This window comes from Notamacropus eugenii, chromosome 6 (genome assembly GCF_028372415.1).
Source record: "Notamacropus eugenii isolate mMacEug1 chromosome 6, mMacEug1.pri_v2, whole genome shotgun sequence".
Classification (NCBI taxonomy): domain Eukaryota; kingdom Metazoa; phylum Chordata; class Mammalia; order Diprotodontia; family Macropodidae; genus Notamacropus; species Notamacropus eugenii.
The window spans coordinates 76,063,417-76,351,774 of record NC_092877.1 but is presented as its reverse complement, the minus strand read 5'-3'; positions in this window follow the sequence as shown (position 1 = coordinate 76,351,774).

The window sequence follows — 288,358 nt, the reverse complement described above, 5'->3', positions numbered from 1 at the left end:
TTGGCTACCACAGAACCTCTCAGGTTCTTGTCTGGGTAGGCCTGTGTATGCCTAAAGATATGGTGTGTCTTAAGTAGGAGGTTACAGATGTTTTCCTTATCTGCTCCCAGAGAGAAGAAACCTATACACATCTATCCTAAGGACATGCTGGTGTTGATGATCTCTCCCTAAGCAGAACATCTTTCCTAAGTTTTCCCTTTGTAAAACAGAAGAATGTGTTTCTGCTTTTACATGCATTTCCATGTTGGGTCAAAAAAAATTAAGATCTGTTACAGAGTCCTACCCTGGCCAAAGTTTTAAAAAATATTGAGAAGTACTTTCACAGTTATGGATGTTTATTTTGAAGGTACTGGATGCAGAAGCCTTGACTTCCTCTAATAGTATGCATTGTTCTTCCTCATCTGAAAGGATGGAAGAAAATGCCTGTTCATCAAGAAAGTAACCTTCTATAGTCTTATCTTTTCCCCTTTTTTGGGGCATTTTCCCAGCCAGTTATTTGACTTTTGAATCCCTTGTCAATAGGAGGGTATACTCTGGGGACCTGAAAGTTCTCAGCTCCTCCAAGGTGGCACAATCAAGGGAGAAAGGGTTACTCCTCTCCTGGCCTGCACACTGGTTTAGGAGCAACCAAAAATTTTTCTGCCCAGAATCTGTGAATAGTAGAATTCCCTCTCTGTGCTCTCCTTCTCATCCCAGGGCCTGGCTCAGGGCTGAGATTCAGATCAGCTGCTCACTTCTCCCAGGGACTTTTTAGGCAAGGGCTCTAACAAAGCAGCCCTCCACTGCTGCTTTAGTGGCTGCTGCTGGTGTGGGCCAGACTGTGTTCGCTTTCCCAGATTAAAAAGCTTTCTCACTGACTTTTGAAGGTTTCTTTGGTGCTTGTGCATTGACGGATCTGAGAGTCACTGCTGCTGTTGGGGATTCCATCTGTGAGGCCTGTTCTGGTCCTGTTCCTGCTGCTGTCAAGCAGCCAAGGCTGGGCTGGGCTCCGTGGGCTGCGCTCTGCACCCCATGTAATAGACCTTTCTTGTTGGCCTTCCAGGCTCCCTTGGGCTAGAAATCTCTTTCACTCTGTCGTTTTGTGGCTTCTGCTGCTCTAGACTTTGTTTAGGGTCATTTCTTACCAGTGTTTTATGGACTGTGGGGGAAGAGCTAGAGTATGTGCATCTTTCTACTCGGCCAGAAATTTCTTAAGGAAAGGAGAGATTCAGTCTCCCCTTTTCTTAAGTTCCCCTTCACTTCATCCACATCTCTGTACCAATTACAGTATTCTATACCTGGTAGGAGCTGAAAAAGTGTCATTGGACTAAGGACAGACAAGAACAAAAACTTCTGGGTGGTTAAGAGCTCTCTGGAAACCCACAATAACATGACTTGTTCTAGTGTGGAATTGGACATGAGGTGAATTCATCTTGAACCACATCCAAGGCTGCTGTTGATTTTTAATGGAGAATTTCCTGGTAATACTACTTAATTGACAGTATTTACTCACATAATTACCTCTCCCACTACCATTAGAGGGGATATTTTAACCTCTAAGATGCAAGGGTGAAGTGTATTAGGTAGCCAAATTGTTCTCAGGTGTTTCTACTACTAAAAAGGAAAACAGGAACCATATAGCTATGCCACATAACAAAGTGGAATATCCCTTACCCCTGGAAGGGCTTCTGAGGGTTTACTCAGAAAACTTAATTGCTGGTAATATGTTCTGAAATATTCTTTCTTTTATTTTCAGCACATGGTATCAATCAAACCCTTTCAGCTACCCTGGGCTTCCCGTGGACTCTTGTTGGTATTCATGATCAGAACTATGAGTGCTGGAGGGAGGGGGAAGGGAGGAGGTTTTGGATCATAGTTCCTCCTCAGAGCTGTAAATCTATGGAAATATTTGGGAGGGAGGAAATGTGGAGGATATATTACTCTAGCACCTCAAGCCATATCTTATAAACACATTACAATGAGAATACAAGATTCCTCCATCTGCTTCCCTAAGTGTGGGGTGTATCGAACTTTGAAAGAGGGCATATGTACTTGGGTGTGTTTTAGGGTTAGGATAAGCATTTCAAAATGTCTTGGAAATGGTTGTTGTCTAGAGAAGGCAAAGGATACCTTTGCTTTCCCTCTTTATCTTCAAAGCCACTTGGATTTAAAGGAAACCTAGTTGTTTTTCCTTTAATGTTTTTTTTTCTTTTTTCCTGGTACATGGGAGTCTGTGCTGAACAAACAAAGAAGTCCAGGAGTGATAACATTCTCTGCTTGCAATTTTTTTTTTTGAATCCACAAAGATAACTCAGTTCTGTGCTTGAACTGAAATTGGAGCTAAATGCTGAAATTTACTCTGGGCCAACATGTGTACATCCTAATGAACTAAGGGAAGAGAGAAGTAGGTATTTCAGGCTAATATAAGCATGAAAATCTCCCCCCACTATCCTCCCAATGAAATAAAACAAAGCAAAACAACTTAGCATTGGCTGACATACTGAAAATCTTTAAGGGAAAAAAAATTAAGCAGCAGGATTAACAAAAATCAGACAGTGTGCATAATGAAAATCTGATATGGTATTAATAAAAAGAAATTGTCTATAACTCTTCTGCTCCTGTATGAGTCTTCTTTCATTAGATTTTCATGGACATCTACCTTTGTGAATGCTCCCTGCATTTATTTGGTGCAAGGACATGTATTTGACATAGACAAGTGTACTGGGCAGAGGCAGATCCATCCGCTATAGCAGAAGCTTAAGTTCCCTTAATTTACTGATTTGGAGATCTGTAAAAGTAGGTGAGAAAGTGACTGGGGTAGAGCAGATAGAATGGTAAATAAAGTTTGAAATAATGGGAAATCTGTGGGTTAGCTAGAATTTGTGTGGGCCTAATGATTTTAGGTAACTATTTGAAATATTTAAGTGGATGAGGGGTTATTAATCTTGAGTCCATGACCTCATTAAATTTTTTTTTTGATTACTGTATTATTCCAACAGGATTGGTTTCCTTTGGAATCTTATGCATTTTATTTTATGCATGATAATGATAGCTACCATTTACACGCTGCTTTAAGGTTTGCAAAGCTCTTTACAAATATTACTTCATTCAATTCTCACAACAACCTGGGGAAGCTGGTGCAATTAATTTTCCCCATTTTACAGATGACAAAACTGAGGCAGACTAGTCCAAGGTCATATAAGCTATTAAGCATCTGAGACTGGATTTGAATTTAGGTCTTCCCGATTTTAAGTCCAGAACTCTAGCCACTGTACTGTCTCACTGAATCTTAAAATATTCTGAGAAAGGATCTATAGGCTTCAGCAGACTGCCAAAGTGGTCAAAAAAAGGTTAAGACTTTTATCCTACTGCTAACTTTTCTAAAAATATCTCTGGGACACCAGGCACTTTATTCTGGATTCACTTGGTATGGTCCAATAAAAAAGTACAAAGATTGTACTTTAAGCAGGTGTTGTGATTTATGATGGTAATTATTTTTGTGGTGATAGGGTTCACTTTCCTATGAAATATTCACAAATAAAATTACAGGTATTAGAGGGGGCAAACCTTAGTAATTCACATTCTGTGAATTTGGAATTTGCAAAAGGATCTAGGGATCATAGATTTAAATCTGAAAGGGACCTACAACATTCTTATTTTACACATGAGGAAATTAATTGAGACTCAGAGAGGTTAAATGACTTAGGTCATTCACAAAATGATGCTTCATCAAGGTGCAGAAGGGACTCTGAATAGATGAAGCCTAGGTTGACTGAGCATAAGCTCTGGCAGGTTCTGCCAAGCTAAGAAAAGGATTTGAATAAAGTCCCAGTTTATGGTCAAAGATCAGCCTAGCTAAATAAAAGAATGTCATCACCAAAAGAGTGGCCAAAAAGTTATTGATTACTTAGACCATGATGACCCATGGAACAACGGAAAATCCAGAATATAACTTATTCAGTTCAACGAGTTTTTACTAAGCTCCTACCACAGAGTACTGTCCCAGGTGCTAACTAATCTCTCAGTTGTATACTTCAGCAGTGAAATTGGGAGACTGGCAAAAAATGCATCAAGGAGTCAGCTCCTGGCAGAAAGGAGATGTACTTAAGATCTAGAAAGAGATTTACATTTTCTAATCTAATGTAGGGATTTTCTTTGGAAGTTTCTGAATGAGGGTAGTGGAAGGGAGAGTTTAATTAAAATACTTAAGAGAAAGAAATAGAAAATGGTATAGAAGATGCTGAGTATCATAGCATTAGACCACTTATAAACATTAACTTTACTGCAGGTACTCTAGATATGAGATCTGCCCCCACAAGCAACATACTGAGTGAGTGAACTACATAAAAGTTGTCATTCTCAGTATAAACAAAAATTTGAAACCTAAAGCAGACAGTTCACAAATTTTTCCATGGAGAGAAAAATGAAGGAAAAAAAACAGTGGAGTTGCCTTCTTCAAAGAAAGCAAGAAATTTGTACTAAAAGCTTTTATTTCAGAGACAGCTTAGAGGAGTGGACAGAGAGCTGACCTTGAACCTCAGAAGACATAGGTTCATATTCCACCGTGGACATATGCTGTCTGTGTGATCCTGGCTACCTCATTTAAACTTAGTGGCCTAAGGAACTCTATAATGCTATAAGTTTCAGTGCGTTGCTGCATTTCCTCACTGGGAGTTCCCCCAAACCAAATAAATCATGGATCTTCCCATCAAAAATAGAAAGAAACTTAGTTACCGCACCCTGCAAAGCAAAAAAATGACCACGAAGGTAACTGCAGCTTGTGTGCCAACATCTATCACAGAGGATGAGGAACAGGAAACCAAGTCAGTGTAGGCTTTGATATGCACTCTTTGACTTCCATGAAAAGTTGGTTGCAGGGGAAGATGGTGAAAAATGTATTGAGAATCTTAACCTGTGGTGAAAGAAAAATTTATCCCAAAGGTTTAAAAATTTTTTTCCACTAAGAAATGAAAGAATACCAAGTTTTGTATTCAGAAGTCATGTGCCTCAAAGTCAGAAATACTTTCTTCAAGAAGATAAATGGACATGGCAAGTAATGTACACAATTAAAAATGAGAAATTGATTACCTTGACAGCGATGAAATACCTAGTTACTAAGCAGTCATTCGTGTATATTCATGCATACATGCATACATATACATGTATGCATACATATATGTGCCTGTGTACACACACACACACACACACATAGAATTTTATTATTATGACAGTATGCATTTGTGTCTTGTCTAAAAGTGATGGAGTATTTTGAATAGGGAAGGAAAGGAAGTATATCCACACAATAGAATAAGAAAACGAGCTATTTACTGCTTGTTTCTACTTCCTGTTTCCACAATGTGTACTGGAGAATTAAAATTACTCAAGAAAGATTTTGGAAAGCATAAAAAATATTTTTTTAGAGGGAAGCAATAATCAGACAAAATTATTGCACCTTGAATTTCCAACCTTTGAGGTCTGGTTCAAGTCCCCACTCCTCCACAAATCCTTCACTACTCACTCCAACTTGGTGATCTCATAGTGTCTGCACCATTCATTTGGCATTTGGTCATAGGTTTCTTGGTATTTTATCTGTCCATGTCCTGTCTCTCAATAATATGAAAAGCTTTTGAAGGACAGGGATTGTGTTTTATTTTTTTGTTTCTTTTATAGTTGGGATGGCACCCAATATAAAGGTTTACTGAACTCAGTAAGCACCTTTGAGTTGAATTTTCTAAAGTGTGTTATTCAGTTGTTTTTCAGTCATATCTAATTCTTTGTGATCTCGTTTGGGATTTTCTTGGCAAAGATATTGGAGTGTCTCACCATTTCCTTCTCCAGTCCATTTTAGAGATGAGAAAACTGAGGCAGACAGGGTTAAGTAACATGGTCACAACTCTTAAGTGTCTGAGGCCAGATTTGATTTCAAGAAGATAAGCCTTCCTGACTCCAGGCCTGTCACTCTCTCTACTGCACTACCTAGATGTCCCTTAAAGTGTACTGACTTGAAAATAATCAAATTTTTTAAAGTCTACAATTTGGACTTCTCATGTATTCAGAGGTGAAAACTCCCTACTCATAAATTTGTGAAAATTTACCATACTGCCATTAAAACCACCCTCTCACCATTCTTTTCTCCCCTGTACCTGACATCTGATTAAACATGGCTTTTAGGATTTGGCTATACCTGCTCTAATGAATGGGTTTTATTGCATATTTTTCTTCCTAACCCAGGCCATTGTGTATTTCTCTTGAGAATCACCCTCAGCATTATTTCATTCCTTTTACAGTTCATTATTTAATAGCTGTGTTCTCTTCCTTGTGTTTGGGGCCATGTTTACATGTCTAGTTAAATTTTGGACGGTCATTTTCCAAGATCCTAGCCTCTCCACATTTTTTCCCTTAGAGATCGGTATCTCAAGCCTATAACACTATCTCTGGGTGTGTTCATCATTTTGTCCAAATGGACTTGATGATGCCCTAACGAAAATGGAAGATGTTCAGGCCAGTTTGACTTTTCCATTCTTCAAACAGAAAGGCCCCAGTATCACTGATTTTCCTCAAGGTCTTGTAAGATAATAGCCTGAGATTGAAAGAGTGGATTGCTTATTCTGTTGAAGGTCTGGAAGAATGTACAATTTGCAGAAAGTTTCTGACAAAGCTTAATGCTTCTCCAAACTGTCAGGGTGTCTATGTCCAGGAGCCCTTGCTCACACCTCAGAGGAAAACAGTAAACAAAGGAGGAGGGGGAGACCAGAGGAAGTAGTTTGGAATGTTTGTGGAGGGGTGAAAAGTGGCAAATACACATTAAAATGTGGCATTGCAAAGAACATTGCAATGAGAATGTCTGGTCAGAGACACCCAGAGAAACTGGACAAGCAGGATTACACCTGAGCTACACCACTGCAGAGATCATAAAGAGTTGTCAAGTCCTTGTTGGAGCAACTGGTTTTGGGAATATTTGGGGGCTCCTGTGACTATCCACAGAGCTGTTTATCCTTCTGCCCAAATTCCAGAAATCTGGAATTTCGATCTTATAATCCTTGATCACTGGAGGCAGGGTAGTGCAGTGGATAGAGAAAAGAATTTGGAGTCAGATGACTTGGATTTGAATCCTGCCACATACTACCTATGGGACCTTGAATAAGATATTTATCCTTTCCTCAGTTTTCTTATCTGTTAAATAAAGGGGATGAACTACAGTAGGTATCTTAAGATGGTGTCTTTGAACTTAATTTTTTAAAAATAACTATTTCAATATGTAATTAGTTTTCTTTGTAATTCTATATGTTTTGTTTTATTTTGGAAAAGAATTCCAAAAAAATGTCCATTGGCTTCATCAGATTGCTAAAGAAGTCCATGATATATGTGGTCTAGAGCAGAGCTTCTTAAACTTTTTCCACTCTCACCCCCTTCAGCACTTCTTAAACTATGGGTCATGATTCTGTATGACCTCTAGACTCTAGAAAATCATCTCTAAGGTCCTTTCCATTCTTAAATCCTATGATCCTTGAATTATGGTTTATAATCCTCTACCTTTGCCCTCTTACCCAGCTTCTTTGTGATCCTGATTGACCCAGACCCCCTGACCTCAAGACTGCCTGTCTCACTTAATATCTGCCCCTTAGTCCCTCAGGCTGACATCCATGAGGCTACTGGGTCCTGAACCAACTCTGTCAATAGGTTGGTCTGGATACCACAGGTACTTCAGTTCTGCCATTGGTTACCTTGGTACTTGAGAGATGTGTGTGTTCGTCCTTTGTTGCCACAAAGACCATGCCATCAGAGAAATGATGACATGACTTGCACTTGACTTTATTTTGAGTGAGGGAGGGCTGTGCAGGTCACCAGCCTCACTTTTCCTCCAGAGTCATCTGAATCCTTGACGAGGTATTCATCAGGATGACTGGAGATGACCCAGGATTAGTAATAGGAGTTAAGTGACTTGCCCAAGGTCACGCAGCTAGTGAGTGTCAAGTATCTGAGGTGAGATTTGAACTCAGGTCCTCCTCACTCCTGCATTGGTGCTCTATCCACTGTACCACCTAGCTGCCCCCTACTTGAGAGATAAAGCAAGGTTGAATAGTGATGATCTTCTAGTTCACATATTCCTAAAGTTTTTGTGTCATGGACCTTTTGCAGAATTCTATTCCTAAATGCATAAAATGAAATCTACAGGATTGTAAAAGAAACCAATGATATTGAAATAGACATCAGGCTAGGAACCCTGCTGCTACTTCAGACATGCCCACCTGGTTTTGGTTTTACCACTTTTCAGCCTTCAAGATGGCTTTTCCCAGTTTTCCTTTGCATTTGTATGTAGATTTTTCCAGTGCTGTGCATAGACTGGAAAGGAAAAACAGAAAGTCTATGATGGCAAAACATCCATTGGGACTACAGTGAAACATGCAGAGTTGATTGTTCCATTTAAATGGACACAATGATTTTGTGAACCAAACTGTTGCCAAATATATATGCATGTGATTCAGGTTGCACTTAAGTTATCTAAATGTTATTTTCTAAGAGCCATTTAATGTTCAAGGAGCCTTATAAATAGGATCAGGTGATTCAAGGTGACTGAATCAGAAGATTTATTTCTTGTTTTAGTCTTAAATGCCCTGGAAGATACCCCATATTTAATGGTACTATCAATATACACTGAGACTATTTAATCAAGAGTTCTCTCTTTGTAGAATGTAAGTTTTGGTTAATATCTTCAATGAAAAAAATTTTAGAAAAGACTTCAAAAGGTCATCGGCCCTCAGAGCCTTGTGATTGTGTTGGACACCAATATTGACCTGACAACATGATTCTCTTAGGCAAAATAGGAAAGTTTGTCTCTATGTTATTTCTGAGAAAAATATTTTATGGGAACCAGTTTCTGACTCTACCTTTCCCCTGTATTGGGTAGAAGAGAGTGTGACATACACATTCTCTTATATTTGCAGGGGCTGTATTAAAGGGTAGTTATGTAATAGCATGAACTGAATGGGATGAAGTCTTATTTAATGAATATTTCCAAGCCTCCATCTTAATACTATTTCCATGGCATTCCTTTTTCTTACTCATTTCAATGTCTCAACTCATTGTAGCTACTATTTCTATTAATTTGACCTAGGCTGTACTCTAAGTTTTGAGCTAGGCTGTACTTTAAGACTTTTACTTCTGTTTAATCCATCCTTGTGATGACTTGTGTCTCTGTATTTCTCATGTGAGCCATAGTCTCACATGATACTCATGATACTCACTTGGATACTTGTTTTGCTTATCTCAACACCTAGTATCAAAGTCCAGCTCTCTGATGCCCCCTTTCCCAACAATCTGTCGAATAGTTGTTTCTGACTACCTGACCTAGTCTGGCTATTAACTCTTGCTTGGCTGATTGTTTTTGTTGGATGTTGTCTAAAACTTTGAAGCTTTGACAGATCTATGATCTCTTTAATGTGAGTATTGCCTCTACTGAGGCAAGTCACAATTCATCCATACCTGATCATTATCCTGTGTGACTCTTGTCTATGGTCTTTGGTCTGTGACTAGATAGATCTGCTGCAGGTACTCTATCCAAAGCACTGGGGAAGGAGGGGACCTGAGTTCAAATCTCACCTCAGACCCTTGACACTCACTAGCTGTGTGACCTTGGGCAAGTCACTTAACCCCAATTGCCTCATCCTGGCTCATCTCCAGTCATCCTGATGAATATCTGGTCACTAAATTCAGATGGCTCTGGAGGAGAAGTGAGACTGGTGACCTGCACAGCCTTCTCTCACTCAAAACAAAGTCAAGTATAAATCAAAGCTTTACTTTGATTCATCATCATGGAAGAGAAGAAACCCCAAATCCTTGAAGGTTATACTAGGAAAATAAAATCTCTGGAAGGTCCTCAAAGAGCTTCATATCCATTCCTGGCAACAGTGTGAGTCTGATTTCTGAGGCTTACTATAGGTGTCCTAGTGATGAATTATTTGGCCATGGCAACTCATGAAAAGAAGAAAAGAAAAATACACAATGTATTTTTGCATTCTCTGAATGAATGATGACAGTGGTGAAAAATGGGACAGAGGATGATAAGTTTTAGACAATCTGCAAATTACATGACACTCAAATACTGCCTCAATGGATCTTGGATCTTATTGATTAAGGAGCTCTCTCCAAAAATGAGTGTTGCAATCCATTCATGCCTTCCATTGAATGAATCCTACATACTGGAAGTCACCTTCATTTTTCTCCTGCCATTTCAGGGGTACTATGGGAGCACTCTTGCTATGTGACCAATCTATGTCATATAATTATTTGAAGATATCCTGTTCTTCAGAACTCCTCTTTGGTCATATGTTGTGGCCTGCTCACGCCCACCACATGCCCTTCTATTGCCCTCTGTGTGATATGCGTCTTTAGCTCTTGGGAATCAGTGGAATTCCAGGTCTTTCTGCCATACAGTAACACTGGTAAAATATTTGTATTGGAAACATGGGGCCTTTGCTGTTAGGAGAAACGTGGGGTGAATAACAGTGTTTTGCAATTTCCTCAAAGTAGTTCAGGCTGCTCTCTTCTTTTTCAGCTCTGGGGCTATCACATACTAATCTTTCAGCCTTATTTTCCTTTTTTCTCTTAAATAAATTCTAAACTTCAGCTCATTACCAGCCAGACCCCAGGACAACATTTTTAGTTACCACAAATCTAGTGGGGTGGCATTGATTCAGAGGGCCCCCAAACCATGCCTCTGGCACATTCCAACAGCTTTGGACTCTTCCTTTACTATAAAGTGAAGAGCTTGAATTATATGACCCCTAAGATCCCTTTTTTGATATAAACATTATGATCCTGTGATCATCTACTAAATGAAAGAAAAAGTTGTAATGTGCCAGCTCAAGAAATTACAGGCCCTTAAAGTGTTGAATCAGTATTTATTATCTTCAGTGTCATTTCCATATGCATTTACTAAGTACCTACTGTGTGCCAGATGCTGTGCTAACCTCTGGAGACAGAAAAGGAGGCAAAAGATGTCCTTTCTCTCAAGGAGCTTAGAATCTAATGGGAGGGGGGATGACAACGTGCCAAAAATACATCAAATCAAGTTAACGTCTTGTCAGATGTTAGACCCTTCCCCTCTCAGTAAAGTGTTGGAGGCAGCTCAAACCAGCTACTGGGAGCCAGTAGATTGGTAAATTTCAAAAATTGGCAATCACTAAAAATCAGGGCTTGATTTATTATTTTGTTGATTCTCCCAACTTAAGAGTGATGAAGAAAATGTTAATAAATAATAATAAAAATTAATAAATAATAACTAATAATAAATGCTAATAAAGCAGATTAAACTTAAAAAGTGTATCATAGGTTATTTTTTTAGGAAGGAAAGTAATAAAATATTTACCTGCCCACCCTTACCTCTAAGTAATTTTCCCTCTACTCCATATGTATCTTGGAGGTATCTATTCATTCACATTCTATGTGCCCCATTGGAACATAAGATCTTTAGAGGGTAAGGTCTATTTTTGCCTTCCTTTTTATTTCCCATAATAATACATAAGAAATCCTTAATAAATAATTGTTGTCTAATATTCCCCAATATTAGCATTTTTTTTTTTGTATATAGACCACTCAGGAACAAGGATAGTCTCATGAAAAGTTTATATTTGGCAGCTAATCTCTTCCACTTTTCCTTGGTATCAGGTGCTTACACACTGCCCTGATGGCCTAGGGCCCCCTCCTTTGCTGGACTCCATCTGGGTTTTCCCTGTCTAGTCTGAACCCCATGCTATGGACCTTTTTAATCCCTCTTGCCAATCAAAGCCTGTCTGTTTGGTGCCCTGTCAGCATCAGAGACACTGACATAAGAAATGATGCCCCTGGATGTCTGCTTCTTGCCAGGCCCATGCTTGGCCTCAGAGCTCAGGTGATGCTCAGTGTTGATTGAAAGTGTAGCTGCCACCCATATGGCAGCAGGCTATAAATAATTGGCAAGAAGTCTCCTTACTCTCAATTGGGTTTTTTTTTCTTTTTCTTTTGTAAGGTGTACTCTGCCATCCTTTGTCTTTTTCCTGCCCAGCTGGTGAGATTATTGCCAAAGTGAGCATCCAATCATTGATTTCTGTGGGCAATATCTTCTTTGCAGGACTCTTGTACCTGCCTGACTCTTTTCTTATGATTGCTTAGTGGTCTACTCTTAGTGGTCTCCCAAGTAAGAGGTGATGTGCTCTGATCTAGTCCAGGGGTTTCAGCCTGGGGTGTATTTGTCTTGTCTGTTTTCCTGGAACAGCAAGGTTTCACTGAAGAGTGCCACTAGGGTGTCTGTTCTTGGTGTCAACAAATTACCGAGCATTTATGATGTTTTAAGCACCCTTTTAATCACTGAGAATATAAGTAAAATACAAATGAAGATTGTCCTTGCCTTCAAGGAGCTTGAATTCTAATAGGAAAAGACAATACATAAAAAGAAACTGAAACGAGAAAGAAGGGGGAGAAGGAGGTACCACAGTGGTGGTGGCAAGGGGAGCATTGCAGACAAAATCTGAGAAAATCCAGGACAGTCACAAGTGCAACGTGGAGAAGAAAGAAGATATGGTTAGCCTAGGTCTCCTTTTTGAAAATGGAGTTTCTGAGAGGAACAAATGACCATCCCACTTCATTGTCTCCCAAGAAAAGATCTAACAAGGTGGTTGAAGATGAAGCTTGACTCATCAGCTGGTGACAAAGATGCCACTCACTTCTGAGATTCCACCTACTTGTCAATGTGGATTTTTAGAACTCAGACACAGCTTGTCCTTTTAGGTGGCTGCTCTTTTCAAGAGAGCTCATCAACCAGAGGTGACCATCTATTAATGATTGCTGAAGTGCCAGTGCATTGTCTTGGTAATGTAACCTAGCAAAATGAGGGGAAAGAGCAAGTGAGACTGTTTTGAGAGACCTCAATTTCCAATATACAGAAGTAGTATTTAGTTAAGGTACTTCAGGAAGTGGGAAGGGAGAGTGTGGGCACTGTTGTATGTAAACTAGTCCCAGAGTTCTGTTGTTTTAAGTCATGGTTGAATGCAAGAAGACTGCATTTTATTTTGAGTGACTCAGAGCTTTGCCTTCCATTTGTTGATACTGTTCCACTGGTAATCTCACTGCTGAGAAGAAAGCATCTTAGAACTGTTGGATTGGGAGGGTGGGGGTGGAGGTGTGGATTAAGATGTATCTATGTCTCCTCCTTCCTCATCCCAGTCATTAGAGACTCCCACAAAAGAGTGACCATTCTTGGTTCCTATGTCAGAGCTAGGGTTTAGCTCAGAGAAAGGTTGATCTTGTGATTATACACTAATTTGGATTCAGCTGTAGAATGCCTATCTGAATACGATGAAGGTTTGAAAGAGCTCACATTGTACCTGCCAACTAATTAAGATGTCAGCATTTAACAATGGCCTCCCAAAGTATGATTCTAGTGGACAGAGGTTTCAATACCACTATAAAACATAGGACGCATAACTGATCAAGAGTGTCTTTCTCTGAATTCTCATACCACAAAATAAGGAGGATACCTCTTCTTACAGTAGAGCTAGCTTTGTTTTGTTTAAGATTGTGATTAAGACATTTAAAAAAACTAGACAATAAGCTAACAATAACTTATTAATAAAAAGGAAAAAAAGCAATCCCTTTTCTCAATGAATGCTTATCCATTTGGATAGAGAGAGGGAAAGATTTTAAAGAGTCTTGGTGGAAAGAAAAGTATGGTGGCAAATCATTGTATAAATGAAAGCAAATTAATCTGTTGAAGAATATGTACTTTGTTACCTTAAGGGATCTGTGATTTCATCAGTGTAGTTCTTCCATCAGTGATGCAGTCACCTTTGCCCTCTCACTCCTTGTCACTCTGGTCTCTATCTTCCTATAACTCTTCCCCTGGTTCTCTTGGCATTATATGTAGACCACAAGAATATGGAGTCTCCATCACCACATAGTGGGGCCACCTTCCCCCCACCAGGTGATAGACCCTTATCCATCTTCTTTTGATTAATATTTTGCTGTTAATATGCTATCTACTCATGACCGCCATGTACTTTTCCATTACCTTCCTTAGGCAACCTACTGCCTGCCCTCTCTGCCCCCCCACTACTGGGGAACTCATCATGTTATGCCTGACAATGTGAACACCTGATTAGCTCGGCCTACTGCAGCTCAAAACTATAGAACTCAAGAGATCTACCAGCTTTTGCTCTCCTAGTATTAATAACTGGGATATATATACATATGTATATATATATATGTATATATATATATATATATATATATATATATATATATATATATATATATATACATATATATATATATATAAAACCACATGGGGGGAAGCATTTATTTTAAAATACATTTTGATACCTTTTATTTTTACCTACCAAGCTTTCACCTTGTATACTTACCCTCTCCTCTTCTAGAGAGCTATCCTTTAGAAAAAGGAATTTTTTTAAAAAAGGAAAAAAGAGAGTAAAACTGATTAACATATTGAAAAATCTGACATGTTCCATACCCATGAGATACCCATGCCACTAGTTCTTCTAAAGAATTTGGAGAACTATTTTCTTATTTCTCTTCTTTGAGGCCAAATTTGCTCTTTGTAATTTTGCAACATTTGACCAGAAAGTTTAATTAGTTAGAAATTACATTATTCCATGCCTGACATCCATTAAGAACCACTGGAAAAATACTGGTTGTTTGTAAGATAAGCCTTTGTTTGGGGATAAATCTGAGTTCATTAAAAGCCCTCAGTTGTTTCCTAAAAATAATCCAATCTACTTTCCTGCTTCTGTTCATTATAGGTCCAGCTTATTGTCCTGCAGCGTCTGGTCCAGATAAATATTCTGATGGACCAGTACTATGGGCTATCTCTCCAACAACAAAACCCAATCTATACAATAGATTTTCTTCATCTACTTGTTGGATCCACTTGTGTAGATGGGTCAGCTGAACTCTTAAAATAATTGTGTTATCTCATTGAGGAGTCTCTTCATTGGTCTGTGGGGATGGGGAGAAGGGTAATCAGTTCAACATCACCCACAGATAGGAGCATCTGAAGGACTGCCATCTATGGGGCATTAGGGGGAATGGGAATACCCTCTTCCCTTTGTCTTAGGTCTTAGATATCCTTCAGTTTTTTTACCAAACATTTTTCACATGAACCTCTGAAGATCTTTTTAATATGAAAATTCTCTGAGGGTCTCTATAATATACAGAGATTGGTGCTACATTCCAAATGTCATGGTTTCACTGTCAATTATATTGAAAAAGATTGCTACAGAAATACTGACAAATTAGTTCTATTTTCCTTCTCTCTGTTTTCTTCTTGCTGGTTCTATCTATGAATACTTTTAGGATGACGTATGGATTCTGAAAGTATGAAATATATCTATAGTTCGCTCTCTAGACGGTGATGATGATGATAGCTAGCATTTATATAGTATCTACTTTGTGCCAGGCACTGTGCTAAGAGCTTTACAAGTATTCTAGTATTTAATTCTCACAACAACCCTGTAAGGTAGGTGCTGTTCTTATTCCCATTTTAAAGTTGAGGAAAATGAGGTAAACAGGTTAAATGACTTGCCCAGATTCACAGGACTATTAAAGTGTTTAAAGCTGGATTTGAATTCAGGGTGTCCTGAATTCAGGCCCAGCGCTTTATCTACTGTACCACCCACCTTCCTAGAGAGATTTAAATATGTATATTTAGTCACATCCATATGTGTGCACATAGAAATATGTACTCTGTACCTATATACATGGATATAGAGGCAACACAAAGAAGTCAATTAGGAAGTCCTAGGTTCAAATTCTGGTTTTGATACATACTGGTGGTGTGACCTTGAGCAAATCAGTTAGCCTTGGGATACCTCAGGCTACTCCCTAAGAACAGAGTGTGTAGAACAGCTGGAGAGTTCCAGTACTAGAAAGAATTTCTATACCATGAATGAAATCTTGAAGGACTAGAGCAAAGACAAAAATGTGTGTTCTGTTTATGTAAATATATGTGTGTACATGTGTGTATGTGTATGCATATATAATATTTAATTCTAAAATAGACTATGCTAACAAGTTTATTCCATTTTTCCTTCTATTTATTTTCTTCTTTCAGTTCCATTTTTTTCTTCCACTCTACCCATTTCTCTTTCATCTATTTAATTCATGAAAGCCAGCATAGTATAGTGGGAAGAGGACTAGATTTAAAATCAAGAGAAGTGGATTCTAATCCTGCCTCTGGCACTTACTATCTGTGTGAACATTTATAAATTACTTTAACTTTTCTGAATTTCAATTTCCTCATTCCTCATGGGGTTATTGTGAGTGGCAAATGCAATAATGCTTGTATTTTTTTTGCAAACCTTAAAGCTATTTCAGTCTTTGCTATTATATATGTGTGTGTATGTATATATCTATATCTATATCTATATAAAACATAAAATATATGTGTATACATGTATTATTAACTATGTGTTTAATAGTATATAACATTAAACTGTATATGTATATAATACAACATTAAACCATATGTAATATAGTTTAATAAAAGAGACTGACACACAATAAGTACTTAGTAACTGCTTACTCTAGCTATCTACATAGAAACATTTAGTCATATAAAATGATTATACTAGGAGATGAATAAGAATTCTGGCTGCCTCTCATAAGCCATTTCTATCCAGGTGCATAGGGACTGTCAGCTCATTTTCTATAAGGAGTGATATGTTGAAGTTCTTCACATTTAAGGAATATCTGGAAACTGGTAATTTCTATCTTTGGAAAAAAATGGGAAAATCTATAACTGTAATTTTAGGCTTGTTGGGGAGAGAAGAAGAGGCCTAGGGTTGATTTTTTACTGCAGCAACTTTTTCTTTCAACGCCCAACTGAGTTGACTTTTGTCTTGTTTTTGGACCCTAGTTTAAAGTGGATGTTTGCTACTGAAAATATAGGACAAAAGGAGAGCTGCCACTGATACAGATATGTTGCTAGTTACAATATTGCTTGTCCAGGAAATGCACTCATTCCCATGACCAAGTTAGGAATGTTTCAGTCAGTGGAGGATGTGGCCTTTGTGGCCTGTAAGAGACAGCACACTGTTGATTCTTTCCCAAAACAAGAATTTAGTCAATTCCATTCTATTCCACAAGTATTTAAGTACCTACTATGTACAAAATCATGTGTTCAGTAAGGATCCAAAAGATGAAGTAAAAACATAGTACCTGACCTGAAGGAATCACCAATTTACCAAGGATGACCTGAACACAAACCATTATAATACAAGTTAGAGTTTAAGCACAAAACATATACATATGGACATATATGTACACATATGTATGCATTTGTATGTATCTATCCATCCATCTGACTATCTATCTGTGTGTCTATCTATCTATCTATCTATCTATCTATCTATCTATCTATCTATCTATCTATCTATCTATCTATGAAGCAAGTGCAATGAGAAAGTTAACAGTCCAGGATGGAAAGATCCCTTTCACCTGGAGTCAGAAGGAGGAAGTATGGGGACCAGGGAAAGCTTCCTGAAGGAAGTTATGTTTTGGACCTTGAATAAAGGGTACAATATCAATGGAAACTCAATGATTCCATTTCTGCTGTGACACTTTATTCTGATTTTATGTATGGCACATCAAGGCTCAGTTTACCTGAGGAGTGAGAGCATGTGAATTTCTGCTTCCTTGTGGAGTTTGTAATTGGAAGACTACCAAATATGGACCAGTTTTAACTAGTGTCACACATATGGGTTTTCTGTGAGTTGTGATGACTCATGAAGGAAGTTAGAGGTACTTTGTTGTCTTTCCTATGCTGCATTCTTGGGCTCTTTGGTCAGTAGCTGAATGTTTACATAAACCTATCACATTCACTAACAGCCCCAGTGAAACTCTGATTATAGAGTTGGTTGGCTAATGGAAGCTTCCCTCTCTCGTGTTTTACTTTTGAACCTGTCACTATGTTCTAGACCAAATTATTTGATCTTATATTTCTTGGCCATACATGTGGGGAGCATGGAGCTTTAGCTACAAGTTCTCTCTATCCTCACTCTCCCTTTTTGCAGGACACTTTCTTAGAGGATATTTTATTGGTCTTTCTGTAATCTTGCAAGCTCTAATTCTAGCTGCATGAGTGATAGGAAAATACGCTGGTCTCCTCTGGTCTGGCAGTCTGGGTCAATGGGACTTCTTTCATCTCCATGGTTTCTTTGCCACAACTTCTTTTCCTTCCTTTTTCTTCTCTTTGTCCCTTCTTTGAAGCCTCCTATAGCCTCATTGTGTCTGCTTTCTCATGATGTCTTCTAGTTTGATATCCTCTTTCCCACTCTATTAATCCTTTCCTCTGCCTGTAGCTTACTTTTAAAATGTGTCCTTGAAATCCTTCTGATGAGGTATGGGACCTGTGTCCCCCAAAATGCAGCTCAGCTCCTGAATTTTCCCACATGGCCCAGATCCCTGGCATTAGCCGGAGACATCACCCATCCTAGTAATCTTTTCAATTTATCTTTCATTGTGCCCCCCCTCACCAGCTCAGCCTTCAATTTTCTATTACCTCTACCCCAATCCTGCCCTTCAATATCTGTTACCTCCAGTCCACCCCAGGCTACTTCCCACCCTTTAATCCAATCTGGACCCCTTCTCTGTTGCCTCCAGATCACCCCAGGGTATTTGCCATTCCTTGATCCCAATTCAAATAATTTTCCCTATTAAAAAAGTCAATCTTATCCCTAGCAAATGCTCAGATTCTTAAAATCTCTCCCTCTTCTACTGGCAACATAATAAACCTTGTTTCTGACTGAAAGAAGGTTTGAGTGGTCAAATTCTTTTAAGACAGACCCGCACCCTTCGCCCTTGAATTTTGGGGTTCCCAAGCACTTCTGGACAGCAATATTTCTCTTCTAGCATGAAAGTAAGGATGAGAAAAAACCCATTATAACCACCCTCACACTCCACCCCAGAGTCTGTAAAAGTTTTTTCATGAAAAGCATCCCAGAACTTGACACCCAAGTTGTGTCTACAGCATTGAAGGTACAGAAGTGGAAAGGACTTCAGAGACTATCTAGCTCAAGGTTCTCATTTCACAGATGAGAAGCCTAGGTCTGAGAAAGGTGAAGTGGCTTGTCTGAAGTCCCATACCTACGTAGCAGAAAAGCTAAGACCAGAATTCTGATCGGTAGGCTCATAGCTTAGGTGCTTTCCAGTAATCTATCCGGCCAATTTTCTTTTCTTAAAATTACTTGTGAGAAAGTGTGGAGAAAGCTCTGGGCTGGAGTCAAGAAGACTCATCTTCCTCAGTTCAAATCTGGCCTCTGACACTTACTAGCTTTGTGACCCTGGGCGAGTTATTTCACTCTGTTTGCCTCAATTTCTTCATGTGTAAAATGACCTGGAGAAGTAAATGGTGAACCATGCCAGTATCTCTGCCAAGAAAATTCGAAATGGGATCAGGATGAGTTGAAATTACTAAACAACAACATTTTGGAGAGATACTGTTCCATAGTAAATAGAGTGCCAGCTTAAGACCCTAGAAAACCTGTGTTCAAGTCTTCCCTCTTACACATGCTGGCTTTATGACCCTGGGCAAATTGCTCTCAGTGTTATAAAACCAATAAATCGACTGAGAATCTTTGAATATTCATTGGTAAAAGGAGTGCCCTCAGTTGGGAGTTTCTGGTATCAATTAAATCCCAGGCCCAAAGAACTTTAGTCAATTCACAATGGCCTCGATAGTAAGGGAAATCCAGCATGGTGCAATAATGGCACTAGAGCTGTCTTTGAAAGCAAAGGTCAGCAATAACCTTTGTACTGACATGGAGATGAATATACTATTGTTATTATTCATAAGTCATTAGACTCTACCATCTTTGCTGATCTTCTGCTTCTGTCTCTAGGAGCAGCTTTAATGTTCTCATAGTCATGACTTGGCATATTTTACAGTTCCGGTGCAGATCTGAGAACAGTGCCAGGAGCTTTGTATCTTACTGTTACTTTTTAGGCACAAGGCTTTTGCATTTGGATTGTCCTCATGCTCCTGGGGCAGTGGGCAAGACTTTCATATTAGAAGCAGCAGCCCTTTCTTAATAGAAGTCTTCATTAGAAATAGGGAGTGTGAGATGCTTCTGTATTTTGTACCATTAGCTCTGTCCATTCTGCAAACTGAGAACTAGACATCCTTGCCAGGATAATTAGCATATGCAAAAGAAACCCTTCTTAGCCCTCAAGAAAGAGAGATTAAATTTGGGGTAATTATCCTAGAGACCTTTGTAGTGTGAGCCTGAAAAGAGAAATAGACCCTTGACTGACATGGACGAGAGAGGGTTCTGGTGAAGAGGCAGCTCAATTTGGTGGGAAAAATACGAGACTTGGGATCAAAGGAACTGAGTTCCACTCCTGGCTTGGCAGATTATTATCTGTTTGATCTTGGGTAATTCACTTGACATCAGTGAAGCTCAGTCTTACTATACATCAAATGAAATGGTTGTCCTACATGGTCTCTGAGGCCTCTTCCACCTCACACCTATTATCCTTTCTGTTCTTACCCAGCAAACCAGCTTGAACAACTGTGTTAGAGGTTACATGAGTGTTAGAAGAAGCAGTGGCCATCCCTTAAGGTCAACCTCACCTTCTGGTAGAGAAAGCAGTTGTCTATGTGTTAGGATTGGAGGGAAATTCCAGTGTCCTTCTTTTTCAAAGGATTTCTCCCACCAGACTGATCCAAGACTCAAAATTCCCATCATCAGCCCCTCCTTTGGCTAAAGCATGGAGGACTTTTCCTAAAATGTGATTGTATTTTCTGGCAGGCAAGGGTAGCATCCTTTTTTCCTGTGGCTAACATTAAGTGCATATTCTGTTCAGTGTGGCATAGCACCAACATGGTGTAGTAGATGACTAGCTTCGGAGTCAGAAAGTCCTTCCTCTGATGCAGACTAGTATGAGCATGGGTCAGCCACTTTACTCTCAATGTCTCAGAAAACCCTCTGAAAGTTTAAATTGCAGGGACAGTAATTGATCTACAGGAATCAGAGGGCTGCACACACACACACACACACACACACACACACACACACATACAAGTTTCATATACTGATGAAACCAATTAATAATGAAATAACCAATTAAAAGATTCCATCTCTCCCTATAAGCTCCTCACCCCACAAAATTCTCTATTCAGGGCATAGTGCAAAAGGCTGATGTAGAAACAAAGATGGATAAAATCTGACACAGAAAAAATCAGATGGGGATGCACATGAACATAACACAAATTTGAATGGGCTAAGTGCATGAGAGAGGGAACTGTAAAGTTCTCTAGGAGTTCCAAGGATTGCTTATTCATTATTCATTGACTAGGTTTGCTTCTGTCACCTAACCAGGGGCTTAGGGAATGAAGCAAAGGATAGGTGCTTTCTGATGGGGATGGAGGAAACTGATAGGTAGAAGAAGGACCATGGAGAAATGGTCTGCTCCTAGAGACAGAATCAGAAGATCAGCAAAGATGGTAGAGTCTAACTACTATTATGAATAATAGCGATAGTATATTCATCTCCATATCAACACAAAGGTTATTGTTGATCTTTGCTTTCAAAGAATTGTCCTAGTTTGAGTTCTGAAAGTAGGATCTTAGGATTCTGTGGTTTTAAAACTGGAAAGGATGATAAAGATCATTTAATCTGATCCCCCTTATTTTACAAGTGAAGAAACTGAGGCCAGAGTAGGTTAGCTGACTTGCCCTGTTTCACGCAGGTAGTAAGCAGAAATGCCAGGATTCAAACCCATGACCTCTAGCTCCAAATCCAATGCTCTTTCCACTGTACTTCCCTGCCTCATTCACAAGGGTATTGGATGTCTGGTGTAGGTATGATGTTGTTGTTGTGCTTGTCCTTTTTGCCGAAGAAGATCATACCATCAGAGAAATGATGACATGACTTGTACTTGACTTTGTTTTGAGTGAAGGAGGACCACAGACAGTTCCAGTTATAAATGCAATAGAAAAACACTGCTTTTATGTACATTGTAGGCCAACACAGAATGCCCACAGAATGAACCTGTTCTCCAGGCTCCATGAAGGAGGTCCATCTTTTTCCTTGATTCTTTTTTTTTTAATTTATTTATTATAAGTTTTCAACATTTCCAAAAATTTCCACAAAATTTTGAGTTCCAAATTTTTTCCCCATCTCTACCCTCCCCCTGCTCCAAATTACCAAGCATTCTAATTACCCCTACCACCAATCTGCCCTCCCTTCTAACATCCCTCCCTTCCCTTATCCCCATCTTCTCTTTTGTCCTGTAAGGCAAGATAAATTTCTATACCCCATTACCTGTATTTTCTTGTTTCCCAGTTGTATGCGAGAACAATACTCAACAGTTGCTCCTAAAACTTTTAGTTCCAGCTTCTCCTCCTTCCTCCCTCCCCACTCATCCCCATTTGGAAGGCAAGGAATTCAATATAGGCTACATATGTGTAGTTTTGCAAATGACTTCCATAATAGTCATGTTGTGTAAGACTCCATCCTATCCTGCCCCCCATTTCTTCTATTCTCTCTTTTGACCTTGTCCCTGCCCAAGAGTGTTGACTTCTAATTGCTCCCTCTTCCCATTGCTCTCCCTTCCATCATCCCCCCACCCTGCTTATCCCCTTCTCCCTCACTTTCGTGTATTGTAAGATAGGTTTTCATACCAAAATGAGTGTGCATTTTATTTCTTCCTTGAGTCAGATATGATGAGAGTAAGCTTCACATTTTCCCTCTCATCTCACCTCTTTTTCCCTCCATTGAAAAGTCTTTTTCTTGCCTCTTTTATGAGAGATAATTTTCCCCATTCCATTTCTCTCTTTCTCTTCCCAATATGTTCCACTCTCACCCCTTAATCTCATTTTTTTAAATATAATCCCTTCCTATTCAACTCACCTTGTGATCTCTCTCTCTCTCTGTGTCTCTCTTTCTCTTTCTCTCTCTCTCTCTGTGTGTGTGTGTGTGTGTGTGTGTGTGTGTGTGTGTGTATAATCCCACCAACTACTCAGATACTGAAAAAAGTTTCAAGGGTTACAAATATTATCTTTCCATGTAGGAATGTAAGCAGTTCAACTTTAGTAAGTCCCTTATAATTTTTCTTTCCTGTTTACCTTTCCATGCTGCTCTTCATTCTTGTGTTTGAAAGTCAGATTTTCTTGTCAGCTCTGGTCTTTTCATCGAAAATGCTTGAAAGCCCTCTATTTCATTGCATGACCATTTTTTCCCCTGAAGTATTATGTTCAGTTTTGCTGGGTAAATGATTCTTGGTTTTAGTCCTAGTTCCTTTGACTTCTGGAATATCATATTCCATGCCCTTCAGTCTCTTAATGTAGAAGCTGCTAGATCTTGTGTTATCCTGATTGTATTTCCACAATACTCAAATTTTTCTTTCTAGCTGCTTGCAATATTTTCTCCTTGATCTGGTAACTCTGGAATTTGGCTACAATGTTCCTAGGAGTTTCTCTTTTTGGATCTCTTTCAGGAGGTGATCAGTGGATTCTTTCGATATTTATTTTACCCTGTGGTTCTAGAATACCAGGGCAGTTTTCCTTGATAATTTCATGAAGGATGATGTCTAGGCTCTTTTTTTGGTCATGGTTTTCAGGTAGTCCCATAATTTTTAAATTGTCTCTCCTGGATCTATTTTCCAGGTCAGTTGTTTTTCCAATGAGATATTTCATATTATCATCTATTTTTTCATTCTTTTGGTTTTGTTTTGTGATTTCTTGGTTTTTCATAAAGTCATTAGCCTCTATCTGTTCCATTCTAATTTTTAAAGAACTATTTTCTTCAGTGAGCTTTTGAACCTACTTTTCCATTTGACTAATTTTGATTTTTAAAGCATTCTTCTCCTCATTGATGTTTGAACATCTTTTGCCAATTGAGTTAGCCCGTTTTTAAAGGTGTTATTTTCTTCAGCATTTTTGGGGTCTCCTTTAGCAAGGTGTTGACCCACTTTTCATGATTTTCTTGCATCATTCTCATTTCTCTCCCCAATTTTTCCTCCACCTGTCTTACTTGATTTTCAAAATCCTTTTTGAGCTCTTCCATGGCCTGAGACCATGGAATATTTGTTTTGGATGTTTGGGATACAGAAGCCTTGACTTTTATATCTTTCCCTGATGGTAAGCATTGTTCTTCCTCATCCAAAAGAATGGGAGAACATATGTGTTCACCAAGAAAGTAACCTTCTATACTTTTACTTTTTTTTTCCAGTTTGGGGGCATTTTCCCAACCATTTACTTGACTTCTGGATCCTTTGTCAAGAGTTGGGTATACTGTGGGGATCTGTAAGATCTCAGTTCCTCTAAGCTGGCACAATGAACCATGTACACTGGTCTGGGAGCAACAAGAAACTTTTGTGCCCAGACTGTGTCAGTTGTAGTTTCCTTTCCACAACCACCTGGCCTCTAGTTCCACCAAGGCAGCACTGGGAGCTGCTGAATTCTCCCTGCAGCATTAGGTGGGGGCTTCAGATTCAGATCAGCTGCTCAATTCTCACTAGAGCATTAGGTGGGGGCAGGGCAGCCACACAGAGCTGAGATCAGTTCCTCCAGGGGTTTTATGATCCAACAATGGGTATGAGCTGCTGTGGGAGTTGCTGCAGCTGATGAAGCCTCTGCCACCTGAGGCAGAGCTATGGGAAGACCTTCCTCCCTTCTCAGCCAGCTGAAAAAACTCTCTCACTGACCTTTGGAGCTTGTGGGTTGAGGGATCTGTGAATTGCCTTCACTGTGGCTGGGGATTCTGCCCCCAAGGCCTACTTGATCCTCCTCCCAGCCATGCTATGGGGCCAAGGCTGGGCTGGGTTCCTCTCTGTGTCCAGTGTGACAGACCTTTCTGGTCGGCCTTCCAGGTCACCCTGGGCTGGAAATCTCTACTCCATTGTTCTGTGGCTTCTGCTCCTCTAGAATTTGTTGAGAGTCTTTCTTTACAGATGTTTTATGGGCTGTGAGGGAAGAGCTGGTGTATGTGTGTCTTTCTACTCTGCCATTTTAGCTCCGCCCCCTTTTTCCTTGATTCTTGCCTAATCTTTAATCACTGAATGGGTGTTGTCTCAGACAAACTGAGACCTGGGAAAGAACTTAGCTTAAAAAGCATCTAAGCCATCACCAGTCATCCTGACTTATGTTTTGCCACTGGACTCCCATCACTCCAGAGGAGAGAGACAAGCTGATGAATTTGCGCAGTTCTGTATCACTTAAATCCAATTTGCTTGCAAGTCAAGACATCACCCTCCTGATGTTATTGGTTCTCTTTGAGAAGGAAGGATGAACAACAAACAGGGCCAACACTGAATGCCTACACATTCACCAGTCTCCATGAAGGAGGTCCCCTAGCATCTTCCATGTGGGTGACAGCATTTTAAATGACCCATTTATTTTCCAGACTCCCATTATCCAAGAACCAGTTTGTTGATGAGTAATATCTCACCTTTCCATTTTGCACGTTGGCTCTAAAACTGGGAGGAATGGAGACTCCACCAAATATTGACTGAAGGACTTTTTAATTATTTCTCTCTGGATGAGAATGTTCTTCATTCTCCAGAATTTTTCATCCATTGAAGAATCATTCACTGGGAAGCTTAGCTTCTTTATTTGAAAGGCAGCTTGATATACAGGAAAGAGACCTGGATCCTGCATCAGGACATTTTAGTTTCAATTTGAAGTCTGACATTTGCTAGCTAAGTGACCACAAACAAGTCATTCTACTGTGTTTCAGTTTCCTTATTTGTCAAATTAGAATAATTATGTTTTTATCTCATGGAATAAAACACTCTATGTGTCTTATATTGGATTTTTTGGATGGAGAGAGGTTCATGATGTTTGTGAATCAAGACCTATCATTTCATTGTGTAGGGAACACCCCAACAAAACTTTCTTTATTACAGCAGAGTCACAGCTCCTTAATAGCGTAGTCTTGTTAAATTAAATTCTTAGCCCCATCATCACACAGCAGAAAGTATCAGAGCCAGGACTTTAATTCAGGTCTTCCTGACTGTAAGGCCATTTATCTATCTACAACTCTATTACTTTTCATAGCTGTTGTTCAATCATTTCAGTCATATCCAATGCATCATGATACTGGTTGGGATTTCTTGGGAAAAAACACACTCAAGTGGTTTGCCATTTCCTTCTCCAGTTCATTTTACATGTGAGGAAACTGAGGTAATCAGGGTTAAGTAACTTGCCCAAGGTCATACAGTTCTTAAGTATCTGAAGCCAGATTTGAACCCAGGAAGTGAGTCTTTTTGAACCCATGCCTGATATTCCATCCATTGCACAACTTTGTGATCCTTTCATAGAGTTACTATTTAAATAGAATTATGTTTGCTGAGTATTTTACACGTGTTAGTGAATTTTTTCCTCATACTGACCCTCTGAGGTCAGTGCTGCTATTATGTCGGTTTTACAGAGGAAAGTGAACCTGAGAGGCTAATTAACTTGCTTCAGATCACATTGCTAAGAAGCATTGTATTTAAAGGAAGTCTAACACTGTTCACTATGCTGCTTACCTACTGGTTCATAGACTTTAAAGATCATTTTGTCTTCATTTTACATATTTAGGAAAGTGACATGAATTTGCTCAATGTTACTGAAAGAATAAGTGGCAAAAGTGGGATTTGAACTCAAATCCTCAAGGAGTCTCTATACATATGAGTGTTCAAATAAACAACAAAACCAACCTCAGCCACTTTCTCTGGTTTTCGATGTTAAATACTTTTAATTTTTTATGATCAAGCATATTATTTTCTTCATGAAAAATTCAGCCATCTTGGTAAAATGTTGTTTTTCTTTTTTCAGATATTGTTTTCCCACTCCAAATTACCATTAGATGAGTGCTAACTACAGAAAGTTTCTGCCTAGAAGCTTGATTCCTGTTCCCCTCCCCTCTTCCTCTGCCACTCCCCCAAAAGCCATTAGGAACAGAGGATCATAACGGATGTCAGGCCCAGTAAGCTTTGCCTCAGTATTTGCTACCACAAATGCTATAAACCGGAATCCCTTCACCCTTGATTGAAAGGCGGCCACCTCTTGGGTGAAATGTGGCAGCTGTTTAGCAGCGCACATTAATAAAACATGACCATTTGGGAAGGCAGCAATGATGAGCTGTTGGATTTAACTGTCAAGGCATATACAAGTTGGGGGGTTGGGAGGAACTGAGAAGTATCTCAGCTTTGTCCCCAGAAGACAGCTGAGAGACCTTGGGAAAGTTTTTTAATTCTTCTATCACTCAGTCTCCTCATCTGTAAAATGGGGATAATAACACTTTTCCTAGGGTACAGAGGTATTGTCAGAATGAATTAACTTAGCTGAAGTCCTTTGAGATCCCTAGATGGATAGTGCTAGGTGACTGGGAATGATTAGTATCCTTATATTCTGACATTGACTCATAAAGCCCATCGATCAAATGCTGTGCTGGCTGAACTAGACAGAGAGAGTGGAGGGTGTGGGGATAGCACTCAGTGGCAGTTGGCCCTGAAGATAAAGCCTGTCACAGACAATGTCTCCCTAGAGTAAGCTTTCACTGGTAGCATTATTGATAATAGGTGAACTCCCTGCCAGTTGCACAGAGGCAGTTTTAACTGGTGCTAATTACTGCCAGTCATGATACCTGACTGAGTCAGAGAAGCTCACCTCCCTTTAAGAAGGGATATTCAATATATATCTTAACATGAAATTGAAAAACAAAAATCTGTTGATATGTAGCATCAGAAAAAGAATGAGTGAGTTTTAGACTGTTCCAGGGCTGAACTTGACATTATTCTGATACAAAGTAAGGCCAGTATTGTTGTTTAGTCATGATTCCATTTGGGGTTTTCTTTGCAAAGATACTGGAGTGGTTTGTCATTTCCTTCTCCAGGTCATTTTACAGTTGAGGAAACTGAGGCAAATAAAGTTAAGTGACTTGCCCAGGGTCTCACAGCTAGAAAGTGTCTTGGGCCAGATTTGAACTCAGGATGATGGTCTTCCTGACTCCAGGTCCATCACTGCATCACCTAGCTGCCCGAGGTAGAAGATGGCTTATTTGGGACATGGAATTATACTCTTATTAATAGTCAGACAAAATTCAGGGTGTCATTCCCCGACAATCCCTCATTGCTCCCTTTAAAAAGCAAAGCTATAGGAGGATTTGAACTTTAGAGTCAAAGTCTCATTGGTTAAAAGTCAGCTAATAGGCAATCTTCTTGCCAGAAAAGTCACCAAGCTGAAGGGGAAAAAACTGTTCTGGAGTTAGAGGTCCTGAGTTCAAGTTTCGGGTTAATTTATTACTATCTGTATACTTTTGAACAAGTGTCTCAACTTCATTGGGTCTTACTCAGATGCTCTAAAATGAGGGAGTCAGACCAGATAATTTATAGCTCAAGAGCCAGGAAGGACTTCATTTTACAAATGACAGCCAGCGTGCTTTAGTGAGTTACAAGCCCTGGCAGCAGCATTTGAACTCAGGTCTTTTGACTCAAGTCATTGGGCTTGTGATTTGTAGCTTTCAAAAGCCTCTAAGATCACTTTGAGTCAATGTCTACAATTCTGTGATAATGAAGAACAAGTCACTACAGAACTAGGTTTGGAGTTATAAGATCTGGGTTCAAACTCCGTTTTGCCATTCTACTTGTATTACCTTGGACAATATCATTCAATCACTGAACATTTGTTGTTGCTTAGTTGATTTGTTACAACTTTTCATGCACCCATTTGAGATTTTCTTGGCAAAGATAGTAGAGTGGTTTGCCATTTCCTTCTCCAGTTCATTTTACAGATGAGGAAACTGAGGCAAACAGGATTAAGTGACTTGCCCGGGGTCACATAGATACTAAGTGTCTGAGGCTGAATTTGAACTCAGGTCCTCCTGAGGCCAAGTCAGGTGCTCTACCCATCGTATCTCCTGGCTGCTCTTACACACATTTACTGAGAATTTAGTATAGGTGAGACTCTTTGCTAAGCACCGAAGATGCAAAGGAAGTCAAAAATAGTCCCTGAACTTAGCTATCATCTAATCAGGGAGAGAAAATGTAAATAATCATATTCATTTAAAATTTATACAGTATAGATGAAAGCAATCTTAGAGAGAAAGTACTAGGGGATAATTGAAGGGGTGGTTGTATTTGAGTCTGGGAAAGGCCTCTTGCAGAAAGCGGGATTTGATCTGAGGCTTGAGGGAAACTAAGAAGCAGAGATGATGTGGCAAGGTGGGACATCTAGCACAAAAACATGAGATCAGGATATCATGCATGAGGGACAGCAGATAGGTGAATATGGCTGGGTTGTAGAGTATGATAATGAGAAGAAAGTCTAAGAAGACTGGGAAAGTAAGCAGGGGGCATGTTGTGTGAGTCTTTAGACACCAGAGCAATTTGTATTTGACTCTAGAGTTAATAGGAAGCCCCTAGGGTTTGTTGAGCAGTGGGGGTAAAGTGATCAGACCTGTGCTTTAGGAAAATTACTTTGGCTGTAGAGTGGAGGATGGACTGGAGTGAGGAGACCCAAGGCAGGAGATATCTATGGGGGAGGTGCAGAGGATCTGTGCTAAGGTGATGTTTGGAAAAGTGGAAAGGAGAAAAGGATGGGAGATCTTGTGAAAGTAGAAACAATATTTGGTGATGGTTTGGGTTTGTGTGGTGAATGGGAGTGAGGAGTTAAGGATGACCCCAAAGTTGGGAATCTGAGAGATTCATGAAACCCTCAAGAATAATGGGAAAACTGAGGAGAGGAAAAACCATGAATTCAGTTTTAGATACGTTGAACGTGAAAAGCCAATGGAACTCCCAGTTCAAAATGTCCAAAAGAATTGGTTATGTGGAACTGGGAATCTGGAGAAAGACAAGGGATGTATGTATACATATATATACATATGATATACAAACAGATATTTTATGAGTAATTAATATATACACAGAAACACATAATATCAAAATAACATTCTATTAATATATGCAATATTATATGTAATATATAAATCATGTATGTGTACATATATACTCATATCTATTTTATAAATGATATGATATAGACACATACATCTATTATATAGATAATTACATATTCTAGTAATATATTTTATGTTATGATGTCATATATAACCTAATTATATAAATATCTAATATATAAGTTACATATGGGAATTAGCTAAAAAGAAATACTAATTGAACCTCTGGGAACCAACGATCTCATCAAGTGAGATGGCATACAAGGAAGAAAAAAAGAAGGCCGAGTGTCGAGCTTTGACAAACACCTACAGTTAGTGGACATATTCTGGATGAAGATTCAGGAAAAACTAATGAGGAGGTGTAAGGTAGATAGGAGGAGAGCCAGATTAATAGGTTTCTATCAATCTGACAAACATTTATTATGTCAGGCACTAGAGAAGTCACCTAACTTCTCTAGACCTCAGTTTTCTCATCTGTAATATGTAGGATTTGAACTTGTCCATGTCCAATGTTCCTTCCAGCTCTACATCTATGATCCCCTAAACACACCTCTATTAAGAAAGAGCTTTTGCACAGGACTTGGAATAAGAAATGCCTGCCTGTATTCACATCCTGTGTCTCAGAAGATCTGTCATGTGACCCTGGACATGTCTCTTAATCATTCTGAACTTCTCCTCATCTGTCAAAGAGGAATGAAAATGTTTGCAGCATTTACCTGACAGGGTTATGTTGGAGATGAAATGAAACAATGTGTATGAAGTACTTCACAAGTCTTACTGTCAGTCAGCAAGCATTTATCAAGCACCTACTATGTGCAAGCCCTTGGGATGTGCTAAGTCCTTGGGATGCAAATTACAGCAAAAAACAAAACAAAACAAAAACCCACAGCAGCCTCTACTCTCAAGGAAGTCACAGTCTAGTGGAGGAGTCAACATGCAAATCAGTACGTACAAACAAGATACATATACAGGAAAAATTAGAGATGAAGGCAGAGGGAAGGCACGAACTGAGAAGGGCTTCTTATAGGCGGTAGAATATTAATTGGGACTGAAGGAAGCCAGGGAATCCAGGAGGAAAAGGCCTGAAGAGACATGGGGGACAGCCAGTGCAAATCCAGAGTCAGGAGGTGGAGAGAAACAGTGAAGTGACCAGCGTCCCTGGATTACAAAATACGTAACAGGGAGTAAGGAGCAAGAGGGCTGGAAAGTGCCGTTGGAATACTAGTTCTGATCAGAGCTCACAAGCGTTACACAGCTCGTCTGCAAAAGTGTGCAGATATATACATGTATCTACACACATATATGCACATGTATATGGACATATATGTATGCATATTCATGTTTATATGTGTGTATTTGTTGTTGTTGTTTCTCTGTCCCTTTTCGAAAACCACCCCATTTATTTTTACCACACCTGCTTGTTTGAAGGCGTTCTGATCTTTGGAGCTGGAGCTGATGATTCCCCCTGGACTGGAAAGCTGGGAGGGAAAAGTTAGCGAGTGTGGAAAGACTGCAAACTCAGATGTTTGCTTTGCTGAAAGCCTGGTAGTTGACGTTTGGCATTTAATGTTGTTTGTGGGCTAAAGAACCCTTAGTCTCTTTAATATAAACAAGCCAGAATACCTTCTTACATTGGGTAAACATGCAGCCAACAGTTAGACTCGATCTATGTCAAAAGGAAAAGGCACGTTTATGGGTGAGTTACTTCAGTTCCTATCAACTGGTATCAATACATATGAAACCAGATAATTCTTTATGGTTAGATTTTTGAGGACTGACTGACCAGGGACAAGTCACTAAACCTCTTAGAGCCTCAGTTTCCCTATCTGTGAAATTAGTATAATAATAAATGAAATGCTATTCCAACATTGGAGGATGATGGGGCTTGAAAAAAAGCTTGTTTTGCAAATTTCCCACCATGTAAAGGTTAGACTTTTAAAATAAAGTCTGTACTGATGATTTGATTAATAAAGGGAAATCTGTTGTTGAAATTTTCTCCATCAATGCAAATAAATAGGCAACTCCTCTGTAACCTAGATCTCTAGCGTACTTAGAAGTTAAATAACTATGATTTGCCCATATTTACACAGCTAGCACCTGCCAGAGCAGGGACTTAAACTGAGCCCTTCTCAACTCCAAATCTAGCCTGCAAATCACTTCATCACATTACCACATAGTTTTTGTGGTTGTTATTCAGGTGTTTCTGTCTTGTCTGACTCTTTTTGACTCCACTTGGGGTTTTCTTGGCAAAGATGCAGGAATGGCTTGCCATTTCCTTCTCCAGATCATTTTACAGATGCTGAACTGAGGCAAACAGAGTTAAGCGACTTGCCCAGGGTTATGTATCCATTAAGTATCTGAAGCCAGACTTGAACTCAGATCATCCTGACTCCAGGCCCAGAGCTCTATCCATTGTGCCACCTAGCTCCTCCTAACCACGGAAAGTAAGATTAACATTTTTTTAAATTGTACTTGCTCTACCCCTATGTTAGATGGTATTCAGATGGAAATAATCTACAAGTTGATAATCTATTATTATCTTTTGATGTTTAATGTTTGCCAGACTATAGCATAGGGGGATGAAATGATGGTTTTCCATAATTAAATAAAAATATTAGAATGGAAGTCAACTTGTAGGTTTGATATAGGACAACTCCAGTAGTAGACAGTACAATGGGGATGACATGTCGTCCTGTTTCCACATGATTTTAATTTTTTTCTGCCGAGTCTCTCTATTTCAAGAGCTTTTCACTTGGCATAGATTGGTTGTTATGAATACTGGGAATGGCCACATCTGTTAAAAAAGCAGTTCTCAAATTTTTATGGATTAATGTTATGTCTGGGTGGTTATGGGACAATATCCTTGCTTCTGATGATGCTCAGATTCTGGATTATTTGATAAATTAAAAAGCACATTTTGAGTTTTATAAATGTAATATGGAGATTTGGCATTTGTTAAATTGTGAGAGATAGCAATCTTCTAGTTCAAAATTCTTTATGCTAGATTGTGTCTTTCTAGGTATTCAGTAGGTGCTAAATAGTTGCAGCCTTCAGATTGTTATTATTCTGCTACATAGTAAAAATAAAAATGTATCAAATTAAAACACATTAATTTATTCAAGCAGAGTGATCTCTGGATTAGACCAACAGATTTAGGAAACAATGAAATGTAAATTCAAGAAAATGGGGCATGCCTCTAACCGTCTGAGAAAGGACAGGTCCCAGCAAAACCACTTAGTACAACGATGGATCTGAGTTGGCTCCTTCCGAATGAAGCATTTTATACAGCTTGCAAGATGAAGGGCTGGAACTATGAAGAGGGTCTGACATTATAAAAATAGGGGCTCTTTTGCCAGGCCAGCTTCTGCATGGGTACTTAGAACAAGACCCCAGGCCATGCATTCACCATTTTGCAGTCACATTAGACTCCATTGATAGTAGTATCAGTAGCACAGTCTTCCAATACAAAGGAGAAAGATATGTTCACTATGGAAATGGCCAGAGGTGCATAGGCAGGGGTTTTCTGAGTTCTGTGGTGTTTTGCTGACTTTACAATAAGATGGTCTTCCTCAGATTTTAATGCGCTGTGTCAGGAGAAATTGTGTAATGTCTTCTGAACTGATTCTGTAACACGTTTCACCCTTCTCTTCCTCAGAGAGAAGGTAATTAATGGGGTGTACAACAATTTCTATATGAAATAATCTTTAGAGGGGTGTGTGTGTGTGTGTGTGTGTGTGTGTGTGTGTGTGTGTGTGTGTGTGTGTTAATGCATCATGGGCAGCACATGAAATATTCGGTACTTATTATTCAGTTTCCCAGCAGAATGATAGAAGAAAAAAGTCTAGAGAGAAAGGCAGAAGCAAATCTTTATTTTTATAGAGCATTTTCCCTAATGAATTTGGATTATATTTCATAATGAAGCCCATTGGCTCCCTCCCAGGTCATGGGCTGGCTGAAGATAAACTCACTGTCAGAAACGGTGGTAACATCATTCGCAGGGAATGCTGGGAATTGTTCTTTCAGCCACTCTCTTCTCGCCCAACCATCTCAAGGTTTTCTATCTTTATTTATTTATTTAATGTTCCTCTCCCAAGTGAAAATTAAGCTTCTTAGGTCATAAAAGAGTGAGGGGAAAGGTGCCAAAAATGAACAAAAGGAGCATATAATTTCATCATTCTTGTGTGCAGTTGTAAAAATGTTGTAGAGAGTATTGTACACCATAAAACAATCATTTGTCAAAAAGGTAAACTTACTGAACACCAATACTCTGCTTTTAAAAGATCCCTCGTGGGCCATGAACTGTACAGTGTTCATAAAAAGTTGTACTCTGGGGTTAGACAATTACTGAAGTTTTCTGATGTCTCTCAAGATGGGGCATTAAATGCTTATTGTCGGGAAGCAACTGTGTTGCACTTTGTGCCATATCCTTACACGTTCATTAGCCCAGACTCTCAATTTTCAGTTAGTGTATCTGTAAAGCAGTATGGAAGCCAGTTCTAGGGAGGGGGTAGGGGGGAAAGGGAAAAACTGTTCAGATAATATGCATTGCAGTTTGTAGATGACAGATCTTAGTGCCTTTCGTTCATTCTGGAGATCATGGGCAATTAATGATATATTCAGATTATGCAAATCATAAATTATTCAAATTCATCTTTTTCTTCTTGATCTCATGGTCATCTAAATATTTTCCCCCTAGGTGGTACAATGAATATAGTACTGGGCCTAGAATCAAGAAGCCTTGAATTCAAATGAAACACAAGCTACATGACTTGGGAAATTGACTTTGCTTCTGTTTCCCTCAGTTTTATCTATTGTAAAATGGGAATAATACTAGTGCCTACCTCCCAGAATTATTGTGAGGACCAAATGAGATAATATGTATCATATACTTAGATTATAAAACACTTCCAATACCCAGCACGCAGTAGGCAGTGTATAAATGCCAGTTATTATTGCCGTTACTTTTTATTTTTGTTGTCTAGGTGATTTTAGAAAAGCAGTTCAATTCAACAGAAATTTGTGAAGTACCTACTATGTGTCAGGTAGTATGTCATAGAGGACAGATAATTGACCTAAGAGTTAGGAAGACCTAGGTTTCAATCCTACCTCTAATGTACAATGGTTGGGTGAACCTGGACCAGTACTTTAACCTCTTAATGCCCTAGGAAACAATCTAGGTTGACAAAGAGTAGTTTCCCACCAATGAAATCACAATTCTAGACATTTCCCCCCCTACCCACATACCTTTAATGTGCCAAGCCCTGTGCTGAATGCTGGGGATACTAAGATACTAAGCAAAATAATTCCTGAGGGGCAGTAGTAGAGGGAACACGATACACAGATAAATATATATGCATTAAATAATTACTTTTTGCCCCCATAATCCATATGCTAGTAAATATGATTGGAGAGATAAGGAAATTAATAAATGGACTGGAGGTGGGGAGAGTGAGGGAAGGAGAGAAGGGATGAAGGAATCATTTCTTCTTCACTCCTGTATGAATACTTGCATAAGGAGATGCTTATCTGAAAAGGAAAGACTAAGGAAGAAGAAAAGCTGTCCAGAAATTTCCATGACACGAACCTTCAAAAGTTTCCATTCTGAAAGACTTATATGAAGGATTTATCTTCATAATTTGAATGGATTTTAAAACTCTACCCCCAGGAACACAAATGTTATTTTAAGTAGATAACAAAGATACTATAGACAGTTGTCAGTAGTTTCCAACTTTGAAGATAATTTATGTTTTGCAGGAAAACTAATTTAACACAGGAATTTTTGGAAAAAGCAGAGTCTCTTGATGTGGGTAAAAGACCAGCATCTTTAGGAAATGCAAGAATTTTGATTATGTTTCTGAGCAAACTTGTACTGACTTGTAAAAGGCAGATTTGAAATAATTGTGTAACTTATGTAGTAGATTTCAGATAGGAAGATTAATAAAAGCATTTCAAGGCCATTTGTTAAGACACATACAGTATATACCTATCAGTATACTCCCCATGCTGTCTCTTGATGGAAAATCCATCTTTTACCATAAAACGATTGATTTTTTTTCAGGGTCCTTTTTCCTACATTACTGATTTGTATTCTGCAAACCCACCATTAATGGCAGCTTCTGTTGAAGAATAAACCACTCTGCTTTGCCTTGGGCTGTATGGTTTGTTCGAGTTACTGAGAAACAGAAATAGCTGTGGCTTTGGCAGTATCAGTCCTCTGTTCCTACAGGGAATACTCGCTGTTTAGAAATGAACATTTTCAAATGTAAATGACCCTCCAAATTAGGGCAGTCCTCCTTCTTAGAGTTACTCCTAAGCAGCCACCTGCATGGGTTCATATTCAAAGCTGGTCTACTTAGCCCATATGCATCTCCTCCACTGTTTTATTTGACAATCTGTTTTAGCTTCGCAAGGGAGCTAGCAAATTATGTATTGCTCATTTTGTCAAAGTCATCATTGATGACAATTCCGGCATCAAGAGGCTCATTTTATTCTGCAGATGTTTTTTTTTTTTTTAAATGGAAGATAAATCATGGTTTTCCATCTTGTTTGGTGTCATGCTTTTGGGAATAACAGCAGAGGGTACAAATAAAACTTTCATTGAAAGATATTAGATAGATAGATAGATAGATAGATAGATAGATAGATAGATAGATAGATAGATACATAGATAGATACATAGATAGATACATAGATAGATACATAGATAGATACATAGATAGATACATAGATACATAGATGGAAGACTCAAGTGTATCACCACTACAGGGTTTTTTGAAATTCTAGAGCTTTTATCATTGAGGTTATATTTAGCTCCAGTGGGGGTAGGGAAGGAATATTAACTTGTTTATTTGAAGAGGATAGACTCGTCTCATTCCCAACTGGGTAACAGTCCAAATTATACTTACCATTTTGATCTAACACGGAATTTTAGCACTGTGTCTTTCAGATCTGAATAGCATGACATGTTCCTGAGGAAGGTAAAGATGAATCTCATTGGTAGACGGTTTTGAACAATTCCCTTGGTATTCAGTGGGAGGACAGAACTAGACAGAATATAAATACCTAGAACCCATTTGGGAGACTTTCAGCTCTGAGTCTCAGCTGATAGAACTCTGTAGCCAAACTGATTTTTTTAAACTTGGAGAAAGGTATAACAGCAAAATTCACTGTGTACCAAGTTGGAGTCATCTTTGATTCTGATCACTCTGACCCCTTCTGTCCAAATAGCTGCCAATTCCTACCAATTCTACAACCATAATACCCCTTGCTCCTTCCCCCTTCGCTGCACTCTCCCTTCTGACACTCTATTTCAGACCATCATAATTCTTTACCTGGCCTATTGCAAAAACCCTCTAAATGGTCTTCCTGCTGGTCTCCAATCAAGCATTCATAGTCGCTAAAATCATCTTTCTAGTACACAGGTCTGATCACATTGTTCCCCTTCTCAAAAAAGTTTGATGGTAACTCCTCATTGACTATAAGATGTTATCATATCTCTAGCCTGGCATTTAAGGCCCTCAGCAATCATCCTTCAACTTACCTTTCTAACTTTTTTTTATACTATTTCCTTTCATGAATTCCATTTTTTTTTTAGTCAGAATGGACTATTAGCCACTCCTTGATGTCTTCTTGCCTGTCTTTCCTCTGTGTACTTGATGTATCCAGTCTTAATTACCTCATTTTGGAGAGATATAGAGAGAATACTAATACCTGGAGAAATCTGGATAGGCTTCTTATAGAATGTGACTCTTAAGTCATTCCTTTACTCTCCAAGTAGTGAAGGGAAGCAGTGAGTGTAACCCAAGCCTGGGGGAAAAAAATCTAAGCAAAGGCACAGAGATAGGGGATGGATTGTCTGGTAGGGGGAATCCCAAGCAGACCAGCTTGACTGGACCAGGGAAGAGGGGTGGAGGGAAGAGATATGGAACCAACCCAGAAAAAAAAACACATAGGACAATGATCAGGAAAGGTTTCATCTCAAGCAACTTGATGTAAATTTCATCAAAAGGTGATGAGTTTCTTGTCCATTTGTGAAACTGTCCATTTTGCATCAGGTTTGAAAAAAAGAGAGAGTCAAGTTTTTGGTTGAATAATTGTCTGGTGAGTGTCGGTTGCTTCACAAGTGACAACAGTCAGAGCCACCCAGATCCTCCTTCCTTTGCCAGCTTGGTTAGATGTCAAGGGACCCATATCTTCCTCTCCCAATGTTTTTGCAAGAACAAACTATTTTTAACTTTCAGGTAGTACTTCCTTCCCAGCTATAACCATTTTTTTTTTCTAGAAATCCCTAGAATTTATGCATGAGCACTGCAGTTTACCATTTAGGAGTAAGATTCCTTCTTATTTCCCAATTGTTCTCCCATCAAGTCTGAATAAACCACAAGGTAATCGATACCTACAGTAACAGTAAAACTGGGCCACTTAGTGGTTTTTTTCTTTCTTTTTTGTGGAAGATGTCTTCCCCCCCCCCCATTTACCTCACTTCTATATAATTTAGCATTAAAGGTAGAGGAAAATAAAAACAAGATTTAAAAAAGAACAAGAAAAAGCAAATAAGATTTTAACAAGCTTTCATCAGACTGACAAAAAGAGATGGGCAATGAGAAAAAGGAAAATAATAAGCTCTGGGTCTAGCAAGAAATACAACCTCCAAATGGATTCTGAACAAGAAATTTCCTTATTTATTTGCATCTTTCAGTTCAGGTATATGTTAACTATTTGTCTCTTCCCCCACTCCCCCTTTTGAAAACCATTTGGATTTACTGCATTTCCCCAGGCTGCTTTGCATTTCTCTTTTAGTTCCTCTACATTCCATCTCCTTGCTTTAACATCTCTTTTATGCACTGATTTTTCAGGCACAGTTTACTGTTTTCTACAAATAGTAGAAATCATGGAATGAACAGTTAGAGTTATTGTTCAAGCACAAATAGGCTAAGACAGCTCGTAAAGTCCCTGGTGATCAACGAACTATATAATGCTGACTGGCGCCAGCAATGACAGCAACATTTTCATAAGCCAGATGCTTAGATTTTAGCAGACTCAACCCTCAACTCATCTTCTCCATCTTCAAACTCTCACCTCTGTTCATCCTCTTGCAGGCGATACTGACCCTAAGAAGTTCTGAGCATGTTGAGTCCTTATTCGGCCTCATTCTTCCTCAGAAAATAAATCATCACGTGATGGGGGAGGGAGGCCAAGACAGAAAGAAGCATATTAGCTTTCTGTTAACTCTAAGTAACTGCAGATGAAAATTTTGAAAAAAAAATAGAGGTTGCCCAAGACCTTTTAGAGACTGCCAGTGACTCATGTCAAAGGGGCCCAACTATTTAGGCCAGGGGTGGGGAACCTGAAGCCTTGAGGCCACATGTGGCCCTCTAGATCCTCAAGTGTGGCACTTTGACTGAATCCAACCTTCACAAAACAAATCCCCTTCATTAGAGCATTTGTTCTGTAAAAAGAACACAATTATATACTTGACACTGGAAGATCCATCTTCCAATCCAATGATGACCCTTCCTGGTGATAAAAATAAGCAGTAAAGCGAAACTTTCAAAGGTGATTAAGTAAAAATAGGAGTTTTATTTCTTTAACAAACCATCAAGCTTTTTCTCCACAACACTTTCTCTGATGTTAAATTGTTTATAGTAGAGGAAACTTGGACAAGAGACAATGTACTGAAATGGAGAGAGCCACTCTACTTGGAGTCCAAAGTCTTGAGACTGAATCCTGGCTCTGCCTTGTACAAATTGTGAATCTTTCAACGAGTCATTTAACTGAACCTCTGTTCACTCCTTTGATAAAATGAGTAAAAGGAGGCTATTATTCTTGTCTTAGCTACCTCACAGAGTTGTTAGGAAGGGCATAAGAGCTAATCTTTGTGAAAGCACTTTGTAAAGGTACATTGCTATGCAAGTATATGCTACTATCACTACCTTGTTGAGCTCCTTGGAAGCTGCACCTACTCTGTACTGTCACCATAACAACTTAGCAACCCTCTATTCCTCCTCCCTTCTTCTTGCTCCCCTACCACACAAACCAGACAAGAGATGAGTACTTGAATTGGCAGCCTTCTCACACTGGAAACAACTTCCGTATACAGATGAAGAGGAAAATGAGGAAGAGGAGAAAGGTAGTGATGAAGGGCCCATATGAAAGAAAATTGCTAAGGACAAAAATCAAATCAATTTTAAGAGAGAGAGATGAAAGAAAATAGGACATTGGGGTGGATACTATGGAAACCTGACAGTGGGATGGGAAAGAAGAAGTGCAACAGTCGTTTAGATGGTTCCATGCTCCTGAGTTTTCTCCAGAACTGTCTCCCTCCTATTATTGTTGACCTTTTCATATTTGTGATGACTCTTGAAGTTAGAGTCCTACTTCTGGTCTCATATCTCCCATTCCCTTCTACTTTGACTATCCCCTTCTAGAGTCTGGCCTGTTCAATCTTTCCCTTCCATTGTACCCTCTGAAATCCCTGTTCTATTCTTAACAAACTGACCTTCATCATAGACCTTGTCCTTTCACATTTTTTTTTCTATCTTCCTATATCTTGCTATACTCACAGAAGTTTGGCTCTCTGCTCTGACCCCTGAAGATGCTTTATCCATCCCTGGCCGCTCATTCTAATATCAGATGTAACTTCTGTTACCTCCAACTGGCACTCTTGGCCAAGAGAGAAAGCAGGCATATATTTGCTTTTCATAGACCTTATTACTCAAGAGTCTCCTTGTCTTTGCTTCTCACTCCACCTCTCAATATTCCGGACTTCAGAACCTTGCGGTAGTCAGTTATCAGTTCTCACATAATCTCTCTCCTTTGTTAGCCTTCTAAATAATCTCCCTGCTGCTAATATCTCTCTTCCAGAGTCCATTCTCCACAGAACCACCAAATGGATATTCCAAAATGCAAGTGTGTTCCTACTAATTCTCTAGATCAAAAATCTTCAGTGGCTACACATTATTCCTAGGATAAATTATAAACTCCTCAGTTTGGAATTTGAAGTCCTTTACAATCTGATTCTAGTCTGTCTTTACAAACTTACCACTTTTCCCCTTCATACACTCTCTATTGTGGCCAAACTGGCCTAGCTAGAGTTCTATAAACTTGGAATTCTATTTTCTACTTTTGTACCTCTGTACCGATTGTCCCTCATACTTGGAATGAATTATCGTCTATAAGGATTCTACACCTAGAATTTTTAGACAAGATATTACCTCCTTTCCAAGTCTTTCTTAATCACCCTAATTCGTGCTTTCTTTCTTCTCAACGTATCTTGTCTTTGCTTATTGGTACACTCTTGAATGGAAGTAGAATACAAGTTCCTTGGTTCTTTGAGGGTAGACATGTTTTTTTTTTTTTTTTGTATCCCCAGTGCCTAGAAGAGTGGCTTATACAGGGTTCATAATTAATAAATGTCTATCAAGCTAAAGTGAACTGAAGAATCGTTTAGTTTGATATATCAAAGAACACAAACTCTTAGGGGGAAGAACTCCTTATTTTACAAGAACTTCTGGGAAAATTGAAAAACAATTTGTTAGAAATTAGGTTTAGCTCAATATTTTACTTCACATGCCATTAAAAGCCCCAAATGTCACCTGAATATTAAGGATCACATCATAAATATAAAATAGAAGAAAGCTGGATTAAATACCTTGTCTAAATATTATTAAGGAAGAGTCCTTACAAAAAAACAGGTGATGAACATGATCACAAAAGATATAAAACAATTTTTTTCAATATTATTCACTTTAAAAAAAACTTTAAACTTTTTAGTAAACTTTTGGAAAAAACAAAATCAATGCAACTTGTATATAAAGAAGATATGGATGCAACTTGGATATGAAGAAAAGCTCTTATTTTTAAAAAAAAGTTTGCATAAAATAGTTTTGACAATGTCATATAATCAAAGTATATATGGAACTAACACAACTACATAAGAGGAAGGGCAACAGTGTTAAAAAGAATTATAAACTATTAGTAAGTAAATGAAAGATTACTCCTGATCATTAACACAAGAAATACAAATAAAACCACAAAATTCATTTCATCTCCAACAAATTAGCTAAGATGACAGATGTTATCTGTTAGAGGGATTGTGGAATGTCAGAGACACCAATATACTATTGGTGAAGTTGTAAATTGGTCCAAATATTCTGGAAAGTAACATAGAATTATGCTTAGAAAGTGACTGAAATGTGGTAGACTCTTTTGACTAAGAGATCTCACTGCTATCCCAAAAAGGTTCAATTTAGAAAGAAATACCCCATAAATACATGTAAGCTTACAGCAGCAGAGTGATAGATTAAGGTAATTAAAGAAAGATATCAAGAAAAATGTAAAATAAATCTTAAAATAAATTGAAGAGACTTACTTTTCTCATTTTTATCTCCTATTTTATCATTTTCACGTCTTCCACAAATGCCTGAAATTGTACCACTACTATTTCAAGGAATTAGACTGTCAGTCATTACCCTCAACCTTTGCCCTTCTTTTCAAGATCAAATACCTTTGGGAATTGAGACAAAGGGAACTTGAGTGGCAACAAGCTCATCAGATGCTTTTTTTTTCTCCAAGGAAGAGAAAAATTCCAGAACCAATAGGAAGAGAGAAGGGAGAAGGTAGTCACAGTTCTGCAAGTAGCAAAAGGGACTCAGATAGGAAAACTAGAAAACTGAAAACAGATTTCCTCTCTTTACTACCCAATTCTGCTTGCAATGACCCTCATTTTCCTTCTTGCCTGGAACACTACATGCATTGTACTTCCATGAGAATAAAGAGTAGATTCTCTTCCCCTTTTGATAAATAATGGCTCACATTCATATAGCAGTATAAAGCTTATGAAAATTTCTCTCAAAACAACCACTTGAGATGGGGAGTGCAAATATTATCACCCCTATTTTACGGATTTACAAACTGGGGATTCAAGGAGCAAAGTCCCTTCTGTCATTTTCTATCTCTGCATACACAACACTCCTAGAGAGTGTTAGATTTGGAGTTAGGAAAATCTTTGTTCAAATATTACTTCAAACAGTAGCTTTATGACCATGGATAAGTCACAAGACCATAATTTATGGTTGGGTTCTATTAGAATTCCTGGAGGAAGTTGCCACATTGAGTGAATCACAAGTCCTTGGTATATTGAGATGTTCCCAGTGAAATATTCCTTATTTAATTTATATGTATTCACTACATGTATGCATGTGTGTGTGTAATACATGAAATATAGGTAAGAGCCATATAATAGCAATAGTTAGCATTTATGTAGCATTTTAAGGTTATCTCATTTGATCATTTTAATAGCTGTGCAAAGTGGGTGCTATTACTATCTTCATTTTAAAAATGAGGAAATAGATTTTGAGAAGTTAATTGAGTTCCCCAGGGTCACAGTGCTGAGCAAGTATCTGCTGCAGTACTTGAACTTAGCTCTTCTAGATATCTGTTTATATCTATAGTCATAATTATGGCACTGTTTGACTTTGTTTTCCCTCTGTCAAAGTTGGAGGGGGGAGGTGGAGAGAGAAAGAGAAAGAGAGGGAGAGGGAGAGAGACAGACAGAAATAGATACTTAGTGTGAGGAGGAACAGGTCTATTAGAACTTTCTGAATATAATTGTTTTTAATACTGAAAGGCACGAGGCTTGATGACTCTGAAGGCAATTTGGGTTGTGAAGCCTCTTGGAGATTAGGCACCTGTTCCCTAGCGGTTTTCCTAACAAGGCACTGAAATGAGTACAAAGATCTGGAAACTTGGATTTCAGGCTCAGTGCTGTTGCTAGCTAGCTTTGTAACTTTGGGCAAATAATTTAATTTCTCAAGGCCTCAGAAGTCTCCTCTGTAAAATAAGAGAGTTGAACTAGATGACTTCTAAGTACCCTTCGAGCTGTATATTGCTATGATCTCTTCCTGTTGGTTAATGTTAATGAAGACTGCAGAACTTTAGATTGGTTTTTCCTTATCTGACTCAGGACTGGTAGATCCTAGGTGAAATATTTGTTGATCAATTAATTGATTAAAGGCAAACGCTAGTGTTGTTGAAAGGAAGAACAACCACCTTCTAAACTAATTGGTCTTTCTCCAAAATGGGAGAGTCATATAAAGTGCATTATATCCAAATAATTTATTTCAAGCAGCATCCAGTGTCCTGCATACTAGCAAGAAAAAAAAGTGAACTGGGCAATTACGAGATCGTTATCCAGATAACTTAAACAAAAAATTCTCAACATTACTGAACATCTCCAATGAAATGGTTGTAGACTTATATGTCCCACTTCACATTCTGAGAAGAGATTTGGCCTTTAGCTACTTATCACTATGGAAGAACAAGGTGTGAGAATTCAGCCCTCTATTTATAAAGATCAATTCATCCACCTACTTCTTGAATAGGAGATGACAGTCTTTAAATAGTACTGGGCAACATGCCGGAACATTTTATGGTAGGCAGTGAAAGAGAAGAGTGTGTGTTCAGTGGTAATGGTGGAGGACATTAAAAAAAAATCATAATTGCTAGACTGGAAATCCTGATAGCACTTGAAAAGTGAGTCAGCCTCCAACCCACCTCAAATATTACCCTGATCAGGAAAGTTAAAAAGTTTTCAAAAGAGTTCCGTCCTCTGAATCCACATTTTCTAGTCTCAGTTTTCAGAGGGTTGGATGATTGCTAGAATGGCCAAACGTTTATGAAGATGGATTCTCCTGAAGTTTTGAGGGTTGTCCATCACAAATTAACAGCCCATTGACTTTGTACATATCCATGTCATTTAACCTGGTAATATTTTATCTCTGCACCATTAATTAAGTTTGCTCATCCACATTACATTCTCCTTGACACATTTTTATTAAATACTCACTATCTGCATGTACATCTGTGTCACAAGCATCTTAGCAATAGTTTTATTACACCATTAACTGCATATCCATCTACATCACACACTTCTTGGCACTCTTACCAGTCATTTTTTATTGATTACATATTCATTCAACTTTCAACTACTGTGGTGAAAGATTTTGTTGACGATGTATAGTCCATCTTGCACATAAACAGTCTTCTGAATCATGCCTCCTTTAGACAATTTTAGTTGACTTGCCACCCTTTGGCCTAATGCTGCCTAATTTGTAATGCACAAGGTCCCCTTCAAAAGAATAACATATTCCATTTATGTTTACAAAACTAATGCCTGATGCAAAACCCAATAGAAAATAGAATTGGTCTTTTATTAGTGATAATTACACCAACAAAACTGAGCAAGATATGGAATGGTTTGAGAAAAGCAAATGAACTAGCTTTAAAATTGAGCTCAGTAGATGTAATCATATAACTAAGTATAAATCTTTTAGTCTTTTCATTAAAACAACCTTATTTTCCTCGGTAAATCTGGGGATCCATTTTCATATTACTTTGCATAAATGTGCAGGCCAATTTACATGAATTTGCATGCGGTGTTCAAAAAGTCTTAATGCCAATTATGCAAAAATAAAATATAATTAGTCATTGCCAGTGTATTCCAAGCCCAATATTTGGGGCCACCAAAAGAGGTAGAGTCAGAAATGGTCTATGGAATAGTAGATTGACAGTCCTAGACCATCTGCCCCAAAATGAATTGCTCTTGGGTAATAAAATTGAGTTAACTCAATGTTGACTTTCCCCAAAATTTGGGATCCCCTTTCCTTTCATTAAAGTGGAAAGGAATTTCAAAATAAATAAAGATCATTCAGCCACCAATGCCAAGGCTGTCATCTGCATATAATAAATGTATCCTTTCTGTTTTTAGTCCACTAGCCTGGTTAATCTTCAGTGAACTCTGCCTTTTTCTCACCCACTCTAATTTCTGTAGGAGAGGGGCTGAGAGAAGACTGGATAATGCTCAAATCACCTGACACCCTTTTAGTACAAGGTCAGACAAACAATTTGATTACAAGGAAGGGGAAAAAATGTGGTTTCCTTTTGAAAATATCTCTTCCTGGATAGGCCAAGCCAGCAATTTCCCATGCTGGGCATTGTTGATCATTCTACCATCCTGTGATGGGCAGGCACCTGTTACTTTACTGTTCTTTTAAAGTGACATGCTAATGAGAGGCAGAAAAAAAAGCAGTTAATGAGAACATTAGCCCCTGTTTTTTAAAGGCTGTTTAAAGCTTATAAGATTACAAGTGTTCCACTCCTTTTTGCCAGTTGCCAGGAATTCCTAAGAACAATGGCCCATCCAGCAAATGCCCATTTGGGGTTACAGTACTGTGTAATATTTATCCATTGTTTTAATTAAGCTTTGTATATACCTAGCTTCATTCACAGTTCAGAGCAGGTGCTAAATAAATGTTCAATTTGAATTCCATCTTATTATAATCTACATGTTTAGCAGGTGGAATGTACTGAGAATTTCTTAGGAGTATCACTGCCTTTCTTATTGAGCTCTAAGAATGCTATACGGCATACATACAGCCAATGTTTTTGTCTTTCTGTATATTGCATCTCCTCCAAGTGCATGCTCAGTGCCTGAGGTGAATTGGAGCAGCTGGCTTTCTAATGTTGTCTTTTTGTTAAAGTTTAGGAGGTCAAGTGTATCTCTTCCCTTATGTCCTGATTGGATCCCAGTTGGCTGACCTTCAAACTGCCATATGTGGTGAGCACTAGATTTGGAGTTGGAGGACCAGGGCTTAGATGCTGCTGCTGCTGCTACTTATTACATGTAATACCTCTGGCAAGTCACTTAACCTCTCTGGGCCTCAGTTTCTTTATCTGTAAGATAAGAAGATTGAACTAGATGACCTGTAAGATTCCTTTCTTCTTGAACTCTATGATACAAAGCCATAAAAGTATAAAGTATAATCATTTTTCTCAGTTCTTCTTAGGGTTAATGTTTCTTAAACACTGGTAAGATATCCCTGGAGTGGTAGGTTAACACAGCATGGGGTAAAATGGGATCTACTCTTGCATTACTTACTGATAACCTTTTTCTGACAATTGATGGATCAGCATACACCTGCAGTCACCAAAACTAAATATGTATAATGTAATGTCCCCATACATGTTTAAAAATTATGTGGAGGGAAGGTGACTCAGTCAGGTTGGGTCAAGATCTTGAGAAAAAAATTAAAACCTTCTTGACCTAGTCAGGTAATCCTTTTTGTGAGCACTGTATGAGACAGTGACGCCTTCTTGTTTCAGCACTTAAGTGTAGCCAGAGATACCGCTGTTGTTCAATTGTATAAATAAAATGGCTACCGTTTCATACCACTTTTAAATTTAAAATTTTACTTACTCTGGGTCATATCCCTACTCTGTTCATTGCCACATCTTGTGCTAGATTTAAGGGGCATGATAAGTATTTTCAGTACAATGATTTACATTAATACTCTATCAAAACCCATTTCAGGTTAAATTGATTGCTTTGAAGTGATAGCTAATACTTGTGCCTTGTGACAAGCCAACGTAATGAACTGTGACAGAATACTAGGTGTCGGGTAGCTGTGTGTGTTCAGTGGTGCCTTTCAGGAGTCATATCATTTTCACTCCCTCACACACCCCGCAACCCCTTCCAACACACTTGGTTTTTAATGTTTTAAGTGTTAATGTCTGTGGTTAGAAAAAACAGGGAAGAGACAAAAGAAGGCAAAACCCAAATGATTCCCAGAGAAAGGCTCTTCAAAGAGGAAAGATTTCCTACTCTTCTAGGAAAAGGTCTTCCTCCCTCTTTGCATCGTTCTTCCTTCCTTATTTTATAAGTTCATTCTGTGTGCAAAACAAAAAAAAATTAAGTATGAAAATTTTAGATTTGATTTTATCAGGCATTAACCCATTTGTGTTCTAATTTATTTCTTCCACCTTCCTTCAGTGTAACTTGCTTTAATTTGCTAAAGACATTATTGTTTCAAGTAAATAGTTATAACCTCATTCATTTTCCAATAGCTAGTTGCCTTAAAGGTAATATAGTTATACTTAGCAATATTTAGAACAGAGGTTCTTAACGTGGGGTTAATTTTTGAACTTTTTTTTTAATTTATAAACTTATTTTAATATATTGATTTCCTTTGTAATCCTAATCATTTCATTTTATGCATTTAAAAAGATTATTCTGTCTAAGGGTCCATAGCTTTATCCGGATTGGTTAAAAGCCCCCGTCCTAGAAGAAAGTTGAAACTTGATCCTAAACAACCAAAGGAGGAACAACACTGGGCAGAGGTGGAGCGACTGAGGGAGACAGTCAATCATACCTTTTGGAGGCTGACAAATCATCAGTCAGGCCTTCTCTTTGAGCCACAGAGATGGGGGAGCTGCAGTTGGTGCTGTGTTTATAGACAAAGGATTCTTTCCTGGGCCATGATATGAGACGATGACCTTGCTGATTTTAACATAATGAATGCCAGCAATCCCATGGACTAGATCCCGGTCCACCAATCTCAGGAATGCAGGAGTGCTGCAAACTTTGCTGACTCAGTACTCCATGGTAGCAAGAAGAGCTTTGTTAATCCTGCTGTGTGCTTAGCACTTAAAAGATCACTAAAAACGACCGCAGTTGTTATTCACTTAGAGGACAGAGGGTGTAGAAAACGAAGGGAAGAGATTTCCTAAACCTCAAAGGGGGAAAATAGAAGCACTGTGTCCAAATATCACACAAATCCCAAGCAAAGGGCATTTATTTGTGAAGTTCACTTATTTTTTTCAGTGTGGCCTAGTAGAAAAAAACAGAGGACTTAGAGTCAGGAGATTTGAGTACTGATTGTTAATGACACAACTCATAGTGTTAGTGTGATGAAAGTACTTTATAAACTTGAAGGTTAAGTATAATTGTACACTATGGATCTTAGGCCTAAAGCTGACATTTATCTTAATAAATAAGCCAGGAATTTATCTTGACCCAATGTCCCCATTTATAGATGAGAAACTGAGGTCTGTAGGTGGGAGGGTAAGCAAGTCTTCTTATTGTTTTGAGGAAAGCTTTGTAAATTATAAAGTACTACATGATTGTGGACTTTATCGCTATTCAAAACCTAGCCTTTGCCTGTTATATTATCTCACATGAATTGCTTGTAAACAATCTTTAGATGGTACAGAGCTTTTAACAAATCACTGAAAACCTCAGTACCTGAGGATGAGTCAGCTGAGGTGAGGTATATTTAACAGTACCTTGTGCCTGTGCCTACATTAATGGGTTTTGCCTGTGATTATCCTAACAGCACATCAATGGCCTTTGATTCAGCTCTACTTTAAAAAGTGCTCCTTTGTCACTTTCTAAAAACCCAGATGTAAATCTGCATTGTGCAGGGAGCACTTCACCCTAGAAATGTGCATTTTTGCCTGTGGACTAGCCTTTGGCTGTATGAAGCATGCATCTGAAATGAGGGAGAAACAATTTGCAGGTGCTCTAGGTATTTGGAAAGATGTCTTAGGGACCATCAACTGCTCTCCCCTCTAATGCCCATCAGTTCTGCCATTTTGAATTAAAAAAAAAAAAAAAAAGAATAGCAGGAGCCATTAGGAATAGGAAATGCAATGTACTTCTAATGAACAAAATGGTCAGGAGCAGTTCCCAGAAGAGCGACCTTGTAATTCACCAGTGGCATTACAATCTTAGTGCTGATTTTTAAAAAAAAAAAAAAATCCTTTGGCAAATTCCCACTCATTTGGATATCACATATCTCCATCCCCCTCCATCTCCAAGCAGTTTCACCACATCAGTCATATTTCAAGATAGGGTGGACAGATGAACTTGTTCTCTTCAATCACTAGTATTGATTCCTTCACCCAAAAATGCAGCTTTGAGTTGACTTGGCACAGAAGGTGCTTTCCATGTGTAGAATTAAAGTCTCTCTCTATCTCTCTCTTTGTCTCTCTGTCTGTGTGTGTGTGTGTGTGTGTGTGTGTGTGTGTGTGTGTGTGTATGAGAGTGAGCAAGCTAGAGACAAAGACTGGAGAGAGAACGGGGAGAGAGAGAGAGAGAGAGAGAGAGAGAGAGAGAGAGAGAGAGAGAGAGAGAGAGAGAGAGAGAGAGAGACAGAGACAGAGAGAGACAGAGACAGAGACAGAGACAGAGACAGACAGAGACAGAGAGGGACAGAGGCAGAGAGAGACAGAGAGAGACAGAGACAGAGAGACAGAGAGAATTAACAAGTGCTCCAATCAAAACTCTTCAGAATGTATTCAGTAACTCAACCATATTCTGTTTCCCCTCCATACACCATGAAGTGACCTCTGTCTAGGTACAAATGTCTATTCTGAGTTAAAAGCATTTATGTTCAGCGTGCCTTCTTGATGGATAAGGAATTTTATTAATTCTCTGTGCCTCAAAATCTTTATTTTGCAAAGTTATTTTATGCATTTGTGCCGACCCAAAGGGGAAAATTTGTGTTTGGGGGCTCCTGTTAGTTTTCTACGCTATTTTGTTCCCAGACTGGCCTGTGAGAGTAGTGTTTAAAATAGATGACCTAGAATAGCACGTGTGGTAACGCTCCATGTTAAACTCCATTAATATCTACTCCTATCACTGAATAAGACACATTAGAGAAACTTGCATATTAATTCTACAAATTAGCATCATATTGGGTAGGCATACATTTTTGGAAAAGAAGCATATATTATAATGCAAACTGCTCTGAATAAACTTAGACTTTTAGAGAATGAGTGGTGCTAAAAGGAGCAGTTTGGATAAGCCATTTAATATCAGAATAGAATACCAATATGGATGGTGGAATTTCCTTTGAGGTCCTTCAAATATAAGCAATGCTTTTATCTGTATAAGGTTGTTAAAGTGTGATCCTGTCTGAGGGATTGGGAAGGGAAGGGAGAAAAGGAAAGCTGAGGAGAGGGGATGGATCTGATGACCTCCCAAGTGTCCTTTCACTCTGGCGACTTTTAATAAATTAATAAAACATGCATTTAACCCACATGTAAACTCTTACAGCAACAGGGGGATTAGTGGAAAAGTGTTCTGTAAATGTAGAGGAGAATTATTTTGAATCTATTGAAAGCTGTGATTACCTGAAAAATCACCTGTTTTCCTAATATTACACATATGAAGTGGTACCCTTCACACTCAACACTGAGTCTCCGTACAGTATTCCTATTCATGTGTTTATGGCCCTTTCTACTTTGACTATCTACGTTACAGACGTTTATGCTTTAGATAGATCATCTTTGTAGCTTTTCCTTTTTTTGTTCCATCAAAAGTGAGAATTCCCTTTATACCCGATGGGTAGAAAATCTGCTTCTAGTCTCTCATTATTCACACTGTTGCTGTATTTATATTTCTAAGACTGAAATCTCATCTGTCACTTTCCTACTCAAAAGTCTTTCATGGCATTCTATTGTTTCCAGGAAAACAAAAATACAAAATCCTCAGTCTGGTATTTAAAGCTCTCCACAACATGGCTCCCACCTAGCCCTTCCGCGGGTTGTTTCATGTGACTTTCCTTAATACCGTTTCCATTGCGTTGAAACTTGTCCGTTAGCGTTCCTCATAAAAAATCTATTTCATTTCCTCTCTCTGTCCTTTTGCACAGGTGGTATCTATTTTGAATGTACTCATTTCTTACTTCTGCCTCATAGGATGGCATGGTATCAGGTATCATGTCCTATCCAAGTAGTTATAAGTTATAAGTACTTTCTCCTTCTTGAAATTATTTTGTATCTATAAGGTGACTAAAAGCCTGGAAAATGTGTTTCCATCTACTTATGTGCAATAGAGGCAGGAAGGTATCTCAGTGGATGAAGGACAATGATGTTGTCTCCATTGTTTAGCTCGTAATCTATCTCCAATTTATTTGCAAGTCAGGCCAAAGAGGATCTTGGGAGGGGTTTTAAAAAACTGGAAGGAGGAAGGCAGATCTAGGCAAGCCTTGAATTTTCTTGAAAGAAAAAACTCTGAAATGATTCTAATGTGATATAGATTGTCAGGCAGACATTAAACAATAGTTACAAGGACTTTCTAATTCTAAATCAGCCTTGGAACGTGAATCTGGCCGTCTTAACAGGAACAATTAAAAGAAAAAGATCTTAAAAAGAGATTCCAGCATGGCCCGTGTCCCATAATAAGAGCCTGGGTCCTGAAAGCAAAGATAACTTCTGTAAAAGAAATAAAGCTGACCATAACCAAGATTCTGTGAATTTCTCTGCCTCTATGGAGAGAAAAGTAGGTGAAAGTTTTTTTCTTCCTTTCTCATCTGATACTTCTCATGTAGAGAGGGCTAGTCTAGTTTAAAGAAACAAAGTTTAAGCGAAGGAATAGTACCTCTGGGGAAACCTCCAGCTGAATGCAAAAGCTGGAATCAGAGAGAAATTGCAGCTATGTGCCCAGCACAACCCTACCTAGTAGAGGAAATATTCAGTCTACTTGGAGAAGGCCTAGTAGGAGCAGTACAATAGCATTACTAAAAGACATCAGTAGCAATATTGGAGGTAAGAGTAATTTTTCCCTGTGTGAGCTCTGTTAAGGCATATGTAATGTGTGCCCTAAAACATACATACATATATGTGTGTATGTGTGTATACATATATATATATATATATATACACACACACATACATATATATTAGTGGAAGAGTGTGTCCAAGGCTTAAGGGGAAAATGTCCTAAAACTATCTTTCTAGTTGCGCTGTTTCATCAAATGGTGTCCTTATTGAGTAGTAAGGTTGGACACATTAGTGGGGGCTCATGATCTATGACGGGTGTGTATTATGTAAATTTAATTTATCCTGTAACTTCTAAACTTTCTCTATGTGCCCTTTTGGCAGCACATATCTACTGGGTGTTTGTCTGTTTTGTTCATCATTACTTGAATGAACTGCTTACCACCTCCACCAAACAAATTGTTGGTGTTTTACTTGTAGTAATAATTCACATTTTTGGTTATTGTAGGGTTTATTAAGCACATTCTTCACAATTACCTCATAAGGTACTGTAGAAATAACTATTTTCCAGGCAAGTAAACCAACACTCAAAAAGTCACATATGATTTGTCCAATATGGTACAACTGGCAAATGTAGGAACCCAGTTTTGAACACAAGTATTCTGGGCGCCAACTCTAATGCTTTTCCTGCCATACCAGGATTCCTTTATATCTACAAAAATGTATCAATATAATTGCAATACTGTGCTTAAGAGCTGATATAAAAAAGGCACACCCATGACAAGAATTAAGTCCTTACATGAGAAACCAAAGGGTCTCACCTTTCCTCTTTTACTCCAGCAATGAGGAACAGTGAAAAGGGGTGGGGTGGGGGATGGGCAATAGAAGAGGAAAGATGTTTAGATTTTTATTGACTTTGACTTGCAGATTCCACAAAGATTGATGTTTATATTCTCCCAACATTTATTTTATAAAACAGCAACTTCTATGTCCTATTAAAAATAAAAAGTGCCAATTAGAGTTGGAAGTGGTTTTCTCCTCCTGTGAAATCTCACAGGAACTTTGTCTTATATACTTTATAATCTATTTTGTATCACTTGTTTTTGTATGTTTTATCCCTCCATTCTTAGATGATAAGTTCCCTGAGTAGGGACATGCTTTATTTATCTTTGTGTCTCTTCTCGTTTTTCTTGCATAATGCCTTGCCCATAAATAAGAACTTAATACATATTGTTTAAAAAAATAAAATTAATTGCAGTAGTTAGACATCCTCTGCTTAATTTCTACTCTGATTACCTTGCCTGGAATGGAGATCTCTGCATCCTAAAAGTAGAACACAAACTCCAATGAGTTCTACAAACTGGAAAATTTGGAGGATCATAGAATTTGGAGCTTGATGGAAACATAAGATCATCAGTCCAACCCCCTAATCTTATGAATTGGGAAACTAGTGCCCAACAGAATAAACCCACTATTTCAAGGTAACACAGCAGAATCAGGACTCAGATTACGGTCTTCAGACCTAGTTTCTAGTACTCTTTCTAGTAGGTCATTTATGGATTAACTAAACTTGGATAGGTTCATCACCACAAACTGATTTTTTTTCTTATTGCCACAGAAACTAACTGAGACCACTATCAATGGAGTGGAGCAATAGCTTCGCCATCCGCCTCACCACTTACTACCTCTGTGATCCTGGGCAAGTCACTTACCATCTTGGATAGAACTGAAGACACCGGACTAAAGCAGGACTTCATGGATAGATCTCAGGAATTTATTTTTTAAAATGTTTTAATAATTGTGTTTTGATATGATTGATTTCCTTTGTAATCCTGTATGTATGATTTAATTCATTAAAAAGCTATTCTAAGAAGGATTCCATAGTTTCCACACCAGAATGCAAAGAGTTGGGGAAAGGGAGATTGGAGAGGTGTTCATGATACAGAAGAAGTTAAGGTCCCTGGTCTAGAAGATTTTTAGATCCTTTTTATCTGAATTAATTTGACATAGATTCTAATTAATGCAGCTATGCTCTGCACTCATGTTCATCCTCAAGCTTAAGCTGTTTAGTGATAGGGCAGTATCCTTGATTATATGGGAATTGACTCTATGCTATCTAAAGAGGAGAATGGCTGTACATCATCTTGTGGGATCTCTGGACTAGACTAGTAAACATCAACCAGCATTTATTGAGCATCTACTATGTGACAGGTGGGGCAGATAGAGTGCCAGACTTGGAGCCAAGAAGATCTGAGTTCAAATCTGACCTCAGACACTTACTAGCTGTGTTACCCTGGGCAAGTCACTTAAATCCTATTTGCTTCAGTTCCTCATTTGTAAAATGGGGAACACTGGAATAGGAAATGGCAAACCACTCTAGTATCTGTCAGGAAAACCCCATAGGCAAAAGACCATGATTGACTGACTGAACAACAACAATAAATGTTCCAGGCACTGTGCTAAGGGCTGTGGATGTAAAGGAAGGCAAAAATAGGATCCCTGCTCCCAAGGAACTCACATTCTAACAGGGGAGACAATATAGAAACAACTAGTTATATAGAAAATGCTAGAATGGTTTAAATTTAGTCTTGTGCAGAGACAAAAGGGAACTGATCTGAAAGAGACCTCAGAGATTATCTACCCAATTTTTTCATTTTACAGATGAACACACTGACAGCCTAGGGAAGTTAAGTCATTTGACCAAGGTCATACAGGCATTGAGCAACAGAGTTAGGACTGGAATTCAGGACTCTATAGTCAGCACTCTATAGTCAGCACTCTTTCCATTGTAGCCTAAGGTGAGCTTTGGAGACTGATGGCTTTTATTGCCCCAGGAGTCTATTTTTAACAAATGGTTTCTGTTCTAATGTTTCATTCATTTCATTCTAATGTTTCTTCATAGCCCTGTGATTTTACTGCAATTCTTTTATCACGTAATGGATGGTCTTCACAAGCTGTTGTGGTTGAAAAGACCATCCTGGTGATGAGCCTCCCTGAATTTAGCTAGACTGGTCATGAAAACAAGTGAACACATAGTTCATCTTTGGGAAAAACTCAAAGTCTCTCTCTCTCTCTCTTTCTCTCTCTTTCTCTCTCTTTCTCTCTCTGTCTCTCTGTCTCTCTCTCTGTCTCCCTTTCCCTCTCTCTCTCTCTCTGACAGTGAGAGGAGCTTTATTTTTTTTAAGAATATTTTTATTTCTTTTTAGTTTTCAACATTCACCTTTATAAGTTTTTGAGTTTTCAATTTTCTCTCCCTCCTTCACCTCCCCTCTCACCAAGATGACATGCAATCTGATATAGTTCCTACATGTACAATCATATTAAACATATTTCCATATTAGTCGTCTTGTGAAAGAAGAATTAGAACCAATGGGAAAAGCCACGAGAAAGAAACCTCCACTCCCCCTCAAAAAGGAAAGATGATATGCTTTGATCTATATTCAGACTCATCAGTCTTTTGGAATTGTCTTAGACCATTCAAAGCCTTTCTCTTTAATAGGGCCTGTCAGAGTTTCTATTCTATTTCAAGAACTCAAGGACCTCTTCAAACCAAAGCTAAATAAGTAAAAATACACATTTTAAACATGACCCAGAACATATCTTTAATGGTTTTGCCAAAGGTAAGTTTTTTAGATGACATTTTTGACAGTTCTGCTCTGATATTTACAATATTTCAGTCCCTCAGAGACTCTTGGGTCAGCTCAGTGGTATAGTAGATAAAGCATTGGACCTAAAATCAGGTGAGTTCGAATCCAGCCTTAGACATTTACTGACTATGTGACACTGGGCAAGTCACTTAACCTTTTAGTGCCACAGTTTCATCCTCTGTAAAATGGGAATAAAAATAGTAGTTGCTTCTCAGAGTTGTTGTAAGGATCAAATGAGATATTTGTAAAGTGCTTTATGAACTTAAAAGTGCTATATAAATTTTAGATGATAATAACAATCTTGTCAGTATAAATCATCCTACAAATTATGACCTATTACACCTTTTCATTTTATGTGAACCTTGTCCATGTTTCCATAAATTCTCTTTAGTATACTCAGGCATTCCCCTGGGACTTTTAATATTTTATTGACATTCCAAAGAGATAAAAAGAAGAATAAAAAAGGTTGTTTATGTACAAAAATATTTATAACATCTCTTTTTGTGGTGGCTCCTAGAAACTAAGGAGGTATCCATCAATTAGGGAATGGCTGAATAAACTGGTGAATGTGATGGAATACTATTGTATTATAAGAAATAAGAAAATAAAAAGTTTCAGAGAGGCATGAAAAGATCAGAAAGAGTGAAATAAGCTGAACTCGTAGAACAATTTGTACTATGACATTAACATTATAAAAATCAAACAATTTTGAAAAACTTTTAAAAAATCTGATAGCTAAATGATTCATGATTCTAGATAACTGATAATGAAGAACACTGCCATGTTATGACAGAAAGATGATGAACCAATGTGTGGAATAATAATGCATTTTTTGATGCACCCATTGTGAGAGTATATTTTGCTTGACTGCGTTTATGTGTTATAGGATTCCTTCCTCCATCTTCCTCTTCCCTCCCTCCCTCCTTCCATCCTTCCTTCCTTCCTTCTTTCCTTCCTTCCTGTCTTCTTTTTTTCTTTCCTTCTTTCTTTCTTTATTTTCATGAGGCATGCTGGAAGAGAGAAAAAATGGTGAATTCTTGATAATTTTTAAAAAATTATTCTGTGGACACCCATGTAGCCTTCAAACTGTCCACTTGTTCTCCTTGCTCTCTCTACATGACTGATCTGCCCTTTTTTCTGGTCTTTTTTTGGAAGGAAATCTGAACTTGTAAATTTATCATTATTAACAATTATTAGGATGCAGATTGCCAACTCTTCTGCAATTTGAAGTTTTACAGAATTGCCTTGGTCATTGAGAGATTTCCTGTTCTGCCCAAGGGTACGCAGCTAGCATGTGTCAGAGGCAGGATCTGACCTCAGGTCACCCTGGTTCTAAGACTTATGCTGTACCCACTTTTGCATATTGTCTTTCCTTCTGACCAATGCATCTTGGATGAGGTCCTCTGTATGATTTTTTACATATGTCATCTTAATATTTTTCTATAGCTACTTTTAGCCCCCTGTGTCTTTCCATTGCCCTTTGGGTCACCTGCAAATACTCACAAATGATCTAATATAATACAATTCAGTACTATGACACATCCATGTAATTTGTTGGTGTTGACTATCTAACCTTCAGACAACTTTAGAGAAAAAGCAATTCATCCATAACAGAGACCTTATTTTTCCATCTACAACATTTCATTAAATGTGAGAACTACATGAAACGGACAGAAAAGTAAGGAGAAAAAAACAAAATCAGAAAGATTTGATTTAGCTAAGAGAATGCTTATGACTGTTGGTACTGACCACAAGTTTCAGGGTCACTTCCTCCACTGAATGTATGCAGAGTGGAATGATCTTATCTAGCCACATGAGAAAAATTTAAAAATCAATTGATAAAACAAAATACTTATTGAACACCTGCCATGTGTTCAGCACAGTTCTAGGTACTGTAGCAAATGTAGAACCAATATAAAATGTGGTTTCTGCCCTCATGTACTTGAGAGCTTAAGTAGGAAGATTAAATTAACAAACTTGAAATAATTGGTGAACAATAACACTTCAATAAAAGTTATAGTCTTATACTTCAAAACTTTGGGGGCTCATTGATGTGAGTACTCCCTCTAATGGCATAGAATTCAACCTATCCAGGATTTCTTATCCTATGAGAGGCTTGTCTATGTTATGTCATGAATTTACTCAATGTTTGAAGGTAGTCTGTTCAGAATTTTTAATATCTCATGAGTACCAGTGAAATAGTCAGGTTATCTGTTATTCGTTACTCTCAACATGTGACCAATGTATCTCCTTTTGTGATCATGTATTTCCTGAATAATATCCCTTCTTCCACTCAAATGATGCATTCTACCTGTCCCAAACTTGTAGTAATCTACTGACTGTGGACCATTTGGTCCACTACAATTTTGAAACTCCAGAGATTATCATTTTCATGATTAGTATATACACATCATCACTGAGAGAGTATTCATTTTACAAAAATGGATTTCATTTCAGGAAGTAGCTTGGAATTGAAGAAAGTGCTTTATGGTTTGCTAAATACAATCCTCTTTTCCTTCTGGCCAGTGGGTCTTGGTTTATGCCAGGTTGCTCCAGCCCTCTAAATTACATTGCTACAGTATGGATTTCTTTTGTATATATTCAGTCTTGTAGAGCTTCTCTTTCCCCCTTCATCTTCTTGAGTGCCATGGTCATTTCCTCATATGGCACAGTAGGTACTGACTTAGGTAGTTAGAGTAAAAAAATGTGGCAGTTCTATGATCATTGATGGTGAGAACAAATTGATATAGAAATGCCAGAGATTCTTTCTATCTTTTTATTGTTCTAGCTTCATCTACAAATGTTCTTGGGATGATCTAGCTTAGTTGCATTTCATGCCAAACTTTCTGAAAACTTATTCTCCCCACCATAAATATTTTTTTTTCATTTTAGTATTTTTAATGATACTTTTTTTTATAACAGTAATTTCTCGCTATACTCTTTCCTTTGTGATAAAGAAAAAGAGCTAACCAAATCCAAATGACAAGGTGTACAATATTGAATAGTACATGTGACATTGCATACCCATAGTCACTTGTCTCCCCAACAAATGAGAGACAAACATTTGTCTATCTCTTCTCCAGAGTAAAAAAAATAGCTATTATAATCATGTAACATTTGCCTTTTTATTGTTTTTCATGTCTTGTCCCATTTGGCAAGTGTTTGCTCCTTGAGACAAGTTTCTAGGTTTTTGGCCTTCTTATTGTAGTGACCACTTTATATTTGCACCGTTTCAGTTCAAAAGTTTGACAACATTCAGAAGCAAAACACTTTTGAGGAGAGACAAAGTAAAAGGAGAGAGAGAGAAAGAAAGAAAGAGAAAGTGAGAGAGAGGGAGAAAGAGAGAAAAAGGGGTAATAGAATGGAATGGTAGGAAATGTATAATAATCATAACTGTGAAAAATTACAGCAAGTTTCTCTGATATTTCTCAAACATATAGAGAACTGAGTCAAATTTATAAGAATATATAAGAATTTATAAGAATACAAGTCATTCCGCAGTTGATAAATATTAAGGAATATGAATAGACAATTTTCAGATGAAGAAATCAAAGCTATCTATAGTCATAGAAAAAATGCTCTAAGCATCTTTTGAGTAGAGAAATACAAGTTGAAAGAACTCCGAGGAAGCACCTTGCACCTATCAGACTGGCTAATATGACAGAAAAGGAAAATAACAAATGTTGGAGGGGATGTGGGAAAATTGGAACACTAATTCACTGTTAAGTGGAGCTGTATACTGATCCAACTATCCTGAAGAGCAATTTGGAACTATGACCAAAAGGCTATAAAATTGTGTATGCTCTTTGACCCAACAATAACACTACTTGTTCTATATCCCAAAGAGCCTTTTTAAAAGAAAAGGACCTATGTGTACAAAAAATATTTATAGCAACTCTTTTGTGGTGGCAAAGAATTAAAAATTAAGGGGATGCCCATTAATTGGAGGAATGGCTGAATACGTATATGATTGTGATGGAATACTGTAATGCTATAAGTAATGATAAGCAGGATGGTTTCAGAAACACATGGAAAGTCTTACATGAACTGACACAAAGTGAAATGAGCAGAACCAGGAGAACATTGTACTCATACACAATAGCAGCAACATTTTATGAGGATCCACTGTAAAAGACTTTGGTATTCCTAGAAATACAATGATCTAAGACATTTCCAAAGGACTTGTGATGAAAAGTGTTATCCACTATCAGAAAAAGAACTGAAGGAATCTGAATGCAGACTGAAGTAAACTTTCTTTTACTTCATTTTTCTTTTTTGGGGTAGAGGGGTGATTTCTTTTTTAACATGACATATAGAAATGTGTTTTGCATGACTGCACATGCATAGCCTATATCAAATTGCTTGCCATCTCAATAAGGAGAGAAGGGAAGAAGAAAAAGAATTTGAAAGTCAAAATTTTAGAAAAAATGTTAATTTGTTTTTACATATGATTGGGAAAAAATATATAAGAAAAGAAATGGTGACAAAATCATTATACTTTGTTATCCAATTCCCATGTTCAGCCTTATTTCAACATTTCAGGTTATAGCTCTTGTAATTAAAAGTTTTCTCATTTTAATCCTTTCTTCTAATGTGTCATCTTCTAGCTAAATACTTTTTGTGTGTTTATGTGTGTATATGTGTATGTGTGTGTGTGTGTGTGTGTGTGTGTGTGTATTATTTCCATGTTATCTTCTTCATTACAATGTAAGTTCCTTGAGGGCAGGTAGTGTTTTTGCTTTTTTTTTTTTTAAATACCGGCGTTTAGCAAAGTGGGTGAAACATTGTAGATGCTTAAATAATTCTTATTGACTGACTAGTAAGTAGCCTAATTGTACATAAACAAGTAACTCTCATTCTACCAAGTAGCCCTTGCCTGTCTGTTAAGTCATTGTCAGTTTCATTTTTTTGGGTATGTTGTTTAGTGATCCCTAAATCTAACACCCTTATACACTCTTCTTGAAGAAATGATTCATGATATAAATATGAGATCATTGAGTTATCTATGTCATTGATTTTTTTTATTTCTTAATCTTGAAGCATATTAAACAATTTCTTTTCAGTACCTTTCCCTTTGTCCATCTTCACATTGAAATCACAACGTACATATTGAAATTTTTGTAGAATTTTTCTACTGCAATAATGTTGGCCCATAAACTATAATTTTCTTCAAGGTGGTCATTTTACAGGGCTTATCATAAGCACTGTAAGTCAGGATGACTAAATGTCTCATAAAATTACATTTCTTGTTGCTTTGGGGCACACTGTGAAATCAGGTCTGCCATTTCTTTCATAGGCCTATAGAGGAGAGCCCAAGATTCATCTTTGCATTTACCTGCAATTTCCCTATGTTTTGTTTTTAATGAAAATGTCAATATTGATGTGTTCAGTTATTCCAATAGTAATCAATACGTTGGTCATTGAGCAAGGGTCTCAAAGTTAAGTGAATGTCTATAGCCCCAAAACTCTATGCCTCTGATAACCTTTACACACTTTTACAACAGTCTGTCACTTTACCTAAGGAATCAAAAGAATGATGACAGTGTCATTTTCTATTCTTCTACGTTTCATGAGTTCCCACGGCCAAAGAGTCACTGAGTAAAGGGTTTTTTGGTGAAAGATCTCTCCATACTTGGCAGACTGATCTTGATCTATAGATCACAATCATTCACTGAGACTTTAAACTTTTCCAGAACCTTCTTGAGCTTGCCATCTTCTGCATAGACTAGAATATAAGTGCGATGATTGAAGACTGAAAATATTTAAGTTTGGACCTAGGAGAACAGTAAATGTTAGAGTAATCAGGGAAGGATTGGTGGAGATGGTGGGACTTGAGGTGGATCTTGGAGAATGGGCAAGGCTTTAGGCAGAAAGGAAAATGGAGGGCACTTCAGGTAAAAGGAGATTAATTTTCAGCAGAGGTAGGAATGAATGGAAAGGTTTTTTCATGATTAAAAAGATAACACTGAAATTCTACTATAATATTGCATCCTTCCCTTCAAGCAATAGATAGAAATTCAACATGGCAGCATCTTAGAGTTACTTTGATAATAGGATGGATCCATGATCACCCATCAATGTGGATGATCCTTCTAATCACACAATGCATGACCTCTCCACACTTTCTCTTCCTATGTTTCACTTTTCCACATTATCCTTTGAATTCTCCATAGAAATTCTATCTAATACATAAATGGTCTTCCTCATGTATTTGTCTTCTTTTTTCTTTTAGTATTGTGGGAATAACAATGTGCCAGCCAGACAATCTGCCTTCTAGTTTCTCATTTTTTTGAAAATGTCCAGTCTCACACCTTTTCCCAGTCCCAGATGACTTCCATAATTTTTAACCTCTCTGCTTTTGCTTTCCTATAAGTTGCCATTGATAATATTTCATAGCTTACTTGAGTCATGAAGACCTGAATTCAAATTCATCCTCAGACCCTTATTTGCTGTGTGACTCTGGGCAAATCACTTAACCTCTGTTTGTTTCAGTTTATCCAGTTGGGGAGAATAACGGGAAAATGGGGAGAATGGTAACACTTGCCTCCTAGTGTTGCTGTGAGGATAAAATAAAATAATATTTATGAAATGCTTAGTGCAGCTCCTGACACATAGTAGGTATCATATATGAATGTTTATTTCCTTCCTTTCTGCTACTTAACATTGATCATGCCATTGACCTTTAATTATTTAGAACAGTTTTTATTGCTTTTGTAGGGCAACTTAAATATTTCAGGTTATATACATAAGGAATACAGTTAAGCTGATCTACTGAATTTGTGCCCTCAATAATTTTGATAAAAAAAAAAATCTTAAAGAAATAATTCCAGGAATGAATGGGCAAGATGCTGACCTGACATGATAGACTGTATTCTCTAGTTTTATAATAAGCTGGGTTTAATTAAAACTGGGTGCTTGAACTGACTGGAAAATAAGATCTTTCTAATGCTATTTGGTATTAGACTTCAGTGGGATTACTAATGGTGAGCTCAGCTCCATAATGAGCTCCGATGCAGAAAAATATTCACAGATCTTGCAGCTGCTTATAAGGCAAACTTTGGCTTTTTGGACATAAGAGTTTGTATCAGGCAGAATTCCAAGCCCTTTTCATCAGCTAAAGACATAGGCCTTGCTCACATGGGTCCTGACTTCCCAACTGTCTCTGATCTGATGAGCTGACACAGAAATAACCTTCATTGGTAAGCACATGGGTAATTCCTCACAAGGGCAGAATGAGTCCTGTTTCCAAAATATCAACCCTAGTGTCTTTGGAGATCTCCTGCTGGGGAGAAGATGAAGTCTGCAAGCAATAAGGGAGTGCCTATTAGACCTCTGCTTCAAGTGTTTCCAAGCAGGCGTGGGAAGGTCTGATTTTTTTCCACCCCAGCTCCTCCTCAGTTGTTTATCTCTATGATCAATTTCTGATTATTATTCACAAGGGAAGTATCTGTATGGCCAGGAATGGCCACCCCTTTGAAATTCAGCTAGCCTGGCCTTCTTCCCAGTCCACTCTCCTCTCCCTCCATGTCCAGCTGTCATATGTGCACCCCTCACATCCAGGAAAAGCTGGGGTGGGCCTAAGGAAGGTTGAATGGCTTAGTGCATGGATTCTTAACCTCTGTCGTGTCATGGCTACCTTTGGTAATCTGGTGACGACTGCGTACTTCTCCAAGTAATATTTTTAAATACATAAAATAAAACATAGATTGCAAATGAAACCAATTATATTCAAATTGTCATCAAAGATTTTGTTTTTCAAAAGCTCATGGACCCTCAAATTAAGAGCCTCAGATTTAATATGTGGTAAGCAAATGCTATATGCTCCTTCTCCAGGCTAGTGTATGGGAAGGGTAGGGAATCTGATGGTAAGGCATTTGTTGTCAATATGAAAAAAAATATTTAAACGTTTAGCTTTGGATCATCACAGAGGACTGAGAATAATAACATCCTTATCTTCTTCTTCTTCTCTCTCTCTCTCTCTCTCTCTCTGTATATACACACATATACATATACACATACATATATATACATATGTATATGTGTGTATATGTATATGTATATATGTGTGTGTTTCTACACACACATATATATGGGAGGGAGGGAGAGGGAGAGAGAGAGAGAAAGAGAGAGAGAAAAAGAGAGAGAGAGAGAGAGAGAGAGAGAGAGAAAGAGAGAAGATAATATATTATTTTCTTTCAATTTTTTTTGGTCTGGTCCTGTGATATTGTTGGTATAAGGAATTTCTGTTGTGGATAACCTCTCCATTGAATCAGCATCTTGTCTGAAACTAGTGGTCTTATAAATTTGCCTGGAGGGACTGAGATATTAAGGGATGGTCTCTGTTAGAGATACAGATACAAAGTGTCACAGGTGGAATTTGAATAAAGGGATGTACTGGTAAATGCTTAGCAACTAGATAAGGGAAAATGTAGCAGGATACACTTTTAAGTTTAATTTACAACTTAAAATTTTCTCCATCTCTCTTAAATCCAGACAATTAAAAATGCCATTTAAACCCTGATTTGTAGTATTTGCTCATTTCTAAAGTGCAAATGCTCACATTGGCAATGTAACCATCAACTCTTGAGAGCCCATTGGAGTTTGCTCCAACCCATCTTTGAGTACAGGTCCTCCTGATGCCAGTTCTAGGACCTAATCTATTCTATTATAACGCCTGTATTTATTATTATTCTCTAATTATTTTACTTCAAAATATCAGTGAATTTGGGATTTTGTTAATATAGGGAGTTCCTCTGTTGATGTAAAATGTAAACCCTTTAGACCTCATATTCTATGATTCTTGTCTTTTTTGTCCCATTGATGCTCGTTGAAAGAGCCACCTAATATACTAATAGCCTTCGTCTAGGAGTGCAGACGTATTGTGGGTGCCAGTGTCACATTTGGGCTATCTACCTATTATTCCTGTTATTGCCACATGACCAACCTGCTTCTGTTGCCAATTACATATTTCTAGATGAACTCTCTTACACCCTTATTGTATGTAGGCAAGTGATTGTTGGAAATATACTACACAATTCAGAACCATATTCCCCAAATCACTAAACTTTGCATGCCTTTTGACCCAGCTATTCCACTATTTTACTTATATCCTAAAGAGATAAAAGAAAGAAAATGGTCCATATGTATAAAATATCTATAGCTCTTTTCATAGTAGCCCAAGCCTAGAAACTAAAGGGTCACCTACCTGTTGGGGAATGGTCAAACAAATTGCTGTATATGAATGTAATAGAATATTATTATACTACATAGTATGTAAACATAATGAAATATTATTGTACCATACAAGAAATGACAATGTGAACGGCTAGATGAGATCGGGAAGTTCTCTATGAAGGAGAACTAGGAGAACAATTTATATGATGACAACATCATAAATTAAAATAACTTTAAACGATTTTAGAACTCTGATTAACACAGTGACAGTGTTAAACATGAAGCATGCTACCAACCTGCTGCCACAGATATAATTGATGGCCTTAAAATGCAGAATGGAGAAGACATTTGGGGGCATGGCCAATGTAGAACTTTGTTATGTCAGATTATACATAGTTTTGTGAGGATTTAATTTAATTTATTTTGTTATTCAACTTTATTACTTATTATGGCAGGGAGAGATGGCAAATGCATGTTAAAAGTAAAAAATAAATTTATTTTTTAAAAAAGCAAATATTATAGAGTCTACTTGGGCCAACTGTATATTTTCCCATTTCCCTTTGGGTAACCTGGAAATTTAGTCTTGGGAGACTGTCATTTTGAAAGATTTGAGACCAAACAGCATGGCCAGGAGAACATTCTTATTAATGAACAAGATGGACTTTTATGTCAGGCAGATGCTTGGGATCATTAAAAGCAGACCTGGTTTCCCAAATGTATTCTAGCCTATTGCCTTCCTATTATTCAATTCTGGAACTGATTAATTATCTTATCTATAGTGGCTGTCTCAGATATATGTATTGATATACTGATTCAGTGTCATGATCATCCAACAGCACGCTGAAAGAGTGGCCATAGGCATTTTTGATTCATTTGGATTTTCTATTAAGGATTGTCAGGCCAATTTCTCTTGAGCAATCATGGTCCTCAGTGAAGAGCACTTGTGATGTTCTGGTACTTGGTGCATTCAGCACAATAGAATCTGGAAAGAGGAATATTTAAAGGGAATTTTTGTCTATTTGAATTTTACATGATGCCATCATAATTTCAAGCTAGGAGAAATCTCAGAGGACTTTTAATTTAATTTCTTTATTTTCCTTATGAATAACTGAGACCCAGAATGGTCAAGTAACTTGCCTCAAAGTTATGTGTATGGATCCAGAAATTGGACTCAGATCCTCTCATTCCAAATTTAGTATTATGGTATTGAACCTCTTTGATGAGTATAGTTCTTTCTCTTTTATGCTAAGAGACATAAAATATCTGGAGTTCTGGAGCTGGAGTCAGGAAGACTAGAGTTCAAATTTTGACTCTGATAGGTTAGATAACTAACCCTAGACACTTCATTTAATCTCTCTGAGCTTGTTTCTTCATCTGTAAAATGGGGGCAGTAATAGAATGGTACCTCTCAAGTTTGTTTTAAGGATCAGATGAAGTAACATATATTAGGTGTTTTGCAAACTGTAAAACACTATGTAATAAAAATAGTTTAGTATTATTATTATCATATTTGATGTTAGTAATCCAGAGGGTTGTTGAATAAAATGGATTCTTTGTTTGCATTTATTAGGAAATTTTAGATTATCTGAATTTATAAATGAGACTGTCAGGGAAAACTGGAACACTACATTTTGCATAAATGGATCAAACATTTTTTAAAAAATCAACAAATGCTCAGCAGAGAAGGACTTCTGTGCCTTTCAGTCAATTCTATGACTGCCAAGATGTGGTCTATTGTAAAAGACAGATTTTATTTGGGAAAAATCTTTCCTTCTCCTATATTCATCAAGGATACCTTTAGTTTATATATAGACCATTTCCATAAAGATTTTAAGAAGATTAGAAAGGAAACATCTGGGAAATTAGTTATTAACTCTTTAAAAAAAACTTGAGTTTTTGTGGTAATAATAATATTATCTGTGGCTTTTCTCACTCTTTTGTTATTTCCCCTCCCTCACGTCTTATAAAATAGTTCATCAATGATTTTAAGATTGTTTTGGCTCCAACATGAATTTCCTCAGAGTGTAATTAGTTCGATCTAGCCACTCTACATTAGAAGGGAGATACATGAACTACCTTTTGAATCTCTGCAAGTAAATGTAATTTTAATTCCTTAATTGTTGTAAAGGATATTCTGTAATAAATGAAGAAATTTATTTCAATTTAATTAAAACATTAAATGCCTTCTGAGTACAAAGATAAAAAAGTCACAGTTGTTGTCTGTATGTAAGCATGCTAACAAGTCTTGGGACATTTCTGCCATACTTTTCCAAGAACAATAAACAGACTAAGAGAAATATAGTATAGATACAATTTTCTCACATTATTTTGAATTTGATTTTAAGAACACACACTAGTGTTGGCAATGTTAGTATTCCTGTGGCTGAATATAGCAGGAAATGCTGATATATGACATATGATCAAGTAAAATCAAATTAATAAGCTTTTACCAAGTGCCTACTATATTTTAAGTTGCCTACTATATGTCAAGTAATGTGCTAAGTGCTGGGAATGCAAAGAAAGTAAAGAAATTAGCCTCTGCTCTTAAGGAGCTCACATTCTAATGGGAGAGACAACATGAAAAATTATAAAATATACATATACACTTATATGTGCATATACAGAAAGATAGACAGACAGACAGATAGATAGATGATAGACAGACAGACAGACAGACAGACAGACAGACAGACAGATAGATAGATAGATAGATAGATAGATAGATAGATAGATAGATAGATAGATAGATAGATAGATAGATGAGAGACAGAAGGAATTAAGGGGGAAGGAACTAAGATTAAGGAGGACTGGGAAAGAGACTTAGGCTGACTTGAAGAAGTCAAAAAGAGGAGATGAGGAAGGATAGAGTTCTGGGGAAAGAGTATAGCCAGTGAAAATGCCCAAAGTCAGGAGATGGGTTATCTTGCTCAAAAAACAGCAAGGAGGACACTGTCACTGGATTGCAGAATATATAGAAGGGAGTGATGTATAAGAAACGTGGAAAGCTAGGAAAGGACCAGGTTATAAAAGCATTAAAAGTCTAACAGGACTTTTCTATTCTATTTTATTCTGGAGGTAATGGGAAGCATTAGAATTTATTGAATAGATAGGATGGCATTGTCAGATCTGTACTTTAAGAAGATCAGTTTGACAGGTGACAGAAGAGTAGGCTGGAGTAGAGGGATACTTGAGGCAAGGAGACTGATAAGCAGTCTATTGCAACAGTTCAGAAATGAGGGGATGAGGGCCTGCACCAAGTTGGTGACATTGTTAGAGGAGAGAAGGGGGCATACATGAGAGATGCATATAGAAATAAAATGATTTGGTAACATTGGATTTGGTGGGGCTGAGAGGGAGTGAGGAATGGAGGACGAGGTAGTGAGCTTGAGTGGGACAATGGTGGTACCCTTGGTAATAACATGGAAGTTAGGAAGAGGGGAGTGCTTTGGGGGTGTGATAATGAGTTCTGTTTTTAACATTTGTACAAGTATACCTAATTGCTAGTTTGAAGGGTTTGTTTGCTTCAAACAAGGCTAGACCTAGATGTTTTGTTTTTTATGTTGGGCAAAAAAAAAACAAAGAATAAAACAAACAAACAAACAAAACTACTTGAGGGTTTGGGAGAGGAAGGCCATGTGCCCTAATGACATGGAGTGCATTCTGTGCACAGGTGCTGAGAGTGAGTGGTTAGCTGTTCCTCAGTGCTTATGACGATTGGGAGGGAAGGCAAGTGTTGAGAGAAAGGTGTCATGATAACATTGTGGATCTGAAAGAGGTCACACGTGTTATAATCTGTCAGAAAATGAGACTGGCAGCTGGTAGAAGCATACCCACTGAGGACAAAAATATATCCCAGGAGGATGTGTGCGCACTGATAATTGTCATCCTTGGGCAAAACTCTGGTTGCCTTACCTTAATTTTCTCACTGTTTATAAGGTCTGAGTCATTCTCACTTCTGCTTCTCTACTCTCAATCTATTCATTACTCACACTCCTAATGGTGTTCCCAGGGCTGCATGCTACTTCTGTTTTTCTATAGGCAAGGGCTATCTCATTTACTGATGTCTTTCCTCAGCATACTCTTAAAGGCCTTCCAAACTATCCCAGAATGTTTACAACCCCATTCAACTTTTTATTTTTTTTTTATTTTTTTATTTATTTTTTATTATTAAATTTATTTATTTAACTTTTAACATTCATTTTCACAAAATTTTGGGTTACAAATTTTCTCCCCTTTTATCCCCTCCCCCCCAAACACCAAGCATTCTAATTGCCCCTATGACCAATCTGCTCTCTCTTCTATCATCCCTCTCTGCCCTTGTCTCCATCTTCTCTTTTGTCCTGTAGGGCCAGATAGCTTTCTATACCCCTTTACCTGTTTTTCTTATTTCCTAGTGGCAAGAACATTACTCGACAGTTGATCCTAACACTTTGAGTTCCAACTTCTCTTCCTCCCTCCCTCCCCACCCCTTCCCTTTGGAAGGCAAGCAATTCAATATAGGCCATATCTGTGTAGTTTTGCAAATGACTTCCATAATAGTTGTGTTGTATAGGACTAACTATATTTCCCTCCATCCTATCCTGTCCCCCATTACTTCTATTCTCTTTTGATCCTATCCCTCCCCATGAGTGTCGACCTCGAATTGCACTCTCCTCCTCATGCCCTCCCTTCTATCATCCCCCCCACCCTCCTTGTCCCCATATCTCCCACTTTCCTGTATTGTGAGATAGGTTTTCCTACCAAAATGAGTGTGCACTTTATTCTTTTCTTTAGTGGAATGTGATGAGAGTAGACTTCATGTTTTTCTCTCACCTCCCCTCTTTATCCCTCCACTAATGAGTCTTTAGATTGCCTCTTTTATGAGAGATAATTTGCCCCATTCAATTTCTCCCTTTCTCTTCCCAATATATTTCTCTCTCACTGCTTGATTTCATTTTTTTTTAAAGATATGATCCCATCCTCTTCAATTCACTCTGTGCACTCTGTCTCTATGTATGTGAGCGTGTGTGCATGTGTAATCCCACCCAGTACCCAGATACTGAAATGTTTCAAGAGTTACAAATATTGTCTTTCCATGTAGGAATGTAAACAGTTCAGTTTTAGTAAGTCCCTTATGACTTCACTTTGCTGTTCACCTTTTCATGGTTCTCTTCATTCTTGTGTTTGAAAGTCAAATTTTCTTTTCAGCTCTGGTCTTTTCATCAAGAATACTTGAAAATCCTCTATTTCATTGAAAGACTATTTTTTCCCCTGAAGTATTACAGTCAGTTTTGCTGGGTAGGTGATTCTTGGTTTTAGTCCTAGTTCCTTTGACTTCTGGAATATACTATTCCATGCCCTTCGATCCCTTAATGTAGAGGCTGCTAGATCTTGTGTTATCCTGATTGTATTTCCACAATACTTGAATTGTTTCTTTCTAGCTGCCTGCAGTATTTTCTCCTTGACCTGGGAACTCTGGAATTTGGCCACAATGTTCCTAGGAGTTTCTCTTTTTGGATCTCTTTCATGCGGTGTTCTGTGGATTCCTTGAATATTTATTTTGCCCTCTGGTTCTAGAATCTCAGGGCAGTTTTCCTTGATAATTTCATGAAAGATGATGTCTAGGCTCTTCTTTTGATCATGGCTTTCAGGTAGTCCCATAATTTTTAAATTGTCTCTCCTGGATCTATTTTCCAGGTCAGTTGTTTTTCCAATGAGATATTTCACATTATCTTCCATTTTTCCATTCTTCTCTCTTTGTTCTGTGATTTCTTGGTTTTGCATAAAGTCATTAGCCTCCATCTGTGCCATTCTAATTTTGAAAGAACTATTTTCTTCAGTGAGCTTTTGAATCTCCTTTTCCATTTGGCTAATTCTGCTTTTGAAAGCATTCTTCTCCTCACTGGCTTTTTGAACCTCTTTTGCCAATTGAGTTAGGCTAGTTTTCAAGGTATTAATTTCTTCAACATTTTTTTGGGTCTCCCTTAGCAGGGAGCTGATCTGCTGTTCATGCTTTGACTTCATGTCTCTCATTTCTCTTCCCAGCTTTTCCTCCACCTCTCTAACTTGATTTTCAAAATTCTTTTTGAGCTCTTCCATGGCCTGAGCCCATTGGGTGGGCTGGGACACAGAAGCCTTGATTTCTGTGTCTTTGCCTGATGGTAAGCATTGTTCTTCCTCATCAGAAAGGAAGGGAGGAAATGCCTGTTCGCCAAGAAAGTAACCTTCTATAGTCTTATTTCTTTTCCCTTTTCTGGGCATTTTCCCAGCCAGTGACTTGACCTCTGAATATTTTCCTCACACCCACCTCACCTCCTGATCCTCCCAGCCCGTGTTTGTGGTCTGAGATTCAAATGCTGCTTCCAGCCTCAGGGCTTTTGGCGGGGGCAGGGCTGCTATTCAGTATGAGATTATGTTCTGGTGCTGAGGTCGGGGCAGGGCTACCTCTCAGGCTCAGTTCCCTCAGGGGGTTTATGCACAGACCTTCCACAATGGATTCAGGCTCCCGCCCTCTTGGGGAGCCCCTGTCTGCAGCCGCCTCTCAGCTTCTACCTCCCGGGGGGGGCCTGAATTATGGGGGCACCCCACTCCCCTCTCGACCCGCCAAAGAGACTCTCTCACCCACCCCTGTCACCTGTGGGTGGAGGGACTTGTGTGGCCGCTGGAGATCCCGTCCCTGAAGCCTGCTCGGATCTGTTTCTCTCGGTGCCGCAGCCGTGGCCGCAGCAGGTCTGGGCTGGGCTTTGCGTCTGCAGTGCGACGGACCTTTTGCGAGAGGTTTGCAAATCCCTCTGTGGGTGGAGGGACCCGCGTGGCCGCTGGAGATCCTGTCTGTGAAGCCTGCTCGGATCTTTTCCTCTCGGTGCCACGGCCGCGGCAGGGCTGCACTCAGCTCCTAGTCCCGGCTCCCAGTCCCGGCGCCCAGTCCGCAGCGCGAAGGACCCCCCCGCGAGAGGTTTGCAGGTCCCTCTGGAACAGAAATCTCCCTCGCTCCAATGTTCTGTGGCCTCTGGGTGCGGAATTCGCCGTGAGTTACTTCCCTGTAGCCATTCTATGGGTTGTGGGTTCAGAGCTATGTGTATGTGCGTCTTTCTACTCCGCCATTTGGCTCCGCCCCTCAACTTTTTATTAGTCAGCCAGTCCTCTGTTCATTCAAACCATAACTTGAAGATTGAATTCAGCTCCATCACCAAAATTTTGGGGAAAACATCAATATCCTGATGTGTATCTAGAGGAAACCAACCAGTAGGATGAGACCTTTCTAGGCTCTCACTTTCCTCATGTGTCAAGTAATGGAATTGGACTAGATAACCTCTAAATTTACTTCCATCTTTGAATCTCTTGAGCCTTGAAATGATAGCATGAACTAAGCTATTAAAGGAACCATGGACATTTAACCTGAAGAAATGAAGCCTTGAGAATCAAGATATAACAGTTATCTGCAAGGCCTCAAAGGGCTGCCATGTTGATGAGAGATTGGATGTATTCTGCTTGGCCCCAAAAAAGAACATTAGAAGCAATGGATGGAAACCCAATAGAGGTCTATTTTAATTCAGTGTAAGGAAAACAGAGCTTTCCAAAAGTATGTTGAACAAATCCTGGAGTGTCTGTAAGTGGTTGTCTTTAAGTGGAAGCTACATGACCACTTGTTGGGGAATATCTCACATACCAACCACTTTCTACACCAAGCCTGTCCAGATTTCCCCAATATTTAACACTCGCTTCCTTGAATTACTTTGTTTTGACATATATATATATATATATACACACATACACACATACACACATATGCATATACATGTATGTGTGTATACACCCCTTGTGTCCCCCCAAGTAGAAGATAAGATCCTTGAAGTCAGTCTTCCCATTTAGCCTAGTGTGTTTCAATGGGCAGGAACTTAATAAGTGTTTGTTTAATTGAATTGGATGTTGAAGAGGAAATTCATGTTCAGGTACGGGTTGATTAAGAAGGCTTTTGAGGATACCTTCCAACTCTGAGATCCTACGATTCTATGGTTCCTGAAAAAAACCCACACAAACTGTGGCCTCTGGTATTTATAGAGCACTATTTGGATGTTGTACACTGTATACAATAATGTCAGTGGAAGTTTGGCCCTGTCTGCCTTCTTAATTATGCTCCCCTACTTGCTTTTATGAAGCAAACAACTTGCATTCATGGTTATATGATAGCAATCAGCCTGGAGATAATAGCCAGCTGTAGATAATGTTTCCCTAGGCCCTTAGAGTACCATCTAACTGGAAAAATCCTAAATCCTTGTGTCGCCCACTGGCTATTGGGCTTTACAGAGTGGGATACTTCTGGTCAATGTCTATTCTATCCTCCTTCATTCTCTCAGCAAAGCTCATCCATCTTGCATTCCTACGTCGCAAGGATCTAGGCTTGGTATAGAGGAAATCATTGGTTTTGGACTGAAAAGACCTGGATTTCAGTCTTAGGTTTAATCTTAGCTGGTTGTATGACCATGAATCAGGCACTAACATCTCTGAACCTCAGTTTTCTCATTTGTAAAATAGAGAAAATAATGTACATACAGGTAGCTAGGTGGTGTCTAGAGTCAAGAAGACCTGAGTTCAAAACTGGCCTCAGATATTTACTAGTTGTGTAACCTTGGCAAAGTCACTGAGTTTATGTCTGCCTCAGTTTCTTCAACTGTAAGATGAGGATGATAATAATAGTACCTATATCCCAGGCTTGTTGTGAAGATCAAGTGAAATAATATTTATAAAGTGTTTAGCGCAGTCCCTGGAACATAGTAGGTTCTTACTAAATGCTTCTGGGGAGGTTTTATCTCATCAGGTTGTTGTGAGGAAAGTACTTTATACATCATAAAGTTATATATAAATGTCAGTTATTATTTTCTGCCAACTAATCTAATACATTAATCTGGGCTAAAAGGTTAATGCTTCTAACGGCTTAATATTTTACAACCACCCCCTCCCTACTCTTCCATTTCCCCCTCTTCTCCCTCCCTCACTCCTACCTCTTCCTACTCCTCCTCATCCTAACATTTTCATTTTAACAGTGACCTTTCAGAAACAATAACTTAATAGAAAGGAATGAGTCTAATGGTGAGATTTTTAGGTACAATGAGAGGCTGGTGGGGGAAGCTATTTTTGTGCAGCAAAATCTTTTGTAAAGCTCTGAATCCTTCCACATATGCTGTGCAGACTATTCAGTTCAACAGAAAGGGTTGGTGGGTCCTGCCTCCTCATCCTTATATGTTCAGCCCAGAGATCTTGAGTTAGGACTATAGTGAACAGGTCCTCAGAGTAGATGACTGGCTGCTTCTTCCCCTCTTAGAGAAATCCTACTGTTTCTTGAAAGCCTAGCTTCCTCATGAAAACTTTACTCACTCCAGTTGTACAATTATTCGAATGATGTCAAAGGTAAACGATAGACCTTTATCAAAACTCCAGGCCTATAGAGATTAAGCTCTATCTTGAGGACTTGTCTTTAGTAATAATCTTTGGCTCACGCTTTTAGCCAAAGGTGTTCCCTGGGAACATCTTCATTTGACTTGCTTCTAGCTTTTCCCTGGTGGTGAGGAAATTAATTTCCCATACAAACATCAACCTGACAAGATATGAGATGTAGAATGGGTTTAATAAATGTATATAAAGATTGAAGAGGGAGGTTAATATTTTGACCCCCTTTACAAAAGAGATGGATGGTATCCTACCTTCTGGTGAATATTTGTTTTTCTTCTTTCCTCACCCCCTTAGGGTAATTTACAATTCCTGCGGGGGTAGGGGAAAAATATTTCACAAAACTGATAAGTCTCAGTAGCCTGGGTGGCATGGAGAATCTTGCTAAAGATCAGAGCTAGCATCTCTCTGTTTACCTGTGTTCCGTGGGTTCTTCCCTACTGTATCCTACCTCTTTGCTCTTAGACTTATTGAAACCTCTGTGGCACTCTGACCATCATTGTGGCTCCACAATTCTTCTTTGCCTTAGGAACTCCATTTCACTTTACCAGAAACATGCTGTCATTATCCAACCTGTTCTATCTTCCTAGCAGTTACCATAACTGCAAAGCCCCATCTGCTCTCGTGGCTGCTTTGTCATTCAGAAATTCCTGTTTAAAGCATTTTTTTAAGTAGGCATTTTTTCGAGAGCACAACTGCTTGGCTCTTTTTGTCCTTGGACCTATAGTTTCATAGGAAAGGATTATATGAAAGTCTTCAGGCCATCAATCAATCAATGAATCATCAAATTGCTATTCCTCAAACAGGATCTTCTATTTCTGAGTCCATGACTTTTCATTGGCTCTCTGCATGCCTATAATGCTTTCTCACTTCCCTTCTGCCATGTAATCTTCCTAGATTCCTTCAAGTCTCAGATAAAATCTTATTAATGAGGCCTTCCTCAGTCCTCTGTCCCCCAGCTGCTAGTGCCTTCCCATCTGGAATCACTTCCTATCTACTCTGTATATATCTTATATGTATCTAGTTATATATGTTGCCTTTTTCATTAAAATGTGAGTTTCTTGAGGGCAGAACTTTTTAAGAAACATTTCTTTTTGCCTGGTACAAAGTAAGTGCTTAATAACTACTTTAAAAATAGTCCTTTTTATGCTACTGAAAATACGAATACAAAGCACAAAACAATCTCCATCTGCAAAGAATTTATATTCCAATGGGGAAGATAGTAGATACATGTATACCACATAAATATAATGTGAGTAACTATATATGCTATATGAAGTCTTTAAATATACACACTATACTTACACTGTTATAGCACCTTACAGCTTACAAAGTACTTTGGCATGTGTTATATAATATTTGATCCTCATAACAGCTCAGCAAAAAAAAAAAAAAAAAGAATAGGCATTATTATCCTCCTTTTCAAGAAAAAGAAACTGAGATCTGAAGAGGTTGAATGTCTTAGCCAAAGTCATCCACTTAGTGAAATGCAGAGAGGAGGCTTCAACTGGGTTCTCTGACTCCTGTTCCAGGGCTCTCTCCCCTCTACTTCATTCTCTTTTATTTTTTTTTAACAAACTGTACTTTTATTAGAAATTATTCAATTTTCTTACAGTTTTTACTGCACAATTTAGCGCTTCTTATCTCTTTTCATAGTACTGTTACCTAGAATGACACTTTGTTTACGTCTCTTTTCTTACTAACTAGATCATAAGTTTCCTGTGGGTAATGGTAATGTTTCATAATTCTCTTGTACCTGATCTTTGTAACTAATCCACGATCTCATCATGATGGAATTTTTATCTTCCCATTTGTTTATATGTCTTACATGTGCCTCTAGGAAAAGTGCTCAAAAAGAAAATAGGGTTATTTCAAGTGGGGGAGTTATAGTCCTAGAACGTCCTAACTGAGAGCTCACCACTTATTTAAAAACCTTCAGATTCGTTTGAAATTTGAGGCTTCATCAGTACTGTCCTCAGCAATGGTAGCCAATTGAAAAATGTGCTAGCTTTCTTTGCCCATTCATTTTAATGGACTGATAGGAAATACTGTCATTTTTATTCTGACCCTGCCTGGGCAAATCACTTCGTGTCTTTGGACTTTGGGTTGGTCATCTGTACAATCCATAAGAATCCCAACTCTGAAGGTTACTGTAAGCAGTGAGTAGGAATGATTGTGTTTGATAGGGAGTTGTCAAAAAGAATCAAAAAAAATAAAAATTCAAAGTCCTTTATCCCCTTTGATACTAGGTTAAAAAACAATCTTACATGAAATTTTATGGATTTTGATCATTTAATCAACCCTGGTTTGAATTTGAGGAAGGGGAAAGATACAAATAATACCTAAGTGTTATTTAGCATTTTATAACCCACTTTCATTGACATGTCTCAGATGTGATCCTTACAATTCTATGAGGAAAACAGGGAAGAAATTATGATCTTCATTGTATAGATTAAAATAAAAACATTAGCAGAAGATTAATCATTTACTTAAGGCCACCCAGCTAGTAAGAGAAACAGTAGAACATCAGTGTGGTTTACTGCAAAGAATGATGGTCTCAGAGTGAGGAACCCCTGGATTCAAATCTCTGCCTCTCAAGTGTATTAGCTGTGTGCTCAAGGTCAAATCAACATACCCTCTCTGCCTTAGTTTCCCTGTTTTTAAAACATTGATAATAATATTTATGGTAGCTTCTTTACTGGGGTGTTGTGAGATGCAGATGAATGCATACAAGCACATAAACTGCTCTGCAAATGTTAGAACACTATAAATATCAGTTATTACTAAATGGCAATGCTGGCATTTAAGGAAGTCAGATCTACCAGCTTCTCCATCAGAATTATTTCCCATCCCCAAAGCTGGCTGATTTTCCTGACTGGTAACATTGAAAACATTCTTCTGTAGGGTAGTTTGATGGGTTACAATTTTTTTGTTGCTTTATATCAGTATCTATGTCTACTAAATGGACAGACCCATCCTCCAAACTAACTGGTTGCCATAACTGATAATCCAGTTTCTTTCTCATTTTGACCAACACACAGAGCTGACATCTAAAGAGTTGGGTTCCATAAATTAGGCCCCCTCCCCTTCTATAATCCCATAAAAATGCTGTAGAAATCAATTGGATCTAGAGGGAACCAAAAGACCCTCCTAGCCAGTTTTCCTACTTTATGAATATGAATGCAGATATGGAAACTGAAGTCCAAAAAAAGTTAGATGACTTTTCCAGTAAGAGGTAAAGAAAGGATTTAAACAGTGGTGTTTGATCCTATACATAGGGCTCTTTCCATTACACCATACTTCTGGGTAGCATATATGGCAGATAGGTTTTGAAGGTCTCATTTGGAAAAAGACTGAGTGCTGTCTTATGGGAAAAGAGAAGGGTGGATCACATGTCTCCATGCTCTTTTTTTTTTTTTTTTTTTTGGTAGAACATTTTGTGCAGGTTTCATTTCTTTTGTCTCCTTTAAAAAAAATTCAGATATGTAAAAAGCCTTTTTAATACAGACTCCCAGGTGTCGGGTGGCTGCCTCAAGTCCCTTTTCTTTCCTCTATTGTTCTCCTAATTGTTACTTCAAAACAATTAGTTGGGCATTCATATGCAAATGAATGCAAATGCATAGGGGATTGGATGTAAGAGAATATCACCAGTAGTTAATTTCTACTTCAGGGTCTGCTGATAAGATCTGCAAAATTGCTTAATTTTTTTTTTCTCCCTTGGGACACAAAGGGTGGAATCAAAGAGATCTAACTATCCTACAAGCTCTTCCATTGTTAATACCCTTCTCTTCAACTTGGAAGCAGTTTTTTCTTCTGTTTTAAATTGTCCATCTTTTTTTTTCTTTCTTTGTCTTCCTCTGTCTCTTTCTATCTTTCCCTGTGTTTGTTGGCAGCCGTGAATCTTTCATTCAGCCCTTACTGATGCTATTACTTGTTCCCAATCAAGGACAGTATTTGCTATACAATTATCAATGCATGAATAAAATGGAATGTACTTCAAGCAATAAATAGCCTTTTTTTTTTTTTTTTTGGTATTTTTAGGATAGAAGCCATTGTTTTAAGACACCAAAGAAAAATTGACTAGATATCCTGAATGGAGATCTTATGAATGAATTAAACAAACCTTTTGAAAAATTTTTGAGTGAAATCACGCATTTGGGCAGCAGTTACAGTTTATCAAGTTAAGATCATTCAGGTTCTCCTGAGTAAAAGAAAAAAAGAAAAGATAAAGATTAAAAAAAAACCAAAACATTACTTAGCACACATCAAATCCTTCCCAAAGATAAATAACTGATCTATTCATTGTTTGTTAAGACACAGAAAAGCATTAAATACAGTACACCAATGTCCCCAAAGTACCTTTAATGGGCATGGTTTCTTTTCTCCACACTTCAAGTCTGGCTATTTTGGTCTTCCCAAGGATCTGTGCACCTGTAGGAACCTTGCCCATCTAGGCCAGTCTGCCCTGGGAGAATAAATGTGCCAGCCAGCGCAGTGTACAGCCATGTCCTTTATACAACCTACAGATGCCTCAGTGACTAATCTTCATCTGCAGATAATTCAGAAACAGGGCAGATTCCTAGAATTTGAAAATGGGAAGTAAAACACATCCATCTTCCCCTAATTGTTAAACAGGCTATTATTAGTAGGTCAGATGATTTAACAGGCAAGGGACCAAGGATGGAAAGACACCTTTTGATAATTAAATCCTTAAAAGTTCAGTTTTATAGAAAGTGTCCTTTAAAAATTTGGCTGAACTGGTTTGATTTCAAATTCTTAACCCCTCCCACTTCCATGAAGTTGGTTGATGTTTAAATGTCAAAGGAAAACGTTTTCCATGGGTAGGATAAACATACACACACATCCATACACATACACATGCATATACATATAATATTTTTATTATCAATATAAATTACTAGATGTGTACCTTCTATATCTTCAATGATACTGAGGTAGTCTTTCTGTTTTCTCTGCCAAGGAGACTTGGAGGTATAGAACAAAAATTGAAACCTGACTATTGAAACCTAAGACAAGTGAGAGAATGGTAAGAGAGCACTGAGCTGCTGTCAGTTAATCAATGAGTATTTATTAAGTGCTTGTTGTATACCAAGAACTATGCTAGGAAATGGGGATACATAGACAAAACATGGCAATCCTTCTTTTCAAGGGACTTGACATTTTATGGAGGAGTTCAAGTCACTCAATGAATTCAAGTCATGGATGAAGTGACCAACATCTGAAGATTCTGAAATGTAACTAGAGCAGAGAAGAAGCATTCTGCTTCCACCCCACTGAGAGATCACAGACAATTTTTCTGCTGGTGTCAGTTATAAAAAGAAGCCAGGCAATGAAAGTTATCATCCTGTTCCCTAAACCATTAGTCAAATGCGTGAGGAGCTTTTTCCTCTTTGGCCCAAAATTTTGCTCTGAATACTCTTAAACCTGTTTTCACTACTTCATTGGTACATTAGAAAAATTATTTTTTATACATAAAACACATAATATAGTTGTTATGGAGACTCAGCAAATAAGTTGAAATCATGATTCATCTCTAAACACCTGCATTTCAGGAAACCCTATTTATGGGGTTTGCAGTTTACAGTGACTTTCCTCAGTTTACCTTAACAGCTAGATATTTTCAGCGGCATAGAGAAAAGCACAGTCAAAGGTGTGACAATCATCAATATTGTCTCTATATATCAGTACAAAGAGTGTTTGACAACAGTTCCCAGTAATCTGGATGCAAACTTTGGGCTTCTGCTTTTGAAAACTATGGCTTTCAGATACTCAAATTCAGACACCTAAGACCTGAGGAGGGGAGATTTACTGAATATCTTCAGAAGTTTTGATAGCCCAGACATGTCCAAGACTTCTTTGCTAGTAAGACCATTGCGGCCCAAAGGAAATGGAGCCAAAGAAATCTAGAGGGCTGAGGGTTAACTGAAATAACTGAGGATTTGGGGTACATACCAAGGAACCAGAGACAATCAGGTAGAGCTGGGGAGACACTGGTAAATTTGGAGTCAGGAAGACCTGAGTTCAGTCACTTAGTACACCTACTTTCTAGTTCTATGACCCTGGCAAGTCATTTGTTGTCCCCTAGCCTCAGTTTCCTTCTCTGTAAAATAAGCGCCTACAAAATAGCACCTACCTCAAAGGACTGTTGTGAGGACCAAATGAGATAGCATATGTAAAGCCCTTCATAAATCTTAAAGAGCTAAATATATGTCAGCTATTATTATCCTTCCAGCTGCCACTAGCCCAGACCCATCCTTGTACAACTGACATGCATCTGCAGTGACTGTCTCCTCTTTTGCCAAGACTTAGCCCCTACTTCCCAGTCCCCACCACTTACCCCATGCCTGACCCTCTCTCAGGTCCAGGGCTTCTGTTGCCTGCCTTGTCTACTGCACCTTTTCCCTGCATATCAGGGTCAAGGAAGGTGACTGCTACACTTCCCCTCCTCCTCCCACTTTGGTGTGTTGTGATGGGAGAAGGAAAGTTAAAAGCAGGAAATTTTCATTGTGATCCTTTACACCTCACAAATCAGCAAACACAATTTTAAAAATACAAATTCAACTCTAAAGGGTGTGATGTGTATACTGCCACTAACACCCCAAACTGGTAGTTAAACGTTCCTAGTACAGCCGAGAAAGGTCATTAGCTACATTTAGGGGGACACTGACAGACTTGCTGAGGGACAGGCCACTCCTCACCAGTGTGATATACACTCAGTGAGCCAGCCATGAATGGCTCAAAGGAAAGGCACACAGAACAATGGAGGTAAAGATGGGTCATTCCCTGGAGGTGGGATTCTTAGGTATTTTTGCACCCTTACTTCCTCCTCAGTCCAGAGGAACACCTTCAGGATGGCATTGTCACTCTTCAAATCCTGCCTCTCTCCTACTCCAAAGTTGCCAGAATTCAGGTGCCACAATTCCCAGTGACTCTGCTCAAAAAATTAAAAAAAATTAAACTTCATCTATGGCTAATGAAATATATGCTTTAAGATTTGAGATGGACAGATGTTTTCTTTATTTACAAAAACAAAACAAAACAAAAAAGAAAATGGATTCTTCAACATATAGACTATTGGGCTTGTCTTTATTTCTTGACAAAATTCTAGAACCCATTATTTAAAAGGGATTGTTTGTAGTCTCTTGGAAAGAGTAGTAATGATCTCTAGAACCAAAATGGGTTTAGCAATCATGCCAGACTAATCTTATTTTCCTTTCTAAAGGTTTACTATTAGGCTGAGAAACCTTAGGAATGATAGATTAAGCATATTAGCATTTCAGCAAACCATTTCCTAGAGACTCACATTATATCCTATTGGATAAAAGTACAGTGGAAAGACTGCTGACTTTGAAGTCATAGGAGCTGATTTGGAATTCCATCTGTGATCTTTGCTACCTTTGCAACCTTGGACAGATCAGTTCTTCTCCCTAGGCCTCAGTTTCATCATCTGTAAAATGAAGGGGTTGAACTAGATGACCTTTGAGGTCGCTTTCAATTCTAGATCTATGATCCTATTATATGAGAAGTGTGAGATGAATGAGTACAATTAGTAGATTCAGAGCAGGTGGAATGATGAAGCTGAAAGAGTGATGGTTAGTGAACTGGTAATCATCCTGAATGGATAGCTCAGAACTCTGTCCTTGGTCCTGATCTTTTCAACATTTTTTTAATGCATGTTTTGGATAAAAGTTTACACTGATATCTTGCTTGTCTAATTGGCCAGTGTTGTGATGCTATAAGGAGTAGTTAGCACATTGGAAGGCACTGTGCAAGTCTCAGAAAATCTTGACAGATTTTAGGGAACAATTGGATTAGATGAACTCTCAAGTCTCTTCCAATTCTGAGATCATAAGTTTCAAATATAAAATCAAGCTTACAAGAAACAGCCCTGAGACTTCCTAGGTATTTAATGTAAATGATCCTACTATATTCTTCCATGATTATTGACTGGATTTTTATGGATTCTTGTTTAATATAGTCCTGGCTACATTTAATGTTAGCAATATAGGTTTTGGGTTGTTTTCCTTTCCTTTTCTTTTCTTTTCTTTTGGCCTGCTAATATTGGTAACAGGTCTACAGACATAATCACTTGTGCTGTTTAAGTCAGTCCTCTGTTGACATCACTGTATTTGTTTCCCTTTACTCATCCTCATCAACCTAGAGAAGCATTTTAAATTAAACCATTATATGACCACCTCCAAAAGAAAAGGAAGAAAATATGAGCTATCTAGATAGCAAGTTTCAGTTAAGATTCTTTTCAGTAGGGCATCATGCATCAATCTGAGAGATAATGCAGTCTGTCTACAACTTGGAGCAGATTGCTTAGAAAAGTTAAATATAGGTGGAGGCAAGGCTCTTTCTGACTCATAAGATCATAGAAAATGGCCATTGTTTATACTGAATTCCTAGAGCAAACAGTTGTTCAAATTGAAAATTATATGAACCTTTGTTGCTTAGTTGTTTCAGTTGTGACTGACTCTTTGTGACCCCATTTGGGGTTTTCTTGGCAAGATACTGGAGTGTCTTGTCACTTCCTTCTCCAGGTCTATTTACAAATTAGGAAACTGTGATCAACAAAGTTAAGTGACTTGCCCATGGTGACACAGCTAGTAAGTGTCTGAGGCCAGATTTGAATTCAGAAAGATGAGTCTTCCTGACTCCGGGCCCACAGCTATCCATTCTGCCACATGGATCCATCTATGAACATTATCTAAAGACAAAGTAATTTTAAAACAATTTTACACATTGAGTTGATTTTTCTGATTTTTAAACAATAAATGCTATTATCTCATGACTTCAAGGATTTTTAATAGCATTGTTAATCCCTAACCACAGCAAGAGATCAGTGTAATTTTTGTAAGACAATGGGGATACATGTGAGCATTTGCACAAACCATCATATCCAATGGGAATAGCTTACTTCTTCTACTGTGCCAAACCACATCTCTTCTTTCTTTTAAAGACACAACTTAAAACTCACTGCTTTTTTTTTCTCCTTGGCTAAGCAGAGCTTGTTTCCAGTGTATCATCAGCCTTTATTCATTCATTATATGTTCCATGTAAAACAATGGATGAATATATTTTTAAAATAATCTCCTATGTTGTTAAATCTTGTCCTATTAGTCCAGCTAAACCAGGACAACCAATTTCCTTTATTTCATATAAAATCTCAGGAAGCCAAGAGACTTATCCTGTACCCAGTAGGTGCTTAATTAAAAATAATGAACAATTATTTACATATATGTGTATATATATGTATATATGTGTATATTATATATAGTCCCAATCCCTAAATTGTAATTACCCTGGATGGTACTTATATGGTAGCCATCAGTGACTGCCTCTTCATACCAGAAGATAATAGGCTCATAGATGCAAAACTGGAAAGGACTTTAGAAGTAAAGTCCAATTCTCTCATTTTTCATTGAAAAAAAATTCTAGAGAGATTACGTGACTTGACCAAGTTGGTTCCTCAGTCAAAGTTCAATCAACATTCCTCAGTCAATATCCTGCCTGAAATCTAAGTCTGCAAATCTAAATCTATATTAGGAGATTCTGCAAATCTGTAGTCTGCAAATCTAAATCTATGTTATGAGATTCATGTTTTAAGTGCCTAGGAAGGGTACTGTACCTGTCAGTTTCTCTTTCTATGGAACTTCACAAAGTGTCTTACACAGTTAAGCAAGGGATTAACAATCCTATCAGAGATTTTTGTTTCTTTTGATGATGATGATCTTCGGTACTTGAGTATATGAGTGTAGTATAAATGGGTTTCTTTTGACAATCCTTGAAGCAGACCCGTATAAACTACAATTTCCTACATGAAATTTTATCTGGTTATTTTGATCCCTGGAAATCTTTGCCTTCTCTGAAATCCTATAGGATATACTAGAAAAAACACTGGATTTCACACCACAGAAGCTAAGAATATTTCATTCATGCTACTTAACACTTGTGTGACCTTGGTCAAGACACCTTTGTTTCTCAGGGTCTTCATTTCCTTATTTGTATTTAACCCCCAGATGGTGTTGGCATCCATTGTCCTGATCCTGATCAATAGGAAGGATTAAGTGCCAAGGGGTCTTATATTCACCCTGGTGATGATGGTGATTCATCTTCCCCTTCCCACATCTTCCAAAGGAAGTGCTGAAGAAGTGCCTAACTCTTTAATGTCCTTTGACATTGCATCATTTTCTATCCCTCAGTTCTGCTTCCCTCTGTGTGTCCATACCAGCTAGGTAGCTGAAGAGATATGGTTAGTGGGGTGAATCATCCTCTAGCCTTACCTTCTTTATGAACTTGCTGTTTTTCACTGAGATCTAGTCATGTGAAATCAATGCTATGGAATTCCCTCCCCACTCCCCCAACAGACAGAAAACATGCTTGGCTATGTGCAATGCATTACTCTTGGCAAAGAATCAATAAGAACAATAAACAATACATAATAAAACATTAGCTGCTTGGTTGCACCCCCCCCACCCCCACCCCCTACCTCACTGTTTCTAGAAGCAAATCAGATCTCAGGAGTTCTGGAAAATGAAGTTTGGCTTTCTTAGCCCCTATGGCCACCCCTCCTTTAGTAGGCAAAAGAGAATAAGCCACATAACACAATCCACAACAGATGTTCAACTCAAATATCCCAAAATACTTATATGAAGACTCAGAAATGGTTTGGGTGTCTTAGTCTTCTTTGGCATGCTGGAACATGAATTTTTTCCATTTCTTGTCCTGTCACTGTCAGAGATGTTTGATTATTTCTCATTGTAACTAATTTATTACCTGTGACTCTAGAGGAATAGCTTGTTAGTCCTGGCAAGGGAAAGCCTGTCACCACTGTACTGCTCCAGTGTCCCTTTTTTCCTTGGCCATGGCACTCCTCTATATACCCAGGACTCCTTACTTTCTGGTACACACCTCCTTTCTGAATTCCCATGCCCTTCTGATCTGGGCAGTACATATAACATATATGAATATAAAATGAGGGTATTAAAATGGAAGATCTCTGAGGTTCCTTTTAACTCTAAATTTATTGGACCCAAGTCTGTACTGCACCATTATCTTGGATTGACTCATTTTCAAGTATACATTAATTTTCAAATGTATGTCATTTTTAAATGAGATAATTCAAGTAAAGTGCTTTGCAAACATTTAAGAGCTATGTAAATAGCTCTCATGCTCTAATTATCCAGCCTATGTATGTTTCAGGACCTTCAATTGTATTGTAAGCACACATAGGGCAAAGACATTGACTTCTCTTGAATTCCATACTGTGCCCAAAGCAATGCAAAGTAGATAACTGGTACTCATAAATACTTGTTGACTTTTTGAATGGAATCTAAGATACTTGACCTCAATAATCATATTCTTTTAGAGCAATAAAAACTGCAGCCTTGGTGAGTAAAATTATAAAAAGTCTGTTTCTGGGCTTTGTAAGCAAGATGTGGTATAGGAATTTTGTACATTAAGTCAATAGAAGGCAAATAAAAATGGAAGAGTTTCATGGGGGTATAGATGGGAAAAATATCTGTTAACTGGAAACCAGGAAACACCAACTGACCCTGGAGAGATAATGTGGTAAAGTGGATAGCCTGCTGGACTTGGTAAAAGGAAGACCAAGATCCAAGCCTGCTTCTAAAATTTAGTAACTGTGTGACCTGAAAAAGTCCCTTAATCTCCCTGAAACTCAGTTTCCTTAGCTGTAAATGGGGGATAGTAAAATGAAATAAATTAAGAAGCTCGATAAGGGCAGGACCTGGGTCTCATTAAACCAAGTTTCTCCTACTGAGTCTATGCTGCACTCTGCACACATAAAATCCCCTTTAAAATTATTTGCTGAATTGGTGTTTCAGTGTAATTATGCTCTGGGTTGGGTAAAATCTATTTTTTTTTTTTGTGCTTCTCTTGGTGAATTAAGAATTTGGGATGAGGTGGAAAATAATTTCCTCCATATCCAAAGTGCATATTGAATGATCTTATGCTGTGAGGCAGAAGTCATGGGATTCCCTCATGACTACTACCTAATGGAATGTTTTAAAAGAAAGGTGTTATTGGCTCTGGGGATTGGTGAGAGTTGGAGTCCTAATTAAAATCAGAACTCAACGTCATAGAGACCACAGTTATAGTTTGGAGAATATCTGAGCTTCCTCTCTGTTCTGCCTTTCTTATGGTCTCTCTCTGTTAAACCCAGCAGACCCCTGATCTGTTTAGAAAGATAAATTCCATCCCCAGCACTTTCCCTTACTAACCCTTTCACACTTTCCTCTTATCTTTTGCTTTGCCTCTGTTGTTTGATTGGGCCACTTTCACAGGCCTTTGCACAAGGTTACTCAAATTAAACATTAGCTAGCTCAATAGGTGGATACACATAGAACTGACGGGTATCTGTTAAGATAAACATCCACACATTGAACTTTAGAGATTTCTTCATTTCTGTCCTGATCATTTAGAGCTAATGTTCTTTTAGCATCATTGGGACTTATTTCCTGGCAATTCTTAGTTATAAAACCTCCTGGTGTAGTGTGGAAGACTATGCAAGACTGGGGAGAGCTTAGATTAGCTCATCGGTTCAGTTGGAAGATGGCTGCTTTACTGTTTGCATGACTGATCCACAGAGACATAGGAAGGTTGATGAGTGGGGAAGAGAGTTGTATCTCTGCTGTCAGATTCAGTGGGAGAGGTGTCATCATGAAAAACTGTAATGTTAATGACATTTATGTTAATGAAATATCTAACCCCGCCCATTAATGGTCCTCAGATTAGGGGGAGGCTTGTTTTGCAGGAAGACCCACATCTTTTGTTAATTGTTAATGAGGCATTGGATCAGGAGGGTCACTCCCTCAGCTCTGAAAAGTATATATATACCCTGAGATGAGGTTTTGCTTTGGGGGCTTGGAACAAATTTTCTGTGCCAGGTGAGACTCTGGGTAGTTGTGCCCCCTGGCTTTGAAAAACCAGATGTTGGTTCTTCTCTCTCTGGTAACTATGTATATATGCAATGGTAAAATAGTTGGATCTGCCTGTTGATCTGTGATGTATGTTTTGTTTATGGTCAGACAGATAGAAGCCCTGTTTGTTGTTGTTTTTTCCTACTTGTATTTTCTCTGTTGGTATACTTGATTAAAGAAGACTGTTGACCCCTCAAAAATTGCTTCCCTTTTAGAAAAGCAGACCTAAGAACCTGTGGTAGCAGGTTGTGTCAGGGGTGCTAGCCGCTACACAAGTCCTAAGCATGGTTGAAGTGGTCCTGCATATGATAGAGTCATAGGTTTAGACCTAGAAGAACCCTGAAAGATCATTTAGAATAATACTTTCATTTTACCCATGATGTGACTGAGGTTCAGAAAAGTTAAAAGACTAGCAGCCCAAGGTCTTAGAAATTCATTTGAGAATCATCAAGAAGGCTCTCTCCTTAGCCCTTCCTTAGCCAAAAAAAGTATGATTCTCACTCAGCAGCCATGGTCCTTAAAATATCACTATTTAGAGATTCATTTCTTTGTGTTAAACATTGTCCTATCCTCATGATTCTTCTTCAGACTTCTGACATCCCTAGCAAGGTACAACATTTAGCCATTAGCAACTTAGTGTAAGCTAGCTTGTCATAGTTTGTCAATTGGTTTCCTCTGAGAAAGGAGGAAGCCTTGAGCCACACGGATATATTAGATACTAGAGGTTAGGATGGGGGTGTTGGAAGTATGAAGGAAGGGGAAGTGAGGGGGTGCCATAGGCAAACTTTGCCTGATTCCCTCTCAACTTTTCCTTATATCAGATGAGAGGCAAAATGAGTAAGTTGATTTCATTTTCTCTGTCAAAAATCAGGCCAACTGGTTTGACAGGTGGTTTTAAAATTTTCATTGTTATTATTTTTCTGAGTATGTTTAAAAGAACACTTTCATATGAGTAGAAGCCAAGCCTTTTGAGAGTAGTGATAATTATGCATCTTTTTCATTCTTTCTCCTGTACCTAGTACGGTGTCTTGTACATAGTCAACATTTGTTGAATGGACTGAATGCTTGCTGAATTGAATTTTCTTGAAATGTCCTGGAAAATCTGGGAAGTTCATTTACTGTGAATATGACCCTCTGATTCAATGGAAACATCTCTCTTTAACCTGTCCCAGCCTCTCTTGAAGTGTCAATCTTGCACCTTTGCAGTCATCGCCTTCTAACCTATAGCTCCCTAACCCCCCCACCCCCCCACCCCCACACACACACTTGGGAGAGAGAAGAGGTGAGGCCTGCAGCCTGTTGGAGATTGAAGGGGATCCCAAACCTCAGGATGAAGCCCATTGTTTCATCTCTCTCAACCAAGATAATCCATAGTTCCTTGTTTCTCTCACACAGGGTAGGGTGGGATTGATAGTATAGGTAATTGTGCGTTGGCAGCAGTATTATTCTGACATATCCTTATAGTGGTTAATGCTACAAGTATACAAATCATTGAATCCTTCCCCTTTTCTCTACAGATGAGGAAACAGAGACCCAGAGAAATGGTTTACCCAGTCATATGCAGTGACAGTTAGGGTTTGATCCCCAGTCTTGGAGTGCTGATGTGAGCATTTTTCATATTGCTTTAATGAAGACATTGGACTGGATGGTCTTTGAGATGCCTTGTACCTCTAAAGTCTCTATTCAGTGGAATTCCAAGATGTACCTAAGCCTTCTCCCTACCTCACTCCAACTCTTCACCATCTACATAACTAAGCAATTTTCCAATAGCCATCATAGGATAGTTCACTGTCATTCAAATGTGCTCTAACTTTCACAAACAGATATTATCAGTCACATAAGGTTATATTATAAATTATCTTATTAAGAAAGAGAGAGAGAAAATATCTTCCGAAGGCATTGTCAATAAGCAGAACATAAAAGCATCAGTACAATGCTATCAAGTACACAAACTCAAGAATAAATATGGGGTGTCTCAAAAGTCTTAGTGCAATTTTAAACTATTATACCATTAAAGTTTTAAAACCATAGTAGTACTTTTAAGACACCCCCTGTAAGCTGTTGTTATTGATGATGGTGCTAAATATCAAATGCCAAAATATAAAATTGGCTTAGAAACCATGGCAAAAATTTGGAGAAAATTCATTACTAGGAAACTGTATTATTCCTTGAGCAGCAAGCAGAATTGCAAATGTCCAGAAGGACAATGGAAAGGTGGTAGGTGTAAATAGCCAGTAGCGTAAAGTCAACGAAGACCCATGATCTAGGAGCGGTATGCATGGAATGCAAGTGTGGTTAGAAAGCCATGGTGGTAGGGGGAGGAATCATAAAGGATTATTACCACAAAAGATAATGCTGGACAACCTGATATCTTAGCATTATTATAATATATTAGTATTCTTGTGCTATCAGAAGAACAAGAGGAAGGTCTCTAGCATATTGAGTGGCTGTTCTTTGGGGAATTTATGGAAAAGTGCAAACAATAATGACATAGAAGAAGGCATGAAAGGACAGTGATAGTGAAAAGAGGCCTATTGCTGAATGAGATTATAGGTCCATCTAAATAATTGACAAGCACAACATCTTCCAGTTGAAAGGGTAATGAGATGATGAATCCAACTTCCGACTCAGTTCTAGAATCTACTCTGGGACATTCCTGGCAAGTATTCATTCCGCTTCGTTTCTTCCAGGAACAGGGAGCAGACTACTGGGGTGACTCATTCTACTTTTTGACAATTCTAATTGTTAAAAAGTTATGCCTTACAGAGAACTCAAATCTTCATCCCTTTAACTTTTCCCCATTGGTTCTCATACTGTTGTCTGTAATTAGATATAATGAATCTGATCTCTCATTTACTTAAAAGCCTTCCAAATATTGGAAGACAGTGATCATGTGCCATCATATCTTTCCTTTCCCAGTTCTTTCAGTATGACATAGTTCAATTTTCAGCCTCTGCATCATCTCAGCCACCCTCCTCTAGACATCCCCCAATTTGTTGACTTTCCTTTAAAAATATGGTACTCAGATTTGAACAAAATCATCTAAATATAATTTGAACAGCAAACCATATGGTGATTATACTCATTGTTCACTAGACTCTTTTGCATCAATGTAACATCTTCAGAAAGTCTGCTGTTAATATTCTACATAATGACTCTCCAAGGTGGTCCTTACTTGTTACAGAAAACTACAGTGGCAACTAAGAACCCTAGCATAAGGACAGTAGATGGACACACTCCAAGATTTCTAACCACCGTGGCTGTCCCAGTGATACTTTCCCATAGAAATTCTCATTCTGTCTACACTGGACTTTTCTGGGAGGCTTCAGACATCTAGAATGTTGAATCAGGAACAGCTAGACCCAGAAGGGTCAGGACCCAGACCTCCAGGACTTTGTACTAAAGCCTCTAAGAGAAGTCAAGAATTTTACCAACCACATGACCATCTCCTCTTGTCCTAAAACTTTTTTCAATGACACAGTGAAATGCCAAAAAGGCTTATTTCTTTAATAGTTGTGTTACACTGGCCTGGCTGCACAAGCCATGTGGTATAACCTTGGGTCACTGCCAATAGGGTGAAATTCAAACTGGTCACTCAGAAGGGAAAAGGTTCTCTCTTCCATTACAAATTCACTGAGCCAGGAGTGTAATTTTAACTTTCTAATCAATTCCACTAAATGACCTTTCACAGAACCATGGAATCACAAGGCTGGAAGAGACCTTGAGAGGTCATCTAATCTATCCACCTGCATCCAAGTAGGACTGCCCTCAAAATACCTGAGAAAAAGAAACTGTCTACACTTTTGCTTAAAAATCTCTAGAGGTCTGCACTCTCAGAACTCCCCTTGTCCAACTGACCAACCTCTCAGACCATATTCTGTCAGGGACTCTTCCGATGTAATTTTAGTCCTTTTCTGCCTCCACCCCCATCTGTTCTCATAAGGGAAATCTGCTCCCTGTCATTCACATGCTCCTTCATGTACTCTAAGAGGGTTATTCATTTCTTGCTCAGCCTTCTCTTCTCTCAGCTAAATAAACTTAGCTCCTTTAGCCTTCTCTCATTGGGAATATTAGCCAAACCTTTCATCATTTTAGTTGCTGTCCTCTGGACTGCCTCCAAATTCTCAATAGCACATTTTAGCTAGAGGCACTGAAACAGAACACAGTACAGTAAAACCTCATTAATCCAGACTCCGCTAATTTGAAATTTATGATAATTCAGACAGGGGTTTGCTTAGCAAACCGTTTCTTTCTAGGTAGTGCATAGTGAATGTAAGCATGGTTGGAGAGGGGCACCTGAAAGACTTAGGGATATTTCCTTTTGTAGAACCTTCTAGAAGCTGCCTTTCACCAGAATGATGATTAAAGCAGGTTGGTTAAATCAAGAACTCATGGTACTCTAATAGTAGTAAGACTTTGTGTTACATAGCATCGTAAGTTTCAGCCTGGAAGGGACCTCCAAGGCCATCTATCTAGTACAATTTTTTCTTTGGACAGATGAGGAAACTGAGACCCAAAGGGTAGGGATGAGTAATTTGCCCTACTGACTAACTCTGGCAAAGGTAAGTCTTCAGACTCACCTTCTAGTGGCTTCCAGATGTGTCCTCTAATAATGGCCACCTGACACTACTCACTGAGTTTTTGTGGGACTCAAATGAGATGGTGCACATAAGAAGGTTTTATAGTAGTTCTTCATTAACAACATTTAAAAAATGCATTTTAATTGTATTTAATTTAATTTTATTAAATTACATTTAATTTTAATTGTATTTTTTAAAAATTCTATCGAATAAACTAGCTATTTACAATTGAGTTAGCCTTGAACCAGATGCCAGACTATGTCAGTTGGGTCATCATCAGAGCTGTCCTTTCTGACAAGGGAAGGTAAATTAATTGCTTTAACTCCGTGAGTGTCCAGATACCAGGACCCTCTAGTCATCTTACTACCTAGATTGGCCTGAGAACAGAGATTTTCCTTCCTCCCTTTCTCTTAACTGGGGAGAACAATCCAATTGACATCTTAGTTAAGTCAGAGCCTGGGGCATAGCTAAAGTGACTGTTGGGAAAGGTATCACAGTTTACCATTCTGTGGTTTATAATCTCTTCCCTTCTCTGAATCACAGTGATTTAGAGTTGAAGGCAGCCTCGGTGAAAACTCCTTTGCACTTCCTTCACCTAAATCCCTACGATTTCAGAGTTCCTATCAAGCTGTGGCCTCCTCTTTCATTGTGCTTCTTCTACTGTTATTGAACCACACTTTAGAGACCTCTTCATCTCAAATTCTTTCCTTCCTTCTTTACGTTGTGGAAAACCTGCTCCCTTACCCCACCCATCTTGAAGGACACATCCTAGCAGCCTATTCACTTTCTCTCATGCTCACTAAAACATTGGGTCAAAAGGAAGTATAAGCTCCTCACTTTCCCTTCCTCTTTCCTGTTACTTCCAGACCTTCCTTCTACCATCATCACTCAGCAATCTCTCCTCCTTTGAGGTTTGCTATATCCAAATATATCACCCCATCCAGGTCCTAATGAAAGTTACGTACTGGTCCCTGTATCACACCCTTTCAATATCTGCCTTATAATCTTCTCCATCCTAACTCCTGCTCTTATGTTATGGACTCTTAGTATATAAGTGGGTATCCCCTTAAGCACCCTGACTTCTCATTTCTTCAACCTGCTCAACCACCATGGCCTCCTGTACTTCTATTCCATCTGAACCACACATAGGCATGGCCATGCCCTTGATCCCATCATCACCCACCAGTGCTCCACCTCCATACACCATCACTTTGAAATTACTCTATCTGATCACAACCTGCTGTGCTCTTCTTCCCCAGAAACCATGCCTCCTCCAAACTTCCCAGATCCTTCCCAGGGAATCACTATCCTTTTAATCTACTTTAATCTACTCTGTCATCCTCAAATATCCCCTATTCCTCATCCTCTATATCTAAACAATTGCTAAGTCCTGTTGATCCTACTAGTAAAATACCATTCTTCTCTCTAGACACTTTCTTTTCATATTTCAATCATCCTACTTGCCTTAATCATCTCTCTTGACTCAATTATTGCAATAACTTCATAATTGGTATCCCAGCCTTAAGTCTTTCCCCTCTCTGTTCCATTTTCATGGTGGCCAAATCACAAATCCTAAAGTATAGAAATGACCCATGTCACTCTCTTGCTCAAGAAACTTCCATGTCTCCCTATTGCTTTTAGGGAAGATAATGCAAACTCTCTCTCTCTCTCTCTCTCTCTCTCTCTCTCTCTCTCTCTCTCTCTCTCTCTCTCTGTGTGTGTGTGTGTGTGTGTGTGTCTCTCTCTCTTTCTGTCTGCCTGTTTCTCTCTGTCTCTCCTCTGTCTCTATATGTCTGTCTCTGTCTCTTTTTCTGTTTCTCTCTCCCTCTCCCTCTTCTTCTCTGTCTGTCTCTGTCTGTGTCTTTCCATCTGTCTCTGTCTGTCTGTCTGTCGTCTGTCTCTCTCTCTCTCTGTCTCTCTCATCTAAAACCCTTTGCAGTTCTGGGTCCAACCTATCTTTCTGGACTGACTCTCCTCTATATATTCTATGCCCCATCCAACTCCCAGCTTCATACCTTGCAATGCTTCCAAAGCCTGGAATATTCCTCCACCCTCACTTTGGGATCCCTGATTCTCTTCAAGGCTCAGCTCAAGTGCTTCCCTCCTTCCTTTTCTTGCTCTTCCCAGTTTTTAGCTCAGTCTCTCCTTACCCTTCTCAATCCTGAAAGTACTTTGTATGTATTTACTTTAAATTTACTCATCTGTGTGCATGTTGTTAGCCCCTCAGTAGAACAGAAGCTCCTTGAAGGCAGGGATTATTTTATTTTTGTGACTGATGATGTCTAGCACATAGTAGGCATTTCATAAATGCCTTATTAAATTTGCTTGCCCATGTTTATTGTTCATTATACTACTGTGCTAGGAGCTAAATTAAAGAGGGCTGGTGCCCTGCTAACAACAATCACTTACTCAGTCAGGATGGAGCTGCACTGTCTGGATTCCAGGGCACACTGCAATGCTGCTTCCCAGGGAAGGCTGCCGGCTTGGGTTATTGCCATGTACCCCCTCGTTTTGTGTTAGTACGTGCTCAATTACCCACGAAAGTTGTGTAAAACATTAGTGCCCCACTGTTAAAAGTAGCAACTTTTAGACCTACCATTGCTTAGCTCTTAATTCTTACTCTTGCTCCTTAATTAAGATAGAGCCAGAAAACACCCTTTGATCAATTCTCAGACCTGACAACAGTCTGTGCTTTGGGATAGTGCAAATCGATAAAGATTTTCTACCAGAAGTAAGGCCTGTGCTGCCTCTGAGTACCAGAGGGGTGATGGGCCAAGCAGGCCAGACCCTCATCATTGGAGTTTCTATCTTGCCCGCACCACACTACTAGCTTTGCTCCAGCAGAGCAAGCAGGTAAACAAATATTTTTCTTCCATCCTACAAAGGGCCAACTGCCCCAGAGGTTGGACGGTCAGGAAGGCTGCTCCGTCAGGGTGGCTACTCTTGACCTAGCCCAGTCCAGTGCGGAGACATCCTCTGTTTCATTGTTTTTGGCTTCTTACTGGGATGAACTCCTTAATTGGTTGCTTTAACCTTTTCTATTTCTCAGGGTTAATTAACATCAGCTTCAAAATCAGGGCAAACTTCCTTGTCTTTGTCCAAGTAACTGCCATTACATGGAATACTCTCCTCCTCCATTTTACTGACAGCTGAAATCCAACCTGTCCTTTAAGACCCAACTCAAATGCACTTTTCTTAATGGAATGCTTGATAATATCTTAACTTCCTCCCTCCCCCAAACTGTAAATGGTCTCTCTCTAATCAAAATTCCTATAGTACTTTGTTCTTACATTTTTTAAGGCATTTGATCACATTCCAAAATTTGTATGAAACTTATTTGCACAACTTTCTTGCCTCCCCTTCTAAATTGTGAACTCTTTGTGGACAGGAGTCATTTCTCATTCTTCTTCGCAACCCACACAGTGACTTGCATATAGTCGGTTTCTCTGTGCTTGTTGAATGGATAAACTCAAATGTTATGTACTTGGCAGCTCATCCAGACTGGCTTTCCTGTTCTTCACACAAGACACTCGATCTCCCTGCTCCAGACAGATTATCCCAGCTTCTAGAGTCTCTCTAAAGGAAAAGAAAATAAGATAAAATTAAATAAAATTCCCTGTGTTTATTTGATATATGTAACCTTTGTCCCAAAGTCCATTTTGTGTCAATGCATAAATGCATACACGCTAGCTAGGCAATTTGGTGGAATAGGAGATAGACATGTACCTGGTGTTAGAAAAACCAGACTTCAAATTCTTTTCCAGATACTTATTAGCTGTGTGACCCTGGGCAAGTCATTTGTAGGTATCATCTACAAAATGAAGATAATAACAGCACTAAGAAGTTTGTTTTGAGGATCAAATGAGATAACACAAGGTATACGGAAAGTCTTTGTGCAGTTTTAAGCTTTAGTGGAATAAAACTTTAACTCCTTTAAAAATTAACACTTCACTAAGACTTTTGGGACTCTCTCTCTGCACGTATATATATTTGCAAATTTGATAGTGCTATGTATACATTAACTATTACAGTGATGGGGGCAGCTAGGGGGTGCAGTGGATGGAGCACCAGTGCGGGAGTCAGGAGGACCTGAGTTCAAATCTCACCTCAGACACTTGACACTCACTAGCTGTGTGACCTTGGGCAAGTCACTTAACCCCAGTTGCCTCATCCTGGGTCATCTCCAGTCATCCTGATGAATATCTGGTCACTGGATTCAGATGGCTCTGGAGGAGAAGTGAGGCTGGTGACCTGCTGTCCCTCACTCCAAACAAAGTCAAGCGCAAGTCATGTCATTATTTCTCTGATGGCATGGTCTTCTTTAGCAAGGAAAGATGAACACACACACAGTGATGACAAATGGTACTTTTGATCATTTGGCTTGCCTGAGTGACTGAAAGGTAGCACGTAGATAGGTAATCTACATGGTCTGATTTTGGGGGGGATCATGGAAGGTACTCTTCAAAAACTTTTTCTCTTCCCAAGAGTGAGAGTTGCTGAGCCTCCATAGCTTCTAATTCAAAGTCCCATTCTCTTCCCATGATACAATGCCAAATTTTTAACCAGAATTACAGCTCCCTTTAAAACATTCCCACACTTATCCCATCCAAGTAAGCATTATCCATTGACTTCCTATTACATGAATGCTCTCTATAATGTCGCCAAAAAGTGACTATTTTGCTTGTGCTTGAACACTTCCACTTATGAGAAACTCACTACATAACAGATATTTTGTTCCATTCTCAGACACTTTTAATTTTTACAAAGTTCTTTCTTGTATTGAGCTAGAATCTATCTCACTATAATGTGATATAGATTGACTCTGGGTTAGTGATATAGTGATTCTAACAAAGGATAGTAAAATATATTTTCCCCAGGTATTGCAAAAGGACACAGGAGGGAAAATTTGCTTATGCATATCTACCATACTAGGTACCATGAGGAGAAAGTTTTCCCTTGGCTTCAATACCAGAGATGGATATGATTTTATCAGTTGAAATGACCTTAAGGGAGATGCATTATTATCTGTGTTGCTTCTGCACAGTGAGGACCATAGGATCTTTCCACCTGACTTATGTCTCTAGGTGTTGCCTTCTGCGTTAGGAGTGGAGCTCTTTGGAAGCAGGGATTATTTCTGTTTTTCTATTTATAGCCCCAGTATTTAACACATTACTTTGCAAATGGCAAGCTCTTAATGATGCTTTTTCATTCATTTGTTCATTCAGCATATTCAAACAAAGCTCATCTTCCTCCCCAAACCCAGCCCTTTCCTGAAATTCCCTATTTCTGCCCTTTTAAAAATTTATTTTATTTTTAATTTATAAAATAAGATAAACATTTCCATAATATAGTATAATTTAAAAAATCTCCATTTCCCTCAATGGCACTGCCAACCTTCCAGTTACCCACGTTTACTGGTTAGATGCCATTCATGACTCCTCATCCTCCACCCCACATATCCCATCAGCTGCCAAATCTTGACTTTTCTACCTCCACAACATCCTTTACAACCATCCCTGAATAACTATTATCTGAGGTTAGGCATTCATCTTGTATTACTTGAACTATTACAATAGCTGCCTGATTTCCTCTCCTTTGCCTCACTTCTCCCGTCTTGAATCCATTTACCATACAACTGCTGAACTGATTTCCTAAGGCACAAATCTGTCACTCCCCTGCTCAAGAAACTCAGATGGCTCCTTATACTTTTAGAGACAATTATAAACTCCTCTTTTGGCATTTAAAGCCCTTCACAACCTAGACCCAACCTACCTTTCCAGATTCAGAAAATATTACAATCCTCCCCTCAATCTAGGCTAATTGTCCTTTATACTTCTCCTCATCTGTTCCATCCAGAATGCCCTTCCTCCTCACCTCCACCTCTTACAAACTCCAGTTTTCCTCAAGATTTACCTTAAGTCTCACCTTTTATATAAACCTTTTCCTGATTCCCTCAGCTTTTAAATACTTATATTTGTACCTGTCTCTCCCCTGGATAAATTTTAAGCTCCTTAAAGGACCATGTCATTTCTATCTCATGGTAGATACTTAATAAATTCTTGTTAATTGACTTAAATCTTCTCATTTTACCTGAAGCATGTGAGGCTTAGGGAAGTTAAACAGCTTACATGTAGGCAGGGTCAATATTTTAAAGATAGAATTATAGATTTAAGAATTAAAGGGCTTTTAAAGGTCATTTAATCAAATTCCCTCATTTTGGACATGAGTAAACTGAGGCCCAGGGAAGTGAGATAACTGGCCCAAGGTCATACAAGTAGTAGATCTAGAGCCAAGATTCAAACTCAGGTTCTCTAGCTCTCTCCACCTCACCATGTAGTTTTCCATTGTACCTCACTGCCTCCCACTTTGTTAGAGGATAATAATATTTTTTACTTTTATCAGTAGTATTTTGAAGCCTGTTCCATAACACAGAAGAGTGAATCTAATGCTCCCACATCCAGTTAGTGGGAAAAGCACATTGGTGGCCATCCAGTGCGTCCCTGAAATGACACCTGGCAGGCAGCTGCCTGCTTAACCAGCGTGTTAAGGCCAGCCCTATTGACCTGTCTGTTGGCTAAGGAAGATGGAACAAGAGTTGCTGGAATTCCCACACGGAGTAATTTACTCTGGTCCCTTTTCAAAAATGTAACATGTGTTTAAATAACAACTTATAGGACACAGAGGGAAGATCAATCCCATTCCACTGAAAAATGCATCATTTCAAACTGGGCTAAGGGTCAAAGACCTTGCTGACTGTCAACAGAAAAGCCTACATGGAAAATGACCTCAGCCTCACTTTGGAAAGAGCTTCTGATGTGCGTCACTAATCACTGAAAGAGTCCTCGGAAAGCCCCACCAACGCACAGTGGTAACATCATTTCTCCATTGCCCAGTGTTCAGAATCTGGACATAGTCCTGGGACAGGTAGACCACTGAAGGATTTAACAAAGGCTTCTTAGGCAATAGAATGCAGACAGAACTCAGAATATCTCTGACTCTTCAATTGACTTTCTTGACAGTTAAGAGATATGTACTTAATGTATGGATGTGTCACTAATGGAAAAGAAGCCATTTCTGAATTCAGAGCCTTCACTGGCACAACGAGTAAGCCAGATCAAAACTAAGGAGATGGGGAATAATCGCTCAAACAGAGATAGCAGGCACCTGCAGAGAAAAAGAGTAGATCTATAGTGATTTAAAGCTGTAATTTAGAATTAAAGCCACTTTTCAAGTCTAGAATCCTTCGGAAGTGTGTGATACAGTGTGCCTGTAGTGTTGAGATAGATGCAGAAAATTTAAAAGTTGCTAAGTAAGAGGTTACTGCCAGTTTGTCGTGATGGCTAAGCCTCTAAAAACCTGAAGGGAAGCTGGTATGATTGGATTTTGGAAAAGGCAAGCCTTGCAAAGGCAACAAAGTACACTCTCTTAAATGAGAAATCAGGGTGCATCCTCACCAGAGGCTGGCCTTTGATATATGAATGTTATAGCCCAGCAACCAGTTCCCTTGCAGATGCCGATAATTTAAGGTGATTTTTATAATGCACCTTGCTGTAGCATGCAAACTGCATAGCCTCCCCAGCCCCTGCTATGCAACAAAAGCAAACCCAGCATGGAAATGGATTCAGAGCATTCAAGCTTTATTTAATCACTTCTTTGCTCTGATTTACTCAACTCATTGTCTTTCTAGTTCCTGTTAAGGAATTACTAACAGGAAGTGATTCAGCCTCCAATGACACAAAATGTCTAAACAATTTAAGGGACCCTATAGATCACCGGGATTTTCATCAAATGGAACCATTAGATTTGCATATTGAAAAGTCTATTTTTCATATGTCAAGTGTACACAAGTGGCTTGCTATCATGTAAAAGGCCACCTTGAGGAAAAATGGCAAATGGAGAGAAAGAAAATATGTTCCTCCATGAGGAACTTATACTGGACAATGAGTAACTTTGTTGTGAGTTTGCATTTTCTTTACGGCCCCTTAAAGATGGCTTATCACCCCTTGTCTGGCTGACTGAGCCATAGGCAAGCTGACTGCACAATGTTGTTGATATAGTGTAAGAGAGAGAGAGAGAGAAACTGCCTGCCCCTAAGCCCCTGCCCAAGTAAACTTTGGGTCAAAATATTGTCAATGTATGTATAAACTTTTTAAGATCTCTTGTTCTTTTCCTATGTCAGTGGAGAACAGTTTTTGCTTGTTGTATCTGCTGAGGAATGACTCTGTCTTTAAGGCTCCTTTTTTGCTTTATAAATTTTGTTTATTAGCAGTGTTTTACAATCACTACCATATAACTTAGATTTTTCCCCTCCCTGTCCCCTCTTTGCCTCCTCCTTCCCCCCTCCCTCTCCAAGATGGCATACAATTTTATATAGCATCTACACATACATTCCTATTAAATACATTTTCACTATAGACATGCTGTGTAGAAGAATTAAAATGAATGGGAGAAACTATATAGCAAACCCAAATGTAATACACACACACACACACAAAAATGGTTTGCTACATTCTGCTATCCAATTCCACAGTTCTTTCTCTGGATGTGGAAGGCATTTTGCCTTAAAAGACCATTGGGAATTTTTTTAAGTCCTTGCTTTGCAATGATATTCCAAGTCTACCGGAAAAAACTCGCACACTGTGGTCATTGCTGTGAACAAAGTTCTCCTGGTTCTTCTCCCTTCGCTCAGCATTAAATCATGTAACTCTTTCCAGGCCTTTCTGAAGTCTTCCTGTTCATCATTTCTTATAGCACAATAGTATTCCATTACATTCATATACCATAATTTATTCAGCTATTCTCCAATTGATGGGCATCCCCTTGATTTCCAGTTTTGGGCCACTACAAAGAGCGCTGCTATAAATATTTTTGTACATGTGGGACACTTTCCCATTTTTCTGATCTCTTGGGGATACAGTCCTGGAAGTGATATTGCTGGGTTAAAGGGTATGCGTATTTTTGTAGCCCTTTGGGCATAGTTCCAAATTGCTTTCCAGAATGGTTGGATCAGCTCACAGCTCCACCAACAATTAATTAGGGTTCCAACTCTCCCACATCCTCTCCAACATTTATCATCTTCCTCTTCTGTCATGTTTGCCAATTTTATACATGTGATGTGGTACCTCAGAGTTGTTTTGCTTTGCATATCTCTAATCAATAGTATTTAAGAGCATTTTTTCACATGACTACAGACAGTTTTAATTTCTTCCCCTGAAAACTGCCTGTTCATATCCTTTGACTATTTATCAATTGAGGAATGACTTGTATTTTTTCACATTTGACTCAGTTCTCTATATATTCTAGAAATGAGGCCTTTATCACAGATACTAGCTGCAAAAATTCTTTCCCAATTTTCTTCATCCCTACGAATCTTGTTTGCATTGGGTTTGGTTGTGCAAAAACTTTTCAGTTTAATGTAATCAAAATTATCCATCTTGTACTTTATAATGTTCTCTATCTCTTCTTTAGTGAAAAATTCTTCCCTTTTCCATAAATCTGATAAATACACTATTCCTTGCTCCATTAATTTGTTTATAGTATCAATGTTTACACATACATCATACACCCACTTGGACTTTATTCTTGTGTACGGTGTCAGGCATGTCAAGTCATATGCCTTGTTTTCACCACACTGTTATCCAGTTTTCCCAGCAATTTTTGTCAAACAATGAGTTCTTATCCCAGAAGCTGGGGTCCTTGAATTCATCAAACAGTAGATTGCTGTATTCTTTGCCTGCTGTGTCTTGAGTACCTGGCATATTCCTCTTGTCTTGCCTTTTGTTTCCTAGCCAGTGCCAAGTGGTTTTAAAAATTGCTGCTTTAAAATACGATTTGAGATCTGGTAGTGCTAGGTTGACTGCTCTAGCATTTTTTTCATTAGTCCCCTTGATATTCTGGACCTTTTGTTCTTTCACATGAATTTTGATATTATTTTTTCCAGCTCTGGAAAATAATTATCTGATAGGTTAATTGGTATGGCACTAAATAAGTAAATTAATTTAGGTAGAATTGTCATTTTTATTATATTTTCTTGGCCTACACACAAGCCACTGATGTTTTTCCACTTACTTAAATCTGACTTTATTTATATGAAAAGCATCTTGTAATTGTGTTCATATAGTGCCGGGATTTGTTTTGACAGGTAGACTCCCAAATATTTTATAGTATCTACCTCAGCTTTAAATGGAATTCCTCTTTCTGTCTCTTGCTGTTGAGCTTTGTTAGTAATGTACAGAAATGCAGAAGATTAGTGAGGGCTTATTTTGTAACCTACAACTTTGTCAAAGTTGTTTATTATTTCAAGTAGTTTTTTACTTGAATCTCTGGGATTCTCTAAGTAGAGCATCATATCATCTGCAAAGAGGGATAACTTACTTTCTTCTTTGCCTGTTCAAATTCCTTCAGTTTCTTTATCTTGTCTACTTGCTACAGCTAACATTTCTAGTACCATATTGAATAACAGTGGTGATAATGGACACCCTTGTTTCACTCCTGTTCTTATTGGAAATGCATCTAGCTTATCTACATTGCATATAATGCTTGCTGAAGGTTTCAGGAAGATACTGCTTATTATTTTATGGAAAGTTCCATTTATTCCTACATTCTCCAGTGTTTTCAATAGGAATTGGTATTGTATTTTGTCAAAAGCTTTTTCTGCATCTCTTGAGATAATCATGTGGCTTTTGTTAGTTTTGTTGTTGATATGATCAATAATGCTAATAGTTTTCCTAATATTGAACCAGCCCTGCATTCCTGGTATGAATTCAACCTGATCCTGATGTATTACTCTCATGATAAGTTGCTGTATTGTTGTGGCTAAAATCTTATTTAAAATTTTTGCATCCATATTCATTAGAGAAATTGGTTTATAATTTTCTTTCTCTATTTTGTCTCTTCCTGGCTTAGGCATCAAAACCATATTTGTATCATAGAAAGAATTTGGGAGGACTCCTTCTTCCTCAATTTTCAAAATTAGTCTATATAGTATTGAAATTAACTGTTCTTTAAATGTTTGATAGAATTCACTTGTGAATCCATCTGGCCCTGGAGATTTTTTCCTAGGGAGTTCATTGATGGCTTGTTCAATTTCTTTTTCTGAGATGGGGTTGTTTAAGTATTCAACTTCCTCTTCTGTTAATCTGGACAATTTGTATTTTTTAAAATACTCATCCATCTCATTTAGATTATTGAATTTGTGGGCATAAAGTTGAGCAAAGTAATTTCTAATTATTGCTTTAATTTCCTCCTCTTTGGAGGTGAGTTCACCCCTTTCATTTTTGATGTTAGTAATTTGATTTTCTTTTTTCTTTTTTTGATCAAATTGACCAAAGATTTATCAATTTTATTAGTTTTTTTTTGTAAAACTAACTATTGCTTTTATTTATTAATTCAATAGTTTTCTTAATTTCAATTTTATTCATCTCTCCTTTGGTTTTCAGCATTTCTAATTTGGTATTTACTTGAATTTTCAATTTGTTCTTTTTCTAGCTTTTTCAGCTGCATGCCCAAGTGATTGATCTCCTCTTTCTCTATTTTATTCATGTGGGCATTCAAAGATATAAAGCTTACCGTAAGAACTGCTTTTGCAGTATCCCACAAGATTTGATAGGTTGTCTCATTATTATAGTGTCTGTGATTTCTTCTTTAACTCATTCCTTCTTTAGGATTAGATTATTTAGTTTCCAATTGATTTTTGGTTTATCTTTCCATGGCCTTTTATTACATATAACTTTTACTGAATTATGATCTGAGAAGGATGCATTGACTATCTCTGCCTTTCTGCTCTGTATTGTCAGGATTTTATGCCCTAGCACATGGTCGGTTTTTGTATATGTGTCATGTACCACTGAGAAAAGGTATATTCCTTTCTATCCCCATTCAAGTTTCTCCAGAGATCTATCATATCTACCTTATCCAGAGATTTATTCATCTCCTTAACTTCTTTCTTGTTTATTTTGAGATTAGATTTATCAAGTTCAGAGAGGGGGAGTTTGAGGTCCCCCACTAGTATAGTTTTACAGTTTATTTCTTCCTGTAACTCCCTTAACTTCTCCTCCAAGAATTTGGATAGCATACCACTTGGAGCATAAGTGTTCAGTAATGATATTGTTTCATTGTCTATTGTGCCTTGTAGTAGGATATAGTTTCCTTCCTTATCTATTTTAATTAGATCTATTTCTGCTTTTGCTTTCTCTGAGACTGGGATTGCTACATAGGCTTAAGTACAACACATTCTGCTCCAACCTTTTACCTTTAACCTGTGTGTATCCCTCTGTTTCAAATATGTTTCTTATAAACAACATATTGTTGGATTATGGCTTTTAATCCATTCTGCTATCTGCCTCCATTTTAGGGGAGAGTTCATTCCATTCACTTCCACAGTTATGATTACTATCTGTATCTTTCCCTCCGTACTCTGTCCCACCATTTGTGCTTTTAGTTCTCCTATCTCCTTTCCCTTCCTCAATAGAATTTTCACTTTTGATCACCACCTCTGTCTTCCCTTCCTTCTTTCTGCCACCCTCCCTTTTACTCCCCTTTCCCCTTACTATTTCTTCCTTCCCTTTTAGCTTCCATTGCAATTTCTCTCCTACTGACTATATAGCTAGTTAGATTTATATACTTAATTAAGTTTATTGTTCCCTCCCTGAACCAAATCAGATCAGAGTAGCTCTCAAATAATGCTCGTCTCCCTCCCCTCTTTCCCTCCACCATAATATAATTTTGTACTTCTTCCTGTGATGTAGTTTACCATTTTCTACTTCCTCCTTTTCATATTTCTGGCTACATTGTCTTCGCATGCTTAAATAACATTTTTATCATCACATCATTTACTTTATACCCACTCCCTCTATGTATATCCCTTTTATATTTCATAATTGATGTACAGTTCTCAAGATTAATAAGTATCATCTTCCCTTATAGGGAAGTAAACAGTTTGCCCAAGTTGAGTAACAAGTTTTCTTTTCCCCTTTTTACCTTTTTATGCCTCACTTGAGACCTGTGTTTGAAGATCTAATTTTCTGTTGAGTTCTGACCTTTTTGTCAGGAAGGTCTGGAAATTCCTTATTTAATTGAATGTCTATATCCTTGCCTGAAGTATTATTCTCAACTTTGCCCGTAATTGATCCTTGGTTGTAGTCCCAGCTCCTTTGCCTTATGGAATGTCATATTCCAATTCCTTTGATCTTTTAATGTAGAAGCTACAAGGTCCTGCATAATCATGACTGTAGCTCCTCAATATTTGGATGGTTTCTTTTTGACTGCCTGTAGAATTTTCTCCTTCACTTGATAGTTCTGCAATTTGGCAATGATATTTCTTGGTGTTTTTAGTTTGGTATCTCAGGAGGTGAATGGTGGATTCTTTTGATGATGATATTCTCCTCTGGATCTAGCACTTCTTTGAAGTTTTCCCTGATGATTTCTTGGAAGATATTGTCCAGGCTATTTTTTTCATCATGACTTTCTGGTAAGCCAATAATTTTTAAATTTTCTCTCCTGGATCTATTTGCCAGGCCAGGTGTTTTTCCAATTAGATATTTTACATTTTCTTCTATCTTTTCATTTTTTAGATTTTGTTTGACTGATTTTTGATGTCTCATAGAGACATTAGTTTCTACTTGCCCAATTCTAATTTTCATCAGATTGTTTTCTGCAGTTAACTTTTGCATCTCCTTTTCCATCTGTCCAATTTTTCCTTTTAAGGAATTATTTTCTCCTCTTATTTTTTATACTTCCTTTTCCATTTGTTCAATTTTCCTTTTTAAAGTGCTGTTCTCTTCATAAAATTTTTTTTTCATACTTTTAAAATCATTGGCCAGTTTTTCTATTTCCTTCTTCAGCTGTTCCAGGAGAGCTGCTTGTGTATGCAAGCAGTTCATAGTCCCTTCTGAAGTTTCAGATGGGATTACACTCTCAATACTGACCTCTTTGGTATTTGTTTTTTGGTCCTTGTTCCCATAGAAAGATTCTATGGTCTTTTTCTTCTTGCTTAGCTTCTTCTTACTTATGATTATGACGTTTTGTATATTATTCTTTCAGCTAGAAGCTGGAGAAGGTGATATAGAGCTGACTGGTATGAAAAAGCAAAGGGCAGGTGCCTTTTTTTTCCTTTTTGTTTTGTGTTTCCCCAGATTAGCCCAGGGAAAATGGGAAGACAATAGAGCAGCCTGGATCACCAAGCACTGAGCTTGCCTTTTCTCCACCTCAGCTGAGGAATCACCAACTGCTGAGCTTGCCTTTGCTCTAGCTCAACGGAGAAGACCAGTTACAGCCAGATCACTCCTCCCCCACACTTAACACAGCTAGCTCCAGGACAACTCTTGGGAAACCCAGAAAGACTTCACCTGGCCTCTGATTTCTCACACCAGCCAGCTATAGCATTTTACCTTCTAGCTGAAAGAAACAGAGACCTCAACACACAAAGCCTCAAGTTCAAGGCACAAGAACTGTGGGACAGAGCCCCTTGTTCTTTATAAGCAGAGATTTACTTTTAAAGGAAAAGGGTGCTCATCATCATCATCATGAATAAGAAGCCAAGCAGAAAAGAAAAGACCATAGAATCTTTCTGTGGGGACAAGGACCAAAACACAAATACCGAAGAGGTCAGCATTGAGACTGTACTCCAATTTGAAACTTCAGAAGGAAATATGAACTGACCTGAAACACAAAGAGCATTCTTGGAAGAGCTGAAGAAGGACTTTAAAAGCCAAATTAGAGAAATAGAAGAAAAACTGACCATAATTTTAAAAATATGAAAAAAGAAATCAGAAGAATTTAAAAGAAAAATTGGACAAATGGAAAAGGAAGCACAAAACCTAACTAGGAAAACTGGATAAATGGAAAAGGAAGTAGAAACCTAACTGGAAAAACTGGAGAAAAGGAAAAGGGAGTACAAAAACTTACTAGAGAAAATAACTCCTTAAAAGGAAAAATTGAACAGATGGAAAAGAAGATGCAAAAGCTAACTGAAGAAAACAATTTGATAAAAATTAGAATTGGGCAAGTAGAACCTAATGACTCTATGAGATATCAAAAATCAGTGAAATGGACTCTAAAGAATGAAAAGATAGAAGAAAATGTAAAATATATAATTGGAAAAACAACTGACCTGGAACATAGATCCAGGAGAGACAATTTAAGAATTATTGGCCTACAAGAAGGCCATAATGAATAAAAGATCCTGGACAATATCTTCCAAGAAATCACTGAGGAAAATTGTCCAGAAGTCTTAGATCCAGAGGGCAAAGTAATCATCGAAAGAATCCACAGTTCACTTCCTGAAAGGGATCCCCCCAAAAAAAACACAAAGAAATATCATTGCCAAATTCCAGAACTATTAATTGAAAGAGAAAATGCTACAGGCAGCCAGAAAGAAATTATTTAAATATTGAGGAGCTACAGTCATAATCACACAGGACGTTGCAGCTTCTACATTGAAAGATTAAAGGAATTGGAATATGATATTCCATAAGGCAAAGGAGCTGAGATTACAACCAAGGATCAATTACCCAACAAAGTTGAGAAGAATATTTCAGGCAAGGACATAGACATTCAATTAAATAAGGAATTTGCAGACCTTCCTGATGAAAAAGTCAGAACTCAATAGAATATTCGATCTTCAAATACATGTCTCAAGAGAAGCATAGAAAGGTAAACAGGGGGGAAAATTTGTTATTCAATACAGACATACTGTTTGCATCCCAATAAGGGAAGATGATACTTACTAATCTTGAGAACTGTACATTTATCATGATAAAGAAAGGAGATATACTAGAAAGAGTGGGTATTAAGTAAATGATGTGATGATAAAATGTGATTTAAGTGAACAAAGGGATTGTAACAGGCGATATTAAGAGGAGGAGGCAGAAAATGGAAAATTACATCACAGGAAGACACAAAATTATGTTACAGTAGAGGGAAAGAGGGGAGAGAGATAAGCATTGTTTGATATTTATTCCCATCTGATTTGCTTGGAGGAGGGAACAACAAATTTAGTTAAGTATGTAAATCTAACCAGCTCTATAGGCAGTAGGAGGGGAATGGGGAAAGAAAAGTGAGGGGAGGCTAAAAGGGAGGGAAGAATAGTAAGGGTTAATGGGAGTAAAAATGAGGGAGGCTGAAAGAAGGAAAGGAAGACTGAGGGAGGTGGTCATCAAAAATTAAAACTTTATTGTAGAGGGGAAGGAAAAATGGATAACTAAAAGCAAAAAATGGTGGGAAAGAGGATGGAGGGAAAGACACAGATAGTAATCATAACTGTGAATGTGAATGGAATGAACTCTCCTATAAAACAGTGATGGATAGCAGAATGGATTAAAAACCATAATCCAAAAATATGTTGTTTACAAGACACACATTTAAAACAGGGGGATACACACAGGGTAAAGGTAAAAGGTTAGATCAAAATATATTGTGCTTTATCTGATGTAAAAAAACCAGGGGTAACAATCTTAATCTCAGAGAAAGCAAAAGCAGAAATAGATCTAATTAAAATAGATAAGGAAGGAAACTATATCCCACTAAAAGACATGGTAGACAATGAAGCAATATCATTACTAAACATGTATGCTCCAAGTGGTTTACCATCCAAATTCTTAGAGGAGAAGTTAAGGGAGTTACAGGAAGAAATAGAGAGCAAAATTATACTAGTGGGGGACCTTAACCTCCCGCTCTCTGAAATTGATAAATCTAACCTCAAAATCAACAGAAAAAAAGTTAAGGAGGTGAATAAAACTCTGGATGAGGTGGATATGATCGATCTCTGGAGAAACTTAAATGGAGATAGAAAGGAATATACCCTTTTCTCAGTGGTACATGGCATATATACAAAGACTGACCATGTGCTAGGGCATAAAAACCTCACAATCCAGTGCAGAAAGGCAGAGATGTCAAAGCATCCTTCTCAGATAATAATGTAATAAAAATTATGTGTAATAAAAGGCCATGGAAAGATAGACCAAAAATTAATTGGAAACTAAATAATCTAATCCTAAAGAAGGAGTGAGTTAAATAACAAATCATAGAAACAATCAACAACTTCATTCAAGAAATTGAACTAGGGGCTGAGCCAAGATGGTCGAGTGAGAGCAGGGACTCATCTAAGCTCTTAGACAAACTGCTTTGGATACCTCTGAAAGGAGAATCTGACCAAATTTTGGATGTGCAGAATCCAGTGGGAGACAGACTGTGGTGGATTCAGAGACCAGGATGGACTGGAAAGTCCATGGGAAGGATCTGTTCTGTGGTGGGAAGCCCACAGTGCACAGCGCAGCATGGCCAGTGCAGTGGAGCAGAAGGACCTGGGAAACCTGAGAGCAGCAGGCAAAACTGGCAGAGAGGTAGCCAAGGTTGGGAGACCAGCAAAGCTGAGCCAGTGAGAGCCACTGAGCTCCAGATATCAGTGCAGCAGCTCCTGAGACTTTCAGCCCAAGGACTGAACATCAGTAAGTCACCTACTTGAACTTCTGGGAGCCAGGATGGCGGAGTGATCAGTAAATGCTCCCTCCTTCCTCCTTGATGACCTTGAAAGAACCATAAAATATTTCCCCAGAAAATTCCTGGATCAGCAGGAACAGCAGAGGGGGCAAATAGTCTCATAACACCTGAGGCTAGGAAAATAGCTAAGGGGGATTCCTCCTACTGTGACGGAGGCAAACCAGAAGGACAGAGGACCCAGGGCAGAGGAAACTTGCACTAGGACCCAGGCAAACCTCAGTGCCAGGAGAGGAGCCCCAGGAGGGGTGGGAACTCGCACTAACAACTAGGTGTGCCTCAGCCCTCCAGGGGAAACGGGAAGACAATAGGGCAGCTGGGATCACTATCCCCTGAGCTTGCTTTTGCCTCAGTTCAGCTGAGGAGATCTCCCATGACCAGACCACCCCTCCCCCACACTTAGCAAACCAACTCCAGGGCTGATTGGGAAACACAAAACAAAAACCTGCCCTTAGCTTTTTCACACAAGTCAGCTCAACAACAAGTTCTGCAGCTGCTAACTGAAAGAACTAGAAGCCACAACACACAATCGACATCATGAACAAGAAAAAGCAAAAGAAGTGCGAAAAAACCATAGAATCTTTCTATGGGGATAAGGACCAAAACACAAATACCAAAGAGGTCAGTACTGAGACTGTACTTCCATCTGAAACTTCAGAAGGGACTATGAACTTCTGGCATGCACAAACAGCTCTGCTGTAACAGCTGAAGAAGGAAATAGAAGAAAAACTGGCCAATGATTTTAAAATTATAAAAAAAGAATTCACTGATGAGAACATCTCTTTGAAAAGGAAAATTGAACAAATGGAAAAGGAAGTATAAAAACTAACTGGAGAAAATAACTCCTTAAAAGGAAAAATTGGACAGATGATGGAAAAGGAGATGCAAAAGTTAACTAAAGAAAACAATTTGATAAAGATTAGAATTGGGTAAGTAGAAACTAATGACTCAATGAGACAGCAAGAATCAGTCAAACAAAATTTAAAGAATGAAAAGATAGAAGAAAATGTAAAATATCTAATTGGAAAAACAACTGACCTGAAAAATACATCCAACAGAGACAATTTAAGAATTATTGGCCTGCCAGAAAGTCATGATGAAAAAAAGACTCTGGACAATATCTTCCAGAAAATCATCAAGGAAAACTGCCCATAAGTGCTAGATCCAGAGGGCAAAATCATCATCCAAAGAATCCACCGTTCACCTCCTGAAAGGGATCCCAAACAAAAAACACCAAGAAATATTATTGCCAAATTCCAGAACTATCAAGTGGAGGAAAAAATAGTACAGACAGCCAGAAAGAAACAATTCAAATATCAAGGAGCTACTTTCATGACCACATAGGACCTTGCAGCTTCTACATTAAAAGACTGAAGGAATTGGAATCTGATATTCCATAAGGCAAAGGAGCTGGGACTACAACCAAGATCAACTACGCAGCAAAGTTCAGCATAACATTTCAGGCAAGGAGACAGTCATTCAACAAAGTAAAGGATTTTCAGACCTTCCTGACAAAAACACCAGAACTTAATAGACAATTCAATCTTCAAATGCAGGTCTCAAGAAAAGGATAAAAAGGTAAATGGGAGGGAAAGAAAATTTGTTACTGAATTTGGGCAAACTGTTTACCTCCCTATAAGGGAAGATGATACCTGTTAATCTTGAGAATTGTGCATCTATTATTAAATATAAAAGGGATATACATAGAGGGAATGGATATAAAGTAAATGATGTCATGTTAAAAATATGATTTAAGTATGCCAAAAGGATTGTAACAGGAGGTGTGAAAAGGAGGAAACAGAAAATGATAAATTACATCACGGGAAAAAGTACAAAATTATAGTAGAGGGAAAGAGGGGAGAGTGATGAGCATTGTTTAAGAGGTACTCTCATCTGATTTGTTTCAAGAAGGGAATGATAAATTTAAGGAGGTAATCCTAACTAGCTCTATAGGCAGTAGGAGAGGAAGAGAGATGGGAGAGCTAAAAGCACAAATGGTGGGAAAAAGGATGGAGGGAAATACACAGATTGTAATCATAACTGTGAATGTGAATGGAATGAACTTTTCCATAAAATGGAAATGGATAACAGAATGGATTAAAAGTCATAATCTGACAATATATTGTTTACAAGAAACACATTTGAAAAGGGGGGAATACATACAGGATAAAGGTCAAAGTTGGAGCAGAATATATCGGGCTTTAGCTGATGTAAGAAAAGCAGGAGTAGCAATCCTAATCTCAGACAAAGCAAAAGCAGAAATAGATCTAATCAAAAGAGATAAGGGTGGAAATGATATCCTGCTAAAAGGCACTATAGGCAATGAAACAATATCATTACCAAACATGTATGCTTCAAGTGATATAGCATCCAGATTCTTAGAGGAGAGGTTGGGGGAGCTGAAGGAAGAAATTGACAGCAAAACTATACTAGTGGGGCACCTCAACCTCCCCTTCTCTGAACTTCATAAATCTAACCTCAAAATAAATAAGAAAGAGGTTAAGGAGGTATATAAAACCCTGGATAAGGTAGATATGATAGATCTCTGGAGAAAATTGAATGGGAATAGAAAGGAATATAACTTTTTCTCAGCGGTACATGGCACATTTACAAAAATTGACCATGTACTAGGACATAAAAATCTCACAAAGCAGTGCAGAAAGGCAGAGATAATCAAGGCATCCTTCTCATAACATAATGCAATAAAAATTATATGTAATAAAAGGCCATGGAAAGATAAACCAAAAATCAATTGGAAACTAAATAATCTAATCCTAAAGAAGGAATGAGTTAAAGAAGAAATCACAGAAACAATCAACAAATTCATTCAAAAGAATGACAATAATGAGACAACCTACCAAATCTTATGGAATACAAGCAGTTTTTAGGGGAAGTTTTATATCTTTGAATGGCTACATAAATAAAATAGAGAAAGAGGAGATCAATCACTTGGGCATGCAGCTGAAAAAGTTAGAAAAAGAACAAATTGAAAATCCAAGTAAATACCAAATTAGAAATGCTGAAAACCAAAGGAGAGATGAATAAAACTGAAGTTAAGAAAACTATTGAATTAATAAATAAAAGCAATAGTTAGTTTTACAAAAAAACCTAATAAAATTGATAAACCTTTGGTCAATTTGATTAAAAAAAAGAAAAAAGAAAATCAAATTACTAACATCAAAAATGAAAGGGGTGAACTCACCTCCAATGAGGAGGAAATTAAAGCAATAATTAGAAATTACTTTGCTCAACTTTATGCCCACAAATTCGATAATCTAAATGAGATGGATGAGTACTTTAAAAAATACAAATTGTCCAGATTAACAGAAGAGGAAGTTGAATACTTAAACAACCCCATCTCAGAAAAAGAAATTGAAAATCCCAATGGTGGTTTTCTAAGGCAAAATGCCTTCCATACTCAGAGAAAGAAATATGGAAGTCATTTGCAGAATGTAGCAGATCGTGTTTGTGTATGTGTATGTTTTTGTGTATCATGTTTTGATTTGTTATATGATTTCTTCCATTTAGTTTAGTCCGACCACATAGCATGACTATAGTGAAAATGTACTCAATGGGAAAGTATATGTAGAACCTATACAGAATTGTATGCAGTTGTGGGGAGGGAGGGGGGTAGTGGGGGGTAGGTGTGGGGGGGATAAAATCTCAATTGTATGGCAGTGATTGTTAAACATTAAAAAATAAAAAAAAAATTAAAAAAAAGAAAAAGAAAAAGAAATTGAACAAGCCATCAATGAACTCCCTAGGAAAAAATCTCCAGGGCCAGATGGATTCACAAGTGAATTCTATCAAACATTTAAAGAACAGTTACTTCCAATACTATATAGACTAATTTTGAAAATTGAGGAAGGAGTCCTCCCAAATTCTTTCTATGATACAAATATGGTTTTGATGCCTAAGCCAGGAAGAGACAAAATAGAGAAAGAAAATTATAAACCAATTTCTCTAATGAATATGGATGCAAAAATTTTAAATAAGATTTTAGCCACAACAATACAGCAACTTATCATGAGAGTAATACATCAGGATCAGGTTGAATTCATACCAGGAATGCAGGGCTGGTTCAATATTAGGAAAACTATTAGCATTATTGATCATATCAACAACAAAACTAACAATAGCCACATGATTATCTCAAGAGATGCAGAAAAAGCTTTTGACAAAATACAACACCCATTCCTATTGAAAACACTGGAGAATGTAGGAATAAATGGAACTTTCCATAAAATAATAAGCAGTATCTTCCTGAAACCTCCAGCAAGCACTATATGCAATGTAGATAAGTTAGATGCATTTCCAGTAAGAACAGGGGTGAAACAAGGATGTCCATTATTACCACCATTATTTGATATAGTACTAGAAATGTTAGCTGTAGCAAGAAGAAAAGGAAAAGAAATTCAAGGAATCAGAATAGGTAAAGAAGAAGCTAAGTTATCACTCTTTCCAGATGATATGATGCTATACTTAGAGAATTCCAGAGAATCAAGTAAAAAGCTACTTGAAATAATAAACAACTTTGACAAAGTTGCAGGTTACAAAATAAACCCACACAAATCATCTGCATTTTTACATATTATTAACAAAGCCCAACAGTAAGTGATAGAAAGAGAAATCCCATTTAAAGTTAAGATAGATAGTATAAAATATTTGGGATTCTACCTGCCAAAACAAATCCAAGGACTATATGAACAAAATTACAAAATCCTTTTAGCACAAATAAAGTCAGATCTAAGCAAGTGGAAAAAAACATCAGTGGCTTGTGAGTAGGCTGAGCCAATACAATAAAAATGATAATTTTACATAAATTAATTTACTTATTCAGTGCCATACTAGTCAAACTATCAGAAAATTATTTTCTAGAGCTAGAAAAAATAATATCAAAATTTATGTAGAAGACCAAAAAGTCCAGAATATCAAGGGAACTAATGAAAACATGCTAGGCAAAGTGGTCTAACCTTACCAGTTCTCACATTGTATTATAAAGCAGCAATTATTAAAACTTCTTGGTACTGACTAAGAAACAAAGGGGTAGACCACTGGAATACGTTAGATTCTCAAGACACAGTAGTCAATGAATATAGCAATCTACTGTTTGACATACCCAAGGATCCCAGCTTCTGAGATAAGAACTCACTGTTTGACAAAAATTGCTGGGAAAACTGGATAACAGTGTGGCAGAAACAAGGCATAGACCAATGCCTGACACTGTACACAAGAATAAATTCCAAATGGGTACATGATGTAGGTATAAATAAACAAATTAATGGAGCAAGAAAAAAATGTATTTATCAGATTTATGGAGAATGGAGAAATTTTTGACTAAACAAGAGATAGAAAACATTATGAAGTGCAAAATGGATAATTTTGATTACATTAAACTGAAAAGTTTTTGCACAAACAAATCCAATGCAACCAAGATTAAGAGGGCAGCAGAAAACTGGGAAAGAATGTTTGCAACTAGTGTCTGTGATAAAGGCCTCATTTCTAAAATATATAGAGGACTCAATCACAGGTACAAGAATACAAATCATTCTCCAATTTATAAATAGCCAAAGGATATGAACAAGCAGTTTTCAGAGAAAGAAATTAAAGCTATTTGTACTCTAAAGAAAAAAAAATGTTCTAAATCACTATTGATTAGAGAGATGTCAATGAAAACCACTCTGAGGTACCACATCACACCTATCAGATTGGTTAACATGACAAAACAGGAAGCTGATAAATGTTGGAGAAGATGTGGGAAACTTGGAACACTCATTCATCATTGCTGGAATTGTGAGCTGATCCAACCATTCTGGAGAGCAATTTGGAACTATGCCCAAAGGGCTACAAAATATGCATATCCTTTGACCCAGCAATATTACTTCTAGGACTGTATCCCAAAGAGATCATAAAAATGGGAAAGGGTTCCACATATACAAAAGTATTTATAACAGCACTCTTTTTGGTGGCCAAAAACTGGAAATCAAGAGGATGCCTGTCAATTGGGGAATAGCTGAACAAGTTGTGGTATATGAATGTAAAGAAATACTATTTTGTTATAAGAAATGATGAACAGGAAGACTTCATAGAGGTCTGGAAGGACTTATATGAACTGATGCTGAGTGAAAGGAGCAGAACCAAGAGAACTTTGTACACAGCAACAACCATAGTGTGAGAGGAAAATTTCTGGTAGACTTATTCCCTCACACCAACACAATGACCTAAATATTCCCAATGGACTCTTGAGTCAAAATGCCTTCCACATCCAGAGAAATAACTCTGGAATTGGATCACCGAATGAAGCAGACCATTTTCTCTTCTGTTATGTTTTGGTTTCTTTTATGATTTCTTTCATTCTTTTAAATTTTTCTATGCGACATGAATAAGGTGAAAATGTATTTAATAGGAATGTATGTGTGGAACCTATATAAAATTGTATCCTGTCTCAGGAGGGAGTAGGGAAGGAGGGGCAGGGAGAGGAAAAATCTAAGATATATGGAAATGATTGCAGAACACTGAAAACAAATAAAATAATTTAATTAAAAATAAAATTCTTTGTTCTCCTAGCACTTCATGCCTATACTAAGATGAACCACATGACAAGGTCAAGTCAATGCTTCCTGTATATTTTGGTGTTCACAATAAGCTTGTTGGTACTCCATTTTCCTTCAGTGGATCACATAGCACTGCATATGGTGGAAATTATTAGTGAGATATATTGTAATAAAATTATATATAAAAAAAGGTTTATTATACTTGGAGGTAGGGCCTGGGCTCTCACCAGGAATCCTGTGAGTTGTAGATTCTCCATTCCTCTTTCATTTGGTAGGTGGACTTTAAGAGATGCTGTGGTTCAGAAAGATATCACCCTCTGGCCAACACAAAGACGAACAAGCCCCTCTAAACTGAGCTAGGCTGCTCCTCAGAAGAGTGCTAGAAGAGTCATCCCTGGAAACTTACTGAATGACTTCTTAGCATGGTAGAATCTGCTAGAGTTGATAGTCTTTGGATAGGGGTTTTGAGAATCTAGAATACATACCCCAGTAAGATAAAGTGAAGATATACTAGAGTTAAAATAGTCATTAAGACTTTATGTGGAATGGTATATGATTGTGATGGAATGCTACTGTACTATGAGAAATGATGAGCTCAAAGATTTTAGAAAAAAATATGAAAAGACTTGTGTGAAAAAATAAAGAGCAAACTGAGAGGAACCAAGCGAATGCTGTATATAGTAACAGCAGTATTGTTTTAAGGATGACTTTGAGTAAATAAGTTATTTTGAGTATTATATATACCCAAATTAACTGTAAAGGACATAGAAAGTTGCTATCTGCACCCAGAGAAAGAACTGATAAATAGAAGTATATAAAGAATAATTTACATATATATACATATATGTATATGTACACAGATGCCTATTTGTGTGTAATGGTAGCTATTTCTAGGGTGGGGTGGGAGGGAAGAGAAAAAGAAATTTACACAGTAATGTTGTTGTATATATAAAAGGAATAGCAAGTGTGTTTAGCAGATTTGCAGTTTCATGTGTTGTCATCTTTTTTATTGTGCTATGTTATGGAAATGCTTGTTTTCTTCTACAATTTAAAAATAAAATAAAAAAGAGTTTATTTGTAGTAGAATCATTTATCAATCAGTCAATCAACAAACACTTACCACAGGCCTTCCATAGGTCTAAGTCACTGTGCTGAGCATTGGGAATATAAATATAAAAAATGATTCCCAGTCTCACACATTTCACAATCCATTAAGGGAAATGTGCATATAAATATATATCTATGAATATATATGTGTATTTGTGTATTTATGTATTCCTATCCTATTCATAGCTAGATTAATACACCCTATTCATAGATAGATAAACATACATCTATTCATAGATGTATGTATACCCATGTATGTGTGTATATATTTACATATATGTGTGTATATACAGAATAAATACATTGTAGTTAAATACAAGTTTGGCTGTTGTCCTTCATTTTCGAAGAAGACCAAAACTACATCACCATGATAAAGTGAAGTTTCAGTGTGTCTGATTGTGGCTGATCAGACCAATACAAGCTTGGAATGCTCTATCACAGGTTGGGAACAGATAATCTGACACTAGTAGTTGTGGATGGGCTCAAGAAAGACTCCATGTAGGAGAGAGTGAAGAATTTTTCTGGGCATCACATTTTAAGAAGGAAATTGACAGATTTCCAGAAGTGAGCAACCAAGATGGTAAGGGAAAAGAAATTGGAGACTAATGCCATAATGGTGCTTCATTTAAATAACTTGGAGGAGGATATTTAGTCTGGAGAAGAGGAGATATAGGGGAAATGTGATCACTATTTTCAAGTATATGAAGAGCTATTATATGGAAAAGGGATGAGATTTGTCCTGCCCAGGATTAGAAAGCAGAGTTAGGAAAAACGAGTATAATTTGCTGAGTGATGTGTATTAAACTTCCACCTGAAGGGGAAAAACAATTGAAGCTTTCCAAAAGTGAAATTGACTGCCTCTGAAGGAAGTGGAGGTAGTTTCCTAGAATTCTGAGCTGGAAGGGAACTTAGAGATCATTTAGTTATTCCCCCTTTTTCACCCCTCCCCCATGGGAATGCACAACTCTATTTCCAAATAAAAAAACTTGAAGCCCATAGGAGAAAATGTTTATGTAAGGTCTCTAGGGGAATAATCAATCAACTAAGAAATATCCATTAAGCACCTTCTATATTCCAGGCACTTTGTTAAGGGAACACAAAAAGAGACAAAAGATAACCCCTGACCTCAAAAAATTTTCGGGGAGACAACATACACACAAATATATACAAAGCAAGATATCTACAGGAAATAATTAACAGAACAAAGGCACTAGAATCAAGAAGGACTGGGGAAGGCTTTCAGTAATAGATGGTATTCTAGTTGAGACTTAAAGGAAGTCAGGGCAATCAGCAGGCAGAACTGAGTGGGGAGACAATATTCTAATAATGGGGTACAGTCAGAGAACTGCCTAGAGCAGAGAGATGGAGTGTTTTGTACTTTGAACAGCCAGGTGGCCAGTGTCATTGGATCAAAGAATATATACTAGGGAGTAAGATGTAAGAAGAATGGAAAGACAGGAGAGGGCCAAATGCCAAACAGCACTTTGCATTTTAAGCTTAGAGGCAATAGGGAGCCATTGGTATGTATTGAGAAGAGAGATAACATAATTGGAACTATGCTTTAAGAAAATCACTTAGTGATGTAGTGAAAGATAGGTTGGAGTGGGGAAGACTTGAGAGAGGCAGACCCATCAGAAGGCTATTGTTCTAGTCCAGGCATGAGGTGATCGAGAGTTTGCCCTAAACTGACGGCAGAAGAGAGAAAGGGGTGTAGTGTAAAAGATATTGTCAAGGCAAAATTGACAGAACTTGGCAACAGCTTGGATATGGGGGTGATGAGAGATATTGAGGAGCTCGGGATGACTGTTAGGTTGTAAGCCTGAAGGATTGAGAAGATGCTGCTGCCCTCTATAGGAATAGGGAAGGTGGGGGGTGGGGGTAAAGATTGAGAGAGAAAGATATTGAGTTTAATTTTGAACTTTAATTTAGTCACAATATTAAGTAGCAGAATCACAACTGAAACTCCAAATTCTGTGTGCCTTCCCCTAGATCAGACTGATGGCATGATCCCTGAGGCATGGTGGTAACTTTTAATGGTTTCCAGCTATTAATAGTTGGCTAAATTGTAGAAGATTGGTGAGACTCTTTTGCCCCCTCATCCACTAAAATGCTTCATTTGTCTGGGGACCCTACTGTCTGAGGAAAGCAGTTTATTGTCAGTATTACAACTGAATTCTGTTTTTTCAGGGGTCACCACTGCTTTTGCTAAGGACCTTTACAGCTCTAGGAATCTAACTTTTCAGTGGATATATATATTAAAAGCAGTTGTATTAACTAATACCTCTTTACTACTTACTACTTTATAGATCTTGGAATCCTCATATGTTCCACACAAGACTAAGGATGGAATCTTTATGGTCCCCTTGACTGGATAGTTTCAGAAAAAAAAAAACACAGGATAGCAGGGTCTGGGAGAATGGGGAATAAAGGTCCACCATGGGTCGATGATTTATGTTCTCTTCCCTATACATTTTTTATTTGTGAAACCAAAGGTATTTAGTCATTAGGATTTGGCTCTATCTTCAAGATGACAAATATTAACATGACAGGTCAATTATTTTATTCTTTGTTGGACTGTTTGTCATAATGTAGATCCATTCTTAGCAAACTGCTTATTTGTCGTAGAAACAAATCCTCAAGCCACATTAAAACTGAGTATGAAGTCATTCCCTTTTCCCCACCCCACCCCCCACAATCACAGAATCATACACTTTCAGAACTGGGAGCTTTGACGATCATCTGCCAAACTCTTACATTTTACAGATGAAGAAACTGAGGCTTATAGAGTCTTAGTGGCTTACCATGATCACAGAGAAACAAATCCAAAATAATTCTACTATGCCCACATTCCTATTAATACTACTCTGACAGAGTACATAGAGGGTTGCCTGGTGAAAACTGTGCAAAGGCTTTCCTGTTCCCAAGCCCCTCTCTTAACCTATTATGATCCCAAGTAGGATATTCCAGGAAATATTATACTTGGTGTATTCAGTCTTCTTTTGATGGGATAGTTTCAGAGAAACCTGGCACTTGCACCTGACTAGTAACTTGAGCTCTCTGTCCCTGAGTTCCTCTCTCTCCCTGTTCTCTTCCTTGACATATTTCCCAAACCACAGTCTCCTTAAGCTCTGTAAGGGCATGGAGCTATGTCTTACTTCACAGAACTAGAAGCACAATTTGAGAATAGGAAGGGACCTCAGAAACCAACTGGCCAGAGATAAAGGTAAAAAAACAAAACAAAACAAAAACTGCAATAGAACCAGTGGATTCTGAATAAGAGTTCCAGGGTTCAAACCCCACCTCTGCCATGTCCTACTTGTGAAAGTTACAACTAGTTCTGAATTAATCTAATTTTATTATCATATCTCTCTTTCACCTAATGAGTGCTTAATAAATACTTGGTCACTTTCATTATATTATTCATGAGAATGGGATGAGAGACTGCTAAATGCTTTGCTAAGATCAAGTAAACTGTATCTACATTGTAGATCTACGTTCCTCTAGGTCCTTGGGTGCAGTCTTTTGACTGAGTACAAGTTTTATAGAACAAACATTTTTATTAAGAAGATTTGTTCTGTTAATTTTGGATTCAAAGGGCCACACTTGAGGATCTAGAGGGCCGCAGGTGAACTTGAGGCTGCAGATTTCTGACCTCTGATCTACAACTTTTCCCTGAACCTCTACTATTCAACCTGTCAAAAAGAAAGAAAAGGTTCAACTAACATTCTCTGTTTATGATGAAGCCATGTTGTCTCTTGATAAATCTCTACGTGCCTTAAATTAAAACTCAAGCTCACTAGCCTGTAATTTGTATATTCCATTCTTTTCCATTTTTTCGGGGGAGACCAGGACAACATTTACTCTTCTCCAATCCTGTAGTGCATCTCCCATTCACTGGGACCTTTCAAAGATCACTGGGGCAGTCTTAAGATCACTAGTCCCAATTTTTTCAAGACCCAAGGATATATAGTTCATCTTGTATTGGTAACTTGGACCAAAGGAGATGAGTGCTGTTTTTTTTTTTACTTTTTCTTACTGGTGTTCCATTCTTTCCAGTCCAAAGATAATTATCATAGGCAGAGGAAAAAGAAACAAAAGAAGAGTTAAGCAGTTCTTATTTTTCCTCCCAAATTCTAAAAGTGTAAATCTCAACCACTAGTCATTATTTCTTCTTCCCTCCTTACTACACCTCTTCAAAAAGTTGGGATGGGTTCACTTCTATTATGGTCTTCAAATATCCTACTTGAAATAATATTTTAACTCAACAACTTCAAAAGTCTCTCCTACCCTACTATATACTTACTAAAATCTACCTACTACAGAGACCATGCACCTCCATACCTCTCATTTCTTTTCTTTACTTATTTTTGTCATAGAGGAAACATGGTATTGTGGATTGAGATGTAGTATGGGATGTTAGGAAGACTAGGGTATGAGTGCTACTGCTAACACATATTACCTGAAAATCCTCAGGGAAAGCAATTCAACTTTGACAACTCTTTTAGACTCGAAGTTGCAGAGAAAATGATGACCTGCATTGGTACAGGGATTTTCCTCACCTGGGAGTCCTCTTTATGGGTGAAATTACATTATGAGTCCTTATTCTTATTTCTGGTACAGTTATCTAAGATCTGGAAATAGCAAGATGTTTGTAGCTCCTTAAGAATAAGTCCTTTCACTGCATTTTGAAACACAGTTGAAATAATACTAACTACTCAATTAGAAACAGAAGCTAAGATACTTTTTAAAATTTGCTTATGAGAAGAAAAACTTCCAGACAAACCATTATATATTTTCTAAGTCCTTTGTTTCTAATTGGCATTTTCATTAATCTCTGTCATATGCTATTACCATTGTGTCTGTCTTGAGCAGAACTCCTATCTCTTCTTTTATCCTTCCCTTTTCTCCAACATAGTTAAAAAATAACAACTCTAACCTCTTTTTGTTTTCCTTAGATTTCCTTACTACCACAGATCATTCTGATAATTAGCTCCTGGCATTATTCTTTTAAGAATATTTTTCAATTATTAAGCATTTAATTTTTATTCTTCCTACCTCCTCCCATCCACTGAAAATAAAGAGAGACAGAGTGTGTGTGTGTGTGTGTGAGAGAGAGAAAAAGAGAGAGAGAGAGAGAGAGAGAGAGAGAGAGAGAGAAGGGAAGGAACACAGAAAGAAAGAAAGAAAGAAAGAAAGAAAGAAAGAAAGAAAGAAAGAAAGAAAGAAAGAAAGAAGAGAAGGAAGGAAGGAAAGGAAAGGGGAAGAAAAGGAAAGGAGAGAGAAAGAATCTTTCACATAAACATAGTTAAGCAAAACAAATTCTGACACTGATCCAGTTCAAAAATGAGATTTTTATTCTGCCTATTAATTCACCATCTCCCTGTCATGGTTTTTTATTATATTTTTTTCAAATAGTTCATCATAGCAGTTCATGTTCAAAGAATTTGTGATGGCCAATATCATTAGTTTGCACATAATTTTAAAGCTTGGGTATGGGAAATCAAGGATATATCTATTTATTTCCTCTACCTTACTTTACTCCCACTTTCTTTATGATTAAACGTACTAAATACATGTAGTACCATTCTAGTCATAATAATAAGATTGTTTCCTCAAGAGAGTGTCATGAGACCTAATTAGTATCTGAAGAGAACTCTGATCTTATAATGAAAGAGTACAAAGCCTTCTTTTACCTGAGAGCCAAAAATGCATAAGGAGAGAACCTGATGTAGTTACAACCCCAATCATTGAGTACAGTGGAAAGAAACTTAATTCTCTCCATGAGGAAGTTTGATCCATTTGGAATTCTACAGACTCTTAAATTTCTCCTTTGAACAATGGCCTTTCATGTATTCATTTTGGTATTTTCCGTTTTCACATACTTATAATTTTTTATCAAATGGATGGAATCCTAGATCATGTCCCCATATACCATATGTGTGTATACACACATATGTACATACATATACATGCATATATGTGCATATACATACACACATGTGAATACATATATACGTGTACACATATGATTTATTCCTTATCCATGTCATCCAGGCACTATAACTAGTTCCCATTGGTAGTGCTATGAAGTGTAGCAAGTTTCTCTCTTTGACCAGACAGGCAAACCCTTGATTCACACACACACACACACACACACACACACACACACACACACACACACTCCCTAAAAACAAAATTCCAATAAAGAACTTGGCTTGCTTTCTTTATTTCTATCTATATGAAGGCAAAGAAGGATATGTACTCCTGGGACCTGAACTGAAGAGAGAACAACCACTGGACTGGAAAGGAGCATGATGGGGGAATTATTCAAAGTGATTTTAAAGATGGTCTCTTGGTACATTTCTTGTAGCAAAGGAGAACAAATAATCAGGGACCCCAGTTGTCAGCCAAAGCCTCTCTAAAATTCTCTCTGTTGTCAGAAACAATTAATGTATAGCACAGCATTGTCATATGAAGAGGATTCAAAGGAGTTTAGGAAGAATGGACCTGTGAGCTATTTCCTGATACATGACATTCGATATTCTACCTCCATATCTTTTCAAATGTTGTATCTCATGTCTGGAAAGTCCTTACTTTTTTACCTCCAAGTCAACAAACTTCTTTCAAAGTACAATTTAAATATCACCTCCTAAAATAGGTCTTTCTTGATTTTTGCAGTTTAGAAGTTCTGTTTCCCCCTTGAAGCTTTGTTTTTGCAATGGGGTCTGGCATAGATGTAGACCCTATCAGCTTATTCGGCTGCTTATGGGGAAATGGCTTCTGGGAGAACTATGATGACATGAAGTCTGGAGCCTACATAAGGTATTTTGCAACAAATTCTGGTTGGCTAACTGTGATAAAGTTTGAGGCTCTCTGATTGGCTCATAGGCATTCCAAGGGTCTGGCAGCATTAGTTACTTTCCCTTGGCCTCCCTTGGGTTGGTCTCATTGTCTCCAGCTGTGTTGTGGTTTTGTGATGGCATCTGGTAAAAGTATGTTATAAAGGAAAAGATCATGAGGCCTCTCTTCTTCCCCACTCTGTACCAGTAAAGTCATATGCTGCACCCTTCCCAGAACCCAGGAAACAGTGTCTCTTTGGTTTTATTTTGTTTTATTTTGGAGAAGGAAGTGGAATTTCTGACCTTTGTTGGAAGGGAAGCTCATAGGAATCTGAGAATTGGGATCCAGGGTGGGTTTGGGAGCCTGCAGATTATTATCTCTGTCTTGTGGAACAAGGAGCAAAGAGAAATCTTGAGGAGTGGCCTTTGGACTTCAGCGCAGTGGAAGGATCCATCTCTGAATTATAGAACATGTAGATATGGATTGGATCAGACTAATATGAGTCAGAACTGAGCTAAGTGTTGAGTCTACTCTCTCAAACACCATGGCAGTATAGGGGAGAATATATTCAGGAGGTATTGGGGAAAATGTATTTATACTCCTACTATGTCCATGGAGTAGATATCCATTTGGAAAAATAAATTAATATGAAGTCATTAAATAGAACAGGGGTGTTCGTCACTGGTCCTTAAAATGTGGAGAACATAATAGGGGCTCAAGTCAATGGAAGTAGAAAAAGAGATCTCTCACCCAACTTTCCCATCAGGGTAGAGTGGGGCCTATGAGAGTATGGTCCCAGATGTGGCTCTCCAAGAAGGAGTCGAAGGTTCCATGTTACGGAAAAAATTTCCTGCTGTATTTGTTCTCTCCCACTGTAGACTATAGACTATAAGATACTCTAGAGTAGTGGCTATCTGCATTTAATAAACATTATTTTGAATTCGATCTGCAGTGTTTATAATGTAATAGCTACAGTTCACTGGTGGCAGTGGCTTAAAACTTCCATGAATAGGTAGCAAGAAGGCTTTAGAGTGGGTACAAGTAAAACCATGAGATAAATGAGAAGGTTCTTGTATCCTCATACTAGCATGGATAAACCTGTTTTTTTTAGATACTAAAGAACTTTGAAGCTGATCAAAATCAACCTGCACAAATGCAACCTGGGCCAAGGCAAACATTGGGTTTTCATGTTTTCTTCTACACAACATTCCTTCCTTGGGTGCTGAACAAATGCCAAGTCATCACCCTCATAGAACCTTTCCTGGGGCAAACAAATGAAACCTCAGAAACATTTCCTCCTACTCCTTTGCTCATCTCCATTCCAAGTTCAGTCACATGATATATTGTGACTTTTGTGTACAGTGTTTTTTTTTTCATTTGTTTGTTTTGTTGTTTTACTGAATCCAAGTACCCTCTCTTAGATGAAGGGCTAATGTGGGTGTGGGTGCAGAGGGGGAGGGGGCAGTGGAATTGAAGTTGTACAGAAGAGCATGAGCTTAGAACTTCTTAATAAATATCACTGTCATCCAATGACTACTCATTGGTCTAGCTTTTCCTAGTCTGGTAGTAGGTGAGCAGTCTTCACTTACCTCTTCTCATATTCTCAGAGAAGCACCATCCCAGTTTCTTCCAATGCGTTCGAGGTTGTGTCATATAATGTAACCACAAACAGCAACATATTTATGGTTTATAGTTTAAAGACACACACACACACATGCACAAAGAGAGAGAGAGAGAGAGAGAGAGAGAGAGAGAGAGAGAGAGACAGACAGACAGACAGACAGACAGACAGAGACAGAGAGACAGAGACAGAGAGAGACAGAGAAAGACAGAGAGAGAGACAGAGAAAGAGAGAGAGAGAGTGAGAGAGAGAGAGAGAGAGAGAGAGAGAGAGAGAGAGAGAGAGGGAGGGAGAGCTTGGTTCCTGTTATGGAAAAGTACCAGATTCGTTTTCTTTCTTTTCTTTTTGGAAAAAGACAGAAGAGGCGAATTTTAGAAGAAAAGACTAATGTATTAACAAATTTATTTTATTCCTTGGATTCTGGTTGACATTTTAGATACATGAAAGAAAATAATATTGAAACTTCTTTTAAGAGCTTTAGGAGCTACATTATAACACATCATGCATATTAATATATTATAATATTGATATACATTATGATAATGAAATATTTGATAGTGACATCTATGAGATTTGAAGCTCTTTTAGGGCAGACTTCTACCAGCTTTGAGGTCTGGAACAACTCTGTGCCCACTGAAAAACTCCAATTAGTAATATAGATGGCACATCCATAGGGCTTGTAGGTTTGCAAAGTTATTTACGTATATTATTGCGTTTGATCATTACAACAACCCTGGGAGGCAAGTACTATTGGCAGTATTATCCTCATTTGATAAGTTAGGGAACTGGGACTCAGAGAGATTAAATGATTTAAACAGTCAGGCATAGAATTTTGACTCATGTCTTTCCTGATTCCATGTCTAGTCCTTTGCCTGTACTACCCCACCTCTAAGGAAGAAGAATAATCACTTAAGGAAGGGACAATATTTTCTAGACCAAATGGAGTTTTTCAATGGTGCTACCAAAAACAAAAACAAAAACAAAAACAAAAAAACAACAACAACAAAAAAAAACAAAACTCATGCCTGGATAGTAACCAAAGCTTATCAGACTGAAATTTTCAGGAGGCCAGGACATAAATACAGAGTTCATATTTATCTGGGACACTAAGATTAATACCAACACTCTTGTTTTTGAGAAAACACCTCTGCAGTGGAATCCCCAATGGTCAAAAGAGGTCAGAACATGTCGTATATCTTCACTGAAAGACAGCATGATCCCAGGTATTGACATCAAGATTTGTTTAGAGGAAAGAGTGCCACCTACTGAATTACCACCTCTTACATGTTTCTGTCATCACTTTGATTCTCCTTGGAGGTCTCCCAACCATGGAGCATGACCTTGCTTAGCTATGAAATCTGACCTAATTTAATGCAAGGTTGGTTTTCTGCAGGCACGTTGCAAAACTGGGTAGATCACCTCACCTGCAGATTCTTTCCCCCAATCTAATGTCAAGCTCAGTGGAAACAGTGAAAAGAACTAAACCCCCTTCCTACAAGAGGGGCAACAGAAGACATGAATGTCAGGAACAGCTGCATAAAGGAAGTAAGCATCTGTGTTCTGCTATGTTTAGTCACTAAACAAGATTATCTCATCTTAAGATTGCTACCAAGGACATGGGTATATATAGGTTAAAGTCCAGTGCATATGTATCCACAGTCTAGAAATGGCTAATGTCAACACTGACCACAATATATGCTTACAGACTGTACTGACAAAGGGGAAAAGATCTATACACATCATTAAATATAGGCACTATATTGGCATCAGCTAAACAATTGCTGTTTATTTAATTGGGGATCTGTGGACTTCCAAAACACATTAGCTGTTAATCAGTGCAGGACATGAGTTTAGGTTCACAGTTTAGCTGTATCAAACATAACATTATATGTTTTTATCATCATATCTAACACAATATACATAGTTAATACCAGAGATTCATTTCCAAGATTCAGACTTATGTATCTGAGCAAATAGGATTATTCTTCTGTTGATGGGGCAGCATTATCTCTTTCATGAAACTTAGATATACTGGAAGAGGTTTAGTTTGGAGACTTTCCACCTGTATAAATATGGAGTTGGGTTTGGATTTCCAGAGAATTTTTCTTTTTTTTTAACTTTTATTTATTTATTTTTAAATTTTACTTATTTTTAGTTCTCAACATTCATTTCCATAAGATTGCGAGTTGCAAATTTTCTCTCCATATCACCCCTCCTCCCACCCCAAGACAGCATGCATTCTGATTATCCCTTCTCCCAATCTGCCTTCCCTCCTATCACACCCCTCCCTTCCCTTATCCCCACCTTCTCTCTTTTCTTCTGGGTAAGATAGATTTCTATACTCCATTACTGGTATTTCTTATTTTCCAGTTGCATGCAAAAACAATTCTCAACATTCGTTCCTAAAACTTTGAGTTCCAATTTCTCTCTCTTCTTCCCTCCCCTCCATCCCCACTGAGAAAGTAAGCAATTCAATATAGGCTATACATGTGTAGTTATGCAGAAGACTTCCATAAAAGTCATGTTGTGAAAGACTAACAATATTTCCCTCCATTCTATCCTGGCCCCCATTTATTCTATTCTCTCTTTTGACCTTGTCCCTCCATAAAAGTTTTTCCTTCTAATTCCATCCTCCTTTCATTTGCCCTCCCTTCTATCATTCCCCCACACCCCTCTTTTCCCCTTCTCCCCTACTTTCCTGTAGTGTAAGATAGATTTTCATACCAAATTGAGTATGCATGTTATTCCCTCCTTAAGCCAAATATGATGAAGGTAAGCTTCACTTTTCTCCTCTCACCTCCCCTCTTTTCTCCTCCATTGAAAAAAAAGCTTTTTCTTGCCTTTTTTATGAGAAATAATTTATCCCATTCCATTTCTCCCTTTCTCCTCCCACTATATTCCTCTCTCACTCCTTAATTTTATTTTTTTGTATATCATCCCTTGCTATTCAACTCACACTGTGCCCTCTCTCTCTCTATGTGTGTGTGTGTGTGTGTGTGTGTGTGTGTGTGTGTGTGTATAATCCCTCCAACTACCCAAATACTGAGAAAAGTTTCAAGAGTTACAAATATTATCTTTCCATGTAGGAAGGTAAACAGTTCAGTTTTAGTAAGTCCCTTGTGAATTCTCTTTCCTGTTTACCTTTTCATGCTTCTCTTGATTCTTGTATTTGAAAGTCGAATTTTCTTTTCAGCTCTGGTCTTTTCGTCAAGAATGCTTGAAAGTCCTCTATTTCATTGAATGACCATTTTTTCCCCTGAAGTATTATACTCAGTTTTGCTGGGTAGGTGATTCTTGGTTTTTATCCTAGTTCCTCTGACTTCTGGAATATCATATTCCAAGCCCTTCAGTCCCTTAATGTAGAAGCTGCTAGATCTTGTGTTATCCTGATTGTATTTCCACAGTATTTGAATTGTTTCTTTCTGGCTACTTGTAATAATTTTTCCTTGACCTGGGAACTATGGGGTTTGGCTACATCATTCCTAGGAGTTTTTCTTTTTGTATCTCTTTCAGGAGGTGATTGGTAGATTCTTTCAATATTTATTTTACCCTCTGGTTCTAGAATATCAGGGCAGTTTTCCTTGATGATTTCATGAAAGATGATGTCTAGGCTCTTTTTTTTTTTATTATGACTTTCAGGGAGTCCCATAATTTTTAAATTGTCTCTCCTGGATCTGTTTTCCAAGTCAGTTATTTTTTAATGAGATATTTCACATTATCTTCTACTTTTTCATTCTTTTGGTTTTGTTTTGCAATTTCTTGGCTTTTCATGAAATCATTAGCTTCCAACTGCTCCATTCTAATTTTTTAAGAATTATTTTATTCAGTGAGCTTTTGAACTTCCTTTTCTATTTGCCTAATTCTGCTTTTTAAATGATTCTTCTCCTCATTGGTTTTTTGCACCTCTTATGCCATTTCAGTTAGTCAATTTTTAAAGGTGTTATTTTCTTCAGCATTTTTATGGATCTCCTTCAGCAAGATGTTGACTCCTTTTTCATAATTTTCTTGCATTTCTCTCATTTCTCTTTGTAATTTTTCCTCCACTTCTCTTACTTGATTTTCAAAATCCTTTTTGAGCTCTTTCATGTCCTGAGACCACTGCATATTTTTTCAGAGGTTTTGTATATGGAAATCTTCACTTTTATCTCTTTCTCTGATGGTGTACTTTATTCTTCCTCATCCAAAAGAATGGAAGAAAATACATGTTCACCAGGAAAGTAACCTTCTATAGTCTTATTTTTCTCCCCTTTTGGGGCATTTCCCCAGACTCTTACTTAACTTTTGAGTCATTTGTCAAGTGAAGGGTATACTTTAGGGACCTGTAAGTTTTCAGTTCCTTCAAGGTGGCACAATCAAGAGAGAGGATTTTACTTCTCTCCTGGTCTGTAATCTGGTCTGGAAGCAAACACAAGCTCTTCTGCCCAGGATCTATGAGTAGAATTCCCTCTCCAAAGCCTCCACCAGCTCCACCACACCAGCGATTTTCCTCACCCAAGGCGTGCCACTCACAACTGAGAATCAGATCAGTGTCTCAATTCCCCCAGGGTCTTTAGGCGGAGGTTTCCAAAAATGAATGCTGTGCCCCAGTGTCTGCCACTGCTCTGGAGCTGGGCCTAGGGTCAGACATTGCTCTCTTCCAAGCCCTTTGATCCCTTAATGTAAAAGCTGCTAGGTCTTGTGTCATCCTGATTGTATTTCCACAATATTCCACAATATTTCCACAATATTTGAATTTCCACAATGTTTCCTTCTGGCTGCTTGCAATAATTTTCACCCAGGTGAAAAAGCTTTCCCACTGACCTTGAAGCTGTCTTTGGCATTTATGCGTTGAAAAATCTGGGAACTCTAACTGCTGCCCATGATTTTGAACCCTGAAACCTGCTCTGGTCCTGTCCCTGTCATACTGCGAGGCCAAAGCTCAGCTGTACTCCACTATAAATCTGGTGTAACAGACATTTCCTGTCAGCCTTCCAGGCTGTGTTGGGCTGGAAATCTCCTTCACTCTGTCATTTTGTGGTTTCTGATGCTCTAGAATTTATTTAGAGTCATTTTTTACAGGTATTTTATGGGTTTTGGGGGAAGAACTAGAGCAACACTGTCTTTCTATTCTGCCATCTTGGCCCCACCCCCTCTAGTGGATTTTCTACAACCAGCAAGAATATATCTGCTTCTTAAACCCCATAACCCTAACATTTACACAAAAAGCAGATGACCTTTTTCATGAATATATCTTATTCATTATCTGTACTACTCACAGATTATTATTTTAAGAAAAAAACACACAGAGGAAAATCCAGAATTGAGAGGGAATCTAGATTTCTAGAGATATCTATACATTTGAGGAAGATCCTAGTATTATCTTAGGCAGGGGAACATATTCAATAGATCATAAAAACTTAGCTGGGGAAATGTGGAAGTATCCAAGTGGACTTGGACAATTCTGAAGAAACAATTCAATATGATACCTTAACTCAATTAAATAAATATCCCTGGACATTGTGCTGTGATAAGTTATTGAGAATAATGCCAGTTGTACTGCTTTTGTAAAAGACAATTTCATGACAAACTGGCAGACTTCAGAAAAACCTGGAAAGACTTTTATGAACTGATGCTGAGTGAAATGAGCAGAACCAGGAAAACATTATACACAGTAACAGCTACAGTGTGTGAGGACTGTTTCTGATTGACTTAACCCTTCACAGCAATACAAGAACCTAAAGCATTACCAAAGGACTCCTGATGCAAAATGCCATCCACATCAAAGAACTGTGGAATTGAAACACACAATGAAGCAGGCTATTTTCTCCTGTGTTATGTTTTGGTTTGGTTTGGTTTTTCTCATGGTTTCTTCCATTCATTTTAATTCTTCTATGCAACATGACTAATGTGAAAATGAGTCTAATAAGAATGTATGTGTATAACCCATATAAGATTCCATGCCATCTTAGGGAGGGAGGGGGAGAAATTTAAAACTTATGGAAGCGATTGTTGAAAACTGAAAACAAGTAAATTAACTAAATAAAAAATAAAAGATAATTTCAGGTAAATCTAAATATTTTCAACTATTTAATACTACTTTTATTCATTCATAGAATATATGTTTTGGTGACCACTTTAATTACCATCTTTATTGAGATAATCTGTTACATTTCTAATTTTATTTTTTAAAACTCTGATTCTTAAATAATGCCTTGTGCTTTTTATACTGATTGCAATATTTTTGCCAATGTATGTTTCCTACTACACACACAAGCCTCTTTCTGTAAAGCAATATCATATTATATTGTAGGAGACTTGATTTAATCCATTTTATATACAAATTTATAAAATACTTCCAATTTTTTATTAATGCCTTTATTGTTTACTGTTTGTTTGCAGTTATTTCCCTTTATCTTCCTATATACTGTCCCTTTTGGTGAAGAAAAATAGTCAAGAATAACTGACCAATATCTCTATTGGCCACATTTGAAATCTTCCTCTTCAACCATCTGATTCCTGAATTCAGTATTACTCATTGATTTTATTCTGCATTTAGTTGTCTTTTTTAAAAATTATATTATAATATTTATTATGTGAGCAGCTAGGTGCCATAGTGCATAGAGCACTGGGCCAGGAGTAAAGAAGACTCATCTTCTTAAGTTCAAATCTGGCCTCAGATAATTATTAGCTATGTGATCCTGGACAAGTCACTTACCTCAGCTGGCCTCAGTTTTTTGATCTGGAGAAAAAAATGGCAAATCACCCTAGTGTCTATGTCAAGAAAATTCCAAAACAGGGTCACAAAGAGTTAGACATGACTGAAACAATTTAACAATTAATTCTGTATACTAAGCTAGTTCTCTGAGACTATGAGAAACTTGGTATCACAAGTTTTATTAGGTACCTACTGCCTTTTGGGGAATAATTTTCTGACTGGGCATCAGGGTGTGTTGCTCTGCTGACCATGGAGGCTGAGGGGATTGCATTTTATATTCTTTTTCATGAGAAGCTGTATTCTTTTACTTTCTTGTCATTAGTAAAGTTGTTCTTGTTAAATTTTATGCTCTACATGTGACTCATTGCATTTAAATCCCAGAGCTTGCATCTCTGGACTGGCCTAGCTTCTAGTCCAGAATATATCTTTTAAATAAAAATAAGGATGATATAAAGCAAACAATGGTAAAGACAAAGGAAAAGCCAAGGCAAAACACTCTAAAAATATTTGAAGAAGCAAAGATCATTCTCAGTAGGGAACTTTGGGGAAGACTCCATAAAGGAGGTGACATCTAAGCAAAATCTTTAAAGAGTAGGAACTCAACTTTCAGAGTCGAGAAGTTGTGGACAAAGACATGGAGGTGGAAAAATAGGAAGTCAAAACTGAGGACCCCAGTTATTTTGTAGCCTAGATGGCAAAAAGGACAGCAATATGAAATAAAGCTGGAATCTGTGATGGGCTTTAAACACCAGGATAATGAGTTGCTATTTTACCTGACATGCAATGCAGTCAATATGGACCTTAGCTATGGTTCATAATTTAGCAGTATTAAATAAAATATACATTTATATTATTATATCAGATTCAATACATATAGGTGATAACAAAGACTCATTTTCTAAAATTCATAATAATGTGGCCCAGTACATAGGTTTATCCTATTTCTAACACTTTCTTTCATTACAGTCCCTAGGGGACTCCCCCAGGGATCTGTGTTTGACCTCATGTTGTTTCACATTTTTGTCAGTGACTTGGATAAAGACAAGATGCTTGCTCATCACATTTGCAGATGACACAGGATGAGGAGAGGTAGCCAGCACACAGAATGACAAAGTCAGGATCCAAAAGGCTCTTGACAGGCTAGAGCCTTGGGCTGAATTTAATAAGACAAAATCCAATAGAGATAAAAGTTTAAAGTTTTATTCAAAAAACTTCACATATTCAAGATGGAGGAGACATGATGAGAAAGCAGTTATTCTAAAAACAATCTGGGGGTCCTACTGGACTGCAAGCTCAATGTGAATTGGCAGTGTGATGTGTCAGCCAACAAAGTTTCTAGGAGCTTGGGTCAATTTAAGAGAGTCACAATTGTTAAGAATAAAGAGGTGAGAGTTATATTGTGTTGTGCTTTTGTTAGGTCTTATCTGAAACACTGTATTCAGTTCTGGCTAATACAGTCAGAAAAGGACATCACTGAACTGGAAAGTGTACAGAGGAGTGTAACCAGGATAGTAAAGAATCCACATCACCTGTGAAGCAGCTGAAGGAATTGGAGGGTTTAGCTTGTAGAAGATAATACTTATTGGGAACAAGATAGCTTTCTTCAAGCATTTGCAAGAATTGGCCAGAGAGGGCAGAATCAGAACATTTAAAGGAGTTACAGAGACAAATATGGGTTGATTTCAGTAACAACTTTCTAACAATAGTTGTTCAGCATTTGTTTTCAAAGAGGATCGATGATATCATGAAATAATGTCTTGACTGGTATATGAATTGGATTTAAGTGAGGCAGAGATGTAAAAAATCATCAGCCTCACTTTCTCTTCCAGAGTCACTAAAGTCCAGAGGCAAGACAGCTGTCCAAAAGTGAAATTGATTCCCAGAGAGATGGTAGATTACCTTCCTTGGAGGTCTTCAAACAGAGACTGCATGCCCATTTGTTGGGTATGTTATACTAGAGATTCCTTTTGTACATGAGTTTGACCAGATTGCTGCAGTTATTTATCAACATTCAAATTATGGTTCTGAATCAATGGAGGGGTTACTGAAGATATTGATGGGAGATAAGGAAGGGGCATGACACTGTCAAACTTCTATTGAGGGAGATTATTTTGACAGCCACATGAACTATAGATTAGGGGGAGATAGTCATTAAGAGGCTATCATAATTATTCAGGTAAGAAAGAATGAGGGCCTGGATTAGAATGGTAGTAGTATGAGTAGAGAGGAGAAGCTGTGAGATAGGTTGTGGAAACAAAATCATCAGGATATGGTGATTGATTGGCTGTCAGGTATTAGGGCAAGGTCATATGACAAGATAACTGGGGTTTTGAACCTGGGAGGCTGTGACTGAGCCTTCATCAGGAGAAGGGATATTGGGAAGAGAGGAAAAAGGAGGGATGATCAAGCTTCAGAAACAAATTGCAGTGGCATTTCCAAGTAATAATAAGCTACATTATAATGGAGTTCCATTATGATACTGTATTTATTTGTACAATATTCCATGGTCACATTTCATGGTTTTCACTAACATAATTCCCTTTGATGTGGACAACTTTGTGAGTTAGGTAGCACCATATTTATTGTCCCCACTTTATAGATGAGGAAGTTGAGGTTCATTGACATTAAATGACTTACTCAACTTAGTAAGTGAGGAGGCTGGCGGGGACTCGTATTCACATTTTATGGCTCTGAATCCAATGTTCTTTGTACTGTTTCCATATGCAAATTTGTTGTCTCTGTCTTTGGTGATGCTCTCTCATTTTTTCTTGAGCAGAAAAGCCTGACCTAAAGAGCATTCTTTCCTGCTCTGCGTGGGTATGCAGTGTCCCTGGGTTCCAATTTTCTTCTAGGTCACCATTAGCAAGAGCAGTCTCTATTTGCAGCTCCATAGATTGAGTGATTGATTCTCTGTCCAGATGGCCCATGGCTTGTGAAGTGCCTTGCTGCTGCCCATCCCAGCATTCCCTAGCTTTATCACGTTGCACCAACATGCTGCTTCACATGTTCTTCGGGTATTTTTTCTGCCTGCCCTGCTTTTGCTTGCCCCATGTCAGTTCATTGCAGAGCAGCTGCTTGGATAGCCTGCCCCCATCCATCCTCCACACCTGTCCAGTGACATTGCTGCAAGGACTGCTTTAATGAAGGCAGCCTGGCTGGGCTCCAGGACCTCAGTGGTGGTGTTCCTGTCACTCCATTCCAGCCTTCTGAGAAACTCAGCCTCATAGGCTGCTTCATGAGCCCTGGAGACAGGCTTCCAGGAGCTACTAGATGCCAATGATATCATCCGAAAGGGCAGATGCATACCAGTGACCTGATAGGTGGTTCAGCACTATACTACGAAATATTGATATGTAAAAAAATAAGAACTGACATTTACATAGTACACAGGGCTTATAATTTACAAAGCACTTTACATACATGATCTCCTCTGAGAACTCAAAGCAATCCCATAAAATACCACAGGCATTGCCACCCCCATTTAACAGGTGAAGGTGAAAGGGGAATGGAAAAAGCATTTATATACCACCTACTATGTGCCAGGCACTGTGCTGAGTGCTTTTTCTTAAAAAAGAAAACAAATATGTGAGGTAGGTGCCATTATAATTTCCATTTGACAGAGGGGAAAACTGAGACAAACAGAGGATAAGTGACTTGTCCAGGGTCAGACAGCCAGAAGCTAGGTTAAAACTCAAGTCTTCCTAACTCCAGGTTCAGTGCTCTATCCATTGCTTCACCGAAATGCCTATCATGAAACTGATGAGGAAACAGGCTCAAAGAACTTCTTTGCTTTGTCCATAGTCCCACAGTGTGTAAGTGTCAGAACTGGGATTTCAGTGTTAGGCTTTCCTGACTCCAAGCCCAGCACTAATATACTGGACTGCCTGCTGCTGCATGACCTTGAGAAGAGAGATCCTATAGACAGATGCACCATACTTTTAGCAACCCTGATATCGTATACTTTTGTTTTTTCAGTTCCCCTAAAACTTGAAACCTCGAATCACAGAATTTGTTCACAGTAACTCTGTGACTGAGACTCAGCAAAATCCTAAAGGGCCTTCTCAAATAAGGCAGGCTGGATAATGTTTGGTATCATTTTAGTACTCTGTGTGTGTGTGCATGCATGTGTGCATGTGCACACTTGTGCACGTGCATGCATGTGTTTAACTAATTCTGAACAAATTGCTAGGCTACTCTTATGGTATATATGGAATGTGTATTTTTAGTGTTAAATATATTTTTAACTTAGTTTTGAACAAATAGGTAATTTGTTTTTTTTTCTTCTAATTCTGAATAAATTTATAATGCACAATTAGAGGGGCAAGGAAATTGAATTACAGAACTGGGGGAAAAAAGGTTAAAAATAATAATAACAAAAGTAATCACCATCACCATCTTCATGAAATGTTTATTTGAGATTTGTAAAGTACTTTATAAATGCTATTTCATTTGATGTCTGCAACAAATCCATGGGAAGTAGGTACTATTACTATCCACATTTTACAGATGAAAAAATTGAGACTGAAAGACAGCAAATGACTTCCTCAGGGTAATACAGCTAATAACTTCATGAAGTATGTTTTGAAATCAAAATTTTAAATAAAATTTTAGCAAAAAAGATTATAGCAAATTATCATGAGAATAATACACTATGGTCAGGTAGGATTTATACCAGGAATGCAAAGTTGGTTCAATATGAGGAAAACTATCTGTATAATTGATCATATCAACAACAAAACTAACAGAAACCATATGATTATCACAATAGGTGCAGAAAAAGCTTTTCACAAAAATAAAACATCCATTCCTATTAAAAAAAACACTAGAGAGCATAGGAATAAATGGAGCCCTCCTTATAATGATAAGTAGCATCTATCTAAAACCAGCAGCAAGCATTATATTTAATGGGCATAAGCTAAAAGCACTTCCAATAAAGATCAGGGGTGAAACAAGAATGTCCATTATCACCACTATTATTTAGTATGGTACTAGAAATGTTAGCTGTAGCAATAAAAAAAGAAAAAGAAATTGAAGAAATTAGAATAGGCAAAGAAGAAACTAAGCTATCACTCTTTGTAGATGACATGATATCTTTTGGGAATCCTAGAGAGCCAAGTGAAAAATACTTGAACTAATACACTGTTTCACTTACAGATCTCACCACCTCCCATCGTCTTGATGCTGATGATTCTCTAATCTACTTCTCCAACCCTGCTCCAACCTTCAGACCCACATCTCCAACTGTCTATATCATCTTAAAATGGATTCCCTATAGACAGTTCAAACTCCATATTTCAAAATTGAATTCATTGCTCCCTCACTCCACCCCCTACAAATCCTTCTCTTTTCCAAAATTCTTTATTACGGTTGAGTGTACCCTCATACTTTTAACCACCCAGGTTTGTAACATAGGTATTATCCTAGACTCCTCACTTTCTCTCACTCCCTATTTCTAATCTAGTGCCAAATCTTGTCAATTTTGCTCTTGCTCTTTCTCTCTCTCACTTCTGACGCTTCCAATAGTCTGATCAATATCTTTCTCATTTATGCACTTATGTTTGCACTTATGTTTGTTTTTTAGATTATTAACTCCCTTCCAGTGAGGTTAGAGGATGTTGGGTCAACTTATGAGGTCCCATTGCCAAATAAAGATTCCTATGCAAGCTGGCAAAAAGAAGGAAACTAAATCAAGAAATGGTAATGTAACCATGAAATAATACTGAACTCTATCTTGAAACTCAAAGAGTGATGGTAAGCCAGTAGTCCCTCATCTTCTTATTCCTCTTCCAGAATGTAAGCTCCATGGGTTTTATTTTTGGATCTCTGGTGCCAAGTAGAGTTACCTGTATAAAGTAAATGCTTAATAAATGCTCATTGGCTGATTGATTGAATAGATCAGAAATGTGACTTCCAATTTCATCAATAGTTCCATTGGGACTCAAGTCAGGGTTATCCATAAAAGAAAGATGACTATGACTGATAGCTCTGATTACTCTATGAGGACTAGAATAAAATCCCAGAAGGCAAATTCATATAGGGTTGGAATGGCCAGCTTATGTCCTGATATTCATTTTGAATAGACAGATACTTGGGGTGGGGGAGACTCAATATATAGGAGCATGGTTGAATTCAGATTGTTCCCATTGTTTGTTCAGGGCTTGGAGAGACTCTTGGAAAGTCAGTGCTTCCCTAGACCCCTATGCTAATAAGCTGTGCTTAGGGTAAATACATCAGACAAAATACACAGAATTTACCCAGAAAGAAAAGTTCATCCCTGCTATAGCACCCGTTTTCCAAAAAGGGGGGGATATTTGAAGTTATATCAATGCTAAGAAAGGCCTGCATGCTTCTGTGAACAAACCCAGATGAAACTGAGATTTGCTTGTGGGGGAGTAAATACATTCATGGGCACAGAAGAAACAGCAGATGAGAAGTTTTTACAAATACACATAAAAATACAACAAGGTCAGAAAAAATATGGAGACTCTAGTATGTACAACAGCTGCTATAAACCAGATTTCACTAAATGGTTTGCCCAGATGGGTTATTCCTGCCCTGCCTGATATAAAATGGATTGGGCCTTTGGGTCTCCTCTCCCAGCAATGAAGAAACTGCTAAGAACCAGCCTTCATAATCAGAGTCATTTTAAATTGCTATAAATATAAAAAGGAGTTACCTTGTAGCAGTTGCCTCACATGAGAGAGCTCCTGCTAGACTCTTCCTAGATAGGATAGATATAACCCAGGCTGAGAAAAGACACCTAGGTGTTCTCTATCAGGAGAACAGGCAGGCTAGGATGAATCGACCAGGACCTTAGCCCTGAGGCTTGGGTACTACATCCACAATGTACCACCTCTGGCACTCTGATTTGGATACAGAGGTCACCTATGCCCTCCATCTTAATGAATCCTGGAACCCCAGGTCAGTATGCAAAATAACTTTTTCCTAAATGGACTTTGAAAGTCTGGGTTCTATGATTTCCATTTCCTGCATAATTATAACAAGGGACACTCCTTAACCTTTGTAAAGCATTTAAAACTCCGCCAAATCATTTTCATATGTTACCACAAAGAATTCTAAGAGATATGAATGAATGAAAATAGTATACTCTGTGACACGCTGTGCTAGGCATCAAACATGTACACCCAAAAGTGATATAGCCCCTGACCTCAAGGAAGGGATATTAGAGAAAAATCACACTTAGAGGGGACTGACAGCCAAGGAAGGGAGTTTGGCCTGGGGTATCCCAGGGATTGTGAGTGAATCCAGAGAAATAGTCATTGTCATATATTCAGGAAAGGTCCTAAAAAAAAGGTATGCTCTATTTCTTTACTGTTCCTAAAGTGAGAAGTGAAAATCAGGGAGGGGAAGAAGATTTGAGTAAATAATACTGTCATTACTTGATGAGAAAAGAAACTAAGTCTTTGTTTTAAGACTACAGAAATAGTCGTGGTGGTTATATGACTTATGAAAAATCTCAAAGTTAGGATAAGAACCAAATTTAGAACTCTCACCTTCTAGTTCTCAACTTTTTTTTCTTTTTTTTCAGAGAAGAAGATATCTCTTCCAGAAACTGAATCCTTTATTCTTAGGAACCACTGGTTTCCCAAGCAAAGAGTCAGAAAATGTTACTGTGTCTTTCACCTGTGCTCTCTTCCCACAAAGAAGATTGACTAGTTAAGAAAACCTGTGCTGTTAAGTAGATATTGCATAGAAGAATTAAAATGAATGAGAGAAATCATAAAACAAACCAAAACATAATATAAAAGAAAATGATCTGCTTTATTCTGTGATCAAGTTACATAGTTCTTTTCCTGGATGTGGAAGGCATTTCACCTTAAGAGACCATTAGAAGGAGGGGAGGAGCCAAGATGGTGGAGTAGAAAGACACACATATGCTAGCTCCAAACCCACAACCCATAAAATACCTGTAAAGAAGAACTCCCAACAAATTCTGGAGCAGCAGAAGCCACAGAACAATGGAGTGGATGAGATTTCTGTTCCAGAAAGCCCTGAAAAACCGACGCGAAAGGTCTGTCGAGCACCAGACCTGGAGTACAGCCCATCCCTGCCTTGGCCAAACAGCACTGAGAGGAGCAGATCCGAGCAGGCTTCAGGGACAGAATCTCCAGCAGCCACGTGGGTCCTTCCACCCACAGGTGCCAAAGGTTGGTGAGAGGGTCTTTTTGGCTGGACGACAGGTGAGTGGGGTGTCCCCATAACTCAGGCCCCCTCGAGAGGCAGCAGCAGAGGCATCCATGGACAGGTGCTCCCAAAGCAGGCAGGAGCTTGGATCCATTGTTGAAGGTCTCTACATAAATCCCCTGAGGGAACTGAGCCCCATGAGTCGGCCCTGCCCTCACCTGAGCACCTGAACTTAATCTCACACTGACTAGCAGTCCAGCCCCTGCCCACTGAAGCCCTAAGGCTGGGAAGCAGCATATGAATCTCAGACTCCAAGTGCTGGCTGGGAAGATCTGGAGGCGAGGTGGGTGTGAAGAAGAAGCTCAGAAGTTAAGTGACTGGCTGGGAAAATGCCCAGAAAAGGGAAAAAAAATAAGACCATAGAAGATTACATTCTTGGTGAACAGATATCTCCTCCCTTCCTTTCTGATGAGGAGGAACACTGCTTACCATCTGGGAAAGACATAAATGTCAAGGCTTCTGTATCCCAAACAGACAAAATAAATATTCAGTGGGCTCAGGCCATGGAAGAGCTCAAAAAGGATTTTGAAAATCAGGTTAGAGAGGTGGAGGAAAAACTGGGAAGACAAATGAGAGAGAGGCAAGAAAAGCATGAAAAGCAGATCAACACCTTGCTAAAGGAGAGCCAAAAACATGCTGAAGAAAATAACACCTTGAGAAATAGGCTAACTCAATTGGCAAAAGAGGTTCAAAAAGCCAACGAGGAGAAGAATGCTTTCAAAAGCAGAATTAGCCAAATGGAAAAGGAGGTTCAAAAGCTCACTGAAGAAAATAGTTCTTTCAAAATTAGAATGGAACAGATGGAGGCTAATGACTTTATGAGAAACCAAGAAATCACAAACCAAAACCAAAAGAATGAAAAAATGGAAGATAATGTGAAATATCTCATTGGAAAAACAACTGACCTGGAAAATAGATCCAAGAGAGACAATTTAAAAATTATGGGACTACCTGAAAGCCATGACCAAAAAAAGAGCCCAGACATCATCTTTCATGAAATTTTCAAGGAAAACTGCCCTGAGATTCTAGAACCAGAGGACAAAATAAGTATTCAAGGAATCCACAGATCACTGCCTGAAAGAGATCCAAAAAGAGAAACTCCTAGGAACATTGTGTCCAAATTCCAGAGTTCCCAGGTCAAGGAGAAAATATTGCAAGCAGCTAGAAAGAAACAATTCAAGTATTGTGGGAATGCAATCAGGATAACACAAGATCTAGCAGCTTCTACATTAAGGGATTGAAGGGCATGGAATAGATATTCCAGAAGTCAAAGGAACTAGAACTAAAACCAAGAATCACCTACCCAGCAAAACTGAGTATAATACTTCAGGGGGAAAAATGGTCTTTCAATGAAATAGAGGACTTTCAAGCATTCTTGATGAAAAGACCAGAGCTGAAAAGAAAATTTGACTTTCAAACACAAGAATGAAGAGAAGCATGAAAAGGTAAACAGCAAAGAGAAGTCATAAGGGACTTACTAAAGTTGAATTGTTTATATTCCTACATGGAAAGACAATATTTGTAACTCTTGAAACTTTTCAGTATCTGGGTAGTGGGTGGGATTACACACACACACACACACACACACACACACACACACAGCACAGAGTGAATTGAATAGGATGGGATCATATCTTAAAAAAATGAAATTAAGCAGTGAGAGAGAAATATGTTGGGAGGAGAAATAGAATTAGGCAAATTATCTCTCATAAAAGAGGCAAGCAAAAGACTTTTAAGTGGAGGGAAAAAGAGGGGAGGTAGAAGAAAAACATGAAGTTTACTCTCATCACATTCCACTAAAGGAAGGAATAAAATGCACACTCATTTTGGTATGAAAACCTATCTTACAATACAGGAGAGTGAGGGAGAAGGGGATAAGCAGGGTTGGGGGATGATGGAAGGGAGGGCAATGGGAGGAGGGAGCAATTTGAAGTCAACACTCTTGGGGAGGGACAGCATCAAAAGAGAGAATAGAAGCAATGGGGTCTGGATAGGATGGAGAGAATCATAGTTAGTCTTACACAACACGACTATTATGGAAATCATTTGCAAAACTACACAAATATGGTCTATATTGAATTGCTTGCCTTCCCAAAGGGAATGGTTGGGCAGGGGAGGGAGGAAGAGAAGTTTGAACCCAAAGTTTTAAGAACAACTGTGGAGTACTGTTCTTGCCACTAGGAAATAAGAAATATAGGCAATGGGGTATAGAAAGTTATCTGGCCCTACAGGACAAAAGAGAAGATGGGGACAAAGGAAGGGAAGGGTGATAGAAGAGAGGGCAGATTGGTGATAGGGGCAATCAGAATGCTCGGTGGCTTGGGGTGGGGGGAGGGGACAAATGGGGAGAAAATTTGGAACCCAAAATTTTGTGAAAATGAATGTTAAAAGTTAAATAAATAAATTAAAAAAAATTTTTTTAAAAAAAGAGACCATTAGGAGTTATTTAAGTCCTTGCATTGCAATGAAGTACTAAGTCTACCAGAAAAATTCCTCACACACTGTGGTTGTTGTTATGTACAAAGTGCTCCTGGTTCTGCTGCTTTCACTCAGCATCAGTTCTTATAAGTCTTTCCAGGCCTTTCTGAAGTATTCCTGTTCATCATTTCTTCCAACACAAGAGTATTCCGTTGCATTCACATATCACAATTTATTCAGTCATTCCCCAATTTATGGGCATCCTCCTGATTTCCAGTTTCTGGCCACTACAAAGAGAACTGCTATAAATATTTTTGTACATGTGGAACCCTTTCCTATTTTTATGATCTCTTGGGGATTCAGTCCTAGAAGCAATAGTACTGGGTCAAAGGGTATGCATATTTTTGCAGCCTTTTGGGCATAGTTCCAAATTGCTCTCCAGAATGGATGGATCAGCTCACAGCTCCACCAATAATGAATTAGTGTTCCAACTCTCCCACATCCTCTCCAACATTTATCATCTTCCTGTTCTGTCATGTTTGCCAATCTGATAGGTGTGATGTCGTAACTTAGAGTTGTTTTGATTTGCATCTCTCTAATCAAAACTGATTTAGAGCATTTTTTTCATATGACTATAGATATCTTTAATTTCTTCCTCTGAAAGCTCCCTGTTCATATCATTTGACCATTTGTCAATTGGGGAATGTCTTGTATTGTACATTTGACTCAGTTCTCTATATATTTTTTGAAATGAGGCCTTTATCACAGACACCAGTGCAAAAATTCTTTCCCAATTTTCTGCTTCCCTCCTAATCTTGTTTGAGTTGGGTTTGGTTGTGCAAAAACTTTTCAGTTTAATATAATCAAAAATATTCACTTTGCACTTCATAATGCTTTCTGTCCCTTGTTTAGTCAGAAATTCTTCCCCTCTCCATCAATCTGATAAATACACTATTCCTTGTTCCACTAATTTTTTTATAGTATCAATCTTTATGCCTAGATCATGTACCCATTTGGACTTTATTTTTATATACAGTGTCAGGCATTGGTCAATGCCTAGTTTCTGACACTGTTATCCACTTTTCCCAGCAATTTTTGTCAAACAGTGAGTTCTTATCCCAAAAGCTAAAGTCCTTGGATTTATTAAACAGTAGATAGCTATATTCATCAATTACTGTGTCTTTAGTACCTAACCTATTCTAATGGTCTATCTTTCTGTTTTTTTGCCAGTACCAAGTGGTTTTGATAATTTCTGCTTTATAACACAATTTGATATCCAGTAGAGTGAGGCCACCTTCCCTAGCATTTCTTTTCATTAATTCCCTTGATATTCTGGACCTTTTGTTCTTCCACATGAATTTTGGTGTTATTTTTTCTAGCTCTTCAAAATAATTATCTGATAGTTTGATTGGTATGGCACTGAATAAGAAAATTAATTTAAGTAGAAATGTCATTTTTATTATATTGGCTCAGCCTACTCATGAGCAACTTATGTTTTTCCATTTACTTAGATCTGACTTTATTTGTGCAAAAAGGGTTTTGTAATTTTGTTCATATATATAATTGCTGAATTTGTTTTGCCAGGTAGACTCCCAAATATTTTATAGTGTCTACCTTAGCTTTAAATGGGATTTCTCTTTCTATATCTTGCTGTCGGACTTTGTTACTAATATATAGAAATGCAGAAGATTTGTGTGGGTTTACTTTGTAACCTGCAACTTTGCCAGAGTTGTTTATTATTTCAAGTAGTTTTTTACTTGGATCTCTGAGATTCTCTAAGTATATCATCATATCATTTGTAAAGAGCAATAACTTTCTTCTTTTGCCTATTCTAATTCCTTCAATTTCTTTACCTTGTCTAATTGCTACAGCTATCATTTCTAGTACCATATTGAATAATAGCTGTGATAATGGACACCCTTGTTTCACTCCTGATCTTATTGGAAATGCATCTAGCTTATCCCCATTGCATATAATGCTTGCTGAAGGTTTTTGGTAGATACTGCTTTTTATTTTATGGATAGAAAGTTCCATTTATTCCTATATTTTCCAGTGTTTTCCATAGGAATGGGTGTTGTATTGTGTCAAAAACTTTTTCTGCATCTATCGAGATAATCATGTGGTTTCTGTTAATATGATCAATAATGCTAATAGTTTTCCTAATACTGAACCAATCTTCTATTCCTGGTATAAATCCTACCTGCTCATAATATATTATGCTCATGATAAGTTGCTGTGTTCTTTTTGCTAAAATCTTATGTAAAATTTTTGTATTCATATCCATTGGAGAAATCCATTAGAGGGTCTGTTTTGACTCTCCCTGGTTTAGGTACCAAAACCATATTTGTATCATAAAAAGAATTTGGGAGGACTCCTTCTTCCCCAATTTTCCCAAATAATCTATATAGTATTGAAATTAACTTTTCTTTAAATGTTTATAGAGTTCACTTGTAAATTCATCCAACCATGGAGATTTTTCCCTAGGGAGTACATTGATGGCTTGTTCAGCTTCTTTTTTTCTGAGATGGGGTTCTTTAAGTACTCAACTTCCTTTTCTGTTAATCTGGGAAATTTATATTTTTAAAAATAATCATCCATCTCATTTAGATTTTCAAAATTATGGCCATACAATTGGGCAATGTAATTTCTAATCATTGTTTTAAATTCCTCCACATGAGAGGTGGGTTCACCCTTTTCATTTTTGATGTTGATAATTTGGTTTTCTTCTTTCTTTTAATCAAAGAAACCAAAGGTTTGTCAGTTCTACTGTTTTTTTTTTCATAAAACCAACTTAATTTTATTTATTAGTTCAATAGTTTTCTTAATTTCAATTTTATTCATCTCTCTTTTGGTTTTCAATATTTCTAATTTGGTATTTATTTGGGGATTTTCAATTTGTTCTTTTTCTAGCTTTTTCAGCTGCATGCTCAATTCATCGATCTCTTCTTTCCCTATTTTATTCATGTAGGAATTCAAAGATATAAAGTTTCCCCTAAGAATGCTTTCAAAATATCCCATAAGATTTGGTAGGTGGTCTCATTATTGTCATTCTCTTGAATGAAGTTGTTGATTGTTTCTATGATTTGTTGTTTAACCCACTCCTTCTTTAGGGTTAGATTATTTAATTTCCAATTAATTTTTGGTCTATCTTTCTATGATCTCTTATTACATATAATTTTTATTGCATTATGATCTGAGAAGGATGCATTGATGATCTCTGCCTTTCTGCACTGAATTGTGAGGATTTTATGTCCTAGTACATGGTCAATTTTTGTATATGTGCCACGTGTCACTGAGAAAAAGGTATATTCCTTTCTATCTTCATTCAGTTTTCTCCAGAGATCTATCATATCTACCTTATCCAGAGTTTTATTCACCTCCTTAAATTCTTTCTTGTTTATTTTGAGTTTAGATATATCAAGTTCAGAGAGAGGGAGTTTGAGGTCCCCCACTAGTATAGTTTTGCTGAGTATTTCTTCCTGTAACTCCCTTAACTTCTCCTCTAAGAATTTGGAAGCTATACCACTTGGAGTATATATGTTTGGTAAAGAAGTTTCTTTGTTGTCTATGGTGTCTTTTAGCAAGATATAGTTTCCTTCCTTATCTCTTTTGATTAGATCCATTTCTGCTTTTGCTTTGTCTGAGATTAGGATTGCTACCCTTGTTTTTTTTATATCAGATGAAGCACAATATATTGTGCTCCAATCTTTTCCCTTTTCCCCATGTATATCCCCCCATTTCAAATGTGTTTCTTGTAAACAACATATTGTTGGATTATGGTTTTAATCCATTGTGCTGTCTTCCTCCATTTTATGTGAGAGTTCATCCCATTAACATTCATGGTTATGATTACTATCTGTGTCTTTTCTTCCATCCTCTTTCCCACTGTTTGTGCTTTTAGTTTTCCCTTCTCCCTTCCCCTTCACAATGGAGCTTTAATTTTTGGCCACCACCTTCCATAGTCTTCTGTTCCTTCTTTCAGCCCCCCTCCCTTTTACTCCCTTTTACCCTTACTACTTTTTTCCTCCCTTTTAGCCTCCCCTCCCCGTTTTTCCCCCTTCCCCTCCTGGCCTATATAGCTAGTTAGATTTCTATATGTTTTTAAATTTATCATTACCTTCTTGAACCAAATCAGATGAGAGCAAATATTAAACAATGCTCATCTGCCTCCCCTCTTTCCCTCTACTGTAATATAATTTTGTGCCTCTTTTTGTGATGTAAATTATCATTTCTTGCCTCCTCCTTTTCACATCCTGTTACAATCCCTTGGCACCCTTAAATCACATATTCTTATCACATCATTTACTTTATGCCCACTCCCTCTATGTATGTATATTCCTTTCATATTTCATAATAATTATACAATTTTCAAGATTAACAGTATCATCTTCCCTTAAGGGGATGTAAACAATTTGCCCATATTGGAAACAAGACTTTTTTCCCCTGCTTACCTTCTTAAGCCTCTCTTGAGACCTGCATTTGAAGATCATATTTTCTATTGAATTCTGGACTTTTTATCAGGAAGGTCTGGAAATCCCTTATTTTATTGAGTATCCATCTTCTTGACTGGAATAGTATGCTCAGCTTTGCTGGGTAATAGTTTCTTGGTTGTAGTCCCAGTTCCTTTGCCTTATGGAATATCATGTTCCAATTCCTTTGATCTTTAAATGTAGAAGCTGGAAGGTCCTGTGTGATCATGACTGTAGCTCCTCGATATTTGAATGGTTTCTTTCTGTCTGCCTGTAGTATTTTCGCCTTCACTTCATAGTTCTGGAACTTGACAACAATATTACTTGATATTTTTAGTTTGGTATCCCTTTTGGAAGGTGAAGGCTGGATTCTTTCGATGACTATTTTGGCCTCTGGATCTATCACTTCTGGGCAGTTTTCCTTGATGATTTCTTGGAAGGTTTTGTCCAGGTTCCTTTTTTTCATCATGGCTTTCTGGTAGGCCAATTTCTTAGATTTTCTCTCCTGCATCTATTTTCCAGGTCAGTCTTTTTTCCAATTAGATATTTTACATTTTCTTCTATCTTTTCATTCTTTAGATTTTGTTTGACTGATTCTTGATGCTTCATAGAGTCATTAGCTTCTACTTACTCATTTCAAATTTTAATGAAATTGTTTTCTTTAGTTGATTTTTGCATCTTCTTTTCCATTTGTCCAATTATTCCTTTAAAGGAGTTATTTTCTCCAGTTAGATTTGTACTTCCTTTTCCATTTGTCCAATCTTCCCAGTTAGGTTTTGTGTTTCCTTTTCCATTTGTCCAATTCTCCTAGTAAGTTTCTGTGCTTCCTTTTCCATTTGTCCAATTTTCCTTTTTAAGGAGGTATTTTCTTCAGTGAATTCTTTTTTTATACTTTTAATATCATTGGCCAGTTTTTCTTCTGCTTTTCTAATTTGGCTTTTAAAATTCTTCTTCAACTCTTCCAAGAGTACTCTTTGTGCTTGTGACCAGTTCATAGTCCTTTCTGAAGTTTCAGATGGGAGTACAGTCTCAATACTGACCTCTTTGGTATTTGTGCTTTGGTTCTTGTCCCCACAGAAATATTCTACGATCTTTCCTTTCCTGCTTTGCTTCTTATTCATGATGATGAGGCTGTTGTGTTGTGGCCTCTGGTTCTTTCAGCTAGAAGCTAAAGTCCTACTGCTTACCTGGAGCCCAGCTGGCTGATAAGAGAAAACAAAGACCAGGTGAAATCTTTTTGTTTTTCCCTGGATTTACCCTGGAGTTAGCTTATTAAGTGTGTGGGTGGAGTGGTCTGGCCACAAGAAGTCTCCTCTGCTGAGCTAGAGCATAGGAAAGCTTAGTAGTTGGTGATCCTGGCTGCCCTTTTGTCTTCCTCTTTCCCCTGGGTTGCTGAGGTACACCTGGGGTCCTGGTGTTGGTGGTTGCAGGACTCTACCCCCCCGGGACTCTGGATCTCCTCCCAGTTTGCTGAGGTGGGGCTGTCTGGGACAGCTCCAGTCCTATATTTGTCCCCTTCCACCACAACAAGTGGAATCCTCCTAAGCGATTTTTCTAGCCTCACATGCTACAAGACTTTTTGCTCCATTTTTCTGGGGAAATATTTTATGGTTCTTTCAAGGTCAATAAGGGAAGGAGAAGAGAACATTTAAAAATCACTCCACCATTTTTTTTTTTCCTGGAAGTTCAATTAGGTGACTTACAGACATTTAATCTGTGGGCACAGTCAGTGTAGATAGCTGGGGCTCTGCAACTCTCTGGGGCTCTTGCTTGGTTCTGCTGGACTCCTGTCCTTGCCTGATATGCCCCAAATTCAGCAGTGCAGCCCCTACCTCAGTCTGTCCAGGGCTTCCTGCTTGGTCCTGCCATGGCTGGTACATGCTACACTGTGCACTGTGTGCTTCTCCAGTCCATGGAACACAACCTTCCTGTTGACCTTTCAGTCTGTCCTGCACTGTGAATCTGCCACAGTCTGTGTCCTGTTGGACTCTGCCCCTCCAACATTTGGTCAGATTCTCTTTTTAGAGGGATCTGAAGGAGTTTGTCTAAGAGCTTAGATGAGTAGTTGCTTTCACTCTGCCATCTTGGCTCCACCCTCTAAACTTAGTCTTAAAAAAATTATTTTTAAGTGCAAGACAGGTGGGGGGAGAGAACGATCAGTCAACCTTTATGTGGAAAAAAACCTGGGATGAAAGTGGGAGATGTAGTGCCAACATGATATTCACAGCACCTAGGGTGGCCATGAACATCCCAGAACAATTCTGAATCGCACAATATAACAGACTCTTCACATGGAAGACAGAACCAAAACATTTATTCAGTCACCAGAAAGCCAAATCTCAACACCAAAGAGCCAAATACATTACAGTAACAAAAATGTATACACAGTAACAATGCAGAGGACAACACCTTCTCCAAGCCTTCCCCATGCTAGTGCCTTCCCATAAACAAACACTCACAAGTCTAGCTGTCTGCCTCCTCTCTCTCCCTCAGTACAGACTGCTTGGACCAATTTCCTCTCAGCTCTGCTCCAGCCCCACCTCTTCCTGTACCACCTATCCTGCTCCACCCCTTCCTGCTCCATGTGATTTAGACTCATGTGACTCAGACTTCCATGTGATTTAAGCAGGTCACATGGGCCTATTAATAAATAGGAAAGATTTTTCCATTTAAATTACCATTACAGGAAGTTAAATATATCTCTCTCTTTGTGGAAGATGGGTAGCATACTATATAGCAGGATATGATGCATTCTTTTAGACATGGTCAGTGTGTTAGTATGTTTTGTTGCTTTCCTTTACTTCTTAGTTACAAGATAAGGTTTCATATGGGAATATGGGAAACGTGACTTGTAAAGGGATAAAAATGGGATAAAAGGATCAACAAAACATTTTTTTTTAAAGAAAAAAATATCTGGTCCTATAAGCTCAATGTCTTTGGACAGGCAAGAGCGCTGACATGATTTTAGGATACATTAATAGAAATATAAGCTTCATAATAAATGAGGCAATGCTCTTTTTGTGTTCTGCCATGGTTAGATCACATCAATAATATTGAGTCTGATTTAGAGGACTACATTTTTGCAAGAATATTAATGAATCTACATTTGGAACATTTGACTTTCCGTGGGAGTCTGTAACATTTAACAGGTCTGTGATTCACTTTGTCCTATGAAGATAAACTCTTCTTCCTAATTGTAGTTTTAAAAGCAAAGAAACAAAGATGGCTTCTCTTAAAATGCATTAACAACTGAGAGAAACTGATTGACAATGAAATATGGTAACCAAAGTGGTCAGGTTCCTTTGGTGGGTTCAATTTGTGACAGCGATTTCTTTTTTACATAGGAGGACACAAAAAGATCACTATGGATCTTTCAAAATCATGGAGAAGGGAATAAAGACCATCATGTCTGGGACAATGACCAATGTTTTGCCAATTATCCAGAAGTCAGAACCTCAAGCTACATCTGTCAGCAATTAAATATACACAGAATTGAAGAAAAATAAGGCATGTGCTGAATAAGGTGTTTAATACTATGACACTGGAAATCACTTTATATAGTCATTAGTTAAAAAAATTGGGGTGACAATATAAAGAAACAGAGACTTGGGGATTTGAAGGGCTATCATGAGAGCTGTCTTCAAATATTTGAACAGTTATCATATGAAAAAAGGATTTGTCTTGTTCTATTTAACTCCAGAAAGAGGATCTTGAAACAATGGATAGGAGTTGCTAAGAGATAGATTTCCATTGATTTTAAGGACAAAAAATGGAATAGGTTGGCTTAGGCAGCAAAGAGTTCCTAGAAGTTTTCAAGGAGAGGTTATTTGTTGAGAGAAACCCACTTGTTGGGAATGGGTTTCCATTCAAAAGGTGCTATGTGATGTCTCTTCCAACTTTCAGATCTGACGACTATGACTCTATGATGGTCTTACTTTTGGATGAAGCTTGTATGGGGAAAAAATATGAAGAAGAAAAAGAACACACAAAGGGACACCAAATTTTGGTAAGGCGGAGGAAAACCCTGTAAAAGTTGACAGATGATAGCCTTCCTCTCACTTACCAATCTTAAGATCAAGTTTATGCAACAAGCATTTATTAAGCACTACTATGTGCCAGGTCTACTGTCAAGTGTTAGGGATTCAAAGAAAGGCAAAAAATAGTCCCTTACCTCTCAAGGAGCTCATAATCTAATGGAAAGGAATGAATGACCAAAATGGTCACTCAAGCATTCCACTTAAAGTGACAGTATAGAGTATTAGAACACATACTTATCAGAAACGAGCGTGAAGCTGTCTCTGGAAGTCTTTCTCAATATAGATTTAGATGTTACTGGAAAACAGGTCCCTTGGGGCAGTACCAGTCACTATCCCAGAACACCACGTGTCTAGGGAAAGGACATAGAAACTCACACATTTTGCCCTAGTGTCTTCCCTACTATTTAGTAAATAGTTACAGACATAGACACAGACACAGACATAGACACAGACATAGACGCAGACATAGATGTAGACATAGATGTAGACATAGATACATAGCCAAACATGCACATACACAAATATCAGGGAAATTCCTGCTCTGGAACACTCAAACAATGTATCTGAGCCCCAGCGGCTCACCTCTGTCTTACTCTTGTGAATAATCTAAGTCACCAACAGTCCAGGTACAATACTCAGCCAGATCTATTAAATCTACTCATAAAGAGTACCAGCTTTCCTCCCTGTTTGAATATCCTAGTAATTACACTCCCAGATAATATCACAATTGTGCTTGTTCTGCTACTTTCCTCTGGCCTCAGTACTGGCTATACCAGCTGCTTCCTGGGCCTGCTGCTGACACCTCTTCTTATAAATTACTAATATGTAAAGCACAACCCAAGTTGACCTCGGCAAAACCTCTGAAATAATAGAATTTTGTGGCTGACCCAATCATTTATCCATTCTGTGTCCCTTTCTTTGAGGAGTAAATTTTCTCTAGTGAGGTATCTACTCCTTGTTCATTTCCAGTAGGAACCTAGGATAATTCATGAAGATTCAGCCATTAGCTAACTGAAGTTTCTCTCCTAGGGGTATTTGTAGTCTATAGAGGGCTGTTGAAAGCTAGAAAGCTTTTAAGGCAACATATTTTTTATTCAATCAGTTAAATAGATGCATATTATTCACTTATGGGCCTAGCACTGTGCCCGTGGAAATGCCAAGAAAATACAAATACATTTCTTGAGGAGCTTGCACATGTACAGGTGCATGTATTTCTTGAGCAGAAATGTTAAAGAACAAAAGAATGAAGTAATAATACAAAAAATGAGCTCACAAGGTATAGGCTAAATGTCCAGTGGGTGGTATATACCATAATGTGATGAGACAAAAGGATGTGGTGTCCGGTATGGGGTAAAGTATTCAGAGAAGGTTTCATGAAGGAATAAATTTGTCACAAACTCTATCTTTGAGGGTAGAATTTCAAGCACCAGAATGGGGCAATCAAGGACATGATTTTGATCAGGGGTGGAGTTTTCCCATCACCCTCTTTAATTGCATCATTTGATCTAGAACTAGCAGAATCATATGACTTCTACTCATTGAAGGACTTCCTCCCTGAAAATCAGATTCTTAGAGAGCCCAAATAGCATTGCAGGAGAATTAACACAGGTTTATAGTTTTCCGAAAGAAAGAAAAGCTGAACTTCCTGATCTGCATTGCAAGAATGAAGCTAGACTCAGTTTCTGCTTGGTCATAGCTGTGGTTTAATTCACAGATTCAAGCAAAGTAAACTGCTTAAGATGGCATCAGTGATAATAATAATGATTCTTTATACTTGCCTAGTCCCTCTTGATGGAAGACTGTGAAAAGCTTTACAAACATTAATTAAGCCTTACAGGACTTTGATGAGGTCATGAAGCAGTTTAATTACTGTAATATATTGAGATTTTTAAAGAAAATGAAATTGACTTTGAAATTGGTCTTAGAAGAGCTCCCCTTTGCTCCTGGTAGTGCCAGACCCTGAAGCTTGAGAATGAAGTTGACATCTCCTTGGTTTGTTTTTATGCTTTTAATTCATTCAAATGTTTCAAAACCAGTGTCTCTTTGTCACAGTAGATGATAAGAGAATGATGACTCATTCACATTTCTTTTGTGCTGAAGAACAGGATGATTCAGAAGTGGCCCAGGGAGGTAGGATTGCTTTGTACATCAGAAGTAGCTCCATTTTTTGCAAGGATCTAATAATACTGGAAAGTACATTGACTTGGAATTGGAAGATCTGGATTCAGATTTCAGAATTGTTACTAGCTGTGAGACCTTGGGAAAGTTATTTGACTTGGTTTCCTTATGAATGTAGAAGCAATTACAAACATATCTTTTCCTGGTAACTGCATTTCAATATAATTAATTTTCTTTGTACTTTTTGCATTTAAAAACATCACTCTTTTTTTTTTTTGAGTATGTGAAAATGTTTTAATACAATAAGTAAAAAATTACAGAATAATCTATTGCCTTCCACTCCCCAAATATATCCTCATTTTTTTTTATTTTGTAATGTTTAACAATCACTGCCATACAATTGCGATTTTATCCCTCCCCACCTACTCCCCACTACCCCCCTCCCTCCCCACGACTGCATACAATTCTGTATAGATTCTACATATACTTTCCTATTGAGTATATTTTCACTATAGTCATGCTATGTAGTCAGACTAAGATAAATGAAAGAAATCGTATAACAAATCAGAACATGATACACAAACACATACACATACACAAACATGATCTGCTACAATATGTGAGTGACTTCCATATTTCTCTCTCTGAGTGTGGCAGGCATTTTGCCTTGAGATCCTCCATTGGGATTTTTTTTTTTTTTTGGTAAGAAGTTCTTGTGTTATTACAAAAATCTAAGTCTACCAGAAAAAACTCTCACACACTGTGGTTGTTGCTGTGCATAAAGTTCTCCTGGTTCTGCTCCTTTCACTCAGCATCAGGTCATATAAGTCCTTCCAGGCCTCTCTGAAGTCTTCTTGTTCATCATTTCTTATGGCACAATAGTACTCCATTACATTCATATACCATAATTTATTCAGCCATTCCCCAATTGATGGACATCCCCTTGACTTCCAGTTTTTGGCAACTACATAGAGTGCTGCTATAAATATTTTTGTACATGTGGGACCCTTTCCCATTTTTATGATCTCTTGGGGATATAGTCCTAGTAGCGATATTGCTGGGTCAAAGGGTAAAAACATCACTCTTAAAAAGGAGTGCATGGATTGCCATCTTAACAAAAATGTTAAGAATTTCTCCTCTAGAGCATAGAAGTAGCAGAAGTTGTCCTGCTCCCATGACAGGGAAGAGAAAGCACAAACAATGAGAAATAACAGAAGTCAGCAAGGGGAGAGAGACCACATATTAAGGGAAAGAAGAGATGCTTCCCCAAATCCTGGAGATCGGGTATGAGGGTATGAGTGCTTGGGTCATGGAAATCAGAGTGTAAAGGAAGGTTTTGGAAACTGAACTACTCTGGTCTGCAAGCATGTTTTGAGTTTGTAAATGGAGACTTCAAAGTAGTATTTCTCAATTGGCTATGATAGAGAGTTGGTATTTTGGATAATGCATCACTATCTAGTGGCAACTAAATAGAAGTTCAGGTAGGTAGACAGAAAGGAGGGGTCCTGGCACAAAGGACACTTGGAGTCATCTATTCAGAGTTACAGAACGATTCAAGTAGAGCATGTTGGACAGTGAAAGGGTCCAAGATGATGAGCAGTGACAAGAGACCTGTCTAGGTCAGCAGGAGGCAAGAGCTTCAGGAAATAGCAGTACTGAGAGAAGCCATAGAATGGGACATGGAGGTGAAGGAGCCCCACCCTGGACAAGCCCTGCTGGAGTTTTCAAGGTTTTTAAAGGTTCCTTGATGTTCTTTTCTTTCCTTTAAAAGAAAAGCACCCACTAATTTCTCATTCCAAATAGAAGCACTCTTAAAAATAACTCCCTGCCAGAAAAAAACCCAATAACAACACATATAATAATAACAAATAAGGTATCTGCTAAGCATTAGTCCAAACTATAGAAGATTCCACAATATGGAATACCATAATGGCCATTACTTCATTCAATAATCTCCTGAATATCAACAACAGGCAAAGGCATGAAGCAGAAATACATTGGTTCACCTAAGGTATTTACCACAGTCCTTCTAAAAGTCAAAGAGAAAGATTCCCAGTTCATGGCAAGATTCTCCAGATAGGCTTATTCATCAACCTCATATCATCATGGAGTTTCTTCAGTGAGATTCATTTGTTCTACAGAGATTATTATAATATAATCCATTATGGATTTCAGAAAAAAAATAGAGCTGATAAAAGTATATAACATTCAGATTTTAACAAGAAATTGATCAAGTAACCCATGGACAGTTGACATTTTTTGCGTGTTTTTAGATTTTCAATACACTCCCTATATCCTTACTGCAATCCTGTATCATACATACTGTAAAATGTGGCATTTTACAGATGAAGAAATTGGAGCTCAGAGAGTTTGAGTAACCTATCCAGGATGACACAGCTGGTAAGCATCAGTCAGTAAGAGATAAGTGTGACTCGGATTCTGGGGCTCTTTCCTGGACATATGCAACATACTGATAATAGTCTAGACTCAGAATTAAATAGGAGGAGCAGATTGGGACAATTCACATTTGGGGAATTGCACACAACTTTCAATCATCCTAAGCTGCCTGTTGCCACAAAAGTTTATAATTTTAAACATCAATATTCTCCCAGTGATGCTATATAACTATGAGTCATGGAACATTATGATCTCAGAAGAATCAAAACTACAGCGTACTCAAAGGGCAATGAGTGGCAAGTTGCATGGTGGGTAGAAGTAGACTGTAGCATATTAAGGATGATGTGTATAAGAAGTCAAACAGAAGACAACTTCAAGGACATTTACATGTCCTTTGATAATTAGTTATTTTGAAGGGTTCATGATATCGTCACAGGTTTAAACTGCGAATATCCCAGCCAAAGCATGTTTTCTCCTTCTGGGTCATTCTTGTCTGTGTTCTCCTATAACTCCCACATTAAAAAATCCACCAAATGCACTGGAGGTCTTCCTCTCTCTATTTTAATATTTCATGGATACCACTGTAATTAAAGCTTAAGTTGTCCATCTGTTATCCTCCACTCTCACGTCATTGCCAGCCTATAACCTTTTCCAGTTATATGCATCCTTGATGGTATCTTTTATACCATCATTTGTGCTCAAAATAATCATTGACAATATGCTGTTGCCCGCTTATGCTTGTCATGTATCTTTTCCCCCTTGGATAATATATCTTTGATTCTCCTGGGATCATGATGTTCTATAATTCGCAATCATATAGCATAACTAAGAGAATAATGATGTTATAAAGATGTAGTTTTGTGGCAATGAGCAGATTAGAAATACTGATAGCACTGTTTAATTTCTCATATGTGATCCAGCCCAATCTCCTCTTTAGTTCTTTACCTCTTGGTGGTTCATCTGCAATAGTTAAGTAGTGATAACGAGGTAAGTACTGAACTACTAACTCAAAGGCCTGACCATCTAAATACATATCACATACTTCATTCTTTATCCACTTGCTTTTTCCTATGTGAATAACTAGCATTTCCCTAGTCTGGCAATTAAGATCCTCGAAAATCAATCAATCTTCAAGTTACTATGTGAGTCAGTCCCTATATGCACACTATGTTTTAGCTAAGTTGAACAGGTACTTGTTTCCTTAAGTCAACATGCAATTTCCCACCTCCATGCAAGGAGGTGTTCCATTTGATGAGCATTCACTCGCTACTTGTGATTTTAAGAATCCACTTTCTTCAAGTCTCAGATAAGATGCCTTCTTCTGCATGAAGCTTTTGCTGATCCAATTGACTAAAAGTGTTCTTTCATACTTTCCCATATTACTTTAAGATGGGGAAAGATCAGTAGATACCTCACCTGCTACTTTCAGATCCCAGATCTAAGACATTCTGAGAAAAGCTCTTTGTCCTTCAGATCTTAGATCTTGGCAGAAACACCACAGTTATTTCTCTTTCTAATCTTTATTCTCTTCATTTGAGGTTTAAATCAAAAGCTCCTAGATTATTATGCACTGATACAGCAGATACATAACCCAAGACCTCACCAGGCCCAATTCTGACAATTATCATCTGATTCTGCTAAATCCTATGTGAATCTAATTTCTGTCACCTATGGATGCTGAAACTATCAGATTTTGGCAATGTTTATTCTTTGATTGGTGATAGAGTGGGATAGTTTGGAGGCAGAAATAATTGTAATACCTCTCCATCATATATTACAAACAATGCTGGTTGGCCATCATCAAGCATTGGGAAGAATTATTCAGGGAATATTTATGACATGGTACTGCTGAATTAATAGTAATGATAGATTTAAATCAGCTACATGAGATTTCTCTGTGGATTTCTGAGAACAGAATGAAACATAGATAACTATTTCAAAGTATAGGTAATGATACTTGGAACCCCAGGGAACAATACTCTAGATGTAGTCCAATGAAGACAAAATAGAGTGGGACCATTCCCTTCCTCATTCTGAACACTCTGCTTCTCCGTGTTGCCTGGCTTAGCGTTAACTTTTTAGGAGGTGTCAGTGGGTTAGCACTGGATCTTTATGATGCTCTGTCACTCTCTTCATTCACAGTGAAACTTCTGCCCAGAAAATGGGATCTTTATTTCACAGAAACTACTTTTCCAACCACGTATCCCCTACCTTAGACTGTCAAATTGTTTTTCTGAACTCAAATTTGAACTCTAACTTTACATTTGCACCTTTAAATTTCATGTTATCTGTCACACCAATATTCATGTCATGTACATATTTGATAATCATGTATTTTATATCTTTTTCCATAGCACTGGTAAAAATATTAAATGGCATAGCATGAAGGATACATTTATGGGACACTCCATGAAAAACCTCCCTCCAAGTGAACATCAAGCCTCCCCACCCGCACCCCTTTGGTTCCACTCAACCAATACTAGCTGGAATTGTACTATCATTTGTTCCATGCCCTTCTATCTAGTTCATAAGAATAAAGTGAGAGACTTGATCAAGTTCTTGGTTAAAATCTAAGTATGCTATGTTTACAATATTCTCCTGATCTACAAGTCTAATAATCCTGCCAAAAAGGAAATAAGGTTAGTCTGGCATGACCTGTTCTTGGCGAAGCCATATTGGATTTTAATGCTCACTGCTTTCCTAAGTGCTCAACAAACCAGCTGTTTAATAATGTTTTTTGAATTTTGCCAGGAGCAGAAGTTAAGCTAACTGACCTAATGTGTGCAAACTACACTATTTTCCATTTCATCAAGACTGGGACAACATTTGTCCTTCTCCAGTGCTATGAGTCTTCTTCCATTATTCATTATTCATTTTGAATATCAGCCAAGGAGAAGTTACTTGCTATTTCTTTTAGTAACTAAGGATTTAATTCAACCAGGAATAGCAATATGAAATTATTAAAGGCAACTAGATGCTACCCATTTATCTTCACTATCCAATCCATGTTAAATGTTATTATCCTACCTTTCCCAGACTAAGGATAGTTTTCTTCAGAAGGGAAGAAAAAGCAATATCCAATTTGTTATCTTTTTTTGTTATCACATGAACCCCCAAGCAGCATTGAATTGTCCTATCTTGTCCCCAAATTACAAAAACAAAAAGACTTCTGTTTTTGGCATCCTGCACAGTCATTTGGTGGCCTTAGATCATTTGTGGAGGGATGGACATTAGTACTTATGGAACCGTGGCACTCTTGTATTTATCCCTAATTACTTGTCTCTGCATCTATCTATTGTACACATCTTTATGATATGAAATAGTACATTCATATTACTTTCTATTCATTTCTCCTTTCTTTTCCTCATCTTGTCTTCTGAATTTCATTCTTAAGAACTTCCATCCTTCTTGGGCTGAATTTCCTTCAATAATATTAAGCTATGGGATAATACTCCTTTAAATGATTTGAAATCTGTCCTTTTAAAGTATGTGCAGGTCAGAATACACCTAGGTTTCCTCTCTTTCTCTGTCATGAAGAGATGCAGTGTGACATAGTAGGTAAAGAATTGATCTTTTAGTAAAGGAGTCTTAGGATCAAGTCTTACTAATAACATCTACTGGCTGTGTGACCCTGAGCAAGTCTCTTAATCTCTCAGTGCTCTCCAACTTTCCAAAATTATAAGTAATAGAGAAGAGGCTGACCTACATAATAGAGGAAGGGATATTGACTGTACAAATAGGAATCACAAGTTATTCCCTATCCCTCAATCATGAGCTCCATGAAGAACTGCTTTATTGTTGTTCAGTTGTATCTGACTCTTCATGACTGCATTTGGGGTTCTCTTCCCAAAGATGATGGAGCAGTTTGCCATTTCCTTCTCCAGTTCATTTTACAGATGAGGAACTGAGGCAAAAGGGTTAAATGCCTTGCCCAGAGTCACCTAGCTAGTAAGTATCTGAGGCTGGATTTGAATTCAGACCTTCCTGACTCTAGGCCAGCATTCTATCCACCTAGCTGCCCTGAAGTAGTGTTTTACTTGTCCCTAAGGTTCTTAGCATTTCTACGTCAGTGACTGTTACTCCTTCTTCTTCAGAATGAAGTCCCAATTAGCAGTTATCTCGGTCACTTTCAATTTTTAAAGGACTAAGTTGCTATTAAGGCAGATCGTAAATTTATCATCTGCTCTACTGTGGCTTCTGGTATCACACTCTATACTAAGTTTCTGATTCTTTCTTCTAGAATCTTTCTTTGTCTTCTCTTTCTGTCTAACTGGCATACTCCCACAACAACAATTTTCCCTCTCCTTCTCTTGAGCTATACCAAATGCTCCACAGAATGTTTCTTTGATCACCTCACGTGTAAGTACTGATACTTATTGTACTTATACAATTTTTAAAACTTGTTTTATTTTTCCCCAATTACGTTAAAGCAATTTTTGAAACTTTCTTTTAAAGTTTTGAATTGCAAATCCTATCCCTTCATTCCTCCTTCCCCTCTTCCCTCCCTGAGATGGTAAGCAATCTGATATAATTTATATATACAATCCCATAAAACATTTCCTTATTAATATACAGTGTTACTGTACCCTCCTTCAATCTATTGTATTCCTTCCCTCATCCCCAAACTATAGCCTCCTACAGCCATATTCCAGCTGTGAGTCCTGCCCACTGGGTCAAATCTGCCTCCTTCTAGTTTGACTTACTCATTAACTCTGCTTTATGAATTTGTTTATAGACGTCTGCAGCCATTTGTCCTTCTTCTTGGAATTTATCTCCTATGAATTTCGGATCCTATCTTCAGCTATCCTTTTTCCTGTTTAGAACCTGCTATTCTCTGTGCTACAAGGCTTGTCATATTTATGTGGTTATTTTTCTACCTCCCCCATCTTCTTGATTGAATTTGCAAGACTTCAGGCAAATATATTTTTACTGGCCCTCATTAGGTGCACATCATCCCTGGCCAGGAGCCCATCATTCCTATGTATTAAGGCATGGTCCAGAAATCACAATCCCCTTCTTTCCCAGATATGCTTAGTCAGTCTCTTACCAACTTTCTAAATCTGCTTTTATCTTTTGTATCTCCTACCTTCAACTGGTAATAGTCACAAGACCATCATCTACATACTCAAAGTCTTTTTTTGCCCCAGGGTTTCACAATCCTTAGAAATGCTTTACATTACCTTCTAATAATGTCATTTCCTGCCACTGCTCCTACCCTCACCCTCACCCCTCATGTATCATCAAAAGTTGAAAGTTGGGTTTAATAACTTTTAGTAGGAGCTCTCATGCTCCAGGAATACACTCAAGGAAACAGGATGCCTCTGTACAGTCTATGCCACCAGTCTCCTTCTTCATTTCCAAAGACCAGCTACATCATGGGTGCTGTATTGACTTGAGCCTTAATAGAAGGGACTTGGAGATGGAGAGACCTGCATTTAAATCCAGCCTCAGGCAGCTCCCAATTGTGTGACTCTGGGCAAATTACTTAACCTTTGTCTACCTCAGTTTCATCATATGCAAAATGGGGATAATCATAGCACCTCCATCACTGGGTTGTTGTGATCAAATGGGATAACTGTTGTAAGCACTTGACAGACCATAAAGCTTTGTATAAATGCTACCGGTTATTACTTAGATCTTTAACTTTGACCATCATTGGCTGACTTCTCACTTTCTTTTACAGAACAGAAACCAAGCTGCACTTTTTAGATATCACCTAAGATCGGTGACCTTAAAAAAAGGTAACTATTTCAATGTAATTAGTTTCCTCTGTTCCTATGTTTTTTTATTTGATTTATTTAAAAATTATATTCTGAGAAAGGGGCTATAGGTTTCACCAAAGCACCAAAGGCATCCAACACCAAAAAAAGGTTCAGAACCTCTAGTCAATAAATCAATAAACATGTATTAATCACTTAGTATGTGCCAGGCACTGGGCTATATGTGCTACATGGTACCAACATAACATATTGCTTGAAGGTCATTAAATATTCTCTTCATGGCCCATACATGTTCAAAGAAAGATCAAGTGTCTTTTTCTCCTTACACAACACACACGGATACATAACCCTGGGATCTTCTTAAGAAGCTTTTAACATAGTTGAGGAAGCAAATCTGTAACATATCTGAAAGTAAGCTTAGTATCTTAATTTATACCAAGGAGTAGCTTAGTCAAGTGCTCCTCTTATAGCACTAGAAGTGGCAGAGTAAACTTATGAGAGTGGAAAGGGGGTCACCTCCTAAATAGCCATAGTCAGAGTTCATAAGGCATTTATGTTTGCTGACGGATTATTGTCTTATTTCCTACTCCCACATCCACATCCGCACAGCTAAAGTTCACTTAGGTAAATAATGAAAATATATATAAAGTAATTTGTATTTCTGTGCTGTGTAAATGTCTATGATTATTACTGCTGTTTTTAGTGCCTTAAAAGATGATGGTGACGATGATGATATTATTACAGGAAAATAAAAATGTCTTGTGCAGCTGGGAGTCATATAAGGAGTGGGGTGGGGGTGGCTGGTAATGTAAGGATGGAGGAGGGAAAGAAGTTTGTTAGTTTCTGGAATGGGGATCTTTTCATTTAAATACTATCATTTTATAAAATGAAGCCCGTTAATGACAGACCTTGTGAACTGTTTAAGTAACTTCAAGATCCTTGAGGGAAGGGACTCTATCTTTCTTACATTTCCTACAGCATCTATACTTAGGCCTTATAATAGAGCAAATATTTGTCAAACATTGTGCCTGGCACACAGTAGGTGCTTAATAAATGCTTGTCAAGTGATGAATGATTCCTTCAGGAAGTGAAGGCTCACCTTTTTCATGTATTTCTGTCTTATTCTCTAGCAAGATCAAAAATTCCTTTTTGGCAGGGAGAAGCTTCAAATTCGCTTTGCGTTCCTCACAGCACCTAGCCTAATGTCTTGCACATAACAGGAGAACAATATATCTTTGTTCATTGATTAATTGATTGATTGAGAGAAATTAGAAGTGAGAAGCAGGACAAAAACAGGCTGGTTTGGTCTGTCAGTTGCCTGGAATCCTTAAAGATGCTGATTTCCTTTTGGGCTGAACTACATAATTTCCTAGGCCTGGATCCAGCAATCCATAGCTGCTTTTCAGGTTGTGTTCATATAGCATGAAGGAAAGTGGAGGTATTATGATCATCTAGTTGGTTTGATCAATGTGGATAGAAAATTTCTCCCCCTCCCTCACATTCTGTTTTTCCCTGTAACATATGTTACAGTCAAAACTGGAACAAACCAGAGGACTCTCATTGTAGGACTTGGAGATAATGAAGTGATGGTTTGTAGAGAACACTGTGAGGGCATTAGAAGTATGCTGTCATGGTAAAAGAGCAGGGCTTGAACTTCAGTTCAAATCCTCTCTCTGACCCCAGCTTGGTGCTTTACTGTATGGTACTTAACCTTTCCACGCTCAGTTTACCTATTTGTCTAATTGGGAAAATAAGTGTACCACCCTCCCAAGATTGATGTAAGGAAAAATACACTAATGTAGAATTCTTTGCAAGACTATATAAATGTTAACTCTTCGTTGTTCGTTGGTCTAAGGTTAGTACTTATAGTGGGAGGAATGATTTGGGGTGGCTTTGTGTTGGAATCATTTGGCTATTTTGAATATATTCTATTACTGCTTCTATATTGGTGGCAATGGGGGAGGGCAGTGATGCAGGGTGGAGTAGGGAAGGAAGTGTATTATTTTCTGGCATGGGGATCTTTTCATTTAAGCATTATCGTTTTATAAAATGAATTCCATCAATCACTGACCTTGTGGAATGTGAGCTATTTATCTGAGTACCTTCAATCATAAAAATGAACAGGCTCTTTTAGAGTCCTCATTTGTGTAAGCCTATTTAGTAGTTGAAGAAAAACAGTCACCCTGAGGGCATACATTTCTTTGCATGTGCTCAAATGCCTCCCTCTTTCCCCCTCACTGTGACATAGCATTTTGTCCTTCTTGACCCCAGCCCTGACTATCCCTAGGGGTTCTGACTTTTTGCTGCCAAGGTTATGAAGACCTAAGATAGGAAGGAAACTGGGGAATTATTGGAATAGCCTACCAGCTGACTTCCAACTGAACATATGTGTGGTCTCCTGTAAAAACCACCCAACCCCATTCTATAGATTCTAGAGAGACACCTGGCCTGATGATTCCTCATTGTTTTCAGAGAAGGATCATAGGATCTAAAATGGAGGGGAACATATTTCTGGAACTGAAGGTGATCTCAAGTCATCTAGTCTTATCCTCCCATTTCATAGATAAGGAAAATGGGGACCAGAGAGGGAATGTGATTTATCCCAGATCATGTAAGTCACAGTACTAGGCTCTGAATCTAGGAATTTTGACTCCAAATCCAATGCTGCTTCCCTCCACCTGCTCCCCTTCCCCCCACTATCTCAAGCTGTAATAGATTCAGGATTAAAAAAAAAAAATCTTTCTACAGACAGAAAGAAACCATTCCAGACCTGAGAGTCTCAGGGGTCACTTTTAGCTATTTTTTGTGATGCAGATCCTAGGGTACCTTACCCCAGCCAGCTGGATAAAGAAGCCTTAGGCACTTTAAAGCTAAGTTTTTATTGGTAACTTTTGTTTTTACACATTTTACCCATATCTCTCCTTCTTCTTGCTCCCTAGAGTCATCTATCCATTATTAGAAAAAAAAATTCTTTTTAAAAAAAGAAAAGATGTTCAGCAACATAAAGTTTAACATAACAATAGTAAAGCATATAAATTCTCACATTATATGGATGTGCCACATTGGTGGACTCCAACCTCTACAAAAAGAACATAGGGGGACATCCCTGCTCATATCTCTTCTTTCTTTGTGTTTTCAACGCATTGAATTTTTAACGTTTGAGGGTTTATTTTCTTTCTTCCCATTTACCTTATTGTAGTCAGCTATATGACACAGCAGATAGACTGTCAGGCCAGGAGTCAGGAAGACCTGTGTTCAAATCTAGCCTCAGACACTTACTAGCTGTATGATCCTGTGCACGTCATTTAATCTCTGTTTGCCTCTGCTTTTATTCATCTGTAAAATGGGCCTGATAATAAAAGCACCTTGAACATTGTTGTGAGGGTTAAATGAGATAATTATAAAGCATTTTACAAACCTTAAAATGCTATTTAAATGCTATTAACTATTATTGTGATCACTGTGTTTATTGTTTTCTTGGCTCTACTTACTTCACTTTTATCAATTTTTTTAACTCTTCCATACTTATTTTTATGGAAAGTTAGGTGAAACAGTGGACAGAGTTCTGGGCCTGGAGTCAGAAAGACTCATCTTCAAATCTAGGCTCAAATATTTCCTAGCTGTGTGACCCTAAGCAAGTCACCTAACCCTTAACCTTGGTAAAAGGGTATGGGCATTTTAGTCATTTTTGCACAATTCTACATTGCCTGCCAGAATGGTTACACTAATACACAGCTCTGCCAACAATGATTTGTTTTTTTCCATCTTACTGGATACCTTCCAACATTGACTATATCTGTCTATAGTTATCTTGGACAATTGGCTGAGTATGAGAATCTTGATTTGACACTTGGCATAATACCAAGTGCAATAGGTACATTCTGGTAATTCTTTTTATTTTTTCTGGTTTTGTTGTGATTTCGCCTAATTTATTTTAATTTTTATTTGATTTTAGAATCCCTTCTTTTTAATCAGGTGGGTTTAAGATTTATGATTTTGTTAGACTTTTAAAATTATTGGTTTTTAAAAAATGGTAATCGTTAACAGATCTTTGATTTGCAATTAATTGATTTTTCTTATTTTCAAGTTTAACTCGTGTGCTTATTTTGGGCTTGCTTATTTGTTAGATAAGTTTATTTAATATTCAGTTAAATTATTCTCTCTTTTTCTGTTTTGTTAGCATGTATTCTAAGATACATTATACACACACACATATATGTGTATATTTACATGTATTCTGCATGAAGAGTGTTATAGCTTTACCGCATCCTAGAAATCTTGGTATGTTGTCTCATTATTATTCTATTCCATACATTTATTTGTTAATTGTTTTAGTGATTTGTTCTTTGATTCACTTGTTATTTAAGATTTCATTATTGAGTCTTCATTTCTTATCCAATCTGGGCCTTTTGTTCATACTTCCCGAATTGATTACTGTTATTACTATTTTATAGTCCATAAAGCATGTGTTTAGAATTTATATGTTTTAGTATGTATTTGCAAATTGTGCCCTAAAGATCATTTTTTATAAAAATGCTTCATGACAATGAGAAATATGTATATTGTTCTATGGTCCCATTCAAAAGCACCATAGCTTTTTTTTTTTAAGCTTTAAATCCTCGAACAGTGTCTTCAGTTCTACAATTTCCTATTGTTTATCTTTCTGTTAGATTTGTCCATTACTTACAGAGGAAACAGTGCATGTCTTAATATTATTTTGTTATTATGTATGTTTCTTTTTGTTACATTGAGTTAATTTTTCCTTCATGAATTCAGATACTATGCATTTTCAAGGATATAAGTTTAATGTTCACATTATTTAACTATCTATGGTCCCTGTAAACATAATGTAATTTTCTCGTTTATTTTTGCTTAAGTTGTGAAATTTAATTTTTTTATTCACTTGATCTATGATAAATGTTGTTCTAGTCCCTCATTCTTACTCTATGTATGTCTCTACATTTTAGTTGTATTTCCTGCAATAATAACTAGTGTTTATGTAGCAGTTTAAGGTTTGTGAATCATTATACAAATATCTCATTTTATTCTGACAACATTTCTGGGAAATAGGTGCTGTTATTATCTTTATTTTACAGATGAGAAAATTGAGGTAGACAAAAGCTAAGGGATTCACTCAGAATTACACAACTAGGAGGCCAGGTTCGAACTCAAGTTTTTCTAATGGCAGGTGTAGCACCCTATCCACTGCATCACCTAGATGCCTAGTTGTCATTAAAAACAAAACAAAACATCCCTCCCCAAAAGAACAGAAAAGAAACAAATAAATAACTTCAAGCAACAGATTGTGGTGTTTTGTTTTCTTATCCAATCTGTGTGTGTGTGTGTGTGTGTGTGTGCGTGCACACATACTTTGATGCTAGACCATTTCTATATACTCTATTCTTTCTCCGTTGACCAATTTTTCAAACTTATTCTTATTTTTTGGAGTTTTAAACAATTCAATGATTTCTTTTATCTTGATTTCTTTTGCATGGTTATTGAATTTTCCCTCTACTTTTGTCCTCTCAGTTTTGGTAGTTCAAAATCTACTTTCCTCACTTTCTTCCTAACTTTTTATTATTTGTTATTTCTTTTTTGCTTTTTCTATAGATTTCCCCTAAAATTTTTGCACCTTTTCCTCTTCTGAATGTTTATTCTTTAGTTCAAAGTCTATATCTTTATTTATTCCTTCTTTAATATTTTTATAATGAAAGATTCTGGGATATCAACGTTAAACTCTCTTCTAACCAATTTCTATAATATTGTCTTTTTATATCTTACCCATCTTTCTTTTTTATTGTTTTGCCTCACTCTTGAAAATACAAATTCATGAGAGAAATAATGAGAATATAATCATTTCCAATGTTAGAAATTACTCTGTTTTCTAATTCTGGGTCTTTTGCTACTCCCCATTGATCATTCTCCTTCCTATTTATCATAAGATCTCATCCCTTGTTACTTGTCCTCACATGCTGTGAGTGTTATTGCCCTGAAGAACTCCTATTTCCATTTTTCTGAGGGAGACTATGGTCCACGGATGTATAACTTGGTCTTCAAGGAAGTGGTCTATCGGTATGCCTTATTGTTGGTCAGTTGTGTCTGATTCTGTAATCCCATTTGGGCTTTTCTTGGCAGAACTACTAGGGCAATTTGTCATTCTCTTTTCTAGTTCATTTTACAGATGAGGAACTAAGGGGAACAGTGTTAAATGACTTGCCCAGGGTCACATAGCTAGTAAGTGTCTGAAGCCAGATTTGAACTCAGGAAGATGAATCTTCTTGACTTCAGGACCAGCATTCTATACACTGCAATACCTAGTTGCCTAGCTGTATACCTACTTCTCCCATATTAGATTCACTGGAAGGTTCACATTTCTCAATGTGCATATATTATTCATTCATGAGAATGCTTTACAATGGGATCCCTTATCCATTGAATTGAGTGCTTCCCCTTTTACTCTGCTTGTTTAAATTCCTCCTTCCATATTTCCCATTTCCTTTATCTTGTTTTTTGCTGAAAACTAAGAAAAAAATCTTTTTCTTTGTCATTCACTCATAGGTTTGATTAGTTTATATCTATCTCCCCTTTCTCTTTATATGCCTCTTCTATACTACATTTTAGTTAGGCAAAATACACCGATTCACTACCATTATGATTGCGAGATTTAGTCCATGGCCTTTTATGACTTCTTTGACACACTAACTTCTTGTATTTCTTTCAATTTCACTTTCATCTTTATGCCCTAATTTACTTTAAAAAATCTTAATTCTTCTTTTTTCTTTTTTAACCAAAAGGTCAGTCTTTATCTTTTTTTAAAAAAATTAATTTCAAAGGATTGGGTAATTTGTTTCATTATTTATTTTCCTTGGAATTGTATTTACCCTTTTTTGTATTATTTTTGTTTTAGGTATTTGCAAGTCAAATATTCTTCTCAAGTCTGTTTTTCCCCTACAAGGATGCTTCAAATGTCTTCGTTCTGATTTGTTGAACTTACAACTTTTTCCTTAAGTTCTTTTGCTTTTCAAAATATACAGTCCCATTCTTTTCTGTGGTTTCCTGTGAGTACAGCACAGTCTTGTGTTCTTCAAATTTCTTTTCGTTTATAATTGAGGGTTTTTCTCCTGAATGCTTGCAGAATTTGATGTTTGTTGTTGGAATTGTTAAGTTTAACCACTATATGTCTTGGAGTTAAAAGCGTGGGCTTTGTTTTTGTCATTATCTTCTTTTGGAGGTGATCTGTGGATTCTTTCAACAGCTACTTGTTTTCCGTATTCAGAAATTCTAGGGAGTTTTCTTGTATTATTTTCTGCTTCACAGTGTTCAGGTTTTTCAATTTTTCATATTAGTTTGGGAGACTTGGGATCTGTAATTGTCCCTGAACATTCTGTCTTCAAGATTAATGATCTTGGCTTGGATAGAGATCATGTGTTCTTTTAAGATTTTTGCCTTTTGCTTCTTTTCTTTCAGATTTTTACTCACTTCATTACATTACAAATACATTACAAATATATTGTTCTCTCACTTTTTTTGGAGAGACACCTCTAGGAATTCAACTTCTTCTAGTCTAGAAATTATTTCTTCTGTTGCAGGTCATCAATTTTGATAATTGTTATCTTCTGACTTCCGGGCTTCTCATTTATCTTCTGAACCATTCTGAAATATCTAATTATTACTTCTTCTCTTGGGATTTCGTAGGGCTTTGTGTTTCATCAGGAATTGATTCAATTTCCTTTGTCTTATTATGTTTTTCTAGAGAAGTATGTAATCTTTTGAATACTTTAGTACTCATCCTTCCTTCTAATTTTATTCAGTTGTTTGGCATGTGTCTAGCTCTTCATTGCCTTAGTTAGGGCTTTCTTGGCAAAAGTACTGGAGTGATTTGTCATTTTCTTCTCCAGCTCATTTTCCAGATGAGGAAGCTAAGGCAAATAGGGTTAAATGACAGTCACACAGTCTGAGGCCAGGTTTGAACTCAGGAAGATTAGTCATTCTGATTACAGGTCCAGTGATCTATCCACTGTGTCACCTAGTTACCCCTAATTTTAGTATCTATTAATTTGTCTGCTTGTATTCTGGGTTTAAATTTTATCTTCTTCCTCTTGAAATCTTTGGTGGCTTTAGTCTTTTTTTTATACCTTGTTTTCCCATGTCACTTATTTTCTGACTACTTCCCATTTTGATGAGGGGCATAATCTTGGGACTAGGTTGCAAAGCTTCCTCAGTCTCCTCCCACATTGGATGAAAGGGGAAAAAAACTGTATTAAGTGCTTACTATATGCAAGGCACTGTGTTCAGTGCTTTACAAATATTTTCTCATTTAGTCTTTACAAAAACCGTCTAGTGAAGGTGCTATTATGACCCCCATTTTACACTTGAGGAATCAGAGGCAGACAAAGGTTAAGTGACTTGTCCAGGGTCACAAGCCTGCTTGAATGAGGTTTAGTTTGAACTCAGGAATTTCTGACTCCAGGACCATTGGTTTATCTACTGCCCCACCTAAATATCCACTTTTCACTAATGTCTGCCTTAAGAAATGTATGGGGAATACAGAGCAGGTACCATTTGAATTTCAGTCCCTTTTCTTTCAGGCATGCTACAGCTACTCAGATGCCCCACTTCCAGTTTTGTCCCCTGCTCTTTTATTTCCTTCTCTAGTTGGATGAAATCAACTTCTGCCATTATTTGAAAAATTTTAGGAAAATGGTTTGGGTGTTCTAAAATCAGTGCAACCAAGATTTGGAGGGATGCAGAAAACTGGGAAAGAATTTTTGCATCTAGTGTCTGTGGCAAAGGCCTCATTTCTAAAATATATAGAGAACTGAGTCAAATGTACAAGAATATAAGACATTCCCCAGTTGATAAATGGTCAAAGGATCTGAACAGGCAGTTTTCAGAGGAAGAAATTAAAGATGTCTATAGTCATATGAAAAAAATGCTCTAAATCACTTGATCAGAGAGATGCAAAGCAAAACAACTCTGACGTACCACATCACCCCTATCAGATTGGGAAACATGACAGAACAGGAAGATGATAAATGTTGGAGAGGATGTGGGAGAGTTGGAACATTAATTCATTATTGGTGGAGCTGTGAGCTGATCCACCCATTCTGGAGAGTGATTTGGAAGCATGCCCAAAGGGCTACAAAAATACGCATACCCTTTGATTTAGCAATATCACTTCTAGGACTGTATCCCCAAGAGATCATAAAAATGGGAAAGTGTCCCACATGTACATGACAGCTCTCTTTGTGGTGACCAAAAACTGGAAATCAAGGGGATGCCCATCAGTTGGGCAATGGCTGAACAAGTTGTGGTATATGAATGTAATGGAATACTATTGTGCTATAAGAAATGATGAACAGGAAGACTTCAGAGAGACCTGGCAAGACTTATATGATCTGATGCTGAGTGAAAGGAGCAGAACCAGGAGAACTTTGTGCACACCAACGACCACAGTGTGCGAGAGCTTTTTCTGGTAGACTCAGAACTTCATTGCTATATAATGACTTTAAAAAATCCCCAGTGGTCTTTTAAGGCAAAATGCCTTCCACATCCAGAGAAAGAACTATGGAATTCAATCACAGAATGTAACAGATCATTTTCTTTTGTATTACATTTTGGTTTGTTATGTGATTTCTTCCATTCATTTTAATTCTTCTACACAGCATGACTATAGTGAAAATGCATTTAATAGGAATGTATGTGTAGAACCTATAAAAAATTGTATGCCTTCTTGGGGAGGGAGGGGAAAGGGAGGGAAGAGGGGGGATATCTAAGTTTTATGGTAGTGATTGTAGAACGTTGAAAATAAATAATATCAATAAAAAAAGAAAATGAGGGGATTTGGATTAGATCAGTGATATCAAATATTGGACTACATGTCCTTGTACCAGGTTAAAATGTAATTAATAAGTGTATGATGAGGAAATATAAATGTTATTCAATAAATGATAAAAAAAATATTATTTCAAAAAAAAAAGAAAATGGTTTGGGTTTTCTAGATAAAGTTTCAGCAGGCATGAGATTCCCTAATCTAGAAGCCATCTCAGAAAGAAGGAAGACCAAATTGTTCTCCTCTGATTTTTCTTGCTTCCCCTTACCTGGCGGGGCAGTCAATATATATTCTTTGTTGCAGTGAAGAAAGGAATGGGCAGGGGGTGGGGTGCCACAATAGAGTCTCTGAAGAAAGAGGGCAATTCCTACATGGGTGTCAGGTATAAGCCTATGGGTCAGTTTATATACCCTGAGAGAATATGGAGGGTGTCAAGGGAGGAGAGCTGAGTGAATACCTTAAAGATTAGTGTTCTACAGTGTAGATTCATAAGGCTGTTACATCATTGGGTCTTTTACTTTGTGGATTCTGCTGTTGAATTGTTCTACCTCTGGTGCATAAGTCATGCTGGTCATTTTCATCACTGCTTTCTTCTTCTTCTTCTTCTTCTTCTTCTTCTCCTTCTCTTTCTTCTTCTTCTCCTCTTTCTTCTTCTTTTCCTTCTTCTCCTCCTCCCCTCCCCCTTTTCCTCATCTTTCTCCTCCTACTTTCCTCCTCCTCCTCCTTGTTATTATTATTAGTGGGGACCGAAAAAAAAGTCTAGTCAACTATCTTGTTGGACACTGACCCTGAGCATTTTTCAGTCTGTCTTTTGAACTGCTTTTCTTCTTCCTGGACTTTGGTCCCCTGATCCTACTCTCTTATCTGAATTGGATTTAGAAAATTCCTTTGAACTCCTGTTATACCCTTGGCTATTTATCTGTATCCTTTCACAACATCTTTAGCACTCCAGTTAATGAAATGATGAAGTTACTATGTATAATTGACATAAAAAAGATTCTGTTCTACCCCAGTAGTTCCCCTTGTGGCCATTTATACAGTATTTTAAAGTTTGCAAAGTGCTTTACATATATTATATCCATCGAGACTTCCACTGTCATATGATAGATACTCTGGTTATAAATGTCCCTCTTCTAGATATCAGGAAACCAACTCTCAGAGAAACTTGGTGATTAGCTCATAGTAACACAGCTAGAAGAAGTTAAGATCAGAATCCAAACACGGGTCTTTTAGCTTCAGATACTGTGTGCCTTTTCTACCATACCATGCTTTTTCTCTATCTATGAAGAAATTTATATCAGATTTTCTAATAAACAGGGGCGTAACAACCTTGAAGGGTTAATCAGATGTCCTCCGTGCCATGGGCCTAAAGGGTACAGCTTTACAAAGAATGCCTGCCTGCCTAAATGCCTCCCCTCCCAGATTCTGAGCATTAATAGTGATACTGACCAGAATAAACTGGCATGTTGGTCAATATCTAGGCTCTCAAAGAAGTGAAAACCAAAATTAGTGAAGCCAACTGATATTTTTCAAAGGCTCTAATGATGGATCATATTTCTGTGGACTTGAAAGATTTATAACCCACGCACCATACACCTGGTGCTTTCCAGATGAGAGAGCACTAGGTGCTCAGAAGTGAACGCGAAAATGTGCAGCATTGAATTTGATTGATTTTCCACTTTGCTTGTATAGCTTTTATGATGTTCCATTTTCCATTTCTCTTAGTTTGGAAATTGTGATTTTAGTTATTTATTTTCTTCTTTCACTTTACATTTACAATGTATATTTAACACTACCCCAGTGTGTCTATTTTCTGTCGTTTGCGTTCCCAGGACAGGGGACCTTGCCTCCCTCTGTGCTGGCTGAATACTTTATGGAGGAGTCTTTGGTCTAATCAGGAGTCTAGTTCAGGCAAGCAAAGAAGGGGTTAATTCTCTCAGCAGTTAGCTGTCCCTCCAATTCTCTCATGGATTCATTATTCTTACATTGTCAGAACGTGTTTATAATTTGCTTTTTCATCTCATCACTTTCTAATTTTTAGCCCTGAAATCTCACTTTCAGAGATTATATATTGATAGCTTTGAAATTTCCATTCGTATTCTGCACCAGCTCCTGTGGATGTGAACTATTTCCTCCTCCAACTTCTTGATATAACTCATCTTGCAATAAGACTAAACAGCTGAATTATAATGGGAATGGGGCTTGTTTCTGTGGACGCCCAGTGACTGATGAAGACCGGGCTCTACAAACAAATCTGTTGTTGCTCGGTTCCTTGCTCAGATCTCCCTGTAGTTTTAATTATAATATTATTCCACTTTGTATTATAAAGTGCCTTTTCTCCAATCTCAGAGCTTTGGATGCTTCAGCTGATTAGAGACTGAAGTCATATTTGGGCATGTGGCCCATGGCACAGAGTCAGCTTCTAAACTTTTCAGGTCCCTTTTAATATCTGTTGAGTTCATATGATAGATGAGAAAACTGAATGGTTCCCCACTAGATCCAGGGTTGGGGCTGAAGTAAACACAGTTCTCTTTGTTAAAATAAATGATGTGAAAACATAAAAAGGAAAGGAGGGATTAAAAGAAGAGTTCCTTACTGTCAGATGTTTGAAGGCTAGGCCCAATTTTCTTCTTTAGGCCCAGGAAAATCTCCCCAGCTATGAAAACTGAACAGACCTCCTGGTGTCATTGTTTAGTGTTAGGTTATATGGAAGGTTGAACTGGAGGAGGTATGGTGTAGGAGAAAGAGCTTTGGACCTATAGTCAGAAGAAGTGGTTTCAGATCCTGGCTCAGTCACTCACTATCAAGTAACCCTGGCTAAATGACTGTAAAATGGGGATAATAATTCTTGCATTACTAACCTCACAAGCTTATTTCAAGGAAAGTGCTTTGTAAACTGAGAGGTACTATAAATTGTGAATTATTATTATTACCTCCATAAAGTAGATCTACTTCTGCTCAAGGCCTATTATGATGCCTTACCAGGGCATAGAGGTCATCCTGGTTTCTCGAAGGCTATGTTGATAGAGTTCAAGGTTTTGAGGGTTCTATTAAATTGGAAAGCCTTTGAAGAGTATAGGGCCTGGTGATGAACTGCAAATGTACAACTTGTATGGGGCAAGCGAGCTTTTGATATGGGTGTCAACCATTCTGTCCTCCTCGATGCATGACAATATACTGTGTAGCTGGCCCAGGGCCACTCCTAGTCTCCCTCTTGTGACTCCTTCACTCTTCTGCTAGGATCTTTGTTTCTGCTCAACTTTATTGTTCCTAGTGTGACCGAATCAGTGATAAAACTGTCTGTTCTACCCATAGTTACACGATCTCCTGCACTGTCAGAACCACCTCTTCTCTCTCTCCCAACTATTTTTGTCCCAGGGAAAAATATTCCTGCTTAATAGCTTAGATAGATGGTATATCTATTGCCTGAAAACAAACTCCATTAAGATAACTGAATCTTATTATTTTCTTTACAAGAATATTGACCCACAGACAATGGGTTTTTTCCATCACAACTCCAAAGGTCACCTACTGAGAGGCTGTGATCTGCCCCAGTGGAGGGGCTGGCTACAAGAAGACTTAAGGAAGTCAAATAAGCCATCTTTTGGTATTTGTAGGATGTCATCTGGAAAAGGGATTAGAATTACTCTTTCCTAGGCAGAAATAGTAACAGTGTGTATGAACTATAGGAAGGCTGATCCTAGCTGAATGTAAAGAAATTCTTTCTAATAAGCATGTATGCCTTAGACTACAGGGGGCTGTATTGTGAGGTACTGAGTTCTCTTTTACCAGAAGAATTCAAGCCTCAGACGAATAGCTAATTGTAAAGAGTATAAGGGAACCATGAAGTTATTAGGAGATTGAACTAGATGATTTCTAAGGCTCCATCCAACTACATGATTTTCCTGTTGTATATGCTCAAAGTTTCAGTTATGTCCATCTCTTTCTGACCCCATTTGGGGTTTCCTTGTCAAAGATACTGGAGTGGTTTGGCATTTTATTCTCCATCTCATTTTACAGATTAAGAACTGAGATAAACAGAGCTATGTGCCTTGCCTAGGGACACACAATTAGTAAGTGTCTGAGGCCAGATTTGAACTCAGGCCCAGCACTCCATTCACTGATCCATCTAACTGTGCCACATCTTATCTAAAACTATATCTTCAACAGCTCCTCCCACAGTAAGTGCTTAATGTTTGATGATAAAATGAGTGAATGAATGGATGTTTCTGGGACTCAGTCTCCCTCAGTATAGGGCCAGACTTTCACCATATACTACTGGAAACCTCAAGCACATTGGTAATAAATTTTTGGTATGGTCCATTAGTCAACTATGAATCTACCCATCTGTAGTTTTTTGTAGAGCATATGTTTTCATCTTGCCTAAAAATGATCTTTAAGAAACAGAATCAAGAGTTCTTAGTCCTGGCAGGGACCTTAAAGATCACTTAGTTCAGATCTCTCTCTTTACAGATGAAGAAGCTGGACCTCAAAGATGTGAAGAGACCTTACCAAATCACATAGTTTGGTAGAATAGAACCTAGAATCAGAGTTTTCTTTATTCCTGGTCTAGGGTTTTTTCCATTATGAGAATTAGAATTCTAAACTGAGGCATGTAAGAATATGCTAGAAACCAAATACATTGGGAGGACTAAATAGATTAGTGAATCTAATTGTCTCTATGGTATTCCTCCTACTTACCAAAGACTCAATTCCACCAACACTCTACACATGTAAGGCTCTATGGTTAGGGCTAGAGTTAAAACGATGGGAAAAAAGACATAATCCCTGCCCTCAATAGGGTTATATTACCACAGGAGAGATATGATAAATGCAATACCTGAAATACAAAGTAGAATATAATCATTGTGAGAGAAATTGAAGCAAAATATTAAAAATCTGATTCATCACTTTCAGCTGGGTCAGTCTTGGTAGAGGAAACATGGTATGGTGGTAGGAGCACTGGCTTTGAAACCAGATGATTTCAGTCCAAAATCCCACTTTTGAACCTATACTATTTATGTGACCTTGGGGAAATCACATTACCTCTCTGCCTCAGTTTTTTCATTTGTATAATGAAAAGTTTGGAGTAGATGAACATTGCTTCCATTGCTAAATTCTATGATTCTGGATGTCACCTGAGTTGGGCCTTCAAAACAGAGAGGATCAGTGGGTCATCACAGGGGTTGTCCATTTTAGATATGGAGAGTGGCTTAAGAATTGCCTTGAAGAGGATAAGGTGAGTCTGGGAAAGACAGTTGACTGAAATATAGAGTATATGAAGGGAATGAATGTGAGATAAGGCTGAAAAGGTGGGTTTATGACAGATAGTAGAAAAGCTTGAACTCCAGGATAAAAATGTATTATGGTGTTTGATAACTGATTAGTATTCATTACAAATCAGCAGTTTTTTTAGGCATGATCATAGTAGGAGACGCTGCTGGTCAAAAACAATTACACACCATTGGTCCAGGGAATAGGGCATTGATGCAAGGTTGAGAACTGTATTTGAACCTGGCACAGACAAAAAGGCTAAGGGAAGGAATCTGGGTCAAGTTCAATGAGACCCCTAAACTTGTTTTAGAGACTATGAGGCAGTTCAAAGTATCCTCTGATGTGGTAAAACAACCCCTCCCCTCATAAAGGAGAGGTCAGTAGAATGAACGGTGTTAATGGTGATAGGCAGGTTGTTTTACTATATAACTGTATATTTTATGATTGTATTATCAACTAAGCTTTTTCCAGCTTATTCGTCAAAACCACAATAGGCACTTATGAAGTACGCTAAATTATGTGAAGTATGGACCTAAATTATGTCATTTTAACCTGATAAAACCCTTCTGAGTTTAGTACAATAGCAGAGTATCTTAACCTGGGGTTCATGAACTTAAAAAAAAAAGTTTTGATAACTGTATTTCAATAATGATTGCCCTTGTGATTCAATGTATTTAATTTTATGTATTTAAAAATATTATTTTGAGAAAGGGTTCATGGCCTTTACTGGATTGCCAAAAGTGTTTGCGTCACAAAAAAGGTTAAAAAGTTCTTTCTATAGGTATTATTATTCCCCACTCTATAGATGAAGAAACTGAAAATAAGAAATGGTCAAAAGATTTGTGTCTGATATTTATCTACTAAGGGTCAGATGTGAGATTTGAATTCTGGTCTTCTCAAGATGTTTCAGAGGCATTAGAGTTCTTAACCACTTGTTTTTTACATCATGGAAACTTCTAGAAGACAAATGACTCCAAAACTTAATGTTTTAAGTGCACAAAATACATAGGACTACAAAGTAAACTGAGGTTAGTGAAATTAAGATGTCATCCTCCCCGCCAAATTCACAGATTCCCTGAAATTTGTCTGTAGATCTATTAGATGTCAGTAGACCCTCAAGTTAAGCTCCCCTGGTGCAGTGAAATGACCCAGAATCTAGAAAGCCTGTGTTCAAATGCTGCCTTAGACCCTGGGCATGTCCCTTAATCTCACTTCATCTCACTGTCTTCCTTAATAAAAAGGGGGATAATGATATCAGCCTACCTCTGAGGGTTGTTGTGAGGGTAAAATTAGATAACATATGTCAAGTACTTTGCAGACATTAAGGCACAATATATGAAGGTTAGCTATTATCATTATTGCCTTTGATTCTTGCACTCTATCCTCTAGGCACCTTATATGAAGGAGGAAACTTGGGGGAAAGTTCTTTGTAAAGCTATGAATTCCTTAGAGTTCAGAAGTGTTTGCAAAGAAATGGTCTGGGGATAAGGAGGCCAGGCTAGTCAGACTTGATAGCCTTTACTGTGGCACTTCTTACATTCATTAAAAAGACAAGATCACTTGACTGAGAGAGTACACATACCATCACTGGTGCTAATGCATTTTGGAGATTTGTTGAACCCAATCAGAAGATGGAATCAAATCAGATGACATTGCTATTGCACACACAAAAAAATTAAAATCCCAGACCTGAATATAAAGCAGCCTTTTCAGCTCAAGGCTTTGAAATAAGCTGGATTTGCACTAACAAGGTTTTATAAGACATCCTTTCCAGGCATATGTGGAAGTAGAGCTAATATGTCATAAAATAACCCTCTCCATAATCACAAAGAGAATCTACTTTGGTTTGAATCTTATATCATTCTGGAGAGGAAAGCATGTTGACCTTCCTCCTTTCCAAGGCTGGACCAGTCCCCCATGCTCTTGCCAGTCCTTCTGTCCCGACCTCCTTTAGCTATGTGCCCTGACTTTAGTATCTTCAATCTCTTTTTTTCCATTGACCCTTTCTTCTTCACCTACAAACACATCCAGGTCTCCCCATCTTGAGAAGCAAACCCTTTGTTTGTCTCTGTTGGTCTCTCAGGCTGGATCTTTTTGACTTTTTTCAAACGTCTGAGGCTCTCATTCATTTCTAGGTCCCTGAAAACTAGCTTCTATTCTCATCATTTTATGGAGACTGGAACACCCAATGCAAAGATTTTTTCTTATTCTTCGTGTTGATTCTTTTTAACTGGCAACTGGATGGTGCAAAGAGAGAGTGCTGGACTTGGAAAGATGCAAGTTAAAATCCACCCTCTTACACTTCCTCACTGTATGATGCTTGGCAAGCAACTTACCTGCTTTATGCCTCAGTATCTTCATCTGCAAAATGGGGATAGTAATAGATCCTACCTCACCGGGTTGTGAGAATCAAATGATATGACATGCGAAACACATTGCAAAATTTAAAGTGCCATAGAAATGTTATCATCATCATCATCATCGTCATCATCATCTAATCTCTAATGCAGCACATGACTTAATAGGACAATCTCTGCTTCTTGAAATTCTCTTTCCTTGGCCCATATGATCTTATGTTTTTCTCATTCTCCTTTGACTTCACTGATCATTCATCCTCTGTTGTTTCTTTGCTGCCCTTTTTTCCCCTAAATATAGATGTCCTCCAGGGCTTAATCCTTGGCCTCAGTCATTCTCATTCTACCCTGTACATCTTGGAAAATTCATTGAATTTAATCTCCATGAAAATGATCCTAAAATGTTTAGGTCCAGGAGTGTGCTAGAGCCAGCTTAAACCAGGTTGTGCCAACTGTTGAATTTTCACTGTGAGCATTTACTCTTTAGAAACTGGCAAATGCTATAACTGTTTTGTTCATTATCTAGACTCAAGAAAATGTTGGAGAAAATGGTAATAATAGAGATTAAACTTCAAAGGGTGTTGTGTATATGCCCCTCTTTCCCTTCCCCAGAGAGCCAGTTGTTAAACATTTACCAGTACACTGCTGCCCAGGTCCTGTTTGACCTCTCTTCTGAGTTACAATTGTGTATCTACAACTATCCACCAAACACTTCCACTTAAATGTCCCATCAAACTGACATGTTTCAAAATAAATTCATCATCCTTGCACTGAAACTATTTCCACTTTCAGGTTTCCATCTCTTTATCAGCAGTACCATCATTCTCTCTGTCACTTGGGCTCAAAATTTCAGTCATCTTTGAGTCTTTGCCACCAATTCAAAATCTATCTGTCATTTTGAGTCTGACTCAACTTCTACTTCCTCCATGAAGCTGCATTTGACTGTCTAGGGGATAATGATTTTTCCCTCTTTTAGACATAGTCATGAAAAAGGGAGAATCTATAATAGGAGATAAGACCACTGTTTAGGGTAGAGAGCATGGTGTGAAAGCAGAAATCGTGTGCTATTATTTTATTTTTATTTTCTCTGACAAGAAGAGGGAGCAGCCACGTGGCCCAGTGGATAGACAACTAGGTCTAGAGTTAGGAATACCTGAGTTCAAATCAGCCTCAGACACTTATGAGCTGTGTGCCCCTGGGAAAGTCACTTACCCTCTGTTTGCCCCAGTTTGCCCAACTGTAAAATAGGCAATCATAAAGACATCTATATCACAGGGGTCCTGGGGATCAGAAGAAAGAACATTTATTTGTAAAGTGTTTAGCAAAATGGTTGGCACACAGGAGGCATTTAATGAATGTTTCTTCTTTTCTTTAATAAATATTCCTTCCTTTCCTTCTCTTCAGTTCTGGGTTCTATATCTGAGAAGGTTATTAATAAGTGGGAGAGTATCCGGAAAAGGGTGACCAGATTGATGAAGGATCTCAGAATTTTATCATAGGATGTTTAACTGGGAAAAGGGAAGACCTAAGGAAACAGAGTCTGCGTTTTCAAGTATTTGAAGGGTCTTCATGTAGAAGTAGACTTTGTCGTTTTTCAAACTGAGGGAAGAACTCCAAATAGTGGTGGAGAGTGCAAAAGGGGCAGATGAATTTAATAGGGGCAAATTTTCTTAAACAATTAGTGCTATTGCAAAGCAGAAAGCAATGGATAAGCCCTGACTAGAGAGGTCTTCAGGAAAAGCTGGATTTCAACTTGTCAGGAATGCTTTATAGAGACTCCTTGTGCAGACCTTGCTTAGACCTCAGAGATCCTTTCCAACTCTGAGATTTTATGATTCCCTCAGTTTTTGGTATGTCTATTGGATTTTTTTCCTGCACCACCATTTGGAACTTAATCATATACTGCTTTGTATTTTTATTTGACTTGAGATTGATTTTGCCATCCATATTGCAAAAAAAAAACCGAAAGTGAATGAAGAACACATACATGACTAAAATTAAAACTTGCCAATGGAGGAGGCAGGATGGGGAGGGTGTGAGGAGAACATTGAATTTGAAGCATAGTGTCCATCCCCAAATTCCTCTGTGATCATAGGCAAGCCATTTGATCTCTATGCACCTCAGTTTCCTCATTTGTTATATGAGAGTGTAGGACTTAATGATCTCAATGTTTCCTTCCATTTTTAGATTGTATCAGATTAGAGTTAACATGTTCCATCTATCATCAGGCATGAATAACTGTGGCATTGGTAGCATCAGTAACTGTGTTTGGAGTCAGGATATGCTGTATTTGAGTCCTGCCTTAAAATTTACTGACTCTGTGACCTTGACCAGGGAATTAACATCTTCAGTTCTTAGTTGTTGTTTTTTTAAATCTGTAAACAGGTAGTAACTATACTAAAAGTATTTGCTTCACTCTGCTGTTATCAGTGAGATAATCCATGTAAAGCACTTTCCAACCCTTTAAACAATAAATAAATGTCAGTTGATAATTTTAGACTATTAGTAGTATGAACCTATTGAATTAGTCTGCCTGTCTGTCTATTTCTATCTGTCCATAGTTAGATATAACTATTCACTTCTCCATTCATATGTAGTATGTATTAATATATCTTGAACTTAATATGTAAAAAAAAAAAAAAGTTACCTGGTTTCAGAACTGAATAAGAGGAGACGATTAGGTTGGATTGCATTTGAAAAATTGTACAATGATTCCAATTATTTTAGCTTCTCACTGCAATTAAAAGTCCATCTTTTAAAGACTAATATTTTCCCAGGGATACCATATTGCTACAAGTTGTGATAGAAACTGCATTCTCTAATCTTCTTATCTTAAAGATGAAGAAACTGAGTCTCAAATTAGTTAAATGATTTGCTGGTGGTCAGACAGATAGCAAATGATAAAGATGGGATTTAATCTCTGAAGCTTCTAGTAGTCCAGCAGAAAAAAAGAAAGACGTATAGTAGGTGTAAGTTTACTGTGGCATGTTAACAATAGTGACACGTTAAAGAAGAAAATTAACAGACATCACCAGGGAGAATGGGGGATAACAGAGAGGTGTCTCCCATGTATTGATGGTTTCCATGAAATAGCAAAATAACCAGAGGAAGGCATGTGTTATATTAGATAAGGTCAAAATGGAGTATTTACAGAAAGACATGACTATGAATTTAGCAGAATGAGAAGGTGTGCCTGGGTTAGGGCTAAAATTTGTAGGCGGGTGATCTAAAGCATCTCCTCTGATGAGATTAAAAAACCCACTGGAGTATTAAAACATACATATTGTAGGCAGCTGGTGGTACAGTGGATAGAGTGCTGGACCTGGAATCAAGAAGACCTGGGTTCAAATCCAGCCTCAGATGATTACTACCTGTATGACTCTGTTCAACTTGCCTGCCTCAGTCTCCTGAATTGGAAAATGGATAAATCAACTATAATAATAGTTGCTATTTCTCAAGTTTGTTGGGATGATAAAGCAAATAAGTATCATAAAGCCATTTGCAAATCTTAAAGTACTATATAAAACTTGGCTTTTATTATTATAAATTAGTAAAGAGACAACATCAGATATATTCAGGATAAAGACAGAAGTATTTCTATTCTGCCTGCTCACACCAGGCACTTTTTAAGGCAGAAAAGGGGTATGACTTTTGTCTGATTGGGGTAAACGCAGATGTTGTGTAGCTATAATAATGCAACTGTGGGCTCTGGGGTCTCTGAATTTGTTCCTTCATAAGAGTTTTGTTACTTGAACTTATCATATGTCATAAATCAGAAGATGCTAGAGATAGAAAGGACCCTAGAGATCATTTTGTCCAGCCCTCTCATTTTATAGATTCTGAATGGATATATAACAAAACTCTTCTGCTGACAGCAATATTAAGCTGCCAGCAGCTGGGAGATTATTATCCCTGTGGTCTGACACAAATGGAGATTCTGGAGGTGCTTGGAAGCCAGTTTTTTTTTTTTCTCTTTCTTATCCAGAGGGACTCACAGTCCCAAAGGGGAGAATAAAGTTGTTGGTTTTCAACATTCTTCTTAAAATAAAATAAGTTAGTCTAGGGGAGCTTGGGGTAGTATATTCTGAAAAGTTTGAGTGCATTGTTGATAGCAGAGTCCAAACAAATGCTTTCCCCAAGATGCAGGTGAATGAAAAAAGAAGAGTTATGGAATTTCAGAGTGAGATGAAATCTTTGAGACCATCCAATCTGATCTTCTTTATTTTACAAATGAGAAAATGGAGGATAACTGAAATGACTTTCCCAAAATCATACAGCTGGCTACTAGTAAAATTGAAATTAGAAGTCAGGTTTTATACTCTCACTTCTGATAATATTCATACCACTCTGTGATAACAATTATCACAATATAATGCAATTATGTGATATTTTAGGTTTGTAAAGTGCTTTATAAATATAATCTCATTTTATCTCCATAAGAACACTAGGGTAGGGGGGTAAGTCTTACAATCATCATTATTTTATGGATGAGGAAATCTAGGCTGACAAAGGTTAAGTGACTTATTCAGGGTCACACAGCTAGTAAGTGCCTGAGGTAGAATCAGAGCTCATTTTCTTCCTGACTCCAGGTCTAAATCTCTATCCACTGCCATGAGGACTCCTTTTAACTGAGAATGATATTCAATTCTGTGGAGCACCTGTATTTATTCTTATGGATAAGATATATGGTAAACTAGGAGCAGGACTTGTCTTTGGCTGGAAAAAAGAGCATCCTATTCTTTCCCAACATTAGAATGGGTGACATTGACAAAAATGCACACACCACTTTTCATTTAGAAGGACACAGGGGTAGGGTTTATCCTGTATGTGCACATTCCTATAGCTAGAACCTTGCATTTGATGGATGGTAGGTGTAAGTAAGTTGCCAAATACTAACTACTTGGCTTGCCATCTTGAGTCTCATGTACCACAATAACATGGGCTTGGCTGGCTCTTTAAATTACAACTCTTTCAGTTCTCATTAAGGCAAGATGTGTAGATTATTGAGCATACTATAAGAATTCTGGCACCAAGGAAGAATGAGTGGTGTCGGTTTTGTTTTTTTTTAAAATAGCACCAATGCCATGTTTTCATTTCAAGGTCATGATTAACTATGGATTAACTTACATTCAGAAAACACTTTTGGAGTATTTGACTTATATTAATAATCATGGTATATAATACATCAAAATGTTTATCTGGGCTTACTACACAAACAAATCGACATCAGGGAAATGTAGCAGCCATGTAAGTTATTAGGAAAACAAGTTCCCTAAGTGGCAGCAGTGTAACTGGCTATGGCACAGAGGAAGAAATGAGCCTCTAACTTGGGGTTAAACTCTGTAAGAGATTTAATGTGACTGGGCTCAACAAGCATTAAGAACCTGTTATGTGTCAGGTAATGGGTTAGGTTCCAGAGATTACAATCCCCAGGGTGTAGGGGCAACTATTTATTAAGCATGGGTGATGGGTCAGGTATTGTGCCAAGTCCTTTACAATTATTGTATCATTCGATCCTAACAACCACCTTGTGAGGTAGGTACTATTCTCATCCCCATTTTACAGTTGAGGAAACTGAGTTCAATAGGGGTTAAAATGAATTGCCCAGAGTCACACAGCCAGGCTGTGTCAAGATGCATTCCTGACCCCGTTCACTGGGTCACCTCTCCACCTCTAGCATCAAGTCACTAATATTCTATTAATGGTGATGTGGGCATGGGGATGGAGATATCATCAACACAAAATATATACAAACTAATTTAGGGAGTGGGGAGAACTCATAACCAGGGGGAAAGGATCAGGAAGGGCCTTTTGCTTTATTCTGAGCCTCCTGTAAAGCTAAGAATTCCAATGGCCAAATTTGAGAAGGCATGTATGGAAAACAGCATTACCAATAGACGGTTGGCACTTTTGTATCTTTGAAAGTGATAGTTGAAAATCAGGATGAAGTGTTAGAGATTGTCCTTTTGTATTACTGAGTCTTTTTTGTGTTATGGATCCCTACTACAGTCTACTAAAACCTATCTTGTTTGTCCATAGTTTTTGGCATGTTCCCTCCTCTACTAGACTCTGCTCCTTGAAAGCAAGAATTGTCTTTTGCTCTTGAAGCAAAAAAAACCTTACCACTGAAGCACAGTACCTGAGACATAGAAAATGTTGAATAAATACTAGTCACCTGATTGACTGAGTGGTTCTCTGGAGCCGAGGTTGGTCACGGCACTACTTAGAGTCTGTAAGTCATCCACAGGTGTTTGTCTTTACTGTGTTGTTATTACCTAAATTATTCTCCTATCTGCTCTCTCAATTCTGCATCAGTTATTACAAATATTCCCTGGTTTTTCTGAAACCATCCCCATTCACTATTTCTTATATTTTCCTATATATCTTAACTTATTCACCCATTCCCCAATTGCTGGTTACACCCTTAGTTTCTATTACAAAAGCTACAGCCTTAGATCTTCAGCATTAGGGCTCCCTGGGATGATGAAAGAGAATCCCAACGTCCTCAGCTAATAATGATGATGAGTATAATATCAATGATAATAAAGACACATAGGCAGCTTTAAGTTTTCCAAAATGTTTTATATATCCTGTCTGATTTGATTAAGAGAAGAGAAGGCAGAGACTAGAAAACCTTGGAGGCACCTGGAACATGGCAAATGAATTCCAAGTCTCCAGGTCAATGAGGAAAGGGATGGGGCAGGTAGGACAGTTGAGAAAGGGCGATTGGGGGTGAGGAAACAAGGTTTTGTGGAAGGAATACTGAAATACAAAGAGACTTTTGTACATTGGTCCTACATGGGGTTTTATAACCATATAAAAGTCAATAAGCTTGTTTCATTGCAAGCAGGATGCTGCTGTATAAAAAACTAGGGAAACAGCATGTATCTCATAAAAGGCTTGCAGTTTAAGTTTACACACGCATCCATCATGGGGTAGTGCAAACCAAGAGGCAGACCAAGATATTTAATGGAAACAAGAGGATGCCTTCTTGTCCTATTGTAGGTCACTCTCTAGGGGATTCTATTGCATCTCTACTGAACCATTGACACAGGCTTAGGCTACAGAGAACCGGGGACTCCAGAACAATCAAAAAAAGAATGTATTTTTTGGATCAGCAAATGAATGAAGCCCATAAGCTAGACTTTTCCAGCAGAAGAGAAAAGGTAAAGTGAAGAAAGGGATAGCCAGAGGGTTTGTAATTCCCATCTCCCTCTACCCTATTTAAGCCCGGTTTCCCCAGGCCTGGAATTGTCTCCTTCCTTCAAAACTCATGTGTCACCTTCTCTACTCAGGGATGTGCCAGAACCAACTCAAATCTGAGTCATCGGTTAACATTTCAGCATGAGAATTTATATCTTAGAAATCAGCAAATGCTACAAATCAAGGCTTCATTTCTGGTTTTGTTTGTTGTCTAAACTTAAGAAAACGATGGACAAAATGCTAATCCATATTAAACTTTAAAAAATATCCTGTGTTACTTTACCAGGACACACTTGTTACATGCATCCTTTCCCCACTTCTAGAGCAATTAAGGTCTTCTCTTTTTGGTATTTATTTGATATTTCCCTCTCTCTCTCTCTCTCTCTGTCTCTCTCTCTCTCTCCCTCTCCCGCCCCCCCCCCCCCGCCCATATTGTGTCCCCTTACAGAAAGCGGGCTCCTTGAGGGTAATTTAGCCTTTGTATCCCCAGTGCCTATCACAGTGTCTGCTAGCTAGCAAATACTTCATAATGCTTATTGATTGGTTGAAAGATACAGGTGGCCCAAGTTGTCAGAGGAAATGCATTTTGATAGCAAAACTATCCTTGAGGAAAGGTAATATTACTCCCTATCTCCCTTGTTTTGTAGGGCCCCCAGGGTAGCCATGGGATTGGAAATGAGAGAGGAAAGAAACTGGAAGAGGAAAATGCAGTAAATCAGCAAGCCATTCTTCCCTCCCTATACAACATCTCCAAGCTGCTACTCTAGGATGCCCTATTCCTCCTGTACTTAAGCTCCATCATCCAGATGACCTCTGATCATTTGCTCCTGAAGTTTGCACTCTGGGTTCTACACACCAAGGCTAGCTACTCTAACCATGATTATAACTAGAAAGGACCTTTGAGAAAATGCTGGGGAGGAGAGACAGCCTTGGAACGTCGTCACGTGAAGGAGGGCCATGTTGAAGGCTGAATTCTGTGCTGCTCCCTATCAAAAGTTGGTGCCTTTTGGTTGGGGTGGGGAATATTTCTTAAATCAGCTTCTATACTGTAATGCTTTAACTCTGGGCAACTGACGGATAAATCTGATCATTTGCTCAAATGATGCTTCCCTTTTCAGAGCAAATGCTTCATGCCTGTGTCTCAGGGATAGTCTAATTTCAGAGATTAAGATTGTTGTTAGGTGATTGTAAGGGAAATTTGAAACCTGCCGAAAAGCCAGACTGCTGTGTGAGCCCTGAGAGTAATGTCTTCCCTGTGGCATGAGAGAATTTCTCTCACCAGGGAATGGAATGAATTCTGTCGCATTATGTCCAGAGACAATCTTCATGTCTCTGGCTTTAAATCATGCTCTATGAATGCAAACGGTCACCAATGAAGGGCACATTGATTTTGGTAGCAGGAAAGAGCTGGGCTATCTTATTAGGATTATCAGATCACAGATCTTGAGCTGGGATGAACCCTGAAGGTCTTTGTACAATGTTATGAGTGCCATTGCGTTTTTGCATTTAGTAATTTTCTTATTTGTTGGTTAGATTTTGTTTTGACCTAGTGCAAGATGAATATAAAACACCAAGCCTTCAAATCCTTGCTCAGACAATGACTAGCCACATGACCTTGGTTAAGTCACTCAACTTCTATTTTCCTCAGTTTCCTCAAATGTAAAATGAGAATAATAATATGTTGCTACTTTGTAGGGTTATTATAAAGATCAAATGAGATAGAATTTATAAAGCACTTAGCACAGTGTAGGCACTATGGAAATGCTAGCTATTATTGTTATTATTATTGTTAATAATAATGATAAACTAAGCATGCTTTCTCCAGATAGGTCTCCTGAAATATTGCTTTCATTATTCCACTTCCCAGCTGGTTGGTTGTTGTCCTTCGTTCTCGAAGAGGACCAAAATGACATCACTATGATAAAGTGAAGTTTCAATGTGTCTGACTGTGACTGATCAGACCAATATGAGCTCGGAATGCTGTACCAGAGACTGGGTAGATAGTCCATCTGAACATTTGGGGTAGTTACTCCAAGTCTGGGCACCTTACATTTCCTTTGAGCTATTTCAGTTCTGCTTTGCTCATAGAGCACAACACCCTTTCTGATGTGGGCATGCCTTGCAGAGCAGTCCTATGCCAGTGTCTCCCATGTCACACAATCAGCTCCAAAGTTCTTGAGAGAGACCTTGAGAGTCCTTCTGACCACCATGTGATCACCCGTCCCACGTGAGTTCTCTATAAAATAGTCTTTTTGGCAAGCGTACATTTTGCATTCAAACAACATAGCCAGACCATCAAGTTGTGCTTTCTGAAGCATAGTTTGAATGCTTGGCAGTTTATCTCGAGTAAGGACCTCAGTACTTCCCTGCTAACGATGCTATAATGGCTCTCTATTACCTTTGACATTAAGTCTAAATGACCATTTGTGAAATTCAGAGCTTCTATCTGCCCATCTATTGAACCTTAGGTCCTATCACCCTTCAAAGAATGTGAACCTCTTGCTCTATCTATAACTAAGGGGATAATAATCCTTCCAATGAGAAGGACTATGAGAAATTAGATGGAGAACAGCCTGAATCAGGAAGATTTAGGTTCAAGTATCAACTCTGACATATCCTAGCTGCGTGGCCCTGGGCAAATCACTTTGCCTCTTAATGCTCCAGGCAACTCTATAAATCGAAAAATATGTGCCATTCTATACTTGTATTGGAAGCATTCCCATTAGGAGTTCCTTCTCCCAATTAAAGCACAGGTCCAATCCTGCCTCCTCCTCAATTATTTGCATTATTTCCCTTCCAGTTTTTTGTCAGAGCTTCAGCTACCAATTTTTGCACCAGGGGTAAGTGGAATTGGGGACGGAGAAGGGAGGTAGGTTCATCTAGGGTATGTCCATTGGTCATTCGGGATAACACAAGGTTCATAGGATATTGAAGGAATAGGAAATATCTTAGCTATGGCCATCATACCTTCTGGGTATTTGTGTGAGGGGGCTTGGTCTGAGAATGAAGTGTGCCCTGGAGCTGTATTGGTGTCTTACATTTCTCCATCTTATTCAAACTCCAATCACCCAAACTGAGATAAAGCTGGATCCTGGGAAGCTCAAATAAGATGCCACATATAAAGTTCTTTGTAAGTAATAAATGCTGTTGAGATGCAATTCTGTCAGTCCAGTTTTCTCATGGGTTCATTCCCTCCTCCAGTCCTTTGCCAGTGCTCTTTCCCCTTGCTTAAAATGTAGTCCCTTATTCTGCTTCATTCATCTACAGACTATTCATTGCTTTAAATTAGTGCCACCTCTTACATGATTCTTTCCTGACAATTCTCAGCCACATACTCTTCCTTTTTTTGAAATTCTCCAGCATCTCACCACAAAATTGCTGCACCACAGGACAGTGAAGGGTGGTAAGTTGAGGTATTTAACCACCAGAGGCAAATGGTCATCTTCTTCAACCATTTGCCTCACGTGGTTTATGTTATTGTGGGTTTCCATGGTTTTGCTTGCATTATTATCATCTCCTCACCAAGTCCCACTCGCTCAGTGGATAGGAATGTGTCATATACACTACACAGTAGGTATTTGGGAAACACTTGAGAGTTGGAATGACCAAGAGAGAGTGTTATCAGTCTATAGCTGAGATTCTTAATGGGGGGGCTGGTATTTTGGAGGATCCATGAATATGGATGGGAGAATGGTACAGTTATCCCTTCCCCAATGCAACTTTATCATGTTTTCAATATATCATGGATGGACATAAGAAATTAAATGGGAATTTTGAGGGAGTTTTGTGGAAGCCACAGACAACACATGAAGACTGGCAGATGACACAGAGCCTGTGACCAAACACAACCTAAATTGGACAATAAGGGTCTATAAACAACCCATAAAAGACAAAGAAAAATGTCGGACATTTTTTCTGGTACAAAGGAAGAGTCAAAAGAAATTTTATGGGGATTTTCTCAATCATGGGGGCACCATGCCCCTAACCCCTGCAATGTGGAAGGGATAATTGCTTATCTTTATTTTCACTAAACTCTATCTGCAATTTAGTATTTCTTCCAATTATGCACTTAAAAAATATTCCAAGAAAGAGTTCATTAACTTCACCAAAAAGGTTCACGATGCAAAAAAAAGTTAAGGACCCCTGGTCTATAGGATGTCATAATTGGGAGCCCTGCTACTGTGAGGGTGCTAAGCTGAACAGAAGTCTAACCCCCATCTCACAGGGCTCTTGTAAGGATAGCAGGTTGGGGACCTCAAAGTGTTTTACCAATGTGGATTGTTACCAATGGCATTTCGTCATTGTCATCACCATGGTCATTATTCTCCTCACCATCGTTCTTGACTGAGTGCTCACAGGGATCCAGCAGAGCAGGTGAAGAATGATGAGAAATGAAACTGGTGACGTTGAGTGATGTCGTCTTCTCCTCATGCCATATGCACCTCAGACTGAATGATGGAATCTTCTCCTCACTAAGTAAATAGATCCAACAACTCCTGACAATGATCATATGAGGGCTGGGTTTTTGATACTTTTCCTTGTCTGCTTTTATGCTGGCAAACAGAATCAAAGAATCTCAGACTTGGAAGGGACCTCAGAGCCATCTTGTCCAATGCATCTCTGATCAGAAAGCCTCTATACACCATCCTTTGCCAATGATACTCTGGGCTTCATCATAGATTCCTACTGCCTGTGGTTGTCCATTTCATTTTGAGATAGTTCCAATTGTTAGGAAGTGTGTCTCATAAGACTATATTATCACAGAATTTAAAACTAGAAAACTTCTTGGAGGCCATCTCCTGTTCATTTTTTTGTAGAGACTGTCTATACCTCCTTACCTCCCTTTTACGGAATCTCTAGCTTCAGTGTAATTCAGATACTACTTCTTACATGAAGCCTTTTCTGACTTGCCCTCCCTTTATCTCTCTCCCTAATCCTTATAGACATTTCTTTCCTCTTAAAATTACTTCATATATGTTAACATACTTGTATACATACTTGTATACAAGTTTTATCCTCCCAGTAGAATGTAAGTTCCTTGAGGAAAAGAGTTGTCTCACTTTTGTCTTTTTATCCCTAATATCTAACTATCAAAGCACCTTGCATACAGTATGCATTTAAAGAAATGGTCTGTAAATGAGTATCTAATTCCGTGCAAAGGAGGCTTAGGCCTAGAGTCTGACTGTTGTAGCTGTTGAGTTGTTTTAGCTGTGTCTGACTCTTCATGGCCTTTTTTGGGGTTTTCTTGGCAAATAAATATCTTTTGACCTCTGACACTAGCTGTGAGACTCTGAGCAAGGCACTTTCCCTGTTTGCCTCTATTTTCTTATCTGTAAAATGAGCTGGAGAAGGAAATGGCAAACACTCCAGTATCTTTACCAAGAAAACACCAAATGAGATCATGAAGAGTCAGACATAACTGAAACAACTGAACAACTGCTTCCCGACTGCAGGCCCAGCGCTCTATATACTGGGCCACAGCTGCTAGAGTCTGATTAGCTGGGTTCAAATCCAAGAAGTATTACTCTTTATATGGGTGACTTGGGGCAAAACACTTAGACTTTTTGAATCTCAGTTTCCTCTGCTGTAATATTAAGGGCGTGTGTGTGTGTGTGTGTGTGTGTGTGTGTGTGTATTCATGCGTATGTGTGTGTAAATTTAAATTAATCAGTGAATCATCCAACAGGTATTTGTTAAGTGCCTATATGTATGCGGCACTGTGCTAGGCACTACAGGAAGGAAGGACAGAGAGAGAGAGAGAGAGAAAGGAAGGAAAAAAGGAAGGAAGGAAGGATGGAAAGAAGGAAAAAGGAAAGAATATAGGAAGGAAGAAGAGGGGAGGAAGTGGGGAAGGAGGGAGAGAGAAAGAAAGAAAAGGAAGGAAAAAATGAAAAAAGAAGAAAGGAAGAAGGAAAGGAAGGAAGGAAGGAAAAATTCTCCTTGGTCTCTAGAAGCTTTTATTCTATCAGGGGAGGGAACCTGCACAATTGTATATATAAATATATACAAAAATCAGTTCAAGGTAATGCATGAGGGATGACACTAGCAGTTGGAGAGGGATCAGGAGAGGCTTCATGTAGAAAGTGAGACTTGAGCTGAGTTTTGAAGGAAAGGAGAGATCCTAAGAGGCAAAGAGTGAGGAGAGAGTGTGTTCAGGAAGTGAGAGGGACAATTAGTGCAAAGGTTCAGAGATTCAGTCGTTTTTACAATTAAATCAGGAATAACAATTACAAGAAGGGCCCCTTGACTGTGACATGGATGATGAAGCAACCCTATCACCTTTTCCAGCTCTAAAGTCAATATTCTTATCAATTTTACAGAGGAGGAATTAAAACTAAGAGAAATTCAGCAACTTACTTAAAGTGAGGATTCAACGCCAGACCTTTAGTTTCATAGCCCTGTGCTCCCCCAATATCCCAAGACAGCTCTCACCCAGAAGAGAGCAGCTCAGGTGGCCCATAGACAGATCCTAGGCCTGGGCAGGTAGAACATAGGATGGCAAGTGTTTCTGTTGCCTTCAGACCTTTTCCCTTTCATGTATTCTTCAACCCATTATGGACAGAGTCAGTTTGTCTGCTCCCCATGTCCTGATGTTGCTTCTTCAAGTCGTCATGGCTTCATGTTCCTTCTCAGTTTTCAGACACCATGATGGGCAGGACTGGGGAGCAAAATGCTTTGGAAAAGAGGAGTTAGGGCTGAGCTTCCATTAGTAGCAGCAGAACTGGACACTTCAAACAGGCATAGATGCCCCAGGGAATAGGTTTAAAAACCAACAGGAGCAGCTCTATTCTACATCATAGAAGCCAGAAACACAACCAACCTTGGAAAAGATATTAAGGGGAAACCACAAGGCCCCTAAAAACCTGTGTTCCGGGAATAGATGAATAACATAAGTATGTCAATATTTCCTCAATGACAACATCAGAATTTACTGACAACAAAAATAGGCCAGACAAATTCTTTTTTCACTTGTTATATAACTATTTGGCAGCTGGTGGGGAAATTTTCTGGCCTCCAGCTAATTCATCTTTTAAAGTAAATTTCAAAAAAAAAAATTAAAAATCAAGAATATTCATTTCAAGGAAAAAAAAGCTTACATCATATGTAAAAAACCAGCAGGTAGCTTTCCTAGGACAAAAATAGCTCTAACTGTGTCCCCAAGAGAGTGAGGAGAATCTGTTAGTTATTTTGCAGATAAGAATAAATTGGCAAACTAGAAATCCCTAGAGTAAGGAATAATAGCCAATCTAATATGAAGATATAAGAAGGTATTTCCCATATGCATATGAATGTGTGTACTGTTACAGAAGCTTAATTATGGCTAGATCGTTTTATCAGGGAGTTACTGAAATGAAGAAAAAGCATGCCTTGGCTTAGCTCTCTCATAAAGGTCCCACCCAGCTCTAGGTTTATTATCCAATGTGTCTCTCCCCTGCTCCGGGGCCCAGGCTATTTTCATCTATGCTGAGAAGCCTTTGTTTTTGATGCCCTCCATTTCAGGACTATGGCTTGAACTCCTCTAACCATCAACAATACTAGCTCAGATCACTCTCACCCTCTGCCTCTTAGAATCCTTATTTTCCTTCAAAACTCAGCTCAAGTCATGCTATCCTGATCCCTTCCCAATTGCAAGTTGCCAGCCTCACTACCTAATATGTAGCTGAAACTTGTACACTTGGGAGCCAAACCTGGTAATCTGCAAGGCAGATACCATTATTATACCCTACCTTCCTTCTATAAGTTATTTTTTTCCTCTATCTGCTTAGGAACTTTGCTTTCTCCTGACCCTCCCACCCCCAAAGACTCTCAACTTTTGGGGTAATATGAAAAAAAATTAAAGAAGTGTAATGTGCTGGAAAGAACATTTGATGTGATATCAGAGAAACTGAGTCTGAATCTTAGCTCTAATTTTTCTGTCTGCTTCCATATCTATGCAATGAGGGGCTTGAATTTAGATGATCTTCAAAGTTCTTTTCCACTTAACGAATTTCAATCTTATGAAAAACAATCTATGAATGATCCTCTGTCCTAAGGATCACAAAGTTATCGTTCATCCTTCACCTGGGAAATTCTGGAACATGCACCTAATATAGCCTTCTAACCACTGACTCTGGACTCAAGTTCATATGACATTTTGGGTTCCTAATATTCTTATCATAGGGAAAGAATTTCATAGTTATAATGATGTTCCCAGATTGTCATTCAACAATTTTACATATAAGCACAGTTATATTCCTCCATATGTCAGCATCATGCTTGTCACCGAAGGGTATGAGAAGTATGTGGACCCTCCCCTGAAGGATCCTGAAATTGAATTGGTGAGATAAGACATATTAAAAGACATAGGATCAAAGAATCATAGAATATCAGAGATGTAAGGGATCTTCTAGATAATTTCTTCCAAACGTATGTCACTAAAGGGAAGTTAAGTGGTGCAGTGGATGGAGTGTGGCCCCGGAGTCAGAAAGAACTGAGTTGAAATTTGACCTCAGACAACTTAGGAATGTAGTCCTGGGCAAATCACTTAATCTTGTTTGCCTCAGTTACCTCACCTGTAAAATAAACTGGGGATGGAAATGGCAAACCACTCCAGTATCTTTGTTAAGAAAAACCTAAATGGGGTCATGAAGAGTCAGAAATGATTGAAATGACTGAAAAACAACATCATCCTATATATAAATCCCTTCCATGAACATGGAACAGTAGAGGAATTACCGTATATGAATGAAATGATTGTTTCAGGCAAATGAAGGTTTTTCTGAAATTTTGTTAAATCTCAGATCTGAATCTGGATTTGGGTGGGAGGAAGTCTATACAAGATGCAATTGACTAAGAGTCATAGGAATGGTGTTATTGAGGGGAGTCATATTTAAATTACATTCAGTTATCAGGAGAGTCAGAGTATAGTTGAAGTGCATCATTAAAGGAATGAATGAATTACCTAGAGACAGTAGAATGAGTTTTAGTCTTAATTTGACCACCTGTATCACCTTGGATGAATGAAATAACTCAACAGCAGCAGCAGTAACAGCAACAATATAAATCATTCAGTCAATCTATCTATCTAGCTATCTAATTGGTCTATCTGCTTATTATTTATGTTAATGGTTATGTAATTTGTCTATGTATCTAATCTGTATATGTATGTATGCATGCATGTATGTTTCCATCCATCCACTTTCATGTCCTTAAACCTCCTCATCTAAAAATGAGGGGTTTAAGTTATATGATAATGAAGGTTTTGTATAACTATAGCTTTGTAGATTTCATGTTAGAAATAGTTTTATTTTGTCTTTATATCTTCAGAGCTTTGTACATAAACGGTGCTTGTAGAATGAATGAATACATATTTTAGCTGTTCTGCTTTTTAAGAATAAAACTGAAAAATCTCTTGATGGAAAAAAATCTGAATCTCAACGGGGTAAGGAGTATTTCTCTCTCTCGCTCACTCTCTTTTTTTTTTTTACATATGGAATGAACAAAAAAAAGGATCTTTAAGGATGGAAATACCTGTGGGATTTTTTTTTTCAGTTTTATTCTAAGAGTATTAGAGGAGTAATTCCTTATTCTGAAGTATTTATAGTTGGCAGTTGTGAGACACTACAGAATCTGAAATCCCAAGAGGAACTTCACTGCAAAATGATTTCAGAATTTGTCAAAGAAGCATTCTAATCAAAGTCTGAGGATACAATAAGATCAGTTACATTAAGTTTTGATAACAACAGCCAATATTTTGAAAGAAACTTACCAATTTGTACTTAGATAATTTTTGAGTTAGACTTATAAAATATTATCTTTAAAGCTTAATAGAAGTGTTTACACTTGTACGATTTTTTAAAAAATCAAAAGTGTAATGGGGGACTTCTCAGGGACATTCTCAATCTTAGATAAAACATGTACTTTGCAGTTCTGACTACACAACTGCCACCCTAGTGCCATCTAGTAAAAGTGTTGCCTAATTACAGGAAAAGCACCAGAGGAATACAATCATTAATGTAAAAGCTAAAACCACCAACATATAATTTAAAAGATGAAGGAAGACCATGGTTTGTTGGAGTTCGAAGAAGGCAGAGATTGCGTGTTAGAGTAGAAGGAGAAGGTTTTGCTGAGGAGCTAAACTGATGTGAACTTACAAGTTAAACTTCAAAATGATAAAACATATCGTGAGCTAAGCTTATACTGCCCAGAATTGGAATGGTACTTCTTAGGAATTATCGTTAGCCTATAAGAGTTAATGATGCATACCTGACTTATTTCCAGGAAGTAACTTAGAAATAAAATAGTCTAAATCTTTGGGCTCTGACCCTTGGTCCCGTGGGCTGGAGAATGAACTTGAATAAATTTATTAGAGTAGATCATTCCTTCAGAGGCTCAATCTGTATATTGTTCTGTGCTCTTTAGGGACCTCCAGTGAGGAGCAGCTATAATGTAGAATGACCAGAGGGTTCGAGATTCAAAATAACTAAAATGTCGAAGGAGTAAAGCCGTTAACTTTCTAGTTTTTGTACAGACAATTTCACCATCGTGCAGAAAGTCTACAAACTGACTAATTTGTTAATAATCAGCAGATTAAGGGGTTATAATTATAATTTTGTTCTTTAATAATATTGAACAGAATTCTGATATCTTTGTGGAGTGTTAATAAATTAAAGTGAAGCTTGGGGAATCTATGCTCCTTGAGGGTAAGGATTGTCTCACATCTATATTTGTATCTCTGGGGCCTAGCAGAGGGCGTGGCTCATAGTAGGTGATTAATAAATGCTTGTTGGTTGGGTTATTGATTATAAAAGTAATGAATTGTGCTCATATTAATTCCTCTGTTAATTAAAAAATATGAGCTCCTTGATATGCTTTAAGGCACTAATGTTATTAGTCAAAGAAACCATTAAGTTGAGGAAAAAAATTTAAATAAGTACTATTCATTAATTTGCTAATCATTGATAGACATTAGTAATTAATGGAGTTTAGTCAAGGCATCTATATTCCCTGTCTCTTGAATGATATTGTGATATATACTGATACATCTCTGTCTTAATGTATTAAGGGCTGTATAGCCTAAATAGCTCTCGTTGGCAGAATTACAATTTTTAGTTGATTATTCTAGGCTATCTAGTTACTTAGAATCAAGAAAAAGGACAGAGATAATAACATGTTCCTCTTCAATCTTGGCTCTTACAAGAACAATAGGTTTCAGAACATGGAGCCATAGTGGATTGTGTGACTGGACTGAGGAATCAACATCCTATTGATAGCAGAGAAGGGATTTCTTAATTCAAAACTGCCCCTTAAATTGAGGGAGAGCTTTCACTGACAGTCACATCCAGCTGAGGACCTAAGGCAGAGGTGTGCTATAGGAACTGTAGCAAAGAAGTAGGTAATTATACAAGACTCAATGAGACTGAGAGCAGTATGGAAGGATATGAATGCAAAGGGTGCCTGTTTTATCCTTTTTCTCTTCCTTATTCCTTTCCTGGCAGTGATGTTAGATAAAGAACTCTCCTTTCTTCTTCAGAGGCTATTGGATGATATAGCAGAAAGAGCGCTGGACCTGAGGTCAGGAAGACCTGAGTTCAAATCCAGTCTCAGACACAGACTAGCTGTGTGGCCCTGGACAAGTCATTAAACCTTGGTTTTCTTCTGTTTCCCCATCTGTAAAATGGGGGTATTAATAGCGCCCCTCCTCTCATGGTTGTTGTGAGGATCAAATGAAATAATAATTGTTTGATGCTTAGCTTAATGCCTAGCACATAGTAAGCGTAATAAATGTTAATCATTTTTATTATTATCCTCTCTATTTTCTGGCAGGGAGAGGATAAGTAGCAACTGTCCCTTTTCTGGTTGGATGGCATCATGTGACAGGTACCAAACATGGCTATTGATTTGTAGTCCAATTATAGCCTATTGGTAGGATGCTTGTGTGACTGTACCTTTAGGGTTGCTGCTAAGGTTTCTAACTTCAGTTTATAGCAGACATTTTTGATATATTTTCATGTTTCTTCTGAACTGGTTATTTCCCTGAGTGTATATACTTGCAAATCCTTACTAACCTTTCTCTGTTTTGCTCAAGCAAAGTTGTTTTTATCTGTTGGATTCAACCTACCATGACATTCTATCAGCTACGGCTTAAAGAACCATGGGGGTGTATGGGGGTGTTCAGGGAGGATTAGCTCCTCTGGTGGGAAGCCTTGCTAAACGCTCTTCAGAGCTGCTCATCCACCTTTGGTGTCTAACTAACACCTAACTCTCATCTGTGACTCCAAGAGGCTGTAGGATGCATAGTAGCTACACCCCAGTAAGCTGTTCGGGCAGAAGGACTAAATCAGGTTGGGGGTAACTGACAGGCCTCAAAACCATCAGTTAATTAGAGGGATGTCTATTTTAAGTGAATGAAAACTTTCAGCAGGATGGGCAGATATCCATAAAACTTGGTCACTTATCAAAGATGCCAAAGATGCTACTGCATCCTGGGTCATCCCCTATCCTCTCAATTTTTGTCTTGCCATTGGACTCTGATGACTCAGGAAGAGAAAGTGAGGCTGATGACTTTGAGCAAGTCTGTCTCACTTAAATCCAATTCACATGAAAGTGAAGATATCACCTAGGATGTCATTGTTCCTCTTTGAAATGAAAGTCAAATGACTCAAGGGATGGCACCTTTTAATGGATGTATCTCACTCAAAGTAAGAATGCTATAAGACCTTAGCCTGAAAGGGCCAGGGTCTCCCATTGTATCCTGGGCCATCTCCAGTAATTCTGATGAATATCTGGTCACTGGATCCAGATGGCTTAGGAGAAGAAAGTGAGGTTGGTGGTCTTTCCCAGCCCTCCCTCACTCCAATCAACAACTGCAAGTCATGTCATCATCTTGATGTGATAGTCCTCTTCAAGGGCAAGGACAAACACAGCAACAACAAATGACTACACCAAAGAACCCAAGATTTCAGCTGGAAAGAAGAATTGATAAGAAGGTTTGTGATCAGCTCAAAACTTTCATGCTTATTTCTTGCTTATCTTTCCTGTTGGAACATTGCCCCACTCTTTACACGTCAGATGTTTGTCCCATTACTCCAGAGTAATGTCAGTGGCCGTTTGCCTTCAGACATCTTGCTCTTCAGGAATCTCTCCTCTTAGTGATTCTTAGACCTGTTTCCAAAGACCTCACTGAAGGCTGGCTATTCTCAGATTTTAGGTCCTGTTACACAGACTGGTTCTGCCATGCAGTCATACTTTTGGCAGTTTCCAGAACTGATAGTTTTAGCCTGTTCTTCCTGATTTGATGAGGTAAAGAATGTCAGAGATAGGGAAAAAAATCTAAAAAACATTTGATAATAATAATGGCTAGTTATATATATATAGATAGATAGATATATATAGATATATATTAACAGAGAGAGAGAGAGATTTAAGATTTACAAAGTACTTGACATTATCTTATTTGATCCTTACATTAGATTTCTAAGGTAGGTCCTATTATTATCCCCATTTTAAAGATGAGAAAATTGAGGGTGGGAAAGATTAAATGACTTGCTTACAATCACACAGCTAGTGAGTGCCTGAAGAAGGATTTGCACTCACTCTGCTTGACTCTAAGTCCATTGTTCTACACATTGCATCACCTCTCTGCTGATTTAGTCCAGTTACTTAGTTTTAATACTCTCATTTTGTAGGTGAGTGAAGCAAGGCCCAGAGAAGTTAAGTGATTTTCCAAATGCTGCATAGCTAGTCAGTGACAGATGTGGAATTAAAATCCAGATGTTGTAGCAGAATCTATCCATCAACCTATGATATTACCCCCCTAGTCAAGAATCCCTGAGTGTGGAATTTCATTTCTTATGTCATTGGCTAAGTGATGGAATAGAGCTTAATATTCATCTATTTGGACAGTCCTTTCCCTGACTTCGGTGCTTTTCATGGTGGCTTGAGCTAAAGACTTTTTAATTAATTTATTAAGTACCTTCAATTCTGAGGCATGATTAATAATTGAAATAAATTTTAATTAGTTTATACACTCCAGGGTATCATATTAATAACATAAATAAACTAACTTGTTCTCTTTGAATAAGGATCTGGCTGTATGTATGCCTCTTGCTCTCCAATATATTCTCTTTTCCTGAGTTCTGTAGTTGAACCTGATTTCATTTTTATAGATTTGAAGTTTTTGTTCTGCTTTGAGGCCGGGTCATAGAAATTTCCAGGCTGGGATGAAATGTCTTCAGTGTCATTATTTTGATCACTGACTACACTATTTGCTAGGTCATTAATACCTTTAAATGCCAAAGAGAACATTTTATATTTGATCCTGAAAGTAATAGGGAGCCACTGGAGTTAATGGAGTAGGGAGTAACGTGGTCAGACCTGAACTTTATAAAAATTACTTTGGTAGCTGATTGGAGGATGGATTGGAGTAGGGAGGGACTTGAAGCCAGGAGACCAATCAAAATGGAATTACAATAGTCTAGGCACAAGGTGATGAGGACTCATACTAGGGACATAACTGTCTGAATAGAGAGAATGGAATTTATATGAAATATACTCTGTAGGTAGAAATGACAAAATTTGGCAAAGGATTGGATATATGGAGTGAATATGAGAGAGTTGTTGAGAATGATACCAAGGCTGTGAACCTAGGATGATGGCACTGCTCTCAGTAATAAGCAAGTTTGTGAGGGGAGAGAATTTAGAGGAAAGACCATGTGTTCTGTTTTGGACATCACATTACCATAAAGGTCCAAGCAGCAGGACAATTGTGGAGAAAACCTTGTACTAACATGATTTTTTCTAAGTTAACCATTGAGTCTGATTCTGCCCTCTCAGCGTGTGCAAATCTAGAAGCACAAACATACATACACCAAAAAATTAACCCCATAAGACATATGTACATGTTCTACAACTTGAAATCTTAGGGAACTGTTTTTGGCATTGAGAAATTAACTGACTTGCTCAAGATGATGAGGCCAGTATGTGAGAAGTGGGACTTAAACCCACTGATCTCCCAGACTGAAGCTGAATCGCTTTCCACTATGTTGTGGTTCACGGTGACTTTCTCTGTGTCTGTTTCTCTCTCTCTGTCTCTCTTTCTCCCTTCCTCCCCTCTTCGTTCTATTTCTCTCCCTCCTTCCATCTCTCTCTCTTTTTTCTTTCTCTTTCTTCATCTCCATCTTTCTCCCCGCCCCCATCTCTCTGTTATTTTCTTTCAGTCTTCATCTCTCACTCTGCCTCTGTCTGTCTCCCTGACCTCCCTCACTCCTTTTCTCTTTGTCTGTCTCTATTTGTCTCTCTTTTCCTCCCTTCCTCATTCCTTCCCTTTCTCTCTCTGTCACTTTTTCTTTCTAAGTCTTCATCTCCATCTCTCTCTGTCTCTCTCTGTTTTTGTCTCTTTCTCTTACTCTATCTTTACTCTCGTTTCTGTTCTTTTTCAGATATCTCTATATTTATGCTTTGTTATATATGCATGTATATCCCTAGTCAAACATAGGGGCTCCATTATTCTGGGGCTTCACTCGTTTCCAAGACTTTGTCTCTTAGACTTGACTTCTTAGTAAAACTGAGCTGGGGGGAAGGTGGGAACAGAAGGAATCCACCATACAAATGAACTGCTAAGCATATGCTTAGCATCGGCATATAGTGAACAATTCACACTGGCAATGATACTTCTGGCATTGCCATGTGGGCCACCAAGAATTCACAGAGTTCATGGCAAAAAAAGGTTGTTGTGCTTCAGGTAGGCCATTTCGCACAACCCCAGACTGCTCAGAACATCAGACAGCAGCTGGCATGCCTGGTAAGTGATCACATTCCCTCACAGGGCCTCATCCATGGCCATTTCATTACAGATAATGGGGCTGCAAAGCTAGAGAATGAAACTGTGGTAGGCAGCCTTGATGGGCAATACTGTCATGACTTTGGCGCAGATCTGCCCTTGACTTCTTGCTAATGAACTCTCACTGACAATTATGGTAAGGGGGAGTCAAAGCCCTTTCTAAAAGCTTGTGAGTCACTTGCTCACATTCAGGTGGTGCCTGTGAGCTGGAGATTGGCAAGAAACCAAAAAATCTTTTCACTCTATAGCTATTTGGGGATTGAAAGTCTCAGTCATTATGATTTTCTGGTAACAAGGACTCTGGGATCTGCTTAGATGGCATTTTGTTCAGTGGATTTGGACAGACTCTGTCTGCCATCCTTGAACCTTTCCACCTGGACAAAGCATTACCTTCAGCTGACTTTCCCAAAAGCTAAAAAGCCAAAGGAAATTATCTATTCTGATGTTGCTTTGTAGTTGTTTTGGAATGTTTCATATTTTGAAACCTGGACTATAAGTTTCTTTGGGGGAAGACACAGTTTCTTCTACTTCTTGGCCCCCTTCTTTTTTCTCTCCACAGTCCCCAATGCAATGGGTTCACATACACAGACATGCATATGTTTTAATGTTAAAAAACAGTGTAGAGTGGAAGTTCTTTGAGGGTAGGAATTGTGATTTTTTTTTGTCTTTGTATGTTCAATATCTAGCATAGGGCATTGCAGATAATAGATTCTTCATAAAAATTTGCTGAATGAAAGAATGAAAGTTTTGGACTCACTGTATTTAGGTATTATCTTGTTCCATCCTTGCTAATAATCAGGCAGACTGGTTAGTGAATGATCTAAAGAAGGGCTCAACTCACACCCTTCCATATACTTCATAAAGGTAGTCCATTAATTCATCTGAATAATCATTGATTCATAAATTCATTCATTCAGCAAACATTTATTAAGCCCATCACAATAAGGCACTGTGCTAAGGCAATGGGGATATTTTAAAAGCTACAATATAGGTCCTGTTCTCAAATACCTTTTCACTTTGTGGAGGGGGGTGGTGGTAGGGTGGAAAAGGAAGACATACACGTAAATAAATGTGATCTCTGTGTGATACAAGGGAGAGTGAGACAAAAGTAGAGGAGAGATTGTAGCCTCTTCCTTTCCCAGCCACTGGTGGAGACCTTTGCCTCCTTTTTTTGATACTGATCTTTCCATCCTGGCTCAAATCTAAATTTTGGTGCATCCTGGAGGAGGAGGATGCTGGGAGGATTGTACTCCTGACTCTTTAGACTTTCTTTACCATGCTATAGAGACAGCTTCACATTGAAAATTCACTTCACCCTTGGACCTTCTCATGCTAGAAGTACCCTCACCCCTGTGGCTTCTTCCTCTTATTGGCTAGTTCCTCCCAGAAGCTGCATTTTAAGGAGGATGCCCAGGCCAGCCAAGTCTCCATTCCTTCCCAGAGTTCACTTCTGACTCTCCAGACTTCTCTATCATAACTTTATATGGATACTTCCCTCTTTCTACTCCCCCCTTTTTTAATCTAACTTTTGTGTTGTCTTTGCCATTAGAAAGTAATATCCTGGAGAGAAGGGATATTTTCCTCCCTGCTTGTATCTGTATTCCCAGTACAATGTCTGGCACATAGTAAATCCATAACTTCCTTTACGAGATCACTCACCTACAATGTTCTAATTTCCAGAACACAGAAAGATGGAGAGAAAGAAGACTATTGAGCCTAAATCAGCAATCTTGATAGAAGGTAATTAAAGGCCCATAGATGGCTAGTAGTAGATGGACTAGTGGGAAACGTATTTGAGTTAGATTGTGAAGGGAGAATCAACAGGGCTTTGTAACCATTTTGAAATGGGAAGTAAAGGAGAGGAAAGGATCAAAGATAACATTAAGGTTTGAGGTATTATAAACTAGATGAATGGTGATCCCATTCATAAAATAAAAGTCAGCAGGAAGAGCTGACTTAGAGAAAATATGATCAGTTTTGATTTGGCTCTGAGCTTGAAATGATGGTGATGTCTTATAGGTGATTGGATTTGTGAGGTTTGAATTCCAGAGAGGGGTGTGGGCTGGAGGTATAGATCTGTCAATCATCTGTGTAAGAGTAATGTTTAAAGCTAGAGATGTGGATGAGATGTCTCATGTAGGTCTATTTAAGGCTGAAAAAGACTGGAGAAGAAGGATATTTTCCCCTATAAGTATGGTTCAATAAGGGTTGCTTACAATCCAGGATACCGATTTTCTGATAATAAATTTATATTTACTATAACAGCCACATTGTATTTGACTCTTCTTCTGGGACCTCAGGATCTGATCAAATTCATCCATTCTCTCACTTCACAAGAACTTATTAGGTTCCTACAGTATGCAGAGCACTGTCCTTGAAACTAGGGGAAGGCATGAATTTTGAAAAGACACAGCCTTGGTCCTTATGAGGCTTATAGTCTACTAAGGTAATAAGAAGAAACACAGATAACTATAATAAGACAAAACATGTGGATAGGAGGGATACATAACAAAGTCAGTGGGGGAAGATTACTGCTGACAGTTTGACAGAAAGAGTTAACTGAAGAAACATTTCATATGCACTTTAAACAATTGGTAGGAATTTATTTGGGAGGGTAGAAGGGGAACATTTCAGGCAGAGGGAACAGTAGGAGAAAAGACATGAAGGTGAAAACCTACTGGAGTTTTTTGGGAGGGAGGTGAGGGAATAGTAATTTAGTATAGTTGAAGGAAATTAGCGTGACATAAAGTGCAATGGAAAGAATGATGAATTTGAAGTCAGAGAAGCTGGGTTCAAATTCTAAGTGTTCTACTTACTATCCTTGTTAGCTTAACCTCTCAGAGACTCACTTTCCTCCTCTGTAAAATGAGGAGGTAATACCACATGGTCTCTGAGATTCCTTCTAACTCTAAATCTATGCTCCTATGACTGAAAATGTTGAGTGGGACAAGTTTGTGGTGAGTCAAGAATTTGAGGGAAGAGGTTTGAACTTTGCTTAGCAGGCAAAGGAACCATGGAAGTGGGATGGGAGAGGAGTAAAGTGACTAGATCTATGTATAAAGAGAGGAACTGGAGCAGGGAGAGAGTAGAGGTGGGAGTCCTGTTGGAAGCTATCGCCATAGACCAGGCCAGTGGTAATAAGGGCCCATGTTAGGGTAATGGCAGTGGAAGGAGAAAACCCAAGACAAGAGAGATCAGTAGGACTTTGTGAATTTCATTATATTCACTAAGTATTTATTAAATGCCTACTATGTGTTAGGTACTGAGGATAAAAAAGAAAAAAGTGAAATAGTCTCTGACATCATATTCTATTGGAGGAAAATACCATGTTATTAGAAAAGTAAGGACTTAGTAAATAAAAAAATAATTTGGAGGTTTAGGAAAGAACATTAACAATCAAGGGAAGTGGTCAGTCACTTAGCCTTTATTAAGTGCTTATTATGTGCCAGCACTATGCTAAGCTCTGGCAATTTTTTTTTTAAGGCAAAAATAGTCCCTGACTTCAAGGAGCTATCAATCCAATGCAGGGGAAGCACATGGGTAGGATAAATTGTAGATGGACAGCTAAATGGTGCCAGGTAGAGTCAGGAGGAGCTCAACTAAGTTCACATTTGGTCTCAGACACTTACTAGCTATATGACCCTGGGAAAATCACTTAACCTTGATTGCCTCAGTTTGCTCATCTGTAAAATGAGTCAGAAAAGGAAATGGCAAACCACTCCAATATCTTTCACACACACTACACAGACACACACAGACACACATACACACCACATAAAAAAAAGCAAAAAAATGCAAATGGATTATGAAGAGTTGGATATGGTTAACTGACAAAAGAACAACAAGAAATTGTAGGGAAATCTCAGAGGGAATGCTTTAGAATTAAGGGTTCAGTCAGTCAATAAGCATATATTAAGCACACTATGCCTTCTGGATCACTGTGTTATTGTGGTAGACTGGCTTATGTAAGTCAATGAAGCATGAGTTAGAACATACAAGGTTACTCAAGAGATACAGGTCATCTGATGCTGAGTGAAAGGAGCAGAACCAGGAGAACTTTATGCACAGCAACAACCACAGTGTGTGAGAGTTTTTTCTGGTAGACTTAGATTTTTGTAATAATACAAGAACTTCTGAAAAAAAAAAAAAATCCCAATGGTGGACCTCAAGGCAAAATGCCTTCCACACTCAGAGAGAGAAATATGGAAGTCACTCACATAATGTAGCAGATCATGTTTGTGTATGTGTATCTGTTTGTGTATCATGTTCTGATTTGTTATACGGATTCTTTCATTTATCTTAGTCTGACTACATAGCATGACTATAGTGAAAATATACTCAATAGGAAAGTATATGTAGAATCTATACAGAATTGTATGCAGTCGTGGGGAGGGAGGGAGGTAGTGGGGGGTGGGTGGGGAGGGATAAAATCGCAATTGTATGGCAGTGATTGTTAAACATTAAAAAAAATAAAAAAATTAATAAAAAAAAAAAAAAAAGAAAGCTAGTAGGGGAGAAGACTGTCTCCTAAGAGGAGATATTTGGTTACTTTTTAAGAAAACTGGAGAAAATGAAAGAAGTGATGGTTTTACTAATGAAAAAAGAAAAGTTTTCTTTTCCAAAAACCCCTGTAATTAAAAAAAAAAAAAAAAAAAAAGAGAGACAGGTCATGGTAGAGGGTTCTGACAAAAGGTGATCCACTGAAGAAAGAAGAAATGGCAAACCACTCTGATATTTTTGCCAACAAAACTCCATGGAGAGTATGGCATATGGGGTCACAAAGAGACATAACTGAATAATTGAACAACAAGAAGCACCTACTATGTGCTATATGCTAAACTAAACATTGGGAATACAGAAAGGGGGAAAAGACATTCCCTGCCCTCAAGGAGTTCACAATTGAATAAAGCTGACCACAAATACACAAAATATACAAACAAGCTACATGCAGGATAGGTCAAGAAGGATAAATGCAAATTGAGAAAAGGTCATGAGATTTAGCAATCAAGAGATCAGTGGTAACTTTGGAGAGAGGAATTTTAATTAATAATGAAGTCAAAAGCCATACTGAAGAGTGTCAAGAAAAACTTGTGAAGGAAACAAGTGAACACACCAATTGTAGGTAGCTTTCTCTTTTTTAAATTATTTTATTTGTTTTCAGTTTTCTACAATCACTTCCATATATCAGATTTTTCCCCCTCCTTGCCAAAGATGGTGTGCAATCTTATATAGGTTCTACACATATATTATTATTAAATACATTTTCACCTTAGTCATGTTGCATAGAAGAATTAAAATAAACAAGAGAAACCATAACACAAAACAAAACAAAACATAACACAAGAGAAAATGGTTTGCTTCCTTCTGCAATCTAATTCCATAGCTCTTTCTCTGGATGTGGAAGGCATTTTTCCACAAAAGTCCATTGGGAATTTTTCAGGTCTTTGCATTGCTGCGAAGGGCTAAGCTGTAGATAGCTTTCTCAAGGAGTTTCACCATGAAAGGGAGGAAAGGTATAGAAGGATAGTTAATAGGAATGGACTGATCAAATGAGGGGTTTCTGAGGATGGAGGAGACATGGATATGTTTTGAGGTAGTAAGGAAACAGCTTAAAATAGAAAGAAGAAATTGAAAATTAGTGGGAGTGGGAATTATAGGATACTGATCTGCTGGAAAAGACAGGATGTTCATGTAGAGAATTTATTCATGGCAAGGAAAGGACCAGCTATTCATGTGACACAAGGATAAAGGAGGATATAGTAGTGGAAGACATCTGATGTGAAATGAGGAGGAAGAGAGAAAAGGAATCTCTTGGTAAATGACTGCGATTTTTTAAAGTAAAATATGCTTATGAGAAGTAAGGGAGAGGAGAGAGTCCAATTAAATGCTAAGGTTTTGAATTTAGGAGACTGAGTGAATGGAAATAAGAATATCTCTGATACAAAGAGTCAAGGTAGAAGTTGAAAAAGGTTTAGAGAGAAAGATGAGAAGAAATTAGGGCAACACAATTATGAATCTGTTAAACAATTGACTTTTGCTTCGGGACCAAATATTTCATGGCCAACAGAAGACACTGACTTCAGAAAGCTTTCCCCATCTTCAAAGCATCACATGTGAGAAGACCAGATGTAATTCTCTTTGTTGGGCACTGCTGAGATAGCAGAGTTAAGCTCTCTACATCTGTGAAAAGTGCTTTGATGACTTTGGGGCAGTTTGTCTAAATGAACCTTCCATTTGTGTCTAGTTCCCACTCCCTGAGAAGTAGATCCCTGTAAAATTCAGGACAGAGTGGTCAGCATAAGTTAGCTAATTTCAAGCTGCCTGTGAAATCAACAGAACATGTCTAATCCTTCTTGTGTATGATAGCTCTTCAAATACTTGAAGAGAGCTTTCACGGTTCCCCTGAATCTTCTCTTCTCCAGATTAAGTACCCCTAGGTTCTTTATTTGATCCTCATTTAGAACACTAACTAATCTTTGCACCCAACTAGTCACCCTCCTCTGGACATTCTCCATCCTAGAAATATCCTTCTAAAATGTGTTGGAATGGAACACATTTCCCTCCCAACAGTGTGACCTTACATGACATCAATGAAGTCCATGTATATAAAGTTATTTGGGGCAGCCACTGGATACAGCATTGGACCTGGAGTCCGGAATATCCGAATTCAAATCCAGCCTCAGAAATTTAATAAGTCACTTGGACAAGTCACTTAACCTTTGTGAGCCCTTGTTTCCAAATGGGGATAATAATAGCACGTCTTTGACAGGGTTGTTGTGAGGATTAAATGAGATAATATTTTTAAGGTGCTTATTACAGTGTGTGGCACATAGCAGGTAGTATATAAAGGCTGATCCTCTTTCCACCCTACCTCAGAGAGTGAGTTGTTAGTCCCATATTCCTCTTCCCAACTCACTTTGGGGAATCAAACTTTTGCCAAGACATTGGTAAAATGGAACATGTTCAGAAAAAGGTAACAAAAATGGTAAAGGGCCTTCAGATTATGGTTTCCTGAACACTGGAGAAACAGCTGGAGGAAGTGAGGATGTTTTGTCTGGATAAGAGAAGACTTACTGTAGAAATAAGAACTATGTTTGAGTATTTGAAGGTTTGTCACATGGAAGGATATAAATATTTACCTTCTGATAATTCATTTTTGCTTGAAAAAAGAGGATAGCCCTAAAAGTGATGGGTAGAGAACAAACATATAGAGATATTCTGATTATATCTAAGGAAACATTTCCTAGCAATTATAACTCTCCCAACGTGGAATGGGAAGTGGTTGATAAGCTCCTCATCACTAGAGATCTTCCAAGAGGAAGATGGTTGAATACTTTTCTAGTATGTTAGAGAGGGTGTGCTTGTATGCATTGGGCTATTTGGCTTCTGAGATCCCTTCTAAATTGGAGTTTCTGTGAATCTGGAATTCCCCTGGGCAGAATTAAGGTTAGAATCAAAACCTTCTCAATCTTTAACAAGTGTCATTCTTGGTATCTCACTTGCTCCAAAGAACATCCTAATGCCAGAGGCAGCCCCAAATGAACTCAACTAGTCAGACTACCATACACATCCTGTCATCTGTGTAGATAAGCATTCACTGGTGACATCTTGGGAATTACATGGGTTCATACCATACACTTTTGTTTTCTACCCAACCAGTGATGGTAACTTACCAGGACAGCTCATTATAAACGCATTCTCTAAAACTTCTGGGTTAAGTGGCCTAGAGAGTTGGCTAATGGATGTATAGTAATCAGGGTACTACATTATTCAGTTGGCTTAAGGAAATTTCCCAAAGATCTGTCTGTATGTCTAAGCCTTATTCTCCTCCCTTTCCCTAAGGTATAAATTGCTGCCCTTATACGGTCCTCCTTCCAGAACACTACTAAGAGTTCCCAAAGGACTGAGTCAACACTCTCCCACTTCCCCTTCTTACGTGTTATTTGATTTGTGAGACTTCCTTTATTGCTCAGTTGGAACTGTCCTTCCCAATTGCCATCATTTGATACAAGCAAGGTGTTTTTCTTTATTTTTAAAAAGATTCTCTGCTGTCACCCTTTAAGTTATAGAATTCTATAATATTTTATTATTTTATTTCCAAGGCTTCTGACTCACCCAGAGTTCTGTGCTTTGTATTCATTCTGTTTTTGTACCTTCAAATGATGCTTCTCATTTTGGAAGCCTTTTGGAAATGAGGCTCCTGGAGGCTTCTTCTCATCAACCCAAGTCATTTGGAGAAGAGACCTAGTGGGAAATTAAGAGCTGACTTTGGGTGTTTGAAGAATGTGCATCTTTGGACAAACATGCTACTTTGTTGACCTTAATAGGAGGCACTACATGGTTAGGAGATGAGAGCTTTTCTTTCTAGCTCTATTGCTTACTCATTGCTTGTTTGGGGCAAGCTAATTCATCACTCTTCTGTCTTTGTGTTCAATTCATCAGATTAGGAACTTCTAGTGTGAAAATTCCATCTCTGAAGATCAGTAATTCATACACAACATATAGCCCTAGGCACTCTGAAGTGTTCAGGTAGTTGGCCTATAAGCATTTCTTAGAGGACCAGGTCATGAACAGCTTTGAATGCCAAACAAAGGAGTTTAGTATATATTTGGTCCTAGAATTGATAAGGAATCCTTTCAATTTATCAGACCTAAGCTTTAGGAAAATCCCTTTGGCCAATGAGAGGAAAATAGACTGAAGTGGGTAGAAATAAGGCAAAGAGACCAATTAAAAGGTTATCGTAAGTGTCTATGTGAGAGGTGATGAGGACCTGAAGGTGGTATGGTGGTGTTTGAGTGGAGAGAGTGGAACCTATACAAGACATATACTGTGAAGGTAGAAATGACAAGATTTGGCAACAGATTGGATATATGTGATGATCAAGGATGTAGTCAAGGATGGCCCTGAAGTTATGAGTTGGAAGGTGGAAGAGAAGTGGATTTTTATGGAAAGGGCTAGGTTTTGAACATAATAAGTTTGAGATGGCTGAAAGACAATTGGTGATATATAAGTAGAACTTAGGAGAGAAGTTAGAGTTAAATCTTTAGTTCTGGGAATCATCTGTATAAAGACCATAATTGAACGCAAGGGAAGTTATGAGAAAAGTAGACATAAAAGGACAGGCATAAAGGCATAAAGTGATCTGTAGTATAAGGGGAAAAGAGAAATAGATTCAGAAGAGAATTTTGGTGATCACCTATGGTTAGTGGGTGAAATATGGTTGAATATCAAGGAGAAGTTAGATAAGTAGCAAGATGAAAACCTAGAGAAGAAAGACTATATAGGAGAGGGTGATCAGTAGTGTGAAATGTTTCAGAGAAGTCAAGGAGGATGAGGATTTTAAATAGAACAATATTTTCGGCAATTAAGAGATGATCAGTTTTGGAGATGGTAGTTTCAGCTCAATTGTAAAATCAGAAGATTGCAGAGATGAGGCCAGATTTGAACTCCTCCTGATTCCAGGGTCAGTACTATAACCACTGTGCCACCTAGCAGTCCTCTCCAGTGATCTCTTAATTGTCAAATAGAATGAACTTTTTGTCTATCTTCATCCTTCTTGATCTCTTTTCAGCCTTTTATACTATCTTCACTCTCTTATTCTTGATACACTCTTCTATCTCAATTTTTGTGACACTGCTTTCCAAGTTTTCCTTGCACCTTGATCTCTTCCCAGTTTCTTTTGCTAGATCTTTGTCCAGATCATGCCCACTAACTTTCCTCATTGATCAAGGCTCTGTTCTGGGCCTTCTTCTCTTCTTTCTCTACATTGTTTCACTTGTTGATTTCATCAACTCCCAATGAATCAATTATCATTGAATTCCCAATGTTATTATAACAATTCTCAGATTCATTTATCTAGTCCTAGCCTCTCTCTTGATTTCCAGTTTAACAACTTCAAATGTGTACTGGATGACACAAATTGGGTGTTTCCTAGAGGCCTCAAACTCAACATGTCAAAAACTTAACTCCTTATATTGTTTTCTCCAAACTCTCCTTTCATTCTAATTTCTTATTACTGTCATGACTACCACTATTCTCTTGGACACCCAAGCTAGCAATAGATTTTCAGTTGCCCTCTCTGCTTCAAATCTCTCCCTACTCCAGTCTATCTTCTATTTAGCTATTTAAGTGATCTTCCTAGAGAGCAGGTCTGACCATATCACCTCCCATTCCTTTTTAGTAAACTTTAGTGACTCCCTATTACCTCCAGGATCAAATATAAATCTTCTGTTTCACTTTTAAAGCCTTTTATAACCTGTCCCCTTCCTGATATTCTAATTTTCTTGTATCTTACTCCTCTTCAGGTACTCTATGAGCCAATGACCCTGGTTTCTGTACTCTTCCATGTAAAAGACACTCATCTTCCTGGTTGTCTCCAATGCCTGAAATTTTCTCCTTCCTCTTCTCTGCCTCCTAGTTTTGCCAATTTCCTTCACATCTCAACTGAAATCTCACCATCTGTAAGAAGACTTTCTTCATCCCTGCTTACTGCCAGGACTTTCCTTTTGATATTGTCTCCTATCTGTTCCAAATATATTTTGTTTATAAATAGTTATTTGCATGTTATCTTCCCATGAGATCCTTGAAGATAGGGGCTACTTTTGCCTTTCTTCTTATCCCCAGCACTTAGCACAGTATCTGGTATAGAGTAGGAGTTTAATAAATGGTTGCTGACTTGATTTATGGAAAACAGAATTGAGAAATGGAGAGATCGGTGGATTTTCTCAGTAAAGTGAGGACTTGTATAACATATATTTATAAGGTTGCAATCATTGTAGTTTTGTGATTCCCTCTCCTTCCCCCGCCCCAACTTGCCCATTGGCCCACAAGTAGTCAGAGATAGAACTTAAGTCTTCTTGACTCCACGGCAAGCATTCCATACACTAAACTATGGTGTCTTTATGTATCTGGGTAGTAGGATTGGACTTGTAACTTCATTAAGGGATTCCCAGGTAAGGAAATTCCCTCTAACAGTATAGGTTAGCACCTTCTGTTCAACTTATTTCTTAGAGAGTCTCCTAGAGCTCTAAAAGAGAAGTGACTTGCCCAGGGACAGAGGGACTTGAACCTACATTTTCTTGACTTTAAGGCCAGCTCTCTATCCACTCTGCTGAACTGTTTGTCATTACACATTTAAAATGTAAATCATGGTGAGTTATCTGAGAGACACAGATCCAGTCACTCACTTCAAGGCAAGAATCACTTTTAGAGTTTTATTGTCGTTGGTCAGTTGTTTCAATAGAGACTGACCCTTTCTGCCTCCAATTTGGGGTTTCCTTGCAAAGATACTGGAGTAGTTTGCCATTTCCTCCTCCAGTGAATCCATTTTGTCAGGCAATCTGAGGTTAAGTGACTTGCTCAAGGTCACACAGTTTCAGAGTATTATCTGACAAATTGTCATCCAGTTTTCTCTTTAACGAAGGGGATCTTGTCATCTGACAAAGAAATTCATTCCATTGTTCTTATTCTGAGTCCAAATTAATTTCCCTTTCTTCCTGTTTCTGAATTCTAGAAAAACACATACTAAATCTACCCCCTTTTTTTATTATGAAACCTTATAACACATTTGAAGACAATCATGAGCTCTATCTTGCTTGCTGGGCTCTTGCAAAGATCAAATGAAGCATAGATATGAGGAGAACATACTTGGCAAGAACATGTGTGTGTATGTGTGTGTATGTGTGTGTGTGTGTGTGTGTGTATGTGTGTGTGTGTGTGTGTGTATTTTCAAGTGAATTGGTCCCAGCATAGCAGCAGGGTTGACATTCTGGACAAAAGACATCAGACAGGCTGGCTGTCGAAGGGGTAGAGTTACTCTCAGTGCCTGGCTCCGGAAATAGCTTCTAGAGTCAGTCACAAGTCAAAGTGGAAATTCAATATTGAAAGAACTTTGGGTCATTCATAGATCTTGTCTTTAAAATCATTATAAAATGCTAATGATTGTAAAGTATCTTTGTCTAGGTTTTAAGGTTTTAGAGACTATTTTTAGATTTATCACCTCACTTGATCCTGGGAGGTAAGCAGGGTAGGTGATGATTATCTCCATTTGATAGATGAGCAAACTTCTGCTCAGTGAGGACCTGCTAGGTAATTGCAGGATAAAGATGAGAACCCACATATCCCAGCTCTCGGCCTAGCTTTTCCTTCCATGCTCCCTACACCTTAGAATAGAAGTATCAGTAATCTATGTTAATGCTATTGTTTGTTTGTTACCACCATCCCAGTGTTTTTAGTTGGTGTACACACACACACACACACACACACACAACCATAGATTCAGCAATTCATTCATCAAGGCAGCTAGCTATAGGAGTGATAGCTAGAGAGCTGGACATGGACTCAGGCCTGAATCTGAATTCTGCTTCAGAGAGTGACTGTGTGTCCTTGGACAAGTTATCTAACTTTTCTTAAATGGCCTCAGTTTCCTCATCTGTAAATTAGGGAAAATAATAGCACAGGTTGCTATGAGGATAAAATGAGATTGCAAATGTAAAACACTTTGCTAACCTTAAAATACTCCATAAATGCTAACTATTCTTAATGTTGTCAAACATTTATTAATCATCTAGTATGTTCAATGTATTATCTTAGGCTAATAAAAAATAAATATTCTACTCCAAATTAGAACATGATAAGGGCATACAAAACTAAGAATAAGTAAGGCCATTTCTATTATGCATCAATGCAAACACAGGAAAAAGTGAAAAATCTGTGGCTGTTTCATTTGTTTCTTCTTACATTCAGCCTCTACTGATATCAACAAACTGCAGGAGAACGTAACAATTGGAGATTCTATTTCATCCCAAATCCAAATTCTTAGACCATCATCCAAGGTGAATTTGAACTCTGAAACCATCAGTAGCTGCCCTAGTTCTAATTGGACCTCTGGGATTCTGCTGTGCCCCAACAAATTGTTAAACTGTTGCCCTTTGAAGGGGTTCCACTGGACTTGGCCACTTGTATCCAAAGGGCGCATCAAGGTGTGGGGGGAGAGCTCAGGCCAGGGGTGCTGTATACACAGTCTGCAGATACAAACTTGGTAGGGAGACATGAAGTACCTCCTCTGAAATGCCACCTTGGAGGAACTGAGCAGTCCAAAAGTGGATCAGGTTCCTCACCCCTGCAGCTGGCAGTGCTGGGTGGGAAAATAAGAGTCCTGTTACAATTTAGAGGTCACGGGAGGGGAACATGCCAAACCTCCCTATCACTCAGCAAAGGAGATAGGAAAGGGAACAAGAGGGAAGAGGAAGATGAAAAACTACAGAGCAGGCTTTACTAAAGTGTGCATTGTCTAGTCCCAGCCACAAGAGGTAGAGAGTCTCACTTATTGTGAGCTTAGGGACCCTCTAAGGAGAGAGGGCAGAGCAAAAAAATAAGGACAAACTTTATACCTAGCGAGCACAGCCATGCAACAAGATCACACACATGCAATGTCATAGGCACACAAACATTCATATATTTGTTGAAGTGACTGAGATAGAACTTGTGCATCAGAATTAAATCATCAGCACAGCATCTGAGCATCTTACACACACATACACACACACACACACGCACACACTCAAACTTGCACACTTAAACACACATACTCAAACTCCAATGGATCTTCATGTAATCTCATTATGATGGGTTTACACCATAACTCATCCATTCCTTCTTTATGAAAATATTATTGTCACCTATATCTTTCCATAAATCTGCCATAGAGAATATATCAAACACACTGAAGGCCTTTCTCTAAGTCTTTGAATATTTCATGGTAATATCTGGACCATCCATCCATCCATTTTCCCTTATTCTCACTACATGAATGGTCCATCTCCTTTTTTAGCCACACATGGTATGATTATTTTAAGAACTGGAACTCTACAACACTCAGCAATGAGAGCCATGGTGATTTAAAAGAGATTGACTTGGCTACCCCCACCACAAAACAAAGGGATAAAGAATGCTTATTGCCAATTTGTGACAAATGTTTGGATGGAGAGTGTATTGAGCTAATTCACCAGCACTGTACATTTATTTTGGACAGGCATCGCAGATAGGCAATGAACCGGATTAAGACTAACTTGGAGGAGATCACACTAGATCATGTTTGTCTACATCTATACGGACTTTGTGTTAAATAAACCAGAATAATCAACTAATCAAACTAGCTAAAAACAATAAAACATAAAGTACTAGATGAAAAAGACTGCTTCCTTTTTTACTTCAAATCCCTTGTGCCTAATACTGTGCCTAGAACATAGGAGATGTTTAATAAACATTTAATGTCTGATTTGTCTGGGACTTAGTAAAAACCTAACAAATTCTTGTTGAGGTTCAACTACATATATATGTATATTTACATGTATATGTATATTACATGCACACATATTTACATGCCATATATACATGCACTTATATCTATATACAGACAGACAGACACATGTACACACATGTGCACATGTGCACACACTTAGTTCTGGTTTGATTATATATGACTCCACACATTTATATAGGGTAGCTAGATGGTACAGTGGTTAGAGCACTGGGCCTGGAGTCAGGAAGATCTTCCTTAATTCAAATCTGGTCTCAGACATTTACTAGCTGTGTGATCCCGGACAAGTCACTTCATCCTGTTTGCCTCAGTTTTCTCATCTGTAAAATGAATTGGAAAAGACAAACCACTCTGGTGTCTTTGCCAAGAAAACCCCAAATGGGATCACATGGAGTCACACATGACTAAAAAAATGACTGAACCACAACATATTTACATATACACACATATACACAAATACACACAACTTTTAGCCCATATGTATACTAACATAATAGTAAAACTGAAACTACAGAGAAATTAATGTGGCTCCTGTACCAGGATGACATGCACATTTAAGAAGCATTCTAGTGTCTCTTTTTCTTTAGTTCTATTTCATTATCTCATCAGGAATGGAGGAATGGGGAGGTTCTTGAAGGATACCCAGAAGAAGGCAAGCTCTGTTAGATCCTACCCTCAAAGCTAGGAAGACTTCAAGAATCAGACTGGCTATCATCCATGGACAATCCTATCTCTCTCCAGAGAGTCTCCTTTCTAGGTTGGCCTCAGGGGAATACATTTTTCAACCATGGCAACCCATAAACATAAACCATTCAGATCTACTTAGGCCATTATTGGTGGAGTGAGGATCCATGATGACAAAAATCACAATTACTTGGAGTATTAAAATATGTATGCATTTGTAATTTTGCCTGTATTTATGTTATGATTAATATTCAGTAATAGACTATGCACTTGGCTGAAATTCAATGAAATCTCAAATACCAGAAAACACCCAGTTGAGGTATAAATTTATTTCAGCTCTGTTAATGTAACTTCTCAACTGAATTCATTAAATTCTTTATGGGTGTGTATATGTAGGTTGGTGGTATAGGAAAGTGTCATTTTGTGTGTGTGGGGGGGGGTGACTGGATTTGTGTTTTACTTGGTTCAGACTGAATGCTGATCATCAGTCAACCCCCCACCCCCACCCCAATGCTGTTATGCCTTTTCAGGCATAACTCAAGGCAATGATTTAGTGACTTTCCATCCGTTCACTGAAAGGGGGAAGAGTTCCCTGTCCTCAAAGGGACAGTGCCATCTGGTGCATACCCTAGGTTAGGCAATGAGGGGTGGCCACAGCAGTTTGTAGACATGTACTCAGATTGCTTCTGTCTACACTGAAGTTGCTGGTTCTCCATATAAAAATGTAAGGGCATGGTCATCTACTCATTGTATATTCTAGAAGCTAAAAGGTCATTTTATTTTCCAGGGTGATTGGAATTATCATATCTGAGATTTGTAAAGTGTTTTAAAGTGTGTAAAGCACCTTACATGCTTCATTCCATTTGAACCTCATAACAATCCTGTGAGGTAAATAGTAAAGGAAGGTGGATGCTAGATGTACTATTAACTCCCCTTTTTATAGGTGAAGAAACTGAGATTCAGAGAAGTTGACTGATTTAAGATCATGGATCTAGTAAGTATCTGGGGTGGAATCTGAAATCAGGGCTTCCTGGCTCGAAGTTTCTCCCTCTATGTCTACTCTATTATGCTTCCTCTTCATGAAATATATGGACCAGAAGGGACATGGAGAGGTATTGTCTCTATAATTTCAAAGGGGCTTAAAGAGATCAACACAGTCAACTCTGAAGCGATAAGGAAAAATGGGGCTAAATCCTGGTCCTTGGAGTTTGCAGAATGGGGAAAGACAGAAAATGGGCTTGCAAAAATGACACTTACAAATCAGTCTTTAAATATACTCAAACTACTATTGAATGAAAGACATCTCTAAAGGTCATATTTGGAAGGAGGAAATTGCCAGTGACCCTCAGTTCTTTACCCAGAAATACCGTGACATAAATAGAATGAGGAGAAAGCATAGTCCATATGTATTTCACCCAGCACAGTAGCGTCGCATTAGCTAGACTGCCTGGTGGAACGCAGTGAAAATAAAAAATAAAAATAACCTCTCAGTTTCCTTACCAGCTAGGTGGAAATAGTAGTTTCCCTACCTACTTCACAATATTATTGTGAAAGTCAAATTTATTCAAGATACCCTAGAGGGGCTGATGATGACTAATGAATGAGCTAAAGTAGACTATATCTGAGCTTTCTTCTCAATCCGAGATTCTATGAAATTAGGCAGCTAAGTGGTACAGTGGATAGAGTGCTGGGTATGGAGTCAGGAAAATCTAAGTTCAAGTCTGACCTCAGATACTTACTAGGTGTATGACTCTGGACAGTTAACCTAACCTCTCTTTGCCTCAGTTTCCTTAATTGTGAAATGGAGATAATCATAGCACCTGTATCTAAGGAGTGTTGTGAGGATCCAATGAAATAAGTTTTGTGAAACATTTAGGAGAGTATCTGGCACATAAGTATTACAAAAATATAAGACATTATTATTATTGACAAGAGAGTGTAATTGACCATACATGGTGGTAAAAAGACCAACATGTGCCCATGAAAGCTTTGCTTTTTCTTTTAGAAGACCTGCATTCAAGTCTAATCTTTGACACTTATGGTCTTATGACCCTGGCCAAGTTACTTAACCTCTTTTTGCCTCAATTTCCTCAAATATAGAATGGAGATAATAATAAAACCTACCTCCCAGGGTTGATGTGATGATAAAACGAAATAATAGTAAAGTACTTAGCACCATGCCTGGCATATAAGAAGTGCTTTATAAATGTCAGGTATCATCATCATCTTCAGCTTCATCATCGGCGACCACAGGGTGTAATTTACTTTATGCAGTGCTTAAGTGACCAACATGTGCCTATGATAGTTTAACTAGTCCTTCTGAAAGACCTGGGTTCAAGTCTAACTTCTGATATTTACTGACCATGTGACTTTAAGCAAGGCATTTAATCCCTTAGTTATATTAGCAGCCCTCTAAGATTATAAGTTGCAGAAAAAAGTGCTGATTTATATCAATAGAAGGAATTTCTTCATCTGGGAGTTTCAGTTTCAAATTCTGTTTGCATGTCAATGACATTATAGGTCCAGTCCCTATCCCTGTATCCTTTCAATATATGTGTGTGTATGTGTGTATGTATCCACAAATGAATTTTCTGACTACAATGTTCATTTGAGAGTGAAAATTCCTAAACTTTTTTGGAGAGAGAGGGGGGATCAGAACTCTGATTTCATCAGTAGAGAGAACTCTCAGCATGAAAACTCCTTCCACTAGATGAAAATCAATAATTCCTTTGAACTGATGTTCTCAGAGAGCTGCCTGGCACTCTCAGAGGTTAAGCGATATGTTGATGATTACCCAACTAGTATGCATCAGTGGCAGATTTTGAACCTAGATCTTCCTGACTCCAAGGTTGGCCTTCTATCCACTGCACGCCATGCTATCTACCTACTAGATGCTTTCACTTTAGAAAATGTTAAATTCCTTGTTAAGCAAGGAATTGTTTGGAAGTTTATTCTAATTTGGTATCCTCATTTGGTCCATGAAATAGATGTCACTCACTTGGGCCGTAGCTGAAAGCATGTGCATGTACTTTCTTACCATCCCTCAATGTCCTTCCCCACATCCCACCTAGATCATTTCAGGATAAATGCTGTTTCTTCAGGATAGACTAACATCAAGATTTGTCGATGTGACATAAAACATTAAGCCACCCAACTCCTAGCCTGATCCACAGCCATAGCATCTTTACAAGGTTTGGCAGGAGGGTATCATTAATATTTTAGAAGATTCCCTGATTTTTGGCCAAAAAAAATCTGCCCTCAGCTTTCCAATTAGCATGTTTTATGACTAGGGAGAAGCTGATTTTCTTACTTGTAAGTGGCTTGTCTGATGGAAACCATCACCCACCAGATAAATTACAAAATGATAAACAACTTTCCACATACTTACTCAGGCCCAAGATGAACAGGAAAATGAAGACTCCCAGAAGTCTCTTGCTTGACTCTCTGGAGGACATGCTCCACTCTGTCTTCTGAAGGCTTTGCTTTGTTAATAGAACGTTAAATGCTATTCTCACCAAGAGGTATGGGATGAATACTTCAGCCAAATCTCCTTCACCAAGAGATCTAGACTGTGACGTGCCATAGGGAATGGGAACAAAAACCAGGGCACAACCTGACTTAATTTCTACTGGATGAATGTTTAAATTCATTTTCTATATGTTGGACTGTGGAGTGCTGTGTCTCAATAGGAAAGGGTTTCAGCAAAGCATCTTTTCAGTTTTCCTGTCAGTGTTCTTCCCATGAAATCCCTAAACATTGAGAATATTTTTCAAGCTATACAAGCATCTTTTTCAGGTATTTTCAACGTATGGTTTAACATGATTACTTTAGCAAGTACTTATTTAGGATAAATTGTAATGATAAAAGATTCTGTATTTTTCTCCTGGCATTAAAAAGGGGAAAATTACACAGAGCTACCCCAAGAGTGTTTCTTTTCTTTCCCAATTCACATTCTAGACAGGCTCTTCCATCAGCATCAACCAGTATTTACTGAGTGCCCATAGGGTGCCTGGCATTTTGCAAGGTGTTTTGAGTTTGCAACATCTAGGTAGAAAATGTCACTTTCAGTGTGGAACTTTAAAATCTAATGGGGAAACAAGACCGATAAACACAAGTGCTTCATGAATACTGTATGTTGAAATGTTTTTCGAGGACCTTTTAACTCTGAAGTCTATAATTTTCTGATTTAAAATAATGTTGCCCTGGAATGCAGTGTGGTCAAGTGGGAGCAAGCACTAGCTCCTGCACCTGGGTTCAAATCCTCCCCATAATAATGTTTGTCACTTCAGTGACTTTAGGAAACTTCCATAACTTCCAAGGTAAAATTATTAGAAGCTAGGTGGTTGGACACAACCAAAAGACTTAACCACCTTAGCTGTAAAGAGTTATTACAAAGTACTTCTAGCTAATTAATAAAAGTTAAAATTGATATGGCATTTGCTATATGCCAGGCATTGGGTTAAGTATTTTATAATTATTATCTTGTTAGATCCTCACAATAGCCATTGGAGATAGGTGCTTTCATTACTCGCATTTTACTATTTTACAGATGAGGACACCCAAGCAAACAGAGATGAAGTGACTTGGGTTGAGTCACATAGCTAATAAGTGTCAGAGGTCAGAAGTGAAGTCGGCTCTTCCTGACTCCAGGTTCAGTGGTCTATCCACCACACCACTAAGCTGCATCATTTGTAAGAATCTCAGATTGGAAAGAGAGCTCAAAGATAGTCTAATCCAATCCATTCATTGCTCATCAGGTGTTCTAGAAGAAACAGCAAAGCTTTCATGGGCATATGTTAGTTTTTTTACCACCACATAAGGTAAATTGTATTCTGTTGTCACTTACAAATATGAAAGACAGAAGCACACATTTCTAGAATATAGATTCCTTCTGTTCTTGGTCATGTTAGAAGTTTTTGGCCTTTCCTAAAAACACGTATTCTAATGAACCAGATTGTTGTTTGAATTGTCTGTTGGCACTAAAGTTGTGATTCTGTCTCCAACTCAGGTGCTGCAGACTATTGTAGAACCTGATTAAAGTGTGATTGGATGGAGGCACAAAGAAAGGGATAGTTCTGAGAAGTACACAAAGAAAGGGATGTCAGAAGCTCTTCTGTGATATTTAGACCTATGTTCTGCCCATAGCCTTTGTTTATGGGCTATTGATTTGTTGTTCAGTCATTTTCATTGCATCGGACTCTTAGGGACCCATGGGTTTTCTTGGCAAAGATACTAGAGTGATTTGTCATTTCCTTCTCCAGCTCATTATACAGGTGAGGAAACTGAGGCAAACAGTGTTAAATGACTTCCCCTGGATCACATAGCTACTAAGTGTCTGAGGCCAAATCTGAACTCAGGTTTTCCTGATTCCATGCTGAGTACTCTATCCAGTGTGCCACTTGCTGCCCTGGGTTATAGATAAACATAGATAAGACACACCCTTCATTTTAGGGAGTTGACAATTTGATTTTGGGGGGATAAAGGGAATGTTGAGGTGCACGCATGCACGCATACACACACACACACACACACACACACACACACACACACACACTGATGAGAGACAGAATGGGATAAATCCACAGGTGTTCTCCAGGGAAGTTGACCATGAGAGTTACTAGCAAGAATTAATGAAAGACCAAAGGCTTCATTCTACTAGATATGGAGAGCAGTAAGGATTTGCAATGACTTGCATATTTCTTTCTGTCGTGTCTAAGTAACTACTATCAGTGTTCCAAGTACAGTTTGATCATCCTCCTGAGAAAGTTTTGTTGTTCAGTTGTGTCTGTAGGGTACACGTACTTTATAGGTGAGGAATACCTTTTTTCTTTTTCCAGATCATTGAGGGGAGAAGGACTTGAGTGCAAAAATAAAGAACTCGTAGAGAAGAACCATGATTTTTGTCAGGGAGTTGCAGGGTCAAAGGGTATGACTCAGAGGGGCCACTGAGCACCTAGAGGAAGAAGCAGCTTCTGCTATCCTAGGCAATGTTGATTGCTCCCCTTAACATACCCCTCCCTATTCTTGTCTAATATTCTATCCCCTGACTTTTGTTCTTTAGACAAATCTGGGATGCCCCTTTTCTTCAGTTCCACCTTCTAGAATCCTCTGGTTTCTTTCAAAGCACAGTTCAGGTATCACCTTCCCCACATAGTCCTTTGTGATTTCTCCAGTTCTTAGTACTCTTTTCCACTTGAGAAAAGAACACCTTGTTTATACTGTATATTTTTTTTTTACTGGAAAACATATTATATCTCTTTAGTAGAATATGTTTCTTGAGTTGAATCGAATTGAACTAAATCAATCAAAAAGCATTTATTAAACACCTATTATGTACCAGACACTGTATTAAGTTCTGAGGAATGACAAAAATGAGTCTCTATCTTCAGGTAGCATATATTCTATCAGGGGAAAAATATGTATACAAATAAACAAAATGCCATATGGGGAAGGGGAACAAGACAATTTTGGTGACTCTGTAGATGTTGTCATATAAGACATTATCTAGAAAGGTCAGAAGTGGTGATTGGTCTCTTTCTGCTTAAGAGTATCAAGACAACTACCTCATTAATGTGACCTTGACCAGGATCACATTGTCATGAGGGGCCTCTAGCTATGCTTACTTCATTCCTAGCTCAGTTCCCTCTCTTGACCACTCCACCTCCTCACCAGCTATCTTGCACACCTATATTTGGTTTGTGATCCTCCCTCCTTTGTGTGTCCTCTGCCCTCCCTCTTTGTCTTACTCTATCAGATTCTAAACTCTTTGAGGGTAGGGATTATTTCATTGTGTTGTATCTGTGTCCCTATTGCTTAGCATGGCACCAGGTACATTGTCTATCTGTCTATCTATTTTAATGCCAGCTATCTCTCTGGGGCATGTCTACAAGATATGATAGAGACTGTGTCAAGTTTTATCAAACCTGATGACTACTAACCACTTCACCAGATTTGGATAAGTCCAAATGATACTGCCAGAAGGAATCTAGAAAGCATTGCTAAGGATTATGAAGCCTTGGGTCAGAAATTAAAGACCTTAGGACACAAGTGGTATTTTCATCAGTAGTATAAATTAAAGATGAGCTTCAAAAGAGAAAGGCACATTGGAGATCTGAACAGCTGGTTAAAACCATAGTGCCTGCATATGGGTTTTAAATTTCTGGACCACAGCTTAAAATATAATAATGATAGGCTTTTGCCAAAAGAGTTGAGTGAATCTAGCAAGGGCTAGAGGGACAGTGATCTACCAGCATCACAATGATTTCATTCAAGAAAGTTAAACTGAAAGGGAAAGGAAAGAGAGGAAATTGCCTACATGTATTGACCAAGCTAGGTATCAGAGGTTCTAAAACAGAAGAGGAAAAAAATACAAAGGAGAGACACTCAAAAATTCACAAGAAGCAGCAAAAACAAAACTAGCAATAAATTAACACATGGTATCAGATCTTAAACATAAATGAACTGAAGAAAAAAAACCTGGCAAATGAGATCACTAAGCCATTGTAAGTGATCTTTGAAAGATGATGGGGAATGTGAAAGCTTCTAAAGGATTAGAGAAAGGAAAATATGGTCTTAATATTTTTAAAGTGAAGAGAATTTTCAAACTATTAGGTCAATGAGTTTCCTTTCATTTTTGTCTATCAAAAGTCTATTAAAAGGATGGTTTGTGAATATCTTGTAAAGGAAGAGGTGATCATCAAGAACAGGCCACATCATTTAATTTTGTGACAAAGGCACTAGACACACATTAGGGGAATGTTGTAGATATTGTTTACCTACATTTCAGTGGAGTATTTGCCAAAGTCTTATATGCCAATCTTGATGACAAGATGGAGAAACCTAGGCTAGATAACGATATAATTAAATAGATTTGGAATCAGAGGATCATTTCTAAAGTATAGCTATTTTCCATATCAACTTGAAAGGATGTCTCTACAGACGTATCCCAAGAATCTGTTCTTGGCCCTGTCTTGCTTGATGTTTTTTTCTCAATGAATGATAAAGATATATATAACATTCTTATCAAATGCATAGATTACAGGAGGGATAGCAAACTCATTGAATAGAAGAGTCAAGGTTCATAGGGTCCTTGATAGGCAAGAACATTGGTTTGACTTAAATTGAATGTAATTTACTAGGGATAATGTTAAATATTACACATAGCTTAAAAAAACCCTATAAACATGAGAGATATAGCTAGATATATAGCATCTGGAAAAGGGCATAGTTGAATGCAAATTCAAAATGAGTCAACAGGGTGATCTGATAGCCCTAATTTTAGGTTAGGAGCAGAAGAGTGCCCACAGCTAGGGAGGTTTGTCAGACTTTATATGGATATTGTGATTAGCGTCAAACCATATTTTAAGAAAATTAGCTGAAAAGCATCTAAAAGAAGGAAATTTGGATGACAGAACCTTCAGATCATACCATAGGAGGATCAATTCAAGGAAATAGGATTATTTAACCATGAGAAGAAAAGAGAGCAGGGATAAGATAGCTATTTTCTAGTTTATGAAGGACTATCACATGAAAAATATCCTGGAGTTATTCTGATTGGCTTCAGAAGGTAGAACTAGCACCAAATTGTAGAAACTGAAGAAAGTTAAGTTTTGACTTGATGCTATGAAAGTGTTCTAACACTCAGAGTCATTCAAAATTTGAATGAGCTCCCTCAGAAAGTAGGGTTCCCCTCTATAAGTCTTCATTTTGGTAATATCATAGAAGGGTGACTTGTTGAAGCTTGAATTGAAATACATGGCCTTTGTGGTCCCCTTCAACCTGGAAATTCTATGATTCTCAGAGCTTAAAATAAAAATGTTATGAGATATTAGAGGAAGGAGGAATAACTAGGTAGAGGATATGTAAGCGAATTGGGAGAAGGGGACATCAAATAAGCTTTCCAAGAAGATATGACACCTGAGTTGATCCTCAAAGCAAGGGAAGCATTTCAATATGTGGAGATCAGTGGAGGGGAGTTGCCCTTTTTGAGCATGGAGGTTGATGTGACAAAAGGCTTATGGGTAGACAGACAAAGTAAGAATGGGGAATGATGAGTAGATTGATTTAGCTATATGCAATAACGACTATTTTGGCTAATATATGAAAGGAAAGTATTATGAACTAAACTTGTAATTTGATCTTCCTCAGGCTCAGATCTGTCCATATTATTCCTCTGTCTAATAAATACTAGTAGCTTCTTATTGTCTCTAAGATAAACTATAAATTTTCTTCGGCTTTTAATGTCTTTTACCTCTTGACCCTAACCTATCTTAACAGTCTCATTATATGCTATTATCTTGCCTTCACTTGTCAAGCTAAGTTGGCCCTCTCTCTGTTCACATATGACATTTTATCTCCTGTCTCAGTGCCTTCTATACAATGACTTTCTTGATCACCCCAACTGCTAATAAAGTGCCTCCCTAACTATCTTGCATTTATGTATATATGTATGTGTGTATATATTATATATATATATGTGTATGTATGTATGTATGTATGTATGTATATATATATATATATACACACACATAACATGTTGTTTTCCTCAATAGAATATAAGTTCCTTGAGAGCAGGCACTATTTCATTTTTGGCTTTATATTCACAGCATTTAACACTATATCTATTGTATAGTAGGTGCTTCATAAGTTCTAATGAATGAGTGACATTTTATAATTGCATCTGAGATGGCTTTTAATAATTATGTATTATCTGACCCAATAACAAGATAGTTGAGGACTGACTGTGGCTTTGAACTATGACAAAGACTCTACCATGACTTTGTGTCTTCAGTATGTAATGTAGTTCCTGGCACTTAGTAGGCATTTAATAAATGCTTATTGTCTAACTGATTGCTATGATATAGCTATAAATCTCATGACAAGGAGTTTCATTGGGTTCATAAGCAAAGCTTAGATTCCTTTGCCAATGAGAGTCATAACTGAGAATTCCAGCAAGCCTTCTTTGCCACCTGTATAGCTAAAGATAGTTATAATGATTAATAACAATAGTAACCATTATTATTATAGTGCTTTAGGTATAGTACTTCCAGGTTTACAAAAAGCTTAACATATATTATTTCATCTGATCTTCAGTAATAGAACTGAGGTTGACAGATGTTAAGTGATAACACACTGCTAGGAAGTGTCTGAGGTAGGAATCAAACTCAAGTCAACACAATCCATTGTGCCACCTAACTGCCTTGGCTGTCAGATAATGGAAAATCCTGGAGAAAACAATTGTGAAGTTGGCAAAGTCAAAAGTAGTGTCCTGTGTACATACTTAAGTATTTACAAATGAAAATAGACCTTACCTCAACACTAGTCTAAACTGTACTCATTCATATGTAAAAAAACCACAAGTTTCATACATTACAAAAAAATCTTCCATTATAATACAGAAGTGATATTACCAGACAAGCATCAGTGAAGTGTACTGCCTTTTCTAGAGCTGTTATTGCGCAGTGCTATAGATAATGCAGCCCATGCCATATACTCAAGAATAACTATAGTCCTACACCCAAGTCCAATTCAAATGATAAAAGCAGCCCTCTGAGAGTGGTTCTCAGTACCACTTAAGCCATGTTGGTTACTGGTGTTTTATTTTTTTTCATGCAGAGGGTGCAATTACATTGAAAACCGAAGTTTTAAAATAGCTTTAAGCAAGCTTTTTGGAACTGAAAGCACATTCAACAAAAGACACACACCTCCACTTTTGGTGCACCTTTCCACTGCTCCTTCCCTTGGTCCCTAAATTACTTTATCCAAATCTTTTCAGGCCACCAGTACCTATCACTATAATTCTCTCTCTTTGGCCCATGCAGTGAAGGATAGAGGTGTGGCTGACACTGTGGTTCAGTCTTTACTGTCCATCTCTTTAGTGTAACCTAAACTTCAGACTCTGGGCAACATAGCATCATGGCCCACTGTGCCAGGATCTCCCAGGAAACATATATTGCACAGGGAGACAAAGACACAAACAAAAAGATAACCATCCCCCAGCAATTTGTCCCTCATAGTTATATTGTCTATAGCAATCCTACAACTCCACTTCACTGCCTTTCTTGCTGTGCTAACGTTGTTTTTGCTCTGTTGCAGTGTTTGTTATATAAAATAAGTGGTCTGGAAATTACCTAAAGGGAGGCTCTTTCTAGGAAAAATGGGGCTGGATCCTAGTCCTACTCCAAGAGAAATGAAAACCAGAGGCCACATTATGTGGTGAACCAGAGTTTCTTAAACATACAGAAGTCCTAGGGGCTGAGAAGGATGAAGGACCCTAGGGTCAGTACAAGAATTTTAAGGTAGAGGTTAGAGTGGTTAATTTGGCAAAGAACATCAGGCTGCTCACAAAACAGAGAGATATTGATAGAATCCAACATCGTATTTCTTCTAGTCAGAGGTTTAATGTGTGTGTTATAGAACTTTTTCATTTGTAAAGCCTTTGATCCCCTTTTCAGAATCATGTTTTTATATGCATAAAATAAAATACAAAGGATTACCAAGGAAACTAATTATATTGAAATGCAGCTATCAAAATAAAAATGCAAATTTCACTAGATTTCAGGTCAAGAACTTCTAAGGTTTCACTCCCTTCTGCTCAATAGTGTGTATTACTTGCCCCTCCTTCATGTGATATAGCCACATTGCCATGAGTCAACAGGTAAATCTTGCCAGTGATATTGTGGGATAAGAATTAGGGTCTATCTCCACAGAGGAAAAACCCTTTCTGAAAAAAAGAATCAAGTGAAACGTTTGTTAGATACATTTCTCATACAAGTATTTGAAACCAAGAGCAAATGAAAGCAAAATTGCATCAAACATATGTAAACAGAGAACTGAATACGCTGGTATTTGAAGAAATGAAAAAGAATTGATTTCCCCATGTAAGAGAATGACCTTCACTCCACACTCCAAGCGATCTCACTTTCTCAGTAACTGAACAGACCTTCTTCAGTTTAAACAAAAGGTACTAATCCATTGCCTCCCATTAAGCATGGTGATCACTTCTTTTGACACAATAAAACTCAAGTCAATATAATTTGTGTGTGCTGGGGAGTAGACTTTACTTGCGGAAGCGGGTTGTCCTGCTGCATGAGAGAAGTGCTTAGCTTGTGTCACACTTGGAAGTGAAACAAGGATCATGCACTGTATACGAATGTACAAGTAATTTCACGGAGTGTGTGTCCTCCCCCGTGTCCCTGGAGATCTTAAAGCCATACTTCTTCATTTTCTAGTCCTAGTGTTTCTGTGAAGTGCAAAACATATAAAATTTTGCTCAACAGAAGCATGTCATCCTGAGTCTGCCAATCGTGTAGGAGGAAAGCAAAATGCCACGAAATATATCATTTAAGAGCTCTGAGGTTGTAGTGCATAATGCATTAGTTGAACAGACAACTGTGATAATAAAGAGTGAGTTTCCATGTGCCCACTCATCTTTAAAGCTAAAACATGCCAATTAGCACTTGGGAAAGGGTGTGCATAATGTGAAATCTGCAACTTTCAGATCTCTCTCCTGGCCTTGATTATCATTGTGCAACCAGAAAAAGAAATGCACATGCATGTCACAGAGACTAACAAAAACAGTGAAATGTAAGGAGCTGCTGCATATTTGCATCAGTTTTCATTCATTATTACTTTTATGGAGAAATGTGTGCCTCTCCAGTGGGGAGGATGTTCATAAAACTGCTTGAAATTCTCCAACTCAATATCTGATGAGTTGTGTATGTGATGGGAATATTCTAACAGCTTGATTTTATAGCATACAAGTCTTTAGATCTGTGTGTGTGTGTGTGTGTGTGTGTGTGTGTGTGTGTGTGTGTAATCTAGTTCTCTTAACTCTCCTTTTCTCCTAATTTGGAAAAAATAGATCAAAGTATCATATTTACCATTCTGAACCAAGTCCCCATTTTTGGCTCAATTCATCATCTGATGTACCATCCAATTCCTCTACTCTTGCACAGACTAAGAATGAGCCTGTAGTTCATGAAGCACAATTATCTAGCTAGGCAAAATGAAACTTTTTGAGGAATGATATATGAAGAGAATGTAGACCTACATTCAGAATGAAATGCTGACATCTTGGGATAAGCTAAAAAGGTTTAGGGGTTGAGGGTCTGACCTAGGAATGGCAGAAAAATTTCCAATTCAGTGGGAGGAAAAGATCATCTCTGGCAAGATGAAGGAGAAATTCTATCCCAGGATATAATATCTGATCATACCCATACTAGAACAGTAGCCCATTGTTTAATCTTTCTCCCTCCAAACTCATATGCCATCAAATTACCTATCATAATTCAGGTCCCATCTCTCTATTTTCTTCAAAGACTTCCAAAGACTCTCCTCTACAAAGCTTTCCTTGAGTAACACTATGATCTTAAGTAAGATCCAGATGGGGCCTCAGAAGCCATGAAGGCCAATATTTCCCAAATTAATTTGCACACAGAATATCTAAAGGCATGAAAATTATTGATAGAACCCACACAAGCATTAAATTCCATGGTCAACACTGTGGACCTCTTGTCCAGCAGGTACCAGAGCCAGAGGATGAGTATTTATGAAAATAAACCACAAGGTAGAGAGCAGTGTGGTGGTATCTCTTTCTACTTCCACAGCTATGCAGAGAACACCAGGGCTCCACAAAACATAGCTTCACAAATATTGAAGTAGTTCCTTTCTCCCAAGATGGGAAAAATAGGTACATTAGACCAAGTATGCAAGTAACAGGTTTGTTCCTGAGGTGACACAATTTTTAGGAACTAGAAGGATTGATTCTCAAGATATCTGAAGGAGAGAGTAGGATACCAAAAACTTGAGGAAAATAAACAGACCATAGGATTATCATCTTTTTTTAAAGGAGCAACTGAGAAAATATAAATAACAAGTGACCTATTCTGATGTACTGCTATCTATTTTCTCCAGGTCTACAAAATAAGAAAATCATATATAAAAATCTAGGGGATATCCATGATGAAAGTTAGAGAGGGGAATAGGAAAGGAAATCCCTTTCACAAATGACATTCTCTAGCAGATAACATTGTTGTAGTCACACCATTGACTGAACAATGCAAAGAATACAAGATCCCAAGGCATTTGTGTTGTTTGTTGACTATAAAACGAAAACAATACATTTAGTTAGAAGAGTAAAAATCAACTTTAAAGGTTCTCCTGCAACAAAACATCTCTTGTATAAATGTCAAAATCATACAAGATTTCTTGTCAGGTGTAACAATAGATAACCTTAATAATTGTCTGATTAGTAATATTGAGTAAGTCATAAGCTATGGCAACATATGTTCACCAATTGTATGTCCCTCCATTGTAAAAAGTGTCCAGCACAGGGGCTAAATGAGAATGAGATTCTCTATCGATGATGATATGGCACCAGCTGAGTGGTTCAGTGGATCAGATGTTGAGCCTAGAGTCAGGAAGACTCATTTTCCTGAGTTCAAATCTGGCCTCAGATACTCACTAACTGTGTGACCCTAGGGAAGTCACTTAATCCTTTTTGTTCAATTTGATCATCTGTAAAATTATCTGGAGAAGGAAATAGCAAGCTACTCCAATATCTTTGCCAAGGAAACTCCAAATAGAATTTGGTACTGTACAGTACCAAATAGATGATGATGTCCTCTGAATGTTCTTATTTGTAGATGACATTGTGCTGATTACATCCATCTTTTTAACATTGTAGTAACAATGAGACTCATTATTACTGATATTTTGGCTGAGCTACCCACATAGGAGAAACCAAATAGATGAAGAATGCCTGTTGTCTACAATACTGGTCTCCACAGTGGTAGCAATGGTATTACCTCCACTGACCATCATTTAACCCTAAGAAGCATGATTCATCAGCTGGGGGGTGGGAGGAAGGGTTGTATCACAGTCTTCCATATAAAGTTTACCTGCAATATAACTATACCTACCCCTCTACCAATTATAGTGCAATTTTTCTCAACTAAATTCTATCCTATAGATTTTCAAATTCCTAACCTTCCCCTTTTTGAGTAGTCTATTCCCCCCTCTAGGAAGTTATAAAATAACACTGACTAGAGAAGCAGTGTCACTGAGAAAATTATACACATTCTTCCACCTCCCACCCCCCAGCCAAGAAACATCCAAAGGAACAATAAATTAGAGGTAAAAAATGAAAAATGATTGAAAACCACTGGTCTAGACTATGATATCTAGCTGAATAAACAAGCAATACAGCTGATCCATGAGTACGTAGATTCCAGGATGATACTGTACCTAGACAATGAGCTGGGATCAAACTGAATGGTCAGAGGAGAGTGGGTAGAGTAGCCTTTAACAAAATTTTTCAGTGCTTCTAATGACTCCAAGATTTTTGATGAAACAAAAGATCTCTCCACATTACAACAACAATACAATGTTATTCCAGTGGTATTATATGGCTAAAAGTCAGAAAGTGGCAGTCTCTGAAGAATTACAATGTGAATCATCCAAAGGGCAATGGAGACATGGCAGGTAGGAGTACAGTCAAACATTCTGCTAACAAGGAACTACAAATGAGAAGCAATCCAAAAAATATTATGAGTATAAAAATCCTTAGGAGCATAAATATGTGGATGATTGGAAAATGAAGATGATTTGACATACAATGAGAGGGAGGGAGGAAAGGATAACCTTGATGGAAAGATCTCATATTTCACTGGTATTCACTGATTTTGAGGAAGGACATTGGATGAGTCCCCCTTGGAGAAATTTTGAAAGGGTATAGACAAGAGTAAAATATGATAAAAAGATTATCTGTATTTTTGGAAAGGGCATCCACCTTGGTAAACTCACAGATATACCACAGAATTAATGTATATATTACATGCTAGTAATATAAAGAGAACAGTGCCCTCAAGAAGCTTATGGTTCTACTGGGCAGGCACAACAGGTTCAGACATAAGTAAAATACAAAGTAATTTGCAAAGGTGAAGGGCACTATTAATTACTGCAAGGGTTCTTACCCCATTTTTTTATATTTCTTTGGCAATCTGGTGAAGTCTTTGAATACCTTTTCAGAATTATGCTTTTTAAATACATAAAACAAAATATATACAATCACAGAGGAGCTCAAGTATCTTGTAATTAAGTTGTCAAAGTATTTTATTGAAGTATTTCATTGAATCATTTCAATATTTCTTGGAGTCTATGAACAAAGTTATCAAGAAACATATCAAGGAGGAGATGACACCTGGGCCAAGGTTTAGGAGGGAGCTAATGATCCCCAACTAACTCTGGTCAGTACCATATTTTTGAAGTCCCCACAGCTTATATGACACATTGCTGTAATATAACTTTAAAATGTTTTAATTAGTTGCAATCCCTAGTTGTTAAAGTATAATTTATTATGTTTTAGATTATAAGTTAAAGATAAGGCTCATGCCATGTATAATAGGATCATAGCTTTTGAATTGGAAGGGTCCTTAGATATGAGAGAATGAATGAATGAGTGAATTTATTGAGAGCTTACTATATGCAAATCACTGCTCTAAGCAGTGGAGATCCAAATAGAAAAGTAAAACAGACCTGACTCTCAAGGAACTTAAATATTAATGGAAGAGACAAAATATATACATATATAAGTCAAATGAAAAAGTCCCATAGTCCTTAGCGTACAAAAGCTGAAAGCTTCAACTGACCTGCCCAGTCACCTGGATAGAAAACAGAGGTTATGTTCCATCCTTTGTCCTCTGACTCCAAATTCAAGATGCTTTCCACAATACTACACTTACTGCCTACAGAGAATAGTGTATTCCCATGTACAAACTGAGTGCTCAGTAAATATTGTTGAATGACTGAAGTGAAATAATTTAAGGCTTTTTTGATCTAGATGCTAAATACTGAAGATGAAATTGTTGGAAGATAAAGACAAGCAGTTTCTTTAGGATATGAAAACTGTGATGCACAGATATCTTCACTGAAATCTTATTGAAAATGATTGTATTTTGGAGCAACCTACTTAGAGTGCTCTTATTTTGGCCCTGATTGTTCTTTTCCCAATAATATCAGACAATTTCTGGAATGCTTGTTCTTTAGCCTTTTTATTGATTTCTCAGTTTTAAAAATATTGTATGAATTAAAGTCCCAACAGAATTCATCATATTACTTTCTATAGGGCAAAGATTCCACTTCTGCCAGTTTAGCTACAGCGCTCAAGGTCTGTCAATTCAATTCTCTTTCAATTTCAATAATGATATTGGCATGACAAGGTAGACATAAGTTGCCAAAGTCAATACATCAATACTTTCTCTCCAGGGATGGGGTTTTCCACTTGGTTTCTTCCTTTGTTCTTGCTGTTCATGAATGATGCAGTGATAGGTTCTCATGATTGTGCATCTACTTAACATTTAAAAAAGCAAAGATTAAGAGCTTAACACAATGCTTGGCACATAGCGAGCACTTAATAAATTTATTGATTGATTATTATATATGAAGTACAGTTATGACACTGTCTCTGTTTTGGTCTTTGATTAAAATAACGCAAGAAGATTGATTTTCTCCTTCAATCTTCTATAAGAAACCTTTCCTGATCCCTCCTAATGCAAGTGCTTTTGTTCCTCTTGGTTATCCCCAATGTATTCTGTATTGACCTTGTTTATATATATTTGTTTCCCTGCTTTCTCCCTCCCACTAGACTGCGACCTCCTTGAAAGCAGGAACTCTTTTTTTGCCTTCTGTATCCCCAGTACTTAGCACAGTGCTTGGCACATAGTAGGTTATTAATAAGTGTTAATTGACTGAACAAACAGTTATTCAAAGTATATCTAATCTGTATGAGGAGGCAATTAGGTGATTCAGTGAGTAAAGTGCTAGAACTGGGGTGGGAAATACTTGAGTTCACACGCAGTCTCCAACACTTGTGATCTGCATGATGCTGGACAGGTCACTTAATCTTTCTCTGCCTCAATTTCCTCAACGGAAAAATAAAGATAATAACAGCACCTACCTCCTAGTGTTCTTGTGAGCCTCAAATGTGATAGCATTTGCAAAGTACTTAGCACAGTGCCTAATACATAGCAAACGTTTGATAAATACTTGCTTCCTCCTTCCTTCTTTTTTCTTTCCTTCCTTCTCTGTCTGTCTGTCTGCCTGTCTGTCTGTCTCTCTCTCTCATTTAAAAATACTTGCTGCATACCAAAATGAAAAAGTTGTGCAACACTAAGACAAGCAAAATTTATCTAAGGCATCTCTCTCTCTCTCTCTCTCTCTCTCTCTCTCTCTCTCTCTTTCTCTCTCTCTCTCTCTCATCCTCTTTCTTTCCCTCCTTTCTTCCATCCTTCCCTTCCAGGGGAATGAGAATGTATAACTATCTTTCCAGATCTTCTTAGGAGCCACTTTTACCTATGCCATTCATAAATTTGACCACATCCTTTCAGAAACCATTTGTTTGCTGATCTTGAAGGCATGCATTCTATAGGTTCAGTAACTATTGTGTCTATTATTCTGTCTAAATTTGCTTAACTGTATTGGTCCCTCAATTCCCTCAATCAAGTTTTAAAGGGAACCTCTAAGCATAGTATTTTAGGATTTAATGGAGCTTGATTAATCATATCCATAACCAAAGCCATCTCTAGGATACACTGAATAGGAATGATCATTCCAGGCCTTGCCCTTTGGTCTTTCTTTCTTTACTGGTACTGTTTGGGAGAGCTCCAAGAAGCACTGAATTAAGGAATGAGAAGAGTGGCTCTACCACTTGGTTCTAAAAATAAATTGAGGCTCAGTCTTAAAAATCACTTGGGCAGTCAGTCAACAAGTGCCCTCAGTGTTGAGGCAGCTAGGTGGTGCAGTGGATAGTGCAGGAGTCAGGAGGACCTGAGTTCAAATCTCACCTCAGACACTAGACACTCACTAGCTAGGTGACTTTGGGCAAGTCACTTAACCCCAATTGCCTCATCCTGGGTCATCTCCAGTCATCTTGATGAATATCTGGTCACGGGATTCAGACGGCTCTGGAATAGGTGAGGCTGGTGACCTGCACAGCCCTCCCTCACTTAAAACAAAGTCAAGTGAAAGTCATGCCATTATTTCTCTGATGGCATGGTCTTCTTCAGCAATGAAGGACGAACACACACACAAAGGCCCTCAGTGCCTCACACAGTAGGATAGGGAGTATGCTGATTTCATTGGCATAGTGGACTCCTGAGTGAAGAAGTTGCTTCTACCGGTGTAGGTCAGCACATTTTCAGCAGCCTAATAGTTTCTGAGAATTGTCTGGAGAATAGAGAGCTTAAGTGACTTGTTCTACGTCACATAGTCAGCATTTGTTAGAAGTGGGAAGGGAACCCAGGTCTTCCTGGCTTTGAGAGCAGATTTTTATTCACTCTGCCACATTGCCTCTTGCATACAGTAGATACATGGTAAACGTTTATGACTGAGTAGTGACATCTCTGTGCATGTATGTATATATATATACATATATATACACATAAATACATAGACATGCATATACACAAATGTATATTGTGGGCATATACATGTATATTATGTATTATAAGTTTTATATATTATATAGACTTGTTTTTGACCCACAAAAAAAATAACAGTTGGCACAGACATAATTCTTTAGAGTTTGCAAGATATTTGACACCCATCTTAAATGACCCTCACTCTAACCCCACTGGAAAAAGAACTGCACATGTTATCATCTTCATTTTTATAGAGGAGGATACTGAGGATTAAAGACATTAACTGAGGGCAAGAGAGGTGAAGAATCTTGCCAAAGTCAAAGAGGTAAGTGAGCAGTAGAGACAGGACTTATATTAGGGTCATGAGAGCATAGATACGGTGTTAGAAAGGGCCTTAGAGGCATATGAGTCTAACTCCCACATTTCTTAGAGGTGTAAATTTAAACATCAGTCTTGTTCACTCCGCGTCCAGTGCCATATCCAGTCCATATCCAGGGCTCCATGTTTCCTACTGCCTCTAAATTCTGTCCTATGTTTTGAGACCAAAAACAATTTTGTTCACTCAAACATTTAGTTTAATGATTCTGAGCAGCTGGAGAATGAATCAACAGTAATAGAAATTTTCTATAAGATGCTTGGAAAATATCTTTTATTCTTAACACCTAAAAGACAGAACTCTCCATCCAAAAGTAGTCGGTCATGTATGCACCGAATAAAACTTTTAATAAACACAAATGGTATACTCAAAACTCAGCAGTGATATCCGGCAACCTTATATCAAATACCCTATTTAAAACCCAATGAAAAGAAACTCATCACTCTAGTTGAATGAACATAGTCATCACCAGACTGAAAATGGAAATTAGTTAACAGAGGGTCCCTGGAAACCTGTGGAGAAATGACTTGATAATCCCTGGGACCGAGACAGATCTTTCTTTTTTTACCGCACCAAATAAAAAGAAATGTGAAAAATATACTTCCTTGGGCTTTTCGAAAGAGCTTACTTAAAACTTACTTACTTACAATAGATACTTACAACCAAAGGGCAGCAAGGAAAATCTGGATTTAGCTGAGGAGCAAGAAGAGAAGAATTCTTTATCAGCGACATCGTGTAAGTGTTATCATTGTGGTAGATGGTCTGTTGCCCAGCAAGGTCAAGGGTGGAAGCATCTGGCTCATAAAATATTCTGGCTGCAAGAGAGGAAATTCTACCAATTTTCAAAAAAAAAAATAGGCAACTTCTCTACATGGAGATAGGAAGACAAAACCAAGAGGACCTGACCTCAAGGACCTTCCTTTTGTCTAAGGAGATACAACAGGTACACAGCAGATTAATGTGAAAAAATTAATAGAGGTAGAGGGGTGACAAGGTTATATCTGAATTTTAGGAACACCAAATTGGCAGCAGTATAGATTGGATATGGAAGAGACTAGAGGTAGGGAGACCAGTTAGGAACCTGCTACAATAATCTAGAAAGGGATGCCAACTTGAAGAGATAGAAAGGAATGTCCCATAGTGACATAAAGGAAGCGCTAAAGAGAAAGACACATTTTTACACTCTGGATTTTCTTTCTAATGAACTGTCCTCAGAGAATTTGACTTGGGGGAAAAGGCATATTAGGATCTAGGCAAAACAAAGGTTTGGTGCATCCTTTTGCTCCTCCTACTTCAGTGGAATGGTGGACAGAGATGTAACCTGAAAAATTCTAGTGATGGCAAGTGCCATAACATATGACCAGAGCAAAAAGAATGAAAAGTTCTCAAATCAGATTTTAAAGACAAATACAGGTAGAATAGGGGAGAAACCTTGGGGAGGGATTTTAGGAACTGCATACAAGGTCCAAAACTGATACCAGGGAGGTTACTGTCCAAGCAAGGGTTGGGGTGCGGGGGAGGCTAGGGAGAAGTTTGCCTGGGATATAGCTGCTAGAGAAAGGAAATCCATCCTCCCATAGTTTTCTATGGAAACTAATTACTCTTGCTAACTAGGTGCTAAACTCTGTTACTCTTATCTGCTAAAGGAGTACAAGTGGTGTTAACACCCTCTAAATTCTGACACTCTGAGGCAAAGTTGTAGTCACTTAGCGATGGCTCAGATGGCAGATCACTGAGTAAATGTTCAAACTGCTTCTGGGAGTCATCAGAAAAAATCTGCTAGAGTAAACAGTTACTGATGTCCTCACATAGCAAAAACTTGTTTGAAAATCCGAAAATCTGAACGTGGGAAACAAAGAAACATAGGGGATGATTGTTCAAATTATAAAGTTTGTGTTAGCTTAAATGCTTAACAAAGGTAGGAGCATAGCAAAATCAAAATCAAAAAATAGAGATTGATCCAGAGATGAAGATGAACTTGATTTTTTTTCACCTAAGTCGAAGATCACATGTGATTCGTTGTACAAACCACCAGACATACTGGACAATTGTTTTAGGAACATGTCTCTTGTAAGAAAGAAGAGAACCTACATTATTTGCAGATGAAAGTCTCACCAAGGTGTAAAGTGTATTCAGTTGTTGTTTTAGGAGATTGGCTCTTTATAATGTTCCCTTACCTGAAAGGTTCTGGTCTCTTTTCTTTTCAGCCCCCAGGGTTCAAACTCAGTTTCACCTTCTTCACAAAGCCCCTTTTCTCTTCAAATTAATCACTTATTATCTGTCACAAAAGGAAGCCACAATACCTGGGAACACCCCTGATAAGCACTGCTGGGTGAAGCACTGCTGGGTGAAGCTGGTCAAATCACTTAACCTCTCAGTGCTCTAGGCAATTCTTTAAGACCATAAGTGGCAGATGGCACAGTGAATAGAGCTCTAGAGTCAGGAGGACCTTTGTTCAAATCTGACCTTAGACACTTGACATCTACTAGCTGTGTGACCTTGGGCAAGTCACTTACCCGATTGCCTTTCCTCCCCCCTCCAAAAAAAAAGGAAGACTGTATGTTGCAGAAAAGGTGCTGCATAGTAAGGGTAGAAGTAGTTTTCCTTACCTGAGAGTTTCCCCAAACTAATGCAATCACCTATCCCCATCTATAATTCCGAAAGGCACCCAGTTGCCTATCTATCCATTGTGGATAGAAAGCAGGATCTGGAATCAAGAAGAAGAGCTAGGTAGTTTCAAATTCTGGTTCTAATATTTACACTGTGACCATGGACTCAACTTTCTTGAGCTTCTGTTTCCTCATCTGCAACACAAAGATCATAAAACCATTAGTCTCTAACTCACAGTGCTGTTGTGAGGCTCAAATGAGCTAATGTATGCAAAGGGATTTGCATACTTTAAAGCACTATAGAAGTGTCAGTTATTATTATCATCCACTAAATTCAAGACAGGCCAGGATCTGCATTGGCGGAAAAAATTCCCACACAGATAAAATTACAGACCTATGCCATACATATCATTTAGTGGTTTAAAATAAAAGTGGACTTTTTTTTTTCTCCTAGGAGAATATAATCTCAATGAGGGAAGGAACCATGATTTATGCTTCCTTGTTCCCTACAATTGCCTAGTACAATAGTAGGCAGATAATCAATAATTGAGTCAAATTATTTGATTTACTTATTTCCTGTCTGCTCAGTTATTAGAGGATGATTCCAACATTAAAATTCTAAGAAAGAAGAGAGAGAATTGAAAGGTGACCTAGTTGAATCCCTTCACTTCATAACAGTTAGTCCAGAGGGGTAGAAAATTGTTCAAGTTACAACAGCTAATAACTGACAGATCCAGGACTAACCTCCAGGGTTCCTACTTCTTAGCTCTTTCAACCACACTGAGTTCATTTAGACCAATCACCAGGGCTTTCATATTGCTTAGCTATTGGGCTGATGGTGACATACACCTTAATCTGCCCCTCACACCTTCCTTGCAGTTCATGCCAGAATGATCTAAGCACCATAAAGCAAAAAAAGGGAGCACTTGGTCTTTGGATCAGCTCTATGGAGCAGGATATGTATTAGGCATTTTCTTTTGGAGTGGTTTAATGGGAGCCCTGGGCTTGGGCACTGCTCCAACAGAGTAAGTAACCCATCAAGGTATCTATTAAACTATGGAGATTTGCATCCTTGTCTCACTCCCTTTCCCGCTTGAAGGCATCCATTTGAATGCTCCTTATTTTCATCCTTCAGTTGATGGATTGGTACAGAAATGTAATTACGTCATCCATTCTCCTACAGGTTCATTCCCTATTGTAGCAGTGGTAGATTCATTCCTGGTGCCAGATGGAGTTCTAGGCGATTTTAAAGTGTAATAAGAACAGGGCAAGTTCTTTCCTTGGTTGGATTTCTTTTTACATGTTTGTTAATATGCAGCAATAGGGGACAGATGAAGTCTGTAGTTCATTTTCAAGGGAGGAATCCAATTTGGCTTTTATAGATGTCACTGTCATTGATATTACTTTGGGCTTTCACCAAGGATGTAGCCTCATAGTTTACTGCCGTTGCTGCTAATGCAGATATCTCTAGCTGTTTGGGTTGAGAGCATTTCAATTTTTATGTATTGGAGTAATTAGTCCTCCTGACCATATCTCAGGAAGTGTCCGGATTGGAGGATTAGGATAAACATCTTCAGTCAGGCTTCTTGAGCATGATCAATGCTGGGCTTTAGCATCTCATTTGATATGTTGCTATCTGGGACACAGGCTTTCCAAGTCTTGCCTTTTAACAGGTTCTTATTCATTTCTGGAAGAACAGTCATACCTAGGTTGGAGCTCTGGGTTCACAACTAGCTAATCATGTAAACTTGGATAATTTACTTAATCTTTCTGAACCCCATTCATTCATTTATTTACTCGTGTAGCATTTATTAAATGTCTACTGCGTGTAGAGCACTCTATTGGTCAAGGTAGGAGCTTCAAGAGTTCAATTCCTTGTCTTTGTGATGCCTTCAATCTAGAATAGGTTTAATGCAAAGATATAACATCAATGTACACTATTATATGATAAGCCACTGAAAAATTAAAAAAAAAATACTATGTGAGATATGTGAAGGAAACAAGCTACTGAGGTGGGAATCAAGGAATTCTTGGAGGTGGTTGCATTTGCTTGGGCACATTGTGGCTGCTGCTAGGTAATAGTAGGCTCAGTGAGAGGTTCCCCTGGTCTCAGAAGGTCTCAAGGTAGGTATGTAGTCTTTGTAGGAGGTCATTCTTTTCTGGTCTCATTTATTCAAGACCACCCACTAGCTATCTCAGCTTTAGTCTCTTAGAGTATTACAATTTAAACCTTCCCAGATTAGGGTCTCTTAACTTCTCTTTTGCCAAAAGCTGTCACCTCCATATGACAAAAAGCAGCCCTAGCATCCAATTATGCTCAAGTATTTTCTTTTTGTTAAGAGATCATAACTCTCTGTTACAGAGAACTTCCGAGTAGAATCTAACTTCTGAGTAGAAACTCCCTAGACTTTTTCTGGTTTAGCAGGCAAATGAATTTGATCCAAAATAAAAGATAAGCTTAAGAGGCAAGGTAATTATTCTCTACTCAACTACTACACAATCCTGTCTTCATTATGAATATCTGTCAAAATTCTACAGCTAAGGTGCTATATTTTGGTCAGAGACAAACCTTACTATGTCTCTACAAAGCAATTTTTTACAACACTTTTGGCATGCAATTTACCATTTGTAACATGCTGCAGCCTATTTAAATCCACCATGTTTCTCTCCATTGCCCTTGGGATGACTTACCACTTTAATTCCTTGGAATATATGGTAGGTATCCTACAGTTTGCAGACATAGAGTATCACTAAAAGAATATTGGTTTTAAAAAGATGGAATTTTGCTCCAGGAAGAATTTTGGATGAATTGAAAATGCCATGCAATTTTTCTAATACAACCCAACCCACTCTGCTCTCCTTCTCAATTCTGGATGAGATTAAATGTCTACCAGCAGTGCCTATTCAAGTTACATACACTGATGGGCCAGTTCTACTAATTGTCCATCCAACTGCGTATCATACACTGGACATTATGCATTCCTTATCTACTTTTTTTTTCTCTGTAAAAAGTTCAAATCCTTTTGAGTTATTATTTAGGAAGCTCTGCAGTGTTCTAGGGTCTGATGTAATCAGCATAATGCCATCTGTAATCAGAAATATCAGTGTTAAAACCTTTCTATCTCTAAAGCATTTCTATTCCACTTCAACTCTATGCTGGATGATCTTCCTGACAGTGGTAAGTATCTTTGAAAATGTCCCTGTTTTATGCCTCATTGTTTAATTAGGCAATAATAATTAGTAACCAAATTATCACTTTTATTGTCTATCAAGTAATTTTTTATGATCTCAACATATATATATAATATATATATATATATATATATATATATATATATATATATATGAGAAATATCTTTTGGGGACTTTAAGATAACATTTTCTTCTACTGAATCAAATGCTATTTTATAATCAACAAATGTTCATAGGAAGATTTTGTATTCTCTGTACCCTTCGGTCAATTATGTAGCTATAAAAATGTGATCTGCTATAGAATATCATTTGCAAAAGCCTTCCTGTTCCTTTCTTGTATCTTCATACCCTTGATATAAGAATAAATCTCATAAGGATTTCATAGCCTGTTGATCAGATGGTTAGATCTTAAGACCATAGATTTAGAGTTGGTCGTCATGGTGTTTTTTTTTCTTTTGCTTGTTATAAAGAGAGTACCAACTTCCCTGAGACCTTACATTGTTACTGTCTTTGGAGGTATGATGAAACCAAGTCCCCTGACTCCTTTTTTATGCCTCTCCAAGGTAAACCAGGGATTCATACTTCCATTTCACTGCAATTTCCTAAGAGTTTCTGGTTCCATTTTCATGGAAAGATCTGTATTTATATAACTTCACATTTCCAGTAGTCTATTGACTTGATTATTAGAGGAACTTCTCACATTTAGATTTGCCAACAATTAAGATAATATTTTTAATGGTATAAAAATTGTGATCCTTCTTAACTTCTTCTTCCCTTTCTTTCTACTACTGTGCCATTGTCACTATAGAAACAGAGGCAGTTATACAGGACCATGGGTCATTTTGTATTTTTATTTTATTGCAATAACCAAAAACTTTAACAATTAGTGGCTAGTTTCCTACAAATGATACTTTTTTTTTTGTTCTTGGCTAGGCTATGTCCTCAGAGAATACAGTCCAATGCCTAGACTACAACTGAAGGCTTTCCCACAAGGGAAAGCTTGGCAGCCGCTATCTGCAATGGCATTAATTTTCAAGAACCCAAAGTTGTTGATGGGCAATAATGAAGCACCAGAGCTGATCTTTCATAGACTGAATTGTAACAAGATCAATAAGAGAGGGTCATGTGTACAAAACATTGCTGTTCTTGTTTAGTCATTTTTCAGTCAGGTGTGACTTTTCATGATCCCAAATGGGGTTTTCTTGGTAAAGATATTGGAGTGGTTGGCCATTTCCTTCTCCAGTTCATTTTACAGGTGAGGAATTGATGCAAACAAGGTTAAGTGACTTGCCTAGGGTCACATAGCTAGGAAGTATCTGAGTCCAGATTTGAACTCATGGAGATGAGTCTTCCTGACTTCAGGTCTGGCATTCTCTCCACTGTACCATTTAGCTGCACCAAAACCATAATAGTCATTTCTGAAGTGACAAAGAATTGAAAACTAAGGAAGCTGCCCATCCATTGGAAAATGGCTGAACAAGTTAAGGCATATGAATGGAATGGAATGCCATTGTGCTATTAAGAAATGATGACAGATAGGGTTTCAGACAAACCTGGGAAGATTTTTATAGAGTGATACTGAGTGAAATAAGCAAACCAGGAAGAAAATTTACACACTCAAAATAGCATTGTAAAGACAAAGAACTTTGAAAGCCTTAAAAAATCACTGAAATGACCAAGCAGGATTCCAGAAGACTGAAAATGAGCCATGCTACTCATCTAACAGAGAGGAAATGAGTGAAAGATGTATAATGAGAGAAATATTTTTGGACATGACTGGTATGGGGATGTGTTCTTGATTATGCTTAGCTGTTACAAGGGTATGTTTTTCTTTCTTTGTCTTATTAATGAATGGCTTATGAGAAAGAAAAAATAAAATTTTAAATAAAAGGAGATGGTTCCTTTCCTCAAAGAGCTTCTCATCTAGAAAGAGGAAATAAGACACATATGTAGATAATACTGTACAAAGTTAATTCATGAAGGATCACAAAATAGATATGAAATTTCAGAGAAAGGAGCAAAGGCTTATGGAAGAGGGATGTATTAGGGTAGGTTGAATGGAGGAGGTGGCATTCCAAGTGGGCTTGGAAGGATGAATGGTAGAGAGAGAACATTCTTGGCATAGAGAATGTTGTGAACAAAGGCATGGAAGGGGGAAAGAATGGGATGTGTTCTGGGAATGGTGAGTAGTCTAATAGGACTGATGCTAAGCAAAAGCATATCAAATGACTGGAAGGATAGGCTGAAGAAAGATTGTGAAGAACCTTGAACATGAGTCTAAGGAATTGGTACTTCATTCTGCAAGTATGATCAGGCCTGTCCATTAAGAATACTATTCTGGCAATAATATATAGTCAAGAACTGATAGAGAAGTAATGGAGAGGTGGATAATAACCGGGTAAATGGCTGTTGACGTAATATAAGTCAGGCTTCTTAAACTTTTTCCACTTCTGATCCCTTTTCATGTTTTGACAGTGTTTATTGCATGTTTGATTTTTGATCAGTTGTTGCACATTCAAAAACATTTCACTGTTGCTAAATTTTTCCTGAGCCCATATGGAGTTGTGACCCACAGTCTAAGAAGCTCTTGTCTAGAGTGGAAGCAATGACCACTTGTACTGGGATGATGGCTGTGGACTAGAGGAATAATGGGAGGGAAAATTGTTACTGTGGAAAAATCAGGAGAACCTAGCAGTTGACTTGGAAACTCAGAACCTGAGTGACTAAGAAAATAGCTGGACTATCAAGGAAAGTAGGAAAGTCATAAGAAGTAAATTTACAGAGGCATAGGGTTGGGGCTGGAGAGGAGGGAGCACAGAGTGCCAGGCCTAGAGGCCTGTATTGGGCTACCCGAGTCTTTCTTACCTGTCCCAGGTCTTCGGTTGGCCAAACCGGATAAACGTATGAGAGAAAGGTAGTTCCAGAGTCGAACAGGGGTTGAGCTTTATTTCAGGGAATCGGTTACAAGTGCAGGGGGATCTTCCTTAGGAGGAAGAGGGGGAGATTTCCTAAGGAGGCTAAGCTTAAGGGATTGGAAGTAGAAGTACAAGCGGGGAGAGAGGGGGAGGGGAGAGAGGAAAGAAAAGAAGTGGAGCCCTACTATCCTCTTTGGCTCCACACGTGCTAAGAGAGAGCTTTCAGGCTTCCTCAATCCTACTTAATCTTCAGCCACACAGTTTGCATCTCAATACTGTGCTGTTAGGTAACTAGGTGTGCTCCAATCCGGGACGACCTCGAGGGCAGGGAGACTCCACCCATCAGGTATCTCCGGGGGAGAGGCGGAAATACCCGAGCTAGCCGAGCTAGCTCAGTCTGACCTTCTCGAACCCCCGCTGTTCATGGAGGGCCTCGTAAGACTCTAAGATTTAGAAGTCCCACTTTTACCCGCCCGAGACCATCCACACGGAATTGAGCTTCCAGTCCCAACAACAGAGGAAGCATCCTTAGAACAATGCTGATTTAGAATTTCCTCTTCATGCCATACATGTACTTTCTGATTATATTTTATAGCCATAAGCAGTGGTTCTCGTGCCCCTCCAGACACCATCCTTCAGTTCCCAGGCAGTGTTCACTCTGCTCTGTCAGTCCTCTTCAGTAAACTCAGACAGAGACACACTGCAAAAGGGAGTAGACTTTGGAAAGGCTTGTCTGAGTTTCACTCTCTAACTGAAATTAAACTTCCAACAAAAGAATAATTCTCTATATGCAGGCCGGTGAAAGAAAAAAGACTGTCATTGACAATGGACTAAGTACTTGGGAGGAAGTTGGGGTGGAGAGTGAGATCATGTGACAAAATTTCCACTTTGTCTGAGACCTTTTGTTTGGCATTTATAAAAGTTGAATGACAGGTAAAGCATGGGGTTTGTGCAGCTAGGAAAAAAAACACAACGTGGGTATTTTTAATCATTCTCTTAAGACTTTAAACATCCTGTTAAGCTTTCAGGCAAAAAGCAACCTTCCCATAGAGAAAGCAAGCCAGGATGTGGTTACAAGGTGGAATTCTACTCCTTTGTATTAAAGTGCCTTAATGAACAGCAAAAAAAAAAAAAAAGAAAAGAAAAGAAAAGAAAAAATAGATTTGCATGAATACTGTTTATAGAAAGCACTTAACATAATAGTTACTTGAGGCTCAGTTCAGTAAAAATGGATATGACCGATATGCATCATCTCTGTGTAGTGTAAGGCAACTACAAGGTCTAGAGCTTTTAATTCAGCCTCTGGGAGTGCATGGGTTGTTTTTACCACATTTCTTGAATGTTGATGGCACCTACAAATGACATTTTGGTATTAGATATTTAATGGAAACATAGTCATACAATGTGCAACAATCAGATTGTAAAAATGACTGCGGAGAGAGAGAGATTGATGCCAAATGTCCACTTCTTATTTCACTCTCGGTGGCAGCCACCGGCCACACCTTGTGACATCACTCCAGGAAGTGAGTAATATAAGCAGGAGAGAAAACAATTGGCAGCAGCATCTTTCCATAGATAGATGGACATCAGCAAGGCTGACTTCATCTTCTGGCATCAAGTCATTCTCTGGGGAGAGAAACAGTTTTCTTCCTTGTCTTCTAGCTTTAGTGTTCATATTTGAAGAAGCCTTCGAATTTTGGAGAAAAGGCCAATGGACGAATTAAGATTCAATTTCTTTACACAGAACATGGCCCTGCTCATTTCTAATGCATCATTTACAGATCTTTTTACCATTTGCTTGTCCAACATGTCATTACCAGGCAATTGTAGAACCAAAGCATAGCAGAATGCAGGTTAGTAATACATACTTAGCTGGAATGAAGACCTACTAGTGCCAGAAGAAGCAATGTAAATTACCACTTTCCCACAAGGCCTGGGACTCAATTGTTTGGTCATTTAAACAAGGATAAAGTGGTTTGATTCTTCCAGCCATGTTGCAAGCTCCTTGAAGACAGGAGTCAGGTTGTTTTCTTCCATATTCCTCCTTCTTCCTTGACATCCTTCCCCTCACTTCCAGTTGGACCCCATAGTGGGTGGCCAATAAATATATTTATTGGTTAGAAATAGACAATCTTATTATTTTCTTTTAATGTATGGTAACATCAAAAGAACAGTAGTCTAGAAGTCAGGACACTTGGTTTAGGAGTTAATCCTTCTGCTGAGTGACCTTGTCTAGAATCTTAAATATCTTGAGTCTCTGTTATCTTATCTTACGAAGAGGATTAGATCAGTGAATCCAAACCTCTCAATGTATGAGCACCTCTTTTTAACATAAAACATAATCATAGACTTCTACATGGTCAACATTTTATAAGCATCCTTTGATTGAGTAAAATACATAATGACAAAAAGCATTATAAGCTCAGTAACACTCAGGTGAAATTATATTTTATTGGTTATAATAGAGTCTGCACTTGAAAACTAGTAATATCTATCTGAGGAAGACATTATGTTTTCAGCCTACAGAATATACAGAATATATATACAGAATATATGGAGATAGTACTTTAGTAAAATGTAAACTCCTTGAGAGTGCTGTGATTGTAGCCAAATCACCTAGTACGGTGCTGGCTTCTTGTCAAATTTTTGAACTGAATTGTATTCAGTTGATAAAGTGAACTGCTTGCAATAATTCTGTCATCCTCTAAGGGTCTGTAATCCAAATATTGTGTTCATCCTTCACTGCCAAAGAAGACCATGCCATCAGAGAAATAATGACATGACTTGCACTTGACTTTGTTTTGAGTGAGGGAGGGCTGTGCAGGTCACCAGCCTCACTTCTTCTCCAGAGCCATCTGAATCTAGTGACCAGATATTCATCAGGATGACTGGAGATGACCCAGGATGAGACAATTAGAGTTAAATGACTTGCCCAAGGTCACACAGCTAGTGAATGTCAAGTGTCTGAGGTGAGATTTGAACTCAGGTCCTCCTGACTCCTGCACTGGTGCTCTATCCACTGCACCATCTAGCTTCCCCTAATCCAAACATAGGGAACAAATGGAATGGATAATCTCTAAGGTTCCATGCAGCTCAAAAAATGTCATAATTCTTCCATATTAGTATATGCTATGTTATGTTATACTGTAATTATTAAATATGTATACACACCTATACTATATATTATAGATGTATGTATTCATTTATACTGGATTGTTGAGAAAGTCCTTCTGTAGAAGGTAAGATATGACCTGAGTTTTAAAGGAATGAAGAGAAACAAAGATGTTGTAGTGATGGAGCAGAGCATTCAAGTAGAGCATAGTCAGTACAAGGGCAAGGAATAGTGAACAGGTCAGTAGAGCTGGCTTGGAGTGCACAAGAAAGTGAAAAGTATGAAGAAGATTGAAAAGATAGGCAGGGGTTGGCCTATCAAGAGGTTTAAATGTTGAACAGGGACATTTATGGTTGTTCCTGTTGATAACATGGAGTCACTGGAGACCATTGAGCAGGGAAGGTGGGGATTACATGACTTAGAAAAATCACTTTGGAAGATGAGTGGAGGATGAATTGGAGTAAGAAGAGAGCTGAGGAAGGGAGATTGGTTTAGGAAGAAGTTGGAGTCATTTAGGTAAGAAATGCTCAGAATGTGATGGTTATGGGAGAGGACAGGACCACGTTTTTGTTAGGCTCTCCAGCTCTGACCTTCTACCATATTGCCAGGATCCTGTATCTCCCTAACATAGGACCCACTGCTGGAACCTTCCTGCATAAACTGCTTTACCTAAATGGGTTTCTCTGGTCTTGGGCCCCTGTCATCCTCCAATATGACCATCCTCTATCCAATTTTTCCTAGTATTGATGGGGATTTCCAGTGTCTATGGATGTGTTTTACATTGTTGTTGTTGTGTTACTTAAGTCTTTGTGACTCCATTTGGGGTTTTCTAAAGAACCTGGAGTGGTTTGTCATTTCCTTCTCCAGCTCATTTTATAGATAAGGAAACTGAGGCAAACAAGGTTAAGTGACTTGCTCAGGGTCACACAGCCAGCAAGTGTTGGAAGTCAGATTTGAACTCAGGGAGATGAATCCCTATCTCTATCTACTATATCACCTAGCAGAAACAAAAGCTTTTACCTTAAATTAGCAACAAGTCTAACATAGCAGGTACTCTGCTAAATGGTTTATGAATGAAACTTCTTGTACTCCATCCCTCTTCTTGGACAAACCCTGATTTAAATCTGATCTCTGGGAACAAACAGACCTTTCCAAACTTCATTTTGTCATTGACTTGGTATACCCAGTGACTACAGTAAAGAGGGCTCTGTTGTCAAATTTCCCAGATGTTTGCTCAGCGGGTTTGACGTTTTTAAACTATCTAAGTGATGGTCCCCAATGACAAATGTTCATTTTCAAAATTAATGCTTATTAAGAATTATCTGCCAAGTACAATGTGTCAAGAGAGAGTGAATGAATTAGAAATTTTGTCCATCTAGAATAGATGAGCAGGAATAACATTAATGAACAAACTCTTCCATATCCTAGAGGTACGGACAAGGAATGTTAAATATGAACCATCAAATTCATACCTATGTCTCCCTTTAAAGGAGTTCATCCTTGGCTTCAAACAAGTATTCAAGCTTCAACTTTCCAATAATCAATCCAACAATAAACATTAAGCGCTAAAGAAAAATAAGATGATTTATTGCTGCAATACAACAAGATTCATTATTTCAATAAATACAGGACAGGGGTTGAGTCTGTGATAAGGAATAAAGATAAAGATAAGGTAACTCCCTCCATCAAAGCACGTTGTCATCTTCTATGCAATTTAGTCTTACAAAATTTCCTAGAACACTGAAAGTGATTCGACCCGGGATCACACAGCCAGTACGTTTCAGAGGATGGACTTGAACCTTGGTCTTTCCAGCTATTTATTCTCTATGCCAAGCTGTCTTTCTATGAACAAATATAGGAGAACCTGCATTTCCAAATAAGTTCTGTCCTTCAAAATAGGTACTAAAAAGCCTAAGCTCTTATTATATCCACTTATGGTTTCAATGCTCAAAATATTTTTGAAATTCCTCTTTGAGAATCATCTTTATGAGAAAAAATCTATTGTGCTGGTTTCACTTCATTTTTGATCACCTTGAAGGTGGTATCGGTTGTCAGTTGACTAATAAAACCTAACCTCAAAGGATGGAGATCGACATCCCTGAGGATATGCTCTTAATGTTCTCTCAGTGTTCTCTTCCTCCTCCTCACATTTCCTGGAGCACTTTGTCTCCACCTCTTCTTTGCTCAGTATTATGTTTATCTACATAGATACCACATCACCTCTGTAGATCACAAATTTCATAATGGCAGAGTCTATTTTGTTTTTACATCCCCAGAAGGTAGCATACTTAGGAACTTAAAAAAAAGTTTATTGAATTTAATTGAAAATTCCAAATGCTCCAGATTCTGAAGGCAGTTGACAAATAAAAGCTAATTCTAACCCTCTTTCTAGCAATATCAGCATGGTTGGAATAAGCACATAGTTCCCTGGGGTACTACTTGGAGGGACAACTCTCATTTGGTTGGACAAACTCTGGTGGATCTGTTTAAAAGCCATTTTCATTATCCTGTATTGGGGTCTTTTCAAATCTCTTCTGGCAAAACTTGCAAAAAAATATAATGACTGGTATTCATTCCAGCTAAGCCCTTTGCACATTAATTAAATAAGTGTGAACTAAGTACATATTCTGGGAAAGGAATTATGCTACACAACCTAGGAAAAATAAGGAAGCATAAGGCAGTGTCCTACTCTCAAAGAGCTCATGGAGATAAGGTATCCACAATGAAACTAGAACATGATTAATGATAATAATAATAATAACTAACATTTATACAGTACTATGTGCTTTACAAACATTATCTCTTTTGATCCTTACAACCCTGGAAGAAATGTACTATTATTATCCCCATTTTACAGATGAGAAAACTGAGGCAAATAGAGAATAAGTGACTTGCCCGGGTGTGGCAGTAAGCAGGGTGGGATTTGTTTGCAGTTCTTTTCCAGACTCAGGCTAGATTGTGAGCACCTGAGGGTTCAGTCCCCTTTGAGTCCTGATGGTTCACAGCTGTACTGAGTCATGTGGGTCTCCTGCCTACTGTCTCTGAGCAATCAGAAGCCAAGTCTTTGTTATGTGTACTGGGAGGTTAGTATTTTACTTTGGGGCTTCACTTATGAGAAGCATCTTGTGATTATCTGGTTGAGGCTCTGAGTGGCTGTATGTTCAGACCCCCAGCTGCTCAGATGTAAAGGCTCTCCGAATCCCGGTATGTCTGTAAATAGTGTAGCAACATTGCTCCGATTCACACAGTAGAGCCCTGTCTGTTGATTTTGATAAAGATAAAAATGGTTGTTTGTTGAATGGATGGAAGACTTGGTAACTGGGCATGTAAAAGATTAGAAGGTATGTCTGGAAGCATTTGTTTGAACTGATTAAAATGATTGTTAACACTTCAAAAGTTGCCTTTCCTCTTATAAATGAAGACTGAAGAACCTGTGATAGTAGACCCCCCTGTATTTGCTGGAGTGCTTACTGATACACCAGGTCCACATAGCTAGTAATTGCCTGAGTTCAGACTTGACCTTCAGTTTTCCTGACTACAAGCCCAACTCTCCATGCCCGATGGCACCACCTAGCTATTGTATGTCAAGTAGGGCTAGTGAGCAGATGACTGAAAGAGAGCTGAATGTGGATTAATATTGGAGAAGGCTTCATGAAAGAGGCTGGACTTGAAGTAGCCCTTGGTGGATGGCTGGTCAGGAGCATTACTCAAGAAAGGTAGAGTGTTTGAAAAAAAAGACTTTTTTTCAGTCTGTGCAATGGAGTATATGTCAAACTGCCTAATGTCAGTCTGGTTTACCAGAAGAATGGTTTTAAATGCATAAAATAAAATACAAAGACTTACAAAAAGAAACCATTATATTGAAATACATTTATCAAAATATTAAAAAAATTCACAGACCGTCAAATTAAGAGGACGTGATCTCGCTCATGATCCTGATCCTCTCCACCCTGACTGAGGATGTCTGTAGGTCCAGACATGATCATTTAAGGCTGAGGTTAGCATGTAGAGCCTTAACTTCTCTTTATATGGTGAAGCAATAACAGCCAGAACTGCCATCTTTAAAATTATAATCAGCAGCAAGAAGCAAAGCAATGCTTGTGTCCTTGTTATAGGACTCTAAAGGCTTATTAAAGCATGCACACTAGCAAATGCTATTGTTATGCTTGAAAAACCCATTTCCATTATCAGTCTCTTTTTTCAACTGATTGTGACTTTTTCTAAGAAAAAAATTCTTTTAGGCTAAAACTTTATATGCTTGATTCAGCCCAAGGGGGATTTTTTTTTTAAGATGGGGGGAAAAAGAGAGGGTGGATAGGCTGAGTTGAATCACTTCAGCTGCCTTTGAGATATGCACACATGGATGAAATGCATCACTCTGCTCTAAAATTTTTTCTCTCTCCTCTCCCTCCATGCAACTTCTATTAGAAACTGCTTAGTGTATATAATTCCACCTTGCTGGTATTAGGGCCCTCATATTGCAAGCTGAACCCAAGGACACATGGTTAAGCATTTCTGAAGTTATGAAGCTTTCAATGATGGGGCTAAGTATGCTTCACAGAATCTTTCTTACTTAGCTTAAAAAGACTGCATTTACCCAAAACCTCTTCAGAACACTGAGGATGCTCAGAATGATTTTTCAAGAAACTTTCCAAAGTGGTCCAGCTGTTAAAGCTGCCTGAGTGAAGGTGGTCATATCTTAAACTTGCTAGATTCAAAGGGGGACCCCTTGAGTCATAAAATGAAAACATTTCTCTGATGTCCAAATCAGTTGCAAGTCTACCCTGCTGACTGGGGGAGAGATAGAAGTGACCAGAAGACATCGCTTCCGCTGTTCATCTGAGTTCCTCAGCCCTGTTAGAGGTAACTGGTGATTCTACCATCACCGACCTCCGCTCAGAGTACCATCCATCTTGCTGACCAAACAATCAGCAGTCTTCTTGCAGAAGCAGAAAGCTTTATTGAGTCAAGCTGACGGGCATAAAAAACTTAGACAAAGCAATCTTTCCATTAGAAAAAAAAGAATTAGACAAATAACATTAGAACCACATGGTGATTTTGCCACTGTAAAGGACCTCTACATTTAAATTTCAATATATAAATCCCAATTTTGCCATGTAAAATTAATAATGGATTTCTCTAAAGCCAAACACTTTCCAACCTTCACTGTAATTCTCTTAAGAAAGCATTAAGTGAAAGCATTTCACTTTAGTTGAAAATCAATGACACTTCAATGAAGCATGCATTTCCAAAGTATTATGGAGTTGAGAATCATACAGTTCATCAAGGGAGACTTGGGCCCCAGGTTTCAGAGCTAATGATGCCAGTTTAGTACCAGAGACCTTGAAGGAATCCATACCAAAACAGTGGAAAATCTAAAGGGAGCGAAGTCTGGTTCTCCTTTGAAATGCCGCACGAAATCAAGTAATGAAATGAACAGCCAGAACAAAATAAGGAGGTAGATGCTGAATGAAGATATATTTAGAGGTGGCCAGCCTGAGAGTGGGTCTAGGAGTTTGTTTAAAATATCTGCTGTCAGGTCCATACTTAATCTAACGGTATTACAAGGTGGGGCTCCAATCAATTATTCATAATAATAGCTCACATTCTAGAGAGCAATTTGTAGTTCTATTTTCCTCATACTCCAATGAGGCAAGTGCTGTATTTCTATTTCTCTTTTTACAAATGAGGAAACTGAGGCTCAGAGCTAGGGATAAAATAAAGGTCTATTTCTTAGGGGAGGAGAGAGGGATGGAGGGAGAGAGAAGAGACAGAGAAGGAGGGACAAAAAAAGAGACTCAGAGAGGGAGAAAGAGAAAGAAAGGAGATAGAAGGGCTAGAGAGGATGGAGAAAGGGAATAGGGAAGGATAGAAAGAGAAAGCGACCAAGAGCAAGAATGAATGACAAACAGGTATAGAGAGAGAGAAAAGAAGAAAAAAGGAAAGGAAGGAGAGAGAGGTAGGGAGAGAGAAAAAGAAAAAGAAGGAAAAGACAGAGACAGACGTACTGAATTAAAGAAGTGACAGTAGGAATGTATAATTTGCCTATCTACTGGATTCTTGATTTCTTGTACTGTCATGAGCTGTGGGATCAAAATGCCCTTCCAGACAATGCATGAATATCTTAATTCTAGATCTCTTGCTATCTGCAATAGCACTCTGACAGAAAAGACTCTCTCTGATAGCTAGCTAGCTAATATTTATATGGTGCTCAAAATGTGGCAGGAACTGTTCTAAGCATGTCATAAATATTATCTCCTTTGATTCTACAATGACCCTGGGAGGTAGGTGCTATTATTATTACCATTTTACAGACAAGGAAATATAGGCAAACACAGTAAGTAACTTGACCTGGGTTACACAGTTAGTGTCTGAACCTGGATTTGAACTGACTCCAGGCCCAGTATTCTACCCACTGTGTTCCTAGCCACCATTTTGGTTTTCTAAGTACATTCTTCTTTCTATATCTAGGATGGGAGGCCACTTTTTATTGGAAGCATTTTTCTGATATTGATGCAAAGTGTATGAATTAAGAAGTCATTTGCTTTCTGAACACATTTATCCATTGGAATTGTAGCTGTGGAATGTGGTTTTTGGATGTTCTCCCTTGAATAAGTTGTTCCTGACCAATAAGGGGGCTGGCTATTTGTCAACTCACAGGTAAGTGATCACATATTATGTTGCAAGTGGTCGTGGTACTGGTGGTGCTAAGGGGAATTGGTTAAAGTTCTTTCAGGATTTTCTTGGGCCTTGAAATCTTCTGCTCTAGTAAAATGCTTTCTCAAGTTGAGTTATTTAATCAGGTCTGGAATTAACCAGTCAATTCAGTATGGTTATTATTCATTCATGTATTCATTCATTCATATTTACTAGGAGAGCCACAAAGTAGTAGGGACAAAAAACATGTATGCAGACACCTACAAAGGTCACCTAAACTTCAACCCATTTTACTCAGTTTTTCTCCTTTCAATCAGATTTTAGCTACTATGTAGATACAACTTATAAATATAACTCTGTAGAAAGACTAAAAATAAAAATTTACATGGAGGTCAGGAGAACACTATATCCCTATGTCAGGTGAGACCTTTCTATGTTCTATGAGAATCCATCCAAAAGTAATTTAGTCTCATCTTTTTCTTCTTCAATTATTGTTTGTTTGTTTGTTTTTACCAGTCAACCATTTCATTAAACAGCCCCAAAATGTTGAAATCTCATGTAATAGTCAGGACATTGCCCTTTTCCTTCAAGTTAGACTGAGATCTAACAGACAGAAGCAGAGTAGCAGTAACACGTAGAATCTTTACCCAAACCAATACATACCTACTACAGAACTCTTTCTACCTCTCTCTGCACCAATGAATTAATTCACCCCCACCTCCCAAAGCTTTATTGGCTTCCATCCTTCTTGGCTCTGAATCCAACAGAATGTAAACATCCTGAGGGCAGAGGCAGTTTTTAATTGTGGCTTTATTTTCCCTTGTATTCCCCCAACCCCACAAAGACAGTGCCTTACTTCCACAACAGGTGCTTAATAAATTTTTCAAATTCAAAAAAAAATAACTGTTTATTGAATGAATGAACCTTGCAAAAATTTTGTTATTATCATTGCCCTCAATGACTACTTGAGAGAGAAAGAAGGGGAAAAAAGGGGATTCACTATTAAATGAGAAATTTGGCTTTCATGTTCCATCAGAAAAAACAAATTCAATCATACAATGGAAGAATGTTAAATGTTAATAAGGATGCAAATTACTGGCAAGCTCCAGTAGGAGGCAATGAGTCACTTGTATCTTTTGGAGCTGAGGATTGAGATGGACATTGTAAATCATATTAACTTACATTCCCCTACAATTTACAAAGGGCTTTCTTTACAACAAAATGACAAGGTTGTTGGGGTAGACATATTATCTCTGCCTTAACCATGATGAAATTAAGACTCATAGAAATTAAATGATTTTCTGAAAATAATATAGCTATTAAGTGGCAGAGCCAGCAGCGAAACTCAGATCTCCTGACTTTATCAAGAGTTCTTAATCTGTAGTATGTGATCTTAAAAAAAAAAAATTGTAACTGAATCACAATGTAATTAGTTTTGTTTTAAATCTTATGTGTTTTATTTTAAGCATTTAAAAACATTATTCTGAGCAGGGTTCCATAGGCTTTACCAGACTGCCAAAGGAATCCATGACACAAAAAAGACAAAGAAGCCCTACTCTTAGCCCATTATTTTTCCCATTACCCCACAGGTTGCAAGGTGGGGTCAGGTGCTGGTACCTAGAACTCCCACTGGGATAAGTGAGGAGGGGAAACTATAACTTGAGAAATCAGTGACTGTATCTTGATTGTTCATCATTAGCTCAGAATGATATTATGAAGGATCCCTTGAATTTCCACTTTGTCCAGTTATCTTTCCCTTTTTCAAACCTTTAATACCCTTCCTTCCTTTGTGATAAGTGTCTAAAATTTTCCGTGTTGCTGATTCTTGAATTTCCTCCTCTTTGCCTTTCTCATTTTCCAGTTTATTTCAAAGTTTCTCCCTGACAATTCTCTTCTGTGTTTCAACCCATTCCTATTTTCTTGTATATTTTTGTGAGTCATCCTCTCATACTTCTTAAAAATTTCTCTTTTTGGAATGACTCCATTAAAACTCACCATTATTCTCAAATGCTGACTTGTGCTAAGATCCATTTGTCATTTCTAGATAGCAAGATTCTTCATGTAAGCAACTTGGAACAACTGTCTCACTCTGCTTATTTATTGTTCAATGATCTGAACATAAGTCCTACTGTGTAAGTAAATATGACCCAATTACCAGAGCCTCAAGAGGTGTGTAGCTCAAAAATATATTCAATGTTATCAATAAAGGGGCTGTTTGAATGGATTATCATGGTTTTACAGAGAGAGTGCTTGGAATCAGAGAATCTGGGTCCAAATGTCAATTTCTACCTACGTGAACTTAGACAGTTAACTTGTCTTATCTGGGTCTCATTTCTTCATCTGGAAAATGAAGGGCTTGTAGAAGGTGATCTCTAAGGTCCCTTCAAGCTCTACATCTGTGATCATGTGATGCCCTAATGGAATATACAGTGAACTTGGCTTCATAAGATTTTGGCTCAGGTGTGGGTTGTACCACTAAATAGCCATGTGACTTTGAGCAAATAGTACTCTTGCTAGAGCTCAGGTTTTTCATCTATAAAATGAGAGGGTTCAACTAGGTCCTCTATAAAGTCCTTTTCCAGCTCTAACATTCAACGAGTCCATGGATTGCAACCTAAGAAGAAAAGAAATACACCTTTCCAGGGTAAGTTAAAAGTAAAGATCCTTTGAAATATTTAGGGCAGAGGTTCTTCAGCTTTTTGTGTCATGGACTCCTTTGGCATTTGAGAGAAGCTTGTGGATCTCTGCTCACAAACATGTTTTTAAATGCATAAAACAATGCATAGGATTACAAATGTAACACAGTGATTGATTTTTTTATTTTTATTTTTTGCTGTTCAAATTGATAGAACCCTTCAAATCTATACACAGGTTCAGAGGTTAGCAACCTCTTTTGATGAAGAACAACTCCCAGACCTTACAGTTTAGTTCTAATTGTGACTCATTTTGTTCATTCTATAGAAGTTCAGTGACTACAGGTTAAGTGAAGAGAAGAAATGTCATCTTAAGATAGTCATATAGCTAACTGGGGATAAAAAAATTGGTTGATGGAATGGATGGACTGTTCTAGATGATGATTTTCATTGGGAGAAGAAATTTCCACTGCGGGGAGGTCAGTCCTTGTTGTGTTCATCTTTCGTTTTCAAAGAAGAGCATGACAACAGAGAAATGATGACATGACTTGCACTTGAATTTGTTTTGAGTGAGGGCAGGTCACCAGCCTCACTTCTCCTCCTGAGTCATCTGGATCCAGTGACCAGATATTCATCAGGATGAATAGAGACAACCCAGGATGCAATGGGAGACTTTGGCCTTTTAGGCTAAGGCCTTTTCAGGTACTTACTTAAAGTGAGGTAATTCAATGAATAGTCCTCTTTAAAAAGTAGTCAGGGGGATGGCCCCTTTAAATAAAAAAGAAAAAATAAGGAAATAAGTCACACTGGGAGGAAGAGGAGCCTCAGGGTTGTTGTTTCCAAGAGAAACTGTTAGTATTGACCTTTACTCTAAGCCAGGAGGGTCCAAAAACAGCCATTGAATGGATCTTGGGCAGAGCCTCATTGTTGTTCAATCTAGAGGCTTGGAGAGAGAGAGAGAGAGAGAGAGAGAGAGAGAGAGAGAGAGAGAGAGAGAGAGAGAGAGAGAGAGAGATCAAGAAATCAAGAAATCAAGAAAGAAATCGAGCCAATGAACCCCAAGTTAACTGCGCAGCTTCTGGCCATGAAAATTTACCTTCTTTCAGAGAGAAAAAGGAAGGGAAGAGGGTGAGATTGAGAGAGAGAATGAATTGAGTTACCCAGCTAGTTGAGTCCCCATTTAGGCAGCTCAGTCTACTCACAGGTTGTGTTCATCCTTTGTTTTTTAAGAGGACCGTGACATCAGAGAAATGATGATATGACTTGCACTTTGTTTTGAGTAAGGGAGGGCTGTGCAAGGTCACCAGCCTCATTTTCTCCTCCTGAGTCATCTGGATTTTGTGGTCCTTGTGCTGATGAAATAACAGATCTAGAAATATCCCCCTCTTTGTCTCCTCCACACTCAAAAAAGGTAACATTCAAAACCATCTTCTCTTATCTTCAAAATATTATATATTTGAATCAAAATCAAACTCATCTGGTAGTTAAGAATCTCAGGGAAAATTGGTTGGCGTTCATGAAATTTAAAGTTGATGTTTCTCAAAACTCTAGGGCCAGGTTAGGGAATAGAGCAGGAAGAGAGGTATCATCTGTGTAAACTACTTGAGAGCCTTTTTTATTTCCCCTCTCTCTTCATGCCTAATGTGGTGTTTTGTACATAGCCAAATCTTAGATGTTTACTAAATAAAGGAATCAATGAATGAATGAAACCAAAGCTGTGACATTCTGAATAGGTCTTAGGTGGTAGCCTGGCCAAAGCAATGCATAGTAGCCCAACTTCCCCATAAAGCACTAAGCCTCTTGTTTCTGTGGTTTCCAGTCCTTTTTATTACCTAATGCATTGAACATTATCCTTTCCTGTCTCTAAAAGGAGTTACTTTTAGGTGAGATCATTAGGTATTTTTTCTCTTCCTTTTTACAGCTGACCATCTACAAGGAAAGAAAACAACTGGAAAAGTAAATGGAAGGGTGGGAGGAGGGACATGGGGGTAACGTAGAAAAGAGAAATAAGAAAATAAAGCGACAAGCAAAAATCCAGACTCTGACATTCTGTATTGTTTTCTGACACTAAGGGGAGCACAAGATGTAGAAGGAATATCTAGATAGCAGTTTGTTTGAAAAAGATCTGAGGGGGATAGAGGTTGGCAAGCTCAATGTGAATTAGCAATGTGACAAAGTAGCTATAGAAGCTAATGCAATCTTAACTGCCTTAAGGAAAGCCAATTAACCCTAACTTTAAGCAAAAAATCACCTGGACTATGATGTCTAATTCTGGTGAATCATATTTTAGGAAGAATGCTTTAATATTGAGAAATTGAAGGGAAGATCTGGTATTTACCCAGTTCATGTAATCAACAATTGGTATAGGAGCAAATGTTGTGCATGTATTGGATGATTCAATATCTCTTTCAATTTGTGTAGACCCAGTTCTCATGTTATTTTAGAGCTATAGACCCTGGAGTTATTAAATCATAAACCAAAGGAACAAATAGTTGAGAAAAAGAAAACAAGGAAGGAAAAGAAAGAAAGAAAGAAAAAGAAGGAAAAGAAGAGAAAAGAAAGAGAATTTTAAAAAAAGGAAGCTCTGACCTCAGAAAGTTCACAAGTACACTAGTAGTTATACTAGGACTTTTTGAATTTGGGTGATAGCAAGGATACAAAAGTTACTCATCTGGGGTTGGTTTCAAGAAATGGCTTCATCCCCTAAGTGGTTTGCCAAGTTTCTGTTAAATATCTTACATTATTGAGGGTACCAGTCAAAATCACTTATCAGCAGTTCTTCTAAATAGCAAGGAACGTGTATTAAAGAGGCCATGAAGGAATTTCTAATGAGAAAAAATGTTCCTACTTTTTGAGAAATTAACTGCTCCAATAAATTGCAAAGATAAAGTAGGAAAAGTTATCACAATAATGTCTGTTGTAATAAAACTAAACTGTCCAGCTGATAACAGTTAAAATGCCAGAAGGTGAGTTAATGAAATACCATTCTCCTAAAAGCCCCGTTGGTCCTTACACTGAGATATAATTCTGATGTTCACATATAAAGGTTATGGAGGACAGCTACATGGAAACTGTATGTATGCACACGCACTCTAGATTCATTGCCTATGAACTCTTGAATATATGTAAAGTTTAAAAAGCAGAGTATATTAAATGAAACTTTCAGGCAGGTGAAATAAAATAACCCTACAACCAAAAATTGATCCTTGAAGTGCAAAAGAGATGAAAGCCTGTGGGGGAGAGTTTGAATGCTAGCTGGCATTTGGAAATTTCTATCAAAGTTCCCAGGGACAGGGGCAAAGACTGAACTGCTGTGGTCTCAAAAAACCTCCTATGATTTCACAATTATAAGAGAGGAACTAGAACTCCATTGTTTTCTTCTGTTGGAAAACTACCAGACAAACTGAAGAGTGCAATGCAGACGAAATCACTGGATAAAGGAGAACAAAGAAATGTGAACGGTTTTCTCTCACTAGAGGAGGAACTCTCTAGCTCTGTAGGCTAAGGAAAGGCAGCAGAGTTAAAGTGTTCCAGTGGAAATTGTAAAGTAACTTAGCAGAGAAAGTATAGGCTAATCATTGTAAGGGTAGACTTTGAAATCTCTCCATTCTGGTCATAGTTTACAGGGTCTCAAGGAGAAGAAAGGAGAAGAAGGCGTTCATATAATCAGGTCAGCAAGGCTGAAGTATTTAGATCAAAGTAAGAAAGTCATTCCTTGACTATTCTGAGAAAACTGGCAAAGTAGAGGCTGGTTACTACAAGTTCAAAGACAGCAAAACAAGCACCCAATAAACATAACTATATTCCGACTAATTAAGTAAAAAAGAGCAACTCAGGAAAGTAAACAATTATCCAAGGAATAAAAGGAAGGAAAATCAGCTAAAACTCTATTTTAAAAAGGCATGAAAAAAGAATGAGAACCATGACAAAAACAGACCTCCAAGCTCAGCTGCCATCTGTCCCACCTATCAGCTGGTAATAATGTGACTGAGTAGCAATATACATAAGAGCAAAATCCTTAAGAAAACATGGTAAAAGGAATAGATACGTTTCTGGTGTCAGGTCTTTGTTTATGGCGCTTTACAGTTTGGTTAAGCATTCTAAGGTTAGCAACTGAATGCTTCTCTTGATATTTTATTTAGAAATAGAATTTGTATTATTCAAATTGTCCTTAGATTTTTGACAATTTAACCAAATGAATAGAGAAGGGGGAAAAACATGTAAGCAGTCTAAGAATTAAAAATTTTAGATTGATTTAATGATTAGTAGCAAGGTCAGTTTTTAAATAATTGCCTGTAACTAAATGTTGGCAAACTCAATTTCCATTCCCAGAAAAATTCTAGAATATTATTTAAGGATGGTTTATGAGGACTAAGAAAAGAATGTAGGGACCACTGAGAGTCATCAGAAGTTCATTAAAAGTAGTTCATGCAAGACTAACTTAATTTCCTTTTGGAGCAAGATTGCTAGAGTAGTAGATTGTGTGCACGTGATACACAGGGCATCTGCATTTCAGCAAGGTATTTGATAAGGTATTTCATGGTATTCTTGTAGGAAAGTTACAAAGCTGTGGGATTGTGGATAGTACAGCTAAGTGAACTCATAACTGATTGAAGAACTCATCACAAAGAATAATTGATGGATTGGCGTCAGCCTGGAATGTGGCCTTGAGTAGTGTCACAGGCATATGAATCTGGTCCTGTTCAATATTTTTATCAATGACTTAGATGTTCATCAAATTTCCAGGTGATGTGGAGAAGGGAGAGATGGCTAATACCTTGGAAAACACAATTAGAATTCAAAACCTACTTTGACAGTTTAGATCAATTGGCCAAACCTAAAGAGATCAAATGACATCAGGCTTTAAATGGGGGCTCCCTGATGTGAGTACTCTTTGTAGTGCTACTACTTTCTGTCACATGCAATGCTGAGGCAACATGGCTCAGGGGAAATAGAAATTTTTATTTGAAATTTGAATTTGAAATTTGTATTTGAAATCAGAGGACTGGGGTCTGAATCCTTCTTCTGCCTCTTACTTGTGTGTGACCTTGGACAACTCATTTATCTCTGGATTTTAGTTACTTAATCTATAAAATGAGGAAGTTAGACTAGATGACCCCTCTTAGTTATAAACCTGTGAGCTGGTTTTTCTCCTATAAATATTTCTACTCATAACGTTGGTGGTTTTCCTGACATCACTGGGGAAACATGTCCATCTGCTTTCCCTTGCTCCAATTATATATTAGAGTTACCTCCTTTTTTTTTTGCTAACATACCTCTTCAATAATAACTTTTGGGTGATTCCTTATATATACTTTTTCCTTCATAGGCTACATCCCATTTACAGCCACCATGCATTTATCCATTGCCCTTTGGGTGACTCACAACTCTGATTCTTTGGAGACTATTGTCTCACAACCTGGCAATGATCCTGGAATGTTCGCTATCTCCTCTCCCCCTCTCCCCACCATATTCAAGCTGTTAACAAATCTGTAATCTCTCTCTAATAATCTCCCTTTTCACCTCGGACAGAGCCACCACTCTAGTGCAGGCCCTGTTCACCTCACGCCTTGATTATTGCAGAAGTCTGCCTGTTTTAAGTCTCTTCCCACTCCAATCCATCGTTCAGCCACTCAAGTGATTTTCCTACAATGCAAGTCCAGTCATATTACTCCCCTACTCAATAAACTCCAGTGGCTTTCTATTGTCTCTAGGAGCAAATACAAAATGCTGTGCTTGGCATTCAGAGCCCTCATTACCTAGCACTCTCCTACTTTTTCAGTCCACTTATACCTTACTCTCCAAGACATAGTCTTTGATCCAGTGATACGGGCCTCCTTGCTGTTCCACCAACAAGACTTTCCATTTCTTGGCTACAGTCATTTTCCCTTGCTGTCCCCCATGCCTGGAGCACTATGCCTCTTCAGTTTTGTCTACTGACCTCCTTGGATTCCTATAAGTTCTAACTAAAATTTCATCTTCTACAGCAAAGGTTCCCAGACTTATTTGACCTACTGTCCCCTTTTCAAAAAACAGTTACTCAGCAACCCTCTGGAATGGGTTTTTTTTTTTTCTTAAATCTGCATCAGTAAAAAAATAAAAATGTATTTTTTTAAATGATGCATCTTAAATTTAATAATTTATTGTAAATTTGTGGCGGGGGGAGTTTCCTGAAATTTTGATGATGAAATATTGCATCATTTAACCATATAGTATTGTATTGTAAACAAGTCATTACTCTTACATATTCCTGCTGATGCAGGCTGGACTTCCAGACAAGACAATGCATGACATGCCTGCTCACCTGCCAATACTTGTTTGTCAAGACCTATCAGTGAACTTGACCACCGATCAGTTAGAACTTGCATTTTGTCTGTTTATCTGGAAAACTCATTAAAACTTTAACTGTTACACAACAGAAGAAATATGGAACTTATTTTCCAAATTTTCTTCTCTTTTCTTCTTTCCTTATGTTTCTATGGCCTGCTTATTTTTCATTCAATGCCACCCCCCCCCCCCCCCCCCCCCCCCCCCCCCGCCAAATGACCCAAAGCTACTTCTGTTTTCTAGGATCATTTCAGCAACCTCAGTGGGCTGCATCACCCACTTTGGGAACCTATGTACAGGAAGACTTCCCCCACTCCTCTTAATTTCATTTCCATCCTCTGTCAATGGTTTTCTATTTATTCTGTATATATCTTGCTTTGTATAAACTTGCTTACATGCTGTATCCCCCCAATAAATTGTAAGTTCCTTGAAGGCAGGGACCATTTTTTTGCCTCTTTTTGTATCCCTAGAACTTAGCTCAGTTCCTGGCACATAATAAGCACTTGATAAAGACCGAGTATATGTTTTTATGCCATATAGAACAACTGAAATAATATTAGTGTTAAAAAGATAAGATTTTGTTACAAAGAAAAACGTGATCATTGAAAGTAACAGCACACTTTCCCAAATGCAATCCACCCTGTTCTCTTCATACTTGTCAGTTCTTAGCTCAGCTCATTGTTTAGCTATATGCATCTGTCCACCAATTCACTCTGAATGTCATAGAGTTGGATAATAGGTCCTGCCCAAGCACCGCTTAATGGCTTTTTTTGGGACCCTCTTGGCTTAGAGTGAACGCAAATAGTAATTGATTCTCCTTTAGCCAGAAACTCTGATATTCTTCCCCTCCCAGGTTGATTTTTTTTTTTAATGGGGCCATCCCTTGACTCACTTCTTATAGAGGCCTATTCACTGAATAGGCATTGCCTCCCTCAAAGTGAGAACCTAAAAAGACCTTAGATCAAAAGAGTCAAAGTCTCTCATTGTTGCATCCTGAGATAATTTCATTCTTCCTGATGAATATCTGGCCACTGGACCCAGATGGTTCTGAAGGAGAAAGTGAAGTGGGTGACCCTGCACAGCCCTCTTTCACTCAAATCAAAGTCAACTGTAAGTCATGTCATCATCCCCTGAGGTCATGGTTCTCTTTTAGAATGAAGGACAAGCTACCACACAACAACCGCAATCTGTCCGTGATACATGTACTGATGTATCTACTCCATAGGTTGTCCATGCAATGAACTGGGATAACAAGCATTCAGTCAACCCAGAAATGTAAACCTAGAGGGAACTCTTGATTGGAACAGCCCACTCCACTCCCATTAATATGAAATTTAAAAAAAATGAATGTAAAGTTCAACAATTGGACTAAAAATCAATTGCATAAGTATAGGTCAACAGTAACTAAAGTTAATATTTTAAAAGATCCAAAATTTTTATTAGATTATACATTTCTTTCAACAGTGAGGGACAAAAACATCTCCTAATGGAATCTTAGCTATATTGATAAAATCATAATGTCAAAAAGAAGTGAAGAAATGGAGTTCAGAAAGACTGTACTTTGCTCTGAGTAGACCACATTTGAACTAGTATGCTGATTTCTGAATCAAATTCAGAAGACTGCTCAGTTGGGGAGTAAACTCGAGACCATTCCATAAAAGAATTAAATGAAGGATTTGAGAACTTGGAGAAGAGAAGATTTATTGGAGATATGATAGCTGTCTTCAAGAGTTTGAAAGACATACTATATGAAAGATTATTAAATTTGTTTCATGATAACCTCATTGTAAATGGAAATTACTGAGGCAGATTTACTGGACATAAGTAAAATCTTCTAAATATTTAGGACTGTCCAGAAGTGGAATGGACTGTAATTAAAAGTGTTGATTATGGCAGTGAACTTCAAATATAGGTTAAACTACCACTTGTCAGAGGTACCATATAGGAAATTAGGTATAGTTGAGGAGCTCTGAGTTCCCTGGTTAATTTGACATTCTGTGATTCTGTTACTCATATTATTTATTAGCCAGTTATATTTTTCATGTCTTGAATGCCTTGGTAGGAGGGCAAAGTGGATAGTATCACTCTTGGAGTTAGAAAGTCCTGACTCCCACAACTACTAGGGAAATGACCACAGAAAAGTCATTTCAAACCTCTTTGCTTCAGGTGACTCTCTAAGATTATTTTACTGATTCCTGGTATATATTAGGTGCTTAATAAATGTTTGTTGATTATTTGACCTGCAACTGTGGAGGGTGTTTCATAACAGGATTTCGCCACAGTGATTGAACTACAGGTACAGAGCCACACCCTACAAATACATTTGATCGCTATCTTCCCTGAGGTATTCTGTTTTTCCCCACCCTTCCCTAATGTTCCCTAGATAGGAAATGCCTTACTTCCTAATTTCATCTGCTGACATCTATCCCATCCTCTAAGGCCAATTCAAATGCCACTTTTTCCCCCATGAAGCCTTCCTTAATCTTTCCAGCAAGAAATGTTCTCTGCATCATCTCATCCTTTAGAACTTGATACTCTGTTGTACATGTTAGATCCTAATGTGTGTCTTATCTCTACTAGACTGTAAGTTCTTAGAAGGTGAGAAGAGCCTTTTTTTTTTTTTAATCTTCCTAAATCCCCTTGTACTAGCTAGCACAATCCATTGCATAAAGGCCAGTTAAATCAATAAATGAAGGAATATAATTAAGCTTTGGGGTTGATTAGATCTCTATATATCAGAATGTGCATAACAAGTAATGCTAAAATGACAGTTTCTTTTTTTAGTATATTAAGAACAAAATCTTATATAGTTTTGCTCAAGTTAAAAAAGATTAAAGAAGAGAGATTGGATTACCTTTCTTCAGATTTTGGCAATGTCCAAGGGCCAGATTGTAGAATTCCTCCTTACAGCACCCACTCTAGGGACAAATTATTCTGTTGGTATGTTGCCTAGGAAAAGCAGTAACCTGGTGAGAGGATTTTCTCAACATCTGTGCTTCTTCCAAACCCCACTGGGCAAGTGAGAAATTTCTCTAACTATTGAATAGACTGAAAATGATTATCTTTAAATATGTACGGTAAATTGGAAATCCTCCTGTGCCAAGTTTTTCTTCTTATCAATGTGGATCAATTTAAGTATTGATTATGTTAATGTGGGCTCATCTGGCACACCATTTGGAAGATGGGATGCTTTGAACTGAAGTTCCATTAAGGTGTCAAAAAGTATATTGTTGATTGCAAGTCATTAAGTTGGCACTCTCACTACACCTCAGCTTTCCTTTGGACTGCATTGTTGTTAAATCCAAATGTTCTGGATAGAATTACATTCAATTACCAAAATACTCTTTAAAAACAACAACATACTTTGCAGATTTTTAGAGAGCTTCAGAAAATCATAAAGGCTTATTCCCCCTACAATCTTGCACTTTCCTTAAAGATGTAAAGTCTAGACTCTACATTTCTGTAACTAGATAGAGAACTCTGTGACTTCAGAGTCCTTCTGTGAGTCATTACACAGCATCAAATTCGACTGGGTTAACTAGCTGGCAACTACACAAGTGGGGAAAGGCCCTAGTATACAGGGAGGGAAGTTATTTTTGCTTTAGAAAACCAATTTCTTTGGGGAGAATCACGAAAGCTGAATTTGTTCCCCAATGAAAACAATCATTATTTTCTCATATTTGTTAGCTTGATTCCTTATTTATAATCCCCAGAAGTTTAAAGCTGCAACCTCTCATTTAACAAGGTTTTTCTTATTAGACATGCCAACCAATTTCTCCTTGTTTTTCTTGACTATAAAGCGCTCAGAATTGATTTTTTTTTTTTAAAAATATAACTGTTGGAAGAACTTCTTTTCAATGAGAAAGACAGGAGCGATCTGGATTTAGAAAGGAAACTGAATAATCTGAAGAAAAAAACACAAACTTTAATTTCTTAAATTAAAGTTGAGCTAGGTACAGGTGGGCTTACTAGGAAGGACATTTTTAAGGACTCTTATTCACAACTTTTCTGTGCATACACAGTTAATTTAATAAGCAGTCTAAATCCTATTAGGAAAGTTTCTGGATCTAGAGATATGCAGACAGAAAACAAAAAAGTCCCTGACCTCAAGGAGCTTACATTCTTCTCATCCTTGCTTTTCTGAAGTCATAGGAGTAGTAACTTTAAGAAACCCTCGGGGTGGTAGCATGATTTAAAGACAATAACACAAGAAGACAGCTAGACACGATGCAAGTTTGGGTTTATTAATCCCTACAACTTTTGCCCTGACAAGCAAGAAAAGCCCTTTTGAGACTGTGAGCATTCCCTTATCCATGTATAAAACAGTCACTAGCCATAAAGCATCAAACTAATCCTAAATCTCACCTCCTAGTCTTTCATCCCCATTTTTCTCAACCTTAGTTGCAAGTTTTTCCTTATTATTGAATTCGTCCCCTAATGGGCCTTCCTGACACAAGTTTCTCCCTTCTCCAGTCCAGCTTCCACCAAGCTGCCAAAGTGTTATCACATTTTTTGGAAAACCATTGATCTGATTGTGTCCTCCACTGCTCAGTAAACACCAATGGCTCCCTATTGCCTATAGGATAAAATATAAACTTTGTTTAGTTTGTGAAGTCCTTGACAGCCTGGCCCCAATCTATCTTTCTAGCCTCAATGTGCATTTCTCTTATTTCCTTATTTCATGAGCCAGTCAAACTGTTCTCTCTACTCTTCATACACGTTATTCTTTGTACTGGCACCCCCTCATATCCACAGTGCTCTTTCCTCACCGCTGCCTCACAGAATCTTTGTCTTCGTTCAAAATTCAGCTCGAGTACCGCTGTCTCTAATGAAGCTTTCCTGCTTCCCCTAGCTGCTAGTGCCTGCCCTGTGGAACTTCCTTGGATTCAACTACTTTGTCTCTATATGTATTCATTTTCTTTGTGTTTATTCTATTTGTCCTTTAATAGCACTAATTCTCTCCCTTGACATGTTTCCTTCTTACTATTTGTATCCCTAGCTCCTAGCCTAGTACTTAGCATATAATAGGTACTTAATAAATGCTTGTTGATTGATTGATTGATTAATAGCCATTTAAAAATTACTGTCATGCTCTAATGGAAAACTGGCTCATTTATTAATCCTTAGCTATTCTCAACCACATTAGGTCTGATTCCCATTCTTGATAATGAAAATGTTAACGTTATTTGGAAGATTGCATTAAGGACAGAGCTTTATGGCTAAAGAGATTATGGAGTTTTTTTTCAACCACGTATTGAATTCTAAATGGCCTGGCCCAGACCAGTGCTCTCTAAATGCTTTCAACTGAGTATGCCATAAGTAAAAACTTTTAAAGCATTCAACTTTAGTTTGTATAGACGTACTTCTATTTAATATTGTATTAAAATTATGTACATTATGAAGTTTATAAAATAGTCATCAAGAACAGAATAATACAGAGATTAACTAATATTTGATCTTAGAGACAGCAGAAAGTCATGGGATTCATTGCTACTGAGAACTTGGGGACCTGGTCAGAACTGCATTTTAGGAAAGTTGCTCTGGCAACTAGATAGACGTTAAATAGGAGAGGGGAGAAACTAGAGGCAGAGAGATCAATGAGGAGCTTGTTGCATTAATCAAAGTGAAAGGTGATGAAGGGTTGGTTATGTGAGTAGAGAAAAAGGGAGAGATGAAAGAAATATTTGGAAGTAGAAACTACAATAACTGTCAATTTATTGGGTCTATGTGGTAGAGGAAAGTGAGGTGTCATAGATGATACTGAGGATGAAAACCTGAGAAGGGTAGCAGTAACCTTGAAAGAGTTAGGAAAGTTTGAATGAGGGCTGTGTTTAGAGGGAATGATAATGTAATAAGATTGGAGGTGATCAAAACCCATCCATGCCTACTCATCGTGTGAGATTTACTCTGCACTATTCAAAATGAAAAGGGTGGTGGCAATTCATAGTTATTTGCCACTGTCCTTCAGTATAGAGATTGTCCTCTGAGGGGTGCCTGTCAAGACCAAAATGTGACCAGTGCACATTTCAGAAGGGTAGAGGTTGGGAGCTTTCGCAGTAGAGAAGGACCTGAACTGGAAGAATATCAGGGGAATAAGAGTGGGTGTGGTTGTGTTGGAGACAAAATTGACAACTGGCTACTGTGAAAAGTGGGGGTACAACCTATCTTCCTACTTTGTAAATGATTGGTCATATTTCTCATTTGGCATCAGGCAATGGCATCCCAGGGGGTCATGGTCCCCTATAGATCCAGACAAACAATCTGAATAATTCAAACAAAAACTTACTAAAATTATGCTTCCTGATAAGTACACAAATGTCTTTTCTGTTATGACTTTCCAGAAGAGATTTAGTGTTGCTTTTCTACTAACACTCCTCCTCTAAATAGCTAAGTATTCTAACTGGGTATCCCTATAAGAGTACTTCATTAAAAAAATGAGCCTACAGAATTTCATTCAAAACAAACTCAGTGCTTGATTAACTAAGATGAATTCACTGAATTAAAGTTAGTGTTGGACAGTCTCACCTTTTGGGGACCAATGGTAAAGGTATAATTTTGAACATTTAAAGAGAAGATCACTTGGATTTCTTTTAAAATGATCTAGGGATCATCATGTGTTTCCATTTTCTCACATTTAATTAAGGAGAAAGACTGACTAGGTAGCCTCCAAGACCCTTTCTAGCTCTAAAGCTATACTGCTAAGACCCCATGTATTTTATTGCATCAAGTAGAAGATGATTACCTTAAAAAAGATTTAAAGGATTGTCATCTTACCAAGCAATTTTCTTAAGGGTGCTGACTGGGGACTAGGCCTAGAGCCTGACAACTTTTTGAGATTGTACATTTTGTGAAGGACATGTAGGAATAGCCCTGGAGAAGACAGGAAGATTACGTTAACGGCCTTTCACCGCAAGCCTTTGTAATTTGTATACAAGTCTGTGGAAGAGCACTGAATCAAGAAAACTTAATTTTGACAGGCTTGATGTATAGTCTATTTTGGTTAACCAAAAGGAACACATGCATTTTCTACATTAGAGAAATTTCCATTATTTTTCTCTCAGCCATGAAAATCGATTTTGATGTGATTACACTCAGAGGCTGCTTGATGTGCCTCTGACAGTACAAAATGGATAGAAGCAGTGGGTGGTGTTGAATCTAGGATACTGTGGTTAAGCCAAACTCTGTCACAAACTGAAAATAGTCAGATTCAAATATACAATAAGGATATCTTGTATGAGAATGAACCTGAGGAGAAAAATCAAAGAGTTTTAGAGCTGGAACAGACCGTAGAGATCAACTAGTCAAATTCTTTTATTTTATGGATTAGAAAACTGAGGCCTAGAGAAAAGAAATGACAAGGGATGGGTTCAAGGTGCATCAACACTTTTTGGTGGCAGAAGAAATTGATCAATCAACAAGTATTTATTGGTAGACACTAAGAGATATTCATACAGAAGATGAAAAAAAAATGTCTACTTTCAAGGAGATTGTATTATAACGGGTCAAAATTACAACCAAGATTTTCTGCTCCCATTGTCTTTCTTTATATAATGTTTGGTTATACCACTATATTTAGAAAGTCTGACAAAGAGTGTTGCCATCATCTTCTGTGTTTTGTAAACTATAAATATAGAGAAATGGAAGCCTATTATCATTGGACATCAGTAGAGGTTCTTTCCAATATGTTCAATTAAAAGATATTGATTGATCATGGAGGGTACCTAAGTGGTTTAGTGGATAGAGTGTTGGGTCTGGAATCAGGGAGACCTGAGTTTAAATCCAGCCTCAGACATTTTCTACCTGTATGACCATAAGCAAGTCACTTAATCCTGCTTGCCTCAGTTTCCTCATCTGTAAAATGAACTGGAGAAGGAAATGGCAAACCACTCCAGTACCTTTGCCAAGAAAATCCCTGATGGGGTCATAAAGAGTCAGGCACTACTGCAAAATGACAGAACAACAGCAAATTGATCGTATGAGGGTACAAGGGACTGTACTCAACACAGGAGGAAAAGAGTGATGAATAAGACACAGCCCCTGCCAATAGTCATCCTCCTACTTGTATGTATTCTCTGATTACCCAAATTACTTATTAATGTATGTATATGTGGAAATATTGTTTCCCCAGATAGAGTGTAAGCTCTTGGAGAACAGGGATTCTTTCATTTGTCTTTTTATCCCTAGGTCTTGGCATAGTCCCTGGTATATAATAGGTGTTGAAAAAATATTTGTTTGATTGAATTGAAGGACTTTATTATTTCTACTAGATTCCACTTTGGCTTTGATGCATTGTAATAAAGTTTCAGATGGCAGGGCGCACACACACACACACACACTCACACTCACACACACACACACACACACACACACACACACACACATGACTATAGTATCCTTGAGGGAAAATTTTCTTAGATTGTTGAGATCTGGTCACATTTTTAGCCTGAGGGGGAACAATTTAGCAGAAATGGAGAAATTTGAAGATGCATTAGTGTTAGTCAGCTGGGGCCAAGTGATGGAAATATGGGAAGTGATGAGATTAAAAGTCCTCAGTTTATAGGGTGCAAGGCTTAGAAAGAGTACTTTCTTAGAAAGGGTACTGCTTCCTCTAGGGATTCAGGGGAGAAGAATGTATGTGGAAAAGTAAATAAATTTTGAGGGGGAAAAATGTGGCTAAGAAAACCTATATTGATGATAATGATTTGCTAACAAAGTCTAAAGAAAGATAATCTGCTAAAGAAGAGAATTCGGGGACAGAGAAAAATGAGTTTGAGAAGAGTTAGATAGTTTGAAATGTTCACTGCGGAGAATGTAGTAGGGACGTAGTAGTGAATCAAACAGAGATGAATACAAAGATGGCTGATAAAGGCTCATCTGAGGTTAGAGAGCCAAAATGTAAATATTCATGATTTTCACCAGTAGCTGTGATAGCTTAGGAAGAGGAGCAGAAACCACATGACGGATGGGACTTATGGTGATTAGCAAGGTGAGCACAGTAGGATGGCGACAAAGGTGTCAAGGGTGTCAGTAAGGCCATTACTCAAATTTTTGCTATCTAGGTTTTGTGTAGATGTGAAAGTCAGAAAGGGACTAATGAATTGGAAGAGGGGATGGTGATATTGAGGAATTGGAAATGAAAAGGGAAGGTAGTCAGTAGAAATTGAAGGAATGGAATTATAGAAGATAAGGAGAAAGTGGTTACATAGAGGAAACAGTTCAAGACCTTAGAATCTAGGATCCTAAGTTCTGAGTGACAGCCAGGTCCCTGGTGTGGTTATGTTAGTAGATGGTTGAATGGAATGGTGACAGAAGCCATAGGAGTTGAAGAGATCAAGTCAATGTGAGGTTGGGATATCAGATGGGCTGTTACCATGGAAACTGAAGTCATCAAGTCATCCTCTAAAAATGTATGGTGTACTGTTTCAGCTAAGCTCTCATTGCTACTGGACCATATTTTTACTCTCATTTTATTGATTTCCTATCTTATACCCCACAGTGACTTTTGCAAATTTTTTTCTTCCATGTCTTCAAACCTTCATCCAAAAGATTGTGTTGCCTGCTTCAGTGAAAAGAAGGAACCATTCCTCCTTTGAGATAACAGGGAAAGATGAGAGAATGAGCAAAAATTCAGGAAAATTTTGAGCTAAATAAAAGAGTAGTTGAGGCACTCCAAGGGGAGGACATTGATCTAAGTAAAGTCAAAGGTCATCTGTGGCCAAAAGTCATCTGATGGCACCTTCTTTCATTCTCCACCTCCATTTCACAAAACTTCAGTATCCATTATGTTTTCTTGCCCTTCTGTCTCAGAGCCAAAGGCATTCTGATTCTTTTCTATGACTAATCCCTTTACTCGTTCTCTTGATCTCATCTCCTAAATTCTCTTGGACTTGTCCCAGCAATCAAGTCTTCTTCTCTCATGCATCTCACATTTTAACCTTCTCCCTCCACATGTTCTTATAAAAATGACCAGGACTCCTCAATCTTCAAAAAAAGAGACAGTAAAAGAAAGCCTCTCTACCCCATCTAATTAGCTACCTATCCATCTCTTTATTCTCATTTGAGACCCACTTAAAAAAAGATTGTTCATCCCTGATGCTTCCACTTCTCCAATACCAAAGTTACCCCTCTAGTAAAAGTCCTTATACCTAAGAGCTAGTGTGGCTTCAGAAAGGAAGAGTCGATATGTTGTTTGCTGCCTGACAACTCCAATAGAAATACCAGGAACAGAAGTCTGGACACAACATTTGTAGATCTGACCGAAGCCTTTGACGCTGTTAGTCATGAGGGCTTATGGAAAATTATGTCAAAATTTGGTTGCCCAGAGAAGTTCATCAGTATTGTACGTCAATTTCATGATGGCATGTTTGCCCGCATTCTGGATAGTGGACAATGCTCTTGTGACTTCCTAGTCACCAATAGAGTGAAACAGGACTGTGTGCTTGCTCCCATGCTTTTCAGTATGATGTTTTCAGCCATATTGTCAAATGCTTTCAGTGAGGATGAACATGGCGTCAAGGTCAACTACTGCGCTGATAGTAAGTTCTTCAATTTGAAAAGGCTACAAGCCAAAGCTAAAGTGGAGGGAGTGTTGGTGCTTGATTTTCTGTTTGCAGACGCTTGTGCACTCAATGCAGCCAGTGAAGCTTAGATGCAACAAAATATAGATGAATTCTCTACTGCCTGTGCTAATTTTGGCCTAATAATTAACACCATGAAAACATAGGTGCTCCATCAGCCACCACCACACTATCCATATGTGAAACCATCGATTACAACAAATACAGAAGTTTAGAATGCTGTGGATAAATTCATTTACCTTGGTAACGTACTTTCCAGGGATGTACACATTGACAATGAGGTTGATGCACGCATTGCCAGAGCTCTCTCAGTGTTTGAGAGCTCCAAAGAAAAGTTTGGAAGAGGAGAGGTATTAGACTGACTACCAAACTGAAGGTCTACAGAGCTGTTTTGCTGACTTCATTGTTGTATGCCTATGAAACATGGACAGTCTCCCAGTGCCATGCCAGGAAACTGAATCGCTTCCATTTGAACTGTCTTAGGAAGATTCTGAGGATCACCTGGCAGGATAAAGTACCAGACACTGAAGTCCTTGCTCAAGCTGAACTGCCAAGTATTCAAACTATGCTTCAGAGAGTGCAACTCTGATGGGCTGGTCACGTTGTTTGAATGCAAAATGTATGCTCATCAAAAAGACTATTTTATGGAGAATTCACATGGGGCAGGCAATCACATGGTGGTCAGAAAAAGTGATACAAGGACACTCTCAAGAACTTTGGATTTTATTGTGCAACATGGAAGACACTGGCACAGGACCACGCAGCATGACATGCCCATAACAGAAAGCGTGCTGTGCTCTTTGCATAAAGCAGAATTGAGACAGCACAAAGTAAACGTAGGATGTGCAAATTTGGAGTATCCACCCCAAATATTCCCATGGACTATCTCTACCCAACATGTGGTGGAGTATTCTGAGATAACATTGGTCTGATCAGTCACAGTTAGACACACTGAAATTTCACTTTATCATGGTGATGTCATTTTGGTTCTCTTTGAAAACAAAGGACAACAACCAACCAAAGGTCTTTATCACCTCATAATTGCAATAGATTCTTAATTTGTCTCCTTGTCTGGTTTCCCTGCCTTTAATCCATTCTCCAAACTGCCAAACTGATTTTCCTAAAGTGCAGGTATGACTATGTCACTTCCATCCCCTGCCCCAACTCAATAAATGCCAAAGAATTCCTCTTACCTCTAGCATCTATTAGGATCCATTTTAAAATCTTAGGTTTTTTTTTTTTATTTCTTTACAACCTGCTACTTTCCTATGTTGATATTCTTCTTACACTTTACTCCCTCCCAAACACTCTATGATCCTGCTAAACTAGCCTATTTACTGTTCCTCATGCATGACACTCCATCTTCAATCTGCCATGCCTAGAATGCTCTTTCCTCACTTCTGACTCCTAGATTTCCTGATTGCTTTCAAGAATTAATTCAAATCTAATGTTCTGCAGGACACCTTTACTTGTTCCTTCTGAGATGATTGTGTTTTTGCATGTGTATTTGGATGTGTGTAATATGTCTATATATTATATACATGTCTATCTATCTATCTACATATACACATATGTATGTGCTTACATCTGACCAAGGCCTTTGATACCGTCAGTCATGAGGGCTTATGGAAAATTATGCCAAAATTTGGTTGCCTGGGGAAGTTCATCATTATTGCATATAAATTTCATGATGGCATGCTTGCCCACATTCTAGTTAATGGACAATACTCTTGTACTTTGCCTATTACCAAAAGAGTGAAACAGGGATGTGTGTTTGTTCCATTAATTTTTAGCATGATATTTTCAGCAATGTTGTCAAATGCTTTCAATAAGGATGAACACAGCACCAAGGTCAGCTACCATGGTATGGTATGATGGTAAATTTTTCAACTTTTTATTTCATTTTTTTAAAAAAAATATTTTATTTGTTTTCAGTTTCCTACAATCGCTTCCATATATCTTGGATTTTTTTCTTTCTCCCTTCTCCTCTTTCCCCTTTCCCTCCCCCCACCCTCCCCAAAATGGTGTGCAATCTTATATAGATTTTACACATACATTCTTATTAAATACATTTTAATTTTAGCCATATTGCATAAAAGAATTAAAATGAATGGGAGAAATCATAAAATAAACCAAAACATAACACAAGAGAAAATGGTCTGTTCCATTCTGCGATCCAATTCCATAGGTTTCTCTGGATGTGGAAGGCATTTTGCCTCAAGAATCCATTGGGAATTTTGAGGTCTTTGCATTGCTATAAAGGGCTAAGTTTATCAGAAAAATTCCTTGCACACTGTAGTTGTTGCTGTGTACAAAGTTATCTTGGTTCTGCTACTTTCACTTAGCATAAGTTCATATAAATCCTTCCAGGCCTCTCTGAAGTCTTCCTGTTCACCATTTTTTATAGCACAATAGTATTCGATTGCACTCATATATCACAACTTGTACCAGCATGGCTCTGGTAGACTGTCCATGTTTCACAGGCATACAACAATGAAGTCAGCACAACAGCTCTGTAGACCTTCAGCTTGGTAGCCAGTCTAATACCTCTTCTCTTCCAAAATTTTCTTTGGAGCCTCCCAAACACTGAGATAGCTCTGGCAATGCATGCATCAACTGATCAATTCCACAATTGATGGGCATCCCAAATTCTTCAACTTTAAAAGGCTACAAGCTAAGACTGAAGAGGAGGGAATAAATTTGGAGAAACCAACCAAAATATTCACAGTGACTATTTGTACCCAACCTGTGATAGAGTATTCTGAACTTGTATTGGTCTGATCAGTCACAGTCTGACACATTAAAACTTGACTTTAGCGCAGTGATGTCATTTTGGTCATCTCAAAGAATGAAGAACCAACCTACCAACATAAGTGTACATATATGTGTATATGTACATATATGCGCATGTATATGCACACATGCGCATATACTATGGCCTGATAATTGTATCAGACAAGTAGTTTGTGTGTATATCTGCATGTGTATAAATGACTTGTATAAATGTGGGTGTATATATAAACATATATGTATTTATCCAGTTAACAAGCTAGCAATCCACACATACATAAACCTACATATTTTCTTTGCCTGGTGCATCCTATCAGAGGATAATTGAGGAGAGTTATTTATGTTTTACATCTTCTGAGGAATCCTGAATATTGTTAATATATGGATGGGAAAATCTTTGGTGAAAAAGAGCCTGTGAGGTAGCATTTTTTTCTGCCTAATCAAATTTGTTCTTATAATTAATAAGCTTAAAGGATTTTTTGACTTTTACATCTTTAAGTTAATTGTGAGAAAGTAAAGATATGGTTAATTTTTTGCTAATACCTAAAGATGTCCTCAATTTGTGTGCAGATGATTCTGATTCTGATTCTGATGTTATGCAGATGAAAGAGTAGGGATAGTTTTGTAGTTATTGACTGAGCTACCTTTCCTTGGCATTAATAAGGTCAAAGATTGATTTCTGAGCCTTTGGTATGTATCTTGCCCTTCCTTAACCTAACATATTTGTTTATCAATGTCCTCACAGTTATATTACCTTTATTATTTCTCTCTTCATATATACTTGCTCCCGTTTGGTAGTGTTCCAGTCATTGTTCTCTTTAATTATAAGTACCTCAGAGACCATGATGCCAGGATCCAAGTGTGGTTGTTTTTGACTGTCTTTGGTAGAAAAAATAGTTTGCTGAAATAGTTTTGTAAATCTTTTCCATTTTTCTTCTTTTTGTTTCCCTCTTTCCATTTTTATCCTTGAATACTCTTTAGATGATTTTGCTTAGTTGGATCTCTTGCCCAGCTTTCTTTAAATTGGTTTTACTCTTCATTGCTTCTCTCTGCATTTTGAAAAGCCATTGTTGATAAGTACCCATTAGTCTTTGTAAGATTTTAGAGATGAGTTTGTAGTACAATCTAGTATTGCCTTTGGCAGCTATGGCAAGCAAGCAAATGTTTGCTAAGGTGCTTTTTAGCCTCTTTTGGTCTTCTGGTTGTGACTATTCATTTGCATTGATTAAACTTCTGCAAGAAATTTTAAGAGTCAATGTCCATGTTGTTTATGTTGTCCATTGCCCATTTTCAAATTTTTAATAACTTGTATGAACAATTCAGGGTTAATATTTTATTGTCATGATATATATGTATATATGTACATATATATATTATATATATACACACACACACACACACACACACACACACACACACATGTATTTCTTATCACTAGTCTTTATTTTTGTTTCTTTGTAATTCTGTTCTTAGCTGTAACAAGTTTCTGGTTTGACTGTGCAGAGAATGCTGACTCAGGGATAATGCCCTGATCATATGACTTGCTAAAATATGGTCAATCTCATTATTTGTGATAGTATTCATTATTCACCAGAAGAGTATTCATGATTTAGAGGTGTGAAACTTCTGTATAATCCACAGTTTTTGATCTCTATAATTTATTTCTCCTGAACCATATTTTCCCATATATTTCTCCCTACCTTCACATGTTCGAATCTTTGTATCCAAGGAACTATCAGCGTATGTTGATTTAATTTGGAAGGACTTATCAAGTTCTTCATATAATTGCTTTACCATTTCATCCTTGGCAACCAATGTTGCAAATGCTTCAATTATTTTCATGGTAACCTTTTTGCAAAAACATGTCATTAGTACTGTAATATGTGATGATCAAATGTGTCATGAAATAATATCCATTATAACCTTTAGGAATATGATAAAACTGATTCTACCAACTCTTTTCTTTGCCTTTCCAAGGAGTACCTGTGAACCATTCTTTCATTTAGTTGCAACTTCCTTCTTTCTTCTAGTTTTACTTATAGTAAGGATGTCCTTGATATGATCTAGCTCCTCTAACAATATGTCTTATTGATCATTAGATAATGATCTCACACTTAAAATTGTAACAAGTAATTTGAATTTTGTTGATGATCTAGAAATGAATCTTAACACCATGTGGTAGCACTCTGCCATTGCCAAGCAAAAATGTAAGGGGAGATGCAATAGGACTAAGGGCCATTATAAAATTATCTTTGTTTCATGTATTTCTATGGTCAAATGAAATTTTATCTAATGGACGCTCTCCTATCATCAATCATCAGACTATGACCAAATTTACTTGACATTTCTGATCCTCAGCTTTCTTTTCTATAAAATGAGGATAATAATATTCATGAAGCCTGCATTATTTCATAGAAAAAAATAATATGCAAAGCTGAGAAGGGTCCTAATCTCATTGTCTTCTGCTCCAGTCAGTGTGGTAGGGTAGAAAGAGGATTGTTTCTAGAATTTGAGGACCTGATTTCAAATCTTGTTACTCATAGCCTTTCTTGACCTTGGGCAAGTCATAACCTCTCTGAGCTTCAGTTTAAAGGTAAAATGAGGGGCTTGGACTACACTCTCTCAGGTCTCTTACAGTTCTGGATTTATGATCCTATAATATAACATCTGGAATATTGTGTCCCATTTTAGGTGTTACATTTTAGGAAGTAGTAGGAAGAGCTTACATTTGTGTAGGTTTGCAAACAACTTTCCTCATAACCCCTCTAGGAAGTAAGCAGTATGAGCACAATTTTCTTCATATCACAGATGAGGAAAGTCAAGGTTAAAGAAGTTCGCTTACTGTCCCACAGTTGGTTAAGTGTCAGAGGCAGTACTCAAATCCAGGTTTCCTAAATCCGTGTAAAGTACTCTTTCTACCATACCAGGCTGCTTCCCAATGACAAGATAAACATCTCCCATGATTTGGGTGATCAGCATGCTAAAGGGATACAAAATCATATTGGGCAAGGATTATTTGATAGAACTAGAGTCATTTCACCTGGAAAACAGAAGACTTAGAGGAGTTATAATGGATGTCTTTAAAACTATGAAAGCTTGTCATGAGGGACAAGGCTTAGATTATTTTTCTTCTTGGTCCTCTAGGGTTGAAATAGGACCATCAATGAATAGAAATTCCATGGAAGCATATATTGGCTTAACAAAAGAAAAGTTTCCTAATAATTTGATTTGTCTTAAAATGGAATGGGCTGCCTCAATAGGTAATGAATTCTCTTTCACTAGAGGTCCTTAATCAGAGTCAAGATAGCTGTAGGTCAGAGATGTTATAGATGAGATTCATGTTTCAAATATGGGATTGATTGGATGACATCCCATATTTAATATTCTATAATTGTAGTAGACTTTGAACTTAGTGAATTTCCATCATTCACCATTTGGGTAAGTAAAAATATCATTTACCATCCCAAGTAAAAAGATCCTAATATCCCCTTATTACACACCTAGTTAAACTTGAGAAGCATGGTAGATAGGGAGTCAGCTTTAGAGTCAGGAAGACCTGGATTCAAGTCCTTGCCTTATCACATATGCCCTGCCTTACAAATGGATAAGTCATTTAAACTTCTTTGCCCTAGGCAACTTTCCAAGACCAGTAGGTGATCTCCAAAATGCAGTGAGTTTCCATTTTGGGAATCACTACACAATGAAATTATGGGGCTGAAAAACAATCCTCTTATTCAGAGATAGCATTTGGTACTAAGTGTCCTTCTCAGGACAAGTTCCTAAAATGTGTGCTCACTTACTCATATTTTCAAATAATATATATTAAGAAAAATGCCACTAGAAACCTATAAATGTCAAGCCTGAATAAAATGTTTTAATAACCAATAGATATTGATTTAATATTCAGTAACTATACTACTCATCTAAATTAAATATATTGTTGAGTCTATTTGGGATGCTCAGGGGTATATTTCCCCTTGATAGGTGCATATTAACATTAATGGGAGTTATGCACAGGAATAAAGGGGAAAAGAAAATCACCTCCTTAAGGTTATGCTTTTAGCACAGGGTGTGCAAATCCTATTATTGTGAATGGGAATAGCTCCTCTAATTCTCCTTGCCTGCCCTGCAAATGCATCCCTTGATATCAAGTGTTATCAAATATTATGTACTTTGGGACAATTTCTATGTTAACCAATTGCTTTGGGGTTTTCTGTCTTCCCTTTCATTCTCTATACTTTGGAAGGTACACATACAATAGGTAGCCCTATAGTATTTTCCTGGGGCTAATTCATTACTGTGATCATGAGTCTTCCCTTCCTCCTCCTTTTTTTAATTTTCTGACTTTTAAGTGATGGGGGTTTATGTTTATTTAGTGAATGATGGGCTCTTTTCTCCCCCTTTAAGCTTTGGAAAAGTTAATGTGGACACAGTGGAAAGGATATGGCCCAGGGGTCAGAGCAACTTTGCTCAAGCCTCACCCTCTGCCACTAACTAATTACATGACCTTTAAGATTCAAAACCTCTGAACCTCAGTTTCTTTATCTGTAAAACAGGAATAAAAATACCTTCTGTACTTACCACAGAGTTGTGAGGAATGAGTAAGATAATAGAAATGTATGGCACAGCAGTTGTGTTACAGAATTCCCTTGTCTGAAAATAGCTGAATCGCAGGAGTCATGTGTTACTTATCTTCCTTATGGAACATTCTGTCCATGCTCAACTGAAATTTTTATGTCTTGGGTAGGTATGTTTTTCTACAAGGGCAGAGTACAGTGAAAAGAGCAATGGATTTGCATTCAGAGGACTTAGTTTCAAATCCTACCTAAGGTAAGTCATTCAAATTCTTTTCACCTCACAGTTTTCATTTTGAAAAGCTGATAAATGAAACTAGATGGCTTTTAAAAAGTCTCTTATAGTTCTAATTCTATGATTTACTAAAGCAATAAAATCTTTAACCCACAGAGCAATGATGAATATTAGGATCACAAGTATCCTATTAGTTTTTGATGATGCCAAAAGAATCAATTTCTACCCACATTGTAGAGTTGAATAAGGTTTATGTCATATATTGATTTTTAAAAAAAGTGGTTTTCTCACCAAGAGTTCCCTATGCCAATTAAAGTACAGGCAGGTCCAGTCCAAAAAACAAATGTCCTGGGTAGCATACAAAGACACAAATAAAACAGTCCCCAATCAAATAAATTATACTTTTCCTCCTAGTCTTGCAAAAAAAGATTAATTCAACAGGTAAATATAAATAGGAATGTATTCATTATTCATTCATTTCAGAATGATAAATTGAACTGTTGCAATCCACAGAGCACCATTCTTGGTTTTGTAGAAGATTCCAAAATACGCCATGATGTATCTTTATCCTCAAGGGACAGTTGAGGGGACAAGATGTTTATGTGTGAAACACTGAGTGGTAGTAGGAGTGAAATGTTAAAAGAGAAAGCAAAAAAGGCCACGCGGCAGTAGAAGATAGAATCCAAGTTAAGTGGTGAAAGCATTAAGTTCTATAGAAGTCAAGGGGAGAGGACACTATATGCTACAGTGCTTGAGTATAAGATCATATAAAGAGTCAGAGGAAAATAACCATTCCATAAGGATGAATGGTTTGATCAAAAACATCGAGAAAAAAATATACATGCAGGGTATACTAATGTTGATTGTTAAATTGTCAGTGTAACAAAGCCAATGAAACAGAAAACTGAGAAAAAAATTTTACAACTAGTATCTGTGATAAGGGCCTCATTTCTAAAATATATTGAGAACTGAGTCAAATCTACAAAAATACAAGTCATTCCCCAATTGATAAATAGTCAAAGGATATGAAGAGGCAGTTTTCAGAGGAAGAAATTAAAGCTATCTATAGTCATACGAAAAAATGCAAATTAAAATAACTTTGAGGTACCACATCACACCTATCAGATTGGCTAACATACAGGAAAATGAGATGTGGGAGTGTTGGAACACTAATTCATTGTTGGTGGAGCTGTGAGCTGATCCAACCATTCTGGAGAGCAATTTGGAACTATGCCCAAAGGGCTATAAAAATGTGCATACTTTTTGACCCAACAATATTGCTTCTAAGGTTGTATCCCAAAGAGATCATAAAAATGGGAAAAGGACCCACATGTACAAAAATGTTTATAGTAGCTCTTTTTATGGTGACCAAGAATTGAAAAGTGAGGGCAATACCCATCAATTGGGGAATGACTGAGCAAGTTGTGGTAAATGAACTTAATGGAATACTATTGTGCTATAAGGAATGATGAACAAGTGAACCTCAGAAATACCTGGAAAGACTTATATGAACTGATGCTGAGTGAAGTGAGCAGAACTAGGAGAACATTATATACAGTAACAGCCACAATATGCGAGGACTGTTTTCGATAGACTTAGTCCTCCACAGCAAGGCAAGGACTTAAAATATTTCCAAAGGACTTATGAAGCAAAATGTCATCTACATCCAGAGAAAGAACTATGGAGTCAGAATGCAAAATGAAGCAGACTATTTTCTCTTTTTTTATGTTTGATTTTATTTAGTTTTACTCATGCTTTGTCCCATTCGTTTTAATTTTTCTATGCAACATGACTAATATGAAAATGTATTTAATAAGAATGTATATGAAGAGCCCATATAAGATTGCAAGCTGTCTTGGGGAGAGAGGGGGTAAAATTTAAAACTTATGGAAGTGACTGTTGAAAACTGAAAACAAATAAATAAAATTTGAAAAAAATTTTGAAAAAATAAAATAAATTGTCAGTGTAAGCATTTATACATTGGAAATTGACAAACATTACAGATTATGGTTTTTTTTTTTAAATTTTGTTGCTTGCCTAGACTTAAGAATGTGATGGAGAAAATATTACTAATGAAAATTAAACTTACAAGTATATCATGGGCATATCTCCACCCCTTTCCCAGGGGAGTTGGTTGTTATGTATTCATCAGCATACCCTTGCTAACGTGCCACATTCATCGGACAGTTGGTGTGGTGGAATGATGGAAGATAAGTCTGGAAATGTCAGTTGGGAATCAAACAATGAAGGGCCTTACATACTAGGTGAATTCTCTCCTTTTACTTTTTTTCAATCTTGTTTATTTGTTCCTTCACATACATCAGAATTCATTCAGAGGCATAACCACAGAAGTAACCTGTTCAGTGACCCTTTCATCATGAAAATTAGGTAGGGCATAAAACAAGGAAATGTATATTAATCAAAGATGTTCAACACTTTTATGGAGGAGATTGTAGCAGAGAGTCCAGGTTGAAGAAGCGTTCTTTGTGGTTGCTTCTGATTATGAATGATATTGTCCTAGCATCAAGCTGCAGAACATTGTAGAAATCTGAGAAAGAGATGTGTTAATAGCCCAAAGAGGTGGACCTCATGAAGAATGTCTATTGTCCAGATGATGATTATAGTCCATTTGGATGTGCTACACAGTCAAGTTGTCTGTCCATCATTACAGATATGTAGGTCAGAGTACAGATAAACAACGACTTGAGCTCAGGATTGAATAAGAGGAGAAGGAGTTAAAGTGCCTTTAAGAAACTGCTAAGTTCCTTTGATGACTCCTAAACTAATCTTGGGGGGAAAAAGGTTCATGATTTTAATAATAATATTCTAGGGCAGTTATGTGACACAGTAGATAGAATACCAGTCCTGGAATCAGGAGGGCTTGACTTTAAATATGATCTCAGATACTAGATATTTACTAGCTTTGTGACCCTGGGCAAGTCACTTGACCTTGATACACATGCACATGTACGCACCAAAACAAAAAACAGAAAATCTTCTACTTGGGTTGGTATGTGGCAGTGAGATATGGAATACACAGTTTCTAAAAAACTAAAAATGAATATCACACAAGAAACAATGGATGAACATGGTAAGTATGAGCAAAATGCAACATATAGCCAATGAAGAACTTTGAAGAAGAGAAGGAGTGAAGGTCATCAATAAAATGTATAATAGGAAAAGATAATGGATTGGTCACATGACAAGAGCCAAGGGTGACAGATGAACAGCCAGGTACTTCCATGAGTAATCACACAATGTCAAGAAAAATCAAGTATAGAACGTTGAATGGATTCCCCCTCCCCACCCCCATAATAAATTTATGTTAGGGCACAAAAGAGTAAACAGGTTACATAGGAATTAAAGGAACGAAATATGTATCACTAAAGGGAATTTTTAATAGATGAGATCACAAATCTATTTGACTGTCAAAGGACTCATGCTCTGATTTTGTCCTCCATTGCCAACTGCATCAAGTTGGGAAAATTTTCAAAAAAAATGTTTCTGGTTCTATTTTCTCTTCCTTTCATCTCTATTATACTTGACTTTGCAGGAGGTAGTACAGAATACTCTGGACTGGGTATCTAGAGACTTGGGTTCTGTTTCCAGTTCTGTAATACACTGTGTGTTAATAAGCAATACTTTTCACCTGTCTGGGTCCTAACTTATCCTGGATAGACTATAAATTCCTTGAGAGCAGGATCTATGTTATTTTTTATCTTTGTATCCTTAGTACTTGCCTAAGACTTGACACATAGTAGGTGTTTAATAAATATTTCCAAAATGAAAGTGGTTTGAATTTCTAGGATGTGTGTATACGTATATACATATATATATATATATATATATATATATGCTTTGTGTGTTGTATATATATGTGTATGTGTGTGTATGTGTGTGTAGCATGTATTTTAATCCATTTCTACTACTTCCTACTCTGTTCTATTTCCCACCCTTCTATGTTCTTTAAGTACTCATGCACAAATCTTGTGAAATTGCCCTGCATAAATAGTGGGGGTATGAGGATTGGAGTCTGGTTTGGGGGAAGGTTAAGACTATGTGTCCATGTACCAACAAAACCCAGCAGGAAAAGACAGAAAAGGAAATTTCATTTAGAATCACTGGAAATATTATAAAATATTTGGGGACTACACCTGCCAAGACAAACTTAGAAGAACACAAATAGAAAACACTTTTCACAAAAATAAAGACAGATCTAAATAACTGGAGAAATATTAATAGCTCATAGGTAGTTTGAATCAATATAACAAAAATGGCAATTCTACTGAAATTAATTTACTAATTCAGTGCCATACTAATCCAGCCCCCAAGGAATTATTTTACAGAACTAGAAGAAAATAAAAACAAAATTCATCTCAAAGAATGAAAAATCAAAAATACCAAGGAAATCAGTGAAAATAAATGTGAAGAAAGACAGCCTAGTAGTACCATATTGTAAACTATATTACAAAGAAGTAATCATAAAAACAATCTAGTAACTTATTTTTAAAAATAGATTAGTCAATCAATGGAATAGTCAGGTACAGCATACTCAGTAGGAAATGATCAGAATAATCACGTTTGATAAACCTAATGATCCAAGCTTTTGGAGCAAGAAGTCATTATTTGATAAAAATCGCTGGGAAAATTGGAAAGCGGTTTGGAAAAAAATAGGCCAAGACCAGCATCTCATACCTTATTGCAAAATAAGGTCAAAATGAGTAAGTGATTTAGACATAAAAGGTAATATCATAATTAGGGGAGCATGAAAAATTTTACTTGTCAGATCTATGGATAAGGAAAGAGTTTATGGCCAAATTAGAGATAGATAGGGACATGGAAAATATAATGGAAAATTTCAATTACATGAAATTTACAAGTTTCTCCACAAACCAAAACAATGAAGTCAAAATTAGAAAAAAAGCAGGAAACTGGCAGGGGTGGGGTGGGGTAGAACAAGCTTTTTTTTTTTTTTTTTTCATGAAGGTTTCATTTCTTAAATATATAGGGAACTCAGCCAAATTTATTTTTTAAAATAGGAACCATTCCCCAATAGATTAAATGGTCAAAGAATATGAACAAGTAGTTTTCAGAAGAAGAAACTGAAGCTATCAATAAGTCACATGAAAAAAAATGCTCTAAATCTCTATTGATTAGAGAAATGCACATTGGAACAACTCTAGGGCACCATTTCAACACGTATCAGTTTGGCTGACATGACAGAAAAGGGAAATAATAAATGCTGGAATGGATATGGAAAAATAAAAACACTAATAAATTGTTGGTGGAATTGTGAACTGGTCCAACCATGTTGTGGAGCAGTTCAGAACTAGGCCAAAAGTTCATTCCCTTTGACGTAGAAATACCACTACTGAGTCTGTATCCCAAAAACATAGAAGAAAAGTACAAAGGATCTATACATAGAAAAATACTTCTAGTATTTCTTTCTAGCATCAGTCAGGGAATGGATAATATTGTGCTGTAAAGGAAATGAAAAGCAAGATGATTTCATAAAAACTTGAGAAATCTTATATGAGTTTATGCAAAATGAAGTGCGTGGAACCAGTAGAATACTGTACACTGGAACACCAACGTTGTAAGGATGGTCAAGCACGAAATTCTTAGCTACTCTAAACAAGACAATGATCCAAGACAATTCCTAAGGATCTATGGTGAAAGATACCATCCACCTCCAGAGAGAGAACTGATAAACTGAGGGAAGACTGAAGCATACTTTTTAA